The sequence below is a fragment of the Lepus europaeus genome, chromosome X, assembly GCF_033115175.1.
Source record: "Lepus europaeus isolate LE1 chromosome X, mLepTim1.pri, whole genome shotgun sequence".
In the NCBI taxonomy this organism is placed as follows: domain Eukaryota; kingdom Metazoa; phylum Chordata; class Mammalia; order Lagomorpha; family Leporidae; genus Lepus; species Lepus europaeus.
The window spans coordinates 111,579,973-111,868,330 of NC_084850.1; the positions used below are offsets into that span (position 1 = coordinate 111,579,973).

At 40.7% G+C, this 288,358-nt stretch overlaps 6 protein-coding genes and 2 pseudogenes across 8 annotated transcripts; 4 read left to right on the top strand and 4 right to left on the bottom strand.

Moving 5' to 3' along the window:
• Positions 1–7,851: 7,851 nt before the first annotated feature.
• LOC133753229 (ferritin heavy chain-like) lies at positions 7,852–8,403 on the bottom strand. The gene has a single exon (XM_062183684.1). It carries the CDS (start codon positions 8,401–8,403, stop codon positions 7,852–7,854), a length of 552 nt encoding a protein of 183 aa, XP_062039668.1.
• Positions 8,404–15,265: 6,862 nt separating this feature from the next.
• PRRG1 (proline rich and Gla domain 1) lies at positions 15,266–128,422 on the bottom strand. Of its 3 annotated transcripts, none has more exons than XM_062183470.1 (4): positions 128,316–128,422; positions 71,084–71,134; positions 49,009–49,169; positions 15,266–19,670 (listed from the first exon to the last, which is right to left on the bottom strand). In XM_062183470.1, the coding sequence occupies exons 2-4, from the start codon at positions 71,091–71,093 to the stop codon at positions 19,185–19,187; spliced, it is 657 nt and encodes a 218-aa protein (XP_062039454.1). In that variant the 5' UTR covers positions 71,094–71,134; positions 128,316–128,422; the 3' UTR covers positions 15,266–19,184. The 3 variants fall into 3 exon arrangements, with proteins under 3 accessions (XP_062039454.1, XP_062039455.1, XP_062039456.1); XM_062183471.1 differs by lacking the exon at positions 128,316–128,422 and adding an exon at positions 128,219–128,238; XM_062183472.1 differs by lacking the exon at positions 128,316–128,422 and adding an exon at positions 113,461–113,479.
• LOC133753091 (ferritin heavy chain-like) lies at positions 33,121–34,451 on the bottom strand. The gene has a single exon (XM_062183473.1). It carries the CDS (start codon positions 33,875–33,877, stop codon positions 33,221–33,223), a length of 657 nt encoding a protein of 218 aa, XP_062039457.1. The 5' UTR covers positions 33,878–34,451; the 3' UTR covers positions 33,121–33,220.
• A 90,935-nt stretch (positions 128,423–219,357) lies between the features above and the next one.
• Positions 219,358–220,623, top strand: LOC133753650 (protein FAM47E-like). The gene has a single exon (XM_062184347.1). The coding sequence runs from the start codon at positions 219,358–219,360 to the stop codon at positions 220,621–220,623; it is 1,266 nt and encodes a 421-aa protein (XP_062040331.1).
• Positions 220,624–239,080: 18,457 nt separating this feature from the next.
• Positions 239,081–239,180, bottom strand: LOC133753871 (U6 spliceosomal RNA; annotated as a pseudogene).
• Positions 239,181–253,567: 14,387 nt separating this feature from the next.
• Positions 253,568–254,116, top strand: LOC133753283 (ferritin heavy chain-like). Its single transcript, XM_062183795.1, has one exon. It carries the CDS (start codon positions 253,568–253,570, stop codon positions 254,114–254,116), a length of 549 nt encoding a protein of 182 aa, XP_062039779.1.
• A 954-nt stretch (positions 254,117–255,070) lies between these two features.
• On the top strand, positions 255,071–258,012 carry LOC133753651 (ral guanine nucleotide dissociation stimulator-like; annotated as a pseudogene).
• A 1,977-nt stretch (positions 258,013–259,989) lies between these two features.
• Positions 259,990–260,541, top strand: LOC133753652 (ferritin heavy chain-like). The gene has a single exon (XM_062184350.1). It carries the CDS (start codon positions 259,990–259,992, stop codon positions 260,539–260,541), a length of 552 nt encoding a protein of 183 aa, XP_062040334.1.
• Positions 260,542–288,358: the final 27,817 nt, after the last annotated feature.

Below are 288,358 nucleotides of genomic sequence, written 5' to 3' on the forward strand. Positions count from 1 at the left end.
TAGGTTGTTTTTTTCGCTTTATGAGAGGGATGACCTAGAAATATTTAGGTTATTTTCTATGTCACTATTTTTTTAAAGATTTATTTATTTATTTGAAAGTCAGAGTTACACAGAGAGGAGAGGCAGAGAGAGAGAGTGAGGTCTACCATCTGATGGTTCACCCCCCAATTGGCCGTAATGGCTGGAGCTACGCTGATCTGAAGCCAGCAGCCAGGAGCTTCTTCCAGGTCTCCCACGTGGGTGCAGGGGCCCAAGAACTTGGGCCATCTTCTACTGCTTTCCCAGCCCATAGCAGAGAGCTGGATCAGAAGTGGAGCAGCCGAGTCTCCAATCGGTGCCCATATGGGATGCCAGCGCTTCAGGCCAGGGCGTCAACCTGCTGCGCCACAGCGCCGGTCCCTGCTATGTCACTATTAAGAAGTTACATTGGAAAACGGTCAAATCAAAAGAGGTGCATGCTCAACATTCCCTAGCTAAAAGTTGAAAAGGGAAAAACATTACTATAAACATTTGAGAAATTCTGTGCTGCATGGGAAGTTCACATAGATTTGTCAGTGTTCTCACTGTCCATGATATGTTTCTACTTATCAGAGTCCTGGCAGTGTTTCTCTGACTATATTGAGGAACAGCACTATTGTGTTATCAGAAAAAAAACTTTTTTTTGACAGGCAGAGTGGACAGTGAGAGAGACAGAGAGAAAGGTCTTCCTTTTTCCCGTTGGTTCACCCTCCAATGGCCGCCGCGGCCGGCGCACCGCGCTGATCTGAAGCCGGGAGCCAGGTGATTCTCCTGGTCTCCCATGGGGTGCAGGACCCAAGCACTTGGGCCATCCTCCACTGCACTCCCGGGCCACAGCAGAGAGCTGGCCTGAAAGAGGGGCAACCGGGACAGGATCGGTGCCCCAACTGGGACTAGAACCCAGTGTGCCAGCGCCGCAAGGCGGAGGATTAGCCTAGTGAGCCGCGGCGCCGGCCAAGAAAAATTTTAATTTGGTCACAGTTTCAACAATCTAGCAACAGAGAGAGAGAGAGAGAGAGAGAGAGAGAGAGAGAGAGAGAGAGAGAAGGGAAGTGAGAATGGAGCTAGCATTTGAACTCAAGCAGTCTGATATGGGATGCAGGCATCTCAAGTAGGATCTTAACTGCTACATCAGTTTAGGAATATGTTAGTCATTTATGGAGCAGCCTGCTGTATTTCCCACTATGTGAAAGTTCTGATATATTTTATGGAAACAGAAGGAGAAAATTCTCCTTGAAGCACAATTATAATTATTGGATCTTACACTTAGATACTTCACATTTTACTAATTACTTGCACACACATACACCCTAGTTCATCTGACTTGTTATAACTGCCACAGAAGGGCAGGACAAATGATATAATCTCCATTTTAGAGTTTAGGAGTCTGAGGGTCAGATGTGAGTATTGAGCAAGGAAGCATTGGCAAGCATGTGGCAGAAAGGAATTAGAATTCAGCTCACCTGACTCCTAGTTCAGGATTCCCTGCAGTTTTCCTCCTTTTGGTTCCAGGGCAGGATTGAGGGAGGGGTGGGTGGGAGTGGAAATAGAGCCAACAGGGAATGACATACCTGAACCTGGATCAGATGGCCTGGGTTCAAGATCCCAGTTCACTACTTTCTGGCCATGTGGTCTTTGGCCTTCATCTCTTTTCCCTAAGCAGGATTTGTGATGTGTAAATGGGGTAATGCAAGGCCTTCCATCTTTGGATTTTGTAAGGATTGAGTCCTCTTGTAAATGGCTACTTCACACAGCATGTGGTGTAGGGCAGCCCCCCTCTGCCTCCCTCTCTGACTCCCCGTGCTGAGATGTGCTTCCCAAGGTACAGCTAGGCCTGGTTCTCACATAAATGGAGATTGCTGGCTGCTGGGGCCACTGGCTATGAAAACCACACACTGCTGAGCCTTGTGGAGACAAAGGAGAGTGCCACACAGAGGAGCAAGTCAAGGGTGGATGGACAAACCAGGCAGTCCACATCTGGTTTGCTCTGCTCCTTCTGCCTGGAGCCTCATATAAAATAACTATTTTTTTTTCTGAGCCAAGTTATGTAACTAGTTCAATCACACATTTTTCCCTTCACTCCAAGAGAATAGTAAAACTCCACAGGTAAAATCTGATGAAAATACAAAACGAAATAGCAACAGTCATCAGATTTATGTGGAACTGTAACTAGATTTAGTGTGTACCTGGCAAAAGACATACATTGCAATCTTCCTTGATTAATTGCGCGCGCTCTCTCTCTCTCTCTCTCTCTCTGGTGCACTTTTGTGTAGATGCTCCAGTATTCCTTCTGAAGATACAAAGCAAGTAAATTGAAAATCGATATGATCAAAACATGAGAAAAAGCAGATGAACAAATATCTTGGTTCAATAAACAAAAACCCAAAACCAGATTTGTTAGTACAAATACTTTGTAGCTTAAAGTTTTGAATGACAAGAAACTGCTAATATATTTTGCATATATTTTTGTATATATATTTGGATCTTTTCCAATATAGTCAGTCAGAACCCATTAATATTTCCCAAGATTTATAGTTAGTTACATTTCTAACTATAGTTTTTTTAGGAGGGAAATATAGAATGAGAGTTTTTCTTTCCCTGGATTACACCAAATAATTTACCCTTTAAAATGTAAGTCAAATATCACTCTCTAAATCCAGCTAAGAGGGTCTCATCAGCAGGGTCCCACTATCACTTACAGAATGTTCTTGTTTAGCATCTTGTAGGTTTTCAGTACACAAACACTCCAAAGATCAGCACTTCGATTTCTAATGATTCTGTCTGGGAATCCTTGCAGCAGACATTCTTCCTCAACTCCCTCTCCACCCCTAAAGTTTAGTACTCAGATTCTGACTGAAGGTTGAAAGTATATATTGTTCCCAGGACACACCTTGACCAAGTGAAGAGACTGTTCTCGGTTATTTTCAAACTTAAACTTTAATCCCCAGACACGTGGTCTAGTAGTTCAAGTCTTTAATGTTGGTGTATAGGGGCTCAGGGAGGGGAGCAAATCTTTAAAAGATAAAAAGAAAACCTGAGCCACATTGGGTCCAAAGTAAGACTCTGGGCACCAAAACTACTTGTTTTATAACCCTATATGAGAGGTCTTCATAAAGCTAGTGGAAAATGCTTATTATGTATGAGAAAAAAACTTTCAACACATTCTGCATCAAATAGTTTATTTTTGAATTTCATGTTTTATGAATTTTGTGAAGTCCTGTTGTATTTTATTTACTTGGCCATATTGCTTTTTAAAGTACTCTGGACATAACTTGGACCCTAAATCAGAGACCAGATCTTCCAGGAGATGTATTCTTACTTCAGCATCCTGAGGTAAACTGGGACATGTTATAAGAAATATTGCATGATTTGCTAAAAGTTGTGTTCATGTTCACAATGAATTGTATCTAAAAGAGAAGATGAAAATATGAAAAGTTCAGTATCAAACCAAAAGTAAAAAAGTATACCCCAAATAAAGCATTGATTTCAGAAACCTGAAACCCCTCAAATGACTCACTTGTTTAACTATTATTAAAAATTAATCACAGATGAAAGCTCTTGAAATACAGATTGATGAGGCTATTTTTCTTAAAAAAAAGAAATTTTAAATGTGTATGACTGGAATTTTGCATCATTATCACTTTTAGAATTATCAACTCCATTTTTCTGATTTTATGTATTACATATTAATTATATAAACATTTCCAATGTGGAACTAGATGAAAACAAACAAGTCATTTTTAAAAAGGATTTATTTATATTTTTATTTGAAAGGTAGAGTCATCCACAGAGAGGGGGAGAGAGAGAGAGAGAGATTGATCTTCCATTTGCTGGTTCACTCCCTAAATGGCAGCAACAGCCAGGGTTAGGTCAGGCCAAAGCAAGGATCTAGGAACTCAATCTGGGTCTCCTGTGTAGGTGTAAGGGGACCAAATATGTGGGCCATCTTCTGCTGCTTTCCCAGGCACACCAGCATGGAGCTGGATCAGAACAGCTGGGGCTCAAATTGGCACTCATGAGATGCTGGCATCATAGGTGGTAGCTTAACCTTCTGTGCCACAATGCCAACCCCAACAAGTCACTTTTAACTCCTTCAAAAAACATAATCACCATTATCATTTTGGGTTACATAATTTTAGAAACATTTGACTCCTATCCTTTTTTCTGTGCTTATACCAACTCCTAGCTGGGCACTGTCACAGAGACATTTTGCAAATTTGCAACCAAACCATATGAAGTTGATTTGATTAATATTTTGCATGCTTGCTTGTATAACTAAATTTCACTTCTTTGGCATGCACAGAAGTCAAAAGTCTACAAACCAACACAATTGTTTTCTTTGCTAAAATAGAAAAAAGTTAGACTTGTACTTAGAGGATTGAAAACAAAGCTTAGTTAGAAATGAAATTACAGGGGGCCAGTATCATGGTATAGCGTGCACATTTTTTGAAATTCAACTTATTTTTTATTTTGTGTGTGTGTGTGTGTGTGTGTGAGAGAGAGAGAGAGAGAGAGAGAGAGAGAGAATCTCCCATCTGTTGATTCACTCCCCAAATGCTTACAACAGCTAGGACTGGGCCAGGCTAAAGCCAGGAGCCTGGAACTCAATCTAGGTCTTTCACATGGGTGCGGGAATCCAGCCACTTGAGCCATCACCTGATGTCTTGCAGGGTGAATGTTAACAGGAAACTGGAATCAGGAACTAGAGCAGAAACTCAAATCAGGCACTCTGAAATGGGATGTGCCATCTCAAATGGGGTTCTATCTGCAGTGCCAATCACATGTCCATGGAACCGTATTCTTAATCATGAATTTCTGTGTAGGTCATGATAACTGTGTATGTCATCCATTGCCAATTTATTGCTTGTATAACTACATTTCATTTATTTGGCATGCTCAGAAGTCAAAAGTCTACAAACCAATACAATTGTTTTCTTTGTTGTAATAGAAAAAAATTAAATTTGTACTTGGAGGATTTAAAATAAAACTTAGTTAATGAAATTACAGGGGGCTGGCATTGTGGCATAGCTAATAAAGCTGCAGCTTGTGACACCAGCATCCCGTATGGGTAAAGCCCCTGCCTGCAGTGCCGGCATCCTATGTAGGTGCCAGTTCGAGTCCCAGTAGTTTCACTTGCTGGGAAAGCAGTAGAAGATGGCCCAAGTCCTTGGGCCCCTGCACCCATGTGGGAGACCCAGAAGAGGCTCCTGGCTGCTGGCTTCAGGTAGGCATAGCTCCAGCCGTTGCGGCCAGTTGGGGAGTGAACCAGTGGATGGAAGACCTCTCTCGCTCTGCCTCTCCTTCTCTCTCTCTCTGTAACTCTGACTTTCAAATAAATAAATAAATCTTAATAAATAAATAAGTAGAAAGTAGATTGAGAAAAATCAAGAGTTTGAAAAGGAAAAAAAAAATAGGCATAGGTACAGGCCCACCACGTCCTTAAGAAATCTTCTGTTTACTGGGAAAAAATTTGTTCCTAAACATGGCCATGAAAACAAAGTAACATGCTAACATTATATCCTGAAAGGAGAAAACCAGAGGCTACATTGAGCCTGCAAGGAATAGGCTGATTTTGGCACCAACTAGGGGCAGACATCAGGCCGGTCAGGGATAAGGAAATGGTCAAGGTGGGACTAGCAGCCTTCTGGGTGTTCAGACACCTCAACCAACCTCTTAACATTTGCTGCTCTGAGCTTCATGCTTGGTTTGCCATACTCTCCACTCTTTCTGGTGAGCTTATTTAGTCACATGATTTCAATGATGTCACCAATATACATACCAGGCTTCATCAAAAGTTTGTGAAAAATGGGACTAAAAGGTAGCTTCATTTTTTCGAGGAAAGTTTGAAATCCATGCATAGTTTTTCTGTATGTATTTTCTACTACCTTTATGAAGATCACTCATATTTTCAAAACAGTAATGTTTGCAGCTACCAGCATGACATTTCAACTTGGATGTCTAATAAGAATTATATTTAACATCACATGTTTTTCTCACCCATCTACCCCAGGTTTCCCAGATTTTAAACTTGAACCATCATAGACCCAGACACTCAAGTTCAAATTCCAGAACCTATGTAATTTTCCCCATGTCACATTACTCAGATCCTTTCCATGAGCTAATTTTGTAGATTTATCCAAAAATCATCTGGAATTTATGTCTGTCCAGTACCTCAGGCATGGCAGTCAACCCTTACTAGTCTCCCACCTGGGTGGGATACAATGTTTCTTTTTTTTTTTTTTTAAGGTTTTGTGTTTTTTTTTTTTTTTTTTTTTTTGACAGGCGGAATGGATAGTGAGAGAGAGAGACAGAGAGAAAGGTCTTCCTTTGCCGTTGGTTCACCCTCCAATGGCCGCTGCGGCCGGCGCATCGCGCTGATCCGAAGCCAGGAGCCAGGCGCTTCTCCCGGTCTCCCATGCGGGTGCAGGGCCCAAGCACTTGGGCCATCCTCCACTGCCTTCCCGGGCCATAGCAGAGAGCTGGCCTGGAAGAGGGGCAGCCGGGATAGAATCCGGCACCCCAACCGGGACTAGAACCCGGTGTGCCGGCGCCGCAAGGCGGAGGATTAGCCTGTTAAGCCACGGCGCCGGCCACAATGTTTCTTTTTAAAAAAAAATTTCTTTATTTGTTTATTTGAGAGAGTTACAGACAGTGAGAGGGAGAGACAGAGAGAAAGGTCTTCCATCTGATGGTCCACTCCCCAAATGGCCGCAACAGCCAGAGCTGCACCCATCCAAAGCCAGGAGCCAGGAGCTTCCTCCGGGTCTCCCACATGGGTGCAGGGGCCCAAGGACTTGGGCCATCTTCTGCTGCTTTCCCATGCCATAGCAGAGAGCTGGATTGGAAGTGGAGCCCCCGGGGATTAGAATCAGTGCCCATATGGATGCCAGCACTGCAGGCAGAGGATTACCTACTGAGCCACAGCGCCGGCCGGGGATATAGTGTTTCTAACTGATCTCCAGATTCAATTCATCTGCCACCACCTATATTGTTCAAGCAACCAGTCACTGACTTAACATTCAGGGGGATTTATTATAATGCTTTAGATTCAATATTATAAAATGGAACACTTGTCAATAGCTTTATATTGTTCAGTGTTTTTTAGAATATGTTATCTATTTATTTGAGAGGTAGAGTTACAGGCAGAGGAAGTGACAAAGATCTTCCATTCGCTGGTTCACTCCCCAAATGGCCACAGCAGTGCCTGGCTGGCAGCTGGCCGGAGCTGTGCAGTTCAGAAGCCAGGAGCCAGGAGCTTCCTCTGTGTCTGCCACGCAGGTGCAGGGGCTCAAGGACTTGGGTCATCTTGTACTGCTTTTCCAGGCCATAGCAGGGACTGGATCAGCAGACCAGCATTGGGGACTTGAACTGGCGACCATTTGGGATACTGGTGCCGCAGGCAGAGGCTTAGCCTTCTACACCACAGCGGCGGTCCCCTCTGACTCTCTATAATTTTTTTTTTTTACTATGTTACTCTCTTGGATAAATGGTACAATTAAAGGGAAAAAACCCAAGGACAGATTTTGTAAAGGCAATATATAAGAAAACACCCAACGGCTGAGGGGAAACCAGACGAAGCCAGTCTCCTTGTCGGTGGGGGAGGGGATGGCGGGAAAGGAAGAGATTCCTGGACACCCGATTTAAATCTGACTAGGGGTTGGTGCTGTTGCTCCGCATACAAGAATCAACGGGCACCTGTATTTCTTCAAGAAACGCAAAACTTTATTGTCAACAATGCTCAAACTGAAGGGAAGAAACTGAGGGGAACTGCAGGAAGCTCAATCGGCCGATCCGGCCTGGGGGCGTCACCCCGTGGCAGTGGGGACAGTCTGCTCAGTTCTCCTTGTGGCCCTGGCCCAGGGTGAGCTTGTCGAAGAGGTACTCCGCCATGTTGACGTCTGGGGCCCCCAAGCCGCGCAGGTTGGTCAGGTGGCTCCCCAGCTCCTCAATGGCCTGGACCTGCTGGTCCAGGTAGTTGGTCTCCAGCAAGTGGCAGAGGTGGGCGTCGCCCCTGGTGGTGGCCAGCTGGTGCAGCTCCAGCAGGCTCTGGTTGATGCTCTGGGCCAGGTAGAAGGCGCTCTCCATGGCCTGGAGGCCGCCCTCCCAGTCGTCGCGGTCGGGCTCCTGGACATCACGGATGGCGATGCGGCCTCCGCGCTGGTTCTGCAGCTTCAGCAGCTTCTCCGCGCGCTCCCTCTCGATCTGTGAGCGCTTCAGGAAGTAGCGGGTGAAGCCCTTCAGCGCCACGTCGTCGCGGTTGAAGTAGAAGGCCATCGACAGAGCCACGTAAGAGGCGTAGAGCTGCAGGTGGATGTGGTTGTTGAGAGCGGCCTCACAGATGGAGTCGTAGTTGTGGCGCACTTGTGAGGGCTCAGGGGCAGCCATAGCGAGCGCCGGCACAGCGAGCCGGAAGCTGAAGGCGCTGAGGGCTCGTGGGCTGAGGAGCAGGCAGCGGCGGGTTTGCTGCCCTGGGAGGGGGCGGTTCCCTGGGGTGACCGGGAGTTCGGCGTAGTTGTCGGCCGTCCGGTTTGCAGGGGAGCCGGAAGTGGGCTGTGGCGAAGTGGCTGTGGGGGCTGTTCTGAGAAGGCGGGATTAGGCGGGACGTCAGACAGGCCGGAAGTGGCTCCCCCCCCCCGCCCCCGCTGCCTTCCGTGCGGGTAACACTGAATTGGTTGGTCGCATGAGATTTTAATTTGGTAGTAACATTTCCAATATCCAAGGATTTTCTCAGGTCTGCTATTCGGTCCCCCAGGACCAGCCTGTTGACACTTTATAAAGCTATTATTTTTCTTAAAATTCCGAGGAAATGAATTTTGTGGGAAATTTCTCTTCTGTTTCCTTTATCATATCGGTTTTGCCCTCCAGAATTAGTTCTACTTGTTTATCATGATCTCCTCTTCACTTTCCTCAAATGAGGGTCAACCTCTTTTCCATTCTTACTTGGAGGAAAAGCCTCCTTGGATTAGACTACTGTTTAGTATGGTATACAGAGGTGATGTCTCTTTCAGCTACAGGCTTCTTCCGTGAATAGAGGGCATGTGTGCTCATTAGGGAGTGGTCTGCTTTTGAGATACATGGTTTGGAACCTGTATGTGGGATAGGAACTATCCAAGATGACAAAAATCATGGCATTCTCTGATGTTGGAAGCCTTCAGTGGATCTCCCTTCTAGCTAGATGTGTGCTTCAATTTTGGTGTCCTGGGATTTCTGCTGTGCTTTGAAGCTTGATTCTCTGTTTAAATAAGATTCCTCCACTTGTTTCGGAATGTGATTTGCAACATCCAGAGGATCACAATGCCAATTTGAACAGTCCTCAGTGTTCATGTTTCAGGGTTCTCAAAATATAAATCATGTTTTCCCTTCTGAATTTAAAACTAATAGGCCAAGGAGTCAGCTAATTAAAAATAGGCTTAGGTCTGTAGCTAAATGGACTTACTAATATTTTTCAAATCTCCCAATTATAAGAACATATTGTGACAGCGTAAGCATCATCAAGCCACATTTTCTTTTCCTCTAGATCACACAATTTGAGTATATTTTTGTAAGTAACTTGCAATTTGGTGTGGTCATTTACTTTGTATGGCTAATGGAATATTGGAAGAAGTGACATACTCAATAATTACACCTACTTTATAACAAATTCCCCATGCAGTCTTTTGCAGTAATGCCAAAGAGGAAAAACAGTGGAATATTTCACAGTCACTGTGTACACCTATCCTGGGACATCAAATGATTTATTGAGTATATTTTCCCATCACCACCACCTCCAACCTTCACTGGAGCTTGATAAGGAACAAAAAAAAAACTCATTAACAATGTAAAGATTTTTGGAGAGAGAATATCTTCCACCTGCTGGTTCACTCCACAAATGGCTGCATCAGCAGGGCTGGGCCATACCAAAGTCAGTATCCCTGAGCTTTTCCAGGTCTCCCACCTGGGTGCAGGGGCCCAAGCACTTGGGCTATCTGCTGCTGCTTTCCCAGGCACATTAGCAGGGAGCTGGACTGCAAGTGGAGCAACTGAGTCTCGAACCAGCATCCATATGCGATGCTGGCATTAAAGGCAGAGGCTTAATCTGCTATGCCACAATGCTGGCTCCTATAGGTAGTGATTTGAGAACGAAGAATTATAGACAGCAGCAGCATTTAGCTGCTATGATTCTATAGCACCATAGTCAATCCCACCCTGGCCTCGTGGGACAGCCCTATCATTTTGTAAGGCCAAGTTTCTTTATCTCAGTCTATTTCACACAACAGATATTCCTGGTTAAATTTCTACTGGGAAATAAGTTTAAGTATATTGTAAAAATAAATAGTTATACAATGAGATTGAATAAATCTCTTCTTCTGTGGGCTGCTGTAGAGGAGATGAGTGAGTTAGGTTCTTTATAACTTCTCTGAATGTTTTATCTAACCTCTCTTTCTGTTGGATACTGTTTCATTTACACACTAGGGCCCTACAATACAGGTAACATTTCCCCATACAGTGGTAGTTTTCCAAACTTCATCACTGGGGATAATCAATATTTCTTCATTGAGTAAGAGCTAATACTTGGATTACCTTTCATAATAGGATTAAAATAAGTTTAATAAGAAACTATTTAGAATCCATCCCAAACTAGTGTTCCTAGATCGATTCTCTAAATAACTTATCTGTATTTGACTAATTTGAACTAGCCTGTGATTTTGTGAGTTCTCATTAAGGTTACCTTCCTTCTGCTTCTATCATTTTGGTGCACATAAGACTCAAATAATTTTTTATTGGTTATACATATCTCTTTGGGCTAAATTAACCATCACTTCTCAATTGTGATCCATAATTCTCCTATTTTTGAGCCTGGGGATAAGGGATGGAAATGGTATGAGAGACAGTTTCTAGATCCATGTTTTGCATTTAGTGGCCAACAATAGAGTTGGCTTCACTACTTCTATAAATAAACATAAAGAATAATGGGAATTTCATTGATCTTTAAGGCTCCCCAACAGTTATTTTTTTTTTTAATTTGTCAGGTAGAGTTATAGACAGTGAGAGAGAGAGACAGAGAGAAAGGTCTTCCTTCCATTGGTTGACTCCCCAAATGGCCACTACGGCCAGAGCTATGCCCATCCGAAGCCAGGAGCCAGGTGATTCCTCCTGGTCTCCCATGTGGGTGCAGAGTCCAAGCACTTGGGCCATCCTCCACTGCCCTCGCGGGCCACAGCAGAGAGCTGGACTGGAAGAAGAGCAACCGGGACTAGAGCCTGGCGCCCATATGGGCTGCCGCCACCACGTGCAGAGGATTAACCAAGTGAGCCACGGCGCCTGCCACCCCGACAGTTATTTATGATTGAACAAAATGTCGTGCAAGAAACTAATACCTAGCTTGCACTTTTTATCCTGGATGGAGTTCAGATTGATTCCTGTCACTTGCCATGACTCCGTTGTGGAGAGTGCTGGTCAAGTAGTGGCCCCAGTGCCACTTTACTACTTGTCACATCATGGGTTTCAATTAGTGAAGAGTGTGGAAGAACAACTGCAGGAGGAGGTGGGTAGCAGAAGCCTTGGTGGTGTGTGTTGCCATCCATAAAGGTGCAATAGCTTACATCCTCTGTGCCAGGGATTGTTCACAAAAATGTTTTAGGCAACAAAGGTATCCTCCAAAGACATAAGTGTGCAATACAATGTTTTTCAAGTCAGAGTTACAGAGAGAGACAGAGGGAGAGACAGAGATCTTCTATTTATTGGTTCGCTCACCAAATGGCCACAAAGGCCAGGGCTGTACCAGGCTGAATCTAGGAGCCAGGAGCTTCCTCCATGTCTAACACTTGAGAGCAGGGGCCCAAGCACCTGGGCCATTCTCTGTTGCCCTCCCAGGTGCAATAGCAGGGAGCTGGATTGGAAGTAGAGTAGCCAGGACATGAACTGGTGCCCACATGGGATGCTTTACCCACTACATCACAACACCATCCCCTGCAATACAAATTTTAATGAGAAAAACATTGCCAATTTCTTGCAATACTTGGTTCCCAAATTGTGCAGGGAATTTTTCCCAATCTTTGCACTGTAGTCCTTGGTAGAGAATGGATATGGGCAGCAGGGCAGTTTCAGTTATTATAAGTAGCCTGTAAATCCAGTTTCACTGAGCTTTGTGTGAAGGCTGAATAATGGCTCACAATTAACTGCTTGTTATTTAAAAATTATTTACTTGAGATTGGGGGGAGGGGAGAGAGAGAGAGGGAGAGAGAAAGCCCCCATTTACTGGCTTACTCCCCAAATTCTTGCAAGGCTAGGGTTGGGCCAAAGCCAAAGCCAGGCACTAGGAACTCAATCTAGGTTTCCCACATGGGTGGCACGAACCCAAGTACTTTGAACATTCACTACTGTGTCCTAGGATCTGTATTAGCAAGAAGCTGAAGTCCAGAGCTTGAGTCAGATATCAAACCCAGGCACTATGAGATGCAGGCATCTTAACCACAAGGGCAAATGCCTGCCCCTGAACTGGTTTTGTTTTTTTGTTTTTTTTTTTTTAAAGTTTGTAGATGCTGTTTTGATTGAAAAATGCAAACTTATTAAAAAATTTGTTGCTAGCAGTTTCCCATCCATCTGGGGTCAGCAGAAGTTCACTCTTGTACTCTCTGCCTGAGGATATTTTTATTCTCAGGAGTTAGTGAAATCCATACCTGGCAGGTCAGAAGTGCTGTCCAGGAGCAACCTTCAAAAAGTAGGAACTGTGTCATTTAAACACTCAGCTTCTTTGCCATTAAAGACACAGTTCTTAGGTGTGTGCTTCATACACACAAGCCTCCAGTGGCATTGGGCCCTAGCTGCTGGCAGAAGCAACCCTGTTGAATATTGTGATATTTCAAGTTTGTTGCTATTTTCTGATGAGAATGATTTATAGCATGAGGAACCTTCAAAAAGCTTATAGAAATTTAAAAAAATGTGCATGGGTTTTAGTTTTTGCACTAAAACTTATCTTTCAATTCCACTTTCCATGAACTTTTTGAAATACCTTGTATAAACCTTTTGGCAGACATGATGAAAGCAATAACCAGTGTAGAAATCATGAGATAACCATGGGCACATATAAAAGTAAGTGTGCATAAGTGTATGGTCCCTCACACTGGAAGTGAGTCATATTATTGATTAATATTCCAGATCCCAGGTGTCCACTGCCCCCACTATCTTCAATCATTATCATCAAACAGTGCTGTAGAATTCAAGCTTATAGTTTGGGGCTTGCACAAGACAATGTCACATGAACTAATCTGTAGGGAGAGTGGATAAAGGGATGTAAATGGTGGTAATGGTTGAGAGTATGACCAATGTTGTCTGTGGGGGAGAAAAAGAGATCTTTATATGGAAGATAAGTTATTTAGGGTATGGAGAAGCATCCCACATTTTACCAGTTGGGTCTGTCAATTATCTTTATAATTAACAAACAAATACATTTTATATGCTCTTAAATCTTAGGACGTAAGCTTCAAATTATATTTTTATTTCCAAATTCAGTACTAATTCTTTTAGTGGTTGATGATGAATAAAACTGTTGCTTTGTAGAACAAAGTGTCCATAAACTACACATTATGTTGATTGTCTAAAGAAAAAGCCTGTAGAGATACATTTTTTGTAAGTGGAATATCAGTTGCCTTTCATCAGTTTTTGGAGCTTGTCAAGAGAAGTGCTTTGAATAAAGTTAATCAAATTCGAACTTTTAATTAAATTAACTTGAATTTAAATTTTTATTGTTCAATAAAAATTTTCAGAAGAATAAGCATGTGTTTCCTATACATAAAACAAACCAACAATTCTCCTAGTTTCTTCAAAAATCTATAGTGGTAGTTTTTGAATGCAATAGAATATTCATGTATCACATTTGTAGATTTGTGTACACATTAACCTACAATAAATAGAAAATATTTTTTAAATTATCCCAAAATAGTACTGTTTAAATAGTGGATCAAATTACCAAGGAATCTTCTGGAATTTTATTTAAAAATAGTTTAAATAAAGGGAAAGTGGTTGGCACAATGGTTAAGACGACACTTTGGACATCTGCATCCCATATTAGAATGTCTGGGTTTCAGTTTTCACTCAACATCCAATTCCAGCTTCTTGTTAATGCATACTCTTCGAGGCAGCAGGCAGGGCTCAGGTACTTGGACCCCTGTCATCCACAAGGAAGACATACATTGAGTTCTCAGCTCCTGGGTTCAGCCTAGCCCAGCTCCAGTTTTAGGCATTTGGGGAGTGAGTCAGCAGACAGATCTCTCTCTTTATCTGTGTGTATCTGTCTCACTCTCTTTCAAATAAAAATGAAAATAAATATATAATTTTAAAAAGTATTATAAATAAGAGAAACTTACTTCTTATGAAAACAATGAATGTGAGAATTAACTGGAATGTTTTCAACTTATTTTGGTTATTAGTATAAAGCAGCCTTATTAAATTGAAAATTATTTTACATGCCAAATTCAAAAGTATAGAATGACTAAAGTTATGATTGTTGCAGTATTTATGTATTGAAACTATGTTTGTATGAAATGATCTGCTGTGTTCTTCCTTAAACTCAGCTCCTTTGTGCCAGTAGACAACACCATTCCCAGGACTTGACAAACTATACTACTACAGGGAGCTTAATCTGTTCCTTTGAAGAAAATGTTTTCATTTTGTTTCATTCAAGGGTCATTCAAAACACAGAGTCCTTTTTTACATTGAGAACACCCTGAGGTTTTCACCAGATGACTTCTGACTTTCTGTTGAGTGAATTGATAGTTCCTAAATTTGTAAAAAAAATAAATAATAGATAAATAGAGAAATTATGTAATCATTTTACCTTACTGGAACGAACATAAATTTTAAAAACCTTATAGGGTGTTTGGTATAGCAGTTTCGCTGCCGTTTGTGGTGTTTAGATTACATATCATACTGCTTGGTTTGGAGTCTCAGCTTTGCTCTCAACTCCAGCTTCCTCTAATCTACATCCTGGGAAGCAGTGGCGATAGCTCAAGTAGTTGGGTCCCTGCCACCTACATGGAAGACCAGGATTGAACTCCTATCTCCTAGCTTCAGCCTGGCCCAGTCATAGATTTGGCTGGCATTTGTGGGGTGAACCAGCAGATTGGAGCTCTTTGTCTCTGTCTCTGCCTTTCAACGAAAGAACATAAAACAAAGAGCTTATGTAGCATATTTATCACCTAACCAAAATATAAATAAACACATAAGACACCTCTTGGATTTAAAAATAGCTTTATTTAGCATACCAAAAACACAGGAACATAAGAAAAACCATACCTAGTATAAACATAAAAGTTAAATACTATAATTTAATGTAAACCAAGCATTTAAATTGTGAAATATTATAATAAAATACATGCTATTTTTATAGAACCAAGTTAAAGCTACCTCCATAGTTAACTGGATCAGATCATCAAACTTGAAAATGTCATTATTAGCAATGAAAAAACACAACATCTCTATTTGTATTGGTCAATAGGGAAAGGATAAATCATTTTATTTACTTTAAACGCATACAATTTATTGAGACATTTAGAGCATGGAAGCAAAATTGTCAGTTCTAGGATTCAAGATACAACCACTATATGTGGAAGCTTAGAAATCATTCTGCTGGAAGACAGTTGAGCCTATTCTTTTATTTACATGCAAACCCACTGATTCAATTTAGTTACTGCTTAATAAAGATACTAAATATATTCTGCAAAAATAAACCTTTATTAAAAATTACCAAAGGTGAATATAATATCAGTCAGGTAGGAAAGATAAAAGCATAAAAATACATATTATTCCAGACAAACCCCTTAATTATAATAAATGTTAGGAAACTCATTTTATAAAACCAGATGGGGTAGCAAAAAGTATTTTAAAAATATAAAACCCAAACCACATTCAAACAAAATGAGCAATCCTCAGATGATATTTCTTGAATGAAGTGGTATTTTGCTTATTCTGTCATCACATGAAAGGCATGATGAGATCTGTAGCTGATGGAGCTTTTACTATGGAGTAACACTGGGTGTGTGTGTGTGTGTATGTGTGTGTTTGACAAACTGTCTAAAAAGCTGTGGTCATTGATTGGTTTAAACATTTTGCTTTTTTCTTCAGGAATCAACATTTATCCTTAGAGTTTAATTCAGGTATCTCTGAGAGACAGCATTCAATCTAATATCAGGAATTTAAAATGTAAAAATAAATTTGTAAGAATATATATTTAGTAATTGAATATCCTGTTCTGTTGTCTAATCCTGTAGTTCTCAAACTTTTGGTCTCCAGACCCCATTATATTCTTAAAATGGGGATCTGGAAGTCAAAGAGTTTTTGTTTATGAGATTTATGTCTCAATATTTATCATATTAGAAAATAAAATGAAGAAATACTGTATTAATTCATTTAAAAACAACAAATCCATTACATGCTAACATAAATAAATAATATTTTTATGAAAAATATCCATATTTTCTAAAACAGAAAAAAGATGTGTGGGAATGTGGCATGGTTTTACATTTTCAACTCTTTTTGAGAGATCAGAATGAAAAGACAAATGATGTCTTCACATTACTATGAAAATATTTTGATCTTACAAATCCTCTGAAATGTTCTCAAGGTACCCCAGGGACTGACATTAATGACTAAAAGAAAAGTCAGCGCAAAATGAACCTTAAAAAAAGGGAGCCCTAACTTTCATTTAAAAATAAACAAAACAAAAAAAAAACCTCACAAATACGTCATTGTATCAAACACTCCTACCTTCAGCTTTAACTAGAAATCAAAGATTGCCATGTACTCATGGCAACACTCAAAACAATATTGTCATTTCTGAGATCAGTGTCAAGATATAGTCAGTTTTAGTTCAAGGAAGCTACAAAACCTATTAATTAAAAACACTTCGGTTCCCTTTCCAACATTTGCTTAAACCTGGTTTGTGCTGAGTTAGCCATTATCTTTAAGTTGGCACAGCTTTGGTATAGAATAGAGTATGGCAGGGTTTAACTAAAATTCCACACACTTAGACTAGGACTATGTTAGTAATTTATAGAACACCCTGCTCTATTTCTCACTATGTGAACGCTCTGATAACTTTTAGAGAAAAAGAGAGAGAAACTTCTCTGAAGCACAGTACTGATGCTAGGATCTTCTATCTAGATAAGTCTTCACATTTTAGAAATTACTTCGACACACACCATCTCATTTGATCCTTTTAAAGCCCCCAGAGAAGAGCAGGACAAATGATACTATCCCTGTTTTCAGGTTGAGGAGTCTGAGGGTCAAATAGGGGTCTTGTCCAAGGTACCATGGCAAGTATATGGCAGAAGGGGGTTAAAAGTTAGGCTATCTGACTCCTAGTTCAGGATTCCTTGCAGTTTTCCCTCCTTCCTTTGATTCTGGGGCAGAATTGAGGGAGGAGTCAGTGGGGATGGAGTGGTTTTGTTTTATTTTCAAATATTAGTTAGTTGAAATGCAGAATAACAGAGAGAGAGTGAGAGCGAGAGCGAGAGCGAGAGAAAGTGATCTTCTATCTGCTGGATCACTCCCCAAATGCCTGAAACAGCCAGGGCTGAACCAGGCCAAAGCCAGGAGCCTGGAACTCAGTCCAGATTTCCAATGTGAGTGGCAATGACCCAAGTACTTGAGCCATCATCTGCTACCTCCCAGGTGCATTAGAATGAAGCTAGATTGGAAGCACATAGCAGGGACTGGAACCAGCACTCCCGTATGGGATACAGGTGTCCCAAGCAGTGGCTTAACCTGCTGCACCACAATGTCCACCTACCTCTGTATCCGCCATTTTATCCAACACAGACAAGACTTGGTAGTAGAAAGATATTTCCGTGAATAATCTAATGAATTTTCTGTGAATAATCTAACGAATTTACCATCACTGCATACATAATGGAACTTTATAAAGCAACTACTCAGACACTTTATGTTGGCAGTTTATCCACAGCCTATTCCCTCTTCTCCAAGGGAAAAGTAAAAAGCCTGCAGTTAAAAAAAACTAATGAAACTACAAAACAAAGTAGCAAGAATAATGAAATCTATGCAGGGCTATAATTAGATTCAGTATGCACTTGTTACAACACATACTTTGCAATCTTCCACCAATTGGAGAAAAATATAAAAATCACAGTTCATAATTTAGTGGAAAACTGCCTCCTAATAAGCCTGAGGCAAAGACTTCAGCCTGTACAAAACCATCATGAAAATCATTTCAAAAAACTTAACTCTTAGGTGCTTGAAGATTCTGCAGTGGTAGGAGAGAGTACACAGAATAGAAGAGTGCACAGCAAGAAGAAAATAATTATTGCCACTCATCAGCAAAGGGGTAATTAATTGGTATCTAGTGTCTGTTGTTAGTATATATCCACTTTACAAATTTTGTTGCCAGGAAATCCTCCACACAAAGTTATTAATATTAATAGCATGAAACTTTCAAAGATGCTAAGTAAATTGTTTAATTTGGAGGATGGTGGTCAACAACAAAACAATCCCTAGTATAAAATGAGTCAAATACTACTAACAACCAAGGATTTTCTTGCTATACATTGCAAACAAATTATTGCTTATCTTGTACACACTCTCTCTCACTTTCTGAGATGTTTCTAAAATTAAGAATCACTCTATGAATTTTCCATTTTAAGATAGATGAAGGAAAAAAATGCTAACAGAAGCCAGTAAGAATCATAAAACATACTAGTTAAATCCTTTTTGCAAGAATCTACAGCAAATTGATGGCTATCTTATATCACCTGGGTGTCCCTTTTGTCCAATTTTCATGAGTATTCTCTTTACAGGTGATTTAAGATGTTAATGGATTTTCAAGACAATTGCACACATACTATGTTGATACACACACGTATATATACACATACTCATGTGTGTGTGTGTGTGTATATATATATATATATATATGTATGTATCTCATCATAGCACATGAAGACCCCCCATTGGTATGTTTTTCTCTCTTCACATATTTCCTTTGGCAACAATGAGCACAGATAATGATTTTTAATAGGAAACAAAACTAAAGAAAATCAAACTAGAAATTATGAAGTGGTATGCTGTAGGAATCCAATGAAATAAGTCAATGCACATTTATGTAGTGGTAAAGTGCTGGAAAGTCCTTTCATTAGTAATTTAAAAACAATTAGAGTAAAAAGAAGTTTACAGCTTCATTTGATGGTGTTGACCACAGGCACCATAGCAATGGCACTGGCTGAGTTGGAGTTGACTATGTCCTCATACTCCGGGGGTGGGTCTAAATGAGGTTCTGTTTCACTTCTCCGCAGGTTCATCTGGCCAGTAGCTTCCTCATAGGTAGGTGGGGGATCACAGTTGGATAGGCGAGTGGAGACAGAATCTGAACGACCAACCACATATTCTAGAAAGCCTGGAGACAATCCACTGCTGTCAAACACTTCATCAGGTGGGGGAGGTGGAGTGATGATATTGAGGTGCTGAGGGAAAGGAATGTGGCCTTCAGTCACTGTCTGTCTACGAGTTTTGTTTCTTAGGAAGCATCTCCAGATTAGGAAAATGACAAGAAGGATAATGAAGAGACCAAAAATTAATGGAAAGGTAAGGTAAAATTGAAACCAGTCACTTCCTCTGTTACTCTCTCCTTGCTGCGCTTTCGTGTAGGTGCTCCAAAACTCCTTCTGAAAATGTAAGACAAATAAAAAATCAGTATGATCAAACATAGGAAATATTAAATGCACAGATGTCTGGGTTCAATGGACACACTAAACAAACAAAAAATCAGATTTGTCAGTTCAAAAAACTGACCAACAGCTTATATTTTTTATGGCAAGAAATTTTATATGGATGATGTTCAACTTACAATAGGGTTACATCCCAATAAACCCACTCCAGAACTAGATCTTCTCTAAAAATCGATTATTACTCCAACATTTTGTGATTCTTAGAAGAACTGGGGAATGTTGTAAGAAACGTTATTTCGGGACAATACCAAAACCCTAAAATCATAAATGACTCATTTGCTTTACTATTATTAAAAATTAAATCAGAGGTGAAAAATAATGAAGTATGAAGCTTGAAGCTTTTTAGATAAATGTGCTTTCAAAATTATTTACTATTAACTTTTTGTGTGTCAATTTTAGGATTTACAATTTTAATTATTTGTGATTATCTGAAATTTTAATTATATAAACTAATTTTAAAAGTAAAAATGCAGGGTCAGCACTGTGGCCTAGTGGGTGAAACCGCTGCCTGCAGCGCTGGCATCCCATATGGGTGCCCATTCAAGACCCAGCTGCTCCACTTCTGATCCAGCTCTCTGCTATGGCCTGGGAAAACAGTAGAAGATGGCCCAAGTCCTTGGGCTTCTGCACCTGCAGGGGGGACCTTGGAAGAAGCTCCTGGCTCCTGGCTTTGGATTGGCACAGCTCCGGCCATTGCGGCCAATTAGGGAGTGAACCAGTGGATAGGTGACCCCCCCCCCTTTTCTCTCTGCTTATGCCTCTCTGTAACTCTGCCTTTCAAATAAATAAACAAATCTTTGAAAAAAACTAAAATTGCATTTTCATTATATAAAACCAGTAATGTAGAAACTAAAGAAAACAAAGCACTTGCAATTCCCACACAAAGGTATAAGAACTATTAACCTTTTGGTTTACATCATTTAGAAAATATTTTATGGGCCTGCACAGCAGGTTAAGCCACCGCCTGCACTTCCTGTATTCCATATCAGCTCTGGTTCAAATGCCGGCTATTCCACGTCGGATGGAGCTCCCTGCTAATGCACAGAAGAAAGCAGTGGAAGGTGGCCCCTGTTGCCCATGTGGGAAAACCAGATGGAGTTCCAGGCTGCTTCAAAAATAAATCTTAAAAAATAGAAAATATTATATTCTTTCTACCATGCTTTTAATAACTACAGTTGCACACCTATACAAATGCACACTCCTTAAAAATCTGGAAGCAAACTGCACTAATTGTAATAAAACTGCTAATCATCCACTTGATATTTATCAAATTTCTTATCCATGGCCAATTTTATTTTATCTGTAGCTGAGAATTTACCTTCTCTGTTTCTATTGTTGCAGATCACCACCTTTTCCTCCACATCATCTTACCTACGAATTTCAATAAATATTTGTGATTTTGAATAATTATGTAATGCTAACCTTAGGTAAATGCAGTAAAAGAGGCCCTTTTATATTGTCCATTTTACTTTGGGATGATCAGATATTAATAACGCACACGAGGGGCTGGCATTGTGGCACAGTGGATTAAACCTGCAACTCCAGCATCCCATACGGGCACCAGTTCGAGCCCTGGCTGCTTCACTTTGGATCCAGATGCTCGTTTAATACACCTGGGAAAGCAGTGAAAGATGCTACAAGTGCTGGGGCTCCTGGCACCCACAGGGGAGACCAATATGGAGTTCCAGGCTCCTGGCTTCAATCTGGCTCAGCCCTGGCTGTTGAGTCCATTTGGGGAGCAAACCAGAAGATGAAAGATCTCCCTGTTTCTCTTTCCCTCTCCCTGTGTAACTCTGCCTTTCAAATAAAATAAATATATCTTTAAAACAATGCACATGGAAATCAGGCTTTTGCATGCTTTAGTTGAATAATTTCTCTGGGTTCTCTGGTATTGTGGGAAATAAAAAATGTGTAGATGAATATTCTTTTGTTTGTTTTTAGGAAAGTTTCAAAAACATAATCATGTTTTCATTTCGAAGGTATAAACACAAAGCCCAAGCAAAAATCAGTGTTTTATTTTACATGTAGTAATTCAAATCATCCTCATTATACCAAATAATGCAGGTACTATTATCATCCCCATCTTGCAGATGAGGAAATAGAGGCCCCAAGTGGTTACATAATAATAAAAACAAACTCATTTAACAATTAAACTTTGCAGCTAGGGTTTGAACCTAAGAGGACTGCTGTCAGAGCAATCCAAAAAGCAATGTAGCTTGGTGTATAAGATATTTAAAACCATATGGTAATGTTCCTAGAAAATTTAGTCTTCCCAGGGCTAGTGCTATGGCACAATGGGTTAAGATATGCCTGCAGCACCAGCATCCCATATGGGTGCCTCTTGGGAGTCCTGGCTCCTCCATTTCCAATCCAACTCCCTGCTAATGTAGCTGGGAAAACAGTGAAAGATGACACAGGTCCTTGAGCTTCTGATACCCACATGGGAGACCCAGTAGAATCTCCTGGTCCCTGGCTTCAGCCTAGCCCAGCCCTGGTCCTCGCAGCCGTTTGGGGAATGAACCAGTGAATAGAAGATCTCTCTCTCCCTCTCTTTCTCTGTCTCTCTTTTCCTCTCTTTCTCTGCTACTCTGCCTTCCAAATAAATAAATAAATCAGTGGCCGGTGCTGTGGCATAGCACGTAAAGCTGCTGCCTGCAGTGCTGGTACCCCAAATGGGTGCTGGTTCGAGCACTGGTGCTCTACTGTGATCTAGCTCTCTGCTATGGCCTTGGGAAAGCAGCAGAAGATGGCCCAAGTCCTTGGGTCCCTGCACCCACGTAGGAGACCTGGAAGAAGCTCCTGGCTCCTGGCTTTGGATCAGCACAGCTCTGGCTGTTGTGGCCAGTTGGGGAGTGAACCAGCAGATGGAAGATCTCTCTCTCTCTGCCTCTGCCTCTCTGTAACTCTGCCCTTCAAATAAATAACTAAATCTTTAAAAAAAAATCTTAAAATAATTCCGTCTTCTCAACATGTTAAGTATGTAGTCAAAAGTGAACTCATTTCACATATAAAATAATTTCAATTAAGGCAATAATGTTCTGAATGAAAAGATACTGATGGACTTATTAATTTAGGAAATAGGCTTATTTGTCCTCGAGGCCAGATCAGATGGAAAGTCACTTGAAATCAACATTAAGACTAATAATTGTCATCCAGATACGTAAGGTCAGTTAATGTCCCTGTAAGCTATGTACTATGTACTCCTTTATCTTAGTAAAAGCAACCAAAAGATATTTAAGAAGAGCAAATAATGTCAGGATTTGGTTGAGCAGTACTTTAGAGGGAATGAAAATTAGTAGCTGACAATTATGCTGACAGTGTCACATGTTTCTTTGTGTCTAAACAAGAACTTCTAGAGTAACTAAATAGTATTTTACATCAATATTAAACAGAATGTAAAAGGTTTGTTTAATGAGGGAAAGAGTCATCAAAGGGAACCTACAGTCTTAGAGCAGGCTAAAATTAAATAAATAATAATCACAATCTGTAGCTGCCAGAAGACCTGATAACCATTTCAGAGGGAAGTTCCCCACACAGTAGATACTTCATTGTGGTGGGTAAGTTGCAGAACAATATGCAGTAGGTTCTGAATTCTATCAAAGTACATTTCCCTTTTATAAAATGTGTACTTTACTCTTGAATTTTCTCATTGCCATTTATGTATAGTATGTGAGTAACTCAAGGCCTAAAGGACTCTATTCATAATTGGGAACAGCAAAGCTGAGTATATTCTACCACCTTCGATGGATCAGCTCAGAGCCTGCCTCAGAAAGTTCGAGAGTGGGTGGTTTTTCAGGGAGTTGTAGTGCTGAGGAGGGTGCAGCAGTATTTACATACAGTGCTCACATGGCTTCTTCTCTTGTCCGAGAGGAAAGACTGGCAGAAGAGGAACTAAAAACTCCAAAAGCTCCACTGTTGAGAGTAGGAAATAGAAAGGCCTGCAAGTTGGCAAGGTTGAGCAGGAGGTTGTCCAACATTTTTAAGATTTCTTGTCAAGAGCGATTTCTAGGGAAAATGGCTGGGCATACACATAAGTCACTTATAATCTTTTTAAAAACCTTTTTACTTACCATCTTTGTGTTCATTTCTTTGTCTATAAGGAAGTAATCCATGTATTTAACTTCTGAGCAAATGAAAGAACAAGTGTAAATTGATACAAAATGTGAGACATTATCTTGAAAACTACCTCTAGGGGGTAGTGAAGTTGCTGGGAAACAATATTTTGGGCAACTCTTTTTTTTTTTTTTAAGAGTTATTTTATTTATTTGAAAGAGTTACAGAGAGAGGTAGAGCCAGAGAGAGAGGTCTTCCATCCTGATTCACTCCCCGAATGACCAAAATGGCCAGAACTGAGCTGATCCAAAGCCAGGAGTCAGGAGCTTCTTCTGGGTCTCCCACGTGGGTGCAGGGGCCCAAGGATTTGGGCCATCTTCTACTGCTTTCCCAGGCCACAGCAGAGAGCTGGATCGGAAGTGAAGTAGCCAGGGCTGCAGGTTGGGGCTTTAACCCACTATGCCATAGCGCCACAGCGCCAGCCTTGTGCAAATCGGTTTCTTTTACTGCCATCTGAAGAATGTGAAATATCCCCACTTGTCCATTCAAAAGATGGACTCGCACTTGATAAGTGCAATGCAAGAGAGTCTTTATTAACAGTCTTGCAAGATCGGGTGTCTGGAAGGGAGGCAGGCATACCTGGGGTGGTTTACAACAAGCTATTACTCCTTGGCCGGCGCCGCGGCTCACTTGGCTAATCCACCGCCTGCGGCGGGTTCTAGTTCCGGCTGGGGAGCCAGATTCTGTCCCGGTTGCCCCTCTTCCAGGCCAGCTCTCTGCTGTGGCCCAGGAAGGCAGTGGAGGATGGCCCACGTGCTTGGGCCCTGCACCCGCATGGGAGACCAGGAGGAAGCGCCTGGCTCCTGGCTTTGGATAGGCGCAGCACACCAGCTGTGAAGGCCAAGGGGGGGGGGTGTGAACCAACAGAAAAGGAAAACCTTTCTCTCTCTCTCTCTCTCTCTAACTCTGCCTGTCAAAAAAAAAAAAAAAAAAAAGCTATTACTCTCTAGCACACAGGTCCCTTCCCTAGTTCATCACTGGGTACTAGGAGATCACAGTCTTACTATGTGTGGCCTATTATCTCCATCTGTTTTCGTTTTGCTAAGTTAACCACCCCTAACATTCTATTTGCTGAATACCCTGTTAGCTTTGGGACTTTACCTAGTTGATACGCTAGCTAGCTACATGTGGCTTTCCACACATCTGCAAGCTGTTAAGTTAGCTAGTTGTTAGTAATTTTCTACAGAACACCTTACTTTGAAAATGAACCAAATGCCTTTACTTATCACAAAGAAGAAACAGCTGGGGGAGAAAGTGGAAGGGGAAGGGTCGCTGCACTTTTTTAGATGAATTTTGGAGACTAAATTTTTTGCAATGTGAAACACAATTTCATAAATGAAAAACTCTTTAATTTAGTTGTAATTATGTGAAATCTTTTAAGGTTTGGTTTCAGGACATTTAAAACCAATCAAGGAGGAGATTTGGCAGCTGGCCTAGTATAAGAAGAAAAAGGAGGAATCCCAAGTCCCCAAACATCACTAGTGTCCAGTATGTGAAACTGTTAAAAACTCATCTTTCACATTATTGAGGAGAAAAAGATCAAAGTTCAGAAGCCTGTATGTTAGATTACTATGTGGGTAAAGTTGAGGTTATATATCTATGTAAGCTGATATCTACATAGAACGAATGGATCTAAGAATATGCAGGAAACTATTAAGGAAGTTTGGTTACCTTTTGCTGGTATTTGTGGGGCACTTGAGAGCCTAGGGACAGAGACAGGATGAAGACGTCATCACAAATCATCTTATGTTTCTCTCATGAACCTTGTTGATATATTATTACTTCTTTTAAAACTTAAGACAAAGAGGTTCATTCTTTCAGGGAAGTCAACAGTATGGGTAACCCTTTCTAAAATTTTAGCTATGAATTAAAGGTTAAGACAGCAGCCAGTTTGAGATTCCGACTGTTCAATGCCTGATCTTATGCCAGAACTTTATCACAGGGCCATCCAAACAGCAGGGGAGACTAGTAATGCAAGTATTTTGAAAGGGGAATGTGACTGCCATTACTGGAACAGATTAATTGTGATTTATCATTAAGAACTGGACACACTGTCATGTTCCTAAAGAATTAGTGCTGCCTGGGCAAGGAAGAAGGAATAAAATGGCTGTTCAAGTAACTAACTGTAATTGGTTACAAGTACTGTAATTCTTCTCTTAGCTGGAGATTCTATATTAAATCAAAGACCTAGATAGCCGGTGCCATGGTGCAGTAGGTTAATCCTCCGCCTGTGGCACTGGCATCCCATCTGGGTGACGGATCTAGTCCTGGCTGTTCCACTTCCAGTCCAGCTCTCTGCTATGGCCTGGGAAAGCAGTAGAAGATGGCCTTGGGCCCCTGCACCCATGTGGGAGACCCAGAAGAAGCTCCTGGCTCCTGGCTTCGGATTGGTGCAGCTCCGGCCATTGTAGCCATTTGGGGAATGAACCAACGGAAGGGAAGACCTTTGTCTCTGTCTCTCCCTCTCACTGTCTGTAACTCTAACTCTCAAATAAAATAGATAAAATCTTTAAAAAAAAAAAGACCTAGATAAAAGTAATACAGTATATTGCATTCCCTTCTGCCAGAAGATGTCTGTGGTAGGGAAACTGATGACCAGATTTCTATGAGCCTTTTGGCAGTATAAAGATAGTTGAAAATTTAAAAAAATATTTAGCAGTCTTAGGGCCTTGGGACTATAAAAAAGTAGTCAGCAAACATTTTTTGTAAGGAGCTACATAGTAGGTATTTTAAACATTGTAGGAAATAAGGTATATGTCTTACCTAACATCAGTTTATGTTGTAATGTTGTATGAACTCAACAACAAGCAACATGTAAATAAATGGCTGTGCATCTGTTCTAATTAAACTTCATTTATAAGAACAGATAATAGGTTTGATTTGGTTCTAAGCCATATTTTTCAGCTCATGTTTCTGATAAAACGAGGTTGCCAAGTTACTTACGAAATACAATGATTAAAAGTGTGCATGTGTTGGGCAGGCAATTTGGTGTAGTGGTTAAGACACTATTTAGAATGCCCACTCCCATTACTGGAATACTTGGGATTGAGTCCCAGCTCTGCTCTTGATTCCAGCTCCCTGCTAATGCATACCCTGGGAGGAAACAGGTGATAGCTTAAGTATTTAGGACCCTGATACCCATGTAGAAGACCTGGATTGAGTTCCTGGCTCCTGGCTTCAACCTGGCCCAGCCCTGGCTGTTGCAGGAATTTGAGGAGTGAACTATTGGATGGGAGATCTCTGTGTCTTTGCCTTTCAAACAAAATAAAACAAATATATTTTTTAAAGATTTATTTATTCACTCGAAAGTCAGAATCCCAGAGAGAGGGGGAAGAGACAGAAATAAAGAGAGATCTTCCATCTGCTGGTTCACCCTCAATTGGCCACAATGGCCAGGGCTGGGCCAGGCTGAAGCCAGGAGTCAGGAGCCTCCTCTGGGTCTCCCACGTAGGTGCAGGGGCCCAAGCACCTGGGCCATTTTCTGCTATTTTCCCAGGCGCATTAGCAGGAAGCTGGGTCAGAAATGGAGTAGCTGGAACTTGAACCAGTGCCTATATGGGTTGCTGGCTCTGCAGGTGGCAGCCCAACCTGCTATGCCACAAAACAAATATTTTTAAAGGTGTGCATGTATGTGTACATCTTTATATTTGTCTGTGTGAAACAAAAATGGAAACAAGCAAAAGTTTCCAAGACTCTTTGTGTATCTGTCTATTAAATAATTGTTAAATTTACAGTAAAGGGGCCAGCATTGTGGCACAGCAGGTTAAATCACTGCTTGGGATGCTTGCATCCCATATCTGAGTGCTCTGCTTCTGATCCAGCTTCCTGATAAAGTGCCTGGGAAAGCAGTAGAAGATGGCCCAACAATTTGGGTCTTTGCCACCCATGTGGGAGACCCAGATGGAGTTCCAGGCTCCTGGCTTTAGCCTGGCCCAGTTACCACCGATGCAGCCATTTGGGGAGTAAACCAGTGGATAGAGGCACTGTGTGTGTGTGTGTGTGTGTTCCTCCTCTTTCTCTGTTGCTCTGCCTTTCAAATAACAATAAATAAATATTTTAAAAGTAAAGATTTTACAGTAAGTTTTTAGTGTTTGGTCCAGATGTGCATGAGGAGATGACTGAATAAGTTTAAGCATCAGTATTGTTTTCCAGTATCCCAGGTTAACCCAAGGTGCAGTTTGCTTCTCAAACTTCCATGTAGCATACACATCACCTGGGGACTTGTTAAAATGCAGATTCTGATTCAGTAGGTCTGCGGTGGGGCTTGAGATTTTGCATTTCTAACAAGTAAGATCATCAATGCTGCTGGTCCACGGACCACACTGTGAGCAGCAAGAAGCTAGCCCTGGTTCTCAATCCAGGGATGCCCCGGTCCTGTCCTGGAGACTGAGTATGTGCTGGGGGATGGGCCTGGGCCTTGAGAGACCGAGAGGCTCTGCAGGTGATTCTAACGTGCAGCCAACCTGGAGAGCCTCCATGCTGAAGCTCCTAGGACTTGGCCATTTCCGTTCTGCTAGCATTAGCTCTCAGGTGGTCTCTTTTTCTCATCCATGCACCCATGCTTCTCCTTTTTATGTCCAAACAGCCAGATGACAGTGTGAACAGTGTCGGCACTTGCTCCTTTGGTTTCTGTCCATCTCTGAAATCTGGGAGCAAGTGCAGGAATGGAAACAGAAAGCTCAGGCCACTGCACTTGGGAGGAACAAGCACAAAGTGTTTGAGGGGCTGATTTCAAAGAAAAGCTGCTTGAGACAGAATGGGTGGAGATGACCAGGAAAAGCTGTCGCAGCAAGACTCCCCTCCAGTGTGGGCCTGAGCTGGGGACAGTGACAACAGCAATCTACTCTGCTGAGTCCTGGCGGCACCTGACAACCTAAGCAGCTGGGCAGGCTTTTACCTTCTCTGCTAGCATGCGGGTGATGTGCTTGGTAGAAATGCAAGAGAGACCTCCAGTGGCAAAGTATAGACGTGAACTCTTTTTCTCAAACCATAAACAACATGAAGAAAAAGAGGTAATTGGATATTGATTATGGTAACAATGATGATTACAAATACAGCTATACTTACATGTGTCAGGTACTTTTCAAGGCGATTTACACACATTAATTCATTTAACATCAATAACACAATGGGGTGATGTTTTTATTATCTCTGTGTCACACATGAAGACATTAAAACAGAAAAACTGTTAGATAATTTGCCCAATTTCATCTAAGATGATTGGCTAAATTGAGATTAAATCCAGGCAATCTGAGGTTAACAAACCACTATAGCAAACTGCCTTTCTAAAACAGGAAAGTAAGGAAGATCCCCAGTGAACTGATAGTTTCAGACACTTACAAATATGAGGGTAATTGTAAATTTTTGAGGAAAAAAAATGGAGTTAAAAGTTTATTTTGCTACAGAAGTTTTTTGAAATCCAGTTTTCTTATAATATGCATTTTCTATAAACCTTTTAAATACCTACCCCATGTTCATCTTGCTCTTTGTATCTAACAAAGAATAGTGTACACATAAACTCATATAGTCACCCACCATGAAATGATATCTCAGTCAACGATGGACCACATATATGATTGTGGATCCACAAAATGATACTGCCTAGTTATTATGTTGCCATCTAGGTACATCTTGTGTAAGTATGTATTTACTTTTGTAAGTATACACAATGATGTACCTTAAGTGAGTAAATCACTGAACGATGAGTTTCTCAGAGTGTATCCTTGTCATTAAGCAATGTTTGACTATATATGATCTGGGTCAAACACAGAGAGAAGAGGTCCCCAAAGCAAGTGGGAAAGACATACAGTGAAACAGACAAGCAAACTAGTTAGACTAAGAGTAGTAAATGAACAAAAACACTTTCTGGAACCTTAACTCAAAGGACCATAATTCTCACATTTTTTAAGATAGAATAATATTTTATTTTAGCCAAAATTTCTTTATAACATGATTAATATTTATTTTAAAATTTTTATTAATATAAAGAACAGATTTCATGCATTTCATAGATACAATTCTAAGATAACCATACTTCCTTCCCTCCCTACCTCCCTCAGTGCCCCTATTTCCTTTCTTTTTTCCTTTAATTTTTGCAATAACATAATTTATATTTACTTTATAATCTCCTTTGCAACAAAATGGATGCAAGTGGAGACTATTATGCTAAGTGTAACCAGTCCCCAAAAAACAAATATCATGTTTCACTGGCATGTGGTAGTTAATATAGAATACAGAAAAAAGCAATGTATAAGAATGAAGCTGACATCTTATGATTTGATTATTGTTTATAGACCTTGTCTATATTTCTGTGGAACAATGGTCTCTCTACTTTTTACTTATTGGACTAATATTACGGTTAGTGGTGAATCCTCACTTTTTAAAAAAAGTATTTTATTTGAAAGGCAGAGTGTGTGTGTGTGTGTGTGTGTGTGTGAGAGAGAGAGAGAGAGAGAGAGAGAGAGAACAATCTTCCACTTCCATCCACTAGTTCACCCCCTTCACCACCACCACCCCCAAATAGCTGCAACAGCCACAGCTGAACCAGGTTGAAGCCAGGAGCCAGGAACTCCATTTGGGCCTCCCACATGGATGTGAGGGGCCTAAGCACTCGAGTTACATTCTGTTGTTTTCTGAGGCACATTAGCAAGGAACTGGATCAGAAGTGGAACAACTGGAACTTCAACCAGCACTGTGATATGGGATGCCAGCATTACAATCACAGATTAACCTGCTATGTCACAAAGCCAGCCCCATAATCTTCACTTTTAAGAAAGTGTTAAAGTACAGTCATGAAATACAAAATTTAATTACCACATAGCAAAACTTGTTTATATTTTAGTGAATGTTCAAACCAATCAGCAATAAAAGGACTCCAGCTACTTTTGAAATTTTGACTGCTTCAGACAAAAATCTGTCAGTTTTATCTTTTATTTTAAATCAACAATCTAGCAAAGAAACAAAATGTTTTGAATTTTTTCACAGAAGTAGAAAATTTCAGGGTTTGCATGCAAATTTTATCTGCAGAGGACAGAGAGAAGGCAGAGTTTTGAAAGGAGAAGGGGGAAAAACATAGACATACATGATTACCATTTTCCCTAAGGAATTTTCCTTTTACTGGGAAATAATTTGTTTCTACCTATAGCCAAGAGACAAAATAAAATGCTAACTCTTCTCCGCATCTTGAAAGGAGAAACCAGGGGCCACAATGACATTAGGACAGACTGACGTGGGGTTGCACTGTGGGTGAACACCAGAAGCCAGTCTGGAACAAGGTAATGGTACAATACTCTCAATATTAGGTGTCTTAGACTTGGGGCAAGTTGTGCCATACTCTATATATACTCTCCTGGTGAGCTTCATCTAGTTACTAGATGGTAATCTGTAAGGTCGTGGCCATTTGGGGAGAGAATGAGTGGATGGAAGATTCTCTCTCTCCGCCTTTCAAATAAATAAATAAATCTGAAAAAAAGATAAAAAACTAAACAGCCCCTGTGATCATAGGGAAGAGGAGAAGGAGTTGTTCTTTTCCCCAGATACCTGCATGACATTTTGAATTAAAAGTCTAATAGCTGTCTCAGATTTTACAGGACATGCCTTCCTCATCCCACCATCCCAAGTATCCCTGCTGCAAAGGACACGAAGTTAGAAATTAGCAACACCATCTACTCAGGTGCCCAAGTCCAAAGCCCAAAACCTACACTATTTTCTTTGTATCACATTCCTCACCTCCTGCCCACAAGCAAAATCTTGTCCGTCTGTCTGAACTCCTTCTGGAATTTGTTTACATGTCTTCAGTTCCTCAGCCACCATCGCAGTCAAGCCACACTAGTTTCTCATCTGGACAGCATAAAATGGCTCTAACTGGTCTCCAGATTCAACTCTCCCCTAATCTCTCTCCCCACACTCTGCAAAGCAGAGTCACTCATGTAACGTTCAAGAGGACTTATTATAGTTTATATTTAACATTACCAATTTGACCTTTAGCCTTGGCCTTATTTTTTTCAGCCCTTCTGTTGAGGCACAGCTGTGTATAGCTGAAAGGGAGGGGCATATGTTCTGAGAACTGTGTCCATAGTTGATTCTGTCATTGTGTGAATTAGTAAGGTATACTCACACAAACCAAACAACTACAGTGTCACTAGGCCACACTGTTGTATAGGTGCCCCATCACTGACCAAACTCTCCTTATGTATGGCATGACTGAATTTTTTTTAAAACATGTTACTTTATTGGAAGAGATGGTACAGTTGAGGAAAACTCCAAGTGGAGATTTTGAAAGGGCAATATGCTAAAAATCACAGCCCTCCTGAGTGGAAGACAGGCTAAGGCTCAGTCCCCTTGTCACTGTGGCCCAGGGTGAGCCTGTCAAAGAGGAACGTTGCCCTTTCATCTTCTGGGACCCCCTTATTGCTACCTAGAATTAACAAACTTCAACATTTGAATATTTTAGTGAACCGAATATTCTCAGATAAAGTAAGCCTCGCTTTATTTTTAAAATTTTTTTAAATTTTTATTTATTTATTTATTTTTTGACAGGCAGAGTTAGCCAGTGAGAGAGTGAGAGTGAGAGAGAGAGAGACAGAGAGAGAGAGAGAGAGAGAGAGAGAGAGAGAGAGAGACAAAGGTCTTCCTTTTCCGTTGGTTCACCCCCCAATGGCCGCCACGGCCGGCGCACCGCGCTGATCCGAAGCCAGGAGCCAGGTGCTTCTCCTGGTCTCCCATGGGGTGCAGGGCCCAAGCACTTGGGCCATCCTCCACTGCACTCCCGGGCCACAGCACAGAGCTGGACTGGAAGAGGGGCAACCGGGATAAAACCGGCGCCCCAACCGGGACTAGAACCCACGGTGCCAGAGCTGCAGGCGGAGATTTAGCCTAGTGAGCCGCGGCACCGGCCGCCTCGCTTTATTTTAACCGCTATCCCATCACCTTCACTTCCTCTCCCGGAACACCATGTTTACATTTGCAACTCCAGAGACATGTTGGCCCTAGACCACACACAGCACCTCACCCACCTCACAAACCCACGCAGTTAATAAAGGAGCATCAATGTGTTCTCCAGGAGCCCATGGAACCTTTTTTCCCTCCACCAGTGGGGATCCTAACTTACACGGAAATGAGGCATGTTTGGGGGGGGGGGGAGGGTTAAGGAGATTCAGTGACACCAGTTTTGTGCCTGCCTGGGGATTTGCCATATTTCTATAGCCGAGGGTTTTGTATATGATTCAACCAAACAAATTTATTTCTTTAAGAACCACAAAACTTTATTGTAAACAATGCTTAAACTGAATGAAGGAACGGAAGTAAATGTGCAAAAGGCACAAAGGACCTATCAGTCCTGGGGGCGTCACCCCGTGGCAGTGGGGACAGTCTGCTCAGTTCTCCTTGTGGCCCTGGCCCAGGGTGAGCTTGTCGAAGAGGTACTCCGCCATGTTGACGTCTGGGGCCCCCAAGCTGCGCAGGTTGGTCAGGTGGCACGCCAGCTCCTCAATCACTTGGACTTGCTGGTCCAGGTAGTTGATCTTCAAGAAGTAGCAGAGGTTGGCATCGCCCTTCAAAGCGGCCAGCTGGTGCAGCTCCAGGAGGCTCTGGTTGATCCTCTTGGCCAGGTATAAGGCATTCTCCATGGCCTGGAGGCCGCCCTCCCAGCTGTCGTGTTGAGGCTTATGGATGTCGCGAAAGACCATGCGGCCTCCCCGCTGGTTCTGCATCCTCACCATTTTCTCAGCTTGATCCCTCTCGATCAGGGCGCGCTTCAGGAAGTAGCGGGCGAAGCCCTTCAGCGCCACGTCGTCGTGGTCGAAGTAGAAAGCCAAGGACTGGGCCACGTAGGAGGCGTAGAGCAGCAGGTGGATGTGGTAGTTGACAGCGGCCTCGCATTCAGGGTGGTAGTTCTGGCGCACTTGTGAGGGCGGCGGTAGCGGAGGTGGCGGGGGCGGGGTGAACACGATGGCTAAGCTAGAGCCGATGCGTGGTTCCCGAAGTGGACAGCGGCAGCGTTTGTGGTGCCGTGGTCCTCTGGGAAATCCCATTGTGGGCGATCAGGCAGCTGGCAGAGGCTGAGTTTCAGACCAAGAGTTGGGCGTCCGTTGGCTGTTGGCGAGGGGACCGGAAGTGGTCTGAGGGGGTTGTACGGGGAGGGCGAGATCTGGCGCGGGGCGGGGGTAGGCGGGTAGGGGAGAATGTCAATAGCCAACGGTTGGTTGGGCCGGAAGTGGTACTCCTGCTGCCTTCCTCCACAGTGATACTTAATTGTTTGTTCTTTTTTTCTGAGTTTTTAATTTTTTGGCAAAATTTCTCGTGTCCAAAGGCTTTCTCAGATCCTCTATTTGTTCTCCCTGGTTACATGTTTATTCTCATTTTATAAACCATTTTTGAAAATGCTGAGAACATGAATTCTGTGGTAATTTTCTGTTATATTTTGCCCTCCAGAATTTGTTTTATCTGTTCATCGTGATCCCCTCTTTACTTTGCTCAGACATGGGTCGAACCTTTGCTCATTCCTATTTAGAAAACACTTCGTGGAATATTCTAGCTGATCAGTATGGGTCTGAACCACTGAGGTATTGTCCCTTTCACATATAGGCTGGTCACCAGAATGGAGGGCAGGTGTGCCAATTAGGAAGTGGTTTTCTGCTTTGGGGATACATAGTATGGAGTTTTCAGGAGGGTTAGGAGCCATCCCCAGATGATGACATTTCCCTTCTGGCTACACATGCGTTTCTGTTTGGAAGCAATTCCACATCTATGGCGCAGTTTTGCAGTTTTTTCAACCTCTGTTCTCATCCTGGTCATATAATTCACTGCCTTTGAGTGTAGCTTTAGGAGATAAAAGGAGATAAAATACCACCTATGTTTCATCCCAGTGTAAGCAGGAGTGAGAGGGTCAAAGCAGGACAGGGGCAGATAGTGCTCTCAGATTAGTAACACAGCTTGCCCCTCTGCTGTACTTGGATTTTGTTGACTCTGTTACTGAAGTTTCTCTGAATGTGCTCCAGTTTTCTACTGCAAATGTTTTAATTCTTCTGAATTAACCAATAGGATAGCATCTACTTTTTTATCCTAGAAAAGTTTCTGTAGAATTGAAAAATTTCAACAACTTTAGATAGAACTACTTTTTTAGCATCTCCTATACTACTTCGATCATTACTCTAGACCTATGATGAAACCTCATCAGTTTATTTAACGTAAATATAGCTCTCATGAAAATGATTTGACCGTCAAACCAAGTAAGTTCAAATTTGTCTAACAGTACATTTTGCTACTTCTCAGATAATATGAAACCTCATTTTTGCCCTTTATTTCTTCCAGATTGGTCCAATTGTATTGCAAGTTCTATCAGGTTCCATCTCAAGACATTCTGTGTTGTACTTCAAAATTGTCAGCTATATGGTATACTGTTGATGAGTACTAGATTAGGAATCAAAAGCTATGAGTTCCAATTCCAGTCAGAACTCAGGAGTTTCATTGGTCTTTTGGGGATTAACAGTACTGATATAAAAGTAGAAAGTGTATCACTTCCTACCCATCCTAATGAGTGTTGTCCTAGAGCATTTTAAAGCAGTAAAAATAAAAATGAAGCTATGGGTAGGTTTCAGCCACTACTTTTCCTGTTTCTATTATATCTGAGATTGAATAAGTATTATGTGATGTGCCTTTACTAATGGCCTAGTAAGGGCTAGCATAAGAAACCTGCATCTAACTTGTTGCATTGTAAAGCTCCTGGCATAACCATAAAATTAAATTAGAAAGGACAATATGTTCACTGAAAAGGAGGAAGGACAGAAATGAAGAAGACACATAATTAGGATACCTGGGATCTTGGTCCTATTTTGGGTTGCAACAGTATCTTGTGATGGGAAAATGAGCAAATCAACAACTTTGGGTCTATGATCTAATTTGCAAAATGAAATGCTTAACCAATCTGTATTTTGTAGACTCAGAAAATGAGTGGAGCCTATTTCATGAGTTTTTCTTTAACAATGGAATGGAATGAAAAAAGCAGCCTTCAGACTATTTATAATGAGTATCAAATATTAGTTTCAGGAATTGGATACTATTCTTAATGCTAAAATAATAATCCCATTTTAAGTTATGGCATTAGTGTAACCCTCTAAAATATACAAATCAAAAAAAAAAAAAAAAAAGCTGGAGCCCTCTTTGGATCTACTGTTTGCTGTGTGTGTAGTTGAGGACAGATTCCAAGCTTCAGCTTGGTGGTATCCCAGACCTGGGCTAACAACATAGGGCTATACCAAAGTTCCAAACTCCTTTTCAACTAATTCTACTGTACTTTGGAAGTGGCTACACTAAATATCATTCCTATAATTACTGATATTCCAACTATGAGAGCCATGGTCAGATGTTCTGCTCTAAGAGAACTGTGCCTTAACACCAGGGGAAGAACCAGTGACAAGCCCTAGTATTAAAGAAATCGCAGCAACTGTAACAGAATTGATTTATAGTAGTTATGCCATCCAAATCAGAATTTCTAAGTAGTGGAAGTAGTGGACAGTGGTGGTGATTGACTGCTTTACTTTACGGAATACATTATGAATTGAAAACATATACTTTTCATGTATTAAAAGAAGAAAGAATACTGCTTTCAATTAATCTATGATTTGTCATTATTTCTAAAGTGCTCCTCAATTTCAGAAGTTAAAATGTGAATTAATGACTGAGAAAAAGTCAATGAAATATATTAGGTTTCATCATCACTTGCCTGAATACATTTATCAACAGATATATTTTTCACTATTAATAATTACTTATAAATTTTGGTAATTTGTGGCCCCAAGTAATAGTCTACATCATTGTGTACAAAGATAGAAACCACCAGAAGAGAAAAATAATGGTATTTTCTTCTTGCTGTTAGGTCATTTCACACCTTGGACTCATCACAGAATGACTGGACTTGCCTCTTTTTTCTGTTATTGGAGGTAGAGGTTAGTGTACAGGCTAAAGGATGTAATTCTTTGGGTAACAGGGAGAACCTTATTCTCTGAATTCATAGCTAACCTCTGCCAGCATGCTATGAGAGGCATGTTACATCATCTTTCAGATGAGATCAGGCACGTTCAGGGTGGTATGGCTATAGACAGGACATCATTTTTCAGATGGAATAATAGATGCCATAAACATAAATCCAGCAAAGTTGATGCCTTCAGGCTCTACTCAAGTCCCAGTTTGAGTGTGAGGGTTTTAATTCCATCAATTCAGTGAGCTTCCCTGAATGGATACAGCTCACTGTTGAATACATGAGTCATTTCCTAACCATGACCAGTCAATCATTCCAAGGCAACAGCATGGTGGATGAGAGGGCCACAAAGTCAGGACTATAGAGCCAGTTTGGATTGCCACACCTATATAGATTCAAAGATTACTATTTTAACTCTATATACTACCGAGGGGAGCTCTAATAAAGCCAGTTGTTGGGTACCTACAAAAAGAAAACACTGACATATCATTTCCCATGTAGACATCTCAAATAGTAGGCTGGATGATCTGCTCCACTCCTGTCTCATATGCCCTTTTGAAAGGCAGGGTGGATTTCAGGAGAAAGCAAGGTAGAAAGGTAGAAAACAGGGTCAGTAATGGAGTAGAGTCTTTCCATTTAGAATTGTGTGTAGAAATTTTCCATAGGCTAGATATATGTTCTGATATATTGTGGAAAGCCTGTGTCATGTGGCTGCTACTGTGCTCCAGAAGACCGCTTGCCAGGCAAACGACACCAACACAAAAGAAGTGAAGTATGTATAGCAGGACAGAATCCAGTTGGGGAAGGTGCAAAAGAAGACAACATAGAGCCATATTTCCTCATTCTAGGAACTGTGTTATAGGAAAGCCTTTTCCAGGCCCCCTAATGAACACTGTGCACCTTCTACCCAACTCCCAGCTTGGCCCACCAAAGAATTAGTGACAGTCAAGAAAGCACTACAGGGCCGGCGCCGTGGCTCAACAGGCTAATCCTCCACCTTGCGGCGCCGGCACACCGGGTTCTAGTCCCGGTCGGGGCACCGGATTCTATCCCGGTTGCCCCTCTTCCAGGCCAGCTCTCTGCTATGGCCCGGGAAGGCAGTGGAGGATGGCCCAAGTCCTTGGGCCCTGCACCCGCATGGGAGACCAGGAGGAAGCACCTGGCTCCTGGCTTCAGATCAGCGCGATGCGCCGGCCGCAGCGGCCATTGGAGGGTGAACCAACGGCAAAAAGGAAGACCTTTCTCTCTGTCTCTCTCTCACTATCCACTCTGCCTGTCAAAAAAAAAAAAAAAAAGAAAGAAAGCACTACAACCATAACAGTTAAATTAGAGACATTTACTTCCTTTTCCTTTCCTTCCTCCCAGTCCTCAAAATAACAGAGGAGACAGCAGTTGGAGGGGGTAAGACTTAAAGAACAGCCCATGCCCCCTCTCCCCACACCATGATCTTAACATCAAAGCTTAGCAGCAGCTGGAGGAATGCTGGAGAAAGATGTTAGCATAACATAGATTAAACATTAAAGTTTTAAATGGATATATATAGCCATTTTTATACCTAAAAGTATCTGGAAAGGTATGAGATCTACTAGTTCCTAATCAACAAAAATTTAGACTGTCAAATTAAAGTAGCTACTCAAGGCAGGATTCTTTTTAGATAGCTGAATCATGATTATATAACCTTAGGTCTGATGTAAGGGACAGTATTGGCATGGGATCCTTAGGTTTCCACCAGATTGATGAGAAAAAATTCCTTCTGGCAAATTGTAATGAGAAATACTGATGAGTTCTAAAATTCTGAATGTACCTTCAGGTGAATCAGGGCTAAATAGCAGCACATTTGGAGGCTAAACAGGATGTCACTATCTAGACAATACTGTGTGTAATACACAGAATTACATGAAAGTCATGGTATAGATTTAAAGTCATAGTGTAGATTATTCTACAAGTGATAACAAATGGACCTGTTAGTCCCACTAGTACCTAATCCTAGTGATCTGGTCTAAAATTGGTTAATTGGCACTAGAAAAGGATACCTGTTGAGGTAACTTGAGGTCAAAGTTAGCAAACTATTGGCATGAGTACGAAACATTTCCACTCAAGCAAGCATTAGTTTATTAATATTGAATAAGTTCAGGGCTGGCATTGTAGCACAGAGGTTAAGTGGCAACCTATGATACTGGCATCCCAAATGAACACCTGTTCGCGTTCTGGCTGCTCAAGTTCCTAACCAGCTCCCTGCTAATGTACCTGGGAAAGCAATAGAAGTACTTAGACTCCTGTCATCTACATGGGAGACCTGGATGGAGTTCCAGGCCCAGCCCCAGCCTCTGTGGCCATTTGGGAAGTACACCAGCAGGGGAGAGATATTCTCTCTCTCTTCCTCTGCCTTTACAATAAGTAAAATAATTTAAAAATTATGACAATTTTCTTAATGTTAACTTTAGACTGTAATTTCCAAAACGCTGAGAACACTCATGGTCCCATAGAAGAAGAAAGGAAAAAATGGTAAAGATCAAGGAATTTAGCTTTAATTAAGCATCTAAAAACTAGAATAAAATATATCTCTCGAAGGTTTTCTTTCTACCACCCAGTATGCCAATTATACGCCTCATACCTAATGCTATAGGTATAATTTAAAAGATACAAAATTTAAGGCTTATGAAAGGCAAAGTGTTTGCACAAAGCAATGCCATCAGTAGGTGGCATAGCTGAGACAACAAATTCTCAAAGCAGAGGGAGAATTTTTGCTTGGCATTCTGATAAATACTCTTTTGCACTCTTACCTTTATTGAGATGTAATTGACAAATAAGAACTGTATATATTTAAAGTGTATAGTATGCTTATATGAGCCTTTCTGTATATGGTTACTGTCTTTACTAGATCTCAAATGCCATGAGGAATGGGCAGCTAATTCATTGTATGCTCTGTGTTTGTGAAGTAGTAGGCATTCAGAAAATAACATCTGAATAAATCTGACTCAATTTCTACATGGTGCAAATGAGGAAGTTGAAGTACAATGTACTTCCTTCCATTGTATAATTGGACTTATATTCCAAATAAAGTAAGGAATCACAGGTAAGTATTCTACTGAAAGCAGACATCTAAGTTCACAAAGTCTACCATTGAAGATCATGAAAATATGCCAGCAAATCTCAAAAGCCAACCATTTGCTTCACTTACAAGCTTAAGGTGAACTGTGTTGTGCAATGCCATACCATTCCTAATATATAACAAGCACTATTCTAGAATAGTTTTTCTGAAATAGATCAAAGATGAGATTGCCAATTCCACTACACTTATTAGACCAAAACCCTCCTTTTAGCATACCTTATTGTAAATATTGTGATTTTTAATGGCACAAGGCAACCTGAATGGCACACTTGAACTATAAAAAAGGGGATAAACATAGCACCAACATAGTTAACATCAATTTTGAAGTCCACATCCATGAGCCAACTTGTGAACAATTTTAAATCGCTTCTTCCTGTGCACTGAATGTACTTTATAGTATGGAAAACCATTCATTCACTTCTCCAAATTTGCCCCTCTTGTTTGCCAGCACTGCTTTATATGCTAAAGATCGTGGTGATGAACAAAAATGACAAGGAATGCTGATGTCATATAGGTAATTAATAGTCTTTATGGGAAGGCAACAATTAGCATACAGTAAATAGATATTAGATGATGATAAGTGCTGGTAAGAAAAATAATTCAGAGAAAAGATAAGGCTGCAATTTAAGGTAGGATATTTCCTCACTGAGAAAGTGAATTAGAAGGCCGGCACCGTGGCTTAACAGGCTAATCCTCCGCCTTGCGGCACCGGCACACCGGTTCTAGTCCAGGTCGGGGCACCGGATTCTATCCCGGTTGCCCCTCTTCCAGGCCAGCTCTCTGCTATGGCCCGGGAAGGCAGTGGAGGATGGCCCAAGTGCTTGGGCCCTGCACCCGCATGGGAGACCAGGAGAAGCACCTGGCTCCTGACTTCAGATCAGCGAGATGCGCCGGCCGCAGCGGCCATTGGAGGGTGAACCAACGGCAAAAAGGAAGACCTTTCTCTCTGTGTCTCTCTCTCTCACTATCCACTCTGCCTGTCAAAAAAAAAAAAAAAAAAAAAAAGAAAGTGAATTAGAACAAAGACCTGAGATTATTGAGGGAGCTCAGACACATCAATCTGGAAGAAGAAAGAGTAACTTCCAGAACCAGGAAGCAGATCATGTGCTGTGTATGTGTGTGTGTGTGTGTGTGTGAGAGAGAGAGAGAGAGAGAGAGAGAGAGAGAGAGAGAGGGAGGGAGGATACACAAGAAAGGCATAGCAATGTGAAAAGTGGTGGGGTGGCACAGGAGATGTAGTAAAGAAAGAAATGGGTAGATACGATGGAATGGTGCAGCATGGAGATGGATAGGGATTGATTGACTGTGCAGTGCCTTGGGAGTGATTTTGAGTATTTTGTATTTTACTGAGGTGGGAAGCCATTGCAGTGAAAAGACTTTAAAGCATTGCTTTAGCTTGCTGTTTTGGGGAATCACTAATGGGGAGGAGATCAAGAAGTCAGACAGATGAGATGGTGGTGGTAGCTTGGATATAACGTGGTGCAATGAGTATATGTTCACATTAGAACTATGGGCAGATGGGGTATGAGATGTGAAAGGAAGAATCAGGGATGCCAATAAGTTTTGGGGTTAGTAAACAGATGGAATTATTGCTTACTGAAATCAGAAAGGTTGTGGTAAGAGCAGTTTTTCAGGGGGAAAGGGTACAAACTCAAATACCAATAAAAATAACTGATAGATTATTTTTTCTGGAGCTAGACAAGTTAATACTAGAATTTATATGGAAATATAGGCACACAAGAATGGCTCACAAACCACTGAAAAAGAAGAGCACATAAGGAGGAACTAGCGGCGCCAGGTTCTATTCCCAGTTGCTCCTCTTCAACTCCAGCTCTCTGCTGTGGCCCAGGAAGACAGTGGAAGATGGCCCAAGTGCTTGGGCCCTGCACCCACATGGGAGACCAGGAGGAAGCACCTGGCTCCTGGCTTTGGATCGGCGTAGCTCCAGCCATGCTGGCCATTTGGGGGGTGAACCAACGAAAGGAAGACTTTTCTCTCTGTCTCTCTCTCTCTCACTGTCTAACTCTGTCAAATAAATAAAATAAAATAAAATAAAATAAAAGGAGGAACTAGCCCTAATTTATACCAAAACATTCTACAAATCTTCTGTAGTAAAAAGAAAATAGTGTGATCCTAGCATTTGAGCAGCACAATGGACCAATGGACTAGTACAGAAAATACTGAAGTAGACTAAATATATATATATGGCAATCAGGCACCTGAAAAGGATAACTAAAATCACTGGGATAAAGAGGATCTTTTATAAAATGCTGTTTAGACAACTGAGTAGCCATGTGGAAAGATCATATCCATAAATCTCCTTATAACTAATGATAAATTCCAAGAGAATCAGCAATCTAAATTTAAAACTCAAATTAGAAAAAACTGTGAATTCCATTGTAATGGGTTTAAAGGAAGCTTTTTTGTGATACTACATCAAGATTCAATAAAATATTTATTAAATCTCTGACAATAAAATGAAAAAATGCCTTGGAAAACACCATAAGCAAAGTAAAAATGTGCATGCCAATTGCAAGCAAATATTTGTAATATGAGTATATGTATCTAGTAAAGGCTAGTACTTCTAGCATAATTTTTAAAAACTAATAAAGAGGGGATTCCAAGATGGTGGAATAGGGAATGATGTACTGTGCTAGGCTAGGGTTAAACAGTTAAAAAAAAAAAAAAGAAAAGTTTAAGAAGTGTACTCTCAGGGGAGAATTAGAGAGAAAATTGCAGCGGAAATTCTGCGGAAGGAAGAGGAACATTATGGACCTGTGTGGAAGGTGCAAAGCACAGAAACAGACACAAACACAACTCCAGCAGCTGAGAGCCAGAGCGACAGCAGCTTGGAGATGGAGATGGAGGTGGGATCAGACTACGGCAACCCATGGAGATACAGATGGAGGGAGAGCATGGCATTAGTCCAGCCTGGGGCTCTATGGGATAGCACATACTTGTGAAGCAAGTGAAAGTAAAAGTGACACGTTTCTCTCACCCCATCTTCCCCACAATGGAGCCCAATGCCCACGTGAGAGAGGGCAGGCGCCATTCTGGGCTTAAGTGACAGCTGTGGAAGCCCTTGTGTGTGTGCACAACAATGGGCTGAGACAGAACACAATATTCTCAGCAGTACTGGTGGCAGTGGTTGGGAGAGGGCAACATTTGGCCAGTGGCTCTTATGTGTGTGTGGTGTGATCAGAGATTCTAGCAGAAGGAAAAATCCATGGTCCCCACTGACTTTCAGCCTGGCTGGAAGGATGGACAAGGGCTCGGCACTCATGTAAGACTGTGAGGCACCCCCAGCTTCCCATCATCTCACAGGCACTTGGGCTCAGACTGCCTAGGTGAAGTACCCACAGACCTTAGGTAGGGAAAGTCTGCCTCTCTGCGGACAGGACAGGCTGGTGGGACAGATTAGACCCTCCGCACCCAGTGACTATGGGAGCCTTGTGTGCTGAGATGGTGCGGACTCTCTGGCTGAACAAGAGGGTATAGGGTGTACCTGGGTCTCTATGCAATCATTGTATATGGCTCCACACACTTGGAGCTCTCTGGTTGCCTGGGTCAGATCATTGCAGCAGGATCCGTTCTTGGTTTAAGGACTGTGCAGATCATTTGTGTGGTTCATATGGTGGCCCAGATGAGTATGGCACCCATTGGGGGCTAACACCTGGGCACTGATTACCTTGGAGGGAAGGAGGTGAGGGTATGATCGCATCAACAGAGGTGACCATTCCCCTGATTCTGTTAACAAGAAGAGATCTACCATGCCTAACTTGGGTGTTACTCTGGAGCACTGACCAGAGCTTCCTGCCCACAGCCAGCCCACACCTCTGGGTATTAACTGAAAGTGCAAGCATTCCACTCAGTGACAGAGGCATAGTTCACAGATAAAAGCAATCAGAGGAAAAAAAAACAAGTACCTCCACAAATGCTTAAAAATAGATGCAAAAATTCAAGAAACAAGAATAAGGAAGACATCATGACCCCTTCAAAAAAAACACAACACAATTTCAATATTAGAATGTGCAGATGAAGAGATTGAGGAAATGCCAGAAGCAGAATACAAAAGAGTAATCACAGGATTACTCAAAAGCAATCGGAAGCAAATTCACAAATTACGGCAATCCACACATGACATCAGTGAAAATTTTTCCCGTGAAATTGAGATTTTAAAGAGATATCAAAATGAAATATTAGAAAGAAAAATTCAATAGATCAAATAAAAAATGTGGTGGAAAGCCTTAACAAAACTTGCTGAGGCAGAAGATATAATATCAGAGCTAGAAGATAAATCATTGGAAATTTTTCAGTCAGACCAAAAAAAAAAGAAATTAGAAAAATTAAAAATTAAAAACAGTGTTGGAGACTTCTGGCATACTATCAAACGACTCAACATATGTCTTTTTTATTTAATGAATGTATTTTTACATAGATACAACTTCAGAAATATAGTGGCTCTTTCCTCCATACCTCTCACCCTGCTCCCATCCCACCTCCCATTCCCTTCTTCATTATGGATTATTTTTAGTATGACTTTATATACAGAGGACCAACTCTACGCTAATCATAGATTTCAATAATTTGCCCCATGCCCACACACAACAGTTTGGGGAGAGAATTTGCAGTTGATTCTCACATAATACAATTCAATAGGGACAGAGGTCCTACCTGGGGAGCAAGTACAGTGACTACTTCAACATATAGGTCTTAGGAGTTCCTGAGGTGTGGAAAGAGAGAATGTACTAGAAGGCCTATTTAGAGAAATAATTACAGAAAATTTCCTCAATTTTTTGAAAGAAAGGGATGTCCAAATACAGGAAGCATATAGAACTCCTAATAGACATGACCAGAAAAAAATCTTCACCACGACACATTGAAGTCAAACTCTCCACAGTAAAACATAAAGAAAAGATTCTAAAATGTGTATTATAGAAACACCACATTACTTTCAGAGGATTTCCAACTAGACTCACAGCTGACTTCTCATCAGAAATTCTATAGGCTAAGAGGGACTGGAGAGACATAGTCCAAATCTTAAGAGAAAAAACTGTCAACCTAGAGTAGCGTGCCTTGCAAAGCTCTCATTTATGCCTTAAGGTGAAATAAAGACCCTCAATAACAAACAGAAATTGAAAGAATTTGTCACCACTCGTCTAGCCTTACAAAAGATGCTTAAGGATGTGCTATACACAGAAACACAGAAACATGGTTAAAACTACAAAAGAAGGTAAAGGCAGAAAATCTCCCAATAAAAGTGCAAAGGAAATCCAAAGTAAACGATAGGAATATTTATGGGAAAATGGCAGGGGCCATATCATTATTTATCGATAGTAACCTTGAATGTAAATGGCCTAAACATCTTGAGTTAAAAGATACACACTTGCTGAATGTATTAAAAAACAAGACACATCTATTTGTTGACTACAAAAAATCATTTCATCAACAAATATACACACAGACAAAAATGAAAGGATGGAAAAAGATATTCCATGCTAACAGAAAACAGCAGAGGGTAGGTGTGGCTATCATAATATCAGACAAAATAGACTTATTTAAAAGAGAAACTGTTAAGAGATGAAGAAGGTAACTTTCTAATGATTATTAGATCAATTCAACAGGAAGATGTGATTATAATAAATGTGTATGCACCCAAGTACAGGGCACCTGGCTATTTCAAACAAATGTTAATGGATATAAAGAAAGACATAGACTTCAATACAATGGTAACGGGGGACTTTACCCCAATTTCATCAATGGACATATCAAGTAGACAGAAAAGCAGCAAAGAAACAACAGAGCTAATTGACACTATGAACCAAATGGACCTAATAGACATCTACAGAACTTTTCACCCCACAGTTGCAGAACACACATTCTTCTCAGCAGTGCATGGAACTCTTTAGGATAGATCATATGCTATGCTATCAAGTAAGTCTCAGCAAATCTGAAAAAAATCAAACTCATTCCATGCATCTTCTCTGACTACAATGCAATAAAGTTGGAAATCAACAACTCAAAATCTCTAAATCATATGCAAACACATGGAGACTGAACAAACAACATGCTTCTGAATGAACAGTGGGTCAAAGAAAAAATCAAAAGAGAAATCAAAAAATTTCTGGAAATGAATGAAGGCGACAATATGTCATATCAAATCTTATGGGCTTCAGCAAAAGCAGTGTTAAGCGGGAATGTTATAGCAATTGGTGCCTATATAAAGAAAATGGAAAGGTACCAAATAAATGAGCTATCAATGCATCTCAAGGACCTACAAAAATAAGATTATAGATCACAAGTTAAATGCTCTCCTCATACACCACACACATGCAAACTATCAATAATGATAAAGAGGGAAGGAAAAGGTTTGGGAGGTGATGTATTTGTGGCCTTAATGATGGCAACAGTTTCACAGGTATACATTTATCTCCACACTCATAAAAATATGTATATTAAGTAAATTTACAGCTTTGTATATGTCAATCATACCTCAATAAAATGATTTTTAAAAAAGAATGTTATTCACTCATATATATTAAGATTTTTTTTGTACTCTATATATTAGCTACCACAAATCAGAAAATCACATTTGTCTTTTAGGGTCTGGCTTATTTCATTAAGCATAATGGTCTCCAGTTGCATCCATTTTGTTGCAAAAGACAGCATTTCATTATTTTTATGGCTGAGTAGCATTCCATCATGTATGTATATCACATTTTTAAATCCAGTTATCATTTGATGGACATCTGGCTTGATTATCTTGTTATTTGATTACTGTTTATAACCCTTGCCTATATTTTTGTGGGCCAGTGGTCTTTCTGCTTTTTTTTTTTTTTTTTTTTTTTTTTTTGACAGGCAGAGTGGATAGTGAAAGAGAGAGAGACAGAGAGAAAGGTCTTCCTTTTGCCGTTGGTTCACCCTCCAATGGCCGCCACGGCTGGCGCGCTGCGGCCGGCGCACTGCGCTGATCCGAAGCCAGGAGCCAGGTGCTTATCCTGGTCTCCCATGGGGTGCAGGGCCCAAGCACTTGGGCCATCCTCCATTGCACTCCCGGGCCACAGCAGAGAGCTGGCCTGGAAGAGGGGCAACCAGGACAGAATCCGGCGCCCCAACCGGGACTAGAACCCAGTGTGCCAGCGCCACAAGGCGGAGGATTAGCCTGTTGAGCCACGGCGCCGGCCTTTCTGCTTTTTCTTGTAGAACTTTTTATTTAGAGGAGCATTCAGCCTGTGAATATAAATTAAATTGAAAGTATGTTATCACAAAAATTAAAATTAAAAAAAGCAACTTAGGAGGAGGGAAGAGGAAGGAGGAAAGTATCATTATATTCTTAGAATTGTATCTATGAAATACAAGAAATCTGTTCTCTTTATATTAATAAATAAAAATGTTAAAAATAAACCCCATATGGCATTAAATGAATAAAAAATGTTATTCAGTAGTATAAATTATTTTAGACCAAGAAATTTCAGAGGCCAGCACTACGGCACAGGGGATTAAGTTGCTGCTTAGGACACTTGTATCCCATACCAGTTTGAGACCCAGCTACATGGCTTCCAACCTAGATTCCTGTTAATGTGACTGGATGGCCCAAATACTTGGGTTCCTGCCACTCACTTGGGAGATCTAGATGGAATTCATGGCTTCTAGCCTCAGCCTGGCCCAGCCCCAGATGTTGCAGGCATTTGGGGAGTGAAGTAGAGGATAGAAGATCTTTCTTTGTCTCTCCCTCTCTCCGTGTCACTCTTCCTTACAAATAAATAAAACCTTATGGACTATATATTCTTTTCTCTGTTTTTAACTAGACGATTTAAAAAATATTTTTATAACAATTAGGCTCACAGTTTATCAATTTAAAAAATTATTTTTCTCTTGCTGTACATGCTGTAATCTAGCCATGATGCTTCTGTGAGCCTCCTTCCTTGAACTCCTTCCTCTTATCCCTGGACCCTTTTCTTTTCTTTTTAAAGATTTATTTATTTATTTATTTGAAAGTCAGAGTTACACAGAGAGAGAAGGAAAGGCAGGGAGAGAGAGGTCTTCCATTCGCTGGTTCATTCTCCAATTGGCCACAATGGCCAGAGCTGCACTGATCTGAAGCCAGGAGCCAGGAGCTTCTTCTGGGTCTCCCACGTGGGTGCAGGGGCCCAAGTATTTGGGCCATCTTCTACTGCTTTCCCAGCCCATAGCAGAGAGCTGGATTGGAAGTGGAGTAGCCAGGACTTGAATCAGTGTCCATATGGGATGCTGGCGCTTCAGGCCAGGGCGTTAACCCACTGTGCCATAGTACTGGCTCCTGGACCCTTTTTTACCTCATGAAAAATAAAATTCTCTTTCTTTAAAATTCTTCTGTAGCCACTGCTCTGGATACATACTTGATGTCCCTCTAGCACATCTGACATCATAAGTTTAGTATCTATTGTTATTTTTGTGTTGCACTGAACTGGATCTTCATACAATGCTACCTTCGGTAATGCAATTTCCAGCAATGGAGCAGTTCCATAGGACTGATACCCCTGCCTTGTGCTTTCCTGCTCCTGCTCTCCTTGAATAGCATGTACAGGGAAGAGTGCTCAACAGGAGGATTCACAGGGAGTGGACAGGGAAGTACGGCTGTGCCTTTTTTTCTGTATGAGAAGTAAAACATTTAAAAACAGCATCAGCATCCATTAGCTTCCTCCAACCTTTCTCTCTGATTAGGCATGGCAAGGTAATTAAACTTAGTAATAACTTTCCAGAACATAGCACTGTGCAATCTACTTGTTTGCTTTTTGCTGAGATGATAAATCCTAGCTCAGAAGAGTCCATGGGAATAGGGCTCTCAAAGACAGATCAGCACATAGGAAATGAACCTAACTCCTACACACAGAATATAATTAGTTACAAGCCACTTTCAGAATTCTTCACAGAGATAACTTTTAACTGATAGGAATCCACACATTTTGGGAATGCAGATTTCAAATATATATACACACACACACACACACACACACCTCACACACATATACACATACAATATATCAAACAGGTAGGCAAATATGTGAGCATTTTAAAAATTCTAATATACTTACAGTTTTTTCATTATTTTCAAAAGCTTCTCTAGCTTCCTCGAATGTGCAGACTTCTTCTTTACACTCACGCTCAATGTTGCCCTGTCTTATTTCTTCAAAAAGTCCATTAGCTCTTGGGTAGCGCTTTAATACTGAATTGGCTTTTTCTCCTGTGAGGAAAACTAAAGAGATATATAATAATAAGTACAAAAATATAATAAAAATACCATCCGGGAAGTTAATATATAAAATGGAAACAGCTGGGTGCTCTTTAGAAAACATAGCCAACATCATAGACCTCTTTCAGTGACCCAGCAGTGAAGATAACAGCTCCAAACTACTGTATCTGGTATATTCTTCATCATGTGGGTATGCCCTTTCAGTAGCAGTTGCCCTGAGCAGGGACAGTGACATAATTAACTATGCTATATTCAGACTTTAGCACATTCCTGCCAGCACTGGATGTTTAAATATAGTAATAATGATAGCACTAGTTATATTCATTAATGTAAGTGGATACCCCCAAGGCATTTTACTGTTGGAAAGCAGCAACCAAATCAAAATCCAATCTCTAGACTATTAGTATTTGTCCATCTAGCTAAAAATAAATAAAACCTCAATTGACCTAATAATATAAAACCAGAGAATACTGATTTGAATGAAAAAGACTCAACAAAACAAGATTATAAAATTGGCCATAATACATTCCAAGACAATACTAATAATAATTTTGTCCTAAATGCAGTTAAGTTAAATATAGTATGACATGTCACTGCCCTTCAAAAGTGAAAATTATTTTGCATGATTTATAGAGGAATCTTGTATACACATTCAAAATGCATCTTGCAACCCAGTAAGATAAATAAGGTGATAGTTATGTGTATACTTTTGGGAATCCTTTTTCTTTTTATATACAAACATATTTAAGTTCTACTTTAATTATGTTCCTCGGAAAGTATTTTTAGAGGCATAAATTTAATACCACCAGAATTTAATCTTCACCAAAGAAAAAGGTATAGAGACTTTTCTAATGTTATACATTTCTAACATAGGAGAAGGCATATTGCTGATTGTTTCAAGATACTAGAAAAGGTATACATTTGCCAAAGAACATTTTGAAGTAAATAATAAAAAATATTCTTTTAAAAATGGTCATGGCAATTAATTTAACTTTTGCCTCATTACAAAAATGTGTATTTCACTTTATATAAGATATGGATTCATTATTTAAGATTCTTTAAAGTACCAAATTGATCCCAGCTAGATGGCACCTACACTAGGGTGAAAATCATGGTAGGCATTCAATAACATTTTCCTTCCTCTGTACCTCACAGGGGACCCCATTTATATAAAATGAATCATAGCTATAGAATGACATTAGAACAAACCTTAAAATATAAAAATCATAGTGTCAGCATTATGGCATAGTGGTTAAGTTGCCACCTGCAACACCAGCATCCTGTTTGGGTGCCAGTTCCAGTCCTGGCGTCTCTACTTCCAATCCAGCTCCCTGCAAATGTGCCTGGGAAAAGCAGTAGAATATGAACAAAGTATTTGGGCCCTTGGTCCCCACAAGGGAGATCCTGATAAAGCTCCTGGCTCCTAGCTTTGGACTGGCCTAGCCTTGACCATTGTGGCCATTTGGGGAATGAACCAGTGGATGAAAGATCTCTCTCTCTCTCTCTCTCTCTCTCTCTCTCTCTCTCTCTCTTTCTCTCTCTGTCTTTATCTCTATTTTTCTCTGTCTCTTACTATAAGTAACTTTCAAATAAATGCTTAAAAATCATAAATATTATAGTAAATGTTATAAAGGAAGCCAGATGGGTGCTGTTGAGTTGGAGAATAACAGTTGAATTTTCTAGCAGTGCTTTTCAAATTTCAGCAGCATCAGAAGTCTCAAGAGGACTTACTATAGAAATTGTTGGGCGCACCCCAGAGTTTCGAATCCATAGGCCTGGGGCAGGACAAGAAACTGCATTTGATGGGGCCTGCACTGTGGTGTAGCAGGTAAAGCCACCACCTGTAGTGCCAGCATATGGGCACCAGATGCTCCACTTCCAATCCAGTTCTCTGCTATAGCCTGGGAAGGCAGTAGAAGATGGCACAGCTCCGGCTGTTGTGGCCAGTTGGGAAGTGAACCAGCAGACAGAAGACCTCTCTCTCTCTCTCTCTCTCTCTCTCTCTGCCTCTCCTTCTCTCTCTGCATAACTCTGACTTTCAAATAAATAAATAAATCTTTTAAAAAAGTGCATTTGCAATCAGTTTCAGATAACTCTGATATTCCCTGTCTCATTATCACATGTTGAGAATCACTACCCTAATGCAAGTTCCTAATACCAGTTCTGAGGTAGGTATTTATAGAATGCTGAGATTAACAAATTTAAAGAGATCTTTTACTGTGTGATTCTTGCAGAGCCCTTAACATACATTTGTTTTTATATAATTTTTATTTATATAAGAAGAATAAATTTCATGTATTTCATATTTATACAGATTTAGGAGTATAGTGACATTTTATACTCTACCTTCCATCACATCCATGCTTCTACCCTCGCTCCTCCTTCCTTATTATTTATTTTAATTTTTACAGACATACTTTCAGTTTATTTATTTTCTTGGATAATAATTTATTTTATTTTGTTTTATTTCATTTTAAATAAGGTAAACAAATTTCACATATTTAGGAACATAGTGATACTTCCTACCCTACCCTGCCTCTTACCCATGCTCCCACCCTTCCTCCTCCTTCCTCTTTTATTCCCTCTCTTAATTTTTACAATGATCTACTTTCAATTTACTTTATACTCAGAAGATTAACCCTACACTAAGAATTCAACAAATAGTAAGAAGAATAAAAACACTGTTCCTCAACAGTAGAGGCAAGGGTTGTAAAAATAATCAAATCTCAAAATGTCAATTTAGCTCATATACATTACATTTTTTGTACTCTATTAGTTACCACATATCATGGAAAACTTATGGCATTTTTTTGGGGGGGGAATGGATTATTTCACAAGTATAATGATTTCCAGTTGCATCCATTTTGCTTTAAAAGGCAGGATTTCATTCTTTTTTATGGCTGAGTAGTATTCCAAAAGGTATTTATACCATATTTTCTTTATCCAGTCATCAGCTGAAGGACATCTAGGTTGATTCCACTTCTTAGCTATTGTGAATTGAGCTGCAATAAAGATGGGGGAACTGATGACTCTTTCATATGCTGATTTTATTTTGTATTAATAAATTCCCAGGAGTGTGATGGCTGGGTCACATGGTCAATCTATTTTCAGCTTTCTGAGGAATCTCAAAACTGTCTTCCACAATGACTATACTAGTTTACATCCCCATCAACAATGTAGTAGGGTACCTTTCTCCCCACATCCTCACCAGCATTTACTGTTTGTTGATTTCTGTATGAGAGCCATTCTTACTGTGGTGAGGTGAAACCTCATTGTGGTTCTGATTTCCATTTCCCTGAAGCTAGTAATCCTGAGCATTGTTTCATATGTCTGTTGGCCATCTGAATTTCCTCTTTTAAAAAATGTCTGTTCGAGTCCTTTGCCCATTTCTTAACTGGATTGCTTGTTTTATTGTTGTTGAGTTTCTTGAGCTCTTTATAGATACTGGGTATTAATCCTTTATCAGTTGAAATAGTTTGCAAATATTTTTCCCATTCTGTCAGTTGCCTCTGTACTTTTTTGACTGTTTCTTTTGCAGTGCAGAAATTTCTTAGCTTTATGTAATCTCATTTGTCTATTTTTGCTTTTATTGCCTGTGCTTCTGGAGTCTTCCAAGAAGTCTTTGCCTATGCCAATATCTTGCAGAGTTTCCCTAATGTTCTCCTCTAATAATTTAATGGTATTGGGTCATAGATTTAGATCCTTGATTCATTTTGAGTTGATTTTTGTATAAGGTGTAAGGTAGGGGTCTTGTTTCATAGTTCCGCATGCAGAGATCCAATTTTCCCAGCACCATTTGTTGAAGAGACTGTCCATTCTCCAGGAATTGGTTTTAGTTCCTTTGACAAAGATTAGTTGGTTGTAGATACATGGATTAATTTCTGGAGTTTCTATTTTGTTCCTTTGGTCTTCATGTCTATTTCTGTGCCAGTACCAGGCTGTTTTGATTATAACTGCCCTGTAGTATGTCTTGAAATCTGGTATTGTCATGCCTCTGGCTTCATTTTTGCTGTTCAGGATTGCTTTAGCTATTCAGGGTCTCTTGTGCTTCCATATGAATTTTAGCATCGTTTTTTCTAGTTCTGAGAATATGCTTGTAAATCTTCTCATAAGGTGCATGGTATGTGCATTTATCACATTTATTTGACAAAATGGTCTTTTTCAAGCAACATTTCAGTGAATTACAACTTTCTAGCCATTGTCCTTATTTATATCTTCTGAATTGATGTACAATTCTATTTTATATAATAGGCCAACTAATTCATGAAGAAAGTAACTGGTTCCCTTTGGGGTTCTCTTCATATTTATGGATAAACATGTCTTGCTTCTTAATCTGTTTGTTATATAAAATAGATATGAGTCTCTGTACCATCTTTCTCTGATAAAATGCAGTGCCCTACATCAAGTACAATATTCTGTGTGTCATATGACATGTGCAAATTTGATCAGGACTGTAAGCTTGTTTGTTTTTACACCCAATACATATGTTAATGCAATCTAAAATATCTTTTGGGTCATGGATCATTTTGCCTGAAGATAAACCAATCAATAATAGTGTATTTTGAGCTTTTAAGAGAAAAAATCTAAGTACTCCAAAAAGAAAATAATTTTTACGTACTATCTGAATGGAAAAGGGGAGTCAATGAAAGTAGCAAATACCAGAAAGCAGATTAATTTAGAAGGATAAGCAACTAGAAGATAATGTTACAGGACATATATCCTCCAATCCTAGCCTAATCAAATTACCAAGAGCATTCCATAAACATCTTCTATGTATGTCTTGTACTGGGAAGCAAGGTAATTTAAAACTGAGAACTCTAGATGGACTAAGCTGGCAAGTAGATTTTATCTCACTTGCCAAATCTGGTGAATTAGAAGATAGCACTTGGAGTTAATCTAACCACAGTAGGAAAGTTACTATTATAGATTAGTTATGTCTGCCATATATAGGGGCACAGGAAGTAGTGGCAGAGTATTTGTCAGTCATCAGAAAAGTAATGCGAAAATCAGGTGGACACAACATGATGACACCAGAATTAGACTTTTAATTGTATGAATTAACCCACAGCTGTCAGGAACCAAGTACACACTTCAGTCAGTGATTACATGATTTGTCAAGTATACAGGATATAAACGTGCTTTGAGAATACAACACTGAGGTGTTATATTAAACATTTAGTTTTCCCACTAAAGGAAATAAAGAAAAACCTAAGCCTTTTAATTCAGATTCAGTTAGGAAACACCCATACCAAAAAACAAAACTCAAATCTAAGACTGAAAAACACATATATGGCCCAAAAATAAGTATATTTATTAAAAATAACTACTTTTTCATAATTTCAAAAATAAGTAAGCTTTACTTATGCTTTCTGTTCAAAAGAAAACATAAATAATTTATAAAACTTCTCAGGCAATTTCCTAAATTATTGAGTTAAATAAAAATACTCAGTAATATAATAAATTTATGATATTTAATGCACTGTAGGTTACCAAAATTGACATTTTAGCACAAAAATCTTTAGCCAAGTGAAATTATGTTCATAAATTTGCTGAAAAACAACAAAGGATAAGATCTGAAATTTAATAGCCCACTTAGAGAAATTTCTATTGCATTTATCTAATCAATTCTCTCAACTAGAGCCGGATTTCATTAGAACAGCTACTGTTTAAAGCTGCAAATGTTTCTGTTTTTATTTTAATTGAACAAAATTATTTCTTAGGACATACTTACTAGACACATATTATGTACATCATGATAACATGCCACATGGATGAATAGGTGATGACCTCTGCTCTCAAGGTTCTTCAGTACAAGAGGTAACAAAGAACAAAAGAGGTACATGGAGGGCTCTAGTGTTAGATTAATCATGAAGGGTTCTCTTTGAGGTCAGAAGGGTGGCACATTTTTATTAGGTATGTGTATTTGGAGTTGAGGGAGTGACCTAGAGAATGACATCCAGAAAGTATATTTGAGCTGATCTTTTAAGGATTCACAGTATTGTGGCAAGCAAAGATGGCACAGAAAGATAAAAAAGACCCCAGGAAAATGAAAGATAGAAGATGACTTGGAATTGAGTAAAAATAAAGGACATAAATCAGGTACAGTGAGCTAGTCAGTAGAGCTAGAGTAGAAGATTCAAAACAGGACAAGAGGGAAATAAAGCCAAAAACTGACCCATTGCCATATCATGGAGGCACCTAATGCTACACTAAGATACCTAAACTACAAAAGAACTTCAGAAAGTTCATGGAAAATCGAATTAACAATAAGTTTATTTTTGGTTTGAATTTTTTTTTTTAAATCTATGTACACAAAGGTTTCTCAAAAAGTTCATGGAAATGAAGATTATGAAAACTCAAGCTAGGGCTGGATCTGGTCTTAGCTGGGATTCTAAAACTCAACCAAGGTCACCCACGTGGGTGACAGGAACCCAATTACTTGAGACATCACTGCTGCCTCCTAGGATTTAAGTTAGCCGGAAGCTGGAATCAGGAGCCAGAGGTGGGAATCAAACCCAGGCATTGTGATATGGAACAAAAGCATCATAATTTGTGTCCTAACCACTAGATCAAACATCTGCCTCAAGCTTATCTTTTAATTCCATTTTCCATTAACTTTTTGAAGTGCCCTCATATTTGGTAGTCATATAAAGTTTCAAACCACTACTTTGAGGAGAATAACTTAGGAAAGTGTGTGTGTGTGTGTGTGTTTACAACAAATCTGGGAGCAGAATGAAGGGAAAATGGAAGGTAAAATGCCTGGCAAAAAGTTACTTAAGTTAAGTTAAACAAGAATCAGATTATGTTTTAGAGTGGTGGCAACAGGCATGGAAACAAACATAAAACATAGGGGCATTGGGTGATTTCTTTGGTCACTTCACCCACCAGGCACCTTATTCTCAGGCAAATGAAATCTCATCATTGTATAAATTGTTTCTTTTATCCTCCATAATTTTGCACCTAAGTCTTCCTCTGCCTCATGAACTCTGTTTCCACTCAGATATAATATCCTCTCAAAACCTCCTCAGACTTGACTCCTTACATCATTAGACAGGGTTGCTATGGACTTTCAGTGTTGATGTATACTTTGATTACAGCAATTAATTAAATTTTATTATAATTTTGATAAGACTATCTGGTTTCTTGAGGGCAATGCCCATGTATTGTTAATACATTGATCCAACATCTGTCTTTCACAGCAGTTGGTATAGAAGTTGGTACAGGACAGGATTCAGCAAGTATGTAATAAACAAAAAGGCATAATGAGAGAGATTTGGAGGCTGAACGACTAGAAGCTTGGAGGCCATGCACCATGTCTGTAATTATGAAGCATCATTGCAAAATTAATGTACCACTGTGAAATATATTTTATACTATATAAAATATATGTACAGCAACATTTCCAGGAGAGGGTACTTGTGTATCCTTTTCATAGTGGGAGAAAAAAACGCCTTCTGTAATCTGTAGAATACTATTTGTGCTTTCTTTGGAGTAGACATTTCTGTTGTATAAAATCCTCCTCTAGCAGTTACAGAAATGTAGAGCAGTTGGCTATCTACTTCTCTGGGAAGAGAGCATAGCCGGATGCTTTTTGGCTTGCCAAGGAACACATTGGTTCCCAAGTGTGCAGTAAAACCTTCTGAGATGCATGTAGAATATTTTACATTTTTGAAGTAAATGCAGTGATACTCAGCATCTTTCAGATGCCATATAAACAAATAGTTTGAGGTGTTTCAATTTCACTATTAGATAGTCCTACACTTTTTGTTTGTGAGGCTGGAGTTTTGGCTGTGATAAAAAAGTGCCATGTGAACAATCAAGGTGGAATAGGAAATGGCAGTGACAGTATCCAATTTGATTCCAAGATTTGAGAACATATGCAGGGCCCAACAGACATATACATCGATTCATATGTAATAGCATGGTTATGTAAGACTGAAATAAAAATGAAACTTTCTTTCAACTTATGTATATGATTTTTAGTAACTACTATGTTGTCAGGATATAAACACTAATTGCTTAAACCTAATTACTTAATTAAAGGAATTCCTAGATTTTTTTGACCTATGGCTTTAATGAAAAAACAAATCACTATGAAAACAAAGGGCACAATAAACTGAGCAAGTTTACTACTCTCCCAAGTCCCTCTGGCACACCAAACTTGAGTAAGCCAGGAAGTTCCTTCTGTGTGTCATAGAAACCTGATGGGCTACTGTGGTCCTGATAAGAGTTACAGCTAACAGGAAAATATAGTGCAGTACTCTACATGATCAAGTCAGATTACCCAGTTGTACATTATCTTAAACTAGTACTTCCTCAGCCACCTTGGGCCTATGAACTTGCCAAGGGAGGAGATAAGGAGTATGCACACTGAAATAGCAGGTTCAGTAAATGGCTAAAATAGTTGAGACAGCAAGCCTACTGTGAAGTAAGCACGGGTGAGTGAAATGCTGGGTTGAAAGGCATCCTCTCAGCACTGTTGGAACTTACTACCAGCCCAGCCAAGGCAACCTTTGCCTCAGTTACTGGAGTGTTCTTCTAGCGACCTGTGGTACCTAGTTCAGTTGCCTTATTTTTTGATGTAAGATTGTTCATCACCAACAGTAGCAACATCAAAAGAAAGTGTAGACTTTCCACAGATGATCCTAGCAGTCTATTATCTTTTTCTTTTTTCTTTTCTTTTTTTTTTTTTTTTTTGACAGGCAGAGTGGACAGTGAGAGAGAGAGAGACAGAGAGAAAGGTCTTTCTTTTCCGTTGGTTCACCCCCCAATGGCCGCTGCGGCTGGCGCACCGTGCTGATCCGAAGCCAGGAACCAGGTGCTTCTCCTGGTCTCCCATGCGGGTGCAGGGCCCAAGCACTTGGGCCATCCTCCATTGCACTCCCGGGCCACAGCAGAGAGCTGGAGTTGAAGAGGAGCAACCGGACAGAATCCGGTGCCCCAACTGGGACTAGAACCCGGTGTGCCGGCGCTGCAGGCAGAGGATTAGCCTAGTGAGCTGCGGCGCCGGCCCTATTATCTTTTCTTCAGTGAGAGTCAGGAACAACTCTTCTAATACCTAATGTGTAACCCTGAATGTCTTTGAATTTCCATGGGAACAAAACTTGTCAGAGAAGGAAGAAATTTATTACTGCAATATGAAGAGCTTCAGGTTGTTTAACTTAGGCCACAAATGTGATCCCACTGATATTCCAAGCTTGTTAAAGTGGTGCACATCAGTAAGGAAAAAGGTCGTCAGAGAAAACAGCTATGCAAAGAAAAAGACCTAAGCATAACTTCTTTACCTGTAAAGTTGGAATAACAGCACCAATCTCATAGTTATAAATAAAGTAATATACAAAGTTTTTCTCAGGGCTTATCAAAGAATAAATGTTGAGTAAATAGTACCACGCCTTATCATTATCATTGTGGCAGTGATTCCATGAAAGGAAATTTATCAAACTTCCCTTTTAGTTTATGGATCATATCTGCTATTTAGATCATCCTCTTATCCTAACACAAGAATATGGAAAAATAGAATATTCTTCAATTTTATTTTACCATAATAACTTGTGGGTAATAGTGGTTAACTTTTTCACAGCTAGTATTTAGAATTTATTGTACAGTGGGGCTCATGTGCCCAACAAGTTGTCACAAATGTATAGCTTAGTTATATTGGCATGTAGTATTTGTTTAGGCAGGAACTAGAAAGCATAAATCCACTCAGGAGATCAGCTATTGGGGCAGGTGTTGTGGTGCAATAGGTTAAGCCACATCCAGAATCCCATATCAGAGTCCCCATATTTGAGTCCCAGATTCACTGATTCAGATTCAGCTCCCTGCTAATGCGTCTGAGCAGGCAGCGGATGATAGCCCAAATACCTGGACCCCTGCCACCCATGTGGGAGACCAGGATGGAATTCCTGGCTCCTGCCTTCAGCCTGGCTCAAACCTGGCTTTTGCGGCCATTTAGGGAGTGAAACAGTCGATGGATGGTCTCTTGCTCTCCCTCCCTCCGTCTTTCCCTCCTTCCTCCACTGTCAATGTGCCTTTCAAATAAACAAATAAATCATTTTAAGAAGAGCTCAGGGGTTGGCGCTGTGGCATAGTGGATAAAGCCACGGCCTACAGTGCCAGCATCCCATATGGGCTCTGGTTCAAGTCCCAGCTGTTCCACTTCCAATCCAGCTGCCTCCTAATGCTTCTGGGAGAACAGTGCAAGATGGCTCAAGTACTTGGGCGCCTGCACCCATGTGGGGGGGCCTGGAAAACGCTCCTTGCTCCTGGCTTCAGATCAGTGCAGCTCTGGCCATTGCAGCCATTTGGCGAGTGAACCAGTGGACGGAAGATCTCTGTCTCTCTCTCTGTAACTCTGCCTTTCAAATAAATAAATAAGTCTTTTTAAAAAAAAAAAGGAAGAAGAGCTAAGATATTTAAAAAATTATTTGAAGTTGCAGGATTGATCTAGTCAGAGTGGGAATATTAAAAGTTTGAGAAGAAACAATTGTTATTAATATCTCTACTACCTCAAGCCTGCTTCCTAAGGACAATGTGGAGGTTATGATCATTATTTTAAAAATTTTAAAAATATCTTTGTACTACCGGAGGCATACAATGAAATGCCAGATGATAATAAGGAGGTTTCCTGGAATAATTGTGGATAATATGCCAGAAATGGATTTCTATAAGAGAAATGACAAAAAAGGTAATGTATGTCTATAAAGTCAATATTGTTTAAAAACAAAACAAACATGGTTCTCCCAAAGTGATACTAACTTCTTCAATATGGTTTTCTTAAAAGCTAAATTTAGGTTATATATTCAGATGTATCTTTTCTAATGATTTTATGCTTCAGAAGGAAAAATGAGGTACAGAGAAATGGCCTAATAGCTTCTCCCACAAAGGAAGATAAAGAGCCAACTTTTCTTTGAAGGGTTTTTAAATCTTAAAACCTTCTTATCAAAAATAATTCAAGAAATAGCAGATGACAGCAATAAAATTACCAGCAATTACACTGATTGACTTTAAAGGATATTCTAACGTGGTACTTCTGAACTAGGGACAATGCCTTCCCCACTAGAAACAAATATGGAATTAATGAACCATCTACTTTGGCATAGTTAAGCACACAAGCAGTTGAAATAATCAAAATAGGAAATTTCCAAAAAGATAGCTATTTCTCCAATTACTAGCACATCAATTACAGCAAAAATATTAGTAGTCTTAATGTTTATAGTTTTTGCAACCCTAAAATTTCCCTTTTAGTTTGTGGATCCTATCTGTACTGATTATACTTCTGTCCCATATGTAAGAATATAGATATAGGGGCTGGTGCTCTGGCGTAGCAGGTAAAGCCACTGCTTGCAGTGCCGGCATGCCATATAGGCGCCAGTTCGAGTCCCGGCTGCTCCACTTATGATCCAGCTCTCTGCTATGGCCTGGGAAAGCGGCAGAGGATGGCTCAAGTCCTTGGGCCTCTACACCCACATGGGAGATCCAAAGAATTTCCTGGCTCCTGGCTTCGGATCAGCACAGCTCCAGCCATTGCAGTCAATTGGGGAGTGAACCAGCGGATGAAAGACTCCCCCTCTTTCTCTCTCTGCCTCTCTCTCTCTCTGTGTAACTCTGACTTTCAAATAAATAAATCTTTTTAAAAAAGAATATAGACATAAATATGACTAACAATTACTAGATGGTATAAAAGGCAGGTGGAGCTCATTGAGTAGCAATACTCATTTAGTTTTAACTCATATGTTTATGTTACAGTGATATCTTTACAACTCATTAGCATGGTCAGTATGATATATGAATTCTATGTGATAGCTATAATCTTGACTCTAGGACTGGATAATTGACCTATTAGGACACATACTACATTTGACCAAAAACTACATGCCAAATGTGCCTGCTACAAAAGCACTTGGCTATCTTTCTCTTCAGCCCACAACAGAACATAATGGATATAAGAAACTGGAGTTTCACTGACAAACTAGTGCTTTGTTAATTACCATATGGATTTCAGAAATTACTTTTCAGTAGTGAAATCAATGCTGCTTTTATATGTGAATTTGCTCTAGAAATGATAGCATCATTCAAGGTTTGGCCTGAACACAGTTTAAAAATCTGAAGTCCTAGGCTAGTAGTGTGTGTGTGTGTGAGCGCACACGAGAGTGGGGCCTGGTGAATAGTGGCACCAAGAGTGTAGAAAAGCAGAAAAGCGGGAGAAACGGTCCTCATGAGTACATGCGGCTTGCTGCACACGGCGGCACTTTGGGATATCCTGTATCCTGAACATCTGCAGAAAAGCCAAGCGCACAATGCGAATTTATCGGGGAAATTGTATCTACGAGGGCTGTGCTCGCTTTGCCTCCGCCAGAGGAAGCACTGCTGTGGTCAGAAGGATTTGAGGAGCTTCTGGCCAGCAAATAAATGGAAGCCCAGAGAGATCAAATGAAATATCCAAATATATAAAGCCATAGGTGACTCTCATTTCCTGGGCATGCCTGAGAAGGAATCTGCACACTACTAGAGTATTATGTCTCCTAATCCTCAAACACTCATGGGCTGTTTTTATGAATTTTTTCTACTTCTATTATTATATACGTCATACTTTTATCTAAATTTATTTTACAAAACACCATCACTGTATGCAGTATTATATCTGAAATGAGTTCGAAGTATGCTTAGATTTATTCTTAACATGTAATTAAACATGTAACTATTAAAGTGAAAAAGCTAAAAAAAAAAATCTGAAGTCCTGCAGTGTGTACCCTTAGGAACGGTATTCAAAACTTGATTTCTAAAAGGCCCTAAGGATAGGGTTTGAAGGATTCTTGATTGTTTTAATATAACTAGATGGATTAACTAAATACCATTGCTTAAATATTTCAGAGGAACTTCCTATCTAAAGTATTGTAGGAGGAACTAAAAGGGGAAAGAAGTGAGATCTCAAGGAGTTTTATAATAGTTTATATGATTGGTCTGCAAAAGTTCAAGAATAAATGTTTATTTTTTCTATCCATGGATTTCAATTTTTTTTGCACTGAACTTATCTTTGAATTCTATTTCCATGAACTTTCTGAGTACCTTTTTGTATAACAAGTGTGTCTTCTTTTTAATGTCTACTAATTTATTTACATCTACTTGAAAGGCAGAGAGAGTGACAGAAGAGACAGAGACAGAGAGATATGGATCCTCCATCTACTGGTTCACTCTCCAAATCCCCTGAACAGACAAGCGTGGGCCAGAGCAAAGCCAGGCGCCCAGAACACCATCTGAGGTTCTCATGGGAATAGTAGGGTTCCAAGCCTTTGAGCCATCATCTACTGCCTCCCAGGATGCATTAGCATACTGTGTTTATATTGGTCAAATCCTAGGAAATTAGTTTTTTAAAGCCAAAATCATGACTTTCAGCCACATCAGATGGGTAAATCTAATATATTATGAGTATGAGGCCACAGTGGAAACATTTTAAGAATAATAAGCTTCAAAACCATAAAACGGGGAGGTAAATGACTTTTCATGAAACACAAAAGCACGTATTAGCTATTCTGCCAGTTCTTCTTTCACTTTTCCTTTACACATTAATAAAGCTTCAAATTGTGGGTGATAATTAATGTTCATCTGTCAGATGACCTCAGAGCTGAAAAGCATCTTTGAGATTCAATTAATTTGATGACTTTCTAAATTTTATTTTCCATAGAATCCTTTGAAAATCCAACCTATAAAGAAGTAAAAACAGATAAAACACAAAACAGAATTATTCTGTCTGAAGAAAAAGTGTTACATACCAAGAATACTTCCTTTTCTTCTCTTGCCTCATGGTAGCCCCATAGTGGCCCCTCTAGAAAACCTGGAGTTCTACTGAAAATACTGGTAACCACTGATCTATCTCAGTATCTTCATTTTACTAACCAGAAAACTAAAATGTATGGGTCAAGTGACTCAAGGACACAGTTGCTTGATTATAGGACTGGAAAGTACTCTGGTCTCCAAAATCATACACTACTCTCCTTTAAATCCAACTTATTTCTATTAAAAAAACAATACCAATATAATGAAGTAATAAACCACAAAGTGAGATAACATATTTGTAAAAGACATATCTGATAAAGGACATCTATCCAAAGTGTACACAGAACTCTTTAGAGTAAGAAAGCAAACAACCAGATTAAAAAATCTGGGCCAAAGATCTTAACAAACACCACACCAAAGAAGATATACAGATGGCAAATAAAAGCATGAAAAGAAGCTCCACATAATGTCATCAGGGAAGTATAAGTTAAAACAATAATGCAATAGCACTACGCACCTATTAAAATGGTCAAAATATAGAGCTCTGAGAACACCAAATGCTGGCAAGTATGTGGAGCAATAGGAACTCTCATTCATTGCTAGTGGGAATGTAAAATGGTACACTCAATTTGGAGGATAGTTTGGTGGTTTATTATAAAACTAAACATACTCTTATTCTATGATTTCGCAACTGCTGAATTTGACTTAATTTTTAATCAAAGTAATTGAAAATACATATCCACATAAAAGCCTGCCACATAAAAACCTGAACATGGATATTCACAGAAGCTCTATTCATAATTGCCAAAACTTGGAATCAATCAAGATGTCTTTCAAAAGGTGAATGGATAAACAAGCTGTAGCAAAGGAATATTATTCATCTTTTAAAAATTGCTAACAAGCTATGAAGACATGCAGGAGATTTCAATGAATACTACTAAGTGAAAGAAACCTATCTGAAAAGGTTATATATTGTATAATTCCAGCTACATGACAGTCTGGAAATGGCAAAACTGTAAAGATTATAAAAACAGCAGTGGTTTCCAGGGATTGAGTGGAGGGATGAACAGGCAGAGCACAGGGAATTTTTAGGGCAGTGAAACTACTCTGGATGATACTATAATGGTGGATCCATGTAATTACACTTGTCAAAATTCATCGAATGTAGACTACCAAGAGTAAACTCTAATGTAAACCATGGACTCTGGGTGATAATGATGTGTCAGTGTAGGTTTACTGATTATAACAAATGTTCCAAGCTGATAATGGATGTTGATAATGAGGGGGCTATGCATATGTGGAGAGCAGGAATTATATTGAACATTTCTATACCTTCTGTTAGTTTTGCTGTGAACCTAAAAGTTCTCTAATAAATAAAGTCTACTTTAAAGTGGTAACATTAAAATTCATGAGATGTAAAGTAGGCCTTATCTCTAAAGATTTCTTTTCTTTTATTCTAAATCAGTGGTTTACAACCTTGGGTGATATTGCTCCCCAGGGGACATTTAGAAATGTCTAAATACATTTCCCTTTGTCACAGCTATAATGGTGGGGAATGCTACTGGCTTCTGTGGGGAAAGGCCAAGGATGCTGATAAACATCCCACAATGCATAGGACAGCTCTCCACAACAACGAGTTATTTAGCCAAAAATGATAATATCCATACACAAGTATACAACTAAAAAAATTGAAAACAGATATTCAAAACAAAAACTAGTACATTAATGTTCATAGCAGCACTCACTACTAACAGACAAATGCTGGGAAATAGTCAAATGCCCATCAGCTGAATGGAAAACCAAAATGTGATATATTCATACAACTGGATACAAACATTATTTGGTTGTAAAATGGAATGAGATATTGATACCAATACAACATGAGCAAACTATAAAAACATTATGCTAAGTAGGAAGATCAAGATACATAAGTGCACAATATGTGTGACAAAATGGTTACATATTGTATTATTTCATTTATATGAAATATCCAGACTAGATAAAGCAGATTGGCAATTCCCAGATCCCACCAGTGTGTGATGTGGTGGGTAAAATTGCTGCCTGTGACACTGGCGTCCCAAATGGGGCTTCAGCCAGGCTCCTGCCATTGTGGCCACGTGGGGAGTGAACAAGTGGACGGAAGATCTCATTCTCTCTGTAACTCTGACATTCAAATAAATAAATAAATCTTTTTTAAAAAAGAAAAGAAATTCCTAGGCCCTAGAAAAAGGAAGGAATACAAAGTGATTAGTGGGTTTGGGGTCTCCTTTTGAAGTGATGAAAATATTTTACATGGTTGAACAACACTGCAATGTCCTTAAGTCTACTGAACTGTACTTTAAAATGATCAAGTCTATATTGTATGAATTTTTTAAAGATTTGTTTATTCATTTTAAAGTCAGAGTTACACAGAGAGAGGAGAGGCAGAGAGAGAGAGAGAGAGAGAGAGAGAGAAGTCTTCCATCTGCTGGTTCACTCCCCAGTTGGCTGCAACGGCTGGAGCTGCGCCAATCCAAATCCAAACCCAGGAGCCAGGAGCCTCCTCTGGGTCTCCCACGCGGGTGCAGGGGCCCAAGGACTTGGGCCATCTTCTACTGCTTTCCCAGGCCATAGCTGAGAGCTGGATAGGAAGTGGAGCAGCTAGGTCTTGAACTGGCACCCATATGGGATGCTGGTGCTTCAGGCCAGGGCGTTAAGCTGCTGCGCCACAGCACCACAGTGCCAGCCCCTACATTGTATGAATTTTGCTTCAATTAAAAAATGTCACTAGTTCTGAAGTTTTGAAACTGTGGGTGATCGTGTGCCTGGCTGGAAGACTGCCTGCCTATCCCATGCAGGAGGTTAAGAGGGCATGACACACCATACCCCCCAGGAAAAACCCTGGCTGAGGACTCAGCACACTGAGGCCCACATATGACCTGACTGCTGGCAGGCAGCATGGGCCCCAGGCACATTTCCCCCACCCCTACTTACTGTTGATGGGCCTTGTAATTGTCAACTAGGTAAATAGCTCCCAGGTGTGGCCCAGGCCCATAAGACCACCTGGAAGGCTATGTAGGCTATGTGACCTTCAAGCTGATTGGAGAAGCATAGCAGTGCCAGTATTGGCTTTATGCTATAGGATTAGTGTTGCTACCCTGAGCTAGCTACTCCCCTTTGCCTGCACCATAAAAGCTGTGTGTAACTGCTAATACACGGACATGTTCGCCAAAACTGTCTCTGGTGCTTCTTGTCGAAAAACACCATTGCCCCACCATCCCAACAGTGTGGGTCTCACAGGACAAGCCCACATGAAAACATTCTAAACTTATTGTGCTAAAGGTTATTTTTTTTTTCTTAAGTAAGTAAAAGGGAGAGAGGATTGCATCAATGAAAGCATGAAGCACTACGACTTTTTTTAAAAAAAGTAGCCTGACCCTTAAATAGCCCATTTTTCTGGCAGGAAAGCCTTTCTAGGGAAAAATTATGGCAGTTATCAGTCCCTGGCAGATCTGTATTATTGTTATAAAATTATCAAGAGGAGAGTTTTTGATACATTTGTGACATCATCTACACTACAGAAGCATGAATATGTCACCACAACAAAGAGACTCTCAAATCTATTATAGGCCAGAAAATCAAATAATTAATTGACTTTAAATATATGCCTTCACTTGAACTATAAAGCAAAGAGCTGCAAAATAATATTAGGCACTACATTATGAGATTGTCAGTTTACAAAGCTTGTCAGCCTGAAAGTTCATTCTGTGTATGAAAATATGGAGCTGTATGCCCAGAGCTAGTTTAGAATTGGCATTAACTGAAAAGTACTTCAGTGGTGACTCAAAGAACTTGGGAATTTACTGTGGTAGCTATAAACCATCTTTCTTTCCACTAAGCCTTGATCAGCAAAGGGACATGGTTGGGTTCTTTGGACTAACGGAGCCAATCACATCCAAGAATCTGAAGCAATCAGCTATTTTCAAATAAGAAACAAAGACTGTAACTGGCAGCAGTGACATTATTTCCAAATAACACGACATATACTCATTTATATCAAAACATGCTAGCATTAAGTATGGAATGTGAAGATGGGAACTAACTTTTCAGATTAAGGCTTTATAGACATAAGACAGGTAAGAGAGAATTCCAAACACTAAATACCAGAAAAGAAGAAACAGAATAAATGGCAAGTTATCATCACATTTTATTCTAATTCTTCTCCACTCATAAGACCTGCATGCTTGCAATCATTAAGTTATTCCAGATATTTTGTTTTCTATACAACAAAGAAAATTTAATTATTTTGAGACTCAAGGCTATTATTCCTATTTTGTAAAGGATGGGTAGAGCATCTTGCGGTTTGCTGTTATGAGATGGAAGTGCTATTCCTAAGAGGGAAAAATTAGCCATCAATGACTGCATATTAAGCTGATACTACAAATTGCTGCTTTTGCACTTAGAAGATGCAATACCATAAGTGTATTCCAAGATAGAGAAAATTAGGTGGGAAGCAGATGCAGTTAAAAAAATCAAATTCTGCTTCAACACTGTAATAAAACAATCCCAGAATTTCTCTAGCAAGAACACTCCCAAGAAGTCGCTTTTGGGTACTTACTAGAAGTACTCAGCCTTGTATCATTTTGTCATGAATATACCAGTTGCTCAGGAGAAGAATGAAAAGGTGGAGTAAAGCTTTAATTTCCATTTAAGATGATTAAAGATACTCTAACATTATGCAAAGAATATATTGTGAGCATTTACCCATTTCTAAAATCCTCACTTTACCTTTCTTGTGAAAATGTTAATTCTTTACTAGAATTTTAGACATAATTTTAGTTATACAATTTTTTCTTTTTTGTTCTAGCATCTAACCTAGTCATCTCATACTATTCTGGTATTCAATGTGCGTGTATTATATTCTTTGCATCAGAAAAGCCACGAAGATAAGCACCTGCCAGTCGAAAGGGGTGACTTTCACACAGGCCACATAAACAGCATCAGGCCCTTTACTTTGGGTATGTTCCCCCTTGTGGGTTGTACAGAGTGAGCCTCAGAATTAAATTTTCTTGTTATCTGCTATGGTTACTGCCATTCAGTGTTGCTGCCTTTTCAATTACTGCAGCCGTGGACCACTGCTGTTCCAAGAATATTTTTAATAGAATTTGAGTGAGCAATAGTGAGACAGTAAGAGACAGAGACAGAGATCTCCCATTCTCTGGTTCTGGTTCACTCAAAATGCCTGGAACAGCAGGGACTAGGACAGGCTGGGGTAGAAGCCGGGAGCTGAAAACTCAACCCAGGTTTTCTGTAGGTGGCAGAAACCCAATTATTTGAGCTGCCACCACTGTCTCCCCGAGTCTGCATTAACAGGAAGCTGGAGTCAGAAGCTGGAGCCAAGAATTGGATCCAGGTACTCTGATGTGGGATGCAGGTATCCAAACCTCCAGGCTAAATGCGATGCTCTTTTAGAATCTTTATATTTGAGGCAGTACACTATCTGATACCCATGTGTTTCTGCTGTTCCCTTGAACAGTGATGGAGACTGGGCCATTTCCTTTAACCTATCTGTCCAGTCCCCTAGGAAACATGAACATCATCAAAGATCTTAAGAAACTAATTTCACCTATATCTGTCTCAGCAGCAGATGTTAATTTCTAATTAACTCTACATACTACACACAATGATGTGATATTCAGAACATGCTTTATTATAAGAAAATAAAAACTGGATATGACATAAGAATACCTAGTTATGCATTCTGGCTCTCCATTTATAGGCTCTGAACTATGTGTAAGAGTTCCTCTTATAAGCCTCAGCTTTCTAACACTTGTATATAAAATGAGGATAATAATCCCTATGTACGTTGTAGGGTGTCTTACCAATCAAATAAGATAACGTAGAGGAAATATCTGTAAGTTATAAAGTGCTATGCAGGCACTTGTCAATATCAAAATAATTACAAAATATTGAGTCCAAAATATTAAGCCCTAGCTAAGAATTAATATATAGCAAATGAAATTTCAGTGTCATACACTATAGACACTGGTGGTGGCAGAATAAGGAATTAAGTATGTAAGTCTGTTCTTATCCTCCCCTTCTGTTAAGACTTAGATTTTATGGATAGCCTTTCATGTCATATAAAATAAAGGATCGTACTTTAAACATATATTTACAAATAATTTTTTCATTCAATAACAAAGAATACTAAAAGAGATTCATTTCAATTTTAATTCAATTTTATATTTTCACCTAAACTGAACAGCTACATAGCTGTGTTCCCTGTTTTCATGGATCCTTAATTCATTTACCAAGGACAATGACATAGTTTTATATTTTAATTTGTGTACCTTTGTATGATAAATTGAGCTACATTTGTGAAAACTGTCAAATCCGGTCAAACCATCACTGTACATCACCAGAAAAAAGAAAGATGAGCACACAGTAGCATTTTTTCAGGAGTCATGTTGGTAATTAACAAATGTAATCAGGCAAACTAGGCACAGCTTGCCAGAATAAAGGATAGCGTCTCTGAGATTCAGGACGCTACTGATGCTTTTAAACTAGTCAACACAATCCAAATGCTGCTATCACAGGCTTCCCTATTGGTCAAAGCAGCAAAGCAGCACTCTTTGAAGCACTTTCCTAATCTCATCTCCAGGTTGAAAACATGCCTCTCTGCAAATTACATTACCATGCCCTATTCTTTAACAAGAACTCTATTAATTGCCTGATCATTTGAACAAATACTTGCTGAGACATCTTTTAAAGTAAGCACTTAATGATTCTTTGCTAGAGACTGAAGATCAGAATGAAAAGAAAAAGAGGAAACAAGAATGGAATGCCTTGTCTAAGTACAATTATCTTTTCCATGTGGCTATCATGATATCTGAGAACCAGAACATTCTCCAAATCTGCCAGAAGCCTTTGGAATTGAATGAAGACCAAACCACAATGTGCTACTCTGGAAGCTTCCATTGACAGCTGACTTGGAAGCAGTGCATAGCATGGATTAGTCCCAAATTTTTGACTAGTTGTTTTTAAATTTTTATTTACTTTTAAAGTTTCTGAGATTTTCACGATTTGTGAAGGTTTGAATAAAAAGAGAATCCCTAAGAATCATTAATTTCCTACCTACAGAGTCCCCAAAAGGGTGAGGTAAGCACAGTGCAACATAAGAAGAAACTCTTAGTTATTTGCATGACCCTAGTCCCAGCATTAATGCCGACAGAAGTAGCATCAAATAACATCATTATGACTCCTGAAAGAACCAATAACTATACTCTTACTCAATAAAGATGGAGGTTACCATTTTATTCCATTATACTCCACAGTTCTCAACACACTTTCACACATACTTTTAACCACAACTTCTTGAGACTAGAAGTGCAGAATGTATTAATCCCACCTCACAGATGAACAAACAAGTTTAGGGGGAGGCTCAAAGATTTGATCAAGTTGTAGCAGAACTCAAATTCAGGCCTTCTGACTGTGTCCAGTACTCTTTGCACTATACTATATAACACCAAGTCTTCTTCTGAGGTCCTTTATAGCACTTCAACTTTATGATCTACATTGATTAGAACTATTTAAAGTCACAGTGGTGCCTTATTAATATTGACAATGAAATTACCTTAAGTTTGTCTACTGTCTATTGACTACTACAAATAGCCTTATGAGAAATCAAAAATAAACACAATTCATCTAATGGTTCTAAATGTTGAGCTTTAACATTTTAAGGGAAAAAGGGAAAACAAAACCATTTACAAATCAATTCAGCAATTTTTCTTACTACTATCATTGGTTGCATAGTAGAACCATTGTCTTGTTTGTGTATGTTACTATCAACAAAATTTAGCAACCATCAGAAGCATATGTATAACTGTGCTAAAGTTGTAAAGAAACTGGGATTCAAGCAGATCCATATAGTATCAAGTTTGAGCTATCTCTCCCTAAAACAGCAAAAGAAAATAGAATACCAGTAAGCAACATGGGATATGTTGGTCTTTCTCTGCAAAGTCCCACTCCAGACAAAAACTTTCTAACACTGACGAGACACACAATTTATATGTCCAAAAAATACATTGAGTTAAACATTTAACTTCCTGTCTACAGCGGATTAAATACATGTAGAGAGTCAAAATTGAAAAAGAATAGAAACTTACCCCTCCCCATGTTTTCTTGCGGTCTCTGGCAGGTCTCTGGCTGATGATTCCCTGTACAAAACAAGAGCACATACACACAATCAGATTCACAGTGGCTGAGTCACTACATCAGATAAGCTGCAATACGCTGATGCGGTCAATGTGAGCATTTCACTTCAGTGCATTCCAATCCTGTTCCCTTACAGAAATGTTTTCTCCATCACAGACATAGCTAATCTCAGAGGACAGAAACACTATTCTGGAAGCATGGGCTTTCTGTCATCTTTGACCTTCTTTATCTGGTATTAGTTTCTGCCCTTGCCAAATAAAAATCATCAAATTGGTCACACGCTTATCTCTTTTTTTTTTTTTTGACAGAGTGGACAGAGAGAGACAGAGAGAAAGGTCTTCCTTTGCCATTGGTTCACCCTCCAATGGCTGCCCGCGGCTGGCGCGCCGCAGCCGGCACACCGCGCTGATCCGAAGGCAGGAGCCAGGTGCTTCTCCTGGTCTCCCATGCGGGTGCAGGGCCCAAGCACCTGGGCCATCCTCCACTGCACTCCCTGGCCACAGCAGAGAGCTGGCCTGGAAGAGGGGCAACCGGGACAGAATCCAGCGCCCTGACGGGGACTAGAACCGGGTGTGCCGGCGCTGCAGGCAGAGGATTACCCTATTGAGCCGCGGCGCCAGCCAACATGCTTATCTCTTAAGAAAGCAGTGATATTAACAAAAAATGGTGGACAAAAATAGCAAAGGGCCTAGTGTTAATAACCAGGCTGGCATGTTATTAGCTTACCTGTCCAAAGATTCCCTGCAATATCTTTCTGTGACAAATCCAATACCCTTAACAGTGTAACATTTTCCTGAATAGTGTCAAACAGCAGTACCTCTAATCAAATTATCCCTGAGGCAAAACAGCCCACAGAGTTTTTCCTTTAAACAGTATGAATCAATGTCCATCAACTACCAACAACAGAAACTTCAGGGAAAACAAAAACAAAAAGCCACGTATTGCAATTGCACAGAGAAAGTATGCACAGGAGAATAGCAATTCTGGTTTTAAAACATTAAAAAAAAGGTATATGCAGATGTCCCTCAGTACTTATATGTGATTGGTTCCAGGAAACCCAATTCCGCTCCCAGAAATCCAGAGTGTTCAAGCCCCTTATATAAAATAATGTAATAAATAAATAGTTTTTTAAAACGAGGTGGGGAGAGCGGCATTATGATGCAGTAGGTTAAGCCTCCTCCTGTGACACAAGCATCCCATGTGCACACCAGTTTGAGTCCCGGCTGCTCTACTTCTGATCCAGCTCCCTGCTAACGTACCTGGGCAAACAGTGGAAAGTGACACAAGTGCTTGGGCCTGTCACCCATGTGGCAGAGTCAGATGAAGCTCCTGGCTCCTGGCTTGGGTCTGGCCTAGCCCTGGCCATTTCAGCCATTTGGGAAGTGAACCAACATATGTAAGATCTCTCTCTCAGCCTTTCAAATAAATGAATGAATGAATGAATGAATGGTATAGTATTTGCATGTAACCTATGCACATCCTCCTGAGTACTTAAAATCATCTCTAGTGGCTGGTGGTGCAGGATCCTGTCTAACAGCTCTTCTTTTGAGCAAGTTCCGTGCGAAAAGCCTGGGAAAAGCAGAGGAGATGGCCCAAGTGCTTGGGCCCCTGCCACTCATGTGGGAGAATCAGCTGAAGCTCCTGGCTCCAGGCTCCCTGGCCATTCTGGCCACTTTAGGAGTGAACCAAAGGATGAAAGGCCTCTCTGCCTCTCTCTCTCTCTCTCTCTCTCTCTCTCTCTCTCTCTCTCCCTATTTCTCTCTCTTGGTAAATCTGCCTCTCTCTCTCTCTGTAATCCTGAATTTCAAATAAATAAGTTTTTAAAAATCATCTCTAGATTACTTACAATACCTAATACAGTGTAAATGCTATGTAAATAATTGTTATACTATTTAGGGAATAATGACAAAAAGAGAAAGCCTGTCTTTGTCCACTACAGACATAATCTTTTGTTTTCTAGTATTTCCAGTCTGTGGTTGGTTGAATCTGTGGATGTGAAATCAGCAGATACAGAGGGCCAACTGTACACAAAAATCAATTCATACTATAACACTTCATTTCCTTATAAAGTTCAGTTATAGAGATATCAAACATGTATGACTCAGTGTCATGTTCCCAGTCTTGAGTTAAGCACCTGCGAGGTAAAGCTACAAGATATAATCTATCAATCCATAAAGCAATTTATAACCTACATGAAGTTAAACAGAGACCGCTGAGGAGTAAGCATCAAACACTGAGATCTGTGTGACACCAGACAAATCATTTTCTACCTCAAATTCTTTACTAAAGGAGGGGCTAAACTATATGAGTATTTCCCAAATCACTATCCACAGAATGCCAAAAGGTGTGTTTGTCAAAAATATCTTATCAAATGAAATGTAGGAAAAGTTGATTTAAGGTTAAACATTTTTTTTTAATTACAAGACTTTTTGGAACCTTTAAAATGCCTATGAGCAATGTGACAAAAGCACAGTCTCAACATGCTTGTCTGCATAGTTTGTTTTGTAAGTATGTGTTTCTCTGGGACCCTATTCTTTGAAGGTCATTTGGGAAACTAGAGGAAATAACTTCTAAAGCCTCTTACAGCTTTGGAATTCTATTGTTTTCTAATAAGCTACTAACTATATGGACCCAAATTAACATAAAGTGAATTAAGAAAGAAGTCAAAGAGGCTAGATTCTCAGAGAATTTTGGAACTGAAAATAACTTTACTTATTTATTTTTAAAGATTTATTTATTTATTTGAAAAGCAGAGTTACAGGGAGAAAGAGAGGGAGAAACAGCCAGAGAGAGAGAGAGAGAGAGAGAGAGAGAGAATCGGTCTTCCATCTACTGCTTCACTTCCCAAATGGCTGAAATGGTGGGAGCTAGACCATTCTGAAGCCAGGAGCCAGGAGCTTCTTCTGGGTCTCTTACATGCATATGGGGCCCAAGAACTTGGGCTATCTTCCATTGTGTTCCCAGGCACAGTAGTAGAGAGCTGGATCAGAAGTAGAGCAGCTGGGGCTCAAACAGGCACCCATATGGAATGCCGGCTCCTCGGGCAGCAGCTTCACCTGCTACACCACAGCACTGGCCCCTGAACTTTATTTTTTTAAATATATATTATTAACTTGCAAGGCACAGCCTCAGACAACAGGCAGAGACAGACAGCAAGAGTGATAACAAGAGAGCAAACTTCCATGTACTTGTTCATTCCCCAAAAATGGCTGCAACAAAGAAGGCTGGGTCAGGCCAAAACCAGGAGCCAAGAACTCCATCCTGGTCTCTCACATGGGTGGCAAGGGCCCAAGCAATGGGTTATAATCATCTGCTGCCTTCCCAGATGACTTAGCAGGGAGCTGGATCAGAAGTGAAATCCTGGGACTCAAACTGTCACACTGACATGGGGTGAAGGCATTGCACGCATTGGCTTAACTTGTTGCACTAAAATGTTGGCCCCTGAAATGAACTTGAGAAATCATGATTTCTCATCATCCTACCTTTTCTGAAAGTGCTCTCAAAAACATCTTACACAGAACATTAATATATAAAATGGGTTAGGGCAGAACTCTGGGTTTGAATTGGGGTAGAGGTCTGCCTGTTCCACGCAGTGGACTTTCTCTGTGAGGCAGCCTGGATATACCTTACGAGAAACCTAGCACCATAGGAATTAGGGCTTGAAATCCAGTGACCCCTGACCTTTCAGAGGAAGCAATTCTGGGAAGGCTTTAGGAAAGACTGAACTCTTACATACACTCACAAGAAGTTCCTTCACTTTTCTCAAGCATCACCTCAAGTTTAACTGTAACCTCACATAAGATAAATAAAATGATCATTATGTAAATAGAATTATAAAAATTTTTCTGACTCCAGAAAAATTCCTAAGAGAATTAAGATAGTAAATTATAATCAATGTACAAATGAGAAGTGACAAAAGAATTAAGCAGAAAATGATATGGCTAAATTTGGATGTCAAGACAGCACCTCTGGCCAGCAGAAGGCAGAGGATATTTGAGGGATGGGAGTAACTTGATCAGGGACAGTGATATCAGAGATGCTAGCTAAATCTGGCAGGACGTCTTGTATTTTATTTCTGTTTATTCTTTAATATTTAATAATGTCCTTCTGAAGAGAATCAAGTCCATTTTAGTTGTGTTGGGGGAACCACAAAGGAAAGGGCTGTCTGTGAAGCAGGAGCCAGCATTTGGAAAGAGGAATTGCGTCTCCAGAGGTCAGCATGGTGGAGAAAAGAGCCACTCTCGGAGGCAGCTATTTTCCACAGGAAGATGAAACCAAGGAGGCAAAAATCAATACCACCTGTCAGCCACCGCTCCTGGCCTTAAACCTCCAGGATGAGAATCTTGTTTTAAAGAAGAATTTTCCTTACAGAGATGTGAAGTTCAAGGCCTGCTTCCCATATCACTCCAAACTTCAAACTCCCCCACTCCCAGGTTACCTCCCTGTTTTGTCTTCTGTTGTCTTGGTTTAGGCTCCTCTTTTCACTTTGATTGCCTGCTGCTTTCTCTAGTCTCTTCTTTCCAACAGCTGGTGAGTGAGTGAGTGAGTGAGTGAGTGATTGTATGTGTATGAGGGAGAGAGAGAGAAAGAGATTTTAAACATCTCTAAGCAGGAATGTTCCTCAATCTTGATTCTCAGCCAGGTCCCTATCCCAAACTAAACATTACATCTAAAGTAATCACAACACACTTAAGAACAACAAAGCAGCTTTTAGCTAGACATTAGGAAAGTTGAATAAAATAATCACTGCTCCATGGATTTATCCAGCCTGGCATTAAGCATCCTCTACAACCAGATTCCACCTTTCTTAAGACTATACTTCAGAGACTGGCATTGTGGCATAGCAGGTTGGGCCATTACCTTCAACACCAGCATCCCATACTGGCACTGGTTCGTGCCCTGGCTGCTCCACTTCAATCCAGCTCCCTGCTAGTCTTCCGGGGAAAGCAGCAGTGGATGGTCCCGAGTGCTTGGGCCCCTGCACACACATGGGAGACCTGGAAGAAGCTTCTGGCTTTGGCCCATCATGGCCCTGGCCATTGCAGCCATTTAGGGAGTGAACATCCATTCCCCACCCCCCGTCTCTCTGTAGCTCTGTCTTTCAAATAAATAAGTGAAGCTTCAGAAAGAGATTACACTCCAGCCAAACTGACCTCCATACTCATCCCCCAAATATTCTTTGAATTGTTCCAATTCTATGCCTCCACTCATTTCTTCTGCAATTTTGGCTCCTACAAAAACTCTGTTTACCTTACAATATCAACACTGAAGCCTTTCCTCATTACCTGAGCAGGAAATAATATATTTTTTCCTTCGAAGTCTCATATAATATACACGTAATAGGTAGCTTAAGGTGCTACCTCACAGAGATATGTATATCATATAGTATCTATTAGCCTGTCTAATTCTCAAAGGGTAAGTAACTTGTCTTGATCTGTGTCCAGTCCATGAAGGGCATGAGTTCATTCCCAGTGAGGGTTCTAGTGGCCCACAAGAACCAGACTTAGGAGAAGCTCCTATGCCAAACATGTTTAAGCACCGTGCTTGCTTAAGTTTCCCTTAATATAATTTTTTTGACAGGCAGAGTTAGACAGTGAGACAGAGAGACAGAGAGAAAGATCTTCCTTTTTCCGTTGGTTCACCCCCCAAGTGGCCCCTACGGCCAGCATGCTGCAGCCAGCACACTGCGCCAATCTGAAGCCAGGAGCCAGGTGCTTCCTCCTGGTCTCCCATGAGGGTGCAGGGCCCAAGAACCTGGGCCATCCTCCACTGCCCTCCTGGGCCACAGCAGAGAGCTGGCCTGGAAGAGGAGCAACCGGGACAGAATCCGGCACCCCAACTGGGACTAGAACCCAGGGTGCCAGCGCCGCAGGTGGAGGATTAGCCTAGTGAGCCGCGGCGCCGGCCAGTTTCCCTTAATATAAATCAGTGTTCCATGTTTGCATAGCTCTTTAATCAATTTTTTTGCTAAATACATTTATTGCTTACATTTACTTAATGGTTCTTTCAATTAAATCACTTGTTACTTCAGTATACACTTTACCTTTGTTCTATAAAATGCAAAATCATGGGTTCAATGTGTTACATATTTTTCTAATGCATATAACATGCTAACTACTAAGATTCTGGAATTTTCCCAGGTTGCACCTAGATATGCAAAGTATATCATAAGCAGTGCACTTTGTGGAACACTGTTCATTCTTATCTCAGTCAATCCAAAAATAATTAGTGAGTGTCTTTTATTTGCCAGGGACTGTTCTGTTTGTTCTTTGGGGCAGCAGTTCTCAACTGTGGACAATTTCCCTCACATGGGGCATTTGGCATTGTCTACAGATATTTTTGTTTATCCTGACTGGGGAGGGTGCTACTAGAATCTAGTGTGTTGAAGCCCAAGATAGAGCTAAATATCCTACAATGTACAGAGCAGTTTCCCACAACAGAGAATTTTCTAGTCCAAAATGTCAATACTCTCAAGGTTGGGAAATCCTACTTTATAGCAACAACTGCAAACAAGAGAGACAGATTCTCTGCTTTGATGGAGCCTATAATCCAGTGACAGAACGTTACAGATGATATTCTCTTTCAGAATATCAGGTGAGATTCTGCAGTCTACAGTTCTCAGGATATCTTCTCTGTGTACATTTCTTATGTATTGTTCAGTACAGTACTTAGGTAGAGCATGCTAACATTATTAAGAGCCAAGTGTCACTAAAACTGCCCAAGAACTAAAATATAAACAGACACATGTATCCCAAACTGCAGGTCAAGTGTTACAAAAGTGGACCCTATAGTTTAGATAGAGATCCAGACCAACCTTATATCAATATCCTGGGAGCTGCTATCATTTCAGTTCAGCAAATACCAAACAAAATACCATTGTGCAACACTCAGTGGTTTGAATGCTGATTGAATAATTACTATGGAATAACATACTGGGCAAAGTGTAGGCTTCTTCACATATTACTTATTTAGTGAACTAAAACTTCCTGAATTTTGGTACAATAACAATACAGCCCACATCATACTTTGTCTACTTTTTGGAAAGTATATCTTTTTTTTTTTTTGAGAACTACATTTTTTTCTGTTTATTTTTCAGTCTCTGAATTTTTACTATAGTTTGTTTTAATTGTACCTCTTTAAGGTATACAATAGAGTGTTTTGATATACTTAATAGATACACAGATGGTGATTAGAGTTAAGCATAGCTTTTAAAATTCTTTTTAATTGACACAATCATTATACATATTTCTAAAGTATAGTGTACTATTTTAATACATGCTTGCAATGTGTAATTATCAAATCAGGGTAATTAGCGCATGCGTATTTATCATCTAAAATATTTACCATTTATGTTATGAATATTCAAAATCCTTTCTTGTAACTATTTTGATATATATAATAAGTTATTGTTAACCATAGTTAATCCACTGTACTATAGAACAGTATAACTCATTCCTCCTAACTAGATATTTGGTACCTAATCACTAACCTCTATCTCCTTCTCTTCCCTCCCATTCCTAGACTCTGGTAACCACTATTCTACTCTCTACTTCCGTGAGATCAATTTAATTTAGCTTCTCCATCTGAGAGAGAACAGGCAGTATTTGTCTTTCTGTGAAGCATGACTACTTAAGTAATAACAGGTTGTACACATCCTGATGAGTTCTAACAATAAGTCAGAGCATGGGCTTTGCCACCACACATTCCTGGTTTTGAGGTCTGGCCTGCCAATTACTAGCTCTGTGACCTTGGGCAAATTATTTAAAACTTCTTTAAGCCTTGGCTTCTTCAACCATTAATGACAGTCCTAATCTCATAGGCTTTGAGGTAGGATTAAAAGAGATCAGTTAAAATAGTCCTTGATAATAGTAAGCAGGACCCGTGAGAATGATAAGAAAGACTTCGGTTGTTCATTCCATTCCCAAATGTCTTGGTTCAATTTAGTTCTTGTGGTTTATTTTCTAGTTGATAAATCAGGTTCAATACAGTAAGCAGAACTACTCAATGCTTGAGACAGAGGATAGTATAATAGATACTTTGTGAGCTGAATTTTTAAATTAAAATTTGATTTTTTAAAATTTTGTTTAAGTTACACAAGTTTCATGTATTTCATATATACAGGTTTAGGAACATAAAGATACTTCCCACCCTACCTTCCCTCCTGCCCATACTCCAATCCTTCTTCAATGCTTTAGTTTAAGCTTTGGTGTTTAAGTTTGGCATGCATAACCCAAACCAAGTTCTTTAAAAGTTTCCTTTACCATTTTTGAGGTCTGTTAAGTGTGCTTGTCTCTCTTTTCTCAGCCTTTCTTTTGACAATGATAACCTGGAAACTCCTATTTCTGGTAGTTATACTTCTTCTGGTAATCCTCTGAGAGTCAATTACATCTAGCTCCTTAATAGTTTTGAAATATTGCAGGCTACATTTTAGTTCGTAGAGAAGCACTCCGATGCTGACTTGACTTTTCAGCCACATGGCTCTCTTGAGCCTGGTTAGAGAGGCGAATCACTTCACCATCCTATATAGTGCTTGAATGTGCCATTACATTAACCTCTGGCCACCCTACTTGAGGCAATACCAGTCCTAGTGTCCTGCTCTTCCTCAGGCCCCAAGGTCTGATTTAAGGAGGAGAGGGTCTCATGGCCCTGTGGCTTACGCTAGAGGAGATGAGGTGCTCCCTAGAGCCCATTCCCACACTGCGGTGTCCCTTAAAGCTACAGATGTCTTCAGCTGCCTAAGGGCTCTTCTGTAAGTGAAAAGTTTATTATACTAAGCATCTGAGACCTTTACCTTCTGTACCTTTCCCACTTCTACATCCTTCAAATATCAAAAATTAAATCTGAATTCATCATATATCTGTTATAATAAGGCTGTTTCACTCATGTTATCTTACCAGTACATGCACTAGCCCTATGAAGTAGGTATGATAATAGTGACTGATAGATGATAAAACTAAATTTCAGAGAAATCAACTTACTCATATTCACAGTTAGTATGAAGGAGCATTCTATGATTTTTTTAAACTTATCAATGTATTGACATAAAAATGCTAACATTAAAACTCTACAACTTTTCAAACACACCAGTATAACTGGTATACAGATGAAGATTCACATCCAGGATTTTTTAACCTTGGGTTTCTTTTTTTTAAACATTTTATTTTTGTCAGTTTATTTTTTTAACTTTTATTTAATAAATATAAACTTCCAAAGTACAACTTTTGGATTATATCAACTTTTTTCCCCCATAACCTCCCTCCCACTGGCAATCATCCCATCTCCCACTCCCTCTCCCATCCCATTCACATCAAGATTCATTTTCAATTAGCTTTATATACAGAAGATCAATTTAGTATATACTAAGTAACCTGGGGTTTCTTATACCAAGTCCAGTGCTCTATCATTCATTTGTGTGTGTGTGTGTGTGTAGTCATTCAACTAATATTTACTGATGGCTTATTACATTTTAGTAATTTTGCAAAAATACCGTGGAGCTAACAGCGAATCAGACAGATGTGATTCTGCCCTAATAGAGCTGAGTGTCTATTTTTAACGCAAATAAAGAAACTTAAGGTTTTAGAGGAATTCTTAAAAGTTCAAGGAAGAGAGAAGGCTAGAACAAACAGTCAAGTCATATAAGGCTTTACTGGCTGAATGTAGAGGAAAACCACTGAGCAATACCCCTATGTTCGTAAAACAACCTACTGCCTAGAAGCTTGCTTAATTCTCTAGTTACTTTGACTTTTAAATACTTCTTATGGGCCATTCAGTTCATCAGGTTCATGATCTCAAATATATAAAAACAATAACTGATATAAAAGCTTGATATATGAATACATGTGATATATATAAATATTATTCATCGATATAATTATTTATAAAATTAATAGATTATAAATGTAAATACATTAGAAAACACTTTTAAAAATTAACATGTAACACATAAATATTTACACACGCTGTTCCCCACCAGGCAGCAATACAAAATGCTGTCAAACATTGCTAAATTTGGAGGATATTTACCTCCTAGAATCTGTAGAACAAGGCTAGGTAAGTTATGCAAAGAAAGGACACTTTGTTTCAGTGCACAGTCATTTGCAAGTCTATGTATAGTAAGATGAAGCAAATTTATCACAGTCACCTTTTAAATTCAACAGATACACACTACTCAAGTATATACTGTGTGTCTACTCTATGTCTAAGTGCCAAAGGATTTAGAAGAAACAAATCAGACAAAAATCTCTGCCCTAATGAAAGTTACAATCTCCAGGGAAAGACATAACAAACCTGTACCTGTTTATTTAAACAAGCAAAATGTATAGTGTTTTCACGATTAGTGGGTAGATAGTGGTGCATACCAAGAAGAAAATGAAATGAAGTAGAAAAGGAAAGGATAGGAATTATTCAAATAATGATTATTGGTTTAAGGCAAGTGCCTCTGTTTTGTTTTGATTTTTCTCTTAAAAATTATCTTTTACTAGCTTTACTAATAACATAGCAGTTTTTCAGCAGACTTTTCCTGGGTTCAGAGGCTTTCTACAAAAGCCCAGAAAGCAAAAAATTTTAGGCTTTGAGGACCATATGATTTCTGTTGCAAATACCCAATTCTGCAGCTATAGTACTAAAATAAGCACAGAAAAGAATTTATGTGTGGCTGTTATAATCATCCTTTATTTATGCACACTAAAATTTGAATTTTACATAATCTTCATGTGTCATGATTTATTCTTTCAAATGTTTTAAACCATTTAAAAATGTAAAAACTATTCTTGGTTTACAGCCATAGAAAAATAGGCAGCAGGCCATTAACTGCCAATCCCTGATGCATACAACCAAATGGTTAACTGAATTTTTTATAAATTTTTATGAATCAAAAAGTCAAAATAATTATAAGAAAGACTAGCACAAGTATTACTGAAATACAAAGATCCAATACCACCAATAACAGTTACAAATTTTTCTAATAACTTTCAAGTGACACATTAATTTTATATGACAGTGGTACTTATATTTCTGGTACAAAATAAAGTATTAAAGATAATGCTATAACCATCTCAATAAATCATGCTAAATCTTACAACACGTCAGTGGATAAAAAGAAGTCATTGCAAACTACATCAAACAACCCAGATGCCCCATAAATCATTTGATGAACTCAACTGTGTTCTCTAATAGTTTATTTCATCCACAGTGATGTTTCAATTACCACTTCCATTCCAATAAGACACAAATTTATATATGCAGCCTTGACTTTTCTACCAAATTCCACAATTCCAAATGCCTCACAGAAATCCATACATGGATATGTTGTTATCACTTGAAATATCAAAGATGTAAGCCAAATATGTTTTCTACCACATCTAACTTTTGCTTCTCTACATTCCATAATTACAATGATACCTGCATTATCTAAGTGTTGTGCAATGACACTTTAAGATGTTAAATAGTATATCAACATATCACTAAAGTTTTGCTTCTCCCAATAATTCACTTTTTTCCTTCTCTACCTTTCCTCTCTACTTTTTCCCCTCACCTACCATCTCCCCCACAAGTAGCTAAGCCATTCTGTGTTCAGTGCTTCAAATTAAATCAAGCTTAGGTCAGAAAAAGGAAAAAAATTTTTTCTGTCTTCTAAGGCACTTGGGGAAATGAGAGATGTTCTATCAAACATGAAATGATTTAAAGAAATAGTTGATATGATCATCTTGTTGCATGTTGTTGTAGCATATTAATTCTCACTACTGGCTCTTATATTAGGCATATATCCCTATTTATTTATTCATTCAACTAGTAATTGATACTTGCATTGTTTATCCTGTGAAGTATTCTTATAAAAGAGGCTTGAAACTGTGAAAGACAGTGTGGAGATACCTCAGAAATATGAATATAGACCTATCATATGACCCAGCCATCCCACTCTTGGGAATTTACCCAAACGAACTCACATATTAAAGAGTAATCTGTACCTCCATGTTTACTGCAGCTCAACTCACAATAGCTAAGATATGGAATCAACCCAGATGTCCATCAACTGAAAACTCAATAAAGAAATTATGGTATATATACGCTATGGAATACTACACAACAGTAAAAAAAATGAAATCCTGTCATTTGCAACAAAATGGATGCAACAGGAAACCATTAAACTTAGTGAAATAAGCCAATCCCCAAAAGGCAAATATCATAAGTTTTCTCTGATCTGTAGTAACTAATAAGATTACCTAAAAGGTAATCCATAGGACTGAAATTGACACTTTGAGATGCAATGATTTTTATCAGCTTTTGTCTCAACTGTTGAGGATCAGTATTTTTTTCTTTTCTTCATGCTATTTGTTGAACTCTTAGTGTAGGGTTTATCTTACGAGTTAACTGAAAATAGATCTTTGTAAAAAAATAAGAATGGGAATAGGAGAGGGAGGAGGAACAGTGGGAGCATGAGTGGGAGGGAGAGTAGGGTGAAAAGTATCACTATGTTCCTGAATCTGTACATATGAAATACATGAAATTTAAAATTTGTATACCTTAAATAAAATTTTAAAGGGGGCACTTCAAGGAGCTCCCCAGACCCTTCTTTCATGTAAGGATACAGCAAGAAAGCAGAACTATCTCTGAACTACAGAGTGAGACCTTACCAGATACTGAATCTGCTAGTGCTTTTATCATGGGCTTTCCAGCCTTCAGAGAACTGATCATATAATTTTTGGTTCAAAAATTACCAAATCTGAAGTATTTTGTTATAGTAGCCCAAACTAAGACAAGTTATTTTCAGTTTAGAAAAAGCAGTAACACCCCCCAACACACACAACAGGCTTAAAATAGGGGCAGTGTCCATGGTTGAATCTAACTAACCTTAATCAGTAAGATCTACTCACTTCCTTGGCTCTAATACCTGATCCCACTTTTTTCATTCTCACTACTATAATCCCTCACCATATTTCTTCAAATTCATAGTATGCTTGTGGAAGACAGGAAAGATCTCAATTCTTTGGATTGTTCCACAGGATATAAGCTTAGTATGTGTTCAAGGACTAGATATTTTACATTTATAATCACCATTATCAAAGTGATCACTAACAACTTTCAATGTAGAAATGCAATTTGGCATTTTGACGTTCTTGGTTTACAAAGTCTATCCAATTTTCTAAAGATTTATTTATTTATTTATTTGAAAGAATTACAGAGACAAGGGGAGAAAAAAGAGAAAGGTCTTTCATCCATTGGTTCACTCCCCAGATGGCCACAACAGGCAGGGTTGGGCCAGACGAAAGCCAGGAACCAGAGCTTTATCTGGGTCTCCCACATGGGTGCCAGGGGTCTAAGTATTTGGGCCATTTTCCATTGCTTTTCCCAGGCCATGATCATGGAGTTGGAGCAGCCATGAAATGAACCGGTGCCCATATGGGATGCCAGCACTGCAGGCAGTGGCTTTACCTGCTACACCACAACGCTGGCCCCAAGGGACTTGAAAATTTTTAAGTATCCTATTTTACGTATTTTAAGGCCCAACTCCTCAATACTAAATCAGCCTAGCATTAAATACATACCTTTCCTCACCTACAGCAAGATGCTCAAAGGGAGATGATATAGAAATAGGAGTAAAAAGTAACAGGCGATTCAGAACCTGAAGGTCGAAGATGGCGGAATAGGAAGGGAGCACACTATTAGTCCAGTGGTGAGACAGGTTAATAAAAGTGGAGATACTGCAGGGTCAAGGAAGAGTAGGGGAAGAAACAGCAGAGGAAACTCTTCTGGAACTAGTGATTCACAGTGGACCTGCGTGGAGAGCGTGGGAGCCCAAGTTCGGGACACCAGCGGCAGAATCAACACACCAGCGCTGGAACGCGAGGTGAGCCCAACCTCAATAGCCCGAGACACCAACGGGCAAGCGGAAAGAGGAGACTAGAAGGAACGAGGCTTGAAACTCCGTGGGGAAAAGTTCACCAGGCTAACTAGAAGAGAGAGAGAGAGAAAAAAAAAAGTGACCGATACGGACACGAGTTTCTCTCTCTCCGCTCACCCCTCAAAGGCGAGCAAGACAAAGAGCAGGCGCCATTTTGGACATACGTCATAAGCAGGGCGACCTCAGGTCTGCACCAGCCCTGAGCCTAGCAGAAAAACCTGACTCTGGGGGGAGGGGTGAAATAACAGGAGATTAGCATCTAACTTGGCAACCCAGTGGGAGACTGCAGGAGAATTGGAGCCCACACTGAGGGCAGCACAGATTCCCTGTGTGGTCCTTGGGAAAGAGCTTCCAATCTCTGGCTCCTGTGGGTATATCATTTGCCTGCTAACTACCTCCAATTACGTTCAGCTGTGCGGAATTACTTCCCTTTTGAATCAAAAAAAAAGAAAGAGAGATTTGCCATGCCTAACCTGGGAGTGTCATCTTTGACACACCCTCAACCCTGAGGAACCAAACACAGCTCTCAGTCCACACTCATCTCAAGCCTCTAAGGCTCCACTGAAAGCAGACAGTCCACTTAATATAGAACCATAGTGTAACAAGAAAAAACACCACAGTGAGGAAACCAAATATCTCCAACATGCCAAACAACAAATGCAAAAACCGAGGTAACAAGAACAAGGAAGACACTATGACACCCCCAAATGAAAAAGACACCCCAATTCAAGATTATGAAGATGATGAGATAGAAGAAATGCAAGAAGCAGATCTCAAAAAATTGATAAGAACATTAAGAAGTTCTCAAAAACAAATTCTTGAACTACAGAAATCCTTAATGGACAAGATAGAAAATCTCTCTCGTGAAAATGAAATATTAAGGAGAAATCAAAATGAAATGAAACAACTAGTAGAACAAGAAATGGTGATAGTGACGAGAAATCATAATGAAATGAAGAATTCAATAGATCAAATGACAAACACATTAGAGAGCCTTAAAAACAGAATGGGCAAAGCAGAAGAGAGAATATCAGACTCAGAAGACAGAGAACAGGAAAGGAAACAGGCAAACCAAAGAAAAGAAGAAGAAATTAGAAATCTAAAAAATATTGTTGGGAATCTACAGGATACAATTAAAAAACCCAACATTCGGGTTCTAGGAGTTCCTGAAGGCATGGAGAGGGAGAAAGGATTAGAAGGCATTTTCAGTGAGATACTAGCAGAAAATTTCCCAGGTTTGGAGAAGGACAGAGGCATCTTAGTACAGGAAGCTTATAGAACCCCTAATAAACATGACCAAAAGAGATCCTCACCACGACACGTTGTAATCAAACTCACCACAGTGAAACATAAAGAAAAGATCATAAAATGTGCAAGAGAGAAACGTCAGATTACTCTTAGAGGATCTCCAATTAGACTCACAGCAGACTTCTCATCAGAAATCCTACAAGCTAGAAGAGAATGGTGAGACATAGCCCAGGTACTAAGAGAGAAAAACTGCCAGCCCAGAATATTATATCCTGCAAAGCTCTCATTTGTGAATGAAGGTGAAATTAAGACTTTTCATAGCAAACAGAAACTGAAAGAATTTGTTGCCACTCATCCTGCCCTGCAAAAGATGCTTAAAGATGTCTTACACACAGAAACACAGAAACATGGTCACCAATATGAAAGAAGGTAAAGGAAGGAAACCTCACAGCAAAAGATCACAGGAAGCTCAATTTCTCTTTGACATAGAATTAAACTCTGATGCTCTGTTAAAGCAATGTGTTAAAGTAATCTATTATGTTCTCTTGATGTCTCTTAAATTCTAATTGTTCAAAAACAGCTGAATTTTTATTAAGAGCTATGGGTTATTTAAATATGTGCTTATTTTCAAAGATTTGAATAATCACCTTGTAACAGTGATCAAATTTGGTCTATGTTATGTCATGATTTTAAGGAATCTTATTTCAACCAGATATTTTGGATTTTGAGCCTTCTTGGCATTCTTGACAGGCATTCAAAAAATGAAAGTTTCAAACAATCTGGTCTCTAAAATTTCCAGTAAATCCTGGACTTTGGTTTTTCCAGTTAGGGCCCAACTGAAAATATTGAAGGACCTATGTCTCTCATCTTATAGAGACACCAACTAATCAGGCTATTTGGATTATATTAGAAGGACTGTCAAGATGTGATGTGGTACCAGACTTTAAGTTTCTATAATGGAAAATGCTATTAATACAAATGTTTGAGAATTAAAAAGTCTAATGATCTTGTGTTACTAGACATGATAGTTATCTTAATGAGAAAGCCCCAGAGGCCTAAAGGGTTAAATACTTGTAAAATCCTACAGGTGCTTTCAAAAATACTGTGAAGTAAGCAAGTGCCTCTTGTTGGTTGATGAGTTTATAATTTTAAACATGGCGACTTAAAGTCTTTTGTCATCCACAGTTATATATGATTTGCTGCTCATAAAACTAAAGCGTTGTTGGTTCTGTGTTTAGCTGTCCTCCTATACGTTCCTATGGACTTTTTCCAGCCACTTCTATTGTATTCAGTACTTTGGGATGGCTCTGTAAACAGATGAAGCCAATAATGTATTAACAGTACCAACTGAGAGAAAGTATGGTTAACTGAGGTTACTAAAAGCAAAAAGCAATTCAAATCAATTGGCAATCTACAAAAAGAGTTAGAGATTTTAAAAGCTAATATTAAAATTGCTATATTGGTCTACTATGCTATGTTATATGTGTGTACATATTGTATGTCCACATGGGGAAATTTTATTAAGAGTTTTATTTTAAATGGCTTATAGATAAGATTGTCCATAAATTTAAGCTGCTAAAATCAATCAAAGATACATTTTAATTTGTGTGACCTGAATCTGTGTATCATATGTTTTAAACTTGTTGGTAGAAAGAAACTAAAAACATTTTAGATGGTTGTGCTTAAGTTTACTGGTTAAACAAACTACACCATGTTAGATATTTAAGAGGTGTTTTCAAATACATGATTCTTAAAATTTATAGAAGGCATTGGACCTTCTGGTAAATGTCTTCTTAAGTTGTTATCTAATGGTTGAAACTGTTTGCTAAGTATTCATGTGATATTGCTATTGTCAACAAGCGATCTAGGACTTGCTCCCTCATTTCTCTATTCTAAGCCCAACTTCTTCTTTCATTTCTCTATTCTCTTCAAGGTAGAAAACTAATTCTATTATGAAGGAATCTGTTGGATGCACAATTTAATCTTTAGACCTTATAAAAGAGATGGCTAACATTTTTCTGTAATAGCATAGCCAAAATAAGAACTTAAATAATAATCTCATAGCTAGATTCACTTCACCATCAGCGAAGTATACAGTAAGTAGAAAAAACCTCCCTTTCAGACCAAAGGGAAAGAAAGTTTTCAAGTGAGAATATAATTTTCCTCATGGGCATTGTCTACCTTAGAAAAACTACTACAGAACATGCCTGTGACTATAGACTTGTAGTTCAGGCCACCAAAGATTAGAGATGGGACTTGGGCACTCCCTTGACTTGCATCCTCTGATCTGCTTTAACACAAACCAGGAGGAAAAGAAAGCTCGGCATCAGAAGCAATGGGTGGCAGGCCTATTAATGGCTGATCTGTACAGTGATCTGCCCTCAAGGAGACCCAACAGGCCAGTCCACTGCAGTGGCTTTCAATGTGGTAAGCCTGGGCTTCAGCAGAAGTCAGCTTGTGAAGAGCCCTGGCAGCTCTGCCAAGAGTTGGATCACTGGAAATGGACCTGCCCTGGAGTCGAAGGATGCCCAGGTCAGAGCCACAGATCTTATTGGCTCTAAGCTGAAAAGCCCTTCACTCAGCCCAACTTCCAAAGTGACCACTGCAGCTGAGGGGATGGTCAAGTAGGGTCAGCAACATTGCAGGCAGAACTGTAAATTTCTTGTTAGAGATGCCACCTGCCTTTACCTGGCCAGCTCTCCTCCCAGGCCAGCCAAGTAATGGAAGTCAACAGAGTGCCTTCCCCTAGGAGGTTCACACCTCCCTTAGGATATACCCCTGTTTAGAGATAGATAGGTCTGGGCCTCTTAACTTACAAGGCCTAAAGCCCACCAGATTATTATCAAGCCCCTTCTATCAGGTTCTATTTGCCTCTCAATCAGAAAACTTAATTGTAGCTTAGACAGCACCTTTCTTAGCTCCTCTAATAATGACTCTGTCCTTTGTTCTAGACCCTGTCTAGCACACTTGGGCCTCATTCCTTTGTAATCATAACCTCTACTCTACCACCAATGGCTCTACTCCCAACCTGTGTGTACTGATGGTCCTCTTCCCCACTTAATGCTGTATAATTGTTCAAACCTGGTAAATGCCACTCTTAGGATCATTGGTTACTATCCTCACTCTGTCTTTTATGACCTTGTCTAAATATGATCAGAGTCGGCAAACTTTGAAGGCTTCCATAGCCTTGGCAACTCATGATGACCGCCTAGGGTGGTTACTGGCGCCATAAACTAGAGTGTCAACTTGTTGGGTCAACAACAGGAGCCACTGTGCACTTGCTCCTCATGTGAGATCTCTGTCCTTAATGTGCTGTACATTTTGATTTAATGCTATAACTAGTACTCAAACAGTATGTTTCACTTTGTGTTTCTATGTGGGTGCAGACTGTTGAAATCTTTATACTAAATTGATCTTCTGTATATAAAGAGAATTGAAAATGAATCTTGATGCAAATGGAAGGGGAGAGGGAGCGGGAGAGGGGAGGGTTGCGGGTGGGAGGGAAGTTATGGGAGGGGGAAGCCATTGTAATCCATAAGCTGTACACTGGAAATTTATATTCATTAAATAAAAGTTAAAAAAAAAAGTAACAGGCAAGTTCTGGTGGACTATTTTGAATTCAGAGACTGTCAACTCATAGCTTTAATGTCATCAGGAGACACTGAAGTCCTTTTAGCATAATAGCACATGAGACCAATAACAGTAGATCTTTGCAGTGAAGATGAAGTGAAGGGACTTGTTGCTACTGTTTCTTAGAATTTGTCTTTCTACTCAATTTCATACGGTCCAGACTATCATACACTGTGAGATCTATTGTATTTGGGTAGAAACATGGTCTTAATATGTTACATTGATGTTTCATATGAAAGCACTGGTAAAACACTGTAACTGATACTTGTTTTAGCATGTCTTCCAAATATGCATGAAAGTCCACATATGTGTAGTTGGAAGAATGATGCCTATTGATTGGTGTTGGAAATTACAAGCATAACTACCTATGATCTGTCTTGCTACCTTTGTTTTCCTTTTCTGTGGTATTGAAGATTATGGTTAAGGCAGATCACTCACATTTTGACAGAATCCAAATCTTTGAGATTCCCTAGATAGACATTTCACTCCACCATCTAAAACCATGCCTAAGGTGTTGCAAAGCATAATGGAAATTAAGTATGTAGTTTAAATCTTAATGAAAAATAAAATATGGCATAAATGCATGTATATAACTGTTCAAATAAATTTAGCCTGAAGTATTTCCAGAAAAAAAATAACACAGGGCTTTGTTATCAGGTCAATTATGTATGTTAATTCCTCTAATCTTTAGACCCTTCTGAGTTAAATATAATGCTATCAGTACTCCCATTTTACAGATAAGGAATTTGGTGCAGAGTGGTTAAGCAATTTGCCCATGGTCATACAGTTTATAAAGTGGCAGAGCTAAGATGTTGACCCAGGCAATCCAGGTCAATAATGATACAATAGCATATTTTTGCCTGAGGACAAGGCGGGGAGTTGCTTCCTTCAAATGGGGTGAAAGTAGTACAATGTAAGCAAAACATAAGATTAAGATATCTGTAAACAAATATGAGTATGGAGTTTAAAGGTATTTTATGTATGGAAATAAAAATTTTCAGGCATTAGAAAGGATGACAGTAGGTAGTTTTTTTAAAGACTTATTTGTTTATTTGAGAGGCAGAGTTACAGGGGGTAGGGGAGAGGGAGAGGGAGAGGGAGGTCTTCCATCCAGTGGTTCACTCTCCAAATGACTGCAATGGCCAGGGCTGGGTCAGACCGAAGCCAGGAGCCAGGAGCTTCTTCCAGGTCTCCCACGTGGGTGCAGGGGCTCAAAGACTTGGGCCATCCTCCACTGTTTTTCCGGGTGCCTTAGCAGAAAGTTGCATTGGAAGTGAAGCAGCCAGGACACGAACCAACACCCACATGGGATGCCGGCACCACAAGTGGAGGCTTAGCCCACTGCACCACAGTGCCAGCTCCGGAGGTGGGCATTTGTCTAGCAATCAAGACACAGGTTAGGATGCCCATGTGCCACATCAGAGTACACACTGAGTTGGATCCCCAGTTTTGGCTCCCAATTCCAGCTTCCTGCTAATGCAGATCCTGGGAGGCAGCAGTGATGGCCCAGGTAGTTGTGTTCCTGCCACCCTTGTGCGAGACCTAGATTGTCTTCCAAGCTCCCTGCTTTGGCCTCCTAGGATGTTGCAGGCATTTGGGGAGTGAACCAGTAAATGAGGTGCCCAGACTCTTTCTCTCTCTGCACAAATCTTAAGTATATACCTTACTGAATTTTCACAAAATGAGCGCACTCTAATTAACCCAGATCAAGACACTGAACAAAACATTACTAGCACCTCAGAAGCCCTCCTTCCGCCCTCTCCAATCACTATCTCTCAACAAGGATAGCCAGCAAACCTGATTTCCTTATTTTTTTTTTTAAGATTTATTTACTTATTTGAAAGGCAGAGTTACAGAGAGGCAGAGCATATCCTCATTTACATATTCATTCTACTAGTGATGGATATTTTGGTTGTTTTAAGTTTAGATTTATTACAAATAGTGTTGCACACATTCTTGTACATGCCTTTTGATGAACCTGTATATCTGTTTCTGTTGGGTATATGGCTAGAAGTGAAATTACTAAAACCCAAGTATACATATACTCAGGTCTACTCTACAACTAAACAGATTCCCAATGTAGTTGCACCAATTTATATTTCCAGCAGCAAACAAGAGTTTGCTTTGCAGTCTATCAGAATTTTGGTATTGTCCCTTTTCTGCTTGCTATTCTGCTAGGGAAGAAGTAGTATGCAGTGTGCATTTTTCTGATGAATGAGAAAGTTGAACACCATTTGGTATGTTAATTGGACCTTTGAACATCTTTGTGAAGTGCTTGCTTCAAGACTTTTGTCCATTTAAGCAGGTGTTACCTTTGAGATCAGCAAAAGGTCATAATTTTCTAAACAAATGAGTTCTCTGTGGTATTGTAAAAATATCTTTGAGCAGATATCTTTGAGCAAGAGAACAGCCATTAAAAAAAAAGAAAGAACTAATTTAGAACTAATAGGAATGTGGTCTGGTGCCATATCTAATTCCAGAAATGTTCTGAACAGAAAAAACAAGAAAAACATTAAGGTAGAAGGAACTTTAAAGTAGGGAATAGATGAAAAAGGGAGAGGGCATTATGAAGACAATGCATGTGGGCAATATTTGCTTCTTTTTGGTAGGTGGGAAGCAAAACACACACACAGGAAATAGCTTGAGAACCACATTAGTCTTAGTTATTGTTCAGAAAGTTTATTCTGAGGAAAAGAAGCATGGATGGGCATTGCCCCTATTATATAGTGCTATATTATTCAGGGCAGTTCTGTGCTTGTAGTCAAAACAGTAAATATTCTGAAAATGGAAAAATTTGTCACCTATAAGTGTGGTCCATTACATCACAGTTCTTAAGAGAGGAAAAATCGTCATTTGTATATATCCTTGAATAGCCAATATACATATCCTAACCTTCCTTTAACCTCACAAGCCTACATTTGGTCTTTTTTTTTATGAGTTACCAGAATGTCCTGTGGCACTGGCTGCTTATTTTTAGTTTACTGATTAAATTTTAATGATTCTTCAGACAGCAGAACAATCAGTTAAAGAAAGTTGATACTGCTAGACAAGATCAATGCATAATGGATATCATGTATAAATGAAAAAGTAGAAGAATAAACAATATGGTTTTGGTTGTATTATCTTAGGCATACCACAGCACAGAATTTTAGCATTAAATATAAAAATTGGCATTTTAAATGTAAACACATAAGTTCAGATATTCCAATATTTTTAAATAAGTAAGGTCAAATATACAAAATAACTTTAAGAGCCCAACATACGCAATTCAAACAGAAAGAAATATCTTCTCACATTTTAAATTCCCATACTGTCCTATTTGGTATGTATGTCACAAAAAATGACATTGAAAAATCATTGCAAATAGCACATGAGACAAATTTGATATGCCTCTGAGGATTCCAAAGGAAAGAGTTCTTTCTGTGGCATATAATACTGTTGCATCACTAATAAATCACGTCACTGCAGTGAATATGTTTAAGGATATAACATTACAGCTACTGAGAGAACCAAAATTTAATGATTTGACACAATTAAGACATTAACCTCAACTCTAAAGAATGCATATTTTTGCAGAGTGAAGTTTTTTTTTAAAGATTTATTTTACTACTTATTTGAAAGGCAGGATTAGAGAGACATGAGAGAGAAAGAGAGACAGAGAGAGTTCTTACATCCGCTGGTTCACTCCACAAATGGTCATAATAGCAGGGGCTGGGCCAGGCCAAAGCAAGGAGCTCAGAACTCCATCTGGATCTCCCACAAGGGTGGCAGAGGCCCAAGTACTTGGGCGATCTTCCACTGCTTTCCCAGGCACATTAGCAGGCAGTTGGATTGGAAGTGGAACAGCCGGGACTTGAACCAGGGTTCATGTGGGATGCTGGCATTACAGGGTGGCCCCAGGATTAAGCTCTAAAACATTTACACCTTCAATAAAGATTATTTTTGAGTAAAGGTTCATTTATTTTTTGTAAAAAAAAAATTGTATTTATCTGAGAGGCAAACACACACACACACAAACATACACACACACATACACACACACACCAAGAAAGAGCTCTGATCTGCTGGTTCACTTCCCAAATGCCTACAAAAGCCAGGGCTGGGCCAGGGCCCAAACTTGGAGCCAAGAATGCAATCCAGGTCTTCCACATGGGTGTAAGGGACCCAGTTACATCAGCCAGACCACTGCTCCTTGAGGTCTTCATTAGCAAGAAGCTAGAGTTAGGAGTTGGAGGCAGGAATTGAACCCAGGACTTCAATGTGGGACATAGGTGTCTTAATCGCTAGGCCAAACACCTGTTTTTCAGGTCCATTTCTGGTAAGAATCTTCAAAAAATTCTTAAAGGAAATTTGTTTCAAGAAAAAAATGAATTGAAAATGCTGCATAAGAATAAGAATATCCTATAAATATGTAAGTATGCATTTGCTTTTAAAGTAAAATTAAAAGGGCCTTGCAGAATTAGTTTTTTAAATTTTACTTGAAAGAGAGACACACTGAGGGAGATTTTCCATCTATCAATTCATGCCCCAAATGCCTGCAACAGACAGGGCGGGGCCAAGCTGTAACAGAGCCTAGAACTCAATCTGGGTTTCCCACTTGACTCGCAGGGAGCCAAATATTGGAACCATCACCTGCTGCCTCCCAGGGTATACATTAGTAGGAAGTTAGAACAGGAAGCAGGGCCAGGACTGGAACCTAGTCATTCCAATATGGAATGTGGGTGTCCCAAGGGCCATTTTAATCACCATGTCCACCATCCATCCCACACTTTGTGTGTATGTGCAAACAAGAAGAGTGTTATTCAACAGTGAGGGAACAAATATACATTCACACATGAGAGTGAGCTGGCCTAAACAGAGAACTATACTTTTTATCCTTTGAAAACTAATAACTTCTCCTGTAGAAGCAGCCCAGACAAAACCACAAGGATGGATTCGTAAGACAAGCCGAGGTTTTTGGATTACACTAACCACATAGGGGAAAATATCTAAATATGATGGAGAAATGCCAGGCTTGAATTGTCTGTTGCTTTTATTTTTATATTCCCCTGCTCAGTCTAATTGAACCAAAGAGCTATGACTTCCCAGACAAAAAGCAGAAGAGAAATGAAACATAGGTCCTGGAGAATCCACAAACTAGAAAATGAGCTAAATTACATTTGACTAGAAATCACCAATCTCCAAAGGGAGATTTAATTTCATAATGACATCTCATTTTGTTTATAGCTGGCAGGAATTATGTATATTTTGCTTGATGCTATATCCTCATGCTCATCACTATACTTGACATAGTAGAAATGCTAAATTCATTAAATAAAAAGATATTTTAATAAATTTCGCTAATATGGTATTATTAAATTTTGTGATCTACTTTTTTCACCTATATATATATATATAAGACTCTCTCTATGAAATTAAACACTTCAAAAACATGAATCTTAATGGCTGAATTATATTCATGTACCATAATTTAACCATTCCCTAAATATCTTGCAATTAGGAAATAAACCTTGCTACATCCACATATTTAAAATGTAGCCATTAATAATTACTTTTTTTTGCTGTCATAATACAGCAAAGCATATATTTAAAATATAACTTGTTATTCTCATTTCTGATTACTTCCTTGGGACAGATGAATGTGAGAACCTGGATTTTGACATCTGAAGATAGAGCAAGGTTATTAGTAAACGTTGACACATGTGTAAATTAATTACATCATCTTGCTTCTTAACAACTAGCAGAAACATTATAAAAATTGGAGTTTTCCCTTGGGGAATTAGAGAGGGTCTGGCCATGAAGAGTTGGATCACAGAGGGTGGGTGGGAGACAATTGATCCTGCTCAGGCAATATTATACAGGGTCAATCTATTCTCCTAGAAAAGGCTTCCTGGGAGAAATACACAAAAACTTGGGAAGGCTTGAGAAGGAAGGGCCAAATAGAATCTGTACACGCCATGGGGGATTCATTTCAAGGGTTACTGGATGCATATGATCAGTTGCTGCTTTACCTCTCAAAATTATCTTATCTAAAAGCTAAGTTGTTACACACTTCTGGATATCACTTGATTAGTACTCTAGAGTATCATTAAATCATGATAAAAGATGGAAAAGTATGCCAAATCAACATATTAGAAACATAATATTTCAGATCAAATTCACATTATTTTCTCATATTCTAACTTGTTCTGGAAAGTATTAAGGATGATTTCTGTGAAATTATATAATAGAAGATAAAGTATAAAAGTAAAAAGCATTTAAGGAAAACACGACAAAGGGAAAAAGAAAGAACAAAAAAGACAAAGATAGGACTCGGGATTGTATACACCAAGTTTTCTGAAGTGTTCTGCAACTCTGATCAAAAAAGAAACAAACCGCCTAGTAGCCAATGCCAAGAAATCCAAATTAGTTACATGAGCCATGGTATCCCTAAGATGAAAACAAACCAGCTGTCCAGAAGCTTCATTACTCACGATTTTGAGATTAGAGAGAAAAATTATCCATTGTGTCCTCAAAAGAATAAATGTTAATGAACAACATCTTCAGCATCCATAATACTATATTTTATAGTATCATTTCTTACAGCTTTTTTCTTATAAGTAGACCACTGGCAAAATAGCACAGAAGCAGTATATTCTATATTTGTATATTTAGAAATGACTTCCTAGAACATCCCAGACACAATCAAAAACACACCCAGTATAATGTTATGCCAAAATGCACCTGGCTGATCCAGACCAGTGTCTGAAAGCCATTCTATAAACAAAACCTAAAAGATCTGACTCACTCTACTGTCCTTGCTGAAAGAAGATACAGAAAGAGAGAGGGAGAGGAAGAGAGGAAGGGAAGGAGGGAGGGAGAGGGAGAGAAGGGAGGGAGGCAGGGAGGAAGAAAGAAAGAGGAAAAAAACATTCTGAAAGAAATGCTGATAAGGGGGCTGGTGCTATGGGCAGTGGGTTAACACCCTGGCCTGCAGTGCTGGCATCCCATATGGGCGCTGGTTTGAGACCCGGCTGCTCCACTTCACATCCAGCTCTCTGCCATGCCTGGAAAAGCAGTAGAAGATGGCCCAAGTCCTGGGGCCCCTGCACTCATGTGGGAGACCTGGAAGAAGCTGCTGGCTCTGGATTGGCGCGGCTCTGGCCATTGTGGCTAATTGAGGAGTGAGCCATCGGATGGAGGACCTCTCTCTCTCTCTGCCTCTCCTCTCTCTGTGTAACTCTGACTTTCAAATAAATAAATAAATCTTAAAAAAAAAAAAAAAGAAATGCTGATAAGTAACCTTATAGGCCAAGGCCAAGGCCAAGAGTATTCAGAATAGCATTCTACTCTAAATAATTACAGGCAAAGGATTATATATAGTTCACTTGGGGGTATCCTTGGGTCTTTAGTAATTACTATTTGAGGGCCAGTGCCAGTTCTAGTCCTGGCTGCTCCTCTTCCGATCTTTCAATCCAGCTCTCTGTTAATGGCCTGGGAAAGCAGTGGAGGATGGCCCAAGTTCTTGGGCCCCAGCACCCACCGTGGGAGACCGGGAAGAAGCTCCTGACTCCTGGCTTCAGACTGCACCCATCTGGGGAGTGAAACCAGCAGATGAAAGATCTTTGACTCTCCCTGTCTGTAACTCTACCTCTCAAATAAATAAATAAATAATCTTTAAAAAATTAAAAAAAAGATTTAATATTCACCAGAAGCAGACTGCCAAGCCTGCCAAGATTGACAAAGTTTTGTCAAATTGATTTACTGAATTAGTATGGCCCAAACAAAGCAGGATGTTTGTGATTATATCGTTACAATTAAAAAGTAACTCCAAATTCCAATACTAGAGTTCAACTGTCTGGGCATAATGTAATTAAGGTTTTGGTCTGAATTACTGGTCACTTTAGAACTTCATTTTCAAGTGGGTTCAAAGTCCTTTGTAAACTCTTTCCCCCAGTTACATACCTTTTCGTCAGAGATGAAGTGAGGGAACAGTGGGTACAGAAGGGGTTTCGTCAGAGATGAAGTGAGGGAACAGTGGGTACAGAAGGGGTTTCGTCAGTTTTTTTAGTTCCCCCAGCTCTGCATCACTAAGAACATTTATAACATTTTACCTGATCTGCACATTTAGAATCTTGTGAATCCAGAAAGGTAAATAACAGTATTATCATTGCAAATAAAAAAACTGAGACTTGGCTTGGTCTGAGCCACCTCCTAGGTCCAATTCTCACTACAGTATTGAACCAAGAATGGAAAATTCTCAGCTCTCAGCTTATTTTCATCCATCTTAGAATGGATTTTCTAATAGCAAAATGGTCATTTTTGTGACCAGTAATTAAAAGCAACAAATAAAATGGCATGCAAACGTAAAACAGATGTCCTAAGACAAGGCTCTTAAGTAAACTGAAAATAGAACTTTGTAAAAATTAACAGTGGGAATGTGAGAGGAAGGAGGAGGAAGGGTTGGAGCGTGGGCGAGCGAGAGGGCAGGGGGGAAGTGTCACTATGTTCCTAAATGTGTACATAAGAAGTACATGAAACTTGTATAACTCAAATAAAAATTTTAAAAAAGAAAAAAAATAGAGTTCTGTCTGATTATATTTCCTCTTCGACTGCAACAGGAATTCCACCAACTGAGTCACCCTAGCTCTCTACAAAAACTATATATTTCCCACTTTTAAGCCTTTGTTCACACCATTCTCCTTAATTTAAATATGATATATCTAACTTTTTGGCTTACATGGATCCTAATGTCATTACTAATAACAGCATAATTATCCTCCTCCTTAGAAAAATATCTCCACTAGCCAAGGGGGACAGAATCTCTGTTCCCTGAATTTTACACAGCATTCAAGCCTGTAGTCTTCATTCTTGTTTGCTCACCAATTTTCTCTGTATTATTTTCCTCAGATTATAAGATGCTTGAGGACCAGGCCATGACTTGGCCTCTCTGCACTGATCCCAGCATCCAGCACCCAGCTGGCACAAGGAAAATGTTCAGTGACTGATGGCTAAGACACCAAACCCCTAAACAGCCTAAACAAGCTACCCTTCTTTCACTGTAAATTTGACAAATCTTTTATTTTCCCCCTTACCCTTCTTTTTCTACTTTATTCATAACGCAAAACAAAATTACATGTTTTAACACTGAATTAAATGGAAATTACGGTATACTATGTATGAGGAATATTTATTTTCTATTCAAACTCATGAATTTAAGGCAGTTAACTTGAAAAATGCATAAGCTTTAACTGTTGCTTAATAATCCAACATATGAACACTTATCATTTATTTAACCAGTCTCTATTGGTGTTCAATTAAGATAGTTCCATTTCCTCATTAGAAATAATGCTGATAAATGCACTTACATATACATTTGCTGGCAGTAGGGTATTTTGTGTTTTTTAAATTTATTTTAAAATTTTAGATTAATGTGATACTTGTACATTTTTAAGTGATACAGTACAATTTTTCAACACATGCAAATCTCTTTATTGTTTATAAAATGTTTATTTATTTTCACCTACTTGAAAGGCAAAGCAATAGGAAGAGAGAGAGAGAAAGAGAATATCTTCCATCTGCTGGTTCATCCCCCAAATGCCTGAAATAGTCAGGGCTAGGCCAAGTTGAAGCCATGGTCCGGAATTCCATCTAAATCTCCCATGTGGGTGGCAGCCATCATATGCTGCCTCCTGGGATACATTACGAGGAGGCTGGATCGAAGCAGCTTTTTTGTCATTTAGACTTGAATCAGGACTCCCATATAGGATGTGGGTGTCCCAAGCAGCAGCTTAACCCACTGCACCATGATGTCTATTTCTTATTTTCTGAAATTAAATACCTAGGGTAATTGATAATTATTGTTAACTTCCCATCCAGGAAGTCTGTACCAGTTTCATTTTTGCCACGCATGTATAGAAGTGCTTGCTGGGGGTTGGTGGTGTGGCATAGGGCATAAAGCCGCCGCCTGCAGTGCCGGCATCCCATATAGGCGCCGGTTCAAGTCCTGGCTGTTCCACTTCTGATTCAGTTCTCTGCTATGGCCTGGGAAAGCAGAAGATGTCCCAAGTTCTTGAGCCCCTGCACCTGTGTGGAAGACTCAGCAGAAACTCCTGGCTTGGCCCAGCTCTGGCTGTAGTGGCCATTTGGGGAGTGAACCAGTGGATGGAAGATCTCTCTCTCTCTCTCTCTCCCTCTGCCTCTGCCTCTCTGTAACTCTGCCTTTCAAATAAATAAATAGATCTTTTTAAAAAAAATGCTTGCTAACAGAGAGTAGTTGCCTCTAGTTGGCAGTTGGCGGGGGGTGTGAGTAGGGGGGTTGACTGTAAAAGAATGAGGAAGAAACCAGATTATGGATTGAGGTCTTAAAAACACATATGAAGTAAAATGGTAGACACAGAAGTTTTCATTACACTAGCTTCTATTTTCTGGCATGCTGATCTTTTATACTTAAAAATAAACTTTTTAAAGGTTTCATATTCCCCATATTTGTCAACAATAAATCTTTGCATTTTGTTTTTCAACTTAGTGAACTGAGTAAGTTAAAGATGGTATCTCGTTATCTTAATAAAGGTGGATATGTAATACATAATGTACAGTATGAGCTAGCCCTTTCTTCTTTTATAGCTTTTGTTTTAAACTGTGCACTCTCTGTTCCTTACGGGAGTACACAAACTGTTCTTAATTTTAAAAGCATGCAAAAGCATTTTTCCTCAAAAATAAACTATCCCCTTAGTAGGATCTTTACATGTGTGTCCCTTATTTGAGCTCTTCCTCCTCACAAATGTGGCCCTCAAAGGGGAAATAGTATTCACTACCAAACGGGACACAAATTTCTTTTTTAAAAAAATTCAAAAACAGAGAGGCCTTCACAACAGCTCCTTCCTTTCTAAGAACAATCGAACAGAAGACCTGTGGAGGAAAGCTTGGTCCCTGAGGAAAGTGAACTAACAAATATCACTGCAGTATTTTCCTGTTGCTGTAGTAAGGACAAGGGAACCTGTGATCGAAAACAAATGCTCTGTACTCAGATAAAGAAAAAGACGTTAAAATGTACAGCCACCTAGACACATGTAATCTCATGAATCACAGGCAGGAGGACCCTAAGAAGGCGATGGAGGAGAGCAGCCTGGAGCAGCATTACGCATGAGAGCGGCCTAGGAGTTCCCAGCCATCCTCGGCTTCACTCCAAGAAGCTTCGAAAGAATATCTCCCAGATAACAAGGGGCTCAACTGACACAAAAATTAAGTTCACACTAAAAACAGGGGGATCCATTGAATGCTACAGCCGCTCCTCTATCAAATTCAACTCACATAAGGGAGAAGGAATGGAAGGAATAATAATTATTATGGGCACCGAGAAACCACAGAATCCTAGAAAGCAGGCAGATTATTTATAGGGTTAATCGTTTACAGATGCAAATGTTTTCCATACTGCTAGGGCCACTACAGAGTTCATCACTTACTTTGTTAAATGGTTTCCATACTGCTGGGGCCACATTCTTAGAACCATAGTCTCTGGTACTATTACTTATTTCCTTTTTTTTTTTTTTTTTTTTGACAGGCAGAGTGGATAGTGAGAGAGACAGAGAGAAAGGTCTTCCTTTTTGCCGTTGGTTCACCCTCCAATGGCTGCTGCAGCCGGCGCATCTCGCTGATCCGAAGCCAGGAGCCAGGTGCTTCTCCTGGTCTCCTATGCGGGTGCAGGGCCCAAGCACTTGGGCCATCCTCCACTGCCTTCCCGGGCCATAGCAGAGAGCTGGCCTGGAAGAGGGGCAACCGGGACAGAATCCGGCACCCCAACTGGGACTAGAACCCGGTGTGCCGGCGCCGCAAGGCAGAGGATTAGCCTGTTAAGCCACGGCGCCGGCCGCTATTACTTATTTCCAACTCTGATCATATCCTGTCTTCTTGGAAATAGCTAAAGTAAGCTTAATTTGAAACCATGAGCCATGAAAGTCACACTTTTAACAGATACAACAAATGTGAAGAAATAACAAATATTCTGTCCTTTAGACTTAAGATAGTGAGTCTAGCAGGAATACTAAGGTAAGAAAAAAAAACAGTAAGAACCACTGGGGTTAATTAGGGAAATATAAAATCCCTAAAATTTTAGGAAAAGAGAGGTACTGTCCTACAATAACTCATCATCAATCAAAATTTATCTCATTTTTAGTACTTGACTGGCAACAGCTTTGTAGAGTAAGCACTACAGTAATCGACAGAAGCCCTAGTTAATGTGAAGAATATAACTGATAGCCTTCTTGAGGTACTACTCTACATTTTCGTTCAGTCTCTGTTGAAAGATGAAAAGCCAATCATCAGGAGCCCCCCTTGGCAAACACTGCAAGTGAGAGTGACAAATACATACACATCCACGTTCTTTCTTCTCTTCAATGCCAGTGATGATCCCGGTAACATTCATGTACCCGTAAGCAAAATGGGCAGATTTGTAACACAAAATATGAGCCATTACCTGATATGTCACTATTAACTGCAAAAATTATCCTTAAACAGTATGGTTGTGGGGGGCAGAGCTGTGGCTTAATGGGTAAAGCCGCCACCTGCAGTGCCAGCATCCCACTTCTGATCCAGCTCTCTGCTATGGCCTGGGAAAGCAGTAGAAGGTGGCCCAAGTCCTTGGGTTCCTGCACTCACGTGGGAGACCCAGAAGAAGCTCCTGGATCCTGGCTTCGGATCGGCACAGCTCCAGCCGTTGCGACCAATTGGGGAGTAAACCAGTGGATGGAAGACCTTTCTCTCTCTCTGCCTCTCCTTCTCTCTGTGTGTAACTTTGACTTTCAAGTAAATAAATAAATCTTTAAAAAATAAAATATGGTTGTGAGGCAGGCATTTGGCACAGTGGTTAAGACACCACTTGGGATGCCAGTATCCCACATTGGAGGGCCTGGATTTGAATCCCAGCACCATAGCCCTACTAATGTGCGCCCTGGGAGGCAGCAGCTGATGGCCCAAGTATTTAGGTCCATACCACCCACCTGGAAGATCCAATCTGGGGACTCAGCTGTTGCATGCATCAGGGGAATAAACCAGAGGATGGATGATCTCTGTCACTCTTCCCTCAGTCTGTGTTGCAAATAAATAAATATATTTCTTTAAAACAAAGATGATGAGTCTATTGCTAATATGTTAAATGTATGACATAATTGATTGAACATCGGTCAGGACTTTTTTGAGGGAAGCCTCATCATGAACATGATACCACAGATTACCTAAAGAAACATTATCTACAATGTCTTCATCCCCTGCGTTTCTCCAGTAGAGGCTGGAAAAGCTCTCAGAGTACCTTGGAACTAAGGAAGGTTATATGGCCCAGTTCTAGCCAATGTGTTGTAAGAAAAAAAGTGTTTTTTTTTCAAGAGGACACACCTGTATGTTCCCTTTCTGGGATACAGATGTGAGGCTTGCAGCATAGCCACTGTGTAATCACAAGTATGAGAACCACATGCTAAACTTGATGGAATGGGAAAACAGAAAGATACACATTGTTGAAGACACTCACCCTGAAGTGTCTTCCTCTAAACTTATTCTGTGAGATAATGACACCATTACCTAATTCCCTGTTATTGCATTCCTTGTTATTTTCAGCCAAGCATTTTCCTACAACTATACCAGGGACAGATGAATAATAATTGAGCTATCTACTGTTGTAGAAAGAAGCAGATACATATCAAAAATGCAATAAAGACATCCTAAGTGCTATGAGAGAAGTGAAGGATACATTAAGGGAATAGCAGTTGGGTCAATTGCCTCAGAAAAGATATGGAGACTTCACAGATAATGCAACACTTGAGAGTCTTGGAAAATGGAGTTGGTTGCTAGGAACGAACGGAAGGGAAAGAAACCTTACCCTGCCTCCCAGCCAATACTTCTGCTTCTATTCCCGTGCTAAAGAAAGGAAACATAGGACAATGTGATATTATTCCCATTCCCCCAGCATAAATTAATAAGGACTTACCACAGACAACTATTGTGCCAGGACTCACTGATTACCACAAGGATATAAAATCTGCCCTCATGCTGCTTATGGTCTAACGGACATTTTCAAAGTTATCTCAACAACCAAGTAGCCACAATTCAGTGGCCATACAATTATGCTTCAGATATTCTGCCATGCCTGGCCTAAAAGAAGTCTCATTTTCCAAGTTCCCAAGCTGAAAACAACTCTTGTTCCTTATCATATAGGAATTACGTCACTAGTGAAATAAAGAGAAGGACATCACGTTGTCATTGGTGATCATTAAAGATCTCAGTGCAATTATAAACCTGGCAAATATCCCAGGAGATCAAATCAGCCTATTGTCTAACTTGGAGCTTCGAACCTCTTGAGACAATCAGGATCCAAGTACTTAAGAGAATTACCTCACCATCTATTCACCTCCTTGGAAACCGCTTCTGAAATATCTAAGTGCAGCTTTAACTACCAAAGAAAGTCAAACTTACGGAAGGCTCCTCCCACATACCAATTTAGTTACTAATTGGAGGTAAATAATCTGTTTGGTCAAGCATTTAACCAAACTTTATATAAACTAATACCTCTTGCTGCTAATTCTAAAGTATATCTTCTCCCTGTTCTTCTTATAACACAATGTGAAATGTGAAGAAAGTCCCTTGAAAATACAGCTCCTTCCCTCCCATTGAATTGAAGCATTCATCTACCTCAGATATGTGAGAATAAGACATAGGGTAGCAATTAATGTTGTCTGGTACACAATCAAGAGGAATGCAACTGAGTACTCAGAAGAGTGAAACAAAAATCCATTACATTATAAATGAACCTTTCAGAATCATCTGGAAAAAATATTGAGTCCTGTTGGCAAGCACACATGACTATCCATAAAAACATTCTTTGGCCTTACTTACCTTGTTATTCTGGTTCAAAATTGTTTTTCACATTTTCAGTGCTCATTCATGCAATTAGACTCAAAGCAACTTGCAGCACTGGGTTTAAACCCAGGGTACTGAGGGAGAAAAGGGCTGCATGCAAGTTGATCTATAGCTGTGGGTCACAAGGGCCAGCAGCAAGATGAGCTACCGCAGTCCCTTAATGAACTAAGAAAACCTAATCCCCTCACAGCTTCCCATTCTGCTTATGTCACTTATAAAATGGATATCTAATGCAGAAATATAAAGAGAGTTTTCTGAGTTATGATGCTAAATACTTGGATTAATCTCAGGAAACAATTCCATACTACATATCAGCTACAATAATCACATTGACAAGCCAATGCCAAACCTTCAGATTTAGTGAAAGATCAATGAAGACACTTTGATCTCATTCCCACTTGATACTGAATAGCACCTACACTATAGTCTGTAATTTACCACAATGATATCAAGTCCACACATAATTTCTTACACATGTACTATTAAGAGGATAACAAGCCAAAAGTCTAGTATTATAAATTATAAATTATATTTTGATGGATTTTATTACATGTGTGCAGACAAGTTCTCCAGAACCCTTTAATTTCAATCTTAAAGAAATTTTTCATTCTTCACTATTCTAAACTCAATCCTTGATAATTTCTATAAGTCTCCTAATTTCTGTATGCATCTTTAAGGTATTTGTTAATAATATAATTTACTTGTTAATAATATCATTTTGGCTGTTGCATGAGACAGAAACTACAGAACTTAATTATCTAGCTTACTCTTCCCTATAGTCCTTCAATAAATGCATTAGACTGGAGTAGAAAATACCATTACAGATACTTTCCTTCAAAATAATTCATTTATATAATACCATGTAACAAAGTACATTATTGACAGATTAATATTTTATTTAAAATGGCTTGGAATGTATTGTCTGTGTTATCTACATGAATACAAGAAGAAAAGTATACTAATATTTTCTTTAATCGTATTTCTAATAAATATGTTTACATTTAGCTAATTTATTAATGGTGAGCAATCATGGTGAATCCATCCTTTTCAGTGAACATCTACTGAATAATTAACTTTATTTATTTATTTATTTTTTGACAGGCAGAGTGGACAGTGAGAGAGAGAGACAGAGAGAAAGGTCTTCCTTTGCCGTTGGTTCACCCTCCAATGGCCGCCGCGGCCGGCGCGCTGCTGCCAGTGCACCGCACTGATCTGAAGGCAGGAGCCAGGTGCTTCTCCTGGTCTCCCATGGGGTGCAGGGCCCAAGCACTTGGGCCATCCTCCACTGCACTCCCGGGCCATAGCAGAGAGCTGGCCTGGAAGAGGGGCAACCGGGACAGAATCCAGTGCCCCGACAGGGACTAGAACCCGGTTCCGGCGCCACAAGGCGGAGGATTAGCCTGTTGAGCCACGGCGCCGGCCTGAATAATTAACTTTATTACAGGCATTTTATTAAGTTTGGAAGTCAGCATTTGTCTCAAAATAGCCAAAATATGGCCGGCGCCGTGGCTCAACAGGCTAATCCTCCGCCTTGCGGCGCCGGCACACCGGGTTCTAGTCCCGGTCGGGGCACCGATCCTGTCCCGGTTGCCCCTCTTCCAGGCCAGCTCTCTGCTGTGGCCAGGGAGTGCAGTGGAGGATGGCCCAAGTGTTTGGGCTCTGCACCCCAGGGGAGACCAGGATAAGCACCTGGCTCCTGCCATCGGAACAGCGCGGTGCGCCGGCCACAGCGCGCCTACCGCGGCGGCCATTGGAGGGTGAACCAACGGCAAAAGAAGACCTTTCTCTCTGTCTCCCTCTACTGTCCACTCTGCCTGTCAAAAAAAAAATAGCCAAAATATGTTTTAAAAAGTAATATCTTGATTCTGTGAAGTTATTCAAACTTCAGCACAATTTAGGGAGCTGGGATTATACAAGTGTACTTCAAAAATTTTATGGAAATGTGTATCATTAAAAAAGTTTGCATGGATTTAAAAAAATTTTTACAAAGTAAACTTATCTTTTAATTCCATTTTTTCCATTAACTTTCTGAAGCACCCTCAGTTGGTTGCTCATATCCTCCCTCCATTACTCTCTGTTGTATGGAAAACAAGATTTCACCTTTCCATCTGACACTGAGAAATTATATGGTTAGGTTTCTAAGAGATTATTTTATAAAGCAGATTTTTTTTAACCTCAAGGACATATTCTTCAAAATTTTATATTTCTGGGTATGATGAACTCAGAACCTATAGGATTCTCTCCCTCTTCAGCATGCATATACAGAAATTAACTACAAGACTTGAATACTATAAGACTTGAATATAACAGAAAAAGAAACTGAAGATATTAGACAAAGTACTAGACAATGAACACAAAATTGCTAGGAGGAATGGAGACAGAAGTATACAAGTAAATTTTTATCACGTTGGCTTTTAGCCTGGGCTAATTGCAGCGCTTATGGTAAACAGTAGCCAGTCAAGAGAAGGCCATACGAAGAAATTCATTTTTCTTGCTAGGGAACCAGAAAAGCCAAGTTGGGAAATGCCGAAAAGAATAAGGAAATCCCAGAAGGAAAAGAGACAGGTAATTCCAAAACTCTATCAATCCACATCCTTAACTGAACTTTGAACTATGTGTGAAACAGATACAAAACAAAAAGAATAATTTTGAATAAAGACTAGACCTGCCATGCAGAAGATACTGGTGAATGAAGAGAAGCAGAGTGGTGTGGATGTATGTGCACTTACTTGACGGAGAGGAGACAGTTATGACTTTTGATATGGAACTAGATGCAACGCATGCACAACAGAAGTGGACACATGAAAAACCCAGTCACTCAGCACTGGAAATCGTTATAAAAAGAATCTAGGAAACCATGGACATTGAACAGAAAGAGCCAACAAGTACAGCTTTACAATACCCTACCTATTCATATCTCTGACTAAGCTCTGGAACCATGCTTACACTGACTTTTAGTCCATTCAAAAAGAAGAGATCTAAACAAAGTTAAGACCCACTGTACAAGAAGCAGAGTTGGCAGTTGGAACCTAGTTTTTAAAAAAATACCAGTTGCGAACACAAAGGAAACAATACATTTTGGATGAAAATAATATAATGCACAAACTCCTTAATTTAACTTTCACAACGACTAAGATATAATCCCAAAGTACCCAGCATACAAACAATCAAGAAAATAGAACACATTGTAAAGAGAAAAGAAAATCAAACTACTCCAACTCTATGATGTACCAGATGAAATTAACAAATGAGAATTTTCACATGGCTATCATCAAGGAATACAAAGGAGATATGTTTTCAGTTCATGAAAGCCTGACTTGTTTTCTGGTTTAGCAGGTAAGGAGTTTAGAAGTCATCACACTCATCCCCACAAGAAAAATGCTGGATAAACTGAAAATCAACAACTCTTAATCCAGCAGATAGTTTAGGTCCCAAGGCAAACCACTGCTCAAAAACTTTATAGAGAGGGGCAGATAGAGAAAATCCAACTCTTTGAAGCAGAAGACCAGAAGAAAACTCCAGAACTAATACCAGGGTAGTAAAACTTAAACTGTAGTTTGAGAATTACAGTCTCTTTGGAGGCCCAATATTAGTTTCCCAGACAATTACTTCTTTGAGTTTTATCTCCAGAATTCCTACCAAGTTCTCACAGCAAAGAACAGAGAAAAATTCCCTTGGACTTCCAGCAAGAGGAGGGGAAAATAGGCATTTTTGTGACATGCTCAAGAGCATTTTCTTCTTAAGAAGACCTGCCCTCAAGAAAACTATTACCAGAGCCTAAAAAAAAAATCTAGGTTTTAGAAGCACCTCATTGACCTGGAAAAAAAGGAAACACTCAAACTTAAACCCCACTCACCTCCCACACTAGAGAACAGAAATACCCAATTCCAATCCCCATCTAGATTTCCTGTTTCACCTAAGGTAGGGAAAATGGGAAAAACAAAACAGAACCACTTGTGAAGGTCACAGCCCAGGAGCACAGACTCATTAAAGGACTGAGACCCAGTCATAGGACTACAGAATACGTCCTTTCGCCACACATATTACTATCATACAAATATTGCTCCTGTATAATAACAAGGGGACAAAACTGAAAGAACTGCCATGTTTAGACATTATTGAAGAACAAGTCCCTAGGGGAACTCAAGATAACAAGGAAGTAAAAACTAAATACACCAGAGGAAATCTTTTTATGTATATATTTATAGGAAACACTAAACACAATCCAATTCCTAGCCAAACAAACAAAATCTCACACTAAATGTCTATTTACCTCAGTTCCTTTTATCAAGTATATCATGTCTACCTTTCAACCAAAAATTACAAGACATACTAAAAAGTAAAACATAGTTTGATGAAACACAGCATCAGAATCAGATTCAATTAGGGCAGAGATGTTGGTATTATTAATTCATGAAAATCTCAACAGAGAAATAGAAAGTTTCAGCACAGAAATAAATATAAACAAAGAAATTATATTTTTAAAAAAAGCTATGGCTTTTTTTGAGGACTGGTCATGTAGGCATATTCTGCTATGTGACCAGACATGGTAACCAAAACTCAGAAACCAGGTACACATCGTCAATCTTGACATTTGTACAAAGAAATTCTGACACACAGGTACATGTGGTATGGTTCATTGCTCCAGGTAAAAATATCAACCATTAACATAAAAAACATGCAGAGAGCCACATTCCCAGGAGTTAGCCAAGAGTCAATCAATCATGGTTCCAAGTTCTCTTGCAAACATCAAGGAGTTAGCAACCAGGTCTGCTGTGCTGATATTTTTTTACAAATATCAATATGAAAACCACAAAATTACATATGTAGTAAGAAACACAATTTTAAATAATCATTTACCTGAAGTATTATGAAAGAAATTAAACAAAATTTGAATAAGAGTAAAGGAAAATACAACATCAATTTCTAAAATGCAGTTAATAAAAATGAACCATAATGAAGAAGGAGAAGGGAGAGGGAGAGGGAGGTGGGATGGGAGTCAGGGTGGGAGAGTGGGTATGGGAGGAAAAAAACCACTATATTCCTAAAATTGTGTCTATGAAAAAATGCATTCATTAAATAAAAACTTTAAAAAATGTAGTTAAAGTAATCCTTAGAAGAAAATGTAAACCCTTAAATGCCTATAATAGAAAAAAAGTAACACGGGGTTGGCACTGTGGCATAGCAGGTAAAGCCACTGCCTGCAGTGCCGGCATCCCATATGTACGCTGCTCCTCTTCCAATCCAGCTCTCTGCTATGGCCTAGGAAAGCAGCAGCAGATGGCCCAAGGGTGTGGGGCCCTGCACCTGTGTGCGAGACCCAGAGGAAGCTCTTGGCTCCTGGCTTTGAATCGGCGTAGCTCTGGCCGTTGCAGCCAATCTGGGAGTGAACAAGTGGATGGAAGACCTCTCTCTCTCTGCCTCTACTTGTCTCTGTAACTCTAACTTTCAAGTAAATAAGTAAATATTTTTTAAAAAGTATAACGCAAAATCAACTATTAAAGGAAAGTTTTCAAAAATGTATGTCCTCTATTTTCCCCAGACATAATGCTAGATTAGGAATATTTTGCAGATGCTTATATAGTGAAACATTTGTTTCTTTGAAACCCCAAATACCATAGACTAAAGAGATCACACAGTTAGTAAGTAGGGAGACACCACACATTTAAAGTGCAGCACTCTGGGGCTGGCGCTGTGGTGCACTAGGTTAATCCTCTACCTGCGCACCGGCATCCCATATGGGCGCCAGTTCTAGTTCCAGTTGCTCCTCTTCCAGGCCAGCTCTCTGCTGTGGCCCGGGAGTGCAGTGGAGGATGGCCCAATGCTTGGGCCCCTGAACCCGCATGGGAGACCAGGAAGAAACTCCTGGCTCCTGGCTTCGGACTGGCGTGGCTCCGGCCGTTTCAGCCATTTGGGGAGTGAACCAACGGAAGGAATACCTTTCTCTCTATCTCTCTTTCTCACTGTCTGTAACTCTGTCAAATAAATAAATTAAAAAAATGTTTAAAGTGCACCATTCTGAGTAGTCCCAAATACTGTCATCCTTCTCAGATGTGTGTGTGTGTGTGTGTATAGCTTCAAAATTGGTATGATCCTTCCAATTTTTTAAATAAGATTTTGTACAAAGCAAGTCTGGGTATTTTCCTGGGTCTGACAATGTAGGAAAAGCAATCTATATAGTAATTTCAATAAAAAGCCCTGGTCTCTGGGGGCTGCACTCTGCCAAGAGACAAGTGTAAGACTCAAGGAATAGATACATCAGCTGGATGTTCTTGATTGTGCTATAATATGCAGAATTTATCTGCTTTCTGTGAACCACAATGAGTAGAATGATATTCAGTTCCAAGATTTTTGAGGCATTTACTAAGAGGAGACACAGTGTTTCGTATGGGCCCTGAATTAGTTTTTGTAAAAGTGACAACAGGGTAAGAAATTTTTAATACAAAATCCTCTGTCACCTACCCAGAAAAGGGTAATGCAATAAGCCGCTCCAAAAGAGTCCAGCTTTAAATGGGGGGAGGGGTGAGTAATTTGTGAGAGCTTTGGACTGTATACAGTGAAGGAAGCCCTTGTACCAGCTATCTGACTTTCCTAATCATTCACTCTTGGTCTCATGGAGGGATACTCTTAATGTGTGGTAATACTCCTTGGAATTAATGCTGTTCTTCCTAGTCAAATGGAGTAAAGCCAAACCAAAGGCTAAAACTACCAGTGCAAAACAATCTGAAACATCTACCCAACACATGGCTAGAACCCAAGGCTTCAAAACAAGCCCCAAGTCAGAGCTCTCTGATAAAGTGTGCTTTAGCCCTGAGTGACTGACTGGAGAACTTCCAACAAAATGAGTTTGAATCACATTTCTTTAAGTACAGATATGAAGAGACAGACAATTAAGATTTACCTATGCCAGAAAAGAGTCTAGAAGTACATTAACTTTTAGCATTCTTAGATTTCATAGCTTCCATCAATACTACATAAGGAGCTATGTTAAACATTTTTGAATAAAAAGAATACAATGCCACTTATGAAGTTATATTTTATATGATTAAATGAGGGAAGCAAATGCTTAAGATTTCTTTTCCATCATTGAACAGAGACAACATATTCCTTCATTAAGGCTCTTTGGAGACAATTTATATACTGTTTTAGACAAACCTGTCCCACCCAAGGTGTGATGAAGGGAAAAATAAAAATGAAGCCACATACCATAGTAGCAATGTAACAGGAGAAACCTGACATTATCAGTTTAAGTTCAGTAATTATGGTACATGGAAGAGAAATCATGGATAAGTCCATAAAGAAAGTAAGAGTTAACTGCAGGGAATGGCGCTGTGGCATAGTGGGTAAAGCTGCCACCTGCAGTGCCATCATCCCATACGGGCACTGGTTCGAGTCCCAGCTGCTCCACTTCCAATCCAGCTCTCTGCTATGGCTTGGGAAAACAGAAGATGGCCCAAGTCCTTGGGCCCCTGTACCCACTTGCAGACATGGAAGAGGCTCCTGGCTCCTGGCTTCAGGTCAGCACAGCTCCAGCTATTGTGGCCATCTGGGGAGTCAACCAGCAGATGGAAGACCACTCTCTCTCTGCCTTTGCCTCTTTGTAACTCTTTCAAATAAATAAATTAATTAATTAAAGGTGAAAGATTTATACGGTCTGAAGAGAAACCAGAGTATAATTAATTAATTAAAAAAAAGAGTTAACCGCATGGTATGGCTGGGCAGGTCCTCTATAAGAACTGTATGCAATAGGAAAAAGAGTTCACAAAACAACTCACAGCCTATTGGCTAGAAAAGAAATGGACAATGGGAGAAAAATCCACATAAAGCTTCAAAGAGTTCTGTGGATGTAAAACTAGAGCGAAAATTCAAGTGAACAGAACTGTCTTCAGTAAACTAAGGGCTGCAGATAGATGGTGGGATATGTCAAATCTACAATGCAATATATGACCTCTCCAGGTAATTTACTAAGTCATTTGATTACTGCAATCAATTAAGTGTTAGGTGAAAAATAAAATCATTTTAACCTCAAGAATTGCATTTTAAAGATGTTGGAATAATACCTATATAAATGATAATCAGAGTGTATTCTCTCATATATTATGTTCAGGAAAAGGAAGTTATGAGAAAGAGGGCTCACTCTATTACCATCCCTGCTTGTACCAACAAGGAAGAGGAGAAGGTTAACTGACACAGAAAAGCACTGGAAGGCAGAAACTTCTTTGGAGGGGGTGATGAAGATTATTGCTAGATCTTTAATTTAGGGGTCTTACCCCTCCAAAAGAGTGGCTAAGGGAACCCCACATGGTCACATTCATGCTTATACCCAGGCTGCTTCTTCTTTGAGATTTATGTATATGTGTATGTATATATTTGAAGGGCAGAATGACAGAGAGGGAGAAACAGAAGAGAGGGAGCTCTTCCATCTGCTGGTTCAAGTTCACTCCCCAAATGGTCACAATTACTAGGTCTGGGCCAGGCCAAAGCCAGGAATCAGGAGCCAGGAACTTCATCTTGGTCTTCCATGTTGGTGGCAGGGTCCCAAGTACAATGCCATCATGTGATTCTTTCTCAAGTGCATTAGCAGGAAGCTGGATCAGAAGCAGAGCAGCTGAGACTCGAACTAGCAATCTAATATGGAATGCCAGCATTGCAAGTGGGGCTTACCTTGCTATACCACAATGCCAGTCCCCTAGGTTGCTTAATCCATAATACAGAAGTCTTCATCCAGAATGCACAGCCTCCTTTTCATTTAACAATATAGGAAAGTAAGAAGAAAAAGTCAACATTTAGATGGGGCAGTAGAAAAGGGCAGTTTTGTTTTACACATTTTAGTGTAGGTTAGACAGTCATGTATATGGCCCTGCTTCGAGGAAATACTGGATATAGATGTAAGAATTTTCAGTGTGTAGAACATAGCTTACGTCACAGGAATTGATGACATTATCCAGGGAAGGAGAAGAAGTCAAGGAAGGAGTTTTAGGGATTGCACGTATTAGAGGTCAAATAAGATGAAGCAGGTAAAAATGGCAGCCCTCTTTTGGAAATAGAGCCCATTATACAATATCAAGTACACTTTCAGAAATCCCAAGGAAAAAATATTCATTAAATTTGATCTTTTTCTTCACTAGAAGACTGGATCCATGATTAAAATACTTATTTTCAACATATGTTTCAATAAATAGTACAGTGGATAAGATCATTAATTCAACAATATCTGAGTACATATTTCATCAATTCAGCAAGTAGTTTTGATCATCCTACCATATGCCTACCACTGTGTTAAGCACAGAGAGTTTACTTTGCAACTAATTTACATAATATCTTCTCATTCATTCAACATCCTTTAAGCACTAAACACATGCTAGATGCTTGAAATGCATTCATAGTCAGTGTGCAATATACATTTTATCTTTATAAACACAGTTTTACAGCCCAAAGGCATTTTTCATAAAATGAGGCCTCCTGATGCCTCCAAGCTTTTGGTATCAGAGGAACCTAGATTGGAAAATTCCAGTTCCACCACATACAACCACAATGACCTTGAATTTTATTACTTTTTTTCATTTATTAAACTTTTATTTAATGAATATAAATTTCCAAAGTACAGCTAAATTCCATTATTTAATTTCATTGTGAATTTGAAAGGCAGACACACACACACACACAGAAAGAGCAAGCGAGAGAGACTTCTCAAATGCCTGTAATAGCCAGGGTTGGGCCAAGCTGAAGTCAGGAGCACTGAACTCAATCTGGATGCTTTACATGGGTGGCAGGGACCCAAGTACTTGAGCCAACACCTGCTGCCTCGCAGGATGCATATTCACAGGAAGCTAGAATCAGAAGCAGAGCCAGGGTTAAAACTGATGGGGGCTAGGCAGGCAGGCAGTGAGTGAAAAGGAGCTGAGAGACTTGTAGCAGTCTCTGTGCTACAGCCCCTTCCTGGACAACTCAGCCCACCCACTTCCCCATGATGCATCTAAGCCTCCTCCATCATGCAGAAGACACATACATGCTGAGCTCCATGTGGAGATGCATGGTAATCTTCCCAGAGATTGCCACATGCACTGAATCCCAGCCGAACTCTATCCAATTGTATATTTAATTAATGCACCACAGTCTATTCAACAAAGGGGGGGACTGAACTTGGGTGGGGTGCAATTCTCCCCATGAGGTTGCCTACATTCACTTCTCAGTGTGTACTCTTTAATCTCTTTATATAAGTCCTGCTCTCATTCCTGCACTTCACCAATGTCTCTGCTTTCAATTCATCTCTTACACTAAGACAACAACCAGGGAATAAGTCTAGCTGGGGACCCCTACTGAATCCCTACAATAAAGATACTCCAAAATGGGATGCAGGTACCCTAAGCAGCATCAAGCACTATGCCAAAGGCCTGCCCTAATCTTGAATATGGAAATACCTTTGAATTGCAGTGTCTTCTCTATAAAGTGGAAATAAATGTCATATATTCTACAGGGTAATAAAACAATATTGAAAATAAAATACCTGATACAACATAGATTATTCTTGCTGTTATTACTAAAGACGTTAATATACATGGCCAAGAGCTGCTCAAGTGATGAGAAGAAAAAAATAACTTGAGCAATTTTCTGAATAATGAATGATTGCTATACTACTGTGATGACAAAGCTGTTAGGAGTGGGTTTGGGTCCCAAAGGAAAGGAACAAAATCCCATTCTACACACTATGCGCTCCAGACCCCTTCCTAATCTACTGAGGACTCTGGTATCCTTTTCCTCGTGAGCCTGGTAAAGTAGATTAGGTTCCATTCATTTCAATGGTAAGAATTCTAGGGATATTTAGAAGCCTAATCCCTAGTGATGGAAGCCAGGCAGAGATAAGTAGACAAAGACAATACAGATGCTCTGACTGGTTAAGAACTGAAATGCAAATAAAGAACCCTAAGAAAAAGAATGTTTCATATATATAAAACTCAGAAAGGTTAGGCACATACAATCTTTGAAAAGCGATCAATTTCATCTGTTGCACTGGAATTTCTAGGAATACTGTGAAGGGTGGTACCTGCAAGCTGGGGGCTGTCAGTATCTGTGGATAGGCAGATTTGGGTTAAGGACAGGCAAAAAACTACTTAGGAAACTGGTTTAAAGTATGAGACAATAGTGTTGTTTGGGGCCAGTGCTGTGGCACAGCGGGTAAAGCCACTGCCTGCAGTGTTAGCATCCCATATGGGTGCTGGTTCGAGTCTTGGCTGCTCCACTTCCAATCCAGTTCTCTGCTATGGCCTGGGAAAGCAGTGGAAGAATGCCCAAGTCCTTGGGCCCCTGCACCCACGTGGGAGACCCAGAAGAAGCTCCTGGCTTCTGGCTTCAGATCGGCGCAGCTCCAGCCATTGCTCCCAATTGGGGAGTGAACTATCGGATGGAAGACCTCTCTCTCTCCCTCTCTGCCTCTCTTTCTCTCTCTGTGTAACCCTGACTTTCAAATAAAATAAATAAATCTTAAAAAAAAAAAAAACAACAGTATTGGGAAAGAAGTAGTGAGCCACAAACTAAGACAACAGCAATAGAAATGGACTACTGAAAACTTGGCTAAGGCGAAATGTATAAACTAGGTTAATGTTTGTAGTTTAGAGAATGAAATATATAAAGTACTAATAAATATTAACATCTAGCATTTGATTTTTAAATTAAGGGAAGTTTAAAATTCAAAAAACAGTTATCTATACAATATAGTTCCATATTGAATACAAGAAAAATATTTGCATTTTCAGACTTTATAAACCAAAAGAAATAAACTTTTTTAACTTCTTTAATAATATTTTCTTGATAAATTCAGGGGAAAATGAGTGAGATACTGAAGCAGAATAAAATTACATAGGAAAGTAAATGTATCCTTGCCAAAACAATTATTCTGGTGCCATAAGTAATACTAACACAGGAAAAGAAACTTGGACTACATTTCATTAACTTTCTATCTCTTTTGCAGTGACAGCAAATTTTAAAACTAAACTAATGTTCCTGACTTTTCCTGCATTCTCCCTAAAGCATACATGTCAGCATGGATTAGTGTGGCAACTTGCTCACATAGAATTTTTAATAAAATTGAAATGCAAAATACCAGAAACCAAACCACAAAAATTGGCACACTGGAGTTAGATTGGAGGACATTCACAGCCTAAGTGTTTTGCATAACAAGGCTTCGTCACTGAAAAAGTAGGCATTTGATTAAGGAGGACTGTAGAAAATAACAGACAGTTAAGACACAGTTTTGAACAAAGGAAGAAATGGAATGCAGGAAACTTACTTCAAGTCAAGGATTTAAAATATCACACATTTTTGTAAAGAAAATCTAGGTTCTAAATTCTGAGGCAGTGAAAAATGTACCTAGGATTTAAAAATGTTATTAAATTCTGGTCCATTTAAATGCCAACCCTTTTAAGTAGATAATGAGTGCTATCAAAAAATGCATCTTCAGTGCCTGAATGAGCTTGAAAACAACATACTAATTACTACCACACAATAATGGAGAAAGGAAAGCAAATACAGATTTATTTTAAGATTGTCACAGTGTAATTGTTTTTTTAAATTGTATTTATTTTCATTTTATTTGAAATGGAGAGAGACAGAGGGACAGATGGAGAGAGATCTTCCACCTACTGATTCACTCCCCAAATGTCCACAACAGCTGGGGCTGGACCAGGCAGATGCAAGAAGCTAGAACTTGATAGGGTCTCCCACATGGGTGGCAGGGATCTAAGTACTTAAGCCATCATCTGCTACCTCCCAGGGTGTACATTAGCAGGAAATTGGAATTGGAGGCAGAGCCAATTAGACACTCTGATATAGAATGCAAGCATCCCAAGTGTTCACTTACCCAGTGCACCAAATGCCTGCCCCACTCTTGGGCATTTTTAAGAGCTTTGATTACTCTAGTGCTATGGAATTCTTGATTCTTACTTCATTCTTAAAAGTACTTATGTTCCTAGTTTACAAAGGGTAAGGTAATACACATACCTCATACATCAAAGGTATTCAATAAATGCTGGATTGAAACATGAGATATATAAAGCCATTTCCTTATGAAGCTTTAAAAGTCAATTTGCAATGACAATATTATTTCTATGGTGTCCCAGCTTTTAGAGATAATCAAATCTCTTTGCCATTGTAAAAAAGGTATTATAATACAAAGAGGTTGTCTTCAAATTCCTGAACAGGAAAAAAAAAGATTTATATCTTGTGTGTTAGTCATATATATATAAGCACACAATTGTGCACGAGTGTACTGATTTGTCCTTTTTAACTTTGCCTTATTTCAAAATAACCAGTACAGAATAAAGTTGCTAAAACTTTGTCTACAACTAAAAAGGTGTTATAGAACCTCCAAAACCTGGCTCTGTTCACCTAATGTGTAGCAAGCCAATCACAAACATCAGGATGGTGGAAGAAAGTCAATAATTATTTGCAAAGCACAGAGCAAGGAGCTGGGGGCAGCTGTTGCTTAATTTCTGAGCTACCAAAGGAGATGGAGGTTGTTACAGATTCAAATTGGGTTAAGATGTGCATGTTCAACTTGTGTGCAAGTACATCACTGGTCAGACCAGACTGCGTGTGGCCCTTTGATTGGTCGGGGTATTGCGTTCTTTTGGAAATTCTGATTATGGCAAAGTGGGCTTCTGTCAAGTGGTAGTTATTTCTTGCTCAGTACCTGGGGTTCCTGAGAAAATCCTAGAGATAAGATTGAACATCAAGATTATATCTACAGCCAGCGCCGTGGCTCAACAGGCTAATCTTCCGCCTAGCGGTGCCGGCACACTGGGTTCTAGTCCCAGTCAGGGCGCCGGATTCTGTCCCGGTTGCCCCTCTTCCAGGCCAGCTCTCTGCTGTGGCCCGGGAGTGCAGTGGAGGATGGCCCAAGTACTTGGACCCTGCACCCCATGGGAGACCAGGATAAGCACCTGGCTCCTGCCTTTGGATCCGCCGGCCACTGCGGCCATTGGAAAGTGAACCAACGGCAAAAGGAAGACCTTTCTCTCTGTCTCTCTGTCTCTCTCTCTCTCACTGTCCACTCTGCCTGTCCAAAAAAAAAAAAGATTATATCTACAGGAAATACATGACCTCATAAGTCTTGTGATCAGGGACTCTGGGGGTCCAGCTGTACCACTTCCTCAATTTAGTGAGTTAATTTAGTAAGAAGTTGACTTGCAAAGAAACTTTTAAGCTAAGGGAGGGAGACTTAAACACTATGGGAGACTAGGGCCTGATACAATTTACATCAAAGGCCTTAGATATAGGGACTCAGTTTCAAGAGGCAATGTGTGAAATGTTCAAGAGCTATATTCCTAATATTTTATTAAATTGTTTATATCTTACTGATGATGACCATTTTAATATGGGTAATAATTCATTTATTCTTAGTTCCCAATTCTGGAAAAAAATACTTGATAAACAACTAAAGAACAGCTTCCCAATTCTTTCCTCCTCTAGGAGAACATCTATACAGTACATTACTAAAGATATTCATGGCATATTAAGCAGTTTAAAAATGGAATGAACTAAGGGCTTATTCTTACTTTAAGCATCATCTGTGAGACAGTAACATTAGCATCACATGCGAGATTGCTAGAAAGGCAGAATCTCAGATTTCACCTCAGATATCTTGAGTCAGAATCTGCATTTTAACAAGATTCCCAAGAGAGTCACATACTCACCAATGTTTGAGAAGCATCCAACTAATGGATATATACCACAAATTTAGTAATAGTGAGCAAAACAAGAAGGTATATATTCATGTTCCATTTATATAAAGCTCAAAACAGGCAAGATTAATATTTAGAATTAATTATGATAAAAATCTTAAGAGAAACAAAAGGGGACTTTGAGTTTCCAGTGTGGCCATATATATACATACATACATATATATATGTATGTTAATATGTATATATATGCTAATTTTTTTCAACACACCTTTTGAAGTGTGCACGTTGTGTGTGTATGTGTGTGTGTATGAAATGTACAATAGCAGTGATACACAGGATAGGACGAAGAAATGAGGAATATTTAATTTCAAGGTTTTGCACTGCCCATAAAATGGAATAGTCTGTTTTCAGTTGCTACAACAAAATATCTGAAGCTGGATACTTTATTAAAAAAAAAAAAAGGGAGGCTGATTCATCTCATATTTTTGAGGCCTAAGGACCAAGATCAGGTGATCTTGTCTATTTAGAATCTAGTGAGGACATCGTTGGCTGTGTTACAACAGAGTGGATAGCATCATTTTGGAAACACATGTAAAAGGGACAGATCTCATGGCAAGACAAGAAGTCAGAAAGATCGAGGGTCCGGATCACTTCTTAATAATGGCTACTCATTCAAGAGCTAACTCTTAGAGTCCAGCATTAATCCATTCACAGAGCAGTGCCCACAATGACCTAATTACCTTGCATTAAGCTCCACCTCTTAAAGATTCCACCACCTCTGAAATTACTAAATCAAGTTTTAAAGACCAAGCTTCCAGCTCATGAACACTTGGGGATACTTTCAAACAATATCCAAACCATAACAGAGGTACAGTATTATTTAAAAGTGGACTTGGGGGCCAGTATTGTAGCACAGCAGGTTAAGGCACTGCCTGCGACACTAGCATTCCATATGAGTGCTGGTTCCAATAAAGCTCTGTGATAATGCACCTGGGAAAAGAAGCAGACAATGGCCCAAGTCCTTGGGCCCCTACTACCCACGGGGGAGAACCAGATGGACTTCCACCTGGGAAAGCAGCATAAGATGGCCCAATACTTGGGCACCTGCCACCTATGTGGGAGACCCAGATGAAGGTCTTGGCTTCAACCTGGCCAAGCCCTGGCAGTTGTGGCCATCTGGGGAGTAAACCAGTGGATGGAAAACCTCTCTCTCTCTCTCTCTCTCTCTCTCTCTCTCTCTCTCTCTGCATGTCTCCCCCTCTCCCTGCCCTGTAGCTCTGCCTTTCAAATAAGTAAGTTTCTATTTGAGGAAACTAGAAAAAGAGAAAATTCAATCCTAAGTAGAAGAAAAGAAAATCATATCAGGAATCAGTGAAATTGAAAATAGGAAATTAATAGACAAAATCAATGAAACTAAAAACTGGTTCTCTAAAAGATAAATAGGGGCAGTGTTGTGGTTGCAACAGGTTAAGCTGCTGTTCGAAATGCTGGCATACCATATTTGCAGTGCTAGTTCAAGTACTGGATGCTCCACTTCTGATCCAGCTGGCAGCTAATGTGACTGGAAAGGCAGTAGATTATAGCCCAACTGCTTGGGCTACTGCCACCCATGTAGGAGACCCAGATTTGGCTCCTTTCTTTGGGCTGGCCTAGCTTGAGCCATTGCAGGCATTTGGGGAATGAATCAGCAGATCTTTCTCTGTGTCTCTCACTCTCTCTATTTCTCTGCCTTCAAAATTAATTAATTAATATTTTTAAAATCAATAAATTGTATAAGCCACTATCCTGGTTAATTTAAAGAAGGAAGACAAAAATTATTATCATCAGATATTAAAGGTAACACACCAGTATTAAAACAATTTTATGTGTGCAAATTTGATAACCTAGAACAAATGGACTAATGGTCAAGTGAGCGGTACAATCTCTCAAAATCCACAAGAAGAGATACAAGGATATTTCACTGAAAAATTTCATCGGAGGGGCCCGTGTTGTGGCCCAGCAGGTTAAGCTGCTGCCGGTGAGGCTGGTATCCCATATGAGCTCCAGTTCCAGTCTGGCTGCTCTGCTTCCAATCCAGCTACCTGCTAATGCACCTGGGAAAGCAGTGGAAGATTGCCCAAGTGCTTGGACCTCTGCCACCTATACAGGAGACCCAGGTGAAACTCCTGGCTCTTGGCTTCGGCCTGATCCAATCCCAGTCATTGCAGCCATTTGGGGAGTGAGCCAGCAGATGGAAGATCTCTCTTTGTCTCTCCCTCTCTCTATAACTCTAGCTTTCAAATGGATAAATAACTTTTAAAAAAAGTTCATGGGAAGATGGAGTTAAAGGATAAGTTTATTTTGATGCAACAATATTTTGGATTCCATGTATATTTTCTTGATGAGACACATATTCAATGAATTTTTGAAGACCCCCCCATACATAATTTCAGAAATATTTTCACCAAAATAAACTTATATTTAATTCCATTTTCCACAAGCTTTTGAAATACTTTCATAGATAATCTGAATAGAACTATACTTATGAAAGAAATTGAAATGATAATAACTTTCAAAAACACAAAGCACCAATACCATATGGGACCCCTGATGAATTATACCAAACATTTAAGGAAGAAATTATACAAATTCCCTACAATCTCTACTAAATATAGAAGCCAAGGGAATATTCCTAACTCAGGCTATAAGACCAGCATTACCCAAAAACCAAAACCAAACAAAGACATCACTAGAAAAGAACAACTAAAGACTAATACTTCTCATGAACATATATTTTAAAATACTCAACAAAATATTAGCAATTGAATCCAACAATATATGAAAAGAATTGCATCATATGTCTAAGTGAGATTTATGTCCAATATGCAAGGCTGCTTCAGTATTTGACATATTCCAGTTATTATTCAGTGGTACCCCATCCATGCTGTTGCTCATTTGAAAATCCTTGGCATCATGCAAGACTCTCATCTTCTGTTACATTCCACTTCCAAATCATCAGGAAATCTGATCACTTATCATCACCTCCAGCCTTATACTACCTTAGTCCAAGCCACCATACCGTCTCTTCTAATGGGTTTCTCTTCTGTTCTTGCCTCCTGGCAAGCTATTCTCCACACAGTACCAAAATAAATCCTTGTAAGGCAGAAATGAGATTGGACCTTGCCTCTTTTTGAAGACTAACAGTTTTCCTTCTCACTCTATAGAGTGCACCCATAATCTGAATAGTTCTACATGATCTTACTACCTTCTCACACTCCTTGTCTAACTGACCCTGTGCCTTATTATTTATCACTTCCCACTCCTGCTACTCTAGCCACAAGGATCCTTTGGCTATCCCTAATAAAACAGTTTCAAAAAGGCCCCACTTCAAGATCTTTGAACTTGTTATTCTTTATGTCTTCCTCCAAACAAATGGTTCTCTCATGTGTCTTTACTGACAGCAAAGTCTGCCCTGATCAATCTCCAACACACCCCATTCACCTACAGGTGAATAGCTTAAGGTGCTACACTATTTGTCTTTCCTGTTTTGTATTTCTCCAATGAATGCAATACTACATGACTTAATATATATGTAAATGTATGTATTTTGTTCACACATACACACACATATCTTAGTTATTTTATCATATGTCTCACTCAAGCTGTGAGCTTCTTGTGGTACATAAATTTTCAGTAAAATATAACTTTTCTTATTCACTTTTTATCTTCAGAATAATGTGTGGTAATTGGTAGGAACACAAATTTGTTAAATGACTGAATGAAAACCATATAAAAACTTATGACATGGCAGTAGTATGGCAAGCACTGAGGCAATAGCATTACAACACAGTATACTTAGACTTTCAAAAAATCTTCTAAATGAAAAAGGTTATGGAAAAACACAATTGTATAACCATTAGAGGTAGATGGAATAGCCGAAATTACTAACTTGCTAGCATCATTAAACTTGAAAAAAAATCAGTTCTAATTAGAGCATACTGACTAAGTTCCACTGAAGAACAGTACTGTGCAAACCTCCTTTAAAGATAGTTCCTTCAGCTTCTACTTCTACCTCTACTTTTAATTTTTTTCCATTCATTCTTTTCTCCTCTCCTGGTGCCACTAATTCCATTCTCTGTGATTCTCTTGTTTCAGTATTCTAGATCATCAATTATATCCTCCTTCAATCACTCTCTTGCTCTGACAGGGTTTTCACATTTCTTTATGATCCATTAAAATCTTCAAATTCCAGTCTCTTTCTTTCCTTCTCTTTCACCAACAATTTGCCAACAAAAGTAGTTTCAATTTTACGGCCTCCACATCCTGACCATCACCACTCAAGTGTTTTTTTAACCAGGATGCAAATAAAAATCTCCTGAAATTATTTCATTACCAGGTTCCACAACCTGAAATTTAGATTTGATGGACTTAGGCTGGGAGTAGGGACACTAAATATATGGTGGTTGAAACAACTCCACAGGACAGTCCGATGTACACATCAGATTATGAATCACTACTTCAAATACCTGTGATGTTTTTCTGGTTATAATAATGTTAATATCCCACCAACTGAGAAATCAACCCTCTGCACCAAAAAAAAGAGGAAACCTCCAGGTCATCAAATCCAAGAATCTTAGCATTATGCTCTCTACTCTCTGACAATAACAGTATATTGGTCAGCTTTTCATTACTATAACAAAATACCTAAGGCAGGCCACTTTATAAAGAAAACAGGTTTGGGGCCAGTGCTGTGTCGCAGAGAATAAAGCTGCCACCTGCAGTGTCAGCACCCCTTATAGGCACCAGTTCCAAACCCGGCTGCCCCGCTTCTGATCAAGCTCTCTGCTATGGCCTGGCAAAGCAGTGGAAGATAGCCCAAGTCCTTGGGCCCCTGCACCCAAGTGGGAGACCTGGAAGAAGCTCCTGGCTCCTAGCTCAGGATCGGTCCAGCTCCAGCCATTATGGCCATCTGGAGAGTGAACCAATGGAAGAAAGATCGATCTCTCTCTCTGCCTCTGCCTCTATAACTCTGCTTTTCAAATAAATAAATAAATATCTTTAAAAAAGAAAACCTGTCTTATGGCTCAAGGTTCTGCACGTACATTCACCAAACAGTATAGGGCAGGCTCTTATGAGGACTTCCCTGAACTGCATCAATCATAGTAGGAGAGCATGCGTCTATGTATGTCTACATCTATGTCTATGTGATCTCTCTAACTCTTTATAAAGAGACACCCTAACAACCTAAACCATTCTAATTAGTTGCAAAGGCCCCATCTCTAAACACTGCAGTCAGACTGTTTCCACTCTTAGTGCCATTAACTTAAGAGTTAAGGTCTAAACTCCTGCTTGAGTTCAAGAGGACAAATATTCAAATCATAGCAAATAGCTGTAAGTGCACTCTGCTCTTGTATAAATTTTTGGTCTTTTGGTTTCTTTCCTTTTCTCCATGCCAATTTGTCTGAATGCTATCAAGATAAGTGCCACTCAGTGTTTTCACAGAAGTAGCACCATCATTTGGAACCTTGCTAAATGGAAATTTTCAAACCCTGTCCTTCACATCAGAAATTCTAGGGATGGAACCCAGAAATCTGTCCAATCCTGTGATTATTGTGCATACTGAAGATGGAGAACCATTATGCTAAACAACCTGTTTGAGATACTTGAGGGGAATCTACAAATCCAGAACCAGAGCTGGATCAGGATGGAAGATATCAATGTATCCACATTCCAAAGTCAATCGCTAATGAAATTGTATCACCAGAAACAAATACAAACACATTTGTATGCACTTGACATTGTGATAACGTGTTAAAATACTTGATTTCACTTAAGTTACATAAAAGTATTAATGTTATCATTTCTCCAGATGAGAAAACTGATGCTCAGAGAGAAAAGTTTAGCATCTTGTCTTGCCTCCTATTTCCATTCCCTTGATCATCATATTAGTGTATTCTGCATATAGTTAGAAAAAAATTTGAACAGAATTCTAACATGAGGACTCAATGGAGCTGACTGAGGTTGACTGGTCAAAGAATCAGAGGGAAAAATACAAGGGGGAAATCTAGATGAGGAGTTTTAAGAAGGAAGGTATACTCACAGTGGTTTGGTTTAGAGTATTTTTTCATTAAATGGGTCGATAGATCTCAGAAAAAGTATCACAGATTCCACTCATCCTCTGGAATTCCAATTTTACACATAAAATTTAAGCACCAACTTGAAGTGTTTTGAGGGGAACACAGTTAATATTATTTTTTAAATGACATGAGCAAAAGGTGCTTTTACGGGTGGATATGGAGGAAATAAAGGCAGGGAAGAAAAAGAGGTTACTAGAGGCTAGGATAGGTTCTCTTCTTTGCAGGCACAGAAACCTGGACTAGACAAGTAGCCAAATTTGGCTCATTTTTAAACTAAAGGATCAATTCCATCCTCTTACATAGTGAGCGATAATTGCCTATGATTTTCTCTCCAACTGGTAAATCCATTCAAGTGATGAAGACTGGGAGTAGGGATAATGAGATTGAATGGATATATCATTAAGGATGGGGGAGAGGGGCAGTGACTGGAAGGCTGGTGGAGTTAAAAGAAATGTTAAAGACAAGTTGGCAGAAATGATTATATTAAGCCTATCAGGGAACACTATAATGTGAAGACATCCATTAGCTAAAAGCTCAAACCACCTAAAGATTTAGGAAGTGCATAATACCACTTATTAGGTTGGAGCTTTCTTTAGTTATATTAGCCTTTAAAGGATACCATCTGGCAATTTTGATTCATTTGTAAAACTTCCTAAATGCCAGCAATGCTCTCTTTGCATCCTTCTACAAATGATTAATTTTCTGTTACACGTTGATTTTTTACTGGTTTCTTCTCAAATGTTAGCCTTTTTAGGAAATTGGCCTTTTCCCGATCACTATGTCCTCTTTATCTGCTGAGTTTTTGCACTTCTTTTAGAAGGACAAATTATGTCTAATACATGGGAATATATTTCTATACTCATCCTTTACTTATATTCCAAATAATTCTGCTCAATTATTAAATATAATTTCAACACTCTGAAGTTGTTAGTCCATGAACTTTATGTAAAAAGAATGTTTCTACAACATTAACATTGAATTATAAGTTAGTTTATCAGTCATTTACCACATCTCAGGCAGTCCTGTGTACAGGGTATCACAGAGGACTGAGGTTTTAGTAGCAAGAGACAAATCCAGTGATAACAATTTAACAGAAAAGGGGACAATTAATTTATTCTGAGGGAGGTGGCAAATTTTTCCAAGAAATAAATTGGGCTGAGTCTGTAAGGATGAATAGGAGTTCACCCAGCAGTGGAAAAAATCAAAAGGCATCCCTAATATACCTTGTCCCACGTTTGGTAATGCTAGCAGCATAATCCTTCAAATAACATGAAAATGTAAAAGAGAAAATTACAAATGAACAAGAAGAAATCTTGCTCACTTCATGCCCTGAGAGGGGAGGAATTGTGTCTTGAATCAGTTCAGATCTGAAAGTAAATGTTTATAAAACAGGGTTCACAATCAAGGGAAAGGAGGAGGAGGAAGTTCAGTTTGTTTTGTGGTATCAAGTTAAACAAGTAAAAATATCAACATCTATGCTTGGGAACACATATACTATCTTTCATAAAAAAAAAATACTAAGTTTGAAAATGAAAGTTATGGGACCTTACCCAATATTACAATATTTGCCCTATGTTTTGTATTCACTAATACCATTTTCAAAGATTCTAAATCGAGTCTGCCCCAGAACTTGATAGTACACACACACCCCTAATACTCCACTCTTGATTGAAACAATTAACAGTATCCTAACCAACATTTCACTTACCCTCTCTAGTGCACCTTCACATCCTTCAAAAGTCTGGTTTTACACTATGACTACCAAAGGAAAGTAATTTAGCTCTAAGTCTTTCACTGCTCCTCTTCACCCTTTCATTCAATCATTTCCTCTCGAATTCCATTAGTTTCGCTTTTGTCCTGAAGGGACTTGTAGCAAATACACAAAGAGCACAATTACCAAATCGATGGTTGCAGCCAGAGTCTGAATACACACTAATTTCCAGTCATATCCTCCTTAGGGCTATTCCTACCACTTATCAAAATCAGCGGACCAGGAAGGAGGAAAAGGCTGAAGCAGGAAGGCTGTTCCCTTCCTTCCACTCCCCACGCCGGGCCCCCTAGCTCCCCCTTCCCCCAGGGCCGCACCACGACCTCGCAAGCACCCTCCCTCTACCCGCCCCCGATGTCACCCGCCACTGCCTACAAAACAGTCATAGCCTTTGTTAAAATGCCCAGGAGCACAATGGACCAGAAGAGGGACACATTACCGGGGGCGGGGTAAAGGAAAGTCACACGAATGCCACGCCCTCCTTGGAACTAGCCGAGGCAAGAGCCCACCTCCCCCAAGTCCTCGCCCCCGCAACGGGGAACGTTCTTGGCAACTCCGCACCCAGGGAAGGCAGCGCGGGGGGGAAGGGATGAACACGGGAAGCCGCTCAGGGGCACCAAGCAAGCGGGGGAACCGAAGTTGGGACACCCTCCAGCGCCCTTGGCGAGCCTGCTGAACCTGACAAGCCAGAGTACGGACTTCCAGACTCTGGACCCCCTTCCTTCAATATTACTACTCATACACACCCTCACCCACTCCTGCCACCACGCACTCCGTACCCCACGCGGGCGGGCTGGGCCGGACAACCTCAGGCAGCGCCGCCACCGGCGCTGCCGCACCTCTGACCAGGTTCTCCTCACCAGATTAAAGTCACTCCCATATGCCCTGGTCCCTCCTGGGACACGCGGTCTGGACCACGTTCCTCAGCTGGGATCCATGCACGAGCGCCACACTTACCGCGCGTCCCGCTCCGCTACTCCGCGTTCTGGGAGCCCCAAGCCGCGCCTGCGCGCTTCCAATACTGCCGAGCCTAAGAGGAGCCAGGAGCCAGGAGCCTACGGAAAGGGCGGTGGGAAGCGGCGAGGGCCAGGCCGGGGCGGGGCTTGGAGAGAAGGGGAGGGGCTATGAGTGGGTGGGAAACGAAGGGCGGAGCGTCCGCCAAGAAGACCAAGCTCGCAGGACATCCTACTAGAGCTCTTCCCTCTTGGGATCTGTTTATAACACCGACGGAAAAGTCGTCACGGTCCCTCCGTGCACCCCCACACTCACCCTCGAGGAAGCCTGGGTTGGCGCGGAGCCTAGCAGCCAGCCCTCGGGGCTGCCACGTCTCTGCCTTGAGCAACCCCAGATCCCTGACAGCCTTTCCCCCTTTTGCATGCCTGTCTCACCACATGTTATTCTGTTCCTTCGTCATTTTTCCTGATCACGCGCAGTCCTCGGCCCTCGGGAAGTGAGGGCCATGGAGATTTCTCATAAAGAAACCGCCTATGCAGGGCATCCTAGTTAACATTCCTCGTTCTGTGTGCAAGCCCCTATCGTGGTTGGTCGGTGACTATCCAAACATTGCATTACATTACAGCGCAGGGAATTGCCCTTTCCACTAGGACAAAGTCTCTTGCCACTATTTCTGAACAGCTTTTGGTGACAACAATCTGCGCTTTCTTAAAAGAATATTGAACAAGCCTGATCGCTTATCTTGAGAAGAATACAGATTGTGAAATAAGACCCATCTTTGACCCTGATTTTTTGGTGGCTGACAGAATTTGAACCTTGTAATTCCAAAACCCTCTCTTAGACTGAGAATATAATGCCCGTGCTGTTGTATAGACTGTGACCTAATGGTTGGAGGGTTTTTTTTTTTTTTTTTTTTTTGGCATTGTAGCATTTTGAGGAGCCTAACCTAATTATTATTCCATGCTGCATGCATGCTTAGTTTTAAGTTCTACGCTTTTTTGTTTAGAATCTGGTCAGCTGTGGCATCTCACATGCTTTCAGATCAGCTATTAAAATAAACACACACCTGTGTGAATCCAAAAGGGATTGGGCTGTGAGCCTGAAATTCACTCCAAACTAATTTCCTCTTGTTTTTACTCTGGTTACGATGAAATTAAGAAACATTTGATCTTTTTAAGAATAAAAGAATCACCATGAGGCCACACTAATAGTCTTTTTCAGCAAGTATTTTGATTGTGACAGGTGCAATTTATGGGAGAGTCCGATACTTGCCCTTAGAAAGCTGAATATTCTGAAATTCTTCCCATTAACATTTCTAATTCTTCCATGTGTGTATTTTACAAAGCAGACTTTCTTGAATTCATTTTGTCAAATAAGTCTAGGGAATTGCAGGAATGACTTATTACATAAAGGTATATTAGTAAACGCAGACAGATTTTGTAGACTGAAAAAAAATCTGTTAAGTGCCTGGAAGTAGAACCTTGTCCTACTCATGTCACTAGGAAAATGTTTCATATACAAAAGGCAGTTAAAAAGCACCCTGGTCAGGGCAGGCGCTGTGGCCTAGCGGGTGGAGCTGCCTTCTTCAGGGTCAGCATCCCATGTGGGTGCCAGTTTCAGTCTCAGCTGCTCCACTTCCGATCCGGCTCTCTGCTGTGGCCTGGGAGGGCAGTGGAGGATCACCCAAGTCCTGGGGCCCTGCACCCGCATGGGAGACCCGGAGGAAGCTCTTGGCTCTGGGCTTTGGATTGGCGCAGCTCTGGCCATTGCAGCCATCTGGGGAGTGAACTAGCAGATGGAAGACCTCTCTCTCTCTCTCTCTCTCTCTCTCTCTCTCTCTCTCTCTCTCCCCCTCTGCCTCTCAAATAAATAAATAAATCTTTTTTTTAAAAAAAAGCACACTGGTCAATAAAAGTAATCCGTGCATCATTAACAGATGCATATATGTGTTTTAAAAATGTTTCATTTGATTATTATGCTCATTATTTTTTACTTGATTGTGTTCAGGATATTTTGGAGTGCCAAAAACTAACATAACTCAAGCAAAAAGAGAAAGTTATTGTGTAACCCAAGTTATGAAAGGGTAAGTCTGTGATTGCCTTAGGAATAAATGGAACCAGAAACTGGAATGCTTCAAATTCCAGCTCAGGCTCTCAATCCTGCCTCTTTCAGACAGGGTCACTTTTCAGAACCTCTCAAAGTCATGTTCTGCCGGCTTAGAACCATGACCTTGGACAAACTGTGTGCTCACACCTACCAACTTGCTACCAGACAACTGTCTCTCTTCCCTCCCTTGCAGTTTTTTCTTTCTTTCTTTCTTTCTTTCTTTTTTTTTTTTAACAGGCAGAGTGGACAGTGAGAGAGAGAGACAGAGAGAAAGGTCTTCCTTTGCCGTTGGTTCACCCTCGAATGGCCGCCGGGGCCAGTGCGCTGCAGCTGGCGCACCGCACTGATCCGAAGGTAGGAGCCAGGTGCTTATCCTGGTCTCCCATTGGGTGCAGGGCCCAAGCACTTGGGCCATCCTCCACTGTACTCTCGGGCCACAGCAGAGAGCTGGACTGGAAGAGGAGCGACCAGGACAGAATCCGGTGCCCTGAACGGGACTAGAACCCGGTGTGCTGGCGCCGCAGGCAGAGGATCAGCCTATTGAGCCGCGGCACTGGCCTCCCTTGCAGTTTTTAAAGAACTCTGTAGATAGAGTCTTATTGGGTGAGACTGGGCACTATAACCACTTCTGGAGAGAAAGTTCATTTGTGACATAAGAATGGGACCTCTAGTAGAACCATGTGCTTAGATAAAACAATAAAAGGAAAAATGTCTACATGGAAACAAATGATAGGGGGAGGGGCCAGCATTGTGACAAAGCTAGTAAAAGCTGATGTCAGCTTCCCATATGGGCGCCGGTTCTTCTTCCTGTTGCTATACTTCCGATCCAGCCTCCCGCTAATGGCTGGGAAAAGCAGCTGAAGCTGGTCCAGGTGCTTTGATCCCTTCCACCCACATGGGAGATGCAGATCCTGGCTCCTGGATTCCGCCCGGCCCAGGACTGGCCTCTGTGGCCATCTGGGGAGTGAACCAGCAGATGGAGCTGAGTTCCTTTCTGGAGCCTCTCTGGGAGGATCTTTTTTTCTTTACCTTTTCCACAGTTTTGGGGTCATCCACAATTCTTAGTTCATGCTCCCACCCACTTCCATCTTCAAAGGCAGCAATGACACTCCTCTGACACTCTGACATTTCTACCTCTTCCAACATAAGCTATCGGAAGGTCAGCTGATTAGCAACCTTAATTCTATCTGTAACTTTCACGCATTTTTGATATGTAACATATTTTCAAAAGAGATTATACTATTAGCACATGAGCACCTTTGGGAGGCCACTATTTCCCTACCACCAGCTTTATTTTAATAAAAATAATAAAGCATAAGTCCTTAGTTCTTAAAGTTCAGCACTTGTAAAAAAATTACTGATTTCTAGGTCCCACTCCTAGATATTATGACATAATTGGCCAGGTGTCCCTTGGTCCCTCTAAATCACACCAATTAGTTGGGTCATGCTGGGGTATCTCACCTATGCTGAGTCAGAGATTTTCTTGGGGATTTAGAATAGGGAAGGAGAATTGATATCACTGAGTGTCTGAAGCTGTAGTCTATCAAATAAGGATCTGTGACTTCAGGAGAAACAGAGAAAACAAGTCTGGAGGAGATGAAAGAGAGGAGATGGGGAAAAAAGAGAGATGGGGTCAGTGTGTGGCATGGCAGTTAAGATGCCCACATCCCACTCATATCAGTGCGCCTGAATTTAGGTTCCAGCTACAATCCCAATTCCAGCTTCCTTCTAATGCACACCTGGAAGGCAGCAGGTGATGGCTCAAGTGGTTGAATCCCTGCCACCAGATAGGAGACCTGAATTGAGTTGCCAACTCTAGACCTGGCCCTGGCCCAGCCCCAGCCCCAGCAGGCATTTGGGAAGTGAACCAAAATGCGGGTGATTCATATTCATTCTCTCTCTCTCAGATAAAAATAAATTAAGATATGTAAACAATTAGAAAAGATAGAGTGGAGCTGAGCTGAATCCTCAACGGTTATCTGTCTGAGGGTATGAAAGGCATTCTTGCCCTTGGTTTCTATGAGCAACTGCCCAATTCTTGTAAAAAGTCACCTATTTTATTGCAATTAACCCAAATTAGTTTCTCTTACATAAGCTCCAAAATGTTCCTTTTCTTATAAAAAGTATTTATTTATTTTTTGAAAGGCAGAATTATAGAGAGAGGAGGAGAGTGTGGGAGAGAGAGAGAGAGAGAGAGAGAGATCAATCCTCCATCACTTATTCATTCCCCAAACGGCCATAACAGCCAAGTCTGGACCAAGTGAAAGCCAGGATCCCAGAATTCCATCCCAGTCTCCCACATGGGTGACAGGGGCCCAAGCTTAAACCAGAGCTCAAATGGCATGCAGGCATCTCAGTGGTTTAACCTGCTATGCTACAATGCCAACCCCCAAGAATGTTCTAATTGCTAAATTTGAGCTGAATTTCTTTCCAGATACTTTGTTCTGATATGCCTTTTTAAAAAATAAAGCAGGTTTGGGGCTGGCGCTGTGGCATAGCGGGTAAAGCTGCCGCCTGCAGCGCTGGCATCCCATATGGGTGCTGATTCGAGACCCGGCTGTTCCATTTCTGATCCAGCTCTCTGTATGGCCTATGAAAGCAGTGGAGGATGACTCAAGTCTTTGGGCCCCTGCACTCACCTGGGAGACAAGAAGGAAGCTCCTGGCTCTCTGGCTTCAGATCAGCTCAGCTCTGGCTATTGTGGCCAATTGGGGAGTGAACCAGTGCATGGAAGACTTCTCTCTCTCTTTCTCTCTCTCTGCCTCTCCTTCTCTCTGTGTGTGACTCTGACTTTCAAATAAATAAATAAAATCTTTCAAAAAATAAAGCAGGTTTAAGAATGAAACTGTTGGCCGGTGCTGCGGCTCAATAGGCTAATCCTCTGCCTGCCGCGCCAGCATCCCAGGTTATAGTCCCGGTCATGGCGCTGGATTCTGTCCCCATCGCTCATCTTCCAGTCCAGCTCTCTGCTGTGGCCCGGGAGTGCAGTGGAGGATGGCCCAAGTCCTTGGGCCCTGCACCTGCATGGGAGACCAAGAGAAGCACCTGGCTCCTGGCTTCGGATCAGAGCAGTGTGCTGGCCACAGCGCACTGGCCGCGGCGGCCATTGTGGGGTGAACCAACGGAAAAAAGGAAGACCTTTCTCTCTGTCTCTCTCTCTCACTGACCACTCTGCCTGTCAAATAAATAAATAAATAAATAAATAAATAAAAGAATGAAGCTGTTGATATTCCAAATCTTCACCAGCACCCTATCTGAGTTATCCCGTATTTGTCCACTGCTCTTTCCCTTAGAAGTTACTCAACAGTCTGGAAGGGGTCTCAAAAATAATTATCTCAGCTAATTCTCATCTACTAGTCCAGTCTCTCTTATTCACACCAATCAAGTGTAGGTTCAGTTCTCTGACTGATGTCAAGTCAATATTAGTGACTTGAAAATAAAATCTCTAGCCCTAATCTCTCTCCTAAATTGTTACAACAAGATAATGAATTGTTTCTCTTTGAGGCATAAGAAATTAAACTCAGTTTTTCTTCCAAAATCTGCCTTTCATCATGCATTTTCTTTCCTTGTTAATGAAACCACAATGTGCTCAAAAGACATTAGTAGTAAAGCACTCATGATCACTTTTTTGTCTAGCCTCAGTTGTCCATTCATTTTACCTCCTACACGTTTCACATGTTAATTCCACTTCCTCCCTCCTTTCAGACTTATCATTAATCACCTGATATATAACATAGTCTACAAACTATTTTCCCTATCTTTGTTTCTCCCAGATCTGACCCACCCTTCCCAATTCTGTCAGGTATCTTTATGAACACAAACATGATGAAGCTACTGAACTGCTTAAAAACATTTCATGACTCTCATTGTAACATAAACTACAAACTCCTTAAGTAAATCTAATTATCTGGCTCAATCACACCTTTTCAAATCTGCCCACTCCTCATATCTACCTTAAGCTGCTATCTGTATTTGCCTTATATTTTCCTGCTGTAAAAAATTTTCCATTCTCTCTTTAGCAAATGCACTCTTACAGACCTAAATCAAAAGACATGAACTATACGAGGGCTTCCTTGTGCCACTTTAGGCAAGGCTATTGTCATTCCCCCTTGCTCTACCAGTATTTGCATCTCTCTTCTTAAGTCTTATGACTCAATGGATTTGTGTCTTCATTTTCCTCCTCACTGAGAGATCTTTAAATGGAGATACAAGAGTGTAAACGTAGCATCAAACACAAAGCATGAAACATATGCAAGTACTTCTAAATGTTGTGAAAATAGAATTAAAAGATAATTTTATTTTGTTGCAAAAATTTTTGAAATCCAAGTATATGAATGGTCTTCAAAAAGTTAATGAAAAACATGTATCATGGAAAAACTATGCATAGACTTCAAAATTCCACTTTCCCTGACCTTTTGGAAGTATCAAGTACACTCATACTAGGTTAGAAAAAAAATCTTGTAAAACAAAAAACAAACAAAGGAAATTTCACGTTGTCTTTAACTCATGACTTGCCAATTCTTGTGTTACTGATCATTTCATCAACTTCCAATCTAATGCTTCCATAATTAACTCAATCACTCATATCCAGAAGTAGCAAAGGATTGTTCAATTCATTGAGTCCCTACCCTGATAAATTCTTTCCTTTGCAGATTTTTATCAATGTGTTTAGTCCATACTGAACATGTAATTTTAGCATTTGTTATCTTTGTCATATTGTTCCACATGTTTGTATTTTTTACTCCTATGTGATTAGTAAACTGCAAGAAAGCAAGGTTTACTTTTTGTATTTTATTTGTATAGTCTCATAAAATCTTGGTAAACGTACGTGTAACAAGAAAGTTCATGTGATGAGCTTTAAAATCAGGATTGATAAATTTATTTATTCTTAAAGATTTACTTTAACTATTCGAAAGACAAAATGACAGAGAGGGAAAGACAGAGAGAACGTCTATCTTTCTGTTTGTTCATACCCCAAAGGACTGTGAAGGTCTGTGTGGGGCCAGGCTGAAGCCAGGAGTCGGGAAATCCATCTGGATCTCGTCCACGGGTGGTAGGGGTCCAAGTACTTTGGCTACCTTCTGTTGCCTTCCCAGGTGCATTAGTTACCTTCCCAGAGGCATTAGCAGAGAGCAGGACCAGAAGCAGAGCAACCAGGACTCAAACTGTCATTCTGATATGGGATGCCAATCTTGCAGGTGGCTTAACCTGATTCATCAGTCTCCAGGGTTGATACATTTGAAAGGACTGAATTCATATGGAGTATGTGCTTTGAGAAATTTGAAACTAAATTAGAAATTCATATTAGTATGACATCTAGAAAAAGTCCATGTATTTGGAATATGACAAATGTGAAATCACTTGATTTTATATATTATCACATAATTAGGGTATAAAATTTAAAAATATTTTGATTTGTAATAAACTCAGAAACTACAAAATGGTTAAGAATAAATTTAACAAAATGCATGTAAGACCTCTTTATTATAAAGAACAAAATTTATTGATTATTTATCAAGACCTAACTAATGGAAGGATGTGCCATGTTCATGGATTGGAAAACCCAATTTTGTTAAAATATCATTTCTTTCATCATTTATTTTAGAGTCAAATCACTCTCAGTCACAATGCCAGAAGCCTTTTAAAGAAATAGACAAACTGTATAAAATATGTAAGAAAATACAAGCAAAGGCATATGGAAATACAAAAAAAATTTAGATTCTACAAAATAATTTTGACAAAGAACAAACTTGAAGGACTTACAAAAGCTAACTTTTTTTTTTTTTTTTTTGACAGGCAGAGTGGATAGTGAGAGAGACAGAGAGAAAGGTCTTCCTTTTTGCCGTTGGTTCACCCTCCAATGGCCGCTGCGGCCAGCGCATCTCGCTGATCCGAAGCCAGGAGCCAGGTGCTTCTTCTGGTCTCCCATGCAGGTGCAGGGCCCAAGGACTTGGGCCATCCTCCACTGCCTTCCCAGACCATAGCAGAGAGCTGGCCTGGAAGAGGGGCAACCGGGATAGAATCCGGCGCCCCAACCGGGACTAGAACCCGGTGTGCCCGCGCCGCAAGGTGGAGGATTAGCCTGTTAAGCCACGGGCCAGCCCAAAAGCTAACTTTTAAGATCTGTTATGATAGTAATCAAGACATTGTGACAGAAAGATCAACAAGTATGTCAATAGGATTGTATACAGAGACCAGAGATGTCCCTCTTTTTATAAGACCATTTGCTTTTTTGACAGAGAAGCCAAAGCAATTCATTGTAGGTAGGAAAGCCTTTTCTACAGTTAGTGATAAAACAATTGGATATCCACATGCAAATAAATGAAACTGAATTCATACCTTATACCATAAACAAAAAATACTTTGAAATGGAACATAGAATTAAATGTAAAAAGTAAAACTATAAATCTTTTACATAGAAACAGCATATCTTTGTAGCTTGAGGATGGGTAAATGTTTCCTAGACAGAAAAAAAAGTGCAATAACTACAAATGAGAAATAATGTTAGACTTCATAAAAATTTAAAACATTTGCTCATCAAAAGGGATTGCCACAAAAATTAATAGAGAATCCTCAGGCTGGGAAGAAATTGCAAAATATACATCTGAAAAAATACTGGTATCAGTATACATACAGAATATTTGCAAACATTCAATAAAAATATGTTGATTGAATAGTCTTATAGGAAAATGTATGTATAGATGAATTTCTAGAGCAGGCAAAACTCATGGATGGTGGGGCAGGGGTGGGGAGGAGGATAATGGTATTTTCATGTGGAGTGTTGGGAAGTTGTATGAGGTCATGAAATAAGTTTATGGGGTAATGTTGATATTCTGTATTCTGGTCACACAAATCTGTGCATTTATGGAATTCATTGAATGGTATACTCAAGATATTTGCATCATACTGTATAAAAATTTTACCTCAAAAGCAAAACACCACAAACAAATATTAACCTTTAGTTATATATAATGTATTTTAGGGGAAATATTCTTGTGTGTTTAATCTACTTTCAACACATTAAAATAATTCACACTGTGCAAGCATATATAAATGGATAAATGGACAGGTGAATGTGATAAAGCAAGTGAAGCTAAATATTATTTGTGGAATCTTAGTGAGGATTGTTCGCCATACAATTCTCTTCCCACTTTTCTGTGTTTCTGTTTAAAATTTTTTTAGTAAAATGTTGGGGAAATAGTAAACTGTTATATATATATATATATAAAATGCGAAATGAATGAGTTTTTTTGCTATCCATATTTACTGAGTCTTATCAGAATATAGAGAATTTCTCTTGTCTACAAAATACAGAAGTTGCATAAGAAATATTACTATCATTTATGTAGAGCTTACATTTCTTCAATGGTTAGATTATTCAGGCAACCAATATTCATATTTCTTAAATGTCTTAAAGCAAATTTGAAATTCCAGTACATATCTATAGAGTTCAATCTGTCTGTCCATATGTCTCTGTAAAAATATACGTGAGAAAATATCCCTGGTTTGCTGCTATGATGAATAATTGGAGCATGGCTTTTGGTTTTTACTGCTCATGGCTGGCTCATTTTGATTACAACTTTCATTTTATCTCAGAGTATTCCAAAGCCATAGGTTACATGCTTAACTTGGGAAAATATTTTAAATAAATGATTTACATATTTCACTGGTGTGAAAGGTACATTTAAAATAATCCTTCATCACTTCTGGAAATGTGAAGTGATTCTTTGTTCATTACAATTAGGGCAGAAACTTTTGGAACATACTTGGCAATACAGTTACAAATTCTATCCTCAAAGAACTGGAAAACTAATATAGAATGTTGTTTTTGCATCTAATATGTGCTTAAAATAACAATAATATGGTTCTAAAATCATAATTTAATGCAAAATATAAGTGAAATGTTACTGTTAGCTTAACATGTAATGGGCCAGCATTTTAAATGTCAATTTTATTGTCATGTTTGGGAATCTAGGAATAAATTTTTTACTTAGTTGCCTTAAAAATAAAGTAAATCAAATTTTTAAAAATGTATTTTAAAACTTTCTGTTTCTAATTTGTTATTGAAAATTAACAACTCAAGAATTTGGTGAAACATATACCAGAAAAGATGAAAGCTTTAAATTAGAAAATTTTAAATTATGTCAGGCATGAAACTGGAAAAACTCTTATTTTAGTAAAATCCTAATATCTTCAGTGTGTGTATTATGTGAAACTCTCTTTCATACCTATTTATATGTACCACTCAGATCTTTAAAGAAAGAAAAATTGTTCTGCTACAAGGAGTAGAATGAGCTAGCAGCCTCCAAACATATCACCTTTAGAATGATGGCATACTTCATGGGCAACCCTCACAAAGTGATTGGGCACCATGGGGAACTCACGCCTGGCCATTTCTGCCCATTGCACTTCTCTTATAAGAACAATCTTTGCCCTAGAGATCCCTTTTGGATTGACTGAGACTATCAGATCTACATCTTGGTTTTGAAGTTTCCCCCACCCCCTTGGATGCGTTTCTTCCCCACTTTCCTTTGTTTCTTTTTTTAAAAGATTTATTTATTGGGGCTGATGCTGTGGCTTAGCAGGCAAAGCTGCCACTTGCAGTGCTGGCATCCCATATGGATGCTGGTTCAACTCCCACTTGCTCCACTTCCGATCCAGCTCTCTGCTATGGCCTGGGAAAGCAGTGGAAGAATGCCCAAGTCCTTGGGCCCCTGCACCCATGTGGGAGACCCGGAAGAAGCTCCTGGCTCCTGGCTTCAGATTGCTGCAGCTCCAGCCATAGTGGCCATGTGGGGAGTGACCCATCATATGGAAGACCTCTCTCTCTCTCTCTCTGCCTCCTTCTCTCTCTATGTAACTCTGCCTTTCAAATAAATAAATAAATAAATAAATAAATCTTTTTAAAAATAAATACATAAATAAATAAATTCCTTTTTTAAAAGATTTATTTATTTTATTTGAAAGGCAGAGATACAACGAGAGATGGAGGGAGTGGGAGAGAAAGAGCAATCTTTCGTGCACTGGTTCACTCCCCAGGTGGCTGTAATGGCCAGTGCTGAGCCAGGCTGCAGCCAGGAGCCAGAAGCTTCATCCAGGTCTCCCACATGGGTGGCAGAGACCCAAACGCTCAGGACATTCTTCGCTATTTTTCCAAGGCCATTAGCAGGGAGCTGGATTGGAAGTGGAGCAGTCAGGACTTGAAGCATGCCAATATGGGATGCCTGCTTTATCCACAATGCTGGCCCTTCTCATATTCCTTTCTCTTTTTTTCAACTTTTATTTAATAAATATAAATTTTGAAAGTAAAACTTTTGAATTATAGTGGCTTTTCCCCCCCATAACCCCCCTCCCACCTGCAACCATCCCATCTCCCACTCCCTCTCCCACCCCATTCATATCAAGATTCATTTTCTTTCTTTCTTTCTTTCTTTCTTTCTTTCTTTCTTTCTTTCTTTCTTTCTTTCTTTCTTTTTTTTTTTTTTTTGACAGGCAGAGTCAGACAGTGAGAGGGAGAGACAGAGAGAAAGGTCTTCCTTCCATTGATTCACCCCCCAAATGGCTGCTACGGCCAGCGCGCTGTGTCAATCTGAAGCCAGGAACCAGGTGCTTCTTCCTGATCTCCCACGTGGGTGCAGGGCTCAAGCACTTGGGCCATCCTCCACTGCCTTCCTGGGCCACAGCAGAGAGCTGGACTGGAAGAGGAGCAACCGGGACAGAACCAATGCCCCAACCTGGACTAGAACCCAGAGAACCTCCACCGTAGGCAGAGGATTAGCTTTATATACAGAAGATCAATTTAGTATATACTAAGATTTCAACAGACTGTACCTACACAGACACACAAAGTATAGAGTACTGTTTGAGTAGTAGTTTTACCATTAATTCGCATAGTACAACACATTAAGGACAATGATCCTACTTGGGGAGCAGATGCACAGTGACTCCTGTTGTTGATTTAACAATTGACACTCTTATTTATGATGTCAGTAATCACCCGAGGCTCTTGTCATGAGCTGCCAAGGCTATGGAAACCTCTTGAGTTCACCAACAAGGCCATAGTCAAAGTGGAAGTTCTCTCCTCCCTTCAGAGAAAGGTACCTCCTTCTTTGATGGCCCTTTCTTTCTGCTGGGATCACTCACAGAGATCTTTCATTTAGGTCTTTTTTTTTTTTTTTTGCCAGTGTCTTGACTTTCCATGCCTGTGAAACTCTCATGGGCTTTCTAGCCAGATCCAAATGCCTTAAGGGGTGATTCTGAGGCCAGAGTGCTGTTTAGGGCGTTTGTCATTCTATGAGTCTGCTGTGTATCCTGCTTCCCATGTAGGATCATTGTCTCCTTTTTAATTCTATCAATTATTATTTGCAGACACTGGTCTTACATATCACATTCCTTTCAAAGGTGTCAAATCAGTATCTTAGGCGTTCTCTGTCCAGTTCTCTGCTTTCTCTCCAATTTACCGTTCACAGATGTTATTTCTCCACTTTTCCCCCAAACCTCTCCTAATTCTAACAGTCTCTGTGTTTGCTTCCTAAAGGATTCAGAATGGCACACTAAATCCTAATCTTACTGAATTTGGGTGAATCTCTTGGTGCTAAAGAGTTTCAAATGGTTGGGAAAAGTATCCAATATTAATATTACAATATCACAGTATTCATAATATTTTTAAAGATTTATTTCTTTGAAAAACAGAGTTACACAGAGATAGGAGAGGCAGAGAGAGAGAAAGAGGAAAGAGGTCTTCCATCTGATGGTTTACTCCCCAGATGGCCACCATGGCTGGAGCTGTGCCGATCCAAAGCCAGGAGCCAGGAGCTTCTTCCGGGTCTCCCACATGGGTGCAGGGGCCCAAGGACTTGGGCCATCTTCTACTGCTTTCTCAGGCCATAGCAGAGAGGTGGATTGGAAGTGGAGCAGCCAGGTCTCAAACCGGCGTCCCTACAGAATGCCGGCATTTCATGCCAGGGCGTTAACCCGCTGCACCACAGCGCCTGCCCCAGTATTCATAATATTGTAACAAAACTAAAATAATTACCACAAATATAAATTGTGTTTATGTATATTCTTTTATTCCAAGGTTAATTGTTTAACTTAAAATTAGATCGCATAGTACACAAAAACTATTCACAAATACAGGTCCTTCATATAGAAGAGCAAGATATGTGATCAGAAATATAATTGATTAGAGCATGATCATCTGGGGATTTTCCCTAAGGTACTAACATTTCTTTAGAGACTGAAATTATAGTAGGTAATCACTTTTTAAAGCAGCTCCCCTTTAATCAACTAACACTAGCAATCTGACACTTATTTCTTCCTGCCAGTCTCTCTAACCATCTCACTAACAAATGAATACAAATTTTTTTTGACAGGCAGAGTGGATAGGGAGAGAGAGAGACAGAGAGAAAGGTCTTCCTTTGCCGTTGGTTCACCCTCCATTAGCTGTTGCGGCTGGCTCGCTGCAGCCAGCGCACTGCGCTGATCCGAAGCCAGGAGCCAGGTGCTTATCCTGGTCTCCAATGGGGTGCAGGGCCCAAGGACTTGGGCCATCCTCCACTGCACTCCCGGGCCACAGCAAAGAGCTGGCCTGGAAGAGGGGCAACCGGGACAGAATCCGGCGCCCCGACCGGGACTAGAACCTGGTGTGCCGGCGCCGCAAGGCGGAGGATTAGCCTAGTGAGCCGCAGCGCCGGCAATATTCATTAATTATTCCATTACTAGTCAAATGTTGGTAACTTCTATTTTATATAATTATGTAACATAATTATTCTGTAAAATCCTCACTTCTACTCCTAATCATTTTACTCTATTACTATCCCTTTTACAAATAGTGACTCCAAGGATAGGAAAGGTCAAGCACTGTGCACAAGGTTATAAATCAGAGCCCAGTAAGTGGTCCCAATTCACTCAACTTTGAGAGGCTTAGTCTTCACCAGTCTCACCTTAATACATGAGAGGCTGCTACTATAATCTAGGCTTTCTGACATCTCACTTTGTGCTTTTGTTTCTAAACCATCAGTATGCCTTTTAGTGCTAAAAGCTTTGCTTTTTTCTTTTCATATTAAATTAGTTTTTAACAGATTCAATGTGATTTGTCGACACAATTCTAAGAACATAATGATATTCCCTTCCTCCCTCCCATTCTCTCCCTCCCATGTTCCTTAATCCTAATTTTTTTAGTCAAACATCTAGTTTTCAGACCAGAAAAATAAATTTGAGCAACATTTAGTAATTTTTTATTTGTTCTCTACTTAATATGAATGGATGTTGGTCATTATGTCTTTATTTCTAATGTATCTTTCATTTCTTCACAATCAGAACTGATTTCCTTAAATCTATAAGCTCTGGGAGAAGGGGCGTCAAGTATCCTGTAATCCCTGGAAAGAAGCCTTTTGATATCTAAACTTAACAAATGTTTTTGGCTAATATTTTCTTCCTTTGCATCAATTTTCCCTTTTTATCAATGGCTATAGACATTATGCTATTTTTCTCCAACACAATACAAAAACTGAGGAAACATTGTGTCACCAAATAATTACAAATTTCCAAAATAAAACATTAATCCCTAACGAATAAAACTTTGAGACATTTCTATCAGAAGCAGTCTGGGATCCCACTACCTTTTTTTACTTCTGCTTTTTATCATCGAACTCAAAGTAGTTATTATGATTCTAAGGAAGAAAGTGGAATTTCTGCTTATTTTGTTGGGAGCTAGTGATTCATTTTCCTCACTTTTGGTCAGTAGGCCCCTCTGGATAACCCAGGGCAATACAATAGGCTAGGTCTCAGGATAGTTCTAACTCCAGCTACTTCAATATGAGTTTGAAAGGTAAATTAATAACAGAGCTACAAGGACATTGAAATGTTTGATGGCAGACACAAAGGGAATCCTTCTGAACAGCTACAGAAGGCAGTCTCAGCTTGAGAGGACCTTGACCCTTGAATAAGGTGAGTGGTACACGGAGAAGAGCAGAGTGAGAGTAGACCAGGATATCATTTCATTGGCTACAGGCAGATTATTCCATTATTTTAGACTCTTCATCTTTTAAAATTTGTGATCAAGAAGAAAAGACTTGGTAGAGTATGTCACAGGAACTTTGAATTTTCATAGAAACTGGGTCTTATACATGTATTTTTAAGCCAGTAATTTATAGAAATTTAAACCAACCTATAGAAGAATCATCTTAAGTAATTAAGATTGGAATTGGCCTGTTAATTGTTAAAGTTGTCTAAAATGGAGAATTTAAAACTATTATTTTAAGTGAAAAATTATTATGGAATACTTAACCTGTGTTGAGTGCTGACACACTGACAAAAATATCAATGTCTCATAAAAGTTCATAGTGATTTTGAAGTAAATTAAAAACTGCCCAGAAGTATGACAGCAGGGATGTGACACATGAAAAGAGCAGGTCTTCCTTGGATTTCCTGAGCATGGGCCTCTGTGTGCGTGGCCCCTGCTCTCTGAATGAATCAGGCTAGGCTGTGTTTGGCTCCAGTGAGCAACAAGCCCACAATTTCTGATGTTCAACCACAAAAATTCATTTTTCTTTAGATTTTTTTTTTATTTTTGACAGGCAGAGTGGACAGTGAGAGAGAGACAGACAAAAATTCATTTTTCACTTCCCCTGTGTCCTCTGCAGCACAGCTGTGGCATGTCACACTCAAGAACTGCACAGCCAGAACAGCTTGTCAGTAGTGAGTGCTGTGTCAGAGGGAAATAAAGCTCTGATTGTAAGTGACATGTGTCACTTCCTTTCACATTTTGTTAGCCAAAGAGTCATATGAGGTGGGGAAGTATAATTCTTTCCCAGAAAGAGGGCATTACTTTTTTGGAAGTTATTATTTTGAAATTATTATAAATTCTAAAGAAATAGCAAAAAATACTACAAAAGGTCTGTGCACCCTTTGCCCAGTAGTCCCTGATGGTAACATGTATGCAATCATAGTACAATGTCCCAAGCAGAAAACTGACACTGTGGGGCTGTCATTGTGATAGTGGGTTAACCTGCTGCTTGCGACCTTGCGACACCAGCATCCCATATTGGTTTGAGGTCTAGCTGCTCCACTTCTGATCCAGCTCCCTGCTAATGTATCTGTGAATGATACAGTGAATGATGGCCCAAGTATTTGGGCTCCTGCCACCCAAGTGGGAGACCCAGATAGAATTTCTGGCTCCTGGCTTTAGCCTGGCCCAGCCCTGGCTGTTGTGGCCGTTTGGGGGAATGAACAAACTGATGAAAGCGCTCTCTCTCTCTCTCTCTCTGTCACTCTGCCTTCCAAATAAATGAATGAACGAATGAATAAATAATCATTGAAAAAGTGAATATCAATACATGTAAAATAAGAAAACTGACATTTTTGCAAACCAGACCCCATTCAACCCACAGGCAAGACAGAGGATCATAGCACTACAGAAAACTCATCTTTGTGGCCACGCTGATCCCATTTTATCCTGCCCCTATCTTGACCCAATTTGTTCTCCACTGGAGAATGTTATTATATAACTAGAAACATACAGTATGTGACCTCTGAGGGTTGGCTTTTTTTTTTAAACTGAGTATGATGCCATTGAGATCCATACAAGTTACATGTATCAATAGTTTGTTCCTTTTAATTGCTGTGTAGTCGTCTGTTGCACAGGTGCATGATGGATATTTTTTGAACAGTAAGAATACAGCACACTCCCCAGCTCTTTTTTGGCCATGGTGATTGTTTCACAGGTGGTGCTTACTTTTTCTCAGGTGGTTGGGAATGGCTACATTCCTGTTATCCTTGGCTACATTCCTGTTATCCTACCCAGCACTGGGAAGAGAAGAAAACCAAGAGGCACTCAACACTGGTTCCTTAGATTAACAATTTATTTCATAGAGGCAAGTCATGTCTCCTTGGGGTTGGGGGGCTGGAGCAGGACAGGGCCCCTCACAAGTCCAGGTCACAGGATGCTCAAAGACAGCTGCTGGGAAGCCCGCAGTGGGAAGGAGCCTGTTTTAAGGAAATTTTTGGCTCAAGGTTTCTGTCTAATTCAGGAGGCCTTCGGCAGGTCACTGTTTCTTCTGTTTTTTACATCTGTTAAACAAGGAGAGTGGGCTACACAAGTTCTAAGCTTTCTTCCCACTCTTCATTCCGTGGATTCAAGTTGGCTAAATAATCCTGAATTCTAGAGATGCCCTCATAAAGGAAAAATTATGAAAGATTGTACCTTTTATTTTGAAACTTAGGCCTGAGATAGCCTCAGTTTGGGGGAAGGAGAGGAGGTTATAATTGTAGAATTAACTAAGAAAATAAAAAGAGGAAAACGCTAATGTCACCAAGGGCCTATTGCTTTATTATGTAACAATCTATGGTTAGATTCCACAGTTCAGCCCAGAATCGTAATTCACATAACAGTGCCACCATTTTTTGAACTTTCAGGTGCATTGTGGATTCAACTTGTACGTCTTCACTCCCAGGAGTTTTGCTGCCTGGTCTTTCATGATGACACCTATGCACAGTAGACTCTAGCCCTAAGTCAGGTATTTGATGGTTTCTGATTTTTTTGAAACATTCCTTGGAAAGAAAAGGAGGATTTGCTATTATGATGTTAAAACTCTGTGCATCAATTTTGGGGGTGTAAATTCAAGGGGTTATTGTAATCATGGATGATAAATTCCTTTGCATATGTGGTAAATTGTTCGTCATACTGCAAGATGTATATAGAAAAATATTCTCTGTGCAGCTCCCTGAGTTTCTGGTAAACACTGGGTGACTCACACATACTTCTCCAGCAGCTACAGTTGCTTCCTGTGAGAGTGATGAAACAGCTTCCTAACTTTAACCAAACTGACTTACTTGCCATTCTTTTCTTATTCCAATGTTATATTTATCATCCGCACCTGGGTCAGCTTGTGGCTTCCTCTCTGCATAAAATTCCTGGAGAGCTGTTAAGCTGTGGGAAGAAAATTGAGGAGCATGATCATTTCCAAGCCACTCATTTCATACATTGTGTTATAGAATCAGCCATGTGTGCACAAGTTGCCCTGGTGAGCCTGTGGCAGTGGGAGGGGGAAATTCTTTTAACATTAAGCAACATGCATCATTTTTTTTAATTTTTATTTTTTTGACAGGCAGAGTGGATAGTGAGAGAGAGACAGAGAGCAAGGTCTTCCTTTTTGCCGTTGGTTCACCCTCCAATGGCCGCTGCGGCCGGCACATCTCGCTGATCCGAAGCCAGGAGCCAGGTGCTTCTCCTGGTCTCCCATGCGAGTGCAGGGCCCAAGCACCTGGGCCATCCTCCACTGCCTTCCTGGGCCATAGCAGAGAGCTGGACTGGAAGAGGGGCAACCGGGATAGAATCCAGCACCCCAACTGGGACTAGAACCCGGTGTGCCGGCGCCGCAAGGCGGAGGATTAGCCTGTTAAGCCACGGCGCCGGCCCCAAGTTTACTTTCTTAACCAGAACAAAATCATCTCTGATTTTCATTTCTGGATGGCTTTAGAGAAGGCTTTTAAGAAGCTAAAGACATCCATGAAACAACTTAAGTATAGAATTCTGTTAGATTTTTTTATCCTATACATTTTCTCCCACATGCCTGCTTTAATAACAATTTTTATTAGCTATTCATTAGCATTGAATCTTTCTCTGTCTCACTGTAACTGCCTTTCAAAAAATAAATCTTAAAAAAATTATTTCCAAAGAGTTTTCATGGAAACCACAGATTTCCTTCCAATTTATGTTTCTGCACTTTATGAAATACTACAATTTATGTAAATTGAAGCCGAATTGAAGTATTTGTGATCAAATTACAGATGTACAGTTGAAATAAATAGATTTGGGAACAAATATAACCCATTTTCAGAGCAGGGCACTTAATTGGTGGAATCAGAAGTAGGCATGAGTTTTATTGCCAAAGCATATTCAATGTGCTGTGGACATTAGTCACTGTGTTGTACAGTCAAAATGGAGGTCATCAATTAATTCACACCTCCTTTAAGAAGAGTCAGTTAAGTGTGCCTCTGCTATATCTAAATTTCATTGGTGTTTTACCACTATCACAAATGGGTACAGTGATGGTGAATATTGCAAAAGTATCTTCAGATTGTTAGAGAAAGCCACAGCAGATAAATTATTATCATTATCTCGGTTCTTTGTCTCACATGGAAGAAGAATTTCCAAGCAGACAAGGCAAAGAGAAAAGCGAGATTTAAAGGTTTAAAAGCAAGATTTATTAGAGTCAGAGACCTTCAGCCAGAGTGGCATGGAGGGGCTGAAAGAGAAGCAAAACCCAAAGGACCCTGTGGCACTGGGGCTTTTAAGTGCAATTTTGTGGACAAAACTGTCAATCAATAAGGTGTGACAACTCCTAGGAAAGACCTGATTTACAATTCTTTACCCTGCCTGACTTGCTCAAGATAAAACAAAGGAGCCACCACAGAATGGGATATACCTAATTTGTTTTCACAATAAACTGGGAGCTCAGAAGGCTAGAGTCACCACTCCCTTGGAAGCTCCCAAGGAGTTGGCAGGCAGGCACCTCTGACCTTGCTAAGGATAATTTTGGGGGGAACATTTTCTACCCTCAATTTTCAGACTGCCTTATTACACTCCTTTGACTCCTCAGAACATGATTCCAGGGCAATGTGTTTCATTTTCCATTTTTATTAAAAGTGGAATATTTCACACACACACACAGTGTATTATGAGTTTACAGAGTACATCTATGGCCTATTTTACCTTTCAGATCTATTCAAACTGATCTGCTTCATTATTTTACCATTGCTGCTGTTATAAATTGCTGCAAACTTAGTCACTTAAAACATATATTTACTCTCTTAAAGTTCTGGAGGTTAGAATTATCTAAAATCCCCAAAATGTCTAACTTTACCAATTGGTAAAGTTGTGTTCTTTCTGGAGGCTTCTCCAGGGAATCTGTTGCATTGCCTTTTCCTGCTTCTGGAGGTCACCCCTATAAATTGGCTAATGGTTTCCTTCATACTTTTTCTCACATCACTCCTGTTAGTAAAATAGCGCTGTCTTATCTGTGGTGCAATCTATGCCCCCCCCACACCATCCTAGCCTATAGCCCCTGCCAACCCTCCCCCCACCCCGTCATTGCTGGAAGCCAGGTGACCACATGGCCCAACCACAGGTGTCATTTCCACCCCTACTGTAATGGGATTCGCTGCTCCTACTTCCCTGTCCCCCACGCCCACCCCGGCAAAGGTTTAACAGGAGCTGTTCCTGAACGTGTGCTTTCTTGATTTCTCTCTCTTACCCGCTTTTACTCTCTTGCCCTTGCCCCAGGGCCTGTTTGGCTTCCCCCACCCAACAATAAACCTTTCCTGGTGTGTTTTGTGGCGGCTTTACAACTCCAACTCCTTGCTTCCATTGTCACGTTTTCTATTGACAAATCCCAATATTTTCCCCTCTTATTTGAATCCTTGTGATTATATTTGAGGTCCACTGGGAATAATCCAGAACAATATTCCCATCTCATGATACTTAATCATATCTGTAGAATTCCTTTTATCATTTTAGATCATTTATTAATAAATTTGAGGGACTGGACAGAGTTACAGAGAGAGGTAGAGACAGAGAGGTCTTCCATCTGTTGGTTCACTCCCCAGATGGCCACATCGGCAAGAGCTGAGCCCATCTGAAGCTAGGAGTCAGGATCCAGGAGCCTCCTCTGGGTCTCCCACATGGGTGGAGGGGCCCAAGCACTAGGGCCATCCTCCACCGCCTTCCCAGGCTATAGCAGAGAGCCGGATCGGAAGAGGAGCAGCTGGGACTAGAACCGGCACCCATATGGGTTGCTGGAGCCTCAGGCCAAGACTTTAACCTGCTGCACCACAGCGCCAGCCCCTGACCTAGTTTCCATCCAAGTAAACTGAAAAACTAATCAGATTGCTATTTTAAGCAGGAATTCCTAGAATGCTAAACTGTAAAACATTCAACAGTAATTTCTTTTGAAAGCAATTTAAGAACTTTAGTAATGGAGATTTTCAAATTGAATTTTTGAACTTAGAGCCTACATTGCTCATTTTATTTGAAAAACAATCTATTTAAAACTTAACCAAAAGAATACCCTTTCCTCTTTTCCTCCTTTGCTTTTGCATCCTTCCTTTCCTTCTCTCAAGAATGCACTCCTGTAAGTTACCTATTCCAGGTAGGCATTGTGGAACCCACCCACGGGATGCCCATATCCCATATCTGAGGCCTTAGGTTCCAGTCCCTGCTTCACTGTCCAGTGCCCAGCTACTGAGGCAGCAAGTGGTAGCTTTTGTACTTTGATCCCTGCCACCCACGTTGGAGAAAAACATTGAGTTGCTAGCTTCTGGCTTCCACCTGGCCCAGTCTGCTTGTTGCAGGTATTTGGCGGAGTGAAGCAGCAGATTGAAGTTCTCTTTCTCTCTCTTTCTCCCCTTCAAAAAAAAAAAAAAAATCCTAAAAAATGAATTAATGATTCTACGTAAACTATTGGGCTTTTACAGTCATTTCTTATTCAAGTTTGAACTCAATAATAAAACAGACACTGAATGTGCATTTTTCTCTATTATCAATCTTAATTAGAAGAGTAGTATTTATTTGAAAATAATTAGATATACATATATAATATGTTATCAAAACAAACAGAATAATCTGTTCATTCATTCATTTTTCTTGCATCCAGTGAGGAAACTTCCCCAATTTGAACCACAAAATTAGATTACTTTTTCCTCATGCTATTTATTTCTGTCAGGAAGAATTCTCTGACTCACTTTGGCTACTCTGAAATCTCTCAGGGCTCTTAGGGCTAATGTTATCTGGTTTGGGGGTGGCATCATTTATTCTATATTGGAAGCCAGTAAACCATCTCTAGGTTTTTCTGTTGAGTAGTAACTAACAGGATGAGTTTTTGTTGATCTAAAGAATTTTGCTTGTGGTTTAGTACTTATTATTTTTCATTAAAATTTTTAAAACTATGCCTTCATAACATTTATACCCTAAGTCATTTAGTAGCTTTATGTTTTTCTAATGCCAATGTCTCAAATCTCCCACTCTATTTATACTCTCCACCTTCTCAGATGACCAGCTAATTTTTTAGTGGATTTGCTCTCTGCCCATATAGAAACATTATTTATTTTCTAAATTTGAAACAGTGATTGGGCTGGCGCTGTGGCTTAACAGGCTAATCCTCCGCCTTGCAGCGCCGGCACACCGGGTTCTAGTCCCAGTTGGGGCGCCGGATTCTGTCCCGGTTGCCCCTCTTCCAGGCCTGCTCTCTGCTATGGCCCGGGAGTGCAGTGGAGGATGGCCCAGGTGCTTGGGCCCTGCACTCGCATGGGAGACCAGGAGAAGCACCTGGCTCCTGGCTTCGGATCAGCGAGATGTGCCGGCCGCAGTGGCCATTGGAGGGTGAACCAACGGCAAAAAGGAAGACCTTTCTCTCTGTCTCTCTCTCTCACTATCCACTCTGCCTCTCAAAAAAATAAAAAAATAAAACAGTGATTGAATGATGGTGAAGTAGGCATACAGGCTAAAATTGTTAGATTTGTGAACTGGAAGACCAAGCCTTCACCACGCCCCTGTGTGACTTCACCCCCTACCTGATACCTTCACCACGCCCCTGTGTGGCCTCATCCCCCTACCTGGCCACACCTGGGTGCCCACCAGCCAATCAGGTTAATTAACCACTCCCCTTTGGAAATGGGTTAAAAGCCTAGGGCACAGTGTGCTTGGCCCCCGGCTCTTCTTCCCTGGCCTCTTGTCAGGACAGGGCTTGCTGTAGCCCTGCGCCTCCAGGGCGCATGGCCTTCAGGCCATGTGCTCTAGGCTTCCTGGCCCAGATACAGGCCTAGATGTTCTTCCACGTGGCTGGTTCCTGGTGCTCGGTATGAACCCCTATTTACCTCTCTCTCTTAAATAAAGCTCTCACTCTCCTACGCATCTTTCTCACTAAATAAAAGCTTAAAATGTACCATGCTGCCTCGTTTATCTGTGCCGATATTTAGAATTCTTTAAATATTAGGCCAGAACCCTCTTGGGCTTATTAATATTGGGGAGGGTTGTGGGTGGGAGGGAAGTTATGGGAGGGGGAAGCCATTGTAATCCATAAACTGTACACTGGAAATTTATATTCATTAAATAAAAGTTAAAAAAAAATTGGGGATTTAGTAATAAGCCCATGGTGAAATCGTACGCACCCCAAATTCCGGTAGCATATGTGGCACCCCAGATAGCACTTCTGGGAAACTTAAGGGGTCACATTTTAGTGTAGATTTTAGGGGGCCTTTTCCGATTTCAACGGGACAATGAATTATTTTTGCTTTACTTTTGATGTTTTGAAATATTTTAATGTATTTAGATGACATAAATTCTATAGTAGAAAAGACTGTATACTAGAAATAATAAAATACTTTCATAATCTATGCACAAACATGCTATATTGCCTATATCTTTCAGCTTCTTTCTCTACTTTTTTCCTTCCCTCTATATGTACACAAGAGGAGCTTTTTGAAAACTAAGTGTATTAAGGATTTAATAAGTAAAATTGAAGAACAAGTTTAAATTAGATAGTTACAAAAACCAAACTCACTAGATAAACTTCTGTGAAAGATCAGCTAATATATTCCAGGTTTAAAAATTATTTAAGGGGCTGGTGCCTTGGTGCAGTGGGTTAATCCTCCACCTGTGGTGCCAGTTCGAATCCCAGTTGCTCCTCTTCCAATCCAGTTCTCTGTTATGGCCTGGGAAAGCAGTGCAAGATGACCCAAGTACTTGGGCCCCTGCATCCATGTGGAAGACCAGGAAGAGGCTCCTGGCTCCTGGCTTTGGATTGGTGCAGCTCCGGCTGTTGTGGCCATTTGGGGGCTGAACCAACAGAAGGAAGACCTTTCTCTGTCTCTCCCACTCACTGTCTGTAACTTTACCTCTCAAATTAATGAATACAATCTTTAAAAAATTATTTAAGCCCAACTATAACAATAAAACAACCCAAAATTGTTTGCATGGAATGCTTTAAAGGAATAAACAGTAATCAGTGGAGAACTTTGCAGGTTTTAAGGCTTCTGGATATATACATGTAAGTCTCTCCCACATGATCTTAGAGTGCTAAGAAAGGTCGAAGCTCATGCCAGGAGTTCCTGGAGATAAAAGCCATTCAGTATGAAGACAACCCAGCTGCATCAACTCTCAGTGGCTGGTCCCCATTACTCTTCCATTCCACATAGGCTATAGATTATTTTCTTTTATACAGAAACTGCAGCTGCTGTAACTCTTATGGTGAGGAGTCAGATGGGTTAATAGGCAGACAGGGTGGTCCCAGTGGAATTTAGGGTGTGGAGTGCTTGCTCCCCCCCCCCCCAAATATTATCTTTAGCAAGAAGGAAGTGTCCACCCTCCTACCTTAGGAATCTCCAAATTTACCATGAGAATATCAAGGGAGTGATTTCATCCTCCTGAGCTCCCAGTTTATTGTGAAAACAAGTTACCTATCCCATCCTTCTGGATGTTTTTTTGTTTTATCTTGAGCAAAGCAGATAGGATAAAGGATTGTAAATCAGGTCTTTTCATGGGTTTTGTCCCTTCCTTGTTACTGAATGTCAATTAAAATTGCACTTAAAAGCCCCAGTGCCACAGGTCCTTTGGGTTTTTCTTCTCTTACAGATCCCTCCATGCCACTCTGGCTGGAGGTCTTTGACTCTAATAAATCTTGCTTTTTAACCTTTAAGTCTTGCTTTTATCTTTGCTTTGTCTGCTTGTAAATTCTTCCATGTGAGACAAAGAATCGAGGTAATAAGAATTTCTCTGCCGGCTGGCCGGCACCATTACTTAACAGACTAATCCTCCGCCTTGTGGCACCAGCACACCGGGTTCTAGTCCCAGTTGGGGCGCCGGATTCTGTCCCGGTTGCCCCTCTTCCAGGCCAGCTCTCTGCTATGGCCCAAGTGTTTGGGCCCTGCACCTGCATGGGAGACCAGGAGAAGCACCTGGCTCCTGCCTTCGGATCAGCGAGATGTGCTGGCTGCAGCGGCCATTGGAGGGTGAACCAACGGCAAAAAGGAAGACCTTTCTCTCTGTCTCTCTCTCACTATCCACTCTGCCTGTCAAAAAAAAAAAAAAAAAGAATTTCTCTGCCACTGTTTTCCCATAATATTATTATACAGCAACCACAATGCTATACAGTGCTGTTATAATACAGAACAGATTGCTGAGAAAAATACTGAGACTAGAAATTATATATGCATTTTTTAAAAAATGATTTATTTGAAGGGCAGAGAGAATGAATATGAATAATATGAATCTTCCATTCTCTGGTTTACTTCACAAATGACCACAACAGTCAAGACTGAATCAGGCTGAGGCCAGGAGCCAGGAATTCCATCTGGGTCTCCCACATGGGTGGCAGGGGCCCAAGCACTTGGGGCATATTCCACTGCTTTCCCAGGTGCATTAGCTGGAAGCTGGGTCAGAAACAAAGCAACGAAGACTCAAACCAGCGCTCATATGAATGATGGCATTGCAGCTGGCAGCTTAATGCTCTGTGCCACAATTACAGCTCCCCAAATGACATTTCTAAAACCCTAAGAACTGCTCAGATATTATTTTTGTTTAAAAAATTAGTACTTTTGGCCGGCGCCATGGCTCAGCAGGCTAATCCTCTGCCTAGAGGCGCCGGCACACCAGGTTCTAGTCCCGGTCGGGGCGCCGGATTCTGTCCTGGTTGCCCCTCTTCCAGGCCAGCTCTCTGCTGTGGCTTAGGAGTGCAGAGGAGGATGGCCCACGTGCTTGGGCCCTGCACCCCATGGGAGACCAGGAAAAGCACCTGGCTCCTGCCTTCGGATGAGTGCGATGCACTGGCCGCGGCGGCCATTGGAGGATGAACCAACGGCAAAAAGGAAGACCTTTCCCTCTGTCTCTCTCTCACTGTCCACTCTGCCTGCCAAAAAAAAAAAAAAATTAAAAAAAAATTAGTACTTTTCATTTGTTGCTCCATTTGGACCAACTCTACAAGCACTTTCTGAGATAATCTTTGTCCTGTCAATATTCATGGTAATGTTACATAAAAAGTAGCAACTGCAGAAAGAAAGTAATATCTCTCCCTTTGGAAGAAAAAAATGTGGAGTAAAATGTTTTTTTTTCTTCTGCTATCATTAACTAAAAGGAGAATGAGAAACATCCAACACCATGTATTCACCCTATTGTTTTCTTTTCCTGGACCCAGAGAAAGCTAACATTCCTGACCTCCCTTACAAATGGATTAGGACCATTGCACTGAGTTCTAGCCAATGAGAAGTAGGCAAAGTTTGCATGCCACTTCCAGGTGTGGCTAGAGCAAAGCTGCCTGAAACTCTCTTGTTCTTGATTTCCCTGTAGCAAAAGTTTTGCAACTACACATTTACATGGCAACATCCCAAGGTGGTGAGTGGCTGGATCTCTGAATCATCAAATGGAGGAGACCCCAGCCAACCCATTTAAGACTTGGAGGGAGAAAATGTGTACTGATATCTAATGTGTTCAGTTATAATGATTTAGCATCAAGGTCACAGGCTTTTTATGGTTTCTTTATTGTCACTTATTCTTTCAAATATCCATTATTTATAATACAAATTACCAGGTAATTATGTTTTTATTTGCCCCTGTTTTATGATCTTTTAAGAGATAGCTTAAAGAAAGGCTATCTTTGATAGGCTCACTTTTGTCAGCTATATTATATGAAATTTTTGTTATACTCCTAGCAAAAAAACAAAACAAAACAAAAAAAACTAGTCACTTTCTTGGTCCCAAAATGTCTTTTACAACTGTAATAATTTAAATCACATACAGCTCTAAAATTTGGTTATTATTATAGCCAAATAGCTCTATCAGATACAAATATAACAGAAAACAATTCAATTTTTTTAAAAAAAAATCCAAAACAGTGACTTGGAGGTGTGGAGAATAAATAAAAACAGGTAGATTCTGGAGGAGACTTGAAACTTGGAAAAAGCCAAAGGGCACAGGGTCACTTTGAGCAAGAGGACAGACTAAAAAAAGGCTTACACAGAATGGCTCACACTTAGATGGAAAACCTGCAGTAATCCTGGCCTGAAGACTTAGAGGACAGAGTCCAAAGGAACTGCAAGAGTGGAAAATAAGGAGTGACACTGAAAAGGAGACCTAGGGGAGTGTGAAAATTCTGGCAAGAATTCCTTCAATTCTGTGGTTGATTCCCTAACACACAGATTGCCAGGTAGGCTCAAATTAGCACACCTAATTCTAAAAGAAGTAAAACTTGAAATATTGCCACCTCAGAATATTCACACTATTCAGTTGGAGATCTAGCAACTGACTTACCTGGCTAACCAACAAGGAAACAACACTCAAAACTCAAAATGGACTCTTGAAGAAAACATAAGAATCCGGAGTCCCCACAACATAATGAGTTCTTTTACAATATTCAGGTTAAAATCGAAAATTCCTAAGATGACACAATTGTCTACATTATTAAGCAGAGCTATTGAAGGAGCTATTTTGTCTAAGCTCAGGGGAGTAAATAAAACTGCCTTCACAATGAGTATAAGGAGAGGGAATCTCCGTGAAGAAATGGGGACTATACAAAAGAACCAATGGAAATTCCAGCATTGAAAATACAGTGTAGTAGACTACCTTTCAACTTTTAATTAAAAAGTAAAATATCATGATGTAGCTACTTAATTTCTACTTTAATGAAAGATTGTATTGTTGGGGGATATACTTGTTAGACTTACAATAAAAATGGAAAATACAACACATTCCCTTGGAATAGTGTGAAGGTACTGTTATATATTAATGTTAGCCGTCGCAAAACACACCGAACACTGGAGTAAGGGAAAGGGTTTATTAGGGAACACCCAACAGACCGGAGTGAAGGGGCGGCGAAGGGAAAAGAGGGAGAAAGTATAAGAGGGAGAGCCAGAGGAGAGGAGCTAGTGAGGAGAGAAGATAGAGCAGAGAAGAGAGGAGGAGAGGAGAGCAGAGAGCAGGAGGGAAGAGCCAAGGGAGCCACATGTTCAGGAACAGCCCCCCCCTCCTTTTTTTTTTTTTTTTGACTGGCAGAGTGGATAGTGAGAGAGAGAGACAGAGAGAAAGGTCTTCCTTTTTTTTGCCGTTGGTTCACCCTCCAATGGCCGCTGCGGCCGGCGCATCTCGCTGATCCGAAGCCAGGAGCCAGGTGCTTCTCCTGGTCTCCCATGGGGTGCAGGGCCCAAGCACTTGGGCCATCCTCCACTGCCTTCCCGGGCCATAGCAGAGAGCTGGCCTGGAAGAGGGGCAACCGGGACAGAATCCGGCGCCCCAACCGGGACTAGAACCCGGTGTGCCGGCGCCACAAGGCGGAGGATTAGCCTGTTAAGCCACCAGGAACAGGCCCTTTTAAAACTTTGCCGGAGGGCGGGCAGGGAAGCAGGAGCAGGGAATCCCATTAGGATGGGGGTGGAGCCTGGCTAAGGTAGCTGGGCCATGCAGCCACCTGGCTAAAACTGCCCCAGTTTCTTAACATTCCCCCCTTTTGTTTTTTATAAAGCAGGATTTGTATGGGATTACATTAGTCCCAAAAGTCCAAGAGGGGTAGAGGGACGATGATCTGTCTTTAGAGCTACTTCCTGCTGACATGGGGCAACGAGGTACTCTTTGCTGGCATGGGGCGATGTCTCAGGCCGCTGTCTCCTGGATGGAGAGCCAAGTATATTCCCGTAGCAGCATTTGGTTGACCGCCTTGTTGCTGAAGGCCTTAGTTTGGTCCATTATAACCTGCTGTAAACACTTAGACATGGTAGTATAAAAGACAGGGTGAGAATATTAATTAACCATGTGATGAGAGGACTTTATAGAGGAGAGGAAATGGAGGGGTCTCTGGACCCTTGTGGGGACAGTTTGATGGATGTGGCTTAAAGCTGGTCCCAGCCAAGACTGGGAGAAAGGCCACTCAACTTTTGCAGGTAGCGGGGTTTGTCTGTAGAGAAATTCTGAACAATCATACAGCATTAAGTGGGGAAGAGGACCATCAGTACACACAGGTTGGGAGTAGAGCCATTGGTGGTAGAGTAGAGGTTATGATTACAAAGGAATGAGGCCCAAGTGGGCTAGACAGGGTCTAGAACAAAGGACAGAGTCATTATTAGAGGAGCTAAGAAGGTGCTATCTGAGCTACAATTAAGTTTTCTGATTGAGTGGCAAATAGAACCTGACAGAAGGGGCTTGATAATAATCAGGTGGGCTTTAAAGCCTTGTAAATTATGAGGCTCAGACTCATCTGTCTCTTCATATAGCCTACACCCTAAGGGAGGTGAGAAGCTCCTTGGGGAAGGCACCCTGTTGACTTCTATTACCTAGCTGGCCTGGGAGGAGCTGGCCAGGTGAAGGCAGGTGGCATCTCTAACAAGAAATTTACAGTTCTGCCTGCAATGTTGCTGACCCTACTTGGCCGTCCCCTCAGCTGCAGTGGTCACTTTGGAAGCTGGGCTGAGTGAAGGGCTTTTCAGCTTAGAGCCAATAAGATCTGTGGCTCTGACCTGGGCATCCTTCGACTCCAGGGCAGGTCCATTTCCAGTGATCCAACTCTTGGCAGAGCTGCCAGGGCTCTTCACAAGCTGACTTCTGCTGAAGCCCAGGCTTATCACATTGAAAGCCACTGCAGTAGACTGGCCTGTTGGGTATCCTTGAGGGCAGATTACTGTATAGAACAGCCATTAATAGGCCTGCCACCTATCTTTACATTTCTGATGCCTAGCTTGCTTTTCCTCCTGGCTTTTGTTAAAGCAGACCAGAGGATGCAAGTCAAGGGGGTGCTCAAGTCCCATCTGTAATCTTCGGTGACCTAAACTAGAAGTCTGTAGGCACAGGCATGTTATATAGTGGTTTATTTTGAGGTAGACAATGCCCATAAGGAAAGCTATGTCCTTACTTTAAAACTTTCTTTCCCTTTGGTCTGAAAGGGAAGTTTTTCCTGTTTACTTCACTGGTGGTGAAGTAAATCTAGCTGTGAAATTATAATTTAAGCTTTCATTTAGGCTATGCCATTACAGGAAAATGTTAGCCATCTCGTTTATAAGATCTAAAATAAAATTTTGCATCTTGGAGATTCCTTCATAATAGAATTAGTTTCCTACCGCGAAGAGAATAGAGAAATGAGAGAACAAGTTGGGCTTAGAATAGAGAAATAGGGGTTGCTAGTCCCAGATTGCTTACTGACAACAGCAATATCACATGAAAACTTAGCAAACAGTTTCAACCATTAGATAACAACTTAAGAAAACAGTTACCAGAAGGTCCAATGCCTTCTATAAAATTTAAGAATACATATATTTGGAAACATCTCTTACATATGAGAGATTTAGATCACACGAATCAAAATGTATCTTTGAATAATTTTAGCAGTTTAAATTGATAAGCAATCTTTTATGTATAAGCCAATTAAAATAAAACTCTTAATAAATTTTTCCATGTAGACATACAATATGTATACACATATAATAGAACATAGCAGTTTTAATAATAAATTACCAATTGATTTGAATTACTTTTTGTTTTTAGTAACCTCAGTTAGCCATACTTTCTCTCAGTTGGTACCTTTAATACATTATTGGCTTCATCTATTTACAGAGCCATCCCAAAGTACTGAATACAATAGAAGTGGCTGGAAAAAGTTCATCAGAACCTATAGGACAGCTAAATACAGAACCAACGTTTTAGTTTTATGAACAATGAATCTTGATATATAAAACTGTAGATGACAAGACTCTAAGTTGCCATGTTTAAAATTATAAACTCATTAACCAACAAGAGGCATTTGCTAACTGCACACAGTATTTTTGAAAGCACCTGTAGGATTTTACAAAGCACGTAACTCTTTTAGGCCTCTGGGGCTTTCTCATTAAGATAACCATCATGTCCAGTAACACAAGATCATTAGACTTTTTAATTCTCAGACATTTGTATTAATGCCATTTTATATTATAGCAACTTAAAATTTAGCACCACTTCACATCTTGACAGTACTTCTAATATAGTCCAAATAGCCTGATTAGTTGGTGTCTCTACAAGATGAGAGACATATGTGTCCTTCGATGTTTTCAGCTGGGCCCAAACTGGAAAAACCGAAGTCCAAAATTTACTGGAAATTTTAGAGTCCAAATCATTTGAAACTTTGATTTTTTGAATGCCTGTCAAGAATGTCAAGAAGGCTCAAAATCCAAAATATCTGGTTGAAATAAGATTCTTTAACATCATGACATAATATAGACCAAATTTGATCATTGTTGCAAGGTGATTTAAATGTTTTAAAATAAGCACATATTTAAATAACCCATAGCTCTTAATAAAAATTTCAGCTGTTTTCAAACAATTAGAATTTAATAGACATCAAGAGAATATAATAGATTACTTTAACACATTGCTTTAACAGAGGATCAGATTTTAATTTTATGTCAAAGAGAAATACATTAGTATACTTGTGATGTTTTCCATCTGCCAATGGCCTGATTTACATTTTGAGATAAACTGTTAAAAATCTTCAAATTAGGCCGGCGCCGTGGCTCAATAGGCTAATCCTCCGCCTTGCGGTGCCGGCACACTGGGTTCTGGTCCCGGTTGGGGCACCGGATTCTGTCCCGGTTGCCCCTCTTCCAGGCCAGCCCTCTGCTATGGCCAGGGAGTGCAGTGGAGGATGGCCGAAGTGCTGGGATGGCCCAGGAGAAGCACCTGGCTCCTGGCTTCGGATTAGCGCGGTGCGCCGGCCGCGGCGGCCATTGGAGGGTGAACCAACGGCAAAAAGGAAGACCTTTCTCTCTCTCTCTCTCTCTCTCACTGTCCACTCTGCCTGTCAAAAATAAAAAATAAAAATAAAAAAAATCTTAAAATTAAGATTAAGGTAACCCATCAAATTTCAGCCTGAGTTACTTTAAACAGTGTTGAACTATTTTCATAGACAGTTTATAAACTAACCCAAGTTTTTATAGAATATAACATGTTGAGTATACAAAAGTTTACATTTAGACACATTATTTCATTCGCCTTTACCCAATTTAAATTAGCAGTTACACCTAAATGACTTAGGATGCTGATATATTTTTATCTGAATTTAATTGAAATTAAAATTGCATTCATCTGGCCGGCGCCGTGGCTTAACAGGCCTCCACCTTGTGGCGCAGGCACACCTGGTTCTAGTCCCGGTTGGGGCGCCGGATTCTATCCCGGTTGCCACTCTTCCAGGCCAGCTCTCTGCTATGGCCTGGGAAGGCAGTGGAGGATGGCCCAAGTCCTTGGGCCCTGCACCCGCATGGGAGACCAGGAGAAGCACCTGGCTCCTGGCTTCGGATCAGCACAATGCACTGGCCGTAGCGGCCATTGGAGGGTGAACCAAGGGCAAAAAGGAAGACCTTTCTCTCTGTCTCCCTCTCTCTGCCTGTTAAAAAAAAAAAAAATTGCATTCATCTAAAACAAATACTAATTCCTCATTGCTGTTTCACTGAGTCCTGATTACCCGGAAACCTGTTAAAATAAATTGCAAAAATATGTTCAGCAAGTTACATAGCAATATTTTTAAAGGTAGTGATCTTCCTAGACTCAAAGAAAAATTACAGTGGGCCAGGTCCATGCAGGAAACCTGCTTTTCCTGTCTGCCTTGCTCAAGATAAAACAAGAGACATCAGAAGGGTGGGATACCTAATTTGTTTCTCAATAAGCAGGGAGCCCAAAAGGACAGGACTACTATTGCCTTTCTATTCTTATGGTAAGACTGGAACCAGAGAGGGACAAAAGACCAGTTGGAGACCATGGAGACCGCCATTCCGAAACCGATAAGACAGAGATAGTAGACTTTGGGCCAGCACTGGTTCTAAGATAAAGTCCAGAATTCCTAGGTGGGAGGGGGAGATACAGTGAGTGGGGGCAGGAGCTAGGGAGGAAGTACACGTGGGCAGAGAATGGCTTTGAGGAATAGATGAGCAAGGGGCTTGAGATAGGACAGAAGAGGTTGACACCGCCCCCTGGAATTTGGCAGGAGGGGGAGGTGATGACGCAGCCAGGTGGATTCCACAGCTGCCGTGTGGGAGATAATGGCGCTGGAACTTCAGCCGCTGAGGCCTCAGGAGGCGGCTGAGCCGCTGCCTGTAGATTGGAGCAATAATGGGGAGGTTTATCTGCTAGATCAAAGGAGGTTGTGGTAGTGGCGGTACCAAGGTTAGAGGTAGAAAACGAGGTTTTCTGCTCAGGCCTCTGACCCCTAGTGCGAGTCTTGGAGACCAGAAGTGTTAGGTAGGAAGTCAGTTATGAGCTTATGTGTGTGTAACAGGCCTAAAGAGAAGACATCTATGTCCAGCATATGCATCTGCATCTCAAAGTCATCCCCATAATGTTTCAGGGGCATCCTGGCCCTCGCATCTTGCCCTGCCCCCTTCTGCCTTCCACAATCTCCCAGGTGCAGCCTAGTATCTGCATCTCAAACACCCTGTTCCCTTCCTCCAGTCTGATAACATTTGCATCCATAAAGTCCTTTGTTTCAGACCTTCAAGAGAAGTTTTTCTATTTACATCCAAAAAGCCCTTTGTTCCAAGAGGAGCAGAGGTGGGGAAGCCAGACCCATCTCCTTAAAAACCCCCAGCCTCAACTGGACTGTGCACTCAGCTCTCTGCATCTTTGCTGAGCCGCCCGCCTGGCAAGGTCAGGTGTAATCTCTCCACTCACCCATGCAGCCCCGCTCTCCCCCAGTCTGAGCGACTGGGCACTCTCTCTCAGGTCCTGTCTGGAGAGATGCCCATCCGTCCTTACAGATGTTCCTTCCTAATAAACCTTGCTATTTTACCTCCCACTACTCTCTGTCTCATGCCTGAATTCTTTCTTGCGCGAAGACAAGAACCCTGCAATTTCTCCGGTAACAGAAGGACTTGAGCGGGAGAGCAAGAAGTACACAGGGAAGGTTTCGTTCAAAGATAGGAAAAGACTTGAATGTGTGGAATCTCCTTCCATTTTCCTGAACGCTCACAGAAGTGATAAAGATGTTATCAGGGTCAAACTACTCGACTTCCCATCCCTCAGGGCCAAAGGCGCCACCAGGGAGGGGCCTCTTTTTGAGGGCTGGGGCCAATTTGAGAGGGACCATCAGACGGAACGCGGTTAGAGAAAACTTCCCTTTGCGACCTGTAGAGTCAGATCCGAGGATTGCAAGCATCCTTGCTATCTGACTAGGGAGAGAATATGGGAGCAGAAGGCGGGGTCGTCACCCACGCGCCCACTGGAGCCCAGGGCCTAGCCTGTAAAAAGGGGAACAGAGATGGAGTTGTCACTTGCACCCACTGTTGCCCAGACACAGTGTCCGTAGAGGCTAAAGGCCTTAAGTAGGAGTCGTGGTGTCTAGCACTACGACCTTAGACTTGAGTAGAAAAGCCTCGGACGAATGTAGACGAGTAGACCACAACTCAAAGAGTCGCTGTGAAAATTTCCCGTTCCGCGTTTTACCTCAGAATTTGGAAGGCTGATGTGTGGATGGAGATGGCAGAGCATTTGGTGGTGTGGAAGGAGTTCCGGGGGTATGTTTTGTGACCAGCCAAAATCCAGGACCCCAGAGCAGTTCAGAGGTCCCCAAAGGGAAAGCAAAGTCACTGGGGGACGCTGGATCACCAATGTAAGGTTATCTGAGTCATGGCACCAATGTTATATATTAATGTTAGCCGTCGCAAAACACACCGAACACTGGAGTAAGGGAAAGGGTTTATTGGGGAACACCCAACAGACCGGAGTGAAGGGGCGGCGAACGAAAAAGAGAGAGAAAGTATAAGAGGGAGAGCCAGAGGAGAGGAGCTAGTGAGGAGAGAAGATAGAGCAGAGAAGAGAGGAGGAGAGAAGAGCAGAGAGCAGGAGGGAAGAGCCAAGGGAGCCACGTGTTCAGGAACAGGCCCTTTTAAAACTTTGCCGGAGGGCGGGCAGGGAAGCAGGAGCAGCGAATCCCATTAGGATGGGGGTGGAGCCTGGCTCAAGTAGCTGGGCCATGCAGCCACCTGGCTAAAACTGCCCCAGTTTCCTAACAGGTACTTTTATAATATTCTAAATTATTAGAAGAATCTCGGGTTATAGAGAAAAAAGTAAAAATAAGGAGTGATTGATTCAATTATCTTCCCTAAAGAAGTTTAAAGTTTTAGAATGAGTTTTGTGGTTACCAAACCCACCCATTTTTATTATGAGGAGTGAAGCAGAAAGGAAAATATCTGTGTTATAAGTGATTTATATATTCTAAAGGGACTGAGAATGTATGAAAAAAATCATTTTATGACAATGCTAAAATTATTTGGTATACATAATTATCCACTAGATAACTTTTGCTTTAATGAAATATCATTTTGGTGAGCTTACCATTACAATTACGGTAACATTATGCTAGTGGTAAAAATCTATAGTCCTTAAACCATTCATCCTTCTCAGTATTTTTCTTCTTTGAATCCTACCTTCTTGCAACATTCTTTCAAAACAGAGTACCAATTAAGATCAATTTTTTCTCTTCTATTTAGAACCATTTCGCTTGTAGGAAAAAAAATTAAGATTAAGAGGCAGGTGTTTGGTGCAAAGGTTGATACAGCCGTGAATGCCCACATCCTGTTTATCTATGGGCCAGAGTTTGAGCCCTAGGTCTGCTACAGACTCCAGCTTCCTGCTAATGGATACTCAGGCAGCAGATGATGGCTCAGATACTTGAGTTGCAGTCAGCCACTTGGGAGACCTGGATGGAGTTCCTGGCTTCTGGTGAGGAGATTCATTAGAGCCTGGCTCAGCCCTAGATGTTGAGAGATCTGGGGAGTGAATCAGTGGATGGGAGATCCCTGTCTTTCTGCTTTTCAAATAAGTAAATAAATAGATACCCAATTTAAAAGAAAAAATAAGGGTAATTATAAAAGAGTGGGTGGTAAATGGAAAGATAAGGGTGGCATATGCCAAGGATGCACAAATGCCATGGGAATCTTACAGAATTTGGAGCAATACTCTCAATCAAATCCCTTTCTTAAAAGTCACTACTAATTTTTTGGAAACACTCTGAAACTACATGAAATGTGTTCAAAACTATCACAGCTTTGCATTTTATTCATTATAAAAAATAAGGTTGCTTTAAAAGGATGAGAAAAAAAATTGCAATGATGTTTAGAATGATGTACATGATGTTACTATATTCCAAAACTTATATTGTGTTACAATAGCTGCTTGTGACATATTTATTATGGAACTGACATTTTAATTCAGTCTGATGGCAGGGATAATTCCTTTTAAGGTGATGATCTCTATAAATAACCTACTTTTTTCTTTTCTGTTGTTTTCAATTCAATTTCAAAACACATGGTGTGAATGTTTTTCCTTCCATTGTCCACAAATATTCCATAGCTCTCCAGCAGCTAAAAATAAGAGCAGACAGAATACACACTGACATGGGAGCAAAGGTAATATTTTTGTAAGTTTGGAATATGGCATTCATTAATTACAAGGTCCCTCAGTAGCTATGCTCACATCTTTCCTCAGCTGATATTTTTCAAAGTCCACAGGAGAGCTTTGCACAGCGTTTTAGCATTTTCCCCCCTCACAATTCTCATAACAAAGAATAATTGTGCCCTGAGGCTAAAGCAACAATGACACTTGTGCTTATTTTTCTTTAAAAGTGCACTATTGTTTCTGCTGTGTGCATTCACTGCATTCCTGATTTCCTTCCAGAGTTTCTCACTGTGTAAATTGTTTGCTGCAAACTAATGTATTGAAATCACAGGTTGCAAATTTATTTGGAGTTTTATTTATCTTACCAGTACAGGTGCACCAAGTGTGAACTTGGCCAACTTTCTAATGAAACACAATTCAATCTGCACTGCTTTTTAAATTGAAGTCTGCAGAAGAAATATGCCTAAGGAAAGTGACTTTTTTTTTTTTGACAGGCAGAGTGGACAGTGAGAGAGAGAGACAGAGAGAAAGGTCTTCCTTTGCCGTTGGTTCACTCCCCAATGGCTGCTGCGGCCGGCGCACCACGCTGATCCGAAGCCAGGAGCCAGGTGCTTCTCCTGGTCTCCCATGCGGGTTCAGGGCCCAAGCACTTGGGCCATCCTCCACTGCACTCCCGGGCCATAGCAGAGAGCTGGCCTGGAAGAGGGGCAACCGGGACAGAATCCGGTGTCCCGACCAGGACTAGAACCCGGCGTGCCGGCACTGCTAGGTGGAGGATTAGCCTGTTGAGCCACGGCGCCGGCCAAGGAAAGTGACTCGTTGAGAGTCTCCAGGCCTTCCCCCACATTCAGAGATTCAGGAGGACTCATGGGATATATGGCTAAGATTTATTACAGAGATGTAGTAAGTACAAATAGCCAGATCACAAGGGGGAAAAGACACAGGTAGACTAGAGGAATGCATGTATAGGTCTCCTTATACGAACTTCCTCCCCTGTGAAGTCATACAGAGTGTACTCAAATTGCAGCAACATGTGTGAGGTGTTTCTGCCCATGGAAGCCCGTTGGAGACTAAGTACACAAGGTTTTTGTTTGGGGGGCGGGTTACGGGGAGGTAGGGGCAGGCTGTTCATGTAGGTATCTTCTGCCTACCATGTACCAAAATTCCATACTCCCAGAAGGAAAACAGGAATTCAACCTAAACCACATGTACATGACAGTTTAGGCACCTTGAGTCACTTCAATCTGTTCTTGGGAATGGTAGGAACCTTCCTGAAATCCAAGTTCCCAGTTACCACCCCAGGCAGCTTTCAGAATAACACTTTTGGGCTTGGTATCTTAACTCTTTTCTACACAGTGGCTGGCTAACCAAGATTTTGCAAATATAAAGTTCTTTAATGCTAACAGTTTACTTACAAATAAATGACTTTTATACTGTAGGCTACCTACTTCAGCAAATTTATTGTGACAACAATTTCTCCTTCTGGTTACGCACATAGATTTTCCCTTGTAATGTATCAGCCTTTCTTTATAAAGTTAACATAACTTTAACATAACTGAAAGGCCATTGATCTTACATTCCACTGTCAATGGTCTTGTCAACCAGCTTGTCATGGTATTCAATTAACAAGATGTTATAATTATTTGGAGTTAAAATGTAATTATTCTCTGACTGTAGTGAAAACTAAAAGCTTATTTTGATACTTTGGCTACTGTAAATATTTTGACAGGCTCAGAAGTTCACTTTTTAATAGTGGAATTAAAGCTTCTAAATAATCTTTGTTGCTCACCTCTATTTTTAGCAAAGAATCCTTTGATACACATAGTAGTTTAACTTGATTATTCTTTTTTCATATTTCTAATTAAACATTAACGATTCAGGGGCTAAAAGGGTGTTGAATCATACAAATACTTTCTCTGCATTTATTGAGATTTCCATTTTTTGTTCTTCATTCTATTGATGTGACTTATGACTTTAATTGATTTGCAAGTGTTGAACCACCCGTGCATTTCTGGAAGAAATCCCACTTGATTGTGATATATGATTTTTGATGTGGTTTTAGATTTGATTTGCTAGTATTTTGTTGAGAATCTTTGCATCTATGTTCATTAAGGATATAGGTTTGTAAGTTTTTTTTTTCTTTTTTTTTTTAAGTGTGCCTTTGCCTTTGGTATCAAAGAAATGCTAGCCTCATAAAAAGAGTTTGGCAGAATTTCTTCTTGTTCAATATTTTGGAATAGTTTGAAGAATACTGGAGTTACTTCCTCTTTGAATGTTTTGTAGAATTCAGTAGTAAAGCCATCAAGTCCTGGACTTCTACTTGATGGAAGACTTTGGATTACTACTTCAATTGCATTGCTTATTATTTGTCTGTTTAGGTTATCTATACCTTCTGAGTTAATCTCGGTATGCTATATGAATCCAGGAATTTATCCATTTCTTTGAGGTTTTCCAGTTTATTAGCACATAGGACTTCATAGTAGTTTCTTAGGATTCTTTGTATTTCAGTGGTGTCAGTTGTAATGTCTCCTGATGGTAAAGAACTTCAATAGACAGTTCTCAAAAGAAGAAATACAAATGGCCAACAAATATATGAAAAAATCACTAGCCATCAGGGATATGCAAATGAAAACCACAATGAAATATTACCTCAACCCTGACAGAATGGCTAAAAATCCAAACCACAGAGAGTAACTAATTCTGGCGAGGATGTGGACGAAAGGGAATGCTTCTACATTGTTGGTGGGAATGTAAATTACTGCAGCCACTGTGGAAAATAGTGCGGGGATTTCTTTAAAAAAACTAGAAATAGACTTGTCATATGATCCAGCAATCCCATTAGTGGCTGTATACCCAAAAGACTTGAACATAATGTGTCAAAGAAATATCTTCACCACCATGTTCATAGCAGCACTGTTGATAATAGTCAAAATTTGGAATCAACCAAAGTGTCCACCATAAAATGAATGAAGAAAATGTGCCACACACACACACACACACACGGAATATTATTCAGCTATATAAAAGACTGCAATTTACCATTTACAGCAAAATGGATGCAACTGGAGGACATCAGTTTGAGAGAAATAACGTGGACCCAGAAAGACGAATACTGCATGTTCTCATTTATATGTGGGAGCTAAAATTTAAAACAAAACTACAAAAAAAAAAAAAAAAAGAAAAAAGAAAGAAATGTCTGTGTGCATCAGTATTGCAGCAAATATAGTTCTATAAAACATTGCTTTGGGGCCAGCGCTGTGGTGTAGCGGGTAAAGCCACTGCCTGCAGTGCCGGCATCCCGTATGGGTGCCAGTTCGAGTCCCGGCTGTTCTACTTGTGATCCAGCTCCTTGCTAATGTGCTTGGGAAAGCAGCAGATGATGGCCCAACTGCTTGGGCCCCTGCATCCACATGGGAGACTCAGAGTTGTTCCTGGCTCCTGACTTTGGATTGGCACAGCTGCACCCATTGTGGCCATCTAGGGAGTGAACCAGCAGATAGAAGAATGCTCTCTCTCTCTCTGCCTCTGCCTCTCTGTAACTCTGCCTTTCAAATAAATAAATAAATCTTAAAAAAAAAAACAAACAAAAAACCTTTGCTTTATATTCTTTCAGATCAATGGTCAAGAGTATTATACTACTATTGTTTTAATGATGTGTGATTACCTTAAAATTTACTGTATGTGGGTGAAATGGCCATCTTTTCATTTAATTAGTGTTTATAGCTGTTGTTTATATTCCCACTAAATTAGGGTCTTTTTGCTTTTTATTTGTTAAGTTTCTTATTTGGTGGAGTATTAAGCCTTTTTACTGTAATGTAATTTTAAAATATGATGAGGCTGGCACTGTGGCATAGCAGATAAAGCCACAGTATGGGGCATCGGCATCACATATGGGTGCCAGTTCATGTCCCAGCTGTTCCATTTCTGCTCCAGCTCCCTGCTAACGTGCCTTGGGAAACAGCAGAGGATGAGCTAGTGCTTGGGCACCTGCACCCATGTGGGAAACCTGAAAAGAAGCTCCTGGTTCCTGGCTTTGGACTGGCCCATCTCTGACTGTCACAGCCATCTGGCGTGTGAACCAGTGGATGGAAGATTCTCTCTCTCTCTCTCTAACTCTTTCAAACAAAAAAGTAAATAAATCTTTAAAAAATTAAAATATCTCAAAAACTAAGGAAAATAAAAAAAGGTAGAAGGAAGCGGGATGAGAGGGAGAGAGAAGGATGGAGGGAGGGGGAGAGGAGGGGAATATCATGTTCTTAGAATAGTATCTACAAAGTACATTGACTCCATTAAAAACTAATTGAAAATTAGAATAAAAAATTATAAAGTGCTAGAGGATTGCCACAAAAATAAAAATTACACACAAACACACACATACACAAAAATAATTCAGATACTTGTAAGATATATAAAAGTGTGGTAAAATAATTGAAATGAAGAAATGAAACTGTATTTGTATATAATGATTATTTTATTTATTTGGACTATCTGAGAGAAATATATGGGCAAGTTCGTAAAATTTAGTTTTTCGAGGCTAACATCACCTTAATTCAAAAACCAGGGAAAGATACAACAGAGAATGACAACTATAGACCAAAATCCCTGATGAACATTTATGCAAAATTTCTCAAGAAAATACTAGATAATTGAGTTGAACAATACATCAAAAAGGTAATTCACTTTTTTTTTTGACAGGCAGAGTGGATAGTGAGAGAGAGAGACAGAGAGAAAGGTCTTCCTTTTTGCCGTTGGTTCACCCTCCAATGGCCGCTGCGGCCGGCGCATCTCGCTGATCCGAAGCCAGGAGCCAGGTGCTTCTCCTGGTCTCCCATGCGGGTGCAGGGCCCAAGCACTTGGGCCATCCTCCACTGCCTTTCCGGGCCATAGCAGAGAGCTGGCCTGGAAGAGGGGCAACCGGGGGTAATTCACTTTGACCAAGAGGGATTCATCCCAGGGATGTAGGGTTGGTTCAATATGTACAAATCAACAATTGTGATACATCACAAAAGAGGAAATCCAAATGGCCAACAGACACATGAAAAATGTTCAAGATCACTAGCATTCAGGGAAATGCAAATCAAAACCACAATGAGGTTTTACCTCACCCGGTGAGAATAGCTCACATTCAGAAATCTACCAACAGATGCTGGTGAGGATGTGGGGAAAAAGCGACACTAACCCACTGTTGGTGGGAATGCAAACTGGTTAAGCCTCTATGGAAGTCAGTCTGGAGATTCCTCAGAAACCTGAATATAATCCTACCATACAACACAGCCATACCACTCCTTGGAATTTACCCAAAGGAAATTAAATTGGCAAACAAAAAAGAGGTCTGCACATTAATGTTTATTGCAGCTCAATTCACAATAGCTAAGACCTGGAATCAACCCAAATGCCCATCAACAGTAGACTGGATAAAGAAATTATGGGACATGTACTCTATAGAATACTATACAGCAGTCAAAAACAATGAAACCCGGTCATTTGCAACAAAATGGAGGAATCTGGAAAACATCATGCTGAGTGAAATAAGCCAGTCCCAGAGGGACAAATATCATATGTTCTCCCTGATCGGCGACAACTAACTGAGCACCAAAGGGGAAACCTGTTGAAGTGAATTGGACACTATGAGAAATAGTGACTTGATCAGCTATGGTGCTGACTGTTGATATACAATGCAATACTTTATCCATTATAGTATTTTTTTTGTTCTAGTACTATTGTTTGAACTCTGTCATTAACACACAATTATTCTTAGGTGTTTAAATTTTAACTGAAAAGTGATCCCTGTTAAATATAAGAGTGGGAAAAAGAGAGGGAGGAGATGTACAATTTGGGACATGCTCAATCAGACTTGCCCCAAATGGTGGAGTTAGAAACGTGTTGGGGGAAAAAAAAAAAAGAAAGAAACGTGCCAGGGGATTCCAATACAATCCCATCAAGGTGGCATGTACCAATGCCATCTCACTAGTCCAAGTGATCAACTTCAGTTCACAATTGATCACACTGATAGGTCTAAGAGTCAAAGGGATCACACAAACAAAACTAGTGTCTGCTAATACTAACTGATAGAATCAAAAAGGGAGAGAACGATCCAACATGGGAAGTGGGAGACACAGCAGACTCATAGAATGGCAGATGTTCTAAACAGCACTCTGGCCTCAGAATCAGCCCTTAAGGCATTCGGATCTGGCTGAAGAGCCCATGAGAGTATTTTAGGCATGGAAAGCCAAGACACTCTGGAAAAAAAAAAGAAGACCTAAATGAAAGATCTCTGTTAGTGAGATCCCAGTGGAAAGAACGGGGCCATCAAAGAAGGAGGTACCTTTCTCTGAAGGGAGGAGAGAACTTCCATTTTGACTATGACCCTGTTGGAATAAGATTGAAGTTGGCAAACCCTAAAGGCTTCCATAGCCTCGGCAACTCATGACTAGAGCCTAGGGAGATTACAGATGCCATAAACAAGAGTGTCAAATTGTTAAGTCAACAACAGGAGTCACTGTGTACTTACTCCTCATGTAGGATCTCTGTCCTTAATGTGTTGTCCAATGTGAAGTAATGCTATAACTAGTACTGAAACAGTATTTTTACACTTTGTGTTTCTGTGTGGGTGCAAAATGATGAAATCTTTACTTAGTATACACTGAATTGATCTTCGGCATATAAAGATAATTGAAAATGAAAAAAAAAACTTGGTTTTAAATTGGACATAGCATAAAAAATTAATCAATTTTTAAAAAATATCATGTAGGATCTCTGTCCTTAATGCGCTGTACATTGTGATTTAATGCTATAACTAGTACTCCAACAGTATTTTTCACTTTGTGTTGCTATGTGGGTGCAAACTGTTGAAATCTTTACTTAATATATACTAAACTGATCTTCTGTATATAAAGAGAATTGGAAATGAATCTTGGCCGGCGCCATGGCTCAACAGGGTAATCCTCTGCCTAGCGGTGCCGGCACATCGGGTTCTAGTCCTGGTCAGGGCGCCAGATTCTATCCCGGTTGCCCCCCTTCCAGGCCAGCTCTCTGCTATGGCCCGGGAGTGCAGTGGAGGATGGCCCAAGTCCTTGGGCCCTGCACCCGCATGGGAGACCAGGAGAAGCACCTGGCTCCTGGCTTTGGATCAGCACAATGCGCCGGCCGCAGCAGCCATTGGAGGGTGAACCAACGGCAAAAAGGAAGACCTTTCTCTCTGTCTCTCTCTCTCACTATCCACTCTGCCTGTCAAAAAAAAAAAAAAAAAAGATATTGTCTGAGGCAATGGCTTCTTGGATAAGATCCCAGGAGCACAGGCAAAAAAAGCAAAAACAGACAAATGGGATTACATCAAGCTAAGAAGATTCTGCACAGCAAAGGAGATACTCAACAAAGTGAAGAGAAAATCAATAGAATGTGAGAAAATATGAAAAACTGCTCAGGATCACTATCAGAGAAATGCACATCAAACCCACAATGAGGTTTTAGCTCATTCCTTTTAGAGTGGTTATCATCCAAAAATCAAAAAATAACAAATGCTGGTGAAGATGTGGAGAAAGGTACCCCACCACACTGTTGGTGGAAATGTAAACTGATACAATCAATATGGAAGTCAGTATGGAGACACCTCAGAAATCTGAAAATAGATATACCGTATGACCCAGCCATACCACTCCTGGGAATTTACCCAAAGAAAATGAATCATATGAAAAAGTTATCTATACCCCCCATGTTACAGCAGCTCAATTCACAACAGCTAAGATACAGAATCAACCCAGATCTCATCACCTGATGATTGGATAATCAAAATGTGGTACAGATATACAATGGAAAACTACTCAGACATAAAAAGAATGAAATCCTTTTTCTTTTGCAACAAAATGGAGGCAACTGGAGAACATTATGCTTAGTGAAATAAGCCAGTCCTCAAAACACAAATATAATCTGTTTTCTTTGATTTGTAGCTAATACATAGAGTACAAAAAAAGGTAACATAGAAGTGAAATTGACATTTTGAGATTTGATTATTGTTTGCAGCCCCTGTCTATATTCCTGTGGAACAGTGTTCTTTCTACCTTCGATTTGTTGAATTCTGTATTTAGTGGAGAATTCAGCCTATGATTATAAAGTAAATTGAGGGACGGCACCTTGGCTCACTAGGCTAATCCTCCACCTGTGGCGCCTGCACCCTGGATTGTATTCCCAGTTGGGGCGCCAGATTCTGTCCTGGTTGCTCCTCTTCCAGTCCAGCTCTCTGCTGTGGCCCCAGAAAGCAGTGGAGGATGACCCAAATGCTTGGGCCCTGCACCTGCATGGGAGACCAGGAGGAAGCACCTGGCTCCTGGCTTCGGATTGATGCAGTGCGCCAGCCACAGCGGCCATTTCTCTCTCTCTCACTGTCTAACTCTGCCTGTCAAAAAAAAAAAGTAAATTGAAAGTATGTTAAAAAAATTAAAAGGAAAAAAAGAAAGAAAGGAGGGAAGGAGGAAGGAGAGAGAGTGGATGGAAGTATAGTTATGGGCTTAAAATTGTATATATCCAATACATGAAATCTGTTCTCTTTATATAAATAAATATATAAAATTGTTTAAAAGTTGCTAGTATCAAATCAACTTTTAAAAGGTAATGTATTTTGATTCCCCATAAAAAATCCAATGTAAGAGAGGAAAAATAAGGATTCCATACATAGTTACATCTAGGAATATATCTGTGCAAAAAAGAATTAATATAGCAGGCCCGAGTCTACTATTCTTAGTGAGAATTATATCCAGTAACTTGGCTGGTTGCCTACATTGGTATAAAACTTTCCACAAATGATAAGAGTGGCTTTACTATACTTAAAAGCTTTGCACAAATGGTATTTTTGCTGAATACCTACTTCTGGGAATCTGGAACTGTGGTACGTGACATTTGGAGGGTGTCTATATGACCAACCCCAACAGTAACCTTGGATACCGAGTTACTAATGAGTTTTCCTAGTAGATAACGCTTCTCTTGAGTTGTCACAATTTGTTGCTGGAAGAATTGAGCATGTCCTGAATGACTCTTCAATGCCTGTATCTAATTTCCTTTGAACTTTGCCCCATGAGCCTTTTTCCTTTACTGATTTTGCATTCCATCCTTTTGCTCTAGTAAATGTTAACTGCTAGTAACAAAAATTAAAAAATTAAGCAATTATCTTTAAACACAGCCATTTCTCATTCTTTTAAACTACAAAAGCCTGTTACTCACTACTTAAATGCTGTTACTGAAGTTATTTAAAGTATTCCTCTTGGAGGCTGGTGATATGGCTAAGTGGGAAGTGCTGGCATCCCATATGAGCGCCGGTTTGAGTTCCAGCTGCTCCACTTCTGAGCCAGCTCTCTGCTGTGGCCTGCGAAAGTAGTGGGGGATGGCTCAAGTCCTTGGGCCCCTGCACCCGCATGGGAGACCCAGAAGAAGCTCCTGGCTTCAGATTGGCCCAGCTCTGGCCATTGCAGACATCTGGGGAGTGAACCATCAGATGGAAGACTCTCTTTCTTTCTCTCTCTCTCTCTCTGCTTCTCTGTAACTCTGCCTTTCAAATAAATAAATAAATCTTTTTTAAAAATTATTGCTCTTTCTCCTACCTCTCTAATAGCTGAACATAAAGAAATCAAGACCCTTATTAGAGGAGAAAAATGCTACAACCGAAGAGTCAAAAAGAATCTGGACAGGCCTCATTCTACTAGTGAGTAAATGATAAGTGACCCTTTTAGGCAAGTTATACCTACTCTTACTTCATTGGGATATATTTTTATGGCCCTAAGTAACCCTCTTTCATTTCATTTATTTAAGGTTTCCATGTGGATGAGTTCAGTTGGATAAGGAAAATTGTCCTATTTCACCCTGTGGGGCTTGATCAGAGACTGAGCACATTGTAGTATCAGGAAGCACATATGCTGGTGCCAGGAAAACTGAGTGCTCCCCATGCCACTTTGCACCTGTCACCCTGGATGTCAGTTAACCCATTCTCAGCCTCCAAATATGTAAAATGAAGGGAAACAGTAGCTCCCCCTTCTGAACATTGCAAGTATTATGAAATTAGATAAAGTACACAGTGCAACCTCTGCATGGTAAATTTGAGGTAATATTACTTTAATGATCATTTTTTATGAAGAACTCATGTACAGCTCATGACACAAACACGTGTTTACATTTTGTCTTTTACTAGACTCTAGTAAATTTACTAAATTTAGTAATTTACTAAATCCAAGTGCCTTTTTTCTTAAAAGATTTATTTATTTATTTGAAAATCCGAGTTACACAGAGAGAGGAGAGAGAGAGAAAGAGAGAGAGAGAGAGGTCTTCCATTCACTGATTCACTCCCCAATTGGCCGCAATGGCCAGAGCTGGGCCAATCCAAAGCCAGAAGCCAGGAGCTTCTTTCAGGTCTCCCACGTGGGCGCAGGGGCCCAAGGACTTGGGCCATCTTTTACTGCTTTCCCAGGCCATAGCAGAGAGCCGGATCGGAAGTGGAGCAGCTGGGTCTCGAACCGGTGCCCATATGGGATGCTGGTGCTTCAGGCCAGGGTGTTAACCCACTGCACCACAGCGCCAGCCCCGGTCATTGTTTTTTCATATGAACATACATGATTAAGAGTTGGCTTTAAATGCAATCATTGTATTGTTTAGCTGGTATTGGTGATGTTAATAAAAAAAAAAAAAACAAAACCCTATAGTCCATGTTTTTTTTTAAACTTTTATTTAATGAATATAAATTTCCAAAGTACAGCTTATGGATTACAATGGCTTTCTCCCCTGCCCCATAACTTCCCTCCCACCCGCAACCCTCCCCTTTCCCGCTCCCTCTCCCCTTCCATTCACATCAAGATTCATTTTCTTTTCTTTTCTTTTTTTTTTTTGGACAGGCAGAGTGGATAGTGAGAGAGACAGAGAGAAAGGTCTTCCTTTTTGCCGTTGGTTCACCCTCCAATGGCTGCTGTGACCGGCGCATCGTGCTGATCCAAAGCCAGGAGCCAGGTGCTTCTCCTGGTCTCCCATGCGGGTGCAGGGCCCAAGGACTTGGGCCATCCTCCACTGCCTTCCTGGGCCATAGCAGAGAGCTGGCCTGGAAGAGGGGCAACCGGGATAGAATCCGGCACCCCAACTGGGACTAGAACCTGGTGTGCCGGCGCCGCAAGGCAAAGGATTAGCCTGTTAAGCCACAGCGCCGGCCAAGATTCATTTCCAATTCTCTTTATATACAGAAGATCAGTTTAGTATATATTCAGTAAAGATTTCAACAGTTTGCACCCACATAGCAACACAAAGTGAAAAATACTGTTGGAGTACTAGTTATAGCATTAAATCACAATGTACAGCGCATTAAGGACAGAGATCCTACATGAGGAGTAAGTGCACAGAGACTCCTGTTGTTGACTTAACAAATTGACACTCTTGTTTATGGCAGCAGTAATCACCCTAGGCTCCAGTCATGAGTTGCCAAGGCTATGGAAGCCTTTTGAGTTCACCGACTCTGATCATATTTAGACAAGGTCGTAGTCAAAGTGGAAGTTCTCTCCTCCCTGCAGAGAAAGGTTATAGTCCATGTTTACAACCTAGTAATCTTGATATGCTTTCTCAAATATAGTCTTTCTAGTGAAAGTACATTTCTGAGGAGTTATTTTTGATTAAAGCAATATCGCACACATTGAACACCAGAGACAAAGACATTGTAGAAAAATATACTTTAGGAAGTATGTGTCTATGAATTTAAGGTAACACAAATAACTCAGAACAAAATTCTCTTTATCTTTCTAATGTCCTAAAGCAGGAATGAGCTTGATCTTTTTATGCAGCTTTCTCTTAGACAACTGAAATATCTAAGTATTAGATCATTCTCTTGTGATAATGGTTTTGGTAAACTATATTAGTCATAAATAATAAAGACTGAAAAATTTGAAGTTATATAATTTGAAGTTAGGGTTGAGATAATTCATTTCAGGTTTATTTGTTTAATCTATTTTAAAGGCAGAGAAAGGAGGGAGAAGGAGAAAGAAGAGAAGCAGCCTCAGAGGCAAAGTTTCTTTCTGGTGTTCTCTTGTTTCTGTGTTTCTCCCCCTATGCAAGCTGTAGAAACTAGAATTCCTCAACCCTAAGATGGGTCATAGAACCAAATATCCCTTTTCCCCAAAGCCAGCCAAAATACATAAAGTGGAACTTTCCCCCACCTCTCTGTAACAGTAGGCCATAAGAAATTGAGACCCTTATTCCAGAGGGGTTTTGTCTCATAGGCTGGAGAAAAATGCTACAACTAAGGAACCAAGAAGATTCTGAATCAACAGGCTGTGCTGGATTTTCCCCCAGTCTGCTATTAGATCATACAGTTTTTGTCCAATTGTGTTTCCACATGGCTGTCCCTGCCTCATTAAAGCTAAACAGAAAAATACATATTTCATCCTTAATGTTTGTGTCTTCAATACTGTGTCATGTAAAACCACGATCAGATAAATCTGTCACGCTTTTCTCTTTATGTAGCTTTCATTACAAGGGGGTCAGCAGTGATCTTTTGTGATGGGCAAGAAAGTGATATTTCCCTTTTCTGCCTGTGCAACAGGCACACTGTAGTTTAATCATATCTAATTTATGAATTGCTTTTTTCCAAAATAAAATTAAGTAGACTATAGATAGCATTAATATTTTTCACTGGATTTCTTTTAAAAGCAAACTTATTGGCTGGTGCCACAGCTCAATAGGCTAATCCTCCGCCTGTGGTGCCAGCACACCGGGTTCTAGTTCTGGTCAGGGCACCGAATTCTGTCCCAGTTGCTCCTCTTCCAGTCCAGCTCTCTCTGCTGTGGCCCAGGAAGGCAGTGGAGGATGGCCCAAGTCCTTGGGCCCTGCACCCTCATGGGAGACCAGGAGAAGCACCTGGCTCCTGGCTTCGGGTCAGCGCGGTGCGCCCACTGCAGCGGCCATTGGGAGGTGAACTAACGGAAAAGGAAGACCTTTCTCTCTGTCTCTCTCTCTCACTGTCCACTCTGCCTGTCAAAAAATAAATAAATAAATAAAAATAAAAGCAAACTTATTAAATGAAAATATCATTTGCATTTACAAAAATTGGTATATAAGGTAAATGTGAGAAGATTGGTGTTGTTTTCCATTTTGTTCCCACAGTAGGGCCCAGGCTGAATGTATAATATTGACATAAAAGGACACTGCATAATCAAGAACTTAATTTTCACCATGAATATTTTCTTGTCTTTTTAAAAGAATTCATTTATTTACTTGAGAATCAGAGTTACGGATAGAGAGAGGGAGAGACAGAGAAAGGTCTTCCAGCCACTGGTTCACTCCCCAAATGACCGCAACAGCCAGAACTGGGCCAATCCGAAGCCAGGAGCCAGGAGCTAGGAGCTTCTTCTGGGTCTCCAAAGTGAGTGCAGGGGCCCAAGCACTTGGGCCATATTCTACTGCTTTCCCAGGCCATAAGCAGAGAGCTGGACCATAAGAGGTGCAGCCAGGACATGAACTGGTGCCCATATGGGATGCCAGCACCTCAGGTAGAGGCCTACAATACCATTCCCACCACAAATATTTTCTACCACCAAAACACAAAATTAAGTTAGGATAACATAGCATTGATGTAATTTACTTATCCTAATTAATTCAACTTGTAACAGTTTTAATTAAAGGCATGAAACAACATTTAATAACTATATAGGCAAGAATACTGGGATGTTTTTACACAGAAAAAGGCCATTTTCAAGGCTTAAGGAGGGGCTGGCATTGTGGCATGGAGGGTAAAGCTGCTGCCTGTGATGCAAGCATCCCATGTGGATGCTGGTTTGAGTCATAGCTGCTCCAATTCCAATCCAGCTCCCTGATAGTGGCCTGGGAAAAGCAACAGAAGATGGCCCATGTGTTTGGGCCACTGCCACCCATGTGGGAGATCCAGAGCTCCTGGCTATTGGCTCCTGGCTTCGGCCTGATCATTGTGGCCATCTGGGGAGTGAAGCAGCAGATGGAGGATCCTCTTTCTCCGTCTCTCCCTCTCTCTATATAACCTTGCCTTCCCAAATAAATAAACATACCTTTAACTTAAAAAAAGATATAAGGAAATATTGTCCTTCTGGATTTAAGATGTGTAAAAAAATGCCCTCCTACTCTATATTTCCATCCACTAGTTCACTCCGCAAATGGCCACAATAGCCAGGGCTAGGCCAGGCCAAAGCCAGGAGCCTGGAATTCCATCTGGGTCTCCAGCTGTTCAATCACTTGGGCCATCATCCACTGCCTTTAGCCAGGGAGCTGTGTAGGAAGTGGAGCAACCGGGACTCAAACTGGCACTCATCTTGGCTTTTGCTGTGCTGTGTCTCTGATCTCTTCTCAGTTTTCCTTTGTTCATGAACTTGCAGACAATGAAAAAGGCCTCAAAGTCATATGATAAAGAATTTAATCTCACCATGAGCAAATTGTCCATAGCACAATTAACAGAAATTGTGGTGATAATTGCATGACTCTAAAGGACAAGGAAGCATGAAATTATCCAAACCTTATAGTTATTTCCTTGTGAGTACTGACCATTAATATCAAGAACACACTCAATAGCACATAACAAACACACAGTAGTGACAAGCACTGCACAAAGGAAGAAAGATCAACTAAGAAATTTTAAAGCTAGATGTCATTGAGTCACTTCTCTATTCGTGACAGTAGGTGTTTGTCCACTGGCGATACCTTTCCCTGCCAGAATACAAACAGGAGTAATATAAATCCATCCGTGTAGTTGTTAGAATAGTTTATATTCTAACAACATAGCTTTATGTCTTTCTTTTCAACATGAATATTTTTATTTCTCTTAATTGTCATATTGCACTGATTCACATTTGCAGCACAACATTGAATAAAACCAGTGAGAGAGGATATTCTTGCTTTGTTCTTAAACTTAGGGGAAAGCATTTAGACTTTCATCCTTAAGTATGATATTAGCTTTAGGTTTTTCAAAGATGCGTTTTATCATATTGAGAAAGTTTACATTTGTTCATAGTTTTCTGAGAGTTGCTATTATGAATGGTCACTGCATATTGTCAAATAATTTTGTTTACCTATATTGAGATAATTTTTGTGGTTTTCCATTTGCTCTTTGTTTCATTAATTTGTTTTAAGCTTTAAGCTTTTTTTTTTTTTTTTTACTTTTACAATGCTTAATCGAAAATACAAATTGGATATAAGGAAGGAAAGCAAGCAAGATCAGTGGCTGGTGGTGTAGTGCAGCAGGTTGGGCTGCCACCTATGATATCAGCATCACGTATGGGTACTGCTTTAAGCCCCAGCTGGCCCACTTCTGATCTAGTTCCATGCTGATGCACCTAGGAGAGCAGTGGAATATAGCTTCAGGGCTTGGGCTCCTGCCACCCACATGGGAGACCCGATTGGAGTTCCTGGATCCTAGCTTTGGCCTGGTCCAGTCCTGACTATTGCGGCCACTTGGGGAGTATACCAGTAGATGGAAGATCTCTTTCTCTCTCTCTCTTCCTCTCTCAGTAACTCTGCTTTTAAATAAGTAAATACATATTTTTTAAAAAAGACAGAAGTTCTTTTTATTAAATGCTGTTACAATGCTGGGCATATTACTGCACAAGAATTTTCCCATTTTGACTGATACCATCTGTACCTTATTTTGCAATGACTTAAAATACGTTTTTGCTAGTTTTTACCATTTGTGTTACTAAATGAGACAAAGGGCAAATTTCCAGATCACTAAAGTAACTTTTAATATGCCTTTACTTTCCTACAATTTCATTAATGAGCTTATGGTGTGCAAGAGAAGACAGGAGGTGATGTGCATACAGATGGGGTGCAGCATTCTGGGGCATCTCAGGATTTATTTCACCATCAGTCAAAAGCCTCTGCATTCTCCTCTGGTCAAGCTTCACCAGGCATGTGGTATGTATGGGTGAGGGGTGGAAAATGTAGGAAGTGGAAGATCCAGGCAAGGAAAACAATCACAACAGCAACACTAATTTCTTTTTTAATTTTATAGACCTATACTATACAGAGCAAGGTTCTAAGAGCTTGACATTAGTGAGCTAATTTAATCCTTCAGATAACCCTGTGAGGTAAGAACTACTATATTTACATTTTCAGATGAGGAACTGAGATGTTAACTGACTTATCCAAGCTTACAGAGCTTGGAAATGGCAGAGTTTGGGTGCAAGCAGCTCTCAAAGATCATATTTCAGGAGTTGCTACTTCAGCAAATCAAAAGTTACATGTAAAAACATGAAGGAAAGCCAATCCATGCGGTCTTAGAACTTCCAGACTAACCTAAAAAAAAAAAAACCCAAACCCTTAGCCCCCTATAAACAAACATAAAAACTCACAAAAGCATAGTCTCAGTGAAAAAGGAATGGATCGTTATTTAACAAGTAAGGGTGAAGAGAACAAAACCTCAATTCCTTCAGACATGTTACATTCGTCTTTTTAGAGGCCTGGCTGACATACGAGTTTAACCATGTCTTTGACCCCTTTTACTGCACTCACAATAAATCCGTTCACTCTCTGATGGGCTGGAGGGCAGCTTGCCAGCCTCACATCCAAATTCAGTCAAAGGAGAAGTTCAGCGTTTCGAGGGACAGGGGTCACTGTTGCTCTTTAGAGCCTCAGTTTGATTATGCATTTGTCATTTAGCATCCAAATCAGGAACACTACTTTCCACACGCTGGGCCGCTGGGCCGTGAGGAAACATTGACATATCTGAAGGGCTTCAGTTAAATGTTTTAGGGATACATTCAAATCAGTTTGGGTGCAATGCTGAAGTTAACATTTGTTCCTCAATGGCATTCAGCAAGGTAATAGAAATGATGAAATCAATCAGAACGTCTTCAGAGATATTTTTCAAGATATAAATACTCCTGCCTAAGAGCACTAAGTATAACCCTAAATTGTTGTAGTTTAAAAATGTCCCCAGAGATTCCAGGCTGTAAGATTTTCTATTCTAGAAGAAATGGTCAAATTTAGCGTTGGGGAACTGTGTCTCTTTTTTTTTTCTTCTTTTTATTGTTTTTACTGTGTCTTTTTAAAATTCTGTGCTCAGCTCTTAGAAAATCATTAACACGGTGTTACAGATTCAGAATCTACACCATTCCCTTATTCAGATACAGTGTCTCTTTTAGTTTATTGTGTAATGTGGTGGCCTAACAGAGGGTACCCCACCAGAGATCAAACTTGTGTTTCCTTTCTCTTCACTATCTTGAGGGTAGCTTTTTTTAAAAAGGGAAATTACTTTGAATTCACTTTTTGTATCCCTTTAGCCTGCATTAGACTCATCCAGAGGGCAGATAAAATACACACTGTGATGGCGCGGTGCGGGGTAGGGGGTTATCCCCGGGGTTTCTCATTCAACAGGTCTGGGATAGTGCCTTAGAAGTTCTAACAAGTTCCCAGGTGATGCTGGTAATGGTGGTTCAGCCACCACAGTTGCAGAACCAGAACCGCTGCCTTTGACCTAGCCTAGCTCCAGGCAAGAGTTACTGTACCAGTTTCAGCATCATCACCCATATGTATCTTGTTGTAGTTCACATTCAGTAGGTCTGTTTTTTAGAATCTTCCCACTTCCATTTCCAAGGTACACCATTTTGATATTATGTTCTTGCCTGGGATTTCCTGAGTACGGTGTATATCTTCATATGTATCCACCCTGCCTTGGAAATAAGAAACTTGGACATTTATTTTTACTGTATGATTTTACTGTTTACTAATATCCTGCTAATAGGAAGGAACGATGGAAGTGATAACCAGCCAAAAGCTGGGAACTCTCACACCTCAGTTCTATCATATGGATCTTATTGGTTCTCTTTATTCTTTAGTTGTAACTCAAGATTCTCTCCGTCCATTTTACCACCTTTGCAGGCATAATCTGAGAGCTACAAGCAGGGAAGCCTACATACTCACAAGCAAAGAAATTTCAAGTGGCTAATAATAAATATTCTGAAAATCATACACTTTCAAAAACAGGGTGAGTGTGGTACACAGAATTTCGAATGTTTCCTCCTCTGCAGGTCCCTTTTTCTGATTATTCAATCAAACACGAATCAAGGTAACTTTAAAATAGGGAGCATATTCTGGATTATCTGTGTGGGCTCCAGGTAATGAAAAGAACCTGGAAAAGCCAAAGAGGAGGCAGAAAATTAAAGAAATGCGGTAGAAAGGGAGAGCTGAGTAGAGATATGACAGAAGAGGGCCCGGGAGAGTCAAAACCTTAGGAGGTACATGACTGCTTGTTGCCGGTTTGAAGACGGAGGGGGTCACTGCCCGGGAATGTGGGCAGTCACTAGACACTGGGAGCCAGTCCCTGAGAACAGGGACCTCAGTCCTACAACAACACAGAACTGAATTCTGCAGACAGGCTGAATGAGCCCAGCAGCAGAATAAATCCCAGAGCCTCCAGGTAAGCATCCAAACTGCCAGTACCTTGATTTCAGCCTTCTGGGACCCAGAGCAGAAAAATAGGCTTATCCAAGCCATACTTAAAAAAAAAAAAAAAAGATCTATTGATTTGTTTGAAAGGCAAAGCAAAGGAGAAGAAGGGGTGGGGGGGAAGCCGGCGCTGTGGTGCAGCAGGTTAAAGCCTTGGCCTGCAACGCTGGCATCCCACATGGGCGCTAGCTCCACTTCTGATCCTGCACTCCACTAATGCACCTGGGAAAACAGCAGAGAATGGCCCAAGTGCTTGGGCCCCTACACCCACGTGGGAGACTCAGAAGAAGCTCCTGGCTCCTGGCTTCAGATCGGCTCAGCTCTGGCTATTGCAGTCATCTGAAGAGTGAACTAGCAGATGGAGGACCTCTCTCTCTCTCTCTCTACCTCTCTAAGTCTGTCTTTCAAATAAAAATAAATAAATAAATAAATAGATCTTTTAAAAAGAGAGGGGGAAGAGAGGAAGATGGGGAGGGGGTGGGGAGAGAGAGAGAGAGAGAGAGAGACTATTCCTTCTGCTGATTCACTCCCCAAATGACCACAAGGCTGAGACTGGGCCAGGCCAAAGCCAGGAACTCCATCTGGGTTTCCTGCTTGAGTGGCAGTGACCAGGCACATTAGCAGGGAGCTGGATGAGAACCCAGAGCGGTCCTCAAACTGGCACTGAAATGGGATGGCGGCACTGCAAGTGGCAGCTTAACCTACTACACCACAATGTCGGTCTCCAACCCATACTTTTGACTTAAAGAACTGTGAGATGGGGCCGGTGCCGTGGCACAGTAGGTTAATTCTCCTCCTGCAGCGCCGGCATCCCATATGGGCTCCGGGTTCTAGTCCTGGCTGCTCCTCTTCCAATCCAGCTCTCTGCTGTGGCCTGGGAGAGCAGTAGAAGATAGCCAAAGTGCTTGGGCCCCTGCATCCACGTGGAAGACCAGGAAGAGGCTCCTGGCTTCCGATCAGCGCAGCTCCGGCAGTATTGGCCATTTGGGTGGTGAACCAAAGGAAGGAAGAGCTTTCTCTCTGTCTCTCCCTCTCACTGTCTGTAACTCTACCTCCCAAATAAATAAATAAATAAATAAATCTTAAAAAAAAAAGAGAACTGTGAGATGGCAAATTTGTGTTGTATAAACCTGCCAGGTTTGTGGTAATTTGCTAGGTTAGAGAAGAAAACTGATAGAGGGGCGAACAGAAGCCAAAGTAGGGGCTGGTGTTGTGGCGTAGCAGGTTAAACTGCCGCCTGCAGCACTGGTATCCCATATGGGCACCGGTTCGAGACTCTCGGTCACTCTACTTCCAATCCAGCTCCCTGCTAATGGCCTTGGAAAGCAGCAGAGGATAGCCCAAGTGCTTGGGCCCCTGTACCCACATAGCAGACTCAAAAGAAGCTCCTGGCTTTGGCCTGACCCAGCCCTAGCCATTGTGGCCATCTGGGGAGTGAACCAGCAGATGGAAGGTCTCTCTCTGTGTCTCTCCCTCTCTCTTTCTGTAACTCAGCCTTTCAAGTAAATAAATAAATAAATCTTAAAAAACGTAATATGTGTGAGTGAAATTGACATTTTGAAATGTGCTAATTTTCTACAGCCCTTGTCTCTACTGTTGAGGAACAGTGTTTTCTTTTTTCTTATTATTTGTTGAATTCTTTACTTAGTGAAGCGTTAAGCTTATGATTTTAAAATAAACTGAAAGTATATCACTGTAAAAATTAAAAGAAAGAATAAGAAAGGAAGGAGGAGGGGGGGATGTGAGCATAGGTGGGAGAGAGGGTAAGATGGAAATTATCACTATGTTCCTAAATCTGTATATATGAAATACATGAAATTTGTTCCCCTTATATAAATAAGAATTATTAAAAAAACTGGGTGTGTATGTTGTGGTTGGGGGACAAGCTAGCAAAACCTGTTTGTTCAGATTTTTTTTTGGCATTCCTATGTGATATTCCTTTCCTCTTAGTATAGGGCAAGGCCTCTCTGGAATGAGCCATATGACTTATTTTCTGGGAACAGTCCACCAAGTCTTATGGCCCAATCCAGAGGACAAGGGTGAAGAAAATTCTTTCAGGTTTTTGTGACCTGCTTCTGCTGTTTCCTCATATGCCAAGGTGATTTACTTTGGGGTGACATATCTTGAACCTCACCAAGAGCCACAATATTTGTTAATAAGAGGATGATTTTGAGTATATAAAGAGTTTGGAGTGTTTGTTCAAGATAATAAAGCACTAAGAATCCCTTTTGGATTGGACATTTAACCGAACTTGTGATTATCTGTCTGCTGCCCTCTTTAGCCCCAGTTTTATAATTTGGATTTCTGATTTGGATGCTATCTTTATTTCTGCTCTGGGCAACCTTCTAGTTCTCAAGTCTTTTTTAGGAACAGTGTGACTCTACTGTGCTCTTTGTTGAGAATTGGAACTCTGATCCTGAATATTAGAGAGTGATGGACTTTCCAGACATCTGCTGCTTTTTCTTACTATCATCTCTTACGTTTGTCTGTTTCATATAGGTGAGTATTCTGTCTCTGTCCCAGGACTAACTCTTATCTTGACCCATGCTGGAGAAGATTCTACCCTGAAGGAAAGCTTCTCAAGTTAAAAATATTTACAGAGCATTCCTTTTGTGTACAGTGTCTATAAATTATCATCCAACACCGTGGATAGTGAAAGGTGTGCCATTAATAAGCATGCCAGGACAACAGGAATAACTGGAATTGTCCTGGCATACCAGTAAGAGTTCTTACCTTGGCTATATTCTATATTGATAATCCAGGGGCTTGTGTTTGACCAGTGGACAGCACAGATAAGGCAAAAATCAGTGCTCTGTTGGTAATTACATTCTACTCGGGAAGAAAAGCAATACCCAACTAATGAAAAAAAAAGTATATAATGTTATACAGTTATATAATTATGAAGGGGAAAAGGAATATAACTATATTTATGAGGGGCTGCAAATCAAAATGTGGTCGTCAGGGGAGGCCTCAGCGAGATGATCACTTTTGAGCAGAGGCTTGTAGAGAATGAGGGGGAACAACCTAAAGAAATCTGGAGGAAGAGAGTTACAGGCTGAGGTAGAGCAAATTCAAAAGACCTGAGGAGGGAATGTGTCTGGTGTGTTATAGGTAAGAGGAAGGTGTGAGTTAGATCAAGGGTGGCTTTGTAGGTCACTGTGAAGACTTTTTCCTTTGCTCTGAGTGAAATGAGAACCCAAGAGAAGGTGTGAATCAATGGAGTGATAATGTCTGATAATGGTTTCACCAGGATCCCTGTGGCTCTTGTATTGAGACTAGACTGTGGGGGCCAGGGTGGAAACAGTGAGACCAGTGTCTTGTGCACATGGATAAAACAGAGGTACTAGCCTCACCAGCCCTGACACATGTGTCTCCTCTTTTATCCCATATGTGAAGGTCCCCTGTTGTCCACTGTGCCATGCTGTGAATAGACAGCTAAAACTCACTGACAATTGTCAAGAGTCAAGATGAAACATGAATCAAAGCTAAAAATAGGTTGGTATTATAAATGAAGAGTAAAATAGCTTACCATGCTGACTCCCACATTCTTGACTACAAGTGATCCTTGCAGAGGATTTTGTGATATTGTGATATAATAAGAAATATATATTTTGTCTGTGTCCCAGTTCCTGGCACAAAGCTCATAAAAACCCTTGTAATTTCCTGACTGAAAAGAGCGATAGGTACAGTTTTTTCTTCTGATATTTAGTCTTGGACCCTAGTTCCTAGCCCAGAGGTTCTAATACCTTTGAATTTCCTGGCTTTATTGGAGTATCTTTCATTCTAATAAGGTGACTTTTGGTGGGTTCCTGGATGAGGGCTGGTTACCAGAAATACCAAGTCATAATTAGACACTTGGAATTTTCACCCCAACTTTTGGTCCTCTAGGAAGGGGAGAAGCACTGGAGATTGAGTTCATAATTGATTATGCTGATGGGATGAAGCTTACCCAAAATCCCTGAGCTATTAGGTTTGGAGAGCTTCCAGGTTGATGAATACATGAAGGTGCTAGGAGGGTGATGAAGGCATGGCTACTCCATGCCCTGTTCCCAAAACCCGGCTGTATTTACCACTTCATCCGGACGTTCATGTGTGTTCTTTATAATATCCTTTATGATGAACCAGTAAATGTAAATAAAAGTGTTTTCTTGAATTCTGTAAACAAATCTAGCAAATGATTGAACTTGAGAAGAGGGTTGTGGGAATAATTTGTAGCCAAGGTAACCTGGGAATTGGTGTGTGAAGTAGAAAGCAAAACTGTGGGATTGAACGCTTAATCTGTGAGATCTGAATACTATCCAAGTACATAGTGTCAGAATTGAGTTAAAATGTAGAACACTGCTACCCAATACTGTTAGAGAGTTGGGTAGTATGGGAGAAAACTAACACATTGGGGGTCTCAGAAATGTTCTCTGTTGAGTATGGTGTCAGTGGTGAAGTGTTCTAGAACTATTAATGTCACTGACTGTGGCCAGCTTGCCTTAGTTCCTTTTTGCCAATGGAGTAATAAATTATAGTTCAGAGAGACAAATGTAGGAATAGTAAAGCCAAAGTTTGTTGAAATATGTCCCAAGGAAGGAATGGGCCAGCGGAGAGAGCACATGGCTCCCTATAAGGATAATAAAACAAAGTTTATTAAAGTACAGTATATTCCAATGGAGGGAGGGGCCGGTAGAGAGCACACGACACCCTTTCTTCCTAGTTTGGGACTTTGATCCCTAAAGTACAAGGGGCATTGACTGGTGATGTGGTATGAGGCTCAAATGTTTATTAAAGTACAGTATGGTACAGTATGTTCACATTGTGCCCTAATATTTCATTTCAACAAAAAGAAAAACATGACCTCTCAACCAGCCTTTCATATAATGACAGAAGTTGCTAAAAGCACCAGGAAGCCAAGTGAAAACACAAGTGGCATAGATTTTAACTGCAGCTTACTTTGTTGAAGACAAGGAATAAAACTTTTTCTGAAGTGTGAACATCTGAGACATAAGCCAAATGTCCCTGAGGATCATGATTCTGTCCTTCCCACATAGAGATGGAAATGTAGCCCCTAAGGCTACCATATAATGAAAACATAGAAAATGATCCTCACTCTCAGTCAGGAAAAGAGAAAAAAAATTTAAAACTCCAGGCAAGAAAGAAGTTAATAAATAATTATTGCCTATATCTGGCTGTGTCCAATGCTAATGCATTCAACCTTTTCTGCTGTACTCATTTTCCTCATTGTCCTAAATAATGAGCAGGATTGTAGACCCTGGTTTCTTGAACTAAGAGCTATGCTTATGAGAAGCTTCATTTGAAAAGCAGCTTCTGCCCTTTGTTCTGTAGTCATTCAATTGCACAAGTCGAGCTGCCATTTTTCTGCAGTAGGAATCTGTACCCACTGACTACAGCCAAATAGTACAGTGTTTCCCTGCAGCTCTCTAAGTGGAGAGTCATATCTTCATCGCACTTTCACATTCTTGAGCTTAGATTCTTCATTTGACCATAAATTTATTCAAGGCATAGCAGAGTTCCCTTTAGGGCCTAGAATGGATTGTTTTCACTTTGCTTTAAAAGATATACATATATGTGTATATCTGTCTATAGATAACTATGTGTATATATACATTTATTTATATAACTGTGTATATATCTACATATATACATTTATATAACTATGTATACATAAATATATGCATGCTATAAATTCATTTATATATAAATATATGCATAATATATATAAATAAACAAATCAAAGATTTCAAAATAAAGACAGCTTCATTCATTTAACAGATATTTCTGGCACACATTCTAGTAGAGGGATAGGCAATAAACTGTAAGCACAATAACATGGTTACATATTGACAGCATCTATGAATGTATGTATCTATCTATGGATCAATCTGTCTACCTATTTACCCAAGAATGTGGAAAATGATATAGTAAACAGGAAATTACAGCAGACTACGAAGTTCTAGGAGCATGTATAGAAATCGTAGAAATCGCATATGTAAAAGGAATGGACAAGGAAACACTTATGAGGAAAGTAAATTTTGAAAGAAGTCTTTCTAAATGGGAGGGAGTAAGCCATGTGTATGTCTGAAGAACAAGAGCTCCAAACAGACATACTCGCCAGTCCAGAAGCCAGGGTATGCTGAGATTTGCTGAAGAAAATCAGGGAGGCCATTGTGTTTAGAGCTAAGGGTATGTGTGTGTGGTGGTGATGGTGGTGATGGTGGTGATGGTGGTGCTGGGGTGGGGGTGGAAGGCTTGGACTTGGGCTTGGTGAAGATGTCAGTGTGGAGCCTATTCATGTGTTGTGGGGTCTAATGCTTGTGCAATTTCAGTTCATCTTAATTTTTAAAAATTTGAGAGGTAGGGAGAGAAGGGAGCTCCCATTCAGATAGAGAGACTCCCATTCACTGGTTCACTCCCCAAATTCCTACAATGGCTGAGGCTGGGCTGGGCCAGGGACTCAACCTAGGTCTCCAAAGTGAGTGGCACGGACCCATTAATTTGACCTATCACTTGTTGCTTCCCATGGTGCACATTAATAGGAAGTTAAAGTTAGGAGCCAGAGCCAGGAATGAAACCCGGGTACTGTGATGTGGGGCATCAGTCCTAACTAGCATCAGGCTTCTCTTTAAGGGAAACAATTACAATTTACAATATAAAATTAGGTACAAATTAGAATATATAAAAGTATAATGACAAAATAAATGGTAACAAATTGCTACCAGAATACCCAAGTTCAGGCCAGTCGCCACTCAAAAGCTAATATTCGAGAGATAAGAGTTCATGTAAGGAAATCATCTTTCTTCAACAGGCCAACAATGTGAGGGCATGGTGAACTTTCCTGTCACAAAGACCATCCCTGATTCTCAAGTTAACAGGAGAATTTTTTAAAGGAGAAAAAGGGGAGTTGAGGGAGTTTGGGAGGATAATTGGCTTAGTTGACGATGGGCAGACTCCTATCTTGAAACTGGCTGGGTGGTTTCCTGTTTGACTTTGGGCTTGGCTATTTACTAAAGCTGGTGGTCTTAACTTCTGAATCTGAGGTTTCACAATTTCAGCCAGCTTTCCTGACGTCAGTCTCTGGAAATTTTTTTTAGAGATTTATTTTATTTACTTGAAAGGCAGAGTGAGAGAGAAAGAGGGAGACAGAGAAAGATCTTTGACCTGCTGATTCACTCCCCTAGATGGCTGCAATGGCCAGGGTTGTGCCAGGCCAAAGCCAGGAGCCTGGAACTCCATCTGGGACCCCCACATGACTGGCAAGGGCCCAAATATTTGGGTCATCTTTCACTGCTTTCCAAGGCATACTATCATGCCATTGATCCAGGCAATGGCTTAACCCACTATGCCACAACGCTGGCCCCAGTCCTTGGAAATCTTAAGCAAGCATAATTTATCTGTTAAGTTAAACATAAGTCTGATTAGTTGCAAAGCTAGTAGTTATCTTTTCTTAAGCAGAAAATGGAATCACTTTAGTGCTGGCTCCAAAAGTACAAACTTTAAGAAACTGACAAATATCATAAACACCAAAAGCCCTGACATAATGATGCAGCATTTATTTGGATTTGCACATATGTTCCTGGTATGAAAAAAACCATCTGTTTAGATAAGCATTTAGGGGGCTGGCACTGTGGCGTAGTGGAAGAGCCACTGCCTCCAGTGCCAGCATCCCATATGGGTGCTGGTTCGAGTCCCAGCTGCTCCACTTCCGATCCCGCTCTCTGCTGTGGCCTGGGAGGGCAGTGGAGGATGACCCAAGTCCTTAGGCCCCTGCACTTGCGTGGGAGACCCAGAAGAAGCTCCTGGCTCCTGGCTTCAGATCAGCTCACCTCTGGCCATTGCAGCCATCTGGGGAATGAACCAACAGATGAAAGACCTCTCTCTCTCTGCCTCTACCTCTTTGTAACTGCCTTTCAAATAATAAATAAATCAAAAAAAGCAGACATGGCCTTTGAGTATTAGATAAGCATTTAGAGAAGAATTTCTTGTGTGTTTTATCACTAATATACATACGAAAGGATTGCCTATCATTGCATCAAACAATGAAGCTGGACACAGTAGAAAGTGTTAAATATACTGTATTGCTGAAAGTATTTTCAAAACAGACAGATTTTGGTGTGCCTAATTGATGTTTTTCACAAGATTGTTGTTAAGGTAAAGTGTCCTCTAGTTCATGGTAATGTCACTTAAAATATATAATAAGGCTGTTTCTTACATCTGGTGGAATCTTAGATTCACTAACATCTGACACATTTAACAGGATTGCTTTCCTAAGAGGGCAAGGACAAAAAAGGGAGGTTATTTAGCATGTGATTCTGGTTATCTAGGTGACTTGGAGTAGGTGGTAACAGTGAAGATGGTGAGAAATCGTCAGAATGTGGATCTATCTTAAAGCTAAGGATACAGGGTATAAAGAAACATGTGAAGGATTACTTCAAGGCTTTTGCCTTGAATAACTGGAAGAATCACAGTGCCATCAGCTGGGACAGGTGCATGGGACACGGAAGAGATTTTTGGCAGTAAAATCAGAAGCTGACTTTTAGGCAAGTTATATTTGAATGTTTATTAACAGATGGGAGATAGGCAGAAAATATGGATCCAGGTGGTGGTGGCGGGTGTGTAGATGAGATGGTGCAGTCTGTGACAAAGTCCTCTTAAGATTCCTAAGGTTTTCTCAATGCAATCAGAAGCAAGACACCAGCTGCAAGTAGGGAAGGGAAGGAGGTGTTAGAGGTTTGAAGACTGATGCTAAGTAATGAAACAGTCATCCAGGAACTTGCTACTCAAGGGCCAGCAGGATATGCATCATCTGGAAACTTGCTGGAAATGCAGGTTCTCAGGCTGCACAGAAACTGTACTTATCAAGATTCTCAGGTGATTTTCAGCACACTAAAGTTTGAAATGCACTTTAGGGAGAATAAATAGATCAGGGAAGAATAGTCTGATGGGACAGCTGCATAAGGGGCCCATTTGAGTTTACAGCATAAATTTAATGAAAGATGTATTAGTTGTGGTCTTTTTTCTTAATCAAATACAATAGTAGGGCACAGCTGCACAGTAGACCGAGGGCTGGTTGTGACTAGGGTTCTGGTTATTTTAAGTAATTAATTTTTAAGAGATTTATTTATCTATTTGAAAGGCAGAGTTACACAGAGAGAGGGATAGACAGACAGACAGACAGACACACACACACAGAGAAATTTTCCATCTGCTGGTTCACTCCTCAAATGGCTGAGATAGTCGAGGCTGGGCCAGGCTGAAGCTAGGAACCTGGAACTCCATCCTGGTCTCCCACATGGACAGCGGGGGCCAAGTACTTGGGTCACCTTCTGCTGCCTTCTCAGGCACATTAGCAGGGAGTTGGATCAGAAATGGAGCACCTGAGACTCAAACCAACGCTCATATGAGATGCCAGCATTGCATGGGGTGCCTTAACCCACTGTATCACAACGCTAGTCCCTTAAGCAATCAATTTTGAATGAGAATGTATCAAGGATGTTGAGGAGATATGTAAATAAATGCATTTATGTATACTGTGGATGCACAATTACTTTTCTTTTTTTACTGAGGTTGTACATGACACAAAAAATTTAGAGACCTCTTGTTTGCATATTAGCTAAAATATTACTTCCTCTAGAGATATTTGTTTATAACAGGTTATTCTGAAAGTCAATGTATTTCTAAGATGCAGAGGATTCTTTTTTGATGGTTTAGTCTGAGGAGTTCTGGTCAACTGAAATCAAAGAACCTCCTGACATCCTCTGAAATCACATTTAAAATCTAACAGGGTCCTTTATTGAGGCACCATATTGATTTTTGACCCATAATTCTTAAAGATTAATCCTGGGGCTAGAAATTTCAAGCATAAAAATTACCAGTATAAAATATTTTTGTTTTCAAATCCCCTGTATGAGGAAATGTTAAGAAATGAGCCCACAGTGTTTGTGAGTATTCCTATAGTACCTGATGCAACCTTCAAAATGAAATCCAGAGATGTTAGGCTAAGGTCACTGTTGTACTACTTTGACTATTCATTCAGAAAGTCTGAGCCATAGCACAATGGAAAATGTCTAAATTAATAAGAGCATTTTAAGTATATTTTAAGTATGAGTTAAGCATTTCTTGAGTATACAGAGAATCTAAAGATCTTTAGGTTCAACGTCTCATGCGGTCTAGAAATAAACGCTCATTCAGCAATGTGAATACTTCTAGCATTGAAGAATGCATTCCTTCTCAGGTCAGCTAATTCCATAGTGGGGCCATCCAATTTGTTTTTCACATTGACTCTATATCTATCTCTCTAAAGATGCCATTGTTGGTCCCAAATCTGCCAAATGGAAGAAATAATCATGATTCATTTAAAATTTTACAAAATCTTATTTTTAAAATGTTGAGACTTCTTACATTATCAGTTTAACATCCTGCACTTTCCATTGTATTTTCTTATTTATTTATTCATCTCTGTATTAGAATAAAGACCTTAGAATTACATACATTGGTTCAATTGATATTTGACCATTTCAGAATACTTGGGGAGTTCAAACTCCATTGATCTGGGCATGACACCACCATTAATTTAGAATAAGATTCCATTAGTTTTCCAACGGCTCAGTTAACACTGTTAATTGTTATTGAGCAACAAACCCCCTGAGGATTTTTCACAAAAATTGCTGTCAAGCTGGGTCTCCTCCATCAAGTACTAGTGATCAATCATTTGGACTTTAAAGCAAGGATCGTATTTTCCCTTAATAGGTTTCACCTTGTTGTTTTCACCTTCTCATTCTATCCCATCTGGTTCCTTAATAATTCTGATTCCATTTTCTGAGATTTCAGCCACCTGTTCTGTGCAAAAAAAAGAAAAAAAAAAGTTAACACAGCAAGCCTAGATTGCTATCCTTAGAAAGGCCTGCTTTCAAACTTGACCCTTAGTTGGTGTCTGGGAACTTAGATTTAGAGAGGGTTATTAACATTCCTTAATTGATGAGTGTTCGCTGTACCCAGACTGTTTATACAAACAATGTGTTTATGCTGAGCATTTGCTTTTTTTCATTGAGTCTTGTCAGACAGAGGGTGCCTATTCTACCAACTCTTCAACTACATACATATCAAATGGCTTTCCTGGGGCAGAAACATTGCATACATGTTGCTGCATTGTTGTTGCTGGGGGAAAAGGATGCTCTATGTGACCCATCATGGGAAGGAGAGAACATGAGGAGGTCTGCACATGCATTCCTCCTAACTCTGTGTGTTTTTATCTTATGATTTGGCTATGTACCCTCACTACATGGCTGTAATAAATCTTGGTTCTGAGTACAACTGCATTCTGACTCCCAAGAGTCTTTTTGGCTGAATCATTTAGTGAATCTCTGAAAGTTGGCACAGTATTGAGCACCCTAGACAGAACCTCCTGACTGGAACTACCTGCTGATCTAAATTGCCTAACCTCAACTATCGAGCAAGGGTGGCAGCTGAAGGATGACTGTGACAGTCCGCACATTGTAAGCTGAAGACTTTGTCTTCCCTTGGGTCATGTGACTAATAATGACTTCAAATGTCCAACGATAATTTCCACAAACCATTAAAGCAGTGTTTCACAAATCTGTTCTGAGGGCCCTCATCTCCCAGACTCTCCTTGAAACAAAGGGCCCCAAGTCAAGTATCATGGAGAACTCCCAACACAGAAAGCTCCCCTTAGACATTTTCAGCATCCCCACAGCAGGGTCCGTAACTGACATACCTCCTGAGCAAAGGAAATATAGCCTCTCTTTTCTTTATATGGATTGTTTCAAATATATAAAACAATGTAGAGAATAATATAAAGATCATTCATCTCTCACCCAGCTATATTCAATGTTAACATTTTGCCATACTTGCTCCAGTTCACTTTATTTTTTTAAAGGAATTAATATTTGTGGGATGAATCTTTTTTTGTATGCCTCCTAAATGACATAATCCAAACCCCTTCTTCTCAAGAGATAACTGAAACCTTTGGGTGTATGTAGGTTATGTTTTTTGTTCATATTTTCGCATTTTTATCATCCATGTGTGGAGAGTTGTTTTGGTTATGTTTAATCTTTATAGATATGTTATTGTTGTGTTATAATGTGGGAATTTTCTGTACTTTGTCTTTTTGGGAGTATAACATTTTTACATGTAGACCATGTAGCCTTGACATATTTTTTCACTGATCTATACCATGTAATGTTATAACTATACTAATAACTTATTTAAATGCCTATTCCCAAGATAACTCTATACAAACATAATATTAACTTATTTAAAGTGCCTATTCCCAAGCTAACCTTATATGTAATAAATCAAAATCTCTGGCGTTTGAGGCTAGTCATCATTATTTTTTAAGTCTCCCGAGGTGATTCCAGTGTGCTGCGGAGTTGAATAACAGTGTCCAAACCTAGAATTTTCAGTTTATTGAGAATTGCTGTATCTATCTATATTCATGAGGTACTGGTCTGTAATTTTTTTCCCTGTGGGATAATGTTTGCCTCAGAAAACAAGCTTGGAAGTGTTCCTTTCTCTTCAATGTTTTTAAGCAGAGTTCGAATATTGTCATTAATTCTTTAAATGTTTATTTTTTAAAAAAGATTTATTTATTTGAAAATCAGAGAAAGAGAGAGAGAGAGATCTTCCATCTGCTGGTTCACTCCCTAGATGGCCACAATAGCAGCCAAGAGCTTCATCTGGGTCTCCCATGTGGGTGGCAGGGGCCCAAGCACTTGGGCCATCTTCTGCTTTTCCCAGGACTTAGTTGGGACCTGGATCAGAAGTGGAGCAGCCAGAACTTGAACCAGTTCACATATCCTATAATGTGTCATAATTAAGTTATTTTATACTTAATCTCTTTGGGATTATTTGAACTTAATGGATTTGCATGCTTATTTCTGTCTATAGATTTGGAAAGTTTTCTGTCCTCATTTCTTTAAATGAAGTCTCTGCCTCTTCTTGTTCTCTGCTCCTTCTGAAAGTTCCATAATGCATAGGTTGATTCACGTGATGGTGTTCCATATTTCCCATAAACTTTCTGCACTTCTCTCATTCTTTTTTTCGCTTTGATACTTCGGGCAATCTCAAATGAGAGCTTACTCTCTTTGAGCTCATTGATTCTTCTCCTGCTTGATCAAGTCCAGTATTGAATCCTTGTATGGAATTTTGCAATATAGCTATTACATTCTTTAGTTCCAGATTTCCTGTTTGGTTCTTTTTTATGTATTCTCTTATTGCTCACTGAGCTTAAGATGATTATTTTGAATTCTTGTCAAGCAGTTCATAATCCTCCAGTTCTTTAGAGTTGGTTGGAGATTTATTTTGTTTCTATGGTGGTGACATATTTCTCTGATTATTCATGATCCTTCTGGTCATGCATTGGTCTGTGCATTTTAAAAGGTGGGGATGTTTTCTAGTGTTTACAGGCTGGCTCGGAAGGCAAAGTTCTTCATCAGTCAGCCAGTTAAGTGATACTTAGTAGATTTTCCAGCTGGATTCACAGATGGATTTGCTGTTGGAATCTTTAGATACTGGCTTGGTATCTGGATCTGTAGAAATAAGAAAAGATGCATTGAAGAAGTTGGTGCCTTGACTCCACTGGGGCCAGCCTGGTGCCTGAGTTCATGGGACTGGGACTGAATCCTGGGTCTAGGGGAGCTAGCCTGGCACCAGGGTACACTAGGGTGGGAGCTGTCTGCCCCTTGGTGTAGGAAATATTAAGGTTCATCACTGTAGACAATTTGAACACAATAAAGCAGAATAAAAATGATATTTTTATTATCAGTATGTACAACAAAACAGTGGAAGTAATAAATCTTCCTATGGTGGTAGACACTCCCACTGCTAGGCTGGCCTGAGGTTTAATACTGCCTTTTTATCCAAAATAATTTAAGGATATTCTGTAAGATTTGGATAGTAAATTGAGCTCACTTTAAAGCTTAGAAATAAGATCCATATTAATTTATTAATATTGACTGAGCATCAAATATTTTGGTAACTATCAATGGTTTTATCTATTTTTTAAAAATTAGTGTTCAAGATTTTTATTTGAAAATATCACAAAGTTCATAGTCAGACATTTGTGTCCATAAAGTTTCATTGAACACAAACACACCCATTTTTTTATGTATCATCATCTGAGGCTACTACAGATAAGTTTATTAATTGTTACAGAGACCATATGCCCTGTAAAACCTGAAATACTTACTACCTGAACCTTTACAGAAAAAAATTTCCAAACTTTATTCCACAATGTTTTTCTTCATTATAAATATTCATATGTAGTATAAATTTTAAGGTAAAAACATTTATTTAGACCTTTATTTTTTTTTTAAATTTATTTGACATAGTTATAGACAGTGAGAGAGACAGAGAGAAAGGTCTTCCTTCCGTTGATTCACTCCCCAAATGGCTGCTATGGCTGGCGCTGTGCCGATCCGAAGCCAGGAGCCAGGTGTTTCTTCCTGGTCTCCCATGCGGGTGCAGGGGCCCAGGCACTTGGGCCATCCTCCACTTCCCTCCCAGGCCACAGCAGAGAGCTGGACTGGAAGAGGGGCAACCGGGGCTAGAACCCGGTGCCCATGTGGGATGCTGGCGCCGCAGGCGGAGGATTAACCAAGTGAGCCAGAGTGCTGGTCCCTTATTTAGACCTTTGACACTCTGATTTTTTTTTCTGTGTATTAATTCTATGGGCCAAAGACTTCTTGAGGCATACCATTATGTCACTGATTATTGCAGTATCTCCCCATGTGATGATTTGGTAAGTGACAATTTCATTTCTTTACATGAAGTAAAGCAGGCTAAATAAGATAAAGACAAGTAGTTTTCATTCTCATTGAAACAAATTAATAAAATTAAAGGACCTACAAAAGTGGCTTGGCCAAGAGACATACTTTATTTGTTCTTCACATTTTTTTATAATATTTTGATTTGAATATCTTTATATTGAGGCACGTACTTGCTACTTTGCCATACTCTTCACCACTCCTTATAAAATTACTGACCAACTTTATACAATGAAATTACCTTTTTGGCTCACGTGAACCTTTGAGTTTGTAATCATTGAACTAAAAGCAAAGTGTTTTCTTTTTTAAAATTCCCTCCCTCTCCCTTTTCCCTCTCACTCTCCTTCCTTCTCCCTTTCTTCCTTTTTTTTTGTTTTTGAGATAATATATTTTAAAATTAAATTACAGTAAAAAGGCTTAATACTTCACCAAATAAGAAGTTTAACAAGTAAAAAGCAAAAATACCCTAGTTTAGTGGGAATATATAATGGCTATAAACAATAATGAAAGGAAAAAATGACCATTTCACCCATATACAGTAAATTTTAAAGTAATCATAGATCATTAAAACTATAGTAGTATAACATTTTAGCCATTGGTTTCATGAATGTATAAAACAAGGTTTTACAAAACCATATTTGCAGCAATACTGATACACATAGACATTTCTTTCTTTTTCTCTTTCCACTGTTTTTGTTTGTTTTTTAAATTTTAGCTCCCACATATAGGGAAAAACATGCAGTATTTGTCTTTCTAGGTCTGGCTTATTTCACTCAATATGATGTCCTCCAGTTGTGTCCATTTTGCTGCAAATGGTAGAATTTCATTCTTTTTATTATAGCTGAATAATAGTCTATTGTGTATTTATAGCACATTTTCTTTATCCATTCATCTGATGAAGGACATCTTGGTTGGTTCCAAATTTTGGCTATTGTGAACAGTGTTGCTATGAACACGATGGTGCAGGTATCTCTTTGATTCATTGTGCTCAAGTCTTTTGGGTATATACTCAGTAGTAGGATTGCCGGGTCATATGGCAAGTCTATTTTTAGTATTTTAAGAAATCTCCACACTGTTTTCCACCGTGTCTCCACATATTTACATTCCCTCCAACAGTGTTTAAGTGTTCCCCTTTGTCCACATCCTTGCCAGCATTTGTCACTCTCTGTGTTTTGGATTTTAGCCATTCTGACAGAGGTGAGGTGATATCTCATCATGGTTTTCATTTGCATTTCCCTGATGGCTAGTGATGTTGAGCATTTTTTCATATATTTGTTGGCCATTTGCATTTCTTCTTTTGAGAACTGTCTATTGAAGTCCTTTGCCCATTTCTCAACTGGATTGGCTGTTTTTTTGTTATTGGATTTTAAGGTGGGTGATATATTTGGGATATTAATCCTTTCTCAGATAGGTGGTTTGCAAATACTTTTTCCCATTGTGTTGGATGTCTCTTCACTCTATTGATCCTTTTCTTTGATGTGCAAAAGCTTCTGAGTTTGATGTAGTCCCATTTGTTTAGCTGCTTTTGTTGCCTGTGCTTCAGGGGTCCTATCCAGGAAGTCATCCTCTACACCAACGTCTTGGAGTGTTTCCTCAACATTTTCTCCCAGTAACTTCATAAGAACAGGTTTTGAATTTAGGTCTTTGATTGACGGATGAGTTGATTTTTGTGTATGGTGAGAGATATGGATATAATTTCATTATTCCACATATATACATACAGTTTTGCCAGCACCATTTGTTGAAGAGATTATCTTTACTCCATTGTATGGTCTGAGCACTTTTCTCAAAAATCAGTTGGCTGTATGTACGTGGATTAATTTCTGAACTCTCTATTCTGTTCCATTGACTTATGTATTGATTTTTCTGCCAGTACCAAGCTGTTTTAATTACTATATCTTTGTAGTATGCCTTGAAGTCAGGTATTGTGATGCCTCCAGCTTGGTTTGTCTTCCTCAGAATCACATTGGATATTTGGGTTCTTTTGTGATTACATATGAATTTTAGGATTTTTTTTCTAAGTCTATAAAGAATGTCATTGATATTTTGATAGAGATTGGAATGCTTTAGGTAGTACAGATATTTTGATGATAGATTCTTCCACTCCATGACCAAGGAATATTTTTTTCCATTTTTTTTTGTGTCCTTGATGATTTTTTTCCATCAATGTTTAATATTTTTCATTGTAGAAATCATTCACTTCTTTGGTAAATATATTCCTAAATATTTGCTTTTTGTGGCTATTGTGAATGGTATCTCTTTCTTATCTTTTTGTGAGTTCATCATTAGCATACAAATTACTGCCATCTGGAGAGTGAACAAGCCGATGGAAGACCTTTATCTCTGTCTCTCCCTCTCTCTGTAACTACCACTCAAATAAATAAATAAAATATTTTAAAAAGTGCAGTTTTATTAAAAAAAAACTTAGCACAAAACACAGATGGGGCTGGCGCTGAGGTGTAGCAGATTAAGCTGTTTCCTGCAGTGCCGGCATCCCATATGGGTACTAGTTTGAGTCCTGGCTGTTCCACTTCCAATTCAGCTCTCTAATGCACTTGGAAAGCAGCAGAAGATGGCCCAAGTCCTTGAACCATTGCACTCATGTGGGAGACCTGGATGAAGCTCCTGGCTTCTCACTTCAGCCTGGCCATTGCAAGATTGAAAATGTAGACTTTTTTTCTTTCATAAATCTGAAGTAGTAAAAATCAAGTCCATTCACTGAACTGAATATTAGGAGATAATGTCCCTGTGTGAAGGTGTTCAGTGTTTGGCACCCAGGCCAACATTTCTCAGGCAAGGATTCTACACTGCCAGGCAGAGGTAGTATCAGAACCATGATTGGGTCTACTCAGAAAGAAATTTCTAGGACTTACATTCTTTGGGCTTGATTCATTTCTGTCTATGAGGCAGTAATGTTATATTTATTAAGGATATATGGTTACAGGTTTTTTTTAGGAGCACATAAAATTCTTATTGTAGGAATTAGCTCAAGTAACTAAAGAAGCCCTCAATTATGAGTTCCATGAGCATCTTAACTGTCCATTTGAACACCATTCATGGGATCATTCACTTAGAGGTGGCACAGTTTATATATGCTTCTAGTTTAAACTCACTGCTCAGAGAGGAGACCAACAGAATAAGGAAACCTCAACATTTAGACAACTTATGATTACCACAGAATTATTCCTGTGACCTCTGCAGTACTAGAAAACTTTTTCTTTGTTGTTATCAGGGTCACAATGTGTGAAGGTTTTCATTTATAGAGTAACTAAGTAACTACTTGGACTAGAATTCTACAAGGCTAAGAAGAAATAGTTTAGTTAACTTGCAACCCTGTACAATCATCAGATTTTTCATAATCTGCAAAAGGTTGAAAGATAATATCTCAATGCCAATGCAGACACTGTAGCACAAAGAAGTTTTGATATTCATTTATTTTTAAATATTTATTTATTTTATTTGAAAGGCAAAGTTACACAGAGAGAGATGCAGGGAAGGAGAAAGGGAGGGAGGCAGGGAGGGAAGGAGGAAGGGAGGGAGACAGGGAGGCAGGGAGGGAAGGAGGAAGGGAGGGAGACAGGGAGGGAAGGAGGAAGGGAGGGAGACAAGGAGGCAGGGAGGCACGGAGGAAAAGAGGAAGGGAGGGAGGTAGGGAGGCAGGGAAAAAGAAGGAGAGAGAGAGAGAGAGAGAGACAGAGAGAGACAGAGACAGAGAGATTGATTTTCCATCCACTGATTTACTCCCCAAATGGACACAATGCACAATGGCTGGGGCTGGGCCAGGCCAAAGTCAGGAGCATGGAATTCCATTCAGGTCTCCTACATGGGTGGCAGGGGCCCAATTACTTGGAACATCATTCACTGCCTTCCCAGGCACATAAGCAGAGAGCTGGATTGAAAGTGGAACAGCTGGGCCTCAAACTGGCTCCCACATGGGATACTGGCATCACAGACTGCAGCTTAACCTGCTGCACTACAATTCCAGCCCCACCACTGCTACTTTTAAAATTTTTATTTATTTATTTATTTGAGAGGCAGTGAGAGAGAGAGAGCAAGAGCTCCCATCCATTGATAAATTCTCCAAAACCTGGTAGGAGCCAAGGCTGGGCCAAGCTAAAGCCAGCAGTTGAGAATTCAATCCAGGTCTCCCACATGAGTGGCAGGGACACAATTATTTGAGTCATTACCACTACCTCCCAGATTCTGTATTAGCAGGAATGTGGAGTCAGGAGCCAGACCTATGAATTGAGTCCAGCCACTCTGATGTGGGACATGGGTGTATTTTTTTTTTAAGATTTACTTATTAGATCTTATTGGAAAATGGGACTAGGAATGGGAGAAGGAGGAGGAGGAGGGGTGGAAGAGTAGGTGGGAGGGTGGGTATGGTGGGAAGAATCACTAGGTTCCTAAAGTTGTACTTATGAAATGCATGAAGTCTGTATTCCTTAATAAAAGGTTTCTTTGGGGGGAAAATAAATTTTAAAAAGATTTATTTATTTATTTGAGAGGTTGAGTTACGGGGTGGGGGGGGGGCGGTCTTTCATCAACTGGTTCACTCTCCAAATGGTCACAATGGCTAGAGCTGGGCCGATCTGAAGCCAGGAGCCAGGAGCCAGGAGCCAGGAGCCAGGAGCCAGGAGCCAGGAGCCAGGAGCTTCTTCTGGATCTCCCACATGGGTGCAGGGGTCATTGCTTTCCCAGGCCATTAGCAGAGAGATGGATCAGAAGAGGAGCAGCTAGGACACAAACCGGTGCCCATATGGGATGCTGGCACTGCAGGTAGAAGCTTAACCGACTATGCCACAGTGCCAGCCCCATGGACATGGGTGTCTTTAACCACCAGGCCAAATGCTTGCCCCCGATACTTTTTTTTTTTTTTTTTTTTTTTAAATTTTTGACAGGCAGAGTGGACAGTGAGAGAGAGAGAGACAGAGAGAAAGGTCTTCCTTTTGCCGTTGGTTCACCCTCCAATGGCCGCCGCGGTAGGCGCGCTGCGGCCGGCGCACCGCGCTGTTCCGATGGCAGGAGCCAGGTGCTTCTCCTGGTCTCCCATGGGGTGCAGAGCCCAAACACTTGGGCTATCCTCCACTGCACTCCCTGGCCACAGCAGAGAGCTGGCCTGGAAGAGGGGCAACCGGGACAGGATCGGTGCCCCGACCGGGACTAGAACCCGGTGTGCCGGCGCCGCAAGGCGGAGGATTAGCCTGTTGAGCCACGGCGCCGGCCGCCCCCGATACTTTTAATACCACACTGTTCTGCTTTACATTGCCCAAATGGCAGGACTGCTCTTCCTCATCCTTCCTTGATGTATTTTCTAGACTGAGAGGCCTGTGCATTATTTTCAAGTGATTGGGGAGCACTAGTCTTTAAGAGGAGCAATGGGCCACTTCTGCAGGCCTAGAGGGTTTCAAGTGATCAGAAGTTTTAAGGTTTTTGAGTTCATCAACCCAAACTCTTAAGCCTTGGGATTTCACTTCTTCCTACTTAGGGTGCTGATCTTGATATAGCAGATTTGCCACAGCTGAGAGTGTAAATTGCTCTGGGGTTCTGCTACTCTTCTACTAAATGCACAGCCCAACTTAAAGCTTTCTTTGCCCTTTGTTTGCTAAGTATAAACTGCCAGGGAGGCCTTCTGTTTTTCACACTTGGCCTTCAATTGATGATTACTCTCACTGCATGTGTATGTTTTAAGATTTATCTTATTTATTTGAAAGACAAAGTTACAGAGCAAGAGGGACACATGTGTGTGCTTGCGTGCGTGCACACACACACAGAGAGAGAGAGAGAGAGAGAGATCAATCTTCTATCCTCAGGTTCACTTTCCAAATGGCTACAATGGCCAGGGCTGGGCCAAGCCAAACCCAGGAGCCAGGAATGCCATCCGGGTTTCCCATGTGGGTGGTGAGTGGCAGTGGCTCAAGCACTCGGGCCATCTTCTGCTGCCTTCCCAGGAGCATTAGTAGGGAGCTGGATCAGAAGTGGAGCAGCCAGTAGGGCCGGCGCTGTGGCGCAGCGGGTTAATGCCCTGGCCTGAAGCGCCGGCATCCCATACAGGCTCCGGTTCGAGTTCTGGCTGCTCCACTTCCAATCCAGCTCTCTGCTATGTGTTATATATTAATGTTAGCCATCGTAAAACACACCAGACACCGGAGTAAGGGAAACACCCTACAGACCGGAGTGAAGGGGCGGCAAAGGAAAAAGAGAAGGAGACTGTAAGAGAGAGAGACAGAGAGGAGGGAGGAGAGAAGCCAAGAGAGGCCAAGAGAGCGCAGGAGAGAAGGGCCAAGAGCCGAGAGAGAAGAGACAAGAGAGCATGTGTTCAGGAACAGGGCCTTTTAAAACTTCGCCGGAGGGCGGGCAGGGAAGCAGGAGCAGCGAATCCCATTAGGACGGGGGTGGAGCCTGGCTCAGGTAGCTGGGCAATGCAGCCACCTGGCTAAAACTGCCCCAGTTTCCTAACACTATGGACTGGAAAAGCAGTAGAAGATAGCCCAAGTCCTTGGGCTCCTGCACCTGCATGGGAGACCCAGAAGAAGCTCCTGGCTCTTGGCTTCGGATCGACACGGTTCTAGCCATTGCGGCCAATTGGGGAGTGAGCCATCGGATGGAAGACCTCTCTCTCCCTCTACTTCTCCTCTCTATTAACTCTGACTTTCAAATAAATAAATAAACCTTTAAAAAAAAAAAAAAAAGAAGTGGAGCAGCCAGGACTTGGATTGGCACGCATATGGGATGTCAGTGTCTTGGGCAGTGGCCTAACCTGCTGCACCACAATGCTGGCCCCACATTGTGTCTTTTGATGTCTTCCTTCAGTGCATCCATGATAATCAGAAAAATTCATCTAATTCCATCATCCTTATGGTTGGTACTTTTCCCAAACTCTCAACAATCTTAACTACTGCACTGGTCGGGCATTCCCTTCCAGTGGTATTCCATTCAAGTTCCCATCCACCAAAAGTTTTACACAGTTGCACTGCATGCCAGGAGTTGTAGCTCTCTTATTACCAGTGATGGAGTCTTCATTGCCATTTAGAGACAGGTGAGCCTGTTCCAAAATTCCTTTTTAGTCTGCTTCCCCAAACCTCTGCTGGCACCATTGGTTGAGTTCTCCAGGAAAAAAAAAACTCTGAGCTGAAGATTTGGGGGCAGGTAGTTTGTGGAGATGTGTTCTCAGGGTCAACCCTGATAAGAGAGGTCGACCTATCTTGTGTCTACTGACTGGTGATTATTCTAGAACAAAAGTTCCCTTCTGCTGCCTTTTTTCAGGTCTCTCAGGATCCCATCTACAGGCTCTGGAGTGAGTGGGGATATCCTAGCCTTTTAGGATCCCCTCCTTGATATCAAAAACTAAACTGAGAAAAAGTTCACCTCCACCCTCTTGGGGTCTTGCTTGGTCTGAAAATTAAATGCTTATAGCACAGATTAGCAGGAGAAAAGCATAGTATCAATTCTAGAGGATGCAGAAGCCCTCATTAAAATGTGAAAACCCACCATGGGCTGGAGAGGATGGGTATCCCAGTCCAAGAAAAGAGAGTAAGTTTACCCTTTTGTCAATCTTTTTATTCTATTCAGACCCTCAATGGATTGGAGGATGCTTGTCCACATTGGTAAAGCCAGATCTTACTTATTCTACTGATTCAAATGTTAATCTCTTCCAGAAACCCTCTCTTAGGCACACTCAGAAATAATGCTTTATCAACTATCTGAGCATTTGTTGGCACATAAAATTAACCATCATGACATTTATGAGCTATTTTGATGTTATATTTTTTGCTAATAGTAATTCTAAGCTTTGCATATCTTTTGTATTTTATAGTGATAGACTCTTCTTAGGAATTTGTAGTCTTTTTAATTTTTTTTTTTGACAGGCAGAGTGGACAGTGAGAGAGACAGAGAGAAAGGTCTTCCTTTTTCATTGGTTCACCCCCCAATGGCCTCTGCGGTCGGCACGCTGCGGCTGGCACACTGCGGCCGGCACAACACGTTGATTCAAAGCCAGGAGCCAGGTGCTTCTCCTGGTCTCTCATGCGGGTGCAGGGCCCAAGCACTTGGGCCATCCTCCACTGCACTCCCTGGCCACAGCAGAGAGCTGTACTGGAAGAGGAGCAACCGGGACGGAATCCAATGCCCCGACCGGGACTAGAACCCGGTGTGCCAGCGCTGCAGGTGGAGGATTAGCCTATTTAGCCGTGGCGCCAGCCTGTAGTCTTTTTTTAAAAAAGATTTTATTTACTTATTCGAAAGGTAGAGTTACAGAGAGAGAGAGCAAGACAGAGAGAGAAGCCTTCCATCAATTGGTTCATTTCCCAAATGGCTGAAATGGCCAGAGTTGGGCCAATCTGAAGCCAGGAGCCAGGAGCTTCTTCCAGGTCTCTCATGTGGGTGCAGGGCCAAAGCACTTGGGCCATTTTCTGCTGCCTTCCCAGGCACACAACCAGGGAGCTGGATCACAAGTAGAACATCCAGGACTTGAACCCTTGTCTATATGAGATTCTAGCACCACAGGCGGAGGCTTAGCTCACTATGCCACAGTGCCAGCCCCTATAGTCTTTTTTAACAGTAGCATTTTCTGGGGCCAATGTGCTGGTGTAGTAGCACAGGCATCCAATATGGATGCCGGTTGGAGTCTGATCAAGCTCCCTGCTAATTCCCCTGGGAAAGCAGCAGCAGATGGCTCAAGTTCTTGGGAGCCTGTACCCATGTGGGAGACCTGAAAGTAGCTCCTGGCTCTTGGCTTCCACCTGGCCCACTCCTGGTTGTTGTGGCCATTTGAGGAGCAAACCATCAGATGGAAGACCTCTCTCTTTGTCTCTCTCCCCCAACCCCCACCTCTCTAACTCTAGCTTTCAAATAAATAAAATAAATATTTTCTAAAAAAATATTTTCTCTCCATCTGTGACTTTTAATTCTTCTGATATTGTCTTTTGAAAAACAAGCATTATTTTAGGGGCCTTCCTTGTGGTATGGTGGGCTTAGCCTCCACCTGCGGTACCGGCATCCCATATGGGCACCAGGTCGAGTCCCAGCTGCTTCACTTCAGATCCAGCTTTCTGCTATGGCCTGGGAAAGCAATGGAAGATGGTCCAAGTCCTTGGGCCCCTGCACCCAAGTGGGAGACTTGGAAGAAGCTCCTGGCTTCTGGCTTTGGATCAGCCCAACTCTGCCATTGCAGCTATTTGGGGAGTGAATAGGCAGATGGAAAATTATCTGTCTCTCTGTCTTTCTCTCTCTCTGTAACTCTTTCAAATAAATACATACATCTTAAAAAAATAGCATTTTGTTCCCTCACATGCTTCTCTTGCAAAGGTAATTATAGGACTGAGGAATGCACCAGGAGGTAGGGTACAGTTAGGCAACTTCTGTGTTATCCCTATAGCATCTCTGTGTGACTGAGAGGGACCAGTGTGTCTCTCTGAGGAGAAAATGATGCAGACCCCTCCAGTGTGAGACACAGGGTTAACCTTGGCTTTGTGCTGTGCTGTGTCTCTGATCTCAGTTTTCCTCTCTTCATGAATTTACAGGCAATAAAAGTCTCCAAGTCACAGACAGAATTTAAGGCCTGCAGGAGCTTCACAGTCCACCTTGTCAACCCTCAAACACAACTTGGATCACCTCCATTGTATCTTATCAAGTGACCATGCAAATGCATCTTTTTCCTTCAAAGAATTCTCACCCTATGTACTGGAAGAGAATTTTATGAAAAATTTCAAGCACTGCTTTTTTTTTTTTTTTTTTTGACAGGCAGAGTGGACAGTGAGAGAGACAGAGAGAAAGGTCTTCCTTTGCCGTTGGTTCACCCTCCAATGGCCGCCGTGGTAGGCGCGCTGCGGCCTGCGCACCGCGCTGATCCGATGGCAGGAGCCAGGTGCTTCTCCTGGTCTCCCATGGGGTGCAGGGCCCAAGCACTTGGGCCATCCTCCACTGCACTCCCGGGCCACAGCAGAGAGCTGGCCTGGAAGAGGGGCAACCGGGACAGGATTGGTGCCCCGACCGGGACTAGAACCTGGTGTGCCGGCGCCGCAAGGCGGAGGATTAGCCTAGTGAGCCGCGGCGCCGGCCTAGCACTGCTTTTTTTTTTTTTTTTAAATAAACTTATCTTTCAGTTATACTTTTTAAAAAAGATTTATTTTATTTTATTTATTTGAAAGACAGAGTTATAGAGAGAGGTAGATCCAGAGAGAGGTCTTCCATCCACTAATTCTTTCTCCAAATGACCGCAATGGCCAGAGCTGAGCTGATCTGAAGCCAGGAGCCAAGAGCTTACTCCGGGTCTCCCATGTGGGTGTGGGGGCCCAAGGACTTGGGCCATCTTCTACTGCCTTCCCAGGCCATAGCAGAGAGCTGGATTGGAAGTGGAGCAGCCAGGACTTGAACTGGCACCCATATGGGATGCCGGCAATGCAGGCCGGGTCTTTAACCCATTGCGCCACAGCGCCAGCTCCAGGCACTGCTTTAATTACATGGAATCAACATATACTTGTAAGAATTTTATAAACTGAGAAGTAGAATTCCAATTTAGGCAAAGATTTTCTTGTCCTGTCATAAAGCTGAAGATGAGACTGTGTCTTCTAGGGAATAAGAACAACAATAATAGCTAAATTTATTACATCTTTAATAAAAGGTAAAAAAAGCACTTTTCCTATTGACTCATGCAATTGCAACCATCCATGCATGTGGGATGCACCGCTGTTTCCATATTCAGAGGAGCAAACCCAAACTGAGAAGTTGCAAATACTGTCTAAGAGCCTCTGCTAGCAGCCACATGCTCACGGTTTTTCTTTCTAAAAATGGGGCTGCCTGTATGTGTACTTCTTCAGCCTTCACAAACTCCTTTGAGACGCGTATTTCCATTAGATCTTCCCGCCAGGTGCTCCTGAGAGTCTGCGCCCAGCGCATCTTGCCTGCCATCTATTGTTGCCCCGTTCACTAGGGAAAGCCCATGGAAGGCATATCCAAAGCTGGAAAGCGTTAGCTGCAGGACATCACTCACATCTTACAAAGAAGGGACTCGACTTTGGGCCCAAGGCTGCCTTCAGATTTGCTCTGGACCAAGGTAATTTCGTGTCTGCGTTTTGGTAAAGCAGCAGAGAGTTTGCTTTGCCCGTTTCCTCAAGGAACCTTAAAGTGTGAGAAAACCACAGGGCCACTGCTCTGCTTGCTTCTCCCTCGATGAAGCCAGGCCGCGCCAGGAGCCAGCAGGTTCCTGTCAGGCCACTAGGGGCCAGCAAGCCTCAGCCCAGAACCTCGGAGCGGACGCATGCTTCTCCTACACCGTGTGTGTGCAGGCTCAGCATGGGGAGAGTCATGCGGGAAAGTATTTAGGAGAATAGATCCATGATTCCAAGGTGTGCGGCTGTGATGTCTGTTTTTTTTAGACTTCCCAACGGTTCCCTGGAAGTCAGTCAGAGTAAACAACTAAGGAAAGTGTGTTTCTGGGGTGCCACTCCACGTTTTCTGAAAGCCCTGTGTTCTTTCTCCTTTCCACCCTGTTGCTTTTATTTCCTTCCCTTCTCTGTTGCAAACAAACAAAAACAACTTTAAGTTTTCTCTTTTTTTCTTTTAGTAATTTAATTTCCTAGAAACAATAATGTCTCCTCCCTTCCTCACTTCTTTTTGGGCTATGCACCCTGTCACCTCTCATTTTTTTTCCTCTTTTTAAGAATTTTTATTTATTGTATGAATACTTAGTATGAGATCTATCCTCTTAACGAAAATTTCAGTGCACAATGCAGCATGCTAACTGCAGGTTCAGTGCTCACCCCTGTCTTCACTCCTACAGTTTCAGTTACTACTTATGAGCTGGTGATTCACTGACTTAATATCTCTGGGCCACTCCTCTCCTACCAGCTTCAAAGTTGTATTTCTCACAGACTGTCAGGGGGGCTGTCATCAGGACCTTAATCCAACCTCTTCCACACCCTAGTCATCATCTTCCAGCTACGCGGTTTTGAGAAAGTACCACCATAGATTCCCCCTGGAAATCAGTCCTTCCCTTCCCGGGTCCTTTGAACCACCAAATCAAACAGTTCTATCCCCCTCTCTGAAATTTTGCTCAAGGGGCTGGCTTATGGTGCAGCGTGTTACACTGCCACCTGTGACACTGGCATCCCATTTCGGAGTGCTGGTTCGAGTCCTGGCTGCTACGCTTCTGATCCAAGCTCCCTTTTAATGCACTTGGGAAGGCAGGAGAAGATGGTTCAGGTACTTGGGCCCCTGCTACCCTTATGGGAGACCTGGATGGAGTTCCAGGTTTTTGGCTTTGACCTGGCTGTTGTGGTCATTTGGGGAGTGAACCAGCAGATGGAAGATCTCGCTGTCTCTCTGTAACTCTGCTTTTCAAATAAATAAATAAATCTTTAAAAAAATTAAATGACATGCTTTTTAAAATTTTATTCTCATAACTAACATCTAAAATTCAAATCAGATATCACCATCAACACTGATTATTTTCACACATAATTATAAACAATTATACTACTGAATTTATTTTCTCCTTTTGGAATAAAAAAATGAACCTGTAAATATATGAAAACATATTACTTTAAAAGCAATAAGACATATAAAGACTCTCAGTTATTATCTGTCAATTAAAAATAAAACATTTAAAAAGGACTCTAAGTGAAGATTCTTGACAATTTTCTGTATGTGCAAATACATGCACTGGGCATACCAATGACAAAAATAGAAAGCTAGCTCACTTGTTTTCTTCCTCAGGATCTGCTAGGATCTTCTCTAACTCTTTTTCCTCTTTCTGTGAGGAAATCAAGATCTGGGCAGGACAATCAGGCTTAATTGGGAGGAGGTAGTGCGTGGGGATTTCTGGTTCAAAGTTTGTAAGTAATACTGGGCTAACAAATGTTATCCATAGAAAATAAAATCAAAGGTTTTGTATGCTTTCCACATTCTTACACCTACACTTATTTTGCTTTGGCGATCAAGAACCTAAGAATGTATTTAAAAATAGAGACCTATTTTTAGCTTGATAAAGATCTTTTTTTTCTTGCTTTTAAACATATTTTTATACTGCTAAATTGTAGTTCACTATGCTAATGGCCACAATCCAGTGTTTCCTGCTCAGATTTCTAGTTGAATTTGTTTAGCCTATTTACATGGGTAAATCAAAGACAGAATGACAGAGGCACTGGGACAGTGTTGACACACAAGTAATAGTTTATAGAAGTAAAAATACATGTTAAGGGCTCTATAATGTTTTGGCTGCTAAGACCATCAAACTTCACCAACCTCTGCTATTCCTAGTATTGACTAGGAAAACTGCAGCCAGTCCTTTACATGAAAGAGTAATAATCTTTTTTAGTGGGATGGGGCAGGCAATGTAACCTTTTTCAAAACAGAAAGTACTGCTTCAGTAACCGATTTGAACTTTCAAAAGTAATAGAGGCAGGATGGTAACAAAAACTGAACTGAAGATACAGGACTGCCTCATTCAACACCATTCAGATAAAAAAAAAAAACAAAAAAAAATTGAAAAGAAATATTAAGGTGATTGGTTAAAATATGATAAAGACAATTTAGAATGGGGGAAAATGGCTGATATTTTGGGAGGTAATTCCTCTTCTTTTATTTAAGGTAAACAAATTACATGCATTTCATATATACAGATTTAGGAACATAGTGATACTTCCTACCCTACCGCTGTTCCTGCCCATGCTCCTGTTCTTCCTCCTCCTTCCTCTCTTATTAACTCTCTTAATTTTTTACAAAGATCTACTTTCAGTTTACTTTATACTCATAAGATTAACTCTACTCTAATTAAAGAGTTCAACAAGTAGAAGAAAAAAAAAAAAAACACTGCTCCTCAATAGTAGAGATAAGGGCTGTAAACAACCATCCAGAGTTTAGCATGTCCTAGCCTCCATGTAGGTCCAAGGTGTCCCTCCAAGTTGTGTGGAGTTTCCTCTACTGTTTTCTTTCTAACTCTTCCCTGAGACTGCACTCTCCACTTTTTAAAAACTATCTTCTCCTAGACTAGAGCAGCAAGCTCCCTCCCTACTCCTCCATCTTCCACACCTAGGCATTTCTTATGGGAATATAAAATCTGATTCAATGTCTTTTTTTTTATATTTAACTTGTTTGTGAGTAGAAGATCTGATATTTAAGTAATCATGTCCTTCATGATACTGCACAAGTACAAAACTTTTTAAAAAAGATTTATTTTTTTGAAAGTAGAGTTACAGAGAGAGGGAGAGACACACAGAGAGATCTTCCATCTGCAGGTTCACTCCGCAGATGGCTGTAATGGCCAGGGCTGGCCCAGGCCAAAGCCATGAGCCAGGAGGCACAAGCCAGGGGTTTCCTCCAGGTTGCCCATGTGAGTGGCAGGGGCCCAAGTACTTGGGCCATCTTCAATTGCTTTTCCCAGGCCATTAGCAGGGAGATGGATCAGAAGTGGAGTGGCTGGGACATGATCTGGCACATATGGGATTTCGGCATTGCAGGTGGCAACATAACCCACTATACCACAACATAGGCCCCAAGTACAGAACTTTGAACTAAATTATGTGCTATTTTGAGCCACAAGGAGGTGCAAGTGAGTATCCCAAAATACAGTGCTAAACAGCACACACCCTTCTGATCACTTTCTTTCTTTTCAATTTTATTCATTTGTTTGTTTTGGCACTTCATGTCTTTCCTACCATTAGATTCTTCAGCATAAATAAACCATATTGATTGAGAGGGAGGTCAACTTATGTATCACTAAAATGGCAAAATAAAAAAAACAAAAAAACAAAAAAAACCCAAAAGTTTATCAGCTTCTCAAACCTCAGTAGCCCAAAACACATGTAGTAAGTTTTGGTCATTTCAACTTATTGTTTCCACCAGAGCTGCTTAGTATGGATACGTACTTTTGATATGTTTATGTTGCTATAGAACACAAATGACATTTAATTCTATAAACTGGCATTTAAAAGAAATGCCTTGCTGGGGCCAGGTGGATCATTGTGGGTGCTTGGAGAGCTCCAGGCTTCTATCAGTGACCCCAGAGGAATAGCACCGCAGGTAGTTTTAAGAAGTAGTATTGCAAGGTGGGCCCCCAAAAGGATGCTCTTGAGCTAACCGCAGGCCTGCCCCACTCACTCCCCCAAGCCTGTCTTGGCCCTTGCCATGGCCTTGCTGTTCCCACTGATAGCTACCTATGTGTCCCTCCACTGTGGTAACAGCCATGATGTATACTGCTGCCCCAAACTAGTAAGTGGACAACACCTTGTTGCCCAACACCAACTCCTAACTATGGTTCCAAGAGCATGGTGCTGCTTCATTTAACCCCCTCCTTCCTGCTGAGAATACTCCATGTGACTGCTGCTTCTAGGGCAGGGTTTTGTGCAGATGGATCAATCAAGCTTGCAGCCCAGGGCCAGAAGCAAGGACCGCAAAAAGACCTTGCCATCACCTCATTCATACTTGGCGTTCATTGCCACAGACATTCAAACAGTGCCCAAAATACAAGCTTGCACTGCTGCCAATTAGTTGCCAGAAGCTTCCCTGTCTACCAACATGCAAAGCAGGAGAGCTGAACTCCATCTGCCAGGAAATGGAATGTTTTATGTTTGGCAACAGTAATGAACCACGGAGAAACAATTACTGGATGCTAGATACAAACTATGAGAAACTGTTTGGCAACAGGCACTTCAGTCAGAAGCAAAATTACTCTTCTGAGGCTGGCAGCAGCTCCTATGTGACTGTCAGCTCTTGTGAATCACAAGGGCTTTTTTCAGTACTGGGGTCTGGATATAGTTTGTATGTCCCACAAAGGTTCATGTATCAGAGGCTTGATTCCAAGTGTGGCTTAGTAGGAGGTGCTATGGCATGGAATCTTTAAGAGATAGTGGCCTAGTGGGAAGTCCTAGGTTAACTGGGAACATGCTCTCAAAAGGGATTAAGGTACTTTTTGTGGTACCCTGGTTAGTTCTCAGAAGATTGTTATAAAAACCAGAGCTTAGACTCACCCACATCTCTCTGGCTTTCCATATTGAGACATGATTACTTCTTCCCACACACTCAGTGGCCATTGCAATGTGCCATGATGTGACACAGTTGAGAGGGTCTTCTCTCGAGTTGAGTGATGTCAGCCTGTAAAATGAAAAAAGTGATGTACTTCCAAAAAACAACGGTGGGGTAGACATAGGATAGACATTCCCATTCCAAAAGGGAGAAATAGGCAGGAAAAGGGGGTAAATGGTCCCAAGTAAGTTCAAAACCTAATAGGGAAAACAAGATCAGGTCTTAAAGGTGGAGAATAATCTCCTTTGATCCCATGTCCTGCATTCTGGGCACACTGGAGCATGAGTTGAGTCCCCAAGACTTCAGAAATCCCTTACTCTGGATTTTGCGGCCTCAGTCCACACAGCAGCTCTCATGGATTGTAGTCACACGCCTACAGCTTTCCCAGATGGACTGGCATACTAGTGGTCCCACAGTTCTGTAAGTCTCAGGGGTTGCCCTATTCCCATGACTCTATAAGCATTGTCATTGTTTTAATGAATAGAACATAGTTTCCTTCTATCCATAATAATTTCTTTAGCAAATTGTCCTTGATGGTCCATTTATGGCAATCTAGGTTTCTTCTAGTCTGACCCCTGAAATTCTTCCAGCTTCTACCCAATAACCAGTTTTAAAGTTGCTTCAACATTTTAAGGTATTATAGCAACAGATCCACTTCTTAATGCCAATTACCTTCATATGTTCTGTAGTGCTATAACAGAATACATGTGAGACTGGGTAATTGATAAAAAACAGAGATTTATTTGTGTAGTTCTGGAGGCTGAACAATCCAAGGTTAAATAGCATGCATCTGGTGAGGACCTCTGTGTCATACCATAGCAGAAAGCAGAATGTCTATTGAACATGCACACATAAGAGAGGAGGGAAAGGTGAAATTCATCCCTTCATCATGAATCCACTCCAGTGATAACTAACCCACTCCTGTGACATTGCCATTAATCTGATCATTAATCTATATACTGAAAACTACAAAATATTTAAGAAAATGAAGAAAACAGAAAGAAATGAAAAGATATCTTGCACTCATGTATTAGAAGAATAAATATTGTTAAAACATCTATTCTACTTAAGGCAATCTACAGATTCTATGTAATCCCTTTCAAAAATCTAATGGAGTTTTTCACAGAGTAGAAAACAATTACTGTACAAAAAATACTGAATAGACAATACAACCTTGTGTAAAAATAACAAAGATGGAGGCATCACACTTCTTATTTCAAACTGTAAGAGAGTACTTCAAAAGGTTCATGGAAACAGAATAAAAGGTAAAATGTTTTTTTCACAATACATATTTTCATAAACTTTTTGAAGATTCCTTGTATGTATGGATTTAGAAAAGTTTTTCCAACAAAATAAATTTGTTTTAATTCCCTATTCAATGAATTTAATAATGTTCTCATATTATAAAGCTATAATCAAAATAGTATGCTACTGATACAAAACAAAATAGTGTTTGATTAAAACGTGACTGGCATAAAGGCTGACATACAAACCAATCAAACAGAATAGAGGGTCCAGAAACAAACACATGCAATCAACTAATCTGAAAAAGCTACAAATAATACACAATGAAGAAACTGTAGTATTACATAATGGAATATTATTTCGCTTTACTAAAGGAAACCCTGCCATGTGTAGTATCATGAATAAATTTGGGGAACACTGTTAGGTGAAATAAGCCAGACACAGACAAACATGTAGTATACCATCTCACTTGTATGTGGAATCTAAAAAACAGTTGAATGAATAGAAGTAGAGAACTGAGTGATGGTTGCAGGAGCTGGAGGAGATGGTGGTGGAAGAATGGAGAGATGTTGGTGAAGGGATACATATGTTCAATGATAAGATGAAGTTCTGGGGATCTAACATTCAGCATAGTGACTAGAGTTAATTATACTCTACTGTATATTTGAAATTTGTTAAATGAGTACATCTTAAGTGTTTAAGATTTATTTTATTTATTTGAAAGGCGTTAAGTGTTTTCAACACACACACACACAGACACACGGTAACTTGGTTGTGGTTATCTTTTCAAGTGTGCCCATATAACAAATCATTGTTGTATACCCGGAAAATAGACAATTTTTTGAAAAATGATTTATTTATTTATTTATTTGAAAGGCAGAGTTACAGAGAGAGGGGAAAGACAGAGAGATATTCCATGCACTGATTCACTCTCCAAACATTAGCAGGGCTTTGAAGTGGAGCAGCAGGGACTTGAAAAGGCACTCACAGGGCATGCAAATGTTGCAGGCAGCAGCTGTTATCTGGCTGTACCAGAACAATGGCCGAGATATAGACAATTTTTATTTTTCAATTAAAAATCAATTAAGCTGGAAAAAGAAAATAATTAGAAATAAGTTTAACAAAGAAAAGTCCAAACTTACACTCTAAAAGCATTGCACTATTTAAATAAAGACCTAAATAAATAGAAAGACAGCTCAAGTGTTTGCATTGGAAGACTTAACACTGTTAAGATCGCAACGCTCCCTAAATGGATCTACCTATTTAAATGCAATAGTAATCAAAACCTCTGGCAGCTATTTTGCTGAAAGTGGCAAACTGATCCTTACGTTCATATAGACGTTTATGGGACCTAGAATAGTCAAAACAATTTTGAAAAAGAATAAATAAATGTGAAGGACTTATACTTCCCAATTTAAAATCTTACAACAAAGCTACAGTAAACAAGACAGTGTGATACTGGTATCAGTAGAATAGAATTGAACATTCCAGAAATGAACACTTGTATAGTAAACTGAATTTTGACAAGGGTGCTATGATAATCCAATGGGGGACTGTCTTTTCAAAAGATGGTTTTGGGACAACTGAACATCCACAGGTGAAAAGTAAAGTTGTACCTACACCTCACAGAATATATAAAAAAATTTTAAAATAAAATAAAACTCAAAATGGATCATGATTACCCAAAGAGCAGAAGCTATTAAACTCCAAAAAGAAAACATGAGTCAGTCTTAGTGATTATGTTTTCTTAAATATATATAGCATCAAAATAAAAAAAAAACAAAATTGGAATTTTAATTATTTAAAGACAAACATTTTAGGCCGGTGCCATGGCTCAACAGGCTAATCCTCCGCCTAGTGGCGCCGGCACACCGGGTTCTAGTCCCGGTCGGGGCGCTGGATTCTGTCCTTGTTGCCCCTCTTCCAGGCCAGCTCTCTGCTATGGCCCGGGAGTGCAGTGGAGGATGGCCCAAGTGCTTGGGCCCTGCACCCCATGGGAGACCAGGAGAAGCACCTGGCTCCTGCCTTTGGATCAGTGCGGTGCGCCGGCTACAGCGTGCCGGCCGCAGCGGCCATTGGAGGGTGAACCAACGGCAAAGGAAGACCTTTCTCTCTGTCTCTCTCTCACTGTCCACTCTGCCTGTCAAAGAAAACAAAAACATTTTGCATTTGAAAGGACACCACCAAGAAAGGGAAAAGGCAACTCACAAAATGGGAAAAAATATTTGCAAATCACATCTTATTAGGGAATTGTAGCTTGAATATATAAAGAATAGTTATAGAACATAAAGCAAAAATGATCCAATTAAAAATGTGCAAAGCATGTGAATATACATTAAACACCTGAAAAAATTCTTGATATGATTCACCATCCAGAAAATACAAGGTGAAGACACAATGAAATGCCATTTCACACACAGAATTTTAAGTGTTAGTGAGGATGTAAACAAACAAATCAGAGCCCTTATACACTGCTGGTGGGAATGTAAGATGATGCAGCTACTGTGGAGAACAGTCTGGCAGCTCTCTCTCTCCCTGTCTTTACTTAAGTCTATAGCTCTTTCAAATAATTAAAATAAATCTTTTTTTTTTAAAAAGGTGAAATGCAGAGTTATCATATGAACCAGCAAATTCACTCCTATACATACACTCAAAAGAAATGAAAGCACGTGTCACACAAGAATTTGTACATGAATGTTTATAGCAACATTATTCATAAGAGCAAGAAACTGGAAACAACTAAATGTTCATTCACTGCTGAGTAGATAAATGAAATATGGTATATCCACACAATGGATTAAAATTGCAACAAAGTGAAAAGAATTACTGATATATGCTGCAACACAGATGACACTTGAAAATAGTATGCTAAGGCCGGCGCCGTGGCTTAACAGGCTAATCCTCCGCCTTGCGGCACCGGCACACCAGGTTCTAGTCCCGGTCGGGGCACCGATCCTGTCCTGGTTGCCCCTCTTCCAGGCCAGCTCTCTGCTGTGGCCAGGGAGTGCAGTGGAGGATGGCCCAAGTGCTTGGGCCCTGCACCCCATGGGAGACCAGGAGAAGCACCTGGCTCCTGCCATCGGAACAGCGTGGTGCGCCGGCCACAGCGCGCCTACCGCAGCGGCCATTGGAGGGTGAACCAACGGCAAAAAAGGAAGACCTTTCTCTCTGTCTCCCTCTACTGTCCACTCTGCCTGTCAAAAATTAAAAAAAAAAAAAAAAAAAAAAAGAAAATAGTATGCTAAATGAAGGAAGTTAGCTATTAGCTACACCAAATACTGGGCCCTGATCTGTGGGGATACATTCAACAAGGGCAAACTTGATAAGGTAAACGATTACATGGGAATGTACTTACACTAGCATTTCTGATCAATCCCAAAAAAGGAGGAACACAAAGAAGCTAAGAACAGAGAAATAACTAACCATGTTATGTTACTAAAGATGAGAACTGAAAAGGGAAAGTGATTGATATTGTAAATTCCAGTAGAATAATCCAAGATTGAAAATTATCACTAGATAAGAGGATATGTATCATATATGGTGATTATATCTTGAATTGTAATAGTTTGAGGACACAGCACACTGCCACAAATGGGATCTTAGCAAATATGTGGAGAATGAAAGAGTGAGAAAATGGATTTTTTTAAACTTTTATTTAACAAATATAAATTTCCAAAGTACAGCTTATGGATTACAGTGGCTCTCCCCCCCAATAACTTCCCTCCTACCCACAACCCTTCCCTCTCCTGCTCCCTCTCCCATTCCATTCACATCAAGATTCATGAGAAAATGGATTTTAAATTAGACATCAGTTCAGGCCACAGTGAGGAACAATACCAAATTTGTAATTTGTATTATACAAAGGTTTTGGTGCTAACGAAAGAAAAATTGTGCTAGACCAAAATTGTAAAATGTCCCCCCCCCCCCCAATAATCTGGCTGCGCAGGCGCGCCAGTGCCACCATGCAGGAAACAATCCAGGCTCCTGGAGGTTCCAGGTCTCCTAGCGACCAAGTGATCCGCAGTCAACAAAAAGCTGAAGCTTCAGCACTGGCCCCGGAGGTGGGGCCAGGGGCACCATGGCGGACCGGAGGGCGCCACAGTGGCCCTTTGTACTGGAGCCGATGCCTCCAGGCATGACTTGCAAGCGCTGTTGCAAGGCCAAACTACCTTCCAAGTGTTTGGCAAACCACAAGAGCAAGTTTCTGAAGTTCTCCACATCCTTGGACAGCAGGCGCTGGGTATTCGTGAAAGAGGGGCTCGATGACTTCAGGAAAGGCTGTCCGCCTTGCGAGGGTATGGTCACTCGCGGCCCGAAGGAGGCCTTTCTCCCTGTGATTTCTCACCGAGTTCCCCGACCTGCCCCTGCAAAGAGAAAGCTGCCCTCGAAAGCAGGCCTGTTTCCCACGCTCTCGCAGGCCCAGCTGGCACGCAAGGCTTTTGTAGAGGACATGGAAGCGCAACTGACAAAGCATCCTTTGGCTAGCTACCCAAATCTGGAGGAAGATCTACCTGCAGATCTCTTACTGAAGGTGCTGGAAGAGCTGGACCCTGAGAGGAAGCTGGAGGACACCTGGGCTTATTGTAAGGGCAACAGGGAAAAACCCAAGACGCCCATAAAGGTTTCTAAGCGCCGCATTTCAAGAGCCTTCTTGGAGCCTCTCAAGGCGCCTGCTTCACATCCAGACAAGTTACGTCAAAGGTCAAGCATATATGAATTGCATGAGGGCACTGTTCTTCGTGCAGTTGTACCGAGAATGGTCTGTGACTTTTGCAAATGGGCGGCTGCTTCCGGGTACCAAGACATTGATGAAGACTACGTGATCCAACAGTTTACCATCAGCCATAAGTGGAAACCAGGCTTTAAAGACTACTGCATGGTGAATGTACACGATGTTCATCCAGAACTAAAGCACGTCACAGAGCTCCATCAAAGAGATGAAATGAAATGCTCCACAGACGAGCTAGGCTGGGAAACTCAACTCCAGGAAACGCCAGAGATTTGGAAGACAACCAGGGTGAAGATGAAATATGGAGCATGGTACCTGAAGACCAAGTTGTGGAAAAAGCTAATGAGTAATGAACCTTTGATTGATCCTAAGATCATCCTTGAAGCTGAACGAGAGAGGATGAAACCAGACATTATTGATGATCTTTATGGAACAATTGCCTTTAAGGATTTCATTCTAAGCAGGGGCTACAGCATGCCCCATATCCTGGAGAAGTTGTTCACTAGGAAGGGATGGGATTATGAATCTGTCAAGACCCCTATATCTAAAGTTACCAGAATCCACTTAAAACTAGGAGAACGTACAGAGGAAGATGATATGACAATTCTCCAGTGACTACTTACTTGGCTATTTCTCTTTCATTGTAAATACCAATCAGAATTATGAGTGTCCCACTTGGAATGTACAACTCTGGCAATTTGTGTAAACTCAACACCTAATGCTTATAAAGATTTCTCAGTGACCTCCTATTTTGGGCTCATCATTTTAAAAATATTTTACCAACTATGAGAACAACATTCATATATACTTTATCACATTTTGTGGAATTGTATTACATTGCGATATCAATATTAGTAAAAACATAGAATAAAGCAGAATTACTTAAGAAAAGAAATGCCCTATTGGTTATCTCTAGGTAGCTAAAACATGGGATCAATCTTATAATAAGTAAAAGGAGACTTATATATCTCCATGTACATTGAAGTTGTAGTGAAGTAGTTATGACAAATGTTTTGTTACTCAAAACTTGAAATCTATAGCAAAAATATTAACCCCTTTTAATAATGAAATTATCTTCCACTTTAGAATCCCATCAAACCCCCAAGAGCAGTTTGAAAACTACTTATCAAAATTAAAGGTGAAACATAAGCTGTGTCATTTTATCATATTTCTCAACTGAATATATAAACATTTTCACCATTTTCTTAAAACTTCACAACAAAAAGTGTCCTTCATGAAGGACCTCTGTGGGTCCTTGTGATAGTTTTAATAAAATCTTATCTTTTCAATCAAGAACCCAGTGGAAAGAAGTGGTCATCAAAGAAGGATGTTCTTTTCTCTGAAAGGAGGAGAAAACTACTTTGTTTATGGCCTTGTCTATATATTGAAGGAGTTTGTGGATTCCAAAGGCTTCCATAGTCTAGGGAGCTCATGTCAAGAGCCTTGGGTGATCACTGATGCCATACATAAGAGTATTAATTGTTTTTTTTTGACAGGCAGAGGGGACAGTGAGAGAGACAGAGAGAAAGGTCTTCCTTTTTTCCGTTGGTTCACCCCACAATGGCTGCTGCGGGCGGCGCGCTGTGGCTGGCACACCGCGCTGATCCAAAGCCAGGAGCCAGGTGCTTCCTGGTCTCCCATGGGGTGCAGGGCCCGCACTTGGGCCATCCTCCACTGCACTCCCGGGCTGCAGCAGAGAGCTGGACTGGAAGAGGGGCAACCAGGACACAATCCGGTGCCCTGACCGGGACTAGAACCTGGTGTGTCGGCGCCGCAGGTAGAGGATTAGCCTATTGAGCTGCGGCGCGGCCATTAATTGTTAAATTAACAACAGGAGTGCACTAACTTCCCATGCAAGATCTCTGTCCTCAAAGAGCTGTATTACGAGACTTAATAGTAAAACTTGTTCTCAAAGATTTGCTTCATTTTAGTGTATTAAGTGGAGGATATTCATATGACACATAAGTTTTAGTTATGCTTAAGTGCTCGCAAAAGACGTCTCATTCTTGGGTTTTTCTTTAAAGTTAATTAAGTTTCTCAAAAAGAATACTTTAAAAAAAAAAGAAGTGAAATCAACTTCAAGATGCAATGACTTTGAATAGCCCTTGTCTCAACTGTTGAGGAACAGGTTTTTTTTTTTTTTTTTTTATACAATTTGTTGAAATAAATAGTTAATCTATTTAACTCTATTTGTTGAAATAGGTGGGAAGAATCACTATGTTCCTGAAGTTGCATGAAGTTTGTATTCCTTAAATAAAAGGTTTCTTTGGGAAAAAAAAAAAACTTCACCACAAAACACTATTTCCAAATCATACAAACAAGTGCAAAATGTAGGTAGATTTAAATTTGTGGCAGATCTGTTGTGCAAAATATATCTGTGTCAGCAAAGCTACACAGTAGCATCAAATATATACACATATCTATTCAAATACAATTAGTGTCTTCATTTCATGAATAGCAATTTAAAATTCACTCATATTTAGAAAGACAAATCAGGCAACTTTACATTTCTAAACTAACAGGTAAAACTCTCTTGGAGAGTTTAATTTATAGGTGCAAAGATTTGTAGTGCAGATCTGAAGTGCATTTCTGCTTCCAATTTTTAAATTATCCAACTGCAGATGGAAATATATATATATGTATATATATGTACGTATATATATATATATATATATATACACACACACACACATTTCATCCTCATAAGAGATAGCTGTTTACACGAAAATTCTCTGCAGTATAGTCTATCCGTGGGTATTTTGTGCTTAAAGAATCAGATCTACGTAGTTGTGTAAGTCAAGGCCTAGGATTTCCATCACCATAATCCTTGGGTCATATCACTACTGTATTTTACTGTATTTCTCCAGTGGTTTCTAATCCAGTCTCTCTTCTCCTTGAATATAGTTTTGTAAAATGCAAACCTGGTCAAATTCACACCCTTGAAAATTCTTCAGGCTCATGTGCACTGAGCTACACACACAAATATGCATGCTCACATAACCCCACCCCCCAACATACCCACAGGGAGTCCTCCCTTCTACCGCCCCAGCCCCCACCCCTAAGCTCCTGTTTTCCAGATTTCAGTCATTATGTCTTTTCTTATATCAGTATCTTTGTCCATGATCTTCTTTATTGTTAGGGCTTCACTGAGACAATGTGATCCTGTTTCAATATTCTCCCCACCAAGGTCAATTTTGTGATAGTTTTAATAAGATCTTATCTTTTCCATAAATGATATTTGTTTTCCAGTTGCCTTCTCCTAAAGAATTTGAGTATATTAGAGAAATGAGACACTACTGCCTTCAAAATATGTGAAATTCCTATACCTGTTTATTCAGATCTCACGGAGGCTAACAGCATGCTGTTGGCTTAGTGTTAACCTGGCTCTGTGGTTCTGCGTTGAAGTCTTGTACTTCTTGAAGAACTGTTCATTCTCACAGTTCAACGTTCAGTTTTTCTGAGCAGGAGACGGACATGTTTTTCCACATTTTCTTATGTAATTTCACACTTTACAAGGCATTTTATTTTTACCTATAAAATGGATACCATTATCATCAAACTCAAAGTCTACTGAGAATTAAAATATTGCTTAATGTAAGAACCCAAGGTTGCAAGTATCATAGAATTTATGCATTGGCACAAAATACATATGTTTGTATCAGAGGGTAGAGTGTGCTGAAAAGACAACACAAAGAAATGAAGGGAAAAAAAAAACCTTTTTGATGGTATTTACCCAGGGATAGCCTTCAACTAAATCTTAGTCAATCTTAGCTGCTGCTTAACATGTGAAAAATGTTATTTGCAAAATAAGACACTAATCCTGCCATCTGTGGCAACATGGATGGAACTGGAAGACATTATGTCAACTGAAATAATTCAACACAGAAAAACAAATATTGCATGCTCTCACTCATGTGGGAGCCAAAAACATTGACTGAATAGAAGCAGAGTAGAACAGTGGTCACTAGAAGCAAAAACTTTGCAAGTAGCAAAGGAAAAGAGTAAGGCTGGATAACAGGTGCCAAAAAACAATCAGATAGGAGGAATATGTTTTAATGTTCTTTAGCAGAGTAGAGTGACTATAGTTCACCACAGTTTATATTTCATAAAGAACTAGAAGAGAGAAGTCTGGCGCTTCTAAACAAATTAATGATACATGTTAAAGGAGGAGGAAATGCTAATTACTGATTTGATCATGAAACATTAATACATGTATTGAAATATAACACTGTACCTCGTACATATGCACAATTAGTATGTTAATTTAAAAAAGAAGAGTTACCAGTAAGAGCTCCTATTTCTTATTGGCAATGGGTACTTCCATGCAATAAACTTTCCACAGAGAAATTACATGAACTTCTTCATGCTAAAATTACCCACATTGGTATTAATTGTCAAATAGAACCAGTGTTTGAATTTTAGATTTGGTTATGCCAGTGAGAATTCAAAACACAACCTGACTCCAAATCCATAGTTTTCAGAAGCAGAGAGAATATAGAAGAGAGCCTGATACATAATTGTGTTAGTGTAGCCTCCAAATTTTTTTCAAATATCACTCACATTCTTTCATTTATTCATTTTTCTTTTTAGTATTCACAACATAGAGTGACCCAAAAGTATCATTATCTTCATTCTTTAAATGAGAAATCCCAGAGAATTTAGTTATTTAGGGTCAAGTGTGAAGTATAGAGTGGAAGTCTTCTAATTTATTATCTTATTTCCAGACTAAAGTTCAGAAATGTCATGGACAATTAACTGTTCACCTTGAAAACTTGGGCCCTAATCATTGAAACCGGGGTAAGCATAATGTGCCTCAGAGCTCTAATAAGGGAGAAACAAAGATATACTCTCATTTTCTCATTTAAATCTTTCTCTTCATCTTGCTAGGTAGAACAATCATAGCTTTGTTCATTGTGTGGCAGGAGTGAGGACATATTTAGCTCTGGAAGGATGCAAAAGCCACAAACTGAATGAAATTGTATTGTATGACCAGTGTCTTTTTATCTTAGTTATTCAAGCAGAGGTTAGACATACTGCTTTCTTTTCATTCTATCATAAGATTAAACAAGGAATACTGAATGTGTCTAATTTTAAAACTATGCATTTAAAGAAGAAAAATACTTATAAAATTATTTATTCAGCAAATATTTGTATTATGAGTTTGAAAACACATTGAGGCCGGCGCCGTGGCTTGACAGGCTAATCCTCCGCCTTGCGGCGCCAGCACACCGGGTTCTAGTCCCGGTCAGGGTGCTGGATTCTATCCCGGTTGCCCCTCTTCCAGGCCAGCTCTCTGCTGTGGCCCCGGAGGGCAGTGGAGGATGGCCCAAGTCCTTGGGCCCTGCATCCGCATGGGAGACCAGGAGGGGCACCTGGCTCCTGATCGGTGAGATGCGCCGGCCGCAGTGGCCATTGGAGGGTGAACCAACAACAAAAAGGAAGACCTTTCTCTCTGTCTCTCTCTCTCTCTCACTATCCACTCTGCCTGTCAAAAAAAAAAAAAAAAACACATTGAATATTGAAGATAATAAAATAGCCACTCTTCTTGTTCAATATTTTACAAAAATAGAAGCTTAATTATTTCTTAATTTTTATTCTTTCACTGTTTTTCCTTTGATGAATAGCATAGCATTTAAATTTTTTAATTAAGCTATATCCTGCTAAAAAAGGAAATTATGATATTCCATTCTATTTATTTTTTGGAAAAAATTTGTTTGCAACTGCCTTGATGAAAACAAGCAGTGCATAATTATTAAACATTGCCAACCAGGTTCATATTAATTTTTTTTTTTGGACAGGCAGAGTGGATAGTGAGAGAGAGAGACAGAGAGAAAGGTCTTCCTTTTTGCCGTTGGTTCACCCTCCAATGGCCACTGTGGCTGGCGCATTGTGCTGATCTGAAGCCAGGAGCCAGGAGCCAGGTGCTTCTCCTGGTCTCCCATGCGGGTGCAGGGCCCAAGCACCTGGGCCATCCTCCACTGCACTCCCGGGCCACAGCAGAGAGCTGGACTGGAAGAGGAGCAAGCGGGACAGAATCCTGTGCCCTGACCGGGACTAGAACCCGGGGTGCCAGTGCCACAGGTGGAGGATTAGCCTATTGAGCTGCAGCGCCGGCCATAGACATACTCTTAACATCAGTGGTAAATGGATACTATAATAATCAACCAGATTATAGTATGCCCCAGAGTAATAAATCCTTTGGAGAATATAGCTGTAGGAACATGGAGTTTACCAAAGATGAAATAATTTTTCATTCTGAGAGTCTGCAGTAAATAATATTAGAAGTGTAGCTTTTAGAGCTAGATAGAAACGCATTGACTCCATATCCTACCGCTAGTATGTGCTGATCCTGTGACTAGAGGCAAATGAGTTGCTTCACAGAACCTATTCATCTCAAACTTGGAATAACAATAATTTTCCACTTGGATTTTTAAAGGCTAAATGAAATATGAACAATTGCATAAGTCTTGGTTGTCTAGTAAGTTTTTCTCTTCCCTCTACATCACTTGTCATGAGTGTTTTGTGCTGCTAAACATAAAATATATTTTTGCTTTACATTCCCTAAGTATAATATTCAATAACATTTTCAGGCAGTAGCCTGAGGACTAAAAATTTTGATCATATTCTTATGCTATTACAATCCAGGGGTCACTTGAGGAGTAATTTCCTTATAACGCTGAGGAAAGAAGAAAATAAGGATATGTTATGAATATCATAATTTAAACAACATTTATGAATTCCTGAGTGTCATCAAAATACAGATATTAGCCTAATGGCTTGGGAAAAGCAGTGGAAGATGGCTCAAGTGTTTAGGCCCCTGCCACCCACATGTGAGACCCTGATGAAGATTCTGGCTCCTGGCTTAGGCCTGGCCCAGTGCTGGCCTTTGTGGCCATCTGGGGATTGAACTAGTGGGTATAAGATCTCTCTCTCTCTGTGTCTCTCTCCCTCTCTCTGTAATACTCCCCTTCAAATAACTAAATCTTTATTTATTTATTTTTTATTTTTGACAGGCAGAGTGGACAGTGAGAGAGAGACAGAGAGAAAGGTCTTCCTTTTTGCCGATGGTTCACCCTCCAATGGCCGCCGCGGTAGGCGCGCTGCAGCCGGCGCACCGCGCTGATCCAATGGCAGGAGCCAGGTGCTTCTCCTGGTCTCCCATGGGGTGCAGGGCCCAAGGACTTGGGCCATCCTCCACTGCACTCCCTGGCCACAGCAGAGAGCTGGCCTGGAAGAAGGGCAACTGGGACAGGATCGGTGCCCTGACCGGGACTAGAACCCCGTGTGCCGGCGCTGCAAGGCGGAGGATTAGCCTATTGAGCCGCGGCGCCGGCCCAAATAACTAAATCTTAAACACACAGATTAAAATCACCCATGTTAAGGGCAACTGTGACCTGTAAATATACAGAAACACATTCTATAGCATTCTATAGCATATAGTCCATTCTATAGCACTATGCAACCTGACTTCTTTCAACCTAAAATATTCTTAGCTAGGGAAAATAAAGGGTTGGATCATTTAACACAATAAAAAACAGTTGAATTTTGATGAACTTTCAGGAGTGGGTATATGCAAACTGAAGAGGTCCTTATGATGACAGAGTATCTATATTAAAAGCAGCAGTAAATAGGTTTAATTTCTCAACGAAATGCTGGAAGCAAGACAATCTCATGTAATTAACAAGTTTGATATGTGAAGGTAGAGTGGACATTATTGCAGGCATGGTGAGGGGGCAGGTAAGGATGGGAAGGTAACGGAACAATTTCCTAAACCCCAGAGGAAAACAAATTAGTGTTTACTAGCTTCTAATTAATAATTAAGGTATGGTTCCTTGCTGGCTCTAGCAAGCATATTGCTTAAATATTTGTTTTAAAAGAATCATTCTGAGTCCTTAATCTCTAATCTTGTTATGTGAGTGGTTGACACATACATATGATTGGGAGCTAAAATTTAAAAAAAAAAAGCAACCAAAAACAAAAAAAGAAATGCCTGTGTGTATCAATACTGCTGCAAATACAGGTTTAATTGTAATGCTATACTTCTATAGATGTATAAACTTCTATATACTTCTATAGATGTAATGTGATTTTAATGCTTTAAAATTTACTGTTTATTAGTTTTTTCACTTGATTATTGCTTATAATCCTTGCCTATATTCCCACTGAACTAGGGTCTTTTTACTTTTTAGTTGTTGAACTCTGTTGACTGTAATGTAAATTACAAATATGTTACCTGACATTTTGAGATTTGATAGTTTATAATCCTTGTCTATACTCTTGAGGAACAGTAGTTTTTCTACTAAAAAACGAAAGGAAGGAAGGGAGGGAGGGAGAGGGAGCTGTGAACTACATAGAATCTGTTCTCTTTGTATTAATATCATACTAATATGAAAAAGTAAAGTAAAAATTAAGTTAAAAAATAAAAATTGAAGTATGAACACTTAACATTAGATCTACCCACTTGATAAATTTTTAAAATTCCCAATACTGTTAGCAATAGGCACAATGGTATATCTTTAGAACATATTCATTATCTATAACTGAATCTCTATAACTCTGGGACAGCAACTCCTCATTTCCCACTCCTCCCCCAGCCCATTACAACCACCATTCTATTTTGTTTCTATGAGCTTTACTGTTTCTGATAGCTTATCATCATTTAAGTAACTCCATTCATAGTGGAATCATGCATTATTTGTCCTGCAACTATATATATATATATATATATATATACACAGAGAGAGAGAGAGAGAGAAAGGATTTCCTTCTTTTAAAAGGTTGAATACTACCACATTGTATGTTTATACCATGTTTACTTTATTAATTCATTTGATGAATATTTAGTTTGTTTCCATATTGTGGCTATTATGAATAATGCCATATTGAGCATAGGATTGCATGTATCTTCAAGATTCTAATTTCTTTTTTTAATGACTTTTCACATTTCAGTTTTTTTAAACTTTTATTTAATGAATATAAATTTCCAAAGTACAGCTTATGGATTACAATGGCTTCCCCCCTCATAACTTCCCTTCTACCCGCAACCCTAAGATTAAAATTTCACTAATTTTGCATGTATACTAGGGGTGGGAAGACTGATCATACTGTAATTCTATTTTAATATTTTACAGAACTTCCATAGTATTTTAAATAACTGTTGCATCATTTTACTTTCTCATTAACAGTGTATAAAGCTTCCAAGTTCTCAACAGCCTTGCAAATACTTCATATATCAAGTGTGGATAGATATTTAGTTTTCTCAAGCACACTCAATGAAAGGACTATCCTTTCCTTGTGTATTTCTGTCACCTTTGTCAAAGATCACTTACAGCTTATGCCCCAAAATTTCTTTCTGGAGTCTGGAGGAAGTAATTAACTTCTCAAAATCAGTCAAGTATACCATATATTGCATATTTGTGATCATTCCTTCATTTTGTTTTCTTTTAAAGGACACAAACCAAAATTGAACATTAGTGGTCTCCAAAATCAAAAAGAAATGTTTTCAATTTATCTGAAAGTCAGAGAGACATAGCAAGAAGGGAGCGGGAGAGGGAGGGGGAGGGGGAGGGGGAGGGGGAGGCGGAGGCAGAGATCTTCCATTCACTGATTCACTCCCTAATGGAGAGTTGGGAACTTTCTCTGTCAAGGGCCACTTGGATATTTATAACATCACATCCACGTGCCATACAAAATTAACAACTTAACAATTAGCCTGATACAGATTTACTGAATTTGGAGTCCTGCTTCAGGTTTCCTTTGCAGAGCCAGATCAAATGATTCCACGGGCCAGACATTCCCTACCCCTGCTATAACAGTTAGGGGCTAGGCCATGCTGAAGCCTGGGGCCCAGAACTCAATTCATATCTACTTCCAGAGTGGCAGGGACTCAAGTAGTTAAGCTATCACCTGCTGCCTCCTAAGGAGTGCATTTAACAGGAAGCTGGATCGAAAGAGGAGCTGGGAATCCTACTCAGGCATTCTGATACAGGATGAGGGCATCCCAAGCTACATCATATCCACTAAGCTAAATTCCTGACCCCTCATTTTGTTTTTGACATGAGCAAACTCAGAATTACTAATTATCATTTTTTCTCACAACATGATATAGTGGATCATTGGAAAGGTAGTTTTTTATATAATGAATTGACTGCTTTCAGGGGCAAACTATATTTTTGCAAGCAAAAAATTTAATCTTTTTGCAAAGAGCTTATCTTAAATGTACCACCAAATTTAATTCTTACAGCATATCATCTTATTAATCACATTTTTCTGATGAGTAAATTGCTTTTTACAAGTTCATAAAACTTGGAAGGGTTAGAGTCCAGTTTTAATTGAGCAGTATTTGACACAGGATTCCATGTCCCTCACTGCTTCCTAAACAAAGAATGAAGAATACTTGTTATATTCATTTTCTATCTATGTACATTGAATTAAAGAACAGTACAATGAGAATATAGATCATGAATTATCTCACTTCCAAAGGCTGCTACCAAATCATATAGCTATTATTTATAATGATTTGCCAACTGCCAGAATAGTCACTGTTATAACTGATATTAAAGTGAAATAAGAACTTCAATTTACAGAAATATGAAATCATACCATGTGGATGTATGGCTACTTCTCAAATTCAGGGATTGGTCTTTACCTTTTTAGTGTAATGGTTTATAAAATGACACCGTGCTGTTCAAAAACTTTTTTTAAAAGATTGTTTATTTACTTGAGAGGTAGAGTTACAGACAGAGAGAAGTAGAGACAGAGAGAGGTCTTCTATCTGCTGGTTCACTTCCCAAATGGCTGGACCTGGGACGAGCTGAAGCCAGGACCTTCTTCCGGGTCTCCCATAGGGGTGCGGGGGCCCAAATACTTGGGCCATCTTCTACAGCTTTTAAAGGTCATAGCAGAGAGCTGGACTGCAAGAGGAGCAGCCGGGATGAGAACCGGCACCCATATGGGGTGCTGGCGCTGCAGGCAGAATATTGACCTACTGTGCCATAATGCTGGCCCCCAAAAGCTTTTTGTTATCAGTTGTTTTCAAGAGGCAAAAATCTTGGGGATATGTCTCATTTAACTCTTCTTTACCATGATGTATCCATGTCTTTTTAATGTGAATATAAATTTGTGTTCTGCAAGATGGTGATGCAGAAGGGAGCAGTAAGCTTTTCATTTGTTTCTTTATTTCTGCTTACCTTTTAAAAAGTACAGCCATCTTATCAATGGTTTACAAAATTTACTATTTAAAATAAGAATTTTATTTATTTACTCCAGGGTAAGAAGAGGAAAAATTAGTAAGGTTAATAAAATTCCATCATCTCTTGAAATGCAGTTCAATAATGCACCTAAACTCTACATATAAGGGGGCTTGCAAGCATTCACCCATATGATTTAATTAAGTTAAATATAGCTGCAATCCTAATATCAACTAAATCAAAATGTTTCAAATACTTCTGAGAATTTTTTTAGTCTTGTAAGGTAAAAACTACTTCTATAAACAAATGCTTCTATATAATTTGGCCAATAAACCCCAGGCAATATCCAATACAATTCAATTCATTACAAAGATAGAGACAGTTGAAATGTATGTTGGCTTATTGATTTTACTTTTACTAAACTATTCTATGGCTTCTTTTTTATTTTTTATTATTTTTTTAATTTTTAATTTTTTTATTTAATTAATATAAATTTCCAAAGTACAGCTTATGGATTACAAAGGCTTCCCCCCCACCCGCAACCCTCCCCTTTCCCACTCGCTCTCCCCTTCCATTCCCATCAAGATTCATTTTCAATTCTCTTTGTATACAGAAAATAAGTTTAGTATATATAAAGATTTCAACAGTTTGCCCTCACATAGCAACACAAAGTGAAAAAATACTGTTGGATTACTAGTTATAGCATTAAATAACAGTGTACATCACATTAATGACAGAGATCCTGCATGATATTTTTTTAAAAAAGACTGATTACTTTTCTATGTAATTTCCAATTTAACACCAAGTTTTTTTTTTCATTTTCAATTATCTTTATATACAGAAGATCGCTTCAGTATATACTAAGTAAAGATTTCATCAGTTTGCACACACATAACCACAAAGTGTAAAAATACTGTTTCAGTACTAGCTATATCATTACTTCACCTTGGACAACCCATTAAGGACAGATCCCACATAGGACGTAAGTACACAGTGACTCCTGATGTTGATTTAACAATTTAACACTCTTGTTTATGGCGTCAGTAATCTCCCTAGGCTCTAGCCATGAGTTGCCGAGGCTATGGAAGCCTTTAGGGTTCCCCGACTTCGATCCTATTCCAACAAGGCCATAGTCAAAGTGGAAGTTCTCTCCTTCCTTCAGAGAAAGTTACCTCCTACTTTGATGGCCCCGTTCTTTCCACTGGGATCACACTCGCTGAGATCCTTCATTTAGGTCTTCTTCTTCTTCTTCATCTTTTTTTTTTTTTCCCAGAGTGTCTTGGCCCTCCATGCCTAAAATACTCTCATAGGCTCTTCAGCCAGATCCAAATGCCTCAAGGGCTGATTTTGAGGCCAGAGTGCTATTTAGGACATCCGTCATTCTATGAGTCTGCTGCTCCCCCTTCCCATGTTGGATCCTTCTCTCTCTTTTTTTTTGGTTTTATGTTAGTATTAGCAGACATTAATCTTGTTTGTGTGATCCCTTTGAATCTTAGATCTATCAGTGTGATCATCTGTGAACTGAAATTGATCACTTGGACTAGTGAGATGGCATTGGTACATGCCACCTTGATGGGATAGTATTTGAGTCCCCTGGCACTTTTCTAACTCCATCATTTGGGGCAAGTCCAATTGAGTATGTCCCCAATTGTACATCTCCTCCCTCTCTTTTTCTCATTCTTATATTTAACTGGGATAATTTTTCAGTTAAGATTTAGACACCTAAGTATAATTGTGTGTTAATTACAGAGTTCACAAAAAAAATACTAAAATGGATAAAGCACTACATTGTACATCAACAGTCAGCACCATAGCTGATCAAGTCACTATTTCTCATTGTGTCCATTTCACTTCCACTGGTTTCCCTTTGGTGCTCAGTTAGTTGTCACCGATCAGGGAAAACAAATGATATTTGTCTCTTTGGGACTGGCTTAATTCACTCAGCAGGATGCTTTTCAGATTGCTCCATCTTGTTGCAAATGACTGGGTTTCATTGTTTTTGACTGCTGCATAGTATTCCATGGAATACATGTCCCATAGTTTCTTTATCCAGTCTACTGTTGATGGGCATTTGGGTTGGTTCCAGGTCTTAGCTATTGTGAATTGAGCTGCAATAAACATTAATGTGCAGACGGCTTTTTTTTGCCAATTTAATTTCTTTTGGGTAAATTCCAAGGAGTGGGATGGCTGGGTTGAATGGTAGGGTTATATTCAGGTTTCTGAGGAATCTCCAGACTGACTTCCATAGTGGTTTAACCAGTTTACATTCCCACCAACAGTGGGTTAGTGTCCCTTTTTCCCCACATCCTCTCCAGCATCTATTGTTGGTTGATTTCTGAATGTGGGCCATTCTAACCGGGGTGAGGTGAAACTTCACTGTGGTTTTGATTTGCATTTCTCTGATTGCTAGTGATCTTGAACATTTTTCATGTGTCTGTTGGCCATTTGGATTTCCTCTTTGGAAAGGTGTCTGTTGAGGTCTTTGGCCCATCTCTTAAGTGGATTGTTTGTTTTGATGTTGTGGAGTTTCATGATTTCTTTGTAGATTCTGGTTATCAACCCTTTATCTGTTGTGTAGTTTGCAAATATTTTTTCCCATTCTGTCGGTTTCCTATTCACGTTCCTGATTGTTTCTTTTGCAGTACAGAAACTTCTCAGTTTGATGCAATCCCAAATGTTAATTTTGGCTTTGACTGCCTGTGGTCCTGGGGTATTTTCCAAGAAGTCTTTACCTGTACCTATATCTTGCAGGGTTTCTTCAATGCTCTCTAATAATTTGATGGTTTCGGGTCGTAGGTTTAAGTTTTTGATCCATGTTGAGTGAATTTTTGTGTAAGGTGAAAGGTAGGGATCTTGTTCATGATTCTGCACGTGGAAATCCAATTTTCCCAGCACCATTTATTGAATAGACTGTCCTTATTCCAGGGATTGGTTTTGGATCCTTGATCAAATATGAGTTGGCTGTAGATGTTTGGGTTGATTTCTGGTATTTCTATTCTGTTCCATTGGTCTATCCATCTGTTTCTGTACCAGTACCATGCTGTTTTGATAACTACTGCCCTGTAGTATGTCCTGAAATCTGGTATTGTGATGCCTCCGGCTTTGTTTTTGTTGTACAAGATTGCTTTGGCTATTCGAGGTCTTCTGTGTCTCCATATGAATTTCAGCATCATTTTTTCCAGCTCTGAGAAGAATGCCTTTGGTATTTTGATTGGTATTGCATTGAATCTGTAAATTGCTTTTGGGAGAATGGTCATTTTGATGATGTTGATTCTTCCAATCCATGAGCATGGAAGATTTCTCCATTTTTTGGTACCCTCTTGTATTTCTTTCTGTAAGGTTTTGTAATTTTCATAGTAGAGATCTTTAACGTCCTTGGTTAAGTTTATTCCAAGGTATTTGATTGTTTTTGTAGCTGTTGTGAATGGGATTGATATTAGAAGTTCTTCCTCAGCCGCGGCATTGTCTGTATATACAAAGGCTGTTGATTTTTGTGCATTGATTTTATATCCTGCTACTTTGCCAAACTCTTCTATGAGTTCCAATAGTCTCTTAGTAGAGTTCTTTGGATCCCCTAAATAAAGAATCATATCGTCTGCAAAGAGGGATAGTTTGAGTTCTTCCTTTCCAATTTGTATCCCTTTAATTTCTTTTTCTTGCCTAATAGCTCTGGCTAAGACTTCCAGAACTATATTGAAGAGCAGTGGTGAGAGTGGGCATCCCTGTCTGGTACCAGATCTCAGTGGAAATGCTTCCAACTTTTCCCCATTCAATATGATACTGGCCATGGGTTTTTCATAAATTGCTTTGATTGTATTGAGGAATGTTCCTTCCATACCCAGTTTGCTTAGGGTTTTCATCATGAAAGGGTGTTGTATTTTATCAAATGCTTTCTCTGCGTCTATTGAGAGAATCGTATGGTTTTTCTTTTGCAGTCTGTTAATGTGGTGTATCACGTAGATTGTTTTGCGAACATTGAACCATCCCTGCATACCAGGGATAAATCCAACTTGGTCTGATTGGATAATCTTTCTAATGTGATGTTGCATTCTATTGGCCAGAATTTTATTGAGGATTTTTGCATCTATGTTCATCAGGGATATTGGTCTGTAATTCTCTTTCAATGCTGCATCTTTTTCTGGCTCAGGAATTAAGGTGATGCTGGCTTCATAGAAAGAGTTTGGAAGGATTCCCTCTTTTTTGATTGCCCTGAATAGTCTGAGGAGAATTGGGGTTAATTCTTCTTTAAATGTCTGGAAGAATTCAGCTGTGAATCCATCTGGTCCTGGGCTTTTCTTTGTTGGGAGGGCCTTTATTACTGTTTCAATTTCTGTCTCAGTTATGGGTCTGTTTAGGTTTTCTATGTCTTCCTGGCTCAATTTAGGTAGGTTGTATGTGTCCAGGAATCTATGCATTTCTGATAGATTTCCCTGTTTGCTGGCATACAAGTCCTTGTAGTAATTTCTGATGATTCTTTTTATTTCTGTGGCATCTGTTGTTACGTTTCCCTTTTCATCTCTGATCCTATTGATTTGAGTCTTTTCTCTTCTTTTTTTAGTTAGTTGGGCCAATGGGGTGTCAATTTTGTTTATTTTTTCAAAAAACCAGCTCCTTGCTTGGCTGATTTTTTGTAATGTTTTTTTGGATTCAATCCTGTTGATTTCTTCTCTGATTTTAATTATTTCTCTTCTCTTACTGGGTTTGGGTTTGGTTTGCTGCAGATTTTCTAGATCCTTGAGATGACTTGAAAGCTCATCTATTTGGTGCCTTTCCAATTTCTTGATGTAGGCACCTATTGATATAAACTTTCCTCTTAACACTGCTTTTGCTGTATTGCATAGGTTTTGGTATGATGTGCTGTTATCCTCATTTACTTCCAGAAAATTTTTGATTTCTCTTTTAATTTCTTCTATGACCCATTGTTCATTCAGGAGCATGTTATTCAGTCTCCATGTGTTTGTACGTGCTCTAGGGATTCCCGAGTTGCTAATTTCCAACTTCATTCCCCTATGGTCTGAGAAGCTGCATGGTATTCTAATTCTTTTGAATTTGCTGAGACTTGCTTTATGGCCTAGTATGTGGTCAATCCTAGAGAAGGTTCCATGTACTGCTGAGAAGAATGTAAATTCTTTCTGTGTAGGATAAAAAGTTCTGTAGATATCTGTTAGGTCCATTTGAGCTATAGTGTCGTTTAAATCTGCTGTCTCCTTGTTGGTATTCTGTCCTGATGATCTGTCTGTCTCTGAGAGTGGAGTATTGAAGTCCCCCAGTACTACTGTATTGGGGTCTAAGTTTCCCTTTAATTCCCTTAACAAGTCTTTTAAACAAACTGGTGCCCTGTAATTAGGTGCATATACGTTGATAATCGTTATATCTTCCTGTTGAATGGATCCCTTAATCATTATATAGTGCCCCTCTTTGTCTCTCCTAATAGTTTTTGTGTTAAAATTTATGTTATCTGATATTAAGATGGCTACGCCCACTCTTTTTTCATTTCTGTTGGCATGGTATATCTTTTTCCAGCCTTTCACTTTCAGTCTGTGTGCATCTTTGTTAGAAAGATGTGTTTCTTTTTTTTCTTTTTTCTTTTTTCTTATTTTTGACAGGCAGAGTGGACAGTAGAGGGAGATAGAGAGAAAGGTCTTCCTTTTTGCCGTTGGTTCACCCTCCAATGGCCGCCGCGGTAGGCGCGCTGCAGCCGGCGCACCGCGCTGATCCGATGGCAGGAGCCAGGTGCTTCTCCTGGTCTCCCATGAGGTGCAGGGCCCAAGCACTTGGGCCATCCTCCACTGCACTCCCTGGCCACAGCAGAGAGCTGGCCTGGAAGAGGGGCAACCGGGACAGGATCGGTGCTCCGACCGGGACTAGAACCCAGTGTGCCAGTGCTGCAAGGCAGAGGATTAGCCTACTGAGCCGCGGCGCCGGCTAGAAAGATGTGTTTCTTGTAAGCAGCAGATAGATGGGTTTTGTTCCTTAACCCAATCAGCCAATCGGTGTCTTTTAACTGGATTGTTCAGGCCTTTAACATTTAATGTGACTATCGATAAGTAGTAACTTTACCCTATCATTTTGGGTTTCCTGTGATCTTTTGCTGTGAGGTTTCCTTCCTTTACCTTCTTTCATATTGGTGACCATGTTTCTGTGTTTCTGCGTGTATCACATCTTTAAGCATCTTTTGCCGGGTGGACGAGAGGCGACAAATTCTTTCAATTTCTGTTTGCTGTGAAAGGTCTTTCTTTCACCTTCATTCACAAATGAGAGCTTTGCAGGATATAATATTCTGGGCTGGCAGTTTTTCTCTCTTAGTACCTGGGCTATATCTCGCCATTCTCTCCTAGCTTGTAGGGTTTCTTATGAGAAGTCAGCTGTGAGTCTAATTGGGGATCCTCTGAGAGTGGTCTGATGTTTCTCTCTTGCACATTTTAAGATCTTTTCTTTATGTTTCGCTGTGGTGAGTTTAATTACAATGTGTCGTGGTGAGGATCTCTTTCGGTCATGTTTATTAGGGGTTCTATGAGCTTCCTGTACTAAGATGTCTCTGTCCTTCTCCAAACCTGGGAAATTTTCTGCTAGTATCTCACTAAAAAGGCCTTCTAATCCTTTCTCCCTCTCCATGCCTTCAGGAACTCCTAGAACGCGAATGTTCGGTCTTTTAATAGTATCCTGTAGATTCCCGACAATATTTTTTAGATTTCTAATTTCCTCTTCTTTTCTTTGGTTTGCCTGTTTCCTTTCCTGTTCTCTGTCTTCTAATTCCGATATTCTCTCTTCTGCTTCACCCATTCTGTTTTTAAGGCTCTCTAATGTGTTTGTCATTTGATCTATGGAATTCTTCATTTCATTATGGTTTCTCGTCACTATCACTGTTTCTTGTTCTACTAGTTGTTTCATTTCATTTTGATTCCTCCTTAATATTTCATTTTTGCAGGATAGATTTTCTATCTTGTCCATTAAGTATTTCTGTAGTTCAAGAATTTGTTTTTGAGAACTTCTTAATGATCTTACCAATTTTTTGAAATCTGCTTCTTGCATTTCTTCTATCTCATCTTCATAATCTTGAATTGGGGTGTCTTTTTCATTTGGGGGCATTATAGTGTCTTCCTTGCTCTTGTTACTTTGGTTTCTACGTTTGTTTGGCATCTTGGAGGTGTGGCCAAAGAGCTCTGTTTGGTTCTTCAGGGCAGCCTAGGCTAAGGAGTTTGTTTTACATATGTAAAGCGGTCCCTTCTCTTGTCTTTCTGGGCTTTGTAAGGAGAGTGCGGAGAGAGGCTAGTGTCCCTGGTGGTTCCCCCCCCCCCCCTTTTTTTTCTCCCTCTCCTCCAGTCAGCCTGGTGTAGTTTTTCACCCCCCCCCCCGCGTTTGTTCAGACCACGTTCTAACCTTCCTGGCCAATGTCTCGGGTTACCTTTCCTTCCATCGCCTGGGCCCAAATTCTGTGGCTGGGCTCACTGTTTTTCCAACTCTCGCGGCTTCCGTGTCCACGGCGCAGCTTAGTGCAGGTCAGCGCGGCTCGGTGCGGCTTGGCTCGGTGTGGCTCGGCTCAGCACGGGTCAGCCTTCTATGGCTTCTTATTGATGTGATTATAATAAATTTTAGGCAAGAAATAATCTTACATAGTGTTATTCTTAGAGCCTGTCAAGAGTTAGGAACAATATAGACAGATCTTGATTGAATGCTTTTTTCCTGGTAGTGGTAAGGAGGAAAGTGGAAATAAACTTAGTCAAGCCTTTCAGCAGATACTGTCTTTCTTTCAATTCTCCTCCTTTAAATCTTCCCAGTCACCCAGCTGAAATAGACATAAAGGTTTGAAAACAATCACCTAAGCAAAGATACCAAAAATTCTTGAGGAGTAAATGATATTACATTTCTCGCTCTTTTTTTTTATAAGTATGGAATGCTTCATGAATTTGCATGTCATCCTTGCACAGAGGCCATGCTAATCTCTGTATTGTTCTAATTTTAGTATATGTGCTGCCGAAGCAAGTGCTCATTTCTCTTGAATTCAGGAGGTATTTCTTAGTGTATTTATTTAACACAAAGATATTAGAAATTTCTATAAACATACCACAGTAATGTTAATAAAACAGCATTGTAAAAAGTATGTACCCAATGCAGCATATTCTAGAGTGGACTTGGGGGTGAGTATTTGGCCTATCAGTTAAGATGACCACATGGCAGGCTATACTCCCGACTCTAGCTTCCTGCTAATGCAGATCCTGGGAAACAGCAGTGATGGCTCAAGTAAATGGGTTTCTGACACCCAAGTAGAAGATCTGAATTAGATTTCTGGTTACCAGCCCAGGCCCAGCTGTTGTGGGCTTTTAAGAAGTGAACCAGTGGATGGGGGATCTAAGTTTCTCTGTCAGCCTCTATATCTGTTTCTGTCTCTCTTCTGTTCAAATACATAAATAAAAATTTTAAAATATTAGAGTGGATTTGTTGCATTTCTTATATTCTCTATACTTTGACATGATCTTTAATTTATAAGTATTTCAGTAAAAATGTTTAAACAATGAAATTCCTCGTATAAAACTGATTAGAGTTTCAAAGAGTCCATTGATTTTTTTAGAATACTATTTGCAATCGTGGATTCAAGAAATATATTTAGATTTTGTCAAATACAGATTTTCAGAATTCCCTCAATTGGTTTTGATTTACAACCAAGGATTGAAATGCCCTGGCACAAAATAATTTGTAACAGAAACTTAGGCAAGATAAAGCTCAGGTCTCCTAACAAAGAACTTGAGGCTAAGGGAGAACAAATGGTTTACATAAATTCCCAAAAAGGTAAAAAATGAACAATATCAGGTTGATATTTGTCATATTTCTAGAAAAATCATTTTATTTTCTTATGAATTCAAGAATTGTATAGGAAATGTTGCTGCCTCCTTTTATGCACATTTTAATGTTATTCATTCTTTCAATTCATTACTATAAAGAAGTTATAATATTTAGAAAGCAATTAAGTAGACACAGTTACACTTTATAAGGTAGTTCATGCCAGGTTATTATAAGGTGGCTCAGGTACACATGAAAGAGGACTTTGCAAATGGTTACAATCTTGGCAATTCAGTGTGCTATAATACAATTTTGACAAGATGTAAATTTTACCACACTGTTCAGAAGGTGGCTGACTTCACTGTCCTATTGATGTAACTTTGGTTGATGTATTCAGGAATACATCTGTGAAAAAGCTTAGACTATTTTTTAGTAGCCAGCAAAAATTTCCAGAATCACTTTGTTTTATGGATATGAACAATGAAGAATACTAAATAATCTCAGCTACCCATTAGTGCTAACTTAATCTTACTTCTTGGCTTCTAACACAACATTTGTATATTTTATACAGAATTAGTAACTAGCTTTATTTTTGTGGATATTTAAATAGCATTTTTATAAGCTTTTTGAAAGATTTTTTATTTCTTTATTTGAGAGGTAGAGTTATAGACAGTGAGAGGGAGAGACAGAGAGAAAGGTCTTCCATCTGCTGGTTCACTCCCCAAATGGCCACAACGGCCAAAGCTGGGCTCATATGAAGCCAGGAGCCAGGAGCTTCTTCTGGGTCTTCCACATAGGTGCAGGGGCCTAAATACTTGGGCCATCCTCTAATGCTTTCCCAGGCCATAGCAGAGAGCTAGATTGGAAGAGGAGCAGCTGGGACACAAACTGGTGCCCACATGGGATTGCTGACACTGTAGGCAGAGGCTTAGCCTACTATGCCACAGCGCTGGCCCCTTTAAATAGAATTTTAATGATGATTTTTCACTATTAGATATCATTGATATTTTTCCCTTCCAAAGGAAACACTGTTTAAATATATATTCCACATCAATTCTTATTATTTTTATTTGAATAAAGAGACTAAAACTTTTAACAAGCTACCCAATTATTTTATTTGTAGTTTTGAACCCCTTCAATGTGGAATTTATTATTGAAGAAATCAGTCTATGTCTCATGGTCCTGCCAAACTTTCCAAACTACCTAGTAAAGAATCTAAGGAGAGTATCAATCTCTGCTAATTACAGGTGATGTGCTTGAAAGATGTGGAAACAATGTAAATATCCATCAACAGATGAATGGACCAAGAAAATGTGGTATGCACGTTCAAAAGAATAGTATTCAATCTTAAAAAGAAATAGGATCATTCAATATGTGACAATGTAGATGAACTTTGCAGACATTAAACTGTATGAAGTAAGCTAGCCACAAAATGATAAATACTTCAGGATTTCATGAACACAAGGTTATCTAAAATATTCAAACTCATAAAATTAAGAATGGATGGTGGTTTCCAGGGATTATGGGAGGCAGCAATATGGAGTTGTTGACCAGAGGTATAAAGTTTAATTTAACCAAGATGAATAAACTCTAGAGCTCTACTGCATGACAATGTATCTAAAGTCAATAATAATGTTGGGGATGGTACAGTTAAAAATGTACTGAAAGTATAGATCTCTTGTGAAGTGTTCCCAATAAAATAATAAAAAAACCAGATATATGCTTTAACATACCACAAACTATCTAAATCACAATTTGTTATCAGTAAAACATGGATGATAATAAAGACATGTAATCAGGGAGTTTTTAAGATAAGGTACCATGAACAGAGACAGGCAATATTGATTTTGAATCAGTACATCACTTCTCTAATTAGAGAATGATTTTTGTGTACTCATATGCATGTATGCATAATTATCTATATATATATGCACACATACTCATATGTACACACATCTTCAAACACATACACACATAGACACACACACACAGATAAGCCACCAGCTACCGCTACTTGTGGGCCACTTCCTTACGAATAATCATTGACTCTACTGCAAGTATTACTTTTTATTTACCTCTTTTTAAATTTTCATCCACTTGAAATAAGTCTTTAAAAATGTAAATTTTCATTTACTTGAAGGAAAGGAAAGGAAAGGAGAGGAGAGGAGAGGAGAGGAGAGGAGAGGAGAGGAGAGGAAAGGAAAGGAAAGGGGGGCAGGTTGAAACCAAGAGCCTGAAACTTCATCCAGGTCTCCCACATGGTGGCAGGGGTCCAATTACTTGAACCATCATGCTTCATAGGATGCAGTACAGAAAGCTGGATCAGAAGCCAGGCCTGGAACTAGCACTCTGATATGGGATGTGGGAGTAGCAAGCAGCAGCTTAAGCTTAAACCAATGCACCACAATGTCATTCCCTTTTCTTTGGCAGCCAGTTAGATTACTTTTTAAAGATTGGATTATATAGCACATTAACTAGCTATTAACCTCAAAAGACACAAATGTGAAGAGTTCATAAAATGAGTTTTTATGTTCATACCTATAAAAATATCTGACATATGCTCAATAGTATTGTGTTGAACAAATTAGAGCTAATCATTGAAATTATATTTGAATTTACTGTTTATTGATTTTGGTAACATTTTTAAATGATGAAGGGAACTAAAAGGCAAAATAATGGATTTTCACAGATTATAGCACTAGAATTTTTATTTGTTCATTCAGCACTATTATTATAATGGTTATCTTATGTGTCAAATTGACTAGGTCACAGGGTGCCCAAATATTTCGTCAAACATTATTCTGAGTATATTTGTACAGGTAATTTTGTGTGAGGTTAGCATCTGAATCTGTAGACTAAATAAAAAAGACTGTTCTCCCTAAAATGAGTAGGTTCCATCCAATCTGTCCAAAACAGGAAGGGTTAACCTGCTCTCAAGTAAGAGAAATCTTCCTACCAGATGGCCTTCACGTTGGGACATCAATTGTTTCTGGTATTCACATTCAAAGTGGAGCATCAGCATTTCCTGGGTCTCAAGTCTGTCAGCCAATTCACTCGAACTACACCATCAGCTTTCCTGGATCTCCAGCTTGCCAACTGCAGCTATTGGGACATGGAAACTTGTCACCTTCCATAATCATGTGAGCCAAGTCATTATAATAAATTAATCTCTCTATATTCACATCCTTGCCAGGATGAAGATACTTCAAAAAGTTCAGTGAAAATGGAATTAAAAGTAAATTTATATTGATGTAGATTTTGAGATCATAGATACAAGTCACATACACACACACACACATGCACATACAATTGGTTTTACTTCTTTGGAGAAGCCTAATACAAAGCTGATCACAAACATTTCAAAGATGACTTTATTTTAAACTATTATGGATACATACATACATACATACATATATATAAATATATTTAAAATATGATCTAGCCTGAAATTTATTCATTCTGTCTATATTTAGTTTCATAGCCTTTATTAAAGCAAAACAGGATGACATGCTTTTGTTTATACATCTGTCATTATTTTCTTGGAAATTTGGTCTTCCAGTCCATGCTTGTTTATTGCTTTCCCTTGGAAAAGTACATTCTTTTAATTGTTAACTTTCCCTCAGTTATAATATATATTTATCTATTTATTTGAAGGGGAGAGACACAGAAGAGAGAGAGAGAGAGAGAGAGAGAGAGAGAGAGAGAGAGACCAACCTTCTATCTGGTAGTTCACTCCCCAAATGCCACGACAACTGGGGATGGGCCAGGCAGAAGCCAGGAGTAAGGAACCTCTTCATCCAGGTCTCCAATGTAGGTAGCAGGAACCCAAGGACTGGGGTCATCATATTACTGCCTCTCAGGTGCATTAGCAGGGAGCTGGATCAGAAATGTGGATTAGTCAGGACTTGAGCAAGACATTCTAATATCAGATGCAGGCATCCTAAGTAGGGGCTTAATCCAATGTGCCACATCACACACTGCATAATATATGTTTTATACCTCCCTAGAAGTTAATGAAGAAGGATGAAATATTAGAGAAAAATTGTTATCACCCCTTAGTATACCTATAATACAAAATAGTAATATTTTAAATATTTGAATAGTAAAATCACAGGGATCAATTAATTACTGATTAAACTTGGTAATATGATGAGAAAATGTTCTGAAAAGTCAAGATATTTTTCTATCTAAATAGAAATTTTCACTAAAATCTATAATGGCATCTCTCTTGGAAATTTCTGAAAGTCTACAATTATATTGTGACTAAGCACTTATGTTAAGCAAGTACAGAATAGAATTTTATCTCAATGATAAATTGATCAAGTGGAAGTTTTTCATTTCTAGTGTATGATTCTATCACTGAATTCAATCACATGGACATTGTTATGCCTCTTTTTTACATGATCAATGATTAAATGCCTCTAAAACTGCCAAGATAAGTTTGCACTGTGACATTTTCATTTGCAATCTTTCAATTTTTTCATAACACTGATTACAAAATAGCATGTGCTTCAAAAAGACAATGAAAGACCAAAAAAGAAAGAAAAATTGTTTTAGTCAGTCATGTGAATAAGTCTCTAGGTGAAAATAGACACTTTATCCATAACTTTAGAACTAAACTAGAGCATATATCATATATAATACATTCTGTCTTGTTTCTTGAGAACAGATATTACATTTGATTCTTCTGTCTCCAGAATCAAACACAGTGACACATATTTAGAGAATATAAATGTTCACTGAATTAGTACACCAATAAATTATAAATACCTAGATTGACTGTATTCATGACTTTCACTATAAATTTCTTGAATTCTAAGAATACATTTGTATTTCTAAACACATGTATAATATTTACTTGACTAAATAAAGGGAAATGGATGGCCTGTTTTTGACTGATTTATTTTGGTCTGCTTCTACACTAGAATATAAACTGTAAGGGAAAGGACAATATGTCTCTTTTGCTATGAATATATCCTCAAATCATATATCATTTTCTAGATCATATTAGGAAATCAATAAATATTTGTTGAATCAATGAGTAAATGAAAAGAGGTTTGAGATCCGTGATGGGAAAGTTGAGTGAAACAATGATTTACTGAAAATTGTAGAAGAAATGATATTTTATATAGCTTATGTGGTTCCTTTCATATATCATAACAGATAATTATTTTAAAGTCATGCTGAGTGGCTATTAAAGTACAAATAAGGTTAACAGTCCTTTCTCTATGAATCCAACTAAACACTTCGTTTTATTAGATAAAACAGAAGTCTGCACATACCCAAGATGAGAGAATTCACAACCTAGAAGAAGAGAGTGAGCGAATCTAGGATTTTAGGAAAGATATTGAAATTGTCCAGAGGACTGTGTTAAGCCTAGCAGTTAAGAACCTGGTTATCATGCCTGCATCCCACTCTAAACTACCTGAGTTTGGTCATCTATTCCAGCTCCTGATCCCACCTTACTTGTATTTCACACAGTGGGAGGTAGCAGGTGATGGCTCAAGTAGTCACATCTTTGCAACCCACATGACAGACCCAGATGGAGTTACAGGCTCTTGTCTTAAAGTCTGGCTCAGTTGTAGCCACTCCAAGCATTTGTAGGTGAACCAGAGAAAGGGAGCTCTCTTTCAGAAAACCTTTTTTTAAACTGTGCATTTTGGGATTCAAATATGACAGAAAGTGTTCCTGGGAAGGGAAGGTGGAAAGAGTCACTGAGATTTTGGAGTTGGGGCTCTGTTGTCAGAGAAATGTGTACTTGATCATGAATAGGAGAAAAGTGGAGGTCACTGGGATTAATACAAGTTTAGGAACTAAGTGAAAAAAATCATCAAAGTGTCATGATATAGATATTGAAGTCACAGAACAGCTATTTCAATAAAACTTTATGATATTAAACTTATATAACTAATGATATTGAAGTGACACCTTGATAGTAGGGACTCCATTTTCGAGCACCCCCACACATCATGACACTTTGGTCTGAAACTAATTATTGTGTTGTATAAAATAGACAAAAACAGTTTGCTGCATCCCATTTGGCAGAGCACAGACACTCCATAGCAGGATGACTCAAGCTTAAAAACTGAAAGGCTGCACCTGGATTAATGGTAAGACTGTAATTTGTCTATGTCCCATGTATGATTTAGGCTGATACCTGGATTAATGTCAAGATTATAGCCGGAAATGTTAAGATTGGTGTTGTCAAAATTGTAGTTGATATTAGTTTCACATATGCTTTAGGTTAAGATTACAATTGGTACTGTCAAGATTATAATTTGTTAGTTTTGCATAGGCCTTAGGTCAGCTTGACCCTAGTAACCAGGTATTCCCTGTTATATATTAATGTTAGCCATCACAAAACACACCAAACACTGGAGTAAGGGAAAGGGCTTATTGGGGAACACCCAACAGACCGGAGTGAAGGGGTGGCAAAGGGAAAGAGAGAAAGAGAGTATAAGAGAGAGAGACAGAGGAGAGGAGATAGTGAGAAGAAAGAGCAGAGAGACGAGCCAAGAGAGCAGGAGAGAAGCCAAGAGAGCAGGGAGCAGAACCAAGAGAGCACGTGTTCAGGAACAGGCCCTTTTAAAACTTTGCCTGAGGGTGGGCAGGGAAGCAGGAGCAGAGAATCCCATTAGGATGGGGGTGGAGCTTGACCACAGAGGTTGGGCCATGTGGCCACCTGGCTAAAACTGCGCCAGTTTCCTAAACATCCCCCCACCCCACCCCCCAGCAATCATGTATTCTCTATCCTGTCCTTGAGTTTTTTGCCTTTATAAACCCTGTTGCTTTGGGCTTCAGAGTTGAGAGTCCTTTAGGGCATGAGGCCACTCTCCACTGCCAGGAATAAAGGATTTTCAAATTTTACCAGTGTGTTGTGTTTCTCTGTTTACAACTGCTCAGAAACAACAACATCATGTAAAGCACTACCTCAAGTAAGGTGCTCAAAATAATCATCCAGATGACTAATTCCAAAATATATGGTTGCATTAATATTCATAAATCACTTTACAAAATATTATACAGTTCAGATGACACACAATGTCAAACCAGCTGCTGATGAAACTCAGCTCTTACACCTCCCTGGCTCCCAACTCTGGCTCTAGAACCTATGAACCTGGACATCTTTACTAGACTCCTACCCTCCCACTCCTCACTTCCAGTCTGTCACAAGCACCATGCCAGAAGCCAGATGCTTCATACCCGAGCCCACACAGTTAATTAAGAGTCCAGTAAGAGTGCTCAAGTGATAGATCTTAAGACATATACAGAACTGCAGCACAGAGGGAAGTGCATCAAAGGGAAAGTATATATCTAGTCAGAAGAGAAAACATACTATAGTATTAGAAATGACATGATTTTGGCATCCAGGATGGTTGCTAACCAACCTGGAAACTCCAAAACATAAGACCACTCTCTAATTTACACATGGATCCTCCATTAATAAAAAAAGCTTATTAGTAAAAGGGACATCACCTCTGTAGATGACACTCCTGCTGATAACTCAGGCTGATCTAATCAGTCCTTTATTCCAAACAGGATGGAAAGAAGTTCACCTCATAAGTCAGGCAAGTGAAGAAAAGATAATGATGGGCAAAAATAAGTAACTATGGAGGCAAAATAGAAATGATACTGCACAGAGAAATCTACCACAAGACTCCTATTCTCAGATTGTAAGATGACACTAGGAGGGTCCAAGTTCGCAGATTAGCGACAGAGTGCTCTGACTCAGATGGGGTGAGATTAATATTTAAAAAGGGTAGAAAGTACACTAGTAGGACAAAGTTTTGGAGGAACCCCAGCGGGAGACCCAGTGAAAGCACCAGGAACGGACCAGACTTGCACCGAATGAGCATACACAACAAAAAAGAACAAAAGCTTGGATCTGGGGAGAAAGATATCTAAAATAAGCCATGAACATAGAAAACCTAAACAAACCAATAACCACAACAGAAATCGAATCAGTAATAAATACCCTCCCAACAAAGAAGCCCAGTACCAGATGGTTTCACTACTGAAATCTATCAGACACTTAAAGAAGAACTAACTCCAATTCTTCTCAAGCTATTCATAACAACTGAAAGGGAAGGAAACCTCCCAAATTCTTTCTATGAAGCCAGCATCAGCTAAAGTACTAAACCCAAAAAAGACACACTAGAGAAAGAGAACTACAGATCAAATTTCCTGATGAACATAGACTCAAAAATCCTCAACAAAATTCGAGCCAATCAAATCCAACAATACATCAGAAAGATCATTCACCCAGATCCAGTGGGATTTATCCATGGTATGCACGGTTGGTTCAACATTCGCAAATCAATCAATGTGATCCATCACATTAACAAATTGAAGGGCCGGTGCTGTGACACAGTGGGTTAAAGCCCTGGCCTGAAGCGCCCGCATCCCAGATGGACGCTGGTTCTAGTCCTGGATGCTCCTCTTCTGATCCAGCTCTCTGCTATGGCCTGAGAAAGCAGTGGAAGATGGTCCAAGTCCTTGGGCCCCTGCACCCATGTGGGAGACCCAGAAGAAGCTCCTGGCTCCTGACACAGCTCCGGCCATTGTGCATCTGGGGAGTGAACCAGCAGATGGAAGACCTCTCTCTCTGTCTCTATCTCTCTCTGTAACTCTTTCAAATAAATAAAATAAATCTTTAAAAAAAAACAAATTGAAGAACAAAAACCATATGATTATCTCAAGAGATGTGGAGAAAGCATTTGGCAAAATACAACACACTTTCATGATAAAAACTGTGCAAACTGGGAATAGAAGGAACATTCCTCAACACAATCAAGGCAGTTTATGACAAACCCATGGCCAGCATCCTATTGAATGGGGAAAAGTTGGAAGCATTCACACTGAGATCTGGAACCAGACAGGAACGCCCATTCTCACCATTACCATTCGATATAGTACTGCAAGTTTTAGCCAGAGACAGTAGACAAGAAAAAGAAATCAAAGGGATACAAATTGGGAAGGAGGAAGTCAAACTATCCCTATTTGCAGATGACATGATTTGATATATAGGGGATTCAAAAGACTCCACTAAAAGACTATTGGAACTCATAGAAGAGTTTGGAAGACTAGCAAGATATAAAATCAACTCACAAAAATCAACAGCCTTTGTATACACAGACAATGCAATAGCTAAGAAAGAGCTACTAAGATAGCTACTAAAACTCAAATAACTTGGTTTTTTTATTTTTTATTTTTGACAGGCAGAGTTATACAGTAAGAGAGAGAGACAGAGAGAAAGGTCTTCCTTCCATTGGTTTACCCCCCAAATGGCTGCCACGGCTGGTGCGCTGCACCGATCCGAAGCCTGGAGCCAGGTGCTTCTTCCTGGTCTCCCATGTAGGTGCAGGGCCCAAGCACTTGGGCCATCCTCTACTGCCCTTCTGGGCCACAGCAGAGAGCTGGACTGGAAGAGGAGCAACCGGGACAGAATCTGGCACCCCAACCAGGACTAGAACCCAGGGTGCCGGTGCCGTAGGCAGAGGATTAGCAAAGTGAGCCGCAGCGCTGGCCAACTCAAATACTTTGTAATAAATTTAACCAAGGATGTCAAAGATCTCTATGATGAGAATTATAAAACAATAAAGTAAGACATAGAACATACAAAAAAATGGGAAAATCTTCCATGTTCATAGATTGGAAGAATCAATACTATTAAAATGTCTATTCCTCTGAAATCAATTTACAGATTCAATGTGATACCAATCAAAATACCAAGACATTCTTCTCAAGATATAAGAAAAAATGATGCTGAAATTCAAATGGAAACACTGGAGACTATGAATAGCTAAGCAAATTTTATTTATTTATTCATTTATTTTTATTTTATTTATTTGAGAGGTAGAGTTACAGACAATGAGAGGGAGAGACAGAAAGGTCTTCCTTCTGTTGGTTCACCCCCCTCAGATGGCTGCAGCAGCTGGAGCTACACCGATCTGAAACCAGGAGCCAGGTGCTTCTTCCCAGTCTCCCATGTGGGTACGGGGGCCCAAGGACTTGAGCCATCTTCTACTGCTTTCCCAGGCCACAGCTAAGAGCAGGACTGCAAGAGGAGCAGCCAGGACTACAACTGGCACCCATATGCGATGCCGGCGCCACAGGCGGAGGAATAATCTACTGCGCCACAGCACAAGCCCCAGCTAAAGCAATTTTATACAACAAAAACAAATCCAGAGGCATCACAATATCAGTCTTCAAGAAATAATACAGAGCAGTTATAATCAAAACAGCCTGGTACTGGTACAAAAACAGATGGCTAGATCAATGGAACAGAAAAGAAAAGCCAGAAATCAATTCAACGTATCTTTGACAAAGGAGATAAATCAATCCCTAGAGAACTCACAGTCTCTTCAACAAATGGTGTTGGGAAAACTGGATCTCCACATGCAGAAGTATGAAGCAAGACGCCTACCTTACACAACATACAAAAATCCACTCAAAACGGACTAAAGACCTAAATCTATGACAAGATAACATCAAATTATTACAGAACATTGGGGAAACCTTACAAGACATTGCCACAGGCAAAGAGTGTTTGGAAAAGAACCCAGATGCACAGGCAATCAAAGCCAAAATCGACAAATAGGACTACATCAAATCAAGAAGTTTCTGCACTGCAAAAGAAGCAATCAACAAAGTGAAGAGACAACTGACCGAATGGGAGAAAATATTTGCAAACTATACAACTGATAAAGGATTCATAACCAAAATATACAAGAAGATCAAGAAACTCCACAGCAACAAACAAACAACCCTGTTAAGATATGGACAAAGGACTTAAACAGACATTTTTCAAAAGAGGAAATCCAAAAGGCCAAAGGATACATGAAAAAAATGCTCAGAAACGCTAGCCATCAGCAAAATGCAAATCAAAACCACAATGAGGATTCATCTCACCCCAGTTAGAATGGCTTTAACGTAGAAATAACTAAGCAAATTCTGGAGAGGATGTGGGGAAAAAGGGACACTAACCCACTGTTGGTGGGAATGCAAACTGGTTAAGTCACTATGGAAAGTCAGTCTGGAGATTCCTCAGAAGCCTGAATATAACCCTACCATTCAACACAGCCATCCCACTCCTTGGAATTTACCCAAAGGAAATTAAATTGGCAAACAAAAAAGCCATCTGCACATTAATATTTATTGCAGCTCAATTCACAATAGCTAAGACCTGGAACCAACCCAAATGCCCATCAACAGAAGACTGGATAAAGAAATTAAGGGACATGTACTCTATAGGATACTATACAGCAGTAAAAAAAAATGAAATCCGGTCATTTGCAACAAAAGGGAGGAATCTGGAACACATCATGCTGAGTGAAATAAGCCAGCCCCAGAGGGACAAATATCATATGTTCTCCCTGATCGGTGACAACTAACCGAGCACCAAAAAGGAAACCTGCTGAAGTGAAATGGACACTATGAGAAACAGTGACTTGATCAGCTCTTGTCCTGACTGTTGATGAACAACTTAATACTTTATCCCTTTTAGTATTTTTTTGTCCTACTTAATACTATTGGTTGAACTCTGTAATTAACACACAATTATTCTTAGGTGTTTAAATTTAACTGAAAAGTGATCTCTGTTAAATATAAGAGTGGGAAAAAGAGAGGGAGGAGATGTACAATTTGGGACATGCTCAATCGGACTTGCCCCAAATGGTAGAGTTAGAAACGTGCCAGGGGATTCCAATACAATCCCATCAAGGTGGCGTGTACCAATGCCATCTCACTAGTCCAAGTGATCAATTTCAGTTCACAATTGATCATAATGATAGGTCTAAGAGTCAAAGGGATCACATAAACAAGACTAGTGTCTGCTAATACTAACTGATAGAATCAAAAAGGGAAAAAAAAGATCCAACATGGGAAGTGGGGTACACAGCAGACTCATAGAATGGCAGATGTTCTAAACAGCACTATGGCCTCGGAATCAGCCCTCAAGGCATTTGGATCTGGCTGAAGAGCCCATGAGAGTATTGTAGGCATGGAAAGCCAAGACACTCTGGGAAAAAAAAAAAAGAGGACCTAAATGAAAGATCTCTGCGAGTGAGATCCCAGTGGAAAGAACGGGGCCATCAAAGAAGGAGGTACCTTTCTCTGAAGGGAGGAGAGAACTTCCACTTTGACTATGACCTTGTCTAAATGAGATCAAAGTTGGCGAACTCAAAAGGCTTCCATAGCCTTGGAAACTCATGACTAGAGCCTAGGGTGATAGTAAACCATAAACAAGAGTGTCAAATTTTGTTAAGTCAACAACATGAGTCACTGTACACTTACTCCTCATGTAGGATCTCTGTCCTTTAATGTGTTGTTCAATGTGAATTAATGCTATAACTAGTACTCAAACAGTATTTGGCACTTTGTGTTCTGTGTGGGTGCAAACTGTTGAAAGCTTTACTTAATATATGCTAAATTGATCTTCTGTATATAAAGATAATTGAAAATGAATCTTGATGTGAATGGAATGGGAGAGGGAGGGGGAGTTGGGAGGGTTGCGGGTGGGAGGGAAGTTATGGGGGGGAAAAGCCATTGTAATCCATAAGCTGTTGGTGGGAATGCTGTACTTTGGAAGTTTATATTTACTAAATAAAAGTTAAAAAAAAAAAAGAAAGATAATTAAGTCCCCCCCAGTAAAGTGAAATTATCTTCCAGACACAATGACTCTGAATATCCCTTGTCTGGATATTTGAGGAACAGTTTTTGGTTTTGTATTTGCTTTCTTTTCCTTTCTCCTCCCAAGTGTTGAACTCTAACCTAGAATAGAGTTCATCTACAGTGTATAAAGTTAAATGAAAATAGATCTTAGTAAAAAAAAATACTGGGAACAGGAGAGGGAGGAGGAAGAAGGGTGGGAGTGTGGGTAGGAGGGTGGGGACGTTCGGAAAGATTACTATGTGCCTAAAGTTGTATTTATGAAATGCATGCAAATAAATTTTAAAAAACTATTTAAAAAGACACGGTGTATACAGAGAACTCTCTGTTCCTGGGGAGGGGAGATGAATGTTATATTTTATAGTTCTATTATGTAACCACATTATATAATTCTAACATATAACTATATATTATATAGTTACATATATAGTATTAGACATGTAACATTCTAATACGTAACTATATTATATAGTTATATTAAATAGTTACATACATAGTATTATATATGTAAAGTTCCTCAGAGCACCTGAGAAAGTCTTTGGGCGCTAGACATGTTCATGGCAAAACTTGGGTTCTTCTTGAAAGATAATTAAGTGCCGCCCCACCCCCAACTCAGAAAGACACGAAACAGTCCCGTGTTGCCCGTGTGCAAAACTGGAGGGGCGACACTTCCGGTGTATCCAACGGCCAACTCCTGACCTTTTGACCTCCCCGTCCTATCCTGTTATTCCGGTAGAGCCCCCACCCACTTCTAACGGCTCTCTCACAAGCCCGCCCACTGACGCCAGACTCCTGGTGCGAAGCGCAGCCTCCACAGGCCGCCAGCTCGCTCCTGGTCTGTCCTGAGGACCAAGGCGCCTGACTGCTCTGCTTTCACCATCTTTTTTGCCACACCCCTGCCGCCTGCTGTGCCTGTGCCTGCCATGGCCGCCGCATCCTCAAGAGTGCGCCACAACTACCACCCTGAAAGCGAGGCTGCCGTCAACAGCCACATCCACCTGCTGCTCTACGCCTCCTACGTGGCTCTGTCGATGGCCTTCTACTTCGACCAAGACGACGTGGCGCTGAAGGGCTTCGCCCGCTACTTCCTGAAGCGCTCACAGATCGAGAGGGAGCGCGCGGAGAAGCTGCTGAAGATGCAGAGCCAGCGTGGAGGCCGCATCGTCTTCCAAGACATCGAGAAGCCTGAGCGCAGCGACTGGGAGGGTGGCCTCCAGGCCATGGAAGTTGCCTTCGACCTGGCTATGAGCATCAACCAGAGCCTGCTGGATGTGCACGACGTGGCCACATCCAGAGATGACGCCCACCTCTGCCACTTCCTGGAGACCAACTACCTGGACCAGCAGGTCCAGGACATCAAGGAGCTGGGGAACCACCTGACCAACCTGCATAAGATGGGGACCCAGAACAGGGGTATGACAGAGTACCTCTTTGACAGGCTCACCCTGGGTCAGGACAACAAGGAGAACTGAGCCGAGACTGTCCCCATTGACAGGGGGTGATGTCCTGGACCTGATGGGTGCACTCCTCATTCCACATGCTCACCTCAGTTTCTTCCCTTCAGTTTGAGCACTGTTTACAATAAAGTTATATGGTTCTTGAAGAAATATAGGTGTTTGTTTGATTCTGTGAGTGCAAAACTCTCACCTAGAGAAATAGGGCCAGTCCTCAGGCAGGTTGAAGATGGGTGTCCAAGAGTCTCTACCAATCCCCTCTCTGATCCACAGGCACCTCAGGATATCCATGGGTGGAGGGGAAGATGTTCCATGGGCTCCTGGAAAATGCAACACTCATCTTCCCGTATAAAGTGTACTAATTTGTTAGTTGGGATGAGGTCTTGTGGGCAAAAGTGTGATAGCTGGTCTGGGACCCTGGTGTCTGTGTAGCTAGCGCAATAAACTTGGTGCCCCTGGGGAACACATACATGGAATGGGATTGGAAAGGTATTAAAATTAAGTGTGTCTGCCATTTCACCTAAAACTTTAATTTCTTTTAATTTTTAAAATGACTTATTTATTTGAAAGGCAGACTGAGAGGGAGAGACAGAGAAAGAGATCTTCTATCCAGTGGCTCACTCCCTAGATGGCTACAATGGCTGGGGCTTTGCTAGGCCGAAGCCAGAAGCCTGGAACCATGTCTCCCACGTGGGTGGCAGGGGCCCAGGCACTTGGGTCATCCTCCACTGTCATCCCAGGAGCACCAGCAGCAGGCTGGATTGGCAGTGGAGCAGCCGGGACTGGAACTGGTGCTCATGGTGGCTTAACCTGCTTCACCACTGTGCTAGCTCCTCACTTGAGAAATTTGAGCTCACTAAAAATAAGTAAATGTTGCCAGAGTGCAGGTAGTGTTCAGCCGTGTGGGCTGCCCCCATGCTCACACTGGGTCTGTGGCCTAGCCAGCCTCCCCGGCTCTGCAAGGAGCTGTCCATGGTGCAGTGCATGTGGGCCTAGGCAGCTGGGCCTGCGGGCAGCACTGAGCCACTGTTTCCAGGACAACACAGACCCTGACAGCTGCCCAGTAGTCCTGCACAACTTTGTGCAGCTCCATCCAGACCTGCCACACCTGGAGAGCTCTACACACCAGGAGATGGGCGAGGAGCTGATCAATGGGGGCATCTACTCCATATCCCGGCACAAGGTCCAGCTGCAGCACAGAGCCAGCAAGAGCCAGTGCTGGCTCGGGTGTGAGAACAAGTTGGACTTGAACCTGTATGACACCTGCAAAGTATGTACCGTGAAGGCAGGCAGACTGAAATAGCTGGTGGGGTGTCTGGTGCCCACATTCCAGGGTAGTGGGCTCTCCTAATGCAGTCTTTCTGTGTACCTGCAGAGATTTCACCATTATCCAGCAGGTCTTGAACCTACTTTCAAAAACGTATACTAGATGTGATGCCCTCATGGCCTCTCTAGATATGGATGCATCTTCTGGTACTCCACTGATGATGGCAGATTCCAGGACCAACTTAAAAATGCTACCTCCTCCATCCTAGGCACCTGCTGGACCAGTACTCAGGGGACTTTTGTCAGCCCCCAGAATTTCACTGCCTCACAGAGATGGTGGCCTATGAGCAGTTCTACATGCCTGGCTCAGACCTGAAGCCTCGTGCTCACCTGCTACCGTCCAAACTCAAAGACCAGATCACAGTGAATCCGAACCCCAGGCCCTATCATCAACTGCAATGCTGGCTTTAAAACCAACACCAGAGCCAGCCCCCAGCACCAGCTATTGCAGACAGTCCACAGCCAGCTCCAGAGCTAGAGCCCGGACATGCTTCCGAGCCAGAAGCAGCTCTAGTACCAGTTCTGGAACTACAGCCAGCTTCCAGCACTAGCTTCAGAGCTAGGGGCAGCTCTGTCACAAACTCTGGAGCTGGACAGAGCTCCAGTGCCAGTTCCACCCTCAGAGCCTTTCTGGCCTTCCTCTGTGGCTGCAGCAGACAGGCTGAGTGAAGGGGAACCTCATCTCTCCATCTTCCCTGCAGAGCTGGTGGCAGAGCAGTTTACACTGATAGCTGTGGAGCTGTTCAAGAATGTGGTGCAGTGGCCAGTGCCGTGGCTTAACAGGCTAATCCTCTGCCTTGCGGCACTAGCACACCAGGTTCTAGTCCCGGTCGGGGCGCCGGATTCTATCCCGGTTGCCCCTCTTCCAGGCCAGCTCTCTGCTATGGCCTGGGAAGGCAGTGGAGGATGGCCCAAGTGCTTGGGCCCTGCACCCTCATGGGAGACCAGGAGAAGCACCTGGCTCCTGGCTTCGGATCAGCGAGGTGCTCTGGCCACAGCGGCCATTGGAGGGTAAACCAACGGCAAAAAGGAAGACCTTTCTCTCTCTCTCTCTCTCTCACTATCCACTCTGCCTATCAAAAAAAAAAAAAAAAAAAAAAAAAAAAAAAAAAAAAAGAATGTGGTGCACTGCCACAGCCTAGGCTCCAACTGGTAGCAGTGGAACAAGATGGGCAAGGAGCACCTTGTGCCCACCATGCCCACCACCATCACCCAGTTCAATAGCGTGGCCAACTGCATTATCACTACCTGCCTCAGGGACAAGAGTATGAAGACCTAGGACAGGGCCTGGTTTGTGGAGCTCTGGTTCAAGGTGGCCAGGGAATGTCTCTTCTTTAAAAACTACCTGTCCCTTGGCCGGCGCCGCGGCTCAGTTGGCTAATCCTCCGCCTGCTGCGCAAGCACCCCGGGTTCTAGTCACGGTTGGGGCACCAGATTCTGTCCCGGTTGCTCCTCTTCCAGTCCAGCTCTCTGCTGTGGCCCAGGAACGCAGTGGAGGATGGCCCAAGTGCTTGGGCCCTGCACCCACATGGGAGACCAGGAGGAAGCACCTGGCTCCAGGCTTCGGATCAGCGCAGCATGCTGGCCATAGCAGCCACTTGGGGGGTGAACCAATGGAAAGGAAGACCATTCGCTCTGTCTCTCTCTCTCACTGTCTAATATCTGCCTGTCAAAAAAAATTTTAAAAAAGTAAAAAAAAAAAAAAAAAAAAAAAGAACTACCTGTCCCTCTACACCTCCACCTTGTCTGCAGAGCAATGCTATCTTGAGGAAGACCCTGGAAGCAGTGTCCAGGGATAGTTTGCTGGAGATTTTCTCAGATGAAAACAACCACTCACTAAGCAGAGAGCTATTCATCGAGGAGGTGACCTCTAAGTTTGCTACTATGGAGATGAACCCTAAGAAAGCCCACGGGCAGCAGAAGGAGATGGGTATCATGTAGGGCACTATCCCCTGCCTTGGCATACTCCGAACTTAACCTGGTGATGCTTGATATGGCCATGAAGGGTTACCTTTCTCAGTAGCTGATTAACTTCAATAAGAGAAAGGAGTTGGATTTGATCCTGCACATCAAGCTCCTGCAGTTGGTTTACAACAACTATAGCATTCATTACATTGGATGAGTATTTCCTGGTTCTGGGCCATGGCATGTCTCAGTGCGGCTGAGAGTCACAACTTGTCAGGCATGCCGGAGCCCCTGCCTTAGTCAGCCAGCAACCCCCTCAAGGCCAAGAAGAGCCCTGCCATCATTAAGTGCTGAAGTCACTGACAGGCGAACAGCATAGAGCTCAGCACATGTGGCAGCTGCCACTCCAGCTCTCGTGACCAGTTCAGATGCAGGCCCTGTCAGCAGCAGCAACATGGCTGATGCTCTCAGCATGCACACAGCAAGTCTCCAGCTCTGATGTGGAGGAGATCAACACGAGCTTTCTCTTGGACACTCAAGAGAAGACGTTCTGGGAGTCAACCTCCCAGTCATCCCCAGAGACCTGTGGCTTCAGCCCAGCCTCCAGTAGCACCTCTGCCTTGTCAGCCTCCAGCCAGCCTGTGCCCAACACATGCATAATATCCCATCATTACGGCTTTTGAACTGCAGGAAAAACGTTGCTTATTCAGGAAAGTATTATTTTCACTTTTAATAAGTAAAAAAAAGAAAAGGTGTACTAGACACAGAAATTGACACCCCCCACCCCCACACATAGATTGCCTTTAACAAATCAGAAATTGTTGGGAATTCTTGGAGGATAGGAAAAGAGGACGCTATCAGATTGGTTAATTCAGAAAACTTAAAAATATCTGCCATAGACAACTAGAGCACATTCAGAGAAACTTCAAGGTTAGAGTCAAGAAATTCCAAGCAAAGCAGAAAGGGCAACTCTGAGATAGCTATTATGGATACATACATACATACATACATATATATAAATATATTTAAAATATGATCTAGCCTGAAATTTATTCATTCTGTCTATAGCCTCTGCTCCTGCTCTGACACTTTCTGGCTCTTGCTTACACTGGGCAGTAAGCACAGGTGCTATTTCACCTCCTTTTATCTCCTAAAGCTACACTTGATGATAGTAAATTATGTGACTAGGAAGAGAAGCCAAATGAGAACAAATGTTGAAAAAACTGGAGAACTCTCCCACAGATCTGGCAGTGTATCAAAACAGAAGCACATGCATGCCAGAAGGCAAGACTCTTTGATGTCAGAAATGCCATGATTTTATGTGGGTGCAAACAGTTGAAATCTTTATACTAAATTGATCTTCTGTATATAAAGAGAATTGAAAATGAATCTTGATGCAAATGGAAGGGGAGAGGGAGCGGGAGAGGGGAGGGTTGCGGGTGGGAGGGAAGTTATGGGAGGGGGAAGCCATTGTAATCCATAAGCTGTACACTGGAAATTTATATTCATTAAATAAAAGTTAAAAAAAAATAAAATTAAAATAAATAAATAAATAAAAAACCTTACACAGTAAAAAAAAAAAAAAAAAAGCCATGATTTCATCACCTGAGATGGCTCCTAACCCACCTGAAAACTCCATGCTATGTATCCCCAAAGCAGAAGACCACTTCCTAATTCATGAGAATTTATTCATGAGAAGCCTACACGTGAAAGGTACATCTCCTCTGTGGACCAGATCCAAGCTGATCACCTAGAATATTCCACTAAGTGTTTTTTTTTTTTTTTGACAGGCAGAGTGGACAGTGAGTGAGAGAGAGAGAGAGACAGAGAGAAAGGTCTTCCTTTACCGTTGGTTTCCCCCCCAATGGCCGCTGCAGCCGGCTCACCGCGCTGATCCAAAGCCAGGAGCCAGGTGCTTCTCCTGGTCTCCCATGGGGTGCAGGGCCCAAGGACCTGGGCCATCCTCCACTGCACTCCCGGGCCACAGCAGAGAGCTGGCCTGGAAGAGGGGCAACCGGGACAGAATCCGGCGCCACGACCGGGACTAGAACCCGGGGTGCCGGCGCCGCAGGCGGAGGATTATCCTATTGAGCCGCGTGCCGGCCTCCACTTAGTGCTTTATTCCAAATAGGAATCAGCAAATGTTTGACCCGTATTTTAGGAAAGCAGGGATTGTGATGAACAGAACTAATTCTGGAGGGCAAAATAGATACAACACAGGAAAACAGCAGAGAAATTCACTATAAAATTCACATTCCCAGAATGTTAAAAAAGGAAACAGATTTATAAATCGTGAAAAGGCTGTTTCTTGGTAGGACCTTGGACACGGGTAATTTTACTGCAAAATTAAAAACTGAGTGGATGTCAAACAGTACAGTGTTACCCGGATGGGATGCAACAGGGGCGACACTTCCTGTCTTTGCCTGCCAACTAGTGACCTTTGACCTCGCCACCGGTTCCCCGCCCTCCCTGGAGAGCCGTTAACAGTCACTTTTGAACAGCCTGCTTTGTGGCTCAAAAGTCCTATAACCAACGCGAGGCCCAGGGAGCAGCCTCTGCCCGTCGCCCCTCTTGCCCAAGTTGGGGACACACCCGAAGACACCAACAGTGTTGACGTCTCTGCTTCCTGCTTCACAGCACTGTCGCCACCCGCGCCCGCCATGGCCGACGCAACGCCCTCACAAGTGCGCCAGAACTACCATCCCGAATGCGAGGCCGCTGTCAACGACCACATCCACGTGCAGCTCTACGCCTCCTACGTGGCTCTGTCCTTGGCCTTCTACTTCGATCGCGACGACGTGGCACTGAAGGACCTTGCTGGCTACTTCCTGAAGCGCTCACAGATCGAGAGGGAGCGCGCAGAGAAGCTGATGAGGATGCAGAACCAGCGCGGAGGCCGCAACGTCTTCCCCAGCATCCACAAGCCCGACCGCTATGACAAGGAGAGCGCCCTCGAGGCCATGGAGAACGCCGTCTTCCTGGCCAAGTGCATCAACCAGAGCCTCCTGGATCTGCACGAGCTGGCCACCAGCATGGGTGACGTCCACCTCTGCTACTTCCTGGAGACCCACTATATGCAGCAGCAAGTCCAGGACATTGAGGAGCTGGGGGGCTACTTGACCAACCTACGCGAAATGGGGGCGCCAAACGTCAGCACGGTGGAGTACCTCTTTGAAAAGCTCATGCTGGACCAGGGCGACAAGGAGAACTGAGCCAAAGGTGTTCCCACTACCTCGCAGAGATGCTCCAGGGCCCAATGAGTGCATTGCACTGCCCACAGGTTCACCTTAGTTTCTTCCCTTCAGTTTGAACATTATTTTCAATAAAGTTACATGGTTCTTGAAGAAATACAGATTTTTGTTTGATAAGTGTGTGCAAAACTCTCACCCTTAAGAACAGGGCCAATTCCCAGGAAGGTTTACCAAGGGTGGCCAGGATCTGACCCTTGGCCCTGCCCGCCCCCCCCCCCCTTTCTTCCCCTTGCCCAATCCACAAGCAGGTCAAGATCTCCACAGGTAGAGGGGAAAGAAAGGAATCCATGGGCTCCTGAATAACACAACTTGGGGGGGGGAGGGGAATGATGGAGGAGGGGGAAGGGAGAAGTGGGGCAGGGGGAGGAGGTGGGCAGGGAGAGGAGGAGCAGGAGTAGGGGGAGGAGAAGGGGTAGGAGTGGGAGGAGGAGGAGAAGGAGAGGGAGAAGAGGGAGGATGGGGGAGAAGGAGGGGGAAGGGAGAGGAGGAGGGGTAGGAGGGGCAGAGGGGGAAAGGGGGAGGAGAAGGTGGGGAGGAGGAGAGGGAAGGGGAGGAAGAGGAGAAGGAAGGGGGAGGGGAGAAGAGAAGGGAGAGAAAGAATGGAGGAAGAGAGAAGGAGGAGGGAGGGAGGAGGAGTGGAGGAAGGGAGGGAGGGAGGCAGAGAAGCAAGAAGAAAGGAAGGAATAAAAGACCTTTCATCTGCTGCTTCAGTCCAAAATTTTGCTGCTGCATCTGCCAGGGCTGTTCCAGGCCAAAGCCTGCGTTTCCCATGTTGCTACAGGGACCCAAGTACTCGGATCATCCTCTACTTCCTTCCAGGAATATAGGTAGGGAGCTGGATTAGAAGCTGAGCAGCCAGGCCTCCCAGATGGGATGCTGGCATCACAACTGGTAGCTTAGCCTGCTGCACCACAATCGCCCCAAATGCTTTTCCTCTTGTTTGTTTTCAGTATTCTTTGTCTCAGTTTTTCAACAATTTAACTATGATGTGGCTAGTGATGGCTCTCTATGTGTTTTGGAAATTGGCTTTGAGATTAACTTGGATGAGACTTTTTCATTGAATTTAGGGATTTCCTCCGATTATTCCTTCAAAACCCTTTCTTGCTTTTCTTCTCATTCTAGGACTCCAGTTATTCATATGGTGGTGTGCTTCATGTGTTCCATTGGTCTCTTAATCTCCCTTCAATTTTCATCCTTGTTTTCTTTTTCTATAAAGATTATATAGTCTAGTGATTTATCTTCAGCTTCAGGGATTCTTTTTCCAGCTCAAATCTTCTATTAAGCATCTCTAGAAGATTTTTTTCATTTTAGTTACTGTACTTTCGTATTCTAGATTTTTTATATCTCCTACATTTTTATTGGTATTCTCTATGTGACAACTATCTTCATACTTTTCTTTACATTTTCAAATATGATTTCCTTCAGTTTTTCAAACATATTTTTAAAAGTTTATATGGGACCAGTGCTGTGGCATAGCAGGAAAAGCTGCCACCTGCGGCACCAGCATCCAATATGGGCGCTGGTTCGAGACCCAGCTGCTCCACTTCTGATCCAGCTCTCTGCTATGGCCTGGGAAAGCAACAGAAGATGGCCCTAGTGCGTGGGAGACCTGGAAGAAGCTCCCAGCACCTGGCTTTGAATCAGCACAGCTCTGGCCATTGTGGCCAATGAGGCAGCGAACCAGTGCATGAAGAACTCTCTCTCTCTCTCTGCCTCTCCTTCAATCTGTGTGTATCTCTGACTTTCAAATAAATAAACAAATCTTTAAAAAAGTTTATTTGACAAAGTTTTCTTAAAAGCAAGTCCTTGGGGCCAGCATTGTGGCATATAAGGTTAACCCTCTACCTGCAATGCCGGCATCCCATATGGGTGCCAGTTTGAGTCCCGATTGCTCCACTTCCAATCCAGCTCCCTGGGAAAACAATGGAAGATGGCTCAACTACTTGGACCCCTGTGCCCACATGGGAGACCAAGCAGCAGCTTCTAGCTCCTGGTTTTGGCCCAGTCCAGCCCTGGCCGTTGTGGCCATTTGGAGAGTGAACCAGAGGATGGACGATCTTTCTCTCTCCTTCAATTTCGGCCCTTAAAAACAAACAAACAAAAATAAACAAAAGGAACAGGTCCTGTATTTATCTTGTACATGAAAACAGAACGTTTTGGGGATGGAGAAGGAAGGGAACAAGACTATTACTTAGATTTTCCAAGTCAGAATGAGGGCAGCTGGAGCTGACTTGAAATGTTTGCCTCCTAAGTCTCATAGTTAAGCTCCCTCAGGGAAATTTTCCATATATATATATATATATATATATATATATATATATATACTGCTTTATTTTCTGTGTATTTGTTGCAGTTTATTGCTTTCTAAATTGTAAATTTTAGGGGTCAATGCGATGGTGCTAACATCCCATGTGGGTGCTGGTTCAAGTCTCGACTGCTCCATTTCCAATCCAGCTCCCTGCTAATGTGTCTGAGAAAGCAGCGGGGAATGGCCCCAGTGCTTGGGCCACTGCACCCACATGGGAAACCAAGAAGAATCTCCTGGCTTTGGATAGTCTCACCTCTGACCATTATGGCCATTTGGGGAGTGAACCAGCAGATGGAAGATACCGCTCTCTCTTCTCTCTGTCTTTCCCTCTCCCTCTCTGTAACTCTGCCTTTCTAATAAAAAAAAACTTAAACAATTGTAAATTTTAGATGTTGTACTATAGCAGCTAAGAATTATGTCCATATTTTTCTGTGTAGTATATAACCCTTATAGTGTGCAGCTGCTTGTGTTCTTTCATTTTTTAAAATCTTATTTTTAAATCTGGTTACTTAGAGCTTGTCCAAGTACCAGCCTAGCTTAGTGGTCAGTGCTTAATTAGTTGAATTTTGTGGTTTAGACAATGTCTTTTTTTTTTTTTGACAGGCAGAGTTAGACAGTGAGAAAGACAGAGAGAAAGGTCTTCGTTTTTCCATTGGTTCACCCCCCAAATGGCCGCTATGGCCGGCGCTGTGCCGATCCGAAGCCAGGAGCCAGGTGCTTCCTCCTGGTCTCCCATGTGGGTGCAGGGCCCAAGCACTTGGGCCATCCTCCACTGACTTCCTGGGCCACAGCAGAGAGCTGGACTGGAAGAGGAGCAACCGGGACAGAATCTGGTGCCCCAACCGGGACTAGAACCCGGGGTGCCAGTGCCGCAGGTGGAGGATTAGCCTAGTGAGCCGCGGCGCCAGCCTAGACAATGTCTTAACTTGGGTTGCTGTATTAAAATACCAGAATGTGTGGCATAAACAACAAATATATTTCTCATAGTTCTGCATTCTTGGAAGTCCAAGATACAGGTACTGGGAAGGTAAGACTCATTCTGACACCTCTTCTCTTGGTTTGTAAGTGACCACCTTCTCTTTCTGTCCTCACGTGATGGAGAGATAGAGATAGTGACAAAGAGACAGAAACAAAGAGCTTTCTCTTATTAGAGAAATTAGATTTCTCTAACAAGATTTCTTAATTTAGGATTTCTAATTTATTAATTAGAAAATTAATAAAAATATTAATCCTATTGGATGAGGATCCCACTATGATGATGACATTTAACCCTAACTACCTACATAATATAGTCACATTGAGGGTTGGGACCAACATATGAATGTTGAGTGGAAACAGCCATTCAGCTTTTGCTGATGAGACTGTGTATCTAAGTTGGGGAGCACATTAAAGATTCAGGAAGTTTATAAGTCTGCCTTGGGTTTTACTTGGCTGTGCAAGACCTGCATTCAGCCACGAAAAAGTTGCTATCTAGGACCTTCCGTGATATTTCCTGAGCACAAACATAGCCATCTATCTAACTGCTTGAGACACGTGGGAACATACTAAGGTTCACTATGACTGCCTTGTTTCTGGGTCTGTTTGTTAAATTCATGACTGATTTACTGCCTGTAGCTCATCCCAACTCATCCTGTTAACTCCAGTTTAGATGCTTATCTTCCTCAACTGTTTACTACTGTGATGTTATTTTTCAACCAAATGTGTCAGCATAGAGTTTTCTGTACTCTAAAATCAACTCTCTCCATTTCTCAGGCTAGTGGTCCACATAGCCTGCCGTATCCTAGTAGAACTGCTATATCAGAGAGCTCAGGGTGTGGAGGCAGAATGGGAGCAACTAAGGCTAAAAATCACAAATAACCACTGTTTCTCTTGAATAAACACTTTCAATTTGTTGTGTGCTTTCAATTTCAAGAGTAATGAAATAATCACATTTGACAATTTTTTTCAGTCATTGCTTTTTATATGAACAGACACTTCTATAACTAACATTTAAATTTATTGCTATTAGTCACATTTTTAAAAAACATTCCTTTATGTTTCTACTTATTTTGAAATGCTACTTAGAAAGTTAATACTTTAAAAAATTTTTGAATAATAAAGACTTTAAATTTTTTTATTTTATATATTTGAAAGGCAGACAGAAAGAGACAGGGGTGGGGGTGGTAGGAGAGAACAGGTGTTCCTATCCACTAGTTCACACCCCAAATGCCCACAAGATCCAGGTCTGGGCCAGGCTGAAGCCAAGACCAAGGAACTCAATCCAGGTCTACCACGTGGTTAGCAGAAACTCAACTACATGTGCCAAATATCACCCCCTGCAAGCGCCTGCATTTGTAGAAAGCTGGAGTCAGAAGCTGGAACTGGGACTCACACCCAGGTACTCTGATGTGGGATACTGGCATATTAATCACTGGGTTGAACCCCTGCTCTAAAAATATAAACTATAAAATAAAACTGTGCAGTGTCTATAATGTAAGTGAAATTCTCATATTGAGGTTTATAAGACTAAGAAATTGTATAAGCCTCTTCTATTAGTAGAGATTAAATTCTGGTAGCATTATATTTATACATCCAAACAAGTTAGACTTTTCTTTCAGAAATATGTAACTGAAATACAGCTTAAATTTATTATAAAGTGAAAAGAATTTCCCAGGAGAATACATATAGTTACTGCCTTATTTATCACACAAGGTAACTCAGGCATGTATTTTGATGGTTTATGTGCAATATCTCTATCACACAGAAAAATTTCTTCTTTTTGTGAACAGTGGAATGGTTTGGGGTATGTTAAAGTATCACATAGCCAATGCATAATGCATAACAGAACTGCATTTAGAACAAAATTATTATTTCTTCCTTGGAATGCATTTGGACCAACTTTTCCTTAGCTTCTCACTGTTCTTTTGTTACCTCTTCTTTTCATATAAAGGTTTGTATTAAACTATATAAATCAATTGACATTTTATTTATTCTTAGGTAGAAGGACAAAAGCTGGTATTCTAGAGATTGTGCTGTCTCACAGTAGAATGCCTTCAGGTAGCCACTTACAGACATGACTATAACTAGTGCAATCATTATTGCTATATGCAAACACTGATGGTTTACATGAAGGTGCTAAATCTGAATATGACATAGTTAATTATCTCCATGTCCCTGCCCAAGGCATCTGTTATTGAAAAGGCATACTCAAGTGATGAGGAAGATAGCAGATGCAAGAATTTGAAGCTAAGTGTTACTTCACTGCTGACTGAATTTGACTGTTTTCTAAAGAGTACCTACTACTTTTCATCTTGTATATTAATTTCTCACATGAGTTTTTTTTTATTACACTTTGAGAATTACGCTCATCTCTGTTTTCCTTAGCAGAGAAAAAAGCCACCCAGTGTTAAAACACTACCCAAGAGCTTTGGACTTTCTGAAGAAATAAGACAGGGCAACACTGACTGTGAGTGTGAAGTCTGCACAATCAAGGAAGCCATAGATGCTTTTGAAAATAAAGAAAAAACTGTAATTATTTCAGAAAAATTAAACTGTCACAGATTTGCTTACTTTTTTATGTATATTTGAAATCATCACTCCCTAAGTTTGCATATTGCTATCAATTAAAATTACTTTTATGATGAACTGCGGGAGCAGTATCTGACTAATTATATTCTGTGGGTAGGAGAGTTAGGTTCATTTCATGTGTGCTGGTCTGTCTTGGACGGCCCTGCTGCCCTAGGACTCTGCTGAGCTAAAATTTCTCATTCTGGCAAAGATGAAGTATTTATGTTGCACAAGGCTATGTCCATTATCTTATCATGCCTGATCAGAGTGAAAGAGTGGAGGCTGATGCTGTTTTAAATGTTTTGCTTTTCATACAGAAGGCACAGCTAGACTTCCCTCCCACTCCATGAAAATCCTTCTTTTCAGCTCTCTTCCTACAGGGGTGGGAAACGTCAGGCCAGCAAGCTGATTAAGGCCCTCAAAATCATTAGGTATGGCCCTGCTGAGGCTTTCACAGGCAGGACTTGAAACCCAATAAATCCAGAGCAGGCTAACTTTTAATTTGATAATTTTGTATGGCCTGAGAATAATTTTATAAAATATCCAAATGGCCCTTCTCAGAAGAAAAAGCTTCCCCACTCCTTCAGGACAGGAAAGTACAAGGCAGAGGTGTCAGTTCTAAGAACTTCACAGTTGGAAATGACAATACCAGAGGCAGCAACTGTAGGAAGATCCAGTCCTGCAGGTAATGGAAATAACACTAGATGCTAAACACATGATGTCAGATGTGTGAGATTCCTTCCAGAAGTTCATAGAAAATGTATGAAAAGATAGGCTTATTTTATTATAAATTGTTTTTGAAATACACAGTTGTTTCATAATGCAAATTTCTATACTTTTTAGAATGTGCCTTATACTGGAAGACAAACAAATATGTCTATGTCTCAACCTGATAATGCTTCTTATGACTCTGTGATGAATGTGTGTGATTTAACATAATTGGCTGGCTTTTTTTTGTAAAGGTTTTATTTATTTATTTGAGAGGCAGAGTTACAGACAACGAGAAGGAGAAACAGAGAGAAAGGTCTTCCTTCCATTGGTTCACTCTCCAAATGGCTACAATGGTCAGAGCTGCGCAGATCTGAAGCCAGGAGCCAGGAGATTCTTCCCGGTCTCCCACGCGGGCGCAGGGGCCCAAGGACTTGGGCCATCTTCTACTGCTATCTCAGGCCACAGCAGAGAGCTGGATTGGAAGAGGAGCAGCTGGGACTAGAACTGGCGCCCACATGGGATGCCGGCACTGCAGGTGGAGGATTAACCTACTATGCCACAGCTCCGGCCCCCTTAGCTATCTTAAAGTAGTCATATTCTTAAACCAATCATGAACTATCATATACTTTATTTATTTATTTATTTCTGACAGGCAGAGTGGACAGTGAGAGAGTGAGAGTGAGAGAGAGAGAGAGAGGTCTTCCTTTACCGTTGGTTTACCTTCCAATGGCTGCTGCGGTCGGCGCACCACACTGATCTGAAGCCAGGAGCCAGGTGCTTCTCCTGGTCTCCCATGGGGTGCAGAGCCCAAGCACTTGGGCCATCCTCCACTGCACTCCCGGGGCACAGCAGAGAGCTGGCCTGGAAGAGGGGCAACCGGGACAGAATCCAGCGCCCCAATCGGGACTAGAACCCGGGGTGCCGGTGCTGCAGGCGGAGGATTAGCCTATGGAGCCGCGGCGCTGGCCGTACTATCATATACTTTAAACAGAATAAAGTGTCATTTATAAATGTGATCTACATGTTACTTAAAACCCTCTCTACCTATACCAAGCATCACAGAATGCTTAGAGTACAATATATCTCATACATTGAAAATACAGACAAAATCTGGTTCTTCACATTGTATTTTTGAAGGAATATATAAAGATGAGGTACTCCATGGTTTTCACAAAGTTAGTAACTTTTCATCAGACTTTATCAATCACTTTGGAAAGACAGACAACTACCTAGTTGAATGTATGGTGGTAAAAGTACTTTAAATCTGTGAACAATATTTTCCAATATTGTACTGCAAGAACAGTACAAATACAGAAAAGTCCTTTACCCATATTTACTAATTTGTCACATTCATTTTATCATTTTTCTCTCCCCCTACACATTTTTTGACCATCTGAATATTGGCTGTTATGACCCTTTACCCAATACATGCCCTTTCGGTGTACTGAAAACAAAAAGGAAAAGATTTTCCTTAGCCACTATCAATGATTAAAATCAAGTCATTTAATATTAATACATCATCCAGTTAGATAATATTATCTAATCCCTATTAAATCTGGACAATCATAGCAATAATGTCCTTTATAGCATTTTGTTTCCACTCTAAGATCTATTTCAGGAGTCAATTCTGTCCTGGGATTTCTGGCAGTGGGGGGTCCACTTTTAGCTTTTGAGTAGTCTGCTGGCTGAATAACCTATGAAGTTCCAGGCATTTGGGAGCTGCTCTTGGAAAAGTGAAAGGTGTGGTGAGATAGGAAAGAGCAGTTAGGTTTGGAGAAAATGAAGGGCAACTCACAAATGACCACAAGGGAAAATAAGCCTCTCTCCCAACTCGCCAGATCCCTCAAACATTTAGGGAAATAAAACCCAAATCAGAACTCACTGGCGAAAGCCCAGCTGGGGTGGAGTAAAGCAGGCAGGAACGTGGGCTCTAAGGGGTAAACTCAGGCAAACGCCTCCCGGAGAGGAGGAAGAACGGACGGGGAAGACGGAGCAGGGGACGCACGCGTCTTGGTGGAGTTGGGGAGGTTTTGCCCGCTCTACCTTACTAAAAAGCCCGGCACCGGGGGCGTGGAAGGCGTAGCACTTCTACACAACCACATGGCTCTGGCCTGAAAGAACAGTCGCCCGAAGTAGCATACGTGTTACTCCAGAGCGGGCGCAATGGCCACGGCAGGAGGCGGAGGCGGGCGCCGGGGCCACGGCAGGAGGCGGAGGCGGGCGCCGGCGCCGGGGCCACGGCAGGAGGCGGAGGGGGGCGCTGGCGCCCCGGGGTGGGCGACCGGGAAGCGGCTCGGAGCCCGGCGGGCGCCGGGGCCCCGGCCGGGACGCGAGGTCCGCACCAGGGCGGGGGCCGGGAGCGCCGGGAGAGGCGGCGGCGGCCGTCCCGGCACAGGGCACAGGGCGCGGGGCTGCGGCGGGGGTCGCGGCGCGCGGGGCCCTCACCGCTGCTGAGCGTGGACTCGCAGTGCCAGATGTCCAGGCTGGCGGGCTTCCGGCAGGACTCCCACAGGGACAGGTAGTACTGGTGGTCGGCCGTGACCCAGGCCGGGCTCAGCACGGCGCCCAGGTCCAGACACAGCGCCAGGAAGATGCACACCAGCCCGACCAGCTTCAGCGGGGTCAGCACCGACACGCGCACCTCCTCCATGCCGCTGCCCGCCGAAGCCATGCCCGGGCGCCGCTGCCGCCCGCCCCGCCGAAGACCAGGTCGCGGCCGCGTGCGGAGAGCCGGGAGCCGGCCGCCCGAGGAGGAGGGACGCGGGCGAGCCGCTGCGCAGCGCCGCGGGTCTGCCCAGGCGGCGGCCGGGTGCGGTCGTCGGCAGCCGCCGCCACGCCAATCCCGCCCCGGACCCTCGCCGTCCGGCCTGCGCCGCGCTCTGCTCTGCCCGCGCCCGCTCCACCCGGCGCGGCCCGGCTCGCTCCGCCCCGGCCCCTCCCCGGGCTGCGGGAGGCGGTGCCGGGCGGGGTCGGGCTGCGCTCCCGGCGCCGCGGCTGGGGCCCGCCCCCCGCCGCCCCTGCCCGCGCGGAGCCCCGAGCGCTCCCCCCGCCCCCCGCCCCGCGCGGAGCCGGGCCCGAGCGCTCCCCCCGCCCGCAGCGCGCCGCGCCTCTCCCCGCGGCCGGGGCCTGGCCGCGCTGGCTCCGGGCTCTCCGGGCCGCCCTTCCTTAGCCGCGCTCGCTCCGGGGCCTGGCCGCCCCCTCCCCGTGATGCGGGCCGCCCTCCCTTAGGGAGCAGGGCAGGTGCCTTTCCAGACGGCGTCGCAGGTGGAGGCCGGGGCGCCTAGGCTCGGCTCCCGGGGCAAGGTGAGGGCCCCTCAGTCGTGTGACGCGCTCCCCACCCCGGGACACCTTCCCGCCCTGAGAGGAGAAAAGTGACGGAGGCACGCCGCCCCCTCCCCGTCCCGGAACGGCCCGGAGCCCCGATTTCCTGTCGCCTCCCTTCTGCCCCGCGCCGCTGGCGCTCGGAGCCCTGGGCGCGCCGGCCTCGGGCCCCCGCTGCGGGGCGTTTGCGGGGCGCCGGCGCCGGCTCGGGGCTGAGCGTGCGCCCAGGTGCCGGGCGGGCCGTGTCTGCGCCGCCGCTCGGCGCCCTGCGGGCTGGCGGGGTCCTCGGTGCGCTGGGCTTCGCCCCGGGCCCAGCCGGACTCCAGCCTGGGCGCCGAGCCGTCCTCGGCCCACGAAAGACCCGCCCGGGCCCGCAGCGGGCAGGCGGCAAATCCCTGGTGCGTGGGAGACGAGTGGGGCAGTGAGGAGCGCCCTCGGGCCAGGCCCGCGGCCCCGGCGGTCCGCCCTCCGTGCGTGGACCCGGCGCCCCCGGCGGTCCGCCCTCCGTGCAGGGACCCCGCGCCCCCGGCGGTCCGCCCTCCGTGCGTGGACCCGGCGCCCCCGGCGGTCCGCCCTCCGTGAGGGGACCCGGCGCCCCCGGCGGCCCGCCCTCCGTGCGGGGACCCGGCGCCCCCGGCGGTCCGCCCTCCGTGCAGGGACCCCGCGCCCCCGGCGGTCCGCCCTCCGTGCGTGGACCCGGCGCCCCCGGCGGTCCGCCCTCCGTGCAGGGACCCCGCGCCCCCGGCGGTCCGCCCTCCGTGCAGGGACCCCGCGCCCCCGGCGGTCCGCCCTCCGTGCGTGGACCCGGCGCCCCCGGCGGTCCGCCCTCCGTGCAGGGACCCCCGCGCTCCCGGCGGTCCGCCCTCCGTGCAGGGACCCCGCGCCCCCGGCGGTCCGCCCTCCGTGCGTGGACCCGGCGCCCCCGGCGGTCCGCCCTCCGTGCGGGGGCCCCGCGCCCCCGGAATTGGAATGGCGCTCCGCGGGGGCGAGTTCAGCGTGGGCCAGGCGGCTTGTCCGCCTCCCTCGGGCCGCTTTCCCGCCTCGCTAGGAAAGAAACGACGTGAAATAGATCAATGGCGACCGCGAAGGTGTTTTCAGACCTTCGCCTTCTCAACAGTGGTTAAGATCTGGAGTTTGGAAGACGACCCTCGCGCCTTTAGGAAACACTGTCCTGGACACAGAGGGTTTCCTGCTCTTCCTCAGTAACGTTGCTTTGCGTCGGCTGACCGCATTTTGATGCAAGTAGCAGTTGGAGAATGAGACTCAGTGGACGGGCTACTTGCCCCTACCTGAGGGCCTGGCCCGCCGGCTCCCTGCTGGCCTCTTGGCCTCCCAGCCAGAAAGAAGCCAAGCGCTCCTGGAACACAGCTCCTCCTGCAGCACTAGCAGGTGTTAACACCAGGGCCAAGAACTGGGTAACAGGACTAGTTGTTTTTTCCATCTGGACTTAGGTTGTGCATTTAGAATGCACATTCAAAAACAATTTTTAAGAAAGTTTCTTGGCTGTTCTGTCAAAGTTATAAAGAAATGTTTTTCCAAGTTCTATCACTTTCTCTTTAATAAATTCTTTTTCTAGGCAGTCAATATTTATCTTTTTTGCCTCTCATTCTGCCATTAAGTCCCTCAACCTGCTGTTCCATCTCTCACCTGTTTTACTTAAATTTTCTATTTTGTTCTCAGCCATTGTTTAATTTAGCTTTCTTTGTGCTTCATACAATTGTCTGTATACTAGGAAATCAAATTCTCTTATTATATTCTACCCCTCTATCAATCATTTGTAGAATGGTACAACATGGTACTAATTCACCACCCTTAGTCTTCAGTCTGAACATACAGTTTTCAAAACAAAAGCCCTTTTCTTGTTTTCTTTTTCTAAGTCTGTAACAAACTAATTTGATGGGGAAATGTGATGTGAGAATATTTATGGTTTTGATTTATCCAACTGTAGAGTGAATAAATATGCAGCCACTAATGCTTTTGGATGTTGCCAAATGTGTAGTATATGCTCTTTAGTATCCTTATAAATCTGAGAAATTTGGAATCCTTTAACATAGCTAGCTCCAAAATTGCATAGGTAATTAATAATGAACCTGCATTTACTGTAAATCTGGAAAAAGTAGAACAGGGAATTCCAACAGTTAGCAAACATTGAATGAAAACCTCCATTTAAAATTTACCTAAGATGACAAGAAAGATATCTGTAAATGTGTGACAAAATTAAGGAATGAGATGGATTCAGACCTGAGAGATAAAATGGGCCTTCATTGAACTGTGAAGGAAATTAGAGCTCCTAGCCAGGAAGAATTGACTGGAAAATCTTTAGAACTGCTGGCTTTGTTTTCCCTACCTTGTCATGTCATACTAAGGTCAAGGCATGGTTATTACCATGATCACCTCTGTCTCAGGGGCCTTAGGGGGGCAAAGACTATCAGCTAGGGTCCCTAAATCTGGCCTGTCTGCTTTCATATGGGAACTCCAAAAAACTAGATACATTAGTTGTGTAAGCAGGAAAAGGCAGGAAAACATCTCTCTAGCCATAAATAAAGGAAGTAGCAACCCTAAGCTTGAATCAGTGAGGACAAAAAAATGGGTCAACAGTGTAAGAGGTAAGGTCCATGGAAAAGATTGGGAGCGCCTCATGGAAGTACATAATGTCACAAATGGAGATACAGGGTGTAGAATAGAATGGAGCAGGTGTGGGGTTGGGGTGGGGAGGCATGTTCCATTCTTTGAAGTGTCTGAAGAGAATAAAGAGGAGTTAATGCACTGTTACTTTACCATCTGTCAGGAAAGGTATCATCTCTATGTTTGCTTGTAGTTGAAATTTGCAAGTGCTAAGGCTGGTTTGATCAGATAAGGTGGGAAAAATAATTTAATGTTTCTGGAATGTGCCAGTAAATTCTATGAGTTGTTCAATCACCAAATTACCACTGTCAGGAAGCTGCTGGCCATTGTCAATTGTAAGTCTTCTTTCAGTAAGCAAAAGTGGAGATGTCCTCTGGTATTTTTGTAAGTTTGTAACAAATTTAATAGAAAAACCCGATATGAGGCTATTTATGGTTTGGATTTGCTCCACTTTAGTGTGACTATCCACCATCCATATAGAATAAGCTCTGTCTGTGGGGAACAGAATTGCTTGCCTGAGGTCTTTCAGTTGAGCTTGTCTTCCCAGATCCTGGAGAGATCTTCCTACATGAGGACGTTCAGCACTGGGATTACTTCAGACATGGACTGGGCTGGTTAGACCAATTTGCTGGCAGAGAGGAAGAAACTGAATGGAGGAGTGAAAAAATTGCCTGGAAGATTGCCTGGAAGTAAAAACAATAAAGCAGTCATTTGAAAGATTAGAAATACCTGCTGACTTCTTGCAGTGAGCAGACAACTGTTGGTAATTTATAGGTATGTGAAGATTTTATTTTTTATAGGTATGTGTGATAGTCATTTATAGGTATGTCAAGAAATGATCAGGTACATGGGCTTCAAGCATCCCATGACTGCATTTCTAATATTGTTATTTCTTTGTTTTTACAACTACAAGTCAAACATTTTGATTACTCTAAAGCAAGTACATACCTACCAACATATTCTCATCCTGGAGGAACTACAGTTGTCCTTGAACACCATCAGCAAGACATGTCATTTCTCTATCTGTTGTGGAGTGCCCTGTGCTTGGGAACTAAATTGAAAATGGAATTTGCAAGTCTCCAAAATTGTTACTCTGAATAGTTGAAACTTTGGGAGGAGGTGCAGGTAGAACATGGAAGCACTTAGTATTTAACCATAAATTAGGTGCTGACTTGGGCAGACCATGGATGTTTGTGTAGAAGTGTAAGAGAGCAACAGATGTCATTCTAGGGAGTTGTTTACACCACCTGTCTGCTCTCCTTGGAGCTGATTAGCTAAGCTTCCTCCAGGATTCTGAATTTTAGCCTAAGTCATCTTTGCCTGCTTCTTAGTGAGTTTTCTTAGAGATTTTTACCCTTTGGTGTTTGAATAGGGGCACTTGTGACAAGATAGGAGAAGTTCATGAAAAGTCTATTGAGATACTGCCTTCCCAAATTAGAGTGCTGTACAGTTTCTCACCTTAACAATGGGGTTGTTGATTGACAATTGTGCTTGCCACTGTTGAATTCTCTTCCATTTATTTATGTATTTATTGGTAACTGTCTCAAAGCTGTTGTAGCTTGGAGCCCTTCTCTAGTGTTCTCCTGTTAGGGACTGTATCTGTAGTGTCAGAAAATTCTCTTTCATTAGGTACTGGGGTGTTTAATTTCCCTTCCTTTGTGGCCCAAAGGACTGGCATGTGCAATGAGGAAAAAAATTGACCACAAATCAAACGTGTCAAGTATAGTGATGATTCAACCTTAGTTGAAGGGAAGGCTCAAGTTAAAAAGGATTAAGTAGAAAGGGTACCTGGCGCCGTTTATTCTCATACTTTCAACTAGAAGAATGCACTTTAGGTCGTTCTCTCTGTGGTTTTCAAAAGGTGGTCTTAAATGTCAGCAGTGCCAGGGGAGTTAGGCTAGTGGAAAAAAGATCCTCTGAGAAATTTTATTTCAGTGTAGCTCTCATCTCTAGATTCCACTTTTTACAATTAGTCTGTATGGCACCCCTGTTTACGGTGCTGTGGGATAGGCCCCAGCTTGTGACTGTGGCATGCCATATTGGAGCACAGGTTTAAGTCCCAGCTACTGCACTTCAATGCAGAATTCCTGCTAATGTTCCTGGGAAAGCAGAGGAAGATGGCTCAAGTACTTAGGCCCCTGTTACCCACATGGCAGACTGGGATGTGTTTTGGCCTCCTACCTTTGGCCTGGCCCAGCCCTGGCTGCTGCAGGCATTTGTGGAGTGAACCAGCAGATGGAAGATAGATCTCTTTCTCTCTGTCTCTCTTTCTCTCGGTCTAGCTCTCTCTTTTTCTCTGTCACTCTGCCTTTCAAATAAATTCAATTTTGTTTTTAAAATTAGCCTGTAAAGTAAGTAGGTAGTACTTATGCTATGTCTACAGCATGTCAGAATTCAAAATGTCAGCTTGTTCAGATCCAAAAGAAAGGTGAAAAAATATTAGAACAATATAAAAACCAATGCATTATCTCATTCTGATGTTTTCTATGAATAATTCAGTTTTTCCTTAGCTTATCTGTTTCACTGTTTTTCTTCTTTAAAGTTTAGCTGGTGTTTGGTAAACAAAAGTGGGATATCTTCTAGGAGAATGAAAATTATTTTCAGATTCAAATAGACTAACATTAACAAACTTTTTATAGAACTTACTATTTACCTTTGGTACCTCATTAACCTCAGTTTCTAGTAAAAAATGGATGATACCAAGTCATTGTGTTATAGTGAAGATTGAAGAAACAATTTATATGATGCATAATGCCTGGCATTTGTAATGATAATTTTACAGGTTTTGTGAGTGTTTAGCATCTGTTCTGGTATATCAGGACTAGCAGAGTAATAGAACAGATTTTATAAAATTATCCTGTCTTCATTTGCTAAACAGAGACACTACAATTAGAACAAGAGAGACTTGTTCTAATTATACTGCATACCAAACAACCTAAGGAATGTCAGTTTGTGATTTTGTGTGGAAATGCCAAGTAATTTTGCTACCTACTGATTTGAATAGTCCTAGTTTGAGGGGCCATATCCATCAATATGCTAATAAGTAGGAAAGTGAATAATTATTTAGAGCCACTTCCCTAGTTAAGGAGTACAGAAAATGCTTAAAAATTATAGTGCAAAATCCAATTTCAGTTTTGACCTCACTTTTAGTTTGAGAGAGCTCTTTCATACTGTAAAGGCTGGTTGTCTTATAAAGTGCAAACGTGTTCTTTTAATCCACATTACTGCAAAAAATAGAATTTTAAAAGGTAAATATTGAGCCATTTCAGTCTATAGTAAAGAATATGAAAAATTAATATACTTATTTCACTTGAACTTTTTCAGTATTAAATACGTGTTATTTGCCACTTTAAAGGAAGTAAACATCAATAAATATCATTACATAATGAGTAATAACACTGCCTTTTCTGTAACAATGTGTTATAAGAAATGTTTTATCACTTCAAGAGACATGTAAAGAATTGTATGCATTGCTGGCTATAAATACTTTATAACAAGTTGAAAGAATTTTTTTTTTAGATTTTTAAAAATATTTTTATTTGAGAGATAGAAAGAGGGAGAGACAGGGGGAAAAACCTTCCATCCACTGGATCACTCCCCAAACAATGCAGCAGCTGGACCTGGGCTGATCTGAAGCCAGGACCCAGGAGTTTCTTCCGGGTCTCCCACACAGGTGCAGCGGCCCAAACACTTGGACCATCTTCCTCTGCTTCCCAGGCCGTTAGCAGAGAGCTGGATTCGAGGAGGAGCAGCCAGACATGAGCCGACACCCATATGTGATGCCGGTGCCTCAGGCAGAGGCTTAGCCTACTATACCACAGCACTGGTATGATACAATATTATCTAAAACCTGCTTTCAAACACGAAAGAGGAAAAAGTAAGCCTCTTAATGACTGTATCTTAAAATCTGTGTTCTTATTAATCAAGTTATAAAATCCATATGGAGGCACAGGAGACCTCGAATAGTTAAAGCAATCTTGTACAACAAAAACAAAGCTGGAGGTATCACAATACCAGATTTCAGGACATACTACAGGGAGGTTATAATGAAAACAGCATGGTTCTGGTACAGAAACAGATGGATAGACCAATGGAACAGAATAGAAACACCAGATATCAATCCAGACGTCTACAGCTAACTTATATTTACTCAAGGATCTAAAACCAATTCCTGGAGCAAGGGCAGTCTAGTCAACAAATGGGGCTGGGAAAACTGGATTTCCATGTGCAGAAGCATGAAGCAAGACCCCTACCTTATACCTTACACAAAAATCCACTCAACATGAATTAAAGATCTAAATCCACGCCCTGACACCATCAAATTATTAGAGAACATCGGAGAAACCCTGCAAGATATAGGCACAGGCAAAGACTTACTGGAAAAGACCCCAGAGGCACAGGTAGTCAAAGCCAAAATTAACAATTGGGATTGCATCAAATTGAGAAGTTTTGTACTGAAAAAGAAACAGTCAGGAAAGTGAAGAGGCAATCAACAGAATGAGAAAAAATATTTGCAAACTATGCAACTGATAGTGGATTAATAACCAAAATCTACAAAGAGATCAAGAAACTCCACCACAACAAAACAACCCACTTAAAAGATGGGCCAAGGACCTCAATAGACATTTTTCAAAAGAGGAAATCCAAATCCAAATAACTAGTCATCAGGGAAATGCAAATCAAAACCACAATGACGTTTCACCTCACCCTGCTTAGAATGGCTCACAGATAGAAATCTACCAACAACAGATGCTGGCGAGGGTGTGGGGAAAAAGGGACACTAACCCACTATCGGTGGGAATGCAAACTGGTAAAGCCACTATGGAAGTCAGTCTGGAGATTCCTCAGAAACCTGAATATAACCCTACCATTCAACACAGCCATCCCACTCCTTGGAATTTACCCAAAGGAAATTAAATTGGCAAATGAAAGAGCTGTCTGCACCTCAATGTTTATTGCAGCTCAATTCACAATAGCTAAGACATGGAATCAACCTAAATGCCCATCAACAGAAGACTGGATAAAGAAATTAAGGGACATGTACTCTATAGAATACTATACAGCAGTAAAAAAAATGAAATTTGGTCATTTGCAACAAAAGGGAGGAATCTGGAAAACATCATGCTGAGTGAAATAAGCCAGTCCCAAAGGGACAAATATCATATGTTCTCCCTGATCGGTGACAACTAACTGAGCACCTAAAAGGAAACCTCTTGAAGTGAAATGGACACTGTGAGAAACAGTGACTTGATCAGCCCTTGTCCTGACTGTCGAGGAACAACTTACTACTTTATTCCTTTTAGAATTTTTTTTTTTTGTTCAACTTAATACCATTGGTTGAACTCTGTAATTAGCACACAATTATTCTTAGGTGTTTAAATTTAACTGAAAAGTGATCTCTGTTAAATATAAGAGTGGGAGTAAGAGAGGGAGGAGATGTACAGTTCGGCACAGGCTCACTCGGAATTACCCCTAGTGGTAGAGTTAGAAACGTGCCAGGTGATTCCAAATCAAGCCCTTCAAGGTGGCGTGTACCAATGCCATCTCACTAGTCGAAGTGATCAGTTTCAGTTCATAATTGATCATACTGATAGGTCCAAGAGTCAAAGGGATCACATAAACAAGACTAGTGTCTGCTAATACTAACTGATAGAATTAAAAAGGAGAGAACAATCCAACATGGGAAGCAGGATACACAGGAGACTCATAGAATGGCAGATGTCCTAAACAGCACTCTGGCCTCAAAATCAGCCCTTAAGGCATTTGGATCTGGCTAAAAATCCCACGAGAGCATTTCAGGCATGGAAAGCCAAGACACTGTGGAAAAAAAATAAAACAACTTAAATGAAAGACCTCTGTGTGTGAGATCCCAGTGGAAAGAACGGGCAATCAAAGAAAGAGGTGCCTTTCTCTGAAGGGAGGAAAGAACTTCCACTTTGACTATGACCTTGTCTAAATAAGATTGGTGTTGGTGAACTCAAGAGGTGTCCATAGCCTTGGCAGCTCATCACAAGAGCCTCGGGTGATTACTGACATGATAAATAAGAGTGTCAATTGTTAAATCAACAACAGGAGTCACTGTGCACTTACTCCCCATGTAGGATCTCTGTCCTTAATATGTTGTACTATGTGAATTAATGGTACAACTAGTACTCAGACAGTACTTTATACTTTGTGTTTCTGTGTGGGTGCAAACTGTTGAAATCTTTACTTAGTATATACTAAATTGATCTTCTGTATATAAAGATAATTGAAAATGAATCTTGATGAAGAATGGGATGAGAGAGGGAGTGGGAGATGGGATGGTTACGAGTGGGAGGGTGGTTATGGGGGGAAAAAGCTGCTATAATCCAAAAGTTGTACTTTGGAAATTTATATTTATTGAATAAAAGTTAAAAAATGACTATCTTAAAATCTGTGTTCTTACTAATCAGGTTTCTTAAATCATTTCCAAATATTACACTAATTTAAAATGAAACTGCCACTTTCTATTCAATTTTGGCCTCAAGTAGGAATTGAACAAATCTGTAGCACTCAATTTGAGTAAATACAAAGATATAGACTTGTTAGGTGAAATGGTAGCAGAATTTCCCAAGAATTAACTGTCATGGAAGCCTATTATTCATTTTATCCATGTTCTAAGGGATGTTATAGGGAAGACCTTATGGCACATGTTTTTGGATAACCTGTCACACTCATTTACTGATGCTTACATCTAGCTTAGCAAAGAATGGCATTTAGCAACTAAAATGAAATTTTCAACCTGAGGCAGCATTTTTCTCCTCTGTGGCCTCTTGGTGGAAACTTGATCAAATTCTGGCATTACAAGTTCATGGACTGGAAAAACCACTTCTAAGAGAGAAAAATTCTTACTGGCTTCTCTCAGAGGTAAGCATATAGCAGGCCTAGCTCACTTTAAGGAGTGATATGATACAGATGAGCATGGGTGATTTCTTAGATGCTGACATCTTCTTAGCCATTGATCAGATATTAGATTTAAGGAATGTATGAACATATTTTCATTATAGATCCTCTAAACCTTCCTGACCTTCATTTGCTTTTGCTGTAGGGGACCAAACTTTTGGCTAAATTCTTGAGCAGATACAACCTGAAATACTACATCTAAACAAATCAGAAAAAAATACATTTTTGTATACATTCAGGGAAAAGAAGCAAATAAAAAAATAAGGAACTCCTACAGTGCTATAGAGAACGGAAATGTTTTATAAAATCAATTTCACATGTGAAAAGATCTACTTTATACTGAAGTCTATGTTTTCTAGATAGAAGAATTTTGTAGTCCATATCTCATACTTTGTGAAATCTTCCTTGGTTATCTGTTTAGCATCAAACTCTTCCTCCACTACCGTCCTCCCTGTTCATATTTGGTCTCCCTAACTTCCTTATCTATCTTTAGTACTTCTGCAGGATGTTCTTTCTTCTGAATGCTTGCTGTACCTTTTCTGCTCAGAAGGAAGAATGCATGGGGAGGTGACATGATATGAAGTTAATAATTTTGAGGTCCATATATTTTAAATTAAAATCTACAGTATATCTTCTTTATAGATGAATGGCTCTGAACAAGCCAATTATTAGATCTTTACCTCACTTTCCTCATCTGTAAAATGGGCACAGTATTACTTTATCAGGATTAGAAATATTGTGTACAAAAAACCTAGGTCATAGCAGGTTTTTGATATATGATAGCTATTTTATTACCTTTGCATCTATGTATGTAAACATCTATCATTTTGAAATCTAATAACAGCTCTCGATCATAAGTTGAAACTTCACTTTCCTACTCTCAACTGGAGCTGAGAGTGGTAGAGTATCCTCATTTAAACATTTAACTTGGCCGGCGCCGTGGCTTAACAGGCTAATCCTCCACCTTGCAGCGCCGGCACACGGGGTTCTAGTCCCGGTTGGGGCGCCGGATTCTATCCCGGTTGCCCCTCTTCCAGGCCAGCTCTCTGCTATGGCCCAGGAAGGCAGTGGAGGATGGCCCAAGTCCTTGGGCCCTGCAGCCCATGGGAGACCAGGAGAAGCACCTGGCTCCTGGCTTCAGATCAGCATGAAGCGCTGGCCGCAGCGCCCATTGGAGGGTAAACCAACAGCAAAGGAAGACCTTTCTCTCTGTCTCTCTCACTATCCACTCTGCCTGTCAAAAAATAAATAAATAAATAAAATAAACATTTAACTCAGACATAATTGTAATTTATATATATTGGTGAACCACCAGATGTCCCAGATACACTGTTGCTTTGGTAAACAATAATCAAGCTTCTTCCATGGTCTGAAAGTTTGTGTACCCTTATAGTTCATATGCTAAATCCTGATCCCTATTGTAGGTGTTGGTATTGGGAGGCAGGGCTTTTGGTAAGTGATTAGGTCATAATTGTGGAACCCTCATGAATAGAATTAGTTGCTTTATGGAGAGGCCCCAGAGAGTTGTGTTGCTGCTTCTACTGTGAGGTCCACAGGGAAGATGCCATATATGTAAAAAAGTGGATCCTTACCAGACACCAAATCTGTTGGCACTTTGATCTTTGACTTCCCAGACTCCAGAACTGTGAAAAACAAATTTTCATTGTTTATAAGTTACCCAGTCCTTATTATTTTGCTATAGTAGCTGGAACCAACTATGACATCATCCTAAACCAATTAGAGAGATGTTTATAAATTTTAAACTTTAGTCTCTAAAGAGATGGTTATGGATGTTTACACTTTTAAAAATCAATGCAATTTAACAATATCACATATGAAAGCCTTTCCTTTCCTTCTACTGAAGTGCTTCTAAACTCCCAGAGTCTCCAGCCCATATCGTCTCTTTCAGATAAATACAGTCCAGTCACTTCTATCTTCATGACTTTCTGCTGTTTCCAAAGAAAACCAAATCTGCCCATCCTCTGTGATCCTTTATCTTGCTTTATTTCTCCACTTCTGTCCAGCAAATGGTCTCAACCCTCAAAAGAGCTGTCAGTACTGTTGATTCAACTCTCATCCCCAAATCACCCCTGTTCTCCACTCACTTTTACATGTTGAATATGAATTAAATTTATGGGGAGTTCCTTTGTTTTCTGTTATTCAGGATACTACTGAAGAAGATTCTTTAGGCCATCTTTTATTTATAGTTTGCATCATTGTGATGGCAGAGAGCAGAAACTAAATTTTCTATATTACAGAGAAACAAAAACTAGGATTATAGGAATCCCTTGGTGGCACTCTCTTAAAATAATTTCTGAAAATGGTCTGAGACATTTTCTAAATTGGGATCTGCTTTACTTATATACATTATATTTTCTTCAATTACTGATTCACTTTGTTCTGCTAAGTAATATGTGAATGAATATGCATAAGAATGAATCAAACCAATGATTTTTATATTTCACAGGAAGAAAAATATGATTTTTTAAAAACTCAGACTAGGATTAGTGTTATGGAAAACTATGAGAGTCAAACAAATTGTACTTTATTTTGGGGTGTATTTTATTTCTGTTTTTAACCTTAGGAAAAGAAAGGCCCAATGTGACAGATTAATTTTCTAAAGTACAAAATAAGGCCTACTTCATGTGTCATCACATGTTAATAAGATATTAACAATTCAGGTTCCTTTGAAGGCAAGAGAGTTTCCCCCTTGAATTACCATAACAATTCAAACTTAAAACATTCCACAATAGTTTTGCATGGGATCAAAGCATATATACCAAGAGAATTCCAGTATTCGGGGGATACTTCAATTTTCTCTGAATATAAACTTTTTTTCTTTAAAAGATTTATTATTTATTTGAAAGTCAGACTTATACACAGAGAGAAGGAGAGGCAGAGAGAGAGAGAGAGAAGTCCTCCATCTGCTGGCTCACTCCCCAATTGGCTGCAAGGGCCGGAGCTGCCCCAATTCGAAGCCAGGAGATTCCCCCGGGTCTTCCACGCGGGTGCAGGGGCCCAAGGACCTGGGCCATCGTGTACTGCTTTCCCAGGCCACAGCAGAGAGCTGGATTGGAAGTGGAGCAGCCAGAACTTGAACCGGCGCCCATATGGTATGCCGACACTGCAGGTGGTGGCTTTACCCACTACGCCACAGCGCTGATGCCTGAATATAAACTTATATGCTCTCATTCTTTAGGGAAATAAAAACTGTACAGAAAGGGAAGCAAAGACTACAGACATTTTTCAGAATATTTCATAATTTTCTGAGGTAAATGTATATTTTTGCTGATATGTATAAAGCTAAATTTAGCAAACAGTGGTTCTTTATTATTCTCTTTATTATAATCTGTGTGTAATGAATTATTTATTAAAATCATATAATTGAAAAAGCATCTATTGGACCTATGACATAGTTACTCATATTCACTGAACACTTGACACTAACAGTATATCACATGCTAAGTGCTGAATATATTGTTTCTCAGCCATTATAGTGACACCTGAACATGAGATGTACATAATTAACACAGCGATTAGGACAACTGTTGATAAGTATTCTGGGTGATATAATTTGAAATATAGTAGTACCATTTTTCACAGTGATAGTCACATAAGACAGCTGTGTGGAAATATATTAATATATGGGCAATATAAATTAGTTTTGCAGTTTTTAGCTTCACCCAGTGAAACTGCATCTAGCTAACTGTGTGGCTTTGCTATATGAGAATATTAGGTGAACAAGTGGGAGAAGACATTTTAAATACTTGAAACTTTCCCTAAATGAAGAAGTTCTTGAATGCAATATCTTCTAGTATCTTCTAGGAAATTTGTTCTAGAATTCTAATGCTTCTAATATATAATTGCTCTCATTAACCAAATGGATATATTTCCTGCCACTGGTGTCTTTCCCAAAATTCTATATCTAATTTGTGTGATAATATTCCCAGTTTCATGACCTCTTCTAGTTTTATAGAATACATGCCATTCGTTTTTGTTTGTGGATCTATTTTTCATAAACTGTAGAGTGATTTCCTTAAAATGTCAACTGGATTGTGCCGTTTCCTCCCCAAAACTTTCTAAGAACTTCCCATTGTACCATTTAAAATAGCATCTGAAATCCTAAACATGTTTAAAAAATCCTTTGAGAGCTGATCGCTGCCTTCTTCTACAGACTCTTTGTACTCCATTTCCCTGATAACACCCTCCCTTTCTGACCCTCTGACACTTCTGATCTTTTCATTCCCTCAAACACCCAAAGTTCTTTCTCTTCCCTTCAAAAGAGTACATTTTATTTTACAATGGAAATCATATTCCCCACTTTTTATCAGTTTTGACATAAAGATCACTTTAGACTACTTTTTGGTGGTCACCCATGCTGAGCAAGGATTTTTGATTTTCAAACAGTAAAGACTCAACAGAGATTATGATTTCATATGATTCACAAGTGCAAATACCTTCCATTTATCTTAGCATTTTGGCATTGATATAGAATGACAGAGATGAAATCATTTCCTTTAAAAATGGATTTTTTCACAACTTTATTTATGTAATAAAGTAGATGTTCCTATTGTTTAATCAGTAGTTGAAAAGATGCCAGAAATTAAGCTCAAAGATGGAGCATGTTGCTAGCTGGTACTTCTCAAAAGGCTGGTGCATTTGTGTATTTCTTGTCTAATATTCTTCTCAGTTCCCTGGAGCATCTCTTCATATTTTCTTTAGATAGCCTGCCACTTTTTTTTCCCCAATAATTTTCCTCTTCTCATGAGCCTAGGGCTTCTGACATTAAAAGGGAGGACTAACATATAATATCACCTATGGGTGCCTACTCCTGAGTGGAATAACAAAAGTTAGGATAGAGATTGACTTGATTTTTGGTATCTCTCTCAAGTAGAATAGACTTATAGAAAAATTGATTTAAAAATCACTAAAACCTTAACAGATGCTTAAAAACTGTGATGAAAACTGGATCAAGACTGGTCCAAGAATAATATTGTCAGTCTAAGGATATGTTCCTTTATTATTTCTATCTCAAAAGAAGCAGGCTTAATGGAAATAAGGTAACTGGAAGGAGAAAACTGGAAATGTCTGAGTTGAGCTATAATAAAAGAGAAAAGAGCTGGGATTTAAGGTTATTAAAATTTCTTTCTTGGGCTTTCTATTCCTACTGGATTCTGGGTCATAGGCCTCCAGCTTCCAGTCTTCGGTCTTTTTTAAAAGATTTATTTTATTTATTTGAAACACAGAGTAACAGAAAGGGAGATACAGAGAGAGAGAGAGAAAGAGAGAGAGAGAATCTTCCATCTGCTGATTCACTCCCTGTTATGGCCAGGGCTAGGCCAGGCCGAAGCCTGGAGCCAGAAGCTTCATCCGGGTCTTCCATGTGGGTACAGCGACCCAAGCACTTGGTCATCTTCCACTGCTTTCCCAGGCTCATTAGCAGGGAGCTGGTTCAGAAGTGGAGCAGCTGAAACTCGAACTGGTGTCCATATGGGATGGTTGTGTTGCAGGTAGCAGCTTTACCTGCTATACCACAATGATGGCCCTAGAGTCTAGTCTTGAGATGTCTGTTTCTCTTCTGCCATCTGTCTACCTAAAGAGGCTTGAGTGCTGGGGCCTTGAGCTTGTGTTTGGGGCCTTCTTTCCCTGTATGTTAGGTCTTCAAATTATGACCTTGGGCTTATCTCAGGTGTTGAGCCTTGTCAAACATCCAAAGTTCTTACTTCAGGCCTTTGTAACTAATCTTCTTGTCCTTTACATGCTTGGCTTGTTTTCATCTTTTGAAGACACAGTATACATGAATACTTCCCACAGAGGTCTTCCTTGAGGTTTTCTTAAAACCTTTTTTAAAAATTTCTGCATTAGTTTTAGTTTCAAAGCAATATTAAAAGGAAAATAGGGGCTTGACATTGTGATGCAGGGGGTTAAACTACTGCCTGTGATTCCTGTTTTGAGTCCTGGCTGCTCTACTTCCAATCCAGCTCCCTGCTAATACTCCTGGAAACCCGCAGAAATGGCCTAAGTGTTTGGGCTCCTGCCACCCAAGTGGGGGGCCCAGATGAAGTTCTAGGCTCCTGGCTTCTACCTGGCCAAGCCCCAGCTGTTGCAGACATTTGGGGAGAGAACCAGCAGATGTAGGATCTCTGTGTGTATAACTCTGCCTTTCAAATAATTAAAATAAATCTAAAGAATAATTAAGAAGAAAATAGTTTCCCATATATGCACTATGCTACCTATGCACAACCTCCCTCACCAGAGTACAGTTGTTACAGCTGATGAACCTACATTGACCCATAATTATCACCTAAAGCCTATTGTTTACATTGGGTACAATCTTGCTGTTGTACATTCTATGGATTTGGATAAATGAGTAATGACATGTATCCACCACTATAGTATCATGCAAAATAATTTCACTGCCTTAAGAATCCTCTCTTGTCTGCTTATTCGTTCTACTCCCCCCCACCACACCAACTTCTGGCAATTACTGATTGTTTCTCTCTACTGTTGCCGTTTTAGAATGCCACGTATATGGAATCATTCAGTATCTAGCCTTTGTAGAATGGCCTCTTTTACTTGGTAATATGCATTGAAGCTTCTCCCATGTCTTCTCATGACTTAATAACTCATTTCTTTTGAGGGCTAAATACGATTCCATAATCTGATTGTACCATAGTTTATCCATTCATTTACTATACCACATCTTGGTTACTATGAATAAAGCTGATATAAACATGTATCTATAGATTTTTGTGGGAGTATGTTTTCAACAACTTGGATAAATACCAAGGAGTGTGACTGCTGGATCATACAGGAAGAGTATGTGTATTGAAAAAAAAAATCTACCAAACTCTCTTCAAATTGGAAAGAATATCTTGCATCCCCATGAGCAATAACAGAGATAACTGTTGTTCCACATCCTTTCCTGTATTTGTTATTGACAGTTTTATAGATTTTGGCCATTCTATACATATATAATGTGTCTGTTTGCTTTAATTTGCAATTCTCTGATGACATACAATGTTGAGCATATGTTAATGCCTGTTAAGGTCTTTGGCCAATTTTTCAGTTGACTTGTTTTGTTTTGTTATTGTTAAGTTCAAGAGTTCTTTTGTATATTTTGGGTAACAATCCTTTATGAGATGAATCTTTTGCAAATATTTTCTCCTAGTCTGTGGCTTTTCCTCCCATTCTATTAACTTTGTCTTTCATAGAGCAAATGTTTTTAATTTGAAGTCAATTTGTTCGTTCTTTTATGGATTATGCCTTCAGTGCAGTATCAAAAAAGCATCACAGGCCGGCGCCGTGTCTTAACAGGCTAATCCTCCGCCTTGTGGCGCCGGCACACCGGGTGCTAGTCCCGGTTGGAGTGCCGGATTCTATCCCGGTTGCCCCTCTTCCAGGCCAGCTCTCTGCTATGGCCTGGGAAGGCAGTGGAGGATGGCCCAAGTGCTTGGGCCCTGCACCCGCATGGGAGACCAGGAGAAGCACCTGGCTCCTGGCTTTGGATCAGTACGATGCGCCGGGCGCAGCGGCCATTGGAGGGTGAACCAACGGCAAAAAGGAAGACCTCTCTCTCTCTCTCTCTCTCTCTCTCTCACTATCCACCACTCTGCCTGTCCAAAAAAAAAAAAAAAGTCACAAATCTCAAGGTTATCTAGACCTTGCCTATATTAGCTTCTACTAGTTTTGTAGTTTTACATTTAGGCTAGTGATTAATTTTGAATTAACTATTCTGAAGAGTGTGAGGTGTTTATCAGTTTTTTTCTAAAAATTAATTAATTAGAAAGAGGAAAAGACGGGGGGGTGGAGAGAGAGAGAGAGAGAGAGAGAGAGAGAGAGAGAGAGATGGATGATAGCACTTCCATCTACTGGTTTACTCCCCAAATGCCTGCGATAGCCAGGGCTGGCCCAGGCTGAAGCATGGAGTCAGCAACTCTATCTGGGTCTCCCACATAGGTGGCAAGGGACCAGGTACTTGACCCATCATCCACTACCTTCTCAGGCACATTAGCAGGAAGTTAGATTGGAAGCAGAGCAGACAGGACTTGAAATGGCACTCTGATATGGGATTCTGAAGCTATAAACAGCGCCTTAACCCACTGTGGCACAATTCTAACCCCTTGATTTAGTTTTTTTTCTCCATTTTTATTTTATTTTAATTTTTAAAGAAAGCTTTTATTTAATGAATACAAATTTCATAGGTACAACAATAGGAATATAGTGGTTCTTCCTCCCATATCCGCCCCTGTATCCCCCATTACAATTATATCTGAGTCTATATCTCCCTTTAAATTGCTAAACATTTCTTTTAAATAGCAAGGTGCCCTGTGATTAGGTGCA

Bases quoted from the DNA above. Each gene is read 5' to 3' on its own strand.
- LOC133753091 (XM_062183473.1), bottom strand. From the start codon at position 33,877: ATGGGATTTCCCAGAGGACCACGGCACCACAAACGCTGCCGCTGTCCA.
- LOC133753283 (XM_062183795.1), top strand. From the start codon at position 253,568: ATGGCCGCCGCATCCTCAAGAGTGCGCCACAACTACCACCCTGAAAGC.
- LOC133753229 (XM_062183684.1), bottom strand. From the start codon at position 8,403: ATGGCTGCCCCTGAGCCCTCACAAGTGCGCCACAACTACGACTCCATC.
- LOC133753650 (XM_062184347.1), top strand. From the start codon at position 219,358: ATGGCGGACCGGAGGGCGCCACAGTGGCCCTTTGTACTGGAGCCGATG.
- PRRG1 (XM_062183470.1), bottom strand. The intron at 19,671-49,008 runs GTAAGTATATTA...TTACATTTTCAG, and splicing joins TTGAAAATAATGAAAAAACT to AAGGAGTTTTGGAGCACCTA.
- LOC133753652 (XM_062184350.1), top strand. From the start codon at position 259,990: ATGGCCGACGCAACGCCCTCACAAGTGCGCCAGAACTACCATCCCGAA.